Source organism: Mustela nivalis, assembly GCF_964662115.1.
Source record: "Mustela nivalis genome assembly, chromosome: 2".
Taxonomy (NCBI): Eukaryota; Metazoa; Chordata; class Mammalia; order Carnivora; family Mustelidae; genus Mustela; species Mustela nivalis.
In genome coordinates, this window is record NC_139021.1 from 84,244,123 (window position 1) to 84,532,480 (window position 288,358).

The 288,358-nt window shown below is 38.9% G+C and overlaps 1 protein-coding gene across 4 annotated transcripts; it reads left to right on the forward strand.

Annotated features, from left to right (window-relative positions):
• The first annotated feature begins 7,897 nt into the window (after positions 1 to 7,897).
• ATP6V1H (ATPase H+ transporting V1 subunit H) lies at positions 7,898 to 149,787 on the forward strand. Of its 4 annotated transcripts, XM_082719247.1 has the most exons (15): positions 7,906 to 8,152; positions 8,832 to 8,877; positions 9,474 to 9,629; positions 19,372 to 19,474; positions 20,475 to 20,564; positions 29,563 to 29,676; positions 30,501 to 30,605; positions 33,906 to 33,959; positions 48,516 to 48,613; positions 57,491 to 57,683; positions 71,747 to 71,925; positions 74,752 to 74,877; positions 87,143 to 87,244; positions 108,026 to 108,139; positions 149,425 to 149,787. In XM_082719247.1, exons 3-15 carry the CDS (start codon positions 9,517 to 9,519, stop codon positions 149,483 to 149,485), a joined length of 1,452 nt encoding a protein of 483 aa, XP_082575373.1. In that variant the 5' UTR covers positions 7,906 to 8,152; positions 8,832 to 8,877; positions 9,474 to 9,516; the 3' UTR covers positions 149,486 to 149,787. The 4 variants fall into 4 exon arrangements, 3 of the variants coding, with proteins under 3 accessions (XP_082575374.1, XP_082575375.1, XP_082575373.1); XM_082719248.1 differs by lacking the exon at positions 8,832 to 8,877 and having other exon boundaries at positions 7,898 to 8,152; XR_014308437.1 differs by lacking the exons at positions 8,832 to 8,877; positions 149,425 to 149,787 and adding an exon at positions 108,967 to 110,762 and having other exon boundaries at positions 7,910 to 8,152; positions 108,026 to 108,766.
• Positions 149,788 to 288,358: the final 138,571 nt, after the last annotated feature.

The following is a 288,358-nucleotide window of genomic DNA, read 5'->3' on the forward strand; positions in this document are numbered from 1 at the left end:
TTACCCTAAAGATACAAACGCAGTGATCTGAAGGGGCATGTGCACCCGAATGTTTATAGCAACAATGTCCACAATAGCCAAACTATGGAAAGAACCTAGATGTCCATCAACAGATGAATGAATAAAGAAGAAGTGGTATATATACACAATGGAATACTATGCAGCCATCAAAAGAAATGAAATCTTGCCATTTGAGACAACATGGATAGAACTAGAGCGTATCATGCTTAGCGAAATAAGTCAAGCAGAGAAAGGCAACTATCATATGATCTCCCTGATAAGAGGAAGTGGTGATCCAACATGGGGGCTTAAGTGGGTAGGAGAAGAATCAATGAAACAAGATGGGATTGGGAGGGAGACAAACCATAAGTGACTCTTAATCTCACAAAACAAACTGAGGGTTGCTGGGGGGAGGAGGGTTGGGAGAAGGGGGTGGGATTATGGACATTGGGGAGGGTATGTGCTTTGGTGAGTGCTGTGAAGTGTGTAAACCTGGCGATTCACAGACCTGTACCCCTGGGGATAAAAATATATGTTTATAAAAAATAAAAAATTAAAATATGAGGGTATAAAAAAACGTGATGCAAAGCCCATTTAATGGCAAAAAGTTATTTTATTATAATCAAAATACTTTAAATTGAATTACTTGATTTTTATCAAGTTTAATTTTTGGTTAATTAATTGAAATTTGAAAATTACCCATGATGAGGGTTCTCTTTTTATTTCCTCACTCTGACCAAAATATATGCAGTATGTGTTGTATTTTGAATAATTCCTAAGTCTACAAATGACATTCAACTCCTTTTTAAAATGGCATTAAGCATTCATTTTTTGTGCTATCTTGAGGTATGATATTTAAAAAGTCGTTTGAAGATAAAGACATGCATTTGGCCCTGAGCCCTGGGCCCCTTTTCACCATTGGAGCTAACAGTATAATGAGGAGATGTGTGTTAGGGTAGGTGAATGCAAACCCTGTTTTTCTGGATGCCTCAGGAAAAACAAATTATGCATGAATAAAATGAAAAATTTCTTGATTTCTCCACTTGTTTTACTTTTAAACCTTGCCTGTGAATGTGTGTGTGTTTGGTTATGTTCAGTTATAGTACATCATTAGTTTTTGATGTGGTGTTCAATGATTCATTAGTTGTATATAACACCCAGTACTCATCACAACATGTGCCCTCCTTAATACAGATCACCCTGCTACCCCATCCCCTCAACCCCCTCCCCTCTGAAACCCTCAGTTTGTTTCCCCAGGTCCATAGTCTCTCATGGTTTGTCTCCCTCTCTGATTTCTCCCTCTTCAGATTCCCCTCTTTTCCCCTGTGGTCCTCCGTGCTATTGCTTATGTTCCACATATGAAACCACATGATAATTGTCTTTTTCTGCTTGACTTACTTCACTTAGCTTAGTCCCTCCTGTTCCATCCATTTGGAAAAGTAAGTTTAATTCATGGTAGTGAGAAGTTATCTTCATAAAATTTTAGGGAGCTAATAGTCCAGATAGCTCCTTGAAGTTAAAAGATTGGTTTTTGGAATTTAATCACAGACAAGTTAAATGAGTTGTTCGTTGATCATGTTAACTTCAGATTTTAAAAAGCTCTATAAAACCTGGGGCACCTGGGTTAAGCATCTGCCTTCGGCTCAGGCCAGGGTCCTGGGATCAAGCCCTGTGTCCCGTTCTCTGCTCAGTGGGGAGGCTGCTTCTCCCCTCCTCCTCCTCCTGCACTCTCTCTCTTAAGTGAATAAAATCTTAAAAAAAAGTTCTATAAAACTGTAATCATCCTTCAGTCTGCCCTGAAACGTCTGTCACCAATGCCAGAAGTCACTAGTAATGGAATATTTTGGTCCCTTGTCTGTCCTCCTTCATGTGGCCTGCCTATAGCATCTGACACAGTAAGCCAGTCCCTCTGCTTTGCAACTTTCTGTCCCCTTAATGTTGTCAGTCTTCCATAGACTTTTTCCCTCCTACCTATCTGAACATTTCTTTTCATTATTTTTTTTCCTCTTCCTAATCCCCCCATAAATATTATGTCCTCAGGATTCTGTCTTTAGCCTCCTTTGCTTCCTACACTTGGCTGACTGCATCCATTCTCAAGACTGGAATTTTGTCTTCCATACTGATGATATCCACATCACATCTCCAGTCCAGACTCCATCCTGAACTTTATTTCTAAAGATCTGTTTAACCGATTCCTTGACATTTCTACCTGGCTTTCTATATGAACTTCAAACTCAACATGTCATATTACTGGCACCAACAGGTCTATTGTATCTAGACTTCCAGGACTGCCTTCAGAAAATAGAGATCAGTTTTGTTCAAATATATTTTGCTTGTAGGCATTAAGAGGGAATAGTTTATGTCCTGCTTTTAAACTGACTTACAAAGAGAAACTTTATATGGATAGTATATATGAAACTGTGGGTGTAGTATAGAATACATTCCAATTTTATCTTAGTTCATTTTTGTTCACATAACAGCCCATATTCAATAACTAAGGTTATTAACAAAAGTGATAAGGGAGGATTTTGATTGTTTTTTTTTTTCAGATGTGTAGTTCAAATCCTTGTTTTTCTCAGAAATTCTTGCCATCTCATGACTTACAATATTACATTGCTTAAATTCCAGAATTCTACATCCAATCTTTGTCCTTTAGGAACCACGATGACATGAATTGCAAGAGCATTTCTTCCAATGTCAGAGGCACTGAGATCTTTATTTTTTAAATTTTATTTTATTTTATTTCTTTTCAGTGCTCCAGCATTCTTTATTTATGCACCACACCTAGTGCTCCATGCAATAAGTGGAGATCTATATTTTATATCTCAATAGTGGAAACTAGTTCCCTTTTAAGTGAGGAATAAAGATAATGATGACATCAGGAAACTCAGGATATTGGAGAACCAAAGGAGGACCATATTTTTTATTGGTATTAACTATTTAAAATTTCTATCTATCTATTTATCTATCTATCTATTTAAATTCCAGTATAGTTAATATACAGCGCTATATTAGTTTCAGGTGTACAATGTAGTGATTCAACACTTCCATACATGACCCAGTGCTCATCATAACAAGTGCACCCCTTAATCCTCATCCCCTATTTCATCCATCCTTCTGCCAACCATCACCTGTTCCCTCTTGCAACCACCAGTTTATTCTCTAGAGTTAAGACTCTGCTTCTTGGTTATTCTCTCTCTCTCTCTCTCTCATGCTTCTTTTCTTCTTCTTCTTCTTCTTTTTTTTGCCTTTGCTCATTTGTTTTGTTTCTTAAATTCCACATAAGAGGGAAATTATATGGTATTTATCTTTCTGCGACTTATTTTGCTTAGCATTATACTTTCTGGCTCCATACATGTTGTTTGTAAATGGCAAATTTCATTTTTTATAGCTAACTAATGTGTGTGTGTGTGTGTGTGTGTGTGTGTGTATGAGAGAGAGAGAGATCTCACATCTTTTTAATCCATTCATCTATGGATGGACACTGGTTCCTTCAATATCTTGGCCATTGTAAATAATACTGCTATAAACATTTGGGTGCATGTATCCCTTTGAATTAATGTTTTTGTATTTTGGGGTACTCAGTGGTGCAATTGGTGGATTGTAGGGTAGTTCTATTTTTAAGGGAGGTCTATACTGTTTCTACAGTGTCTGCACCAGTTTGCATTTCCACCAACAATGTAAGAGTGCTCCCCTTTCTCCACATCTAACAACTGTTATCCCTTGTGTTGTTGATTTTAGCAGTTCTGCCAGTCGTGAAGTATTGCCTCATTGTAGTTTTGATTTTCATTTCCCTGATAATGAGTGATGTTGAGCATCTTTTTATGTGTTTCTCTGGATGTCTTCTTTGGAGAAATATCTGTTCCTGTTTTCTACCCAATTTTTAATTGGATTATTTGTTTTTTGGGTCTTGAGTTTGAATGGTTCTTTATAGATTTTGGATACTAACCCCTCATTGGGTATGTCATTTGCGAATATTTTCTCCCATGCCATAGGTTGCCTTTTAGTTTTGTTGATTATTTCCTTTGCTGTGCAGGTTTTTATTTTCAGGCTGTCCCAATAGTTTATTTTTGATTTTATTTCCCTTGCCTCTGGAGACATATCTAGAAAAATGCTGTTCCAACTAATGTCAAAGACATTACTGCCTGTGCTCTCTTCTAGTCCTATGGATGCCCTGGCTTCCTGCTTTGAGAGAGTTTTCAGGCTCTGACTTAGGGGTGGGAGCCCAAGTATGGAATGGTCGTCTCCCTGAGATGAGGTGATGGAGCAGGGGGTTTGGAGAGGCCATGGCAGGTAGAGTTCCTAGGGCTGAGTACTGGTGAGGAAGAGCTACATTGAGCGAAACTTTGGGGATCTTCACAGGGTCCCTCTTGAATATTCAGCTGTGTACTGATCATTGTACTTGTGTAAGGAGACAAGTTGAGGCTGGGGAAAGAAATACCCAGAGGATAGAAGAAACAATCCTGGTAGCTTATAAAAGGCTGGGATTAGCACCTGTTCTCAAAGTGGGAACACTTACAACTCACAAGGTATTGGGTATTTCAGAACTCAGAGGGTTTTGCTTCAGTATTGGGGAAAATTAATCCTAGATAACACATTGCTTTAGTTCTGCCTAACAAAGCTTAAAAGCAAGACCCAAAATATTAAACTGTGGGTAATAGAAGCATGTTCTGGAACAAAACCCAAGAATATTTATAGGAATAAAAAATATCCCTGCACCCAAGAAGGTAAAGTTCACCAGTTCTGGCATTTAATAATAATAAAAAATAACTAACACCTTGTGAATTGTAAATGTGTGCACTCTCTCTCTCTCTCTCCCTCCATCATGGGAGGACACAGTAAGAAGGTGGCTATCTAGAAGCCAGGAAGGAACCTCATCTGTAACTAAAATAGCCAGAACATTGATCTTGGACTTCCAACCTCTAGAATTGGGAGAAATAAAGTGCTGTTGTTTAAGCCACTCAATCTGTGGCATTTTGTTATGGTAGTCTGACCTGACAAATAGAGTTTTCTATTTTTTTGCTATTATAATGAAATATTGCACTGAAAATCCTTGTACAGTTATCTTCACACATTTATGCTGAAGGTTTACTAACAGAGATTCCTGCAAGTTTGATTGCTTGGTTATGGTGTGTGCCCATGTAACATTTGAGTAGATACTTATGCTATTCTTTCTGGCAATGCCTCTTAGTGTTCAGATGCACCACAATGATGTCATTCTGTCATGGTAAGGCCATGTATTCTCACCACAGCTTAGAATATACGCTCATGTTTGGAATTACAGATTGATCAGGTAGAGGTAGTCATCATCCTGCTTTCTCCATAGGGGTGCTGCTGACATTTTTGGCTAGAAAATGTCTTGTGTGTGGTATTGAGCTGGTATCCTTCCCCAACACTTACTATCTCTAGTCACTGTAAGCCAAATGCCAGCAACACTTGATCACATGTCATTGCTGTAAGTCCCAAAGTCCCACGCCTCAGGGGGTTACTTTCCCATTACCAGAAACTCTGAAACATATAGCAAGTTTAAAATTTTATAGTTAGTGGGGCACCTGGGTGGCTCAGTGGGTTAAAGCCTATGCCTTTGGCTCAGGTCATGATCCCAACATTCACACTGTGATGTTGCTGGCTTTTAGGATAGAGGAAGGGGGACATGAGCCAAGGAATGAAGGCATCTTCTAGAAACTGGAGAAGGCAGGGAAATGGATTGAGACCCATGTCAGGCTTCTGATCTCAAGAACTATAAGGGTCCTGGGATCGAGCCCTGCATTGGGCTTTCTGCTCAGCAGGGAGCCTGCTTCCATTCCTCTCTCTCTGCCTGCCTCTCTGCCTACTTGTGATCTCTGTCTATCAAATAAATTAAAAAAATTATAGCTAAAAGAAACAGTTTTGTGACCTATAGCTTTGTTAACAAAAAATAAAAAGAATTTATTTTTTTTACCAAGCTATTATCGTGGTTAGCATCTGCAATTTTTTTTTTATTCTAATTCCACAGTTTTCTTAGTTAAGCAAGTCCTACATTAATTTGGGCTAGAATTTCACATATAAATGTACTCAATCCATAGCATCAAATTTATTAAAAGAAAATTTCAAATAAAAGGAACAACACGAGGAATATCCATGTACATTATTTAGATTTAAAAAGGTTAACGTTTGGGGTACCTGGGTGGCTCAGTTGGTTAAGCATTTGCCTTTGGTTCAGGTCATGATCCCAGGGTCCTGGGATTAAGCGCCACATCGGGTTCCCTGATCAGCTGAGAGCCTGCTTCTCCCTCTGTCTGCCACTTCCCCTGTTTGTGCTTTGACAAATAAATAAATAAATAAAATCTAAAAAAAAAAGGGTAAACATTTTGCAGTATTAGGTCAAGTTTTAAAAAATTTTTACTTTATAAAGATAATGTAGATATCATGTAGGGCCCTTCTGTATGTTTACTCAACCAGTTACACTAGTGTGGATCCTTCACTCTATTTTTGTGATAGGCAGAATAATGTTTCCCCAAAGATGTCTATGTTCTAACCTCTGGAACCTGTGAATATGTTAACTTACATGGCAGACTGGAAACAGGGTTACGTATGTGGTTAAGGTTAAGGACCTAGAGATGGAGAGAGTTGCTTGCATTATGCTGGTGGACCCAATCTAATCACATGAAGCCATAAAATCAGAGAAGTCTTCTCAGCTGTGTGGAGAGAAGGCTGCGGGGGTGGGGGGGGAGGGGGGAGGCAGAGGAGTAATAGAAGAAGAAAAAGAGAAAGGGAAAGGGCGCACATTCACGCTGTGATGTTGCTGGCTTTTAGGATAGAGGAAGGGGGACATGAGCCAAGGAATGAAGGCATCTTTTAGAAACTGGAGAAGGCAGGGAAATGGATTGAGACCCATGTCAGGCTTCTGATCTCAAGAACTATAAAAGGATCAATTTGTGTTAAGCTCATGAATTTGTAGTAATTTGTTAAAACAGCAATAGGAAAAAAAATTATACACTATGTGTTTACTCATAAGTGTTTAAAACTTGACTGAAATGTAACATTTTTAGTAGAAATGTGTTGGGTTTTACTTATAAATCCCTCTCAGTGCTATTTAGCAAAAACAGGCTATTACATATACCTGACTGTCCACTAGTTGTAGTATTGAGAAATATCACTCATGATTATCTTAAGACAAGGACAGATAGCTGAGGCCTGGACTGGGGCAACTTGGGCTTAAGGCAGGGTTATCAAATTTGCATTTTCAATAAACAGAAAAACTTATTTATTTGACAGACACAGATCACAGGTAGGCAGAGAGGCAGGCGGTGGGGGCGGGGCGGGAAGCAGGCTCCCCGCTGAGCAGAGAGTCAGATGAGGGAGGGGCTCCATCCCAGGACCCTAGGATCATGACCTGAGGTGAAGGCAGAGGCTTTAACCCACTGAGCCACCCAGACACCCAAAACGAAAACTTTTTAAAAAATGTAATTGCAAATACCACACGAAGCATAATTTGCTAAACCGAGGGCAAGATAACTTTTGTGATCAACGTTGCAGGATCAATTTCATACTTAACATCAGAGTAGAACGCCTGTGACATCGAGCTGTTAAGTCTATATGGAAGTCAATCTATTTAAACACGTTAAATCAAACACTTCAAAAGAATGACGGTTAAGATACAAATTTTGGCCTGACTCGGCCTTGGAGTGGGGACGCCGGCTGCCCCCAAGCGGGGCTCTGGGTTTTGGGGTGGTGGTCCCCACGTTCCCATCCTGTTCCCCTCCCTCCTGACGGGCCAGCCTGGGCTTAAGTTCTGGGTCCCTCCGGAGTCCCTGTCGCCAGTCGCCTAAACACTAGCTCCCCTCCGGGTGCAAGACCCTTCTAAGAGCTATGAGGCTGCGCGAGCTGTTTTGAATCTTCCCAGCTTCCGGCTTCCGGGATGTCACGTGCCTCTGGTCATGTGACCGACCCTCCTGTCATTCTAAGGCGGCCGCTCCAGCTTCCTTCTGCCTGCGCCTCCCCCAACGTCTCCTGGGTGCGGGAATCTCTGCACTTCCCGGGGTCTGTGGCTCCCTCCGCCTCTCCGGCCTCTTTACCGGGCAGGATACGCCGACTCGACGCTGTTTCAGGCGCCCCAGCCGGGCTGTGGCCCCGACGGCCTGAACCGCTGCGTCGTCCCCGCCGCCTTTGGGTGAGTTGTGGGGTCCCCAGGGTTTGCGAAGTAAGGCCGCACTCGCGTTTTGTCGCCTGCCTCAGCCCAGGTGAGGCGACCCCTGCGTCCTCGCCAGCTTCCCTCGCGCGCGCTGGTTTCTGGCTGCGCAGGTCCCTTCTGCTCTCCTCTCGCCGGGGTCTCCAGATTTCTTTCCTTTCAGGCCTCCAGTAGGTTTACGGAACTGGAGCTCCTCCACGGCAGAGGAGCAGGGGGGTGGGGGAGGAAAGGTTAAGAAGTGTACTTTCCCCAGGTTTGGGGCAGGCCCTGGCCTGCTGAAAATTGAGTTGTTCAGGGATTTAGAGGACGGTAATGAGGCACTTTCACCTACCCCGGGAGAGGCTGCCGGGCCTGGGTCCGCTTGGGTGTACCAGGGTTCCAGCCTGACCCGGACAGAGCCAGTTTTATCTCCGCCATACCTGTGTGTATTGCTTTCGCTTGTTTAGGCAGCAAATCCCCAGATGTAGAGATTAAGTTCCAAACTGACTAAGGTCATTGGGATTGTAGAATAGAATTTTGGGTATGGTTTTAGTTTCTTTGTGGTCATGGCGTGAACTTAACATTTTGTGAACCAGAACCTACATATTTTGTATTGAGATAAAATCAGGCGTAAGCGTTTACTAGTGAATTTAGAAGAATTACATGAAAGCTCATTTTGCAGGTTCTTGTCATCACACCAGACTCCCATTGTCGGTTGTACCTAAACTGAAAGTGGTATTCGTTCCAAAACTTTCTCCCAAAATTGGTTATGAAAATACTGTGAACTTTGTTGAAAAAAGAAAGCTCTGTCTTTGAAGAAATGACATGGCCACTTTGGGGTTTTTAATTTGAATGAGTCATTTTAGAAGGTACTTGTAGGTTTTTCGTATACGTCACTTAAAAATGATGTTTAGTAAATGTAAATGAAATAATTGGTTTTATCTCTGCAAGTTATTTTTCCTGTCAGAAGGAGGTATAATCCCAGTTGTACACATTTAAACTGTATGCCTGTTTTATTAAAGGATGATTTCTGATGTCAGTGTCTTTAAGAGTTACTTCGAAAAATTTACTGCAAGACTAGACTCAATGATTAAAAACTTTTCTTGGAAATGAAGAAATCTTTAGGCAACACTCTTATGGGGTGTGGTGTAATTGGGCAAGATCTGAAATATAATAATAATATTTAATATTTAGGATATTCAATATTTGAGTTGAATGGTTGTCTGGGGAGAGTAGGATAATGATGATATTAATTATAACAGCAATGATCGTAGTGGTTGTTAAAAATGATAACATCTGGTATTCTGGTTTCATCTTGCATCAGAATTGAAGATCTGTTGAAAAACATCTAAGACCATAAAATCTAAATGACCAAAATGGATATCCGAGGTGCCGTAGATGCTGCTGTTCCAACAAACATTATTGCTGCCAAGGCTGCAGAGGTTCGCGCAAATAAAGTGAACTGGCAGTCCTATCTTCAGTAAGTACTGATTTGCTGTGAATCATGGATAATCATGTGCTTTCACATAAAACTTGTTCATGATCATGCTTCTATGAGAGGAATACTGGGAAAAATGCTAATAAATGTGGAAGAAAACACTTCCTCATTAGAATTCTTACTTGACATGAGAAGTGCTGGAAACAGCCTGAGGCTCTAGCAGGGGAACAGAGCCACTCAGAGCAGTTTTGATATTTTCTGTACTTTTTGAATGAGTGGGAAGTGTGGGCAGCGTGTTCATGGGATCTGTAGCCAAGGAAGGGGATAATGGGCAAAGCCTTCCAGACTGGCTTGTTGTGCCTTGGTGATCAATGTGGGGATGGAGGTGTTGCAGAATGGCTTATAGAACTAGTAAAAACAGTGTCGATTCTGAATTTCAAGACCTGGATTTAGGAATTCTGGTTCTTCTGTCTACTAGACTGATAATTTTCAGTAAATCTGTTAACTTCTCTGAGGTTCACTGAAGTAAATGTGAAATGGGGATAGATAGAGTTGTTGCTCAAATAGTGTACTTAAAGTATTAACACACTTGAATACAAACAGTATGTTGAATATACTGTTAATTAATTTTGGTTCTTTCCTTTTCTTTCGTGTATGCATTAAGATTTAGCATGCTGGTGTTCTATATTTATCTGTAAAGTAAGAGTTTATTCTTAACCGTAGTTTATCATGCTGACTTTAGTTCATATCTGTTTATTTTGGTATACTTATAAGTGATTTATTAAGGAAATTCAGTTAAGATTTGCATATACATTTTGAAAAAGAAATTGAGGAATCTTTAGTTTTTTTTTTTAAGATTTTATTTATTCACTTGACAGAGATCACAAGTAGGCAGAGAGAGAGAGAGAGGAGGAAGCAGGCTCCCCACCGAGCAGAGAGCCTGATGTGGGGCTAGATCCCAGGACCCTGGGATCATGACCTGAGCCGAAGGCAGAGGCTTTAACCCACTGAGCCACCCAGGTGCCCCAAGGAATCTTTAGTTTTATATTTAACAGTTTTCTTTGCTGTAAGAGGGACATGCAGTGTATAAAAATGATGCATTTATTTCTGTTAATTTAGTCACTTATCAAACATTTATTCCTGCCTTCAAGTGTGAGATATTTTTCTAGGCTTTGAGGCTTCAAAAGATAAATTTATAATCTGGTAGGTAGTCAAATATATAAACAGATCATTTAAATTTGGTATGTTAACTGAGATAGTAGAAAGGTGCACAGGGAACAATATAGGTGGACAGAAAAATGACAGTTAATTCTACCTCTGGGAGGTTTTCCTGTCGGGAGGTTTTCAAAGGTAGAGAATTAAAAGCTGCATTTTAGGTGGGGAATAAAACATGTTTTGGAGGCAGGCAGTGCAGAGGGCTGAGGCTGGAGGCAGCAAGGAGCCAGTTGTGAAGGCGCCTCCAGGAACAGAGTTTTAAAATTGCTGTTGTAGGTATTGGGAACAACCAATGTTTGTAAGTGGGGGTTAGATGTCAGATTGCTTTTTGGTTGGATTGTTCTATTGTCAAAGTAGAGGGTAGATTTGTGGAAACAAACCTAGAGCTAGGGGTGAGACTTTAGCAGTATTCAGATTATTGGAATGGATAGAACTGGATAGATTTGAGAAAGTCTTAGTGATTGATTTAATGTATGAGGGTGAAAAAAAATCTAAGATGAGTCTGGATTCCTGCTTTAAGGGACTGGATTGTTACGGGGCCTTGGACTCAAGGGCAAGAGGAGGAGGGACTTTGTGATGTTTTCTCTCTTTATCTCTATCTGTGTAGTTGTTTAAAGCCCCTGTGAAATTAGGATTTTGAGTTCTGTTTCCTAATTTTAGTCCAAAGTGTGTTTAGACTAGAGGACAAGGAGTTTCATGTTTATAAAGCTGGACTCTGTTTATAACCTAAATAGAGTGATATTGTTACTGACCATAAGGCACTGGCTGACTGCAGAAGTTCCCTAGCATGGGCATGGAACATTTTTAATTCCATGTAGATTTTTTTTTCTTTTTAAAAGATTTTATTTATTTATTTGACAGAGATCATAAGTAGGCAGAGAAGCAGGCAGAGAGAGAGAGGGAAGCAGGCTCCCTGCAGAGCAGAGAGCCCGATACGGGGCTTGATCCCAGGACTCTGAGATCATGACCTGAGCCGGAGGCAGAGGCTTTAACCCACTGAGCCACCAAGCCCGCCCCCCCCCCCCCCGCCATGTAGATTTTTAATTGCTTTCTCTTCTGTTCCTTTTTTTCCAAGGCCTCTGTACTAGTAAGTTGTAGTCTCATTCCTACTTCTCTCCTTTACTTTGTTGTCCATCTCATTCATTTCTTTATAAAGCTTCTCTACTCTGTATATCTGTATACAAATGTTCATCAAATGTTACTGTGTGCCTGCTGTTGAGCCAACTGTTTAGGGGACATTGGTGGATGTTAAATGTACAAGAGCTTACAAGTCATTGGGGCTTATAAGTCATTGGGGCCATCCATGACACATGAGTTCTTAGGGAATCTTGTATCACATCTTATTCTGATAAAAATAAAACCCTTGGAAAAGTCCTCTAATGTCAAAAGGCCAATATGCTCTAGCCCATATGGATTAACACGTTATTATGAAAATACAGTGTTTTAAAATGTATGTTTGTTTGATTAAACTTTTTCTTAGTAATTGAACTATACTGTACTTAAATGAATGGACATGGCTATCTATTAGTCAAGATAGAATCTAGTAAAACTCCATCCTGAGGATCCAAGAATCATAAAATATTGTAAAATATCATTCTTCCACTCAAGTATAAGGTCTGATGAGGAAACAGAACTTTAAATAAAAAAGATTCAGTAATAAGAAGTGGGAAGCATTAAAATGGAAATATATGTGAAGTTTTCTCAAAAAGCAAAAGCAGGGAACGAATAATTATTTGGGAGCTTTAGGAATGACTTCACAGAATACATGAAGATACTCGTGGGAGTTGTCCAAGCAGAGGAGCGGTGGGCGGTGGTGAAGGAAACTGCTGGCTGGGGGCTGAATTGGGGAAGAACATGCAGCACTAGGGGAGCCTCAGGTAGTTGGGTGGGGCTTTCTCCCGGCTGCTGCAGGCCAGTTTGTGGCACCTTCCTTCACTGGCTTTGGAGGCTCAAACCCATCGGGCATTTTGACACTTCTCTTCCATAACTAACCATATCCAGACAAACTCTTTTAGCTCTGTGTCAGAACCCATCCCAGATCTTACCACTTTTTCTCTAGCTCCACTTTCACTGCCATGTGTAAGCTGTCATTATCTCTCACATGCTCTCTTCTTTTTTTTTTTAAATTTTTTCAATTTATTTATTTTCAGAAAAACAGTATTCATTATTTTTTCACCACACCCAGTGCTCCATGCAATCCGTGCCGTCTATAATACCCACCACCTGGTACCCCAACCTCCCACACCCCCGCCACTTCAAACCCCTCAGATTGTTTTTCAAAGTCCATAGTCTCTCATGATTCACCTCCTCTTCCAATTTACCACAACTCCCTTCTCCTCTCTAACACCCCTTGTCCTCCATGATATTTGTTATGCTCCACAAAGAAGTGAAACCATATGATAATTGACTTTCTCTGCTTGACTTATTTCACTCAGCATAATCTCTTCCAGTCCCATCCATGTTGCTACAAAAGTTGGGTATTCATCCTTTCTGATGGAGGCATAATACTCCATAGTGTATATGGACCACGTCTTCCTTATCCATTCGTCTGTTGAAGGGCATCTTGGTTCTTTCCATAGTTTGGCGACCGTGGCCATTGCTGCTATAAACATTGGGGTACAGATGGCCCTTCTTTTCATGACATCTGTATCTTTGGGGTAAATACCCAGGAGTGCAATTGCAGGGTCATAGGGAAGTTCTATTTTTAATTTCTTGAGGAATCTCCACACTGTTCTCCAAAGAGGCTGCACCAACTTGCATTCCCACCAACAGTGTAAGAGGGTTCCCCTTTCTCCACATCCTCTCCAACACATGTTGTTTCCTGTTTTGTTAATTTTGGCCATTCTAACTGGTGTAAGGTGATATCTCAATGTGGTTTTAATTTGAATCTCTCTGAGGGCTAATGATGATGAACATTTTTTCATGTGTCTGATAGCCATTTGTATGTCTTGATTGGAGAAGTGTCTGTTCATATCTTCTGCCGATTTTTTGATATGTTTGCCTGTTTCGTGTGTGTTGAGTTTCAGGAGTTCATTATAGATCCTGGATATCAACCTTTTGTCTGTACTGTCATTTTCACATGCTCTCTTCTTAACAAACCCTTGCCTGCTGTGTCAGGTTTCATTGTCCCCCATAGGAGCAAGTCTGCTTTTTTTAAATTAAAAAATTGATTTAATTGACTATAATGTTATGTTAATTTCAGGTGTACAACATAGTGATTGGATATTTTTATACATTATGAAGTAATCATTTTGGTGGGTCTAGCTGCCACCTGTCACCACACAAAGTTAGTACAATATGATTGACCATATTCCCTGTGCTGTACTTTTCATCCCCATGATTTATTTATTTTGTAACTGTAGGTTTGTACCTCTTAATCGCCCTCATCTGTTTTACTCTTCCCCTCACACCCCTCTCCTTTACTCATCACTGCTTGTTCTCTGTATCTGTGAATGTGTTTCTGTTTTGTTTTGTTTTGTTTTTTTGACTTCACACATAAGTGAAATGTGCAGGATTTTTCTCTGTGTCTGACTTACTTCCTGACTTAATGCTAGGACACTAAATGCTTTGAAAACAAAACTGAAGCTTGGTAAAGAGCTAGAAAGTGCTAACAGAGGAAAGAATATATTCTCGGTGGATTACAGTGAAGGCCTTTCTTCTTTTTTTAAAATTTAGATTTATTTATTTATTTTAGAGACAGAGAGTGCACGGGGAGGGGGAGAGGCAGAGGCAGAGAGAGGAAAAGCAGACTACCCACTGAGCAGGGAGTCTGACACAAGGCTTGATCTCAGGACCCGGTGGTCATGACCTGAGCCAAAACCAAGAGTCACCTACCAAGACTTACTTCTCTTACTATTACCCTCTAGGTCCATCCATGTTGTCCCAAATGGCGAGATCTCATCCTTTTTTATGGCTGCATGATATTCCTTTGTGTATATACCACATTTTCCTTATCCTTATGTCTGTTGGTGGACACTTAGGTTGTTTCTGTATCTTGACTGTTGTAAATAATGCAGCAGTAAACACTGGGGTGCACATATCTTTGAATTAGTGTTTGTTTTCCAGGGATAAATATCTAGAACTGGAATTGAAGAGCAGTTCTTTACAATGCAGTGACAGTCATTTTGAAAATATAAATCAGATTATGCCACCCTGGTCACAGATATCCAGCAACTCTGCTTTTCTTGCTCTTTGAAGCTACTGCTGCCCCACTGTGCTTGGACTTAGACGTCTGTCTGGAAGTTCCTCCCTAGATCACTCAGCTCTTTGACTCCATGCAGTTTTATGCACAGGTGTGTTCAGAAAGGCCTTCACTGTGGGGCGCCTGGGTGGCTCAGTTGGTTAAGCCTCTGACTCTTGGTTTTGGCTCAGGTCATGACCTCAGGGTCTTGAGATCAAGCCTTGTGTCAGACTCCCTGCTCAGTGGGTAGTCTGCTTTTCCTCTCTCTGCCTCTGCCTCTCCCCCTGCCCGTGCGCTCTCTGTCTCTAAAATAAATAAATAAATCTTAATTTAAAAAAAAGAAGAAAGGCCTTCACTGCAATCCACCGAGAATATATTCTTTCCTCTGTTAGCACTTTCTAGCTCTTTACCAAGCTTCAGTTTTGTTTTCATAGCATTTAGTGTCCTGGCATTATGTTATGCATGTGTGTATTTAAAAGATTATTTTTGAGGGCGCCTGGTGGCTCAGTGGGTTAAGCCGCTGCCTTCGGCTCAGGTCATGATCTCGGGGTCCTGGGATCGAGTCCCACATCGGGCTCTCTGCTCAGCAGGGAGCCTGCTTCCTTCTATCTCCCTCTCTGCCTGCCTCTCCATCTGCTTGTGATCTCTCTCTGTCAGGTAAATAAATAAAATCTTAAAAAAAAATTATTTTTGTATTTGTCTGTTTTTGTTTTCCTCCCTGCGATGCAAGCTCAAAGAGGGATGTTTAATTCACTGCTGTGTTACCTGTTCTTAAAGGTGCCTGAAACACAGGCTGATAGTTGATCTTGGGTGATGAGATCATTAATGGGTAGAGTAGATGTTGGGCAGTGGTGGAGACAGTGTTTGGGAAAGGAGTAATGTATTTGGTAAGTCATGGACTGTTTCATGTTGCTTTCATGTCAACAGTAGGATCTGTTTTTCTGGCCTTATTTATTTATTTATTTATTTATTTATTTTTGGCCTTATTTTAAAGAAGAGCAGATAGCTGTGCAGATAGGTTAAGTAACATGTACCTGCTGATACAGGTTTTAATTAGTCAGTTGATTCAAAAAATTTTTCCTGAATGCCTTTACCTAGGTGCTAGGTAGAATTGCCATTCAAATTCACAGTCTGACTGATACGAAAGGAGAAATACTGTTAGATGTGTGCTTGAGAAAGCTGGCTGGTGGTAGGAGAGAGGGATGTGGGGTGGATCAAAAGCAAGGAAACCCTTTGGTGGATTGTTACCTTAGGCCTGAGCCACTCCAGAGACAGGGAAGTCAGGAGGAGACTGATGGTAGGTGGAAGGATGGCTAGGACTGGTGTCTGAGTGGTCTCAGGTCGTTAGAAAAGAGACCAGAGTCCCTAACTTGCTAGGTTATGGGACTGTCCAAGGAAGATTGAGAGACAAAAGAATTTAAGCAAGAAAAGAAGAAGGTTACTTGAAACAAAGGCAGGAAAGACAGATTTCAGAACTGGCTTATGAAATAAAAACCACAGTTATTTAAATGGAAAAGAAAGCCATAGAATTGATAAGGTTACCAAGTGTAACTTTCATTGTACTCTTTAGTCATGGTAGAAAAACCACAACTTTTTCACATGATTATCCTATCTGCAAAGGTTATGATATGCTTTTATACATCAGCATAGCAAAATTTGGGGCTGAAATTGGTTTAGCTAGGAAGTTCAGGTTTATGAAAAAGACTGTGTTTATTTTGGGGCCATCGCTGGACGGGATGACCTTGCTGGTCTATCCCAGGTTACAGAGTGCATTTATTCCTGCCTGGTATGTGAAGTGCTTAGCCATGGAGAAAACAGGGCAAAGTGCCTCCCCCTCCCCCTTTCTTTGCACTTTCATTATCCCATTAACCAGGCTGCCATGGAGTGTGTGTAGGGATATATGTTAGTGATGTCATTTCTGCCTCGGAGGGTTTGGAGTGCCTGTGTGCTTCTTCTATTGAAGGAGAGGTCCCCGTGTATGAGAGGGGACTGCAGGAGGGCAGCCTGGGCCTCAGACTGTGAGCTACCTACACAGAGCTAGTGGAGAGCACTCAGGGAGGTTTTAAGGAGTGCAAATGGAGAGAGCCTTCCATAGAACCTGAGGCACAGGATAGGAGATAAGGAGTCTGTGAAGAACACTGATGAGTCTTCTGAGGAGGACAAGAAGAATCCGGAAGCTCAGGAAGAGAGTGTCAGGAAATGGTCACGTTTTCACCTGCCTTAGGAATCTAGAAAAATAAGGACTTGAAATTCCCGTTTGGGTTGGTAAGGAAAGGTTTGTTGATAAAATCCAATGCATGAGAATAGTTTACCAAAAAAAGCCATGTTAAAAAAAAAGGAGCATATGTGAAAACAAGGTTACAAGCTTCAAACTGTGTAACTGATACAAGAATGACAGCAGTAGATTACAAAATCCAGAAGCAAGTTAACAGGATATAAAATAGTTTAGTATATAGTAGTAGTATATAGAAAACCCAGAAGGGGTAAAATAAAACACTGACATGTTGAATACTTGAAAGTCAAGATCTTTGGAGGAAGGTAGGGTTGTGGGAAGGAGTATCAGGAAGTTTGAAAGTTTGGTTCCCTTGTATTGTGGGAGGGCATAGGTCTGAGGATCTCACCTTCCCAGACTCTCCTGTGTGGTCAGAGACCTGTTCTCTTCAGGACTTTGCCTGAATCTGGGCTGGGCTCTTTCCCTTCCACGTCCGGTGCTCTCCACCCCTTCCCTGGGCCCTCTAGGGAGCACTGCCCACATAGATTGCCCACGCACCAACCTCCATGTCAAGGCCTGCCACCAGGAATCCAATCAAAGACAGATCTGAAAAAGGACTACATGTAACTATGCATGTGGGGGAAACCTGCTTCAAATTCATTGTTTTCACTGTTGGGCTTTTGTGGTACATTAGTCTCTCGATATACTTGGGGGCATGGGGTGGGGAAGGGCAGTTTTTAAAACTACTGAGTAAAACAATATATTGATGCTATTTATTGACGGAGCATATTATAAACATTTTTAATTTAAAGAAAAATTTTTAAAAAAGATTTTACTTATTTGACAGAGATCACAAGTAGGCAGAGAGGCAGGCAGAGAGAAAGGGGGAAGTAGGCTCCCTGCCGAGCAGAGAGCCCAGTATGGGGCTCGATCCCAGGACCCCGAGATCATGACCCGAGTGGAAGGCAGAGGCTTTAACCCACAGAGCCACCCAGGCACCAAGGCATTTTAAATTTTTAAACTTGTATTTACTTCATGCTTATATTCATCAGGTGCTTTTTCTTAATATTTTTTTCACAACTGTTCAGTGAAATAGGGCAGGTAGTATTATAATTGCCATTTTACTGGTGTGGCAAACATTGCTCAGAGGGGTAGTGACATACCAAAATTTCACAGTTGCAGTTGGAACTCTTCCTCATAATGATAAAAATTCTCTACTTTCCCCACTATACTGAGAGTCTGAAAAGATTGGTGTATGTCTTGAAGTATCCAGTGTCATAGAGACTAGCAAGGCTGTTTTGCTGACAGGTCTTTTTATAAGGAAGCATCAGACAGGGTTTGAGTTGTTGACGAGTCAACTGTGAGGTCATGCTGGGTTGGAAGGGAAGGTGATGATGGTTCAGTTGTGATGATGCTGAATTTGTGAAAATGGTAAGAGGTGGGAGACTGAGATGGTTTGGCAGAGATAAAAGGCTAGACTCTCTTGGTTTGAATCTCATTGAAGGAAAGAATTTGGGAGAGAAAAATAAGATTCCAAGGATTGAGCTTGGGAAGAAGCCTTGGGGAGCAAAGAACCACTGAAGAAGGGACCCCTGAAAGAAGTAAGAGGAAAACAGGATAGTGTGGGATGATTGGTGGGAGGACAAGTGGTCAGGATGGAAAGGTTATTTTTTCAGAGAGGAGGAAGATCACATTTTTCTGAGTCTGGAGGGAATGTGAGAATATACTGGAGGTAATGATTGTAGAAGTTCGTATAAAGTGGCTTTGGTCTTGATGGAGTAGAAAACCAAGTGAATTGTTTGGCTGTGAGGGGGATAGGGGATAGGGTGAGACTTTGGACAGTCTAAGAGGTGTCAGTTATTTAGTGCTTCTGTGGGCTAAGCACTATGCTAACCACTTTAATGAATCATCTAATATCATCTTCAAATCAGCCCCTAAAGGCAATGTGGATATTATTCCCACCTTGCAGATAAATTAACTCAGGTCCAGAGAGGTTGGATGATCAGTAAGTGGTGGAGCCAGGCTTTCACTCAGGTCTATCTGCTGCCAGGACCTGTGTGCCCACCCTAGTGGTTAGCTCCCAGGGAGATAGGAGAAAGATGGGAAATTCCTGTATCCCTTGCTCACGGTGGTGATTCACTTTTATTGAGAAAACCCAACTTACTCTTATTTTCTAGGGGGCAGATGATTTCTGCTGAAGATTGTGAATTCATTCAAAGGTTTGAAATGAAAAGAAGTCCTGAAGAGAAGCAAGAGATGCTCCAAACTGAAGGCAGTCAGGTGAGGGATATAAACATTATGTCATCAACACCTCCTTGTGTCATTAAAAATACTAGAAAAGAGTTTTAATGACTTTATGACATTCCATTGTAGGTATACATCATAATTTAGCTAAAAATCCTTTTTTATTGGAAGACATTTTTGTCTTCCAATAAAAAGACATTTTCCAATAAAAAGACATTTTGTCTTTGTCTTTACTGGAAGACAAGATTTCCAGTTCTCTGCTCATTTTGGAAAAATGTTATATTGGGTATGTTTATTCCTCTATCCTTTTCTGCATTTCTAAAAATCTTTCTGGAATAGATTCCTAGAAGGGAAATTAAGTTTCAAAGTATATGTTGCTTTTAAAGTTGCTTAACTTTTTTTTAAGAACATTTTTTAAGAAATTTAAGAAAATTTCTAGAATATGACCATCAGATTTTCTAATGTGGGGTCTTGATGGCCTGAAAGAGCCTGTATGCAACTCAGTCTGATTCTCGCAACAATCCTGGGAAATCTGTGAGGAAACATACTGTTAGCTCCAGTTTTTGTTGAATTCCAGAGATTATCACATAGTTGAAATGTTGTAGGATGGAGACAGTTCATGGCCTTCTGATTCTAATCCTAATCCCTTGTTGCTGTAGTGTTCTACTTCCCAGCAAATGAAAAAACAAAACCAAAAACAACTCCAAATCAAAATCACTGATAATTTTTGGTTGTCTATGTAACTTAATCTTTATGTTACCACAGTCAGTCAAGAGTTATAGTTACTAGGTCTGTTAAAAGTAGTAAACACTTTGAAATTTATCATTAAAAATGGTCAAAATTGAACGCAAGTCATAGTATGTTTCTATCATACTTCATCACAGTATTTGTAAAAAGTATCCGTTTTTTGTAATTGAGATCTGTTGGTAATAGCATTTGTATTAGAATTTATGCAAGAGAAATAATATTTTGCTGAAATTCCATTAAAGTGTTTTTTGTAGTTGAAAATAAGTTAACATTACTTTTTCTTTTTCAGTGTGCTAAAACCTTTATAAATTTGATGACCCATATCTCCAAAGAACAGACAGTTCAGTACATATTAACTATGGTAGATGATATGCTGCAGGTAGGTATATTCTTTACTTAATACATTTGCTGACTTCATTGTTTTGTATTCCATGCAGTAACAGTATTTTTTATGGTTTCACTTATACCATGGGTTCTCTTTTAGAGTTGTAATTGCTAATAGTGTTAAAGATGGGAATGCCCCCACACGGGCTACTTTTGTTTTTTAGGATATCTGGTAATCAATCTGTATTTTTTCCCCGTAATACCTTAGGAGTTCTATGTCGAATATCAACAATTTTGGGTGAATCACTTGAGGCTTTCTGGGTGTTCTTTATACTTACGGGCAATGTGGCTTTTTCCCTTTCAGTCATTCAACAGATTTCAATGCCCCTGCTATGTTTCAAGTCAGTGCCAAGCACTGGGGCTTCAGTGCTGAATGCAGGCAAGGTGCTTGCCCTCAAAGTCTTGTCTCTTTGGAGAACATTTTGCTTATCATCAGACTTTTCCAGTTGCATAAAGTTTCTATTTACTCTTTTACTGTCTCTCAACACAGAGGGGCCTCCCTTATTCACAGTTTTGTATTTTACAACAGAGTGTAATTTAGGTTTAAAATCTTGGTGTACCGAGTGGTTCTCTTTGAGACAGGGCACCTGGCTGCTAAATCTAGTACCTGACTGCATGTCTCAGGACTTGAAGAACAGTATCAGTGTGGTTTCTTATGTGGAGCATTGTTCTGTCAGTTTACAAGGAAAAACATTTATTGATGGCCTTCTATGTTCCAGTTGTTGTACTGATTGTAATTGAAGGTACAGAAGTTAATTAAGAAGTACAGTGCTGTCTACTTAGGCACCCTCATGTCATTTATAGTAATGTAGTGATTTTATAATATGAGTAAGGGTCAGTATCCAGCCTGGACTGATACAGGCCTGTCTGAGAATGATCATGGTCTCTCTTAGTATTTTTTCCTTTAGTAAAGTTAAGAAAAATGGGGAATGTTATGGTCTGCCTTGGTTATCCTGATTACTATATAGGATTGTACCTAGAATGAGCAGGCTTGAATTGGCATGCAGACTTTGGTTTTATTTATGTGTGTATACATACATACAACACATACATGTATGCATACACAAATATCTTCATTTTTTAAAAAGATTTTATGTATTTGAGAGACAGAGATAGCAAGAGAGAGCAGGAGTGGGGAGTATGGGGAGAAGCAGGCTCCTTCCGCTGAGCAAGGAGCCTGATGAGGGACTTGATCCTAGGACCCTGGGATCATGACCTGAGCCAAAGAAGATGCTTAACTGACTGAGCCACTCAGGTGCCCCACAAATAACTTCACTTTTTATACATTTATCTGTAAATTAGAAACCATGAGTCCATACTACGTCAGTTTCATTTCAGCTCAACATTAGTTCATTCTAATCTCCCTTTTCTGTATTTGTAACTATTCTATGACAGTGAAATTGTGAATTCCTCTTATCCTTTGTATATTTACTTGTCTGTTTCACCCAGCACAAGGAAAGGAGTTTCAAAATGGCTGACCCATACAGCTGTGAAGAGTGAACCTTTATCTAGAGTTCAGTATTTGTTTGCGGTACTTTTCTTTAAGCTGAGAGTATGTAGCCAGTGAATTGTGTTCAGGTTTCTTTCAGAGTAGTTATATCATTTTTCTTGAAATACAGGTAGGGTCATTTGTGTTTTTTGGTATTCTACTTATTTTCTTCTCATTCTTACAGATTTTGTTTTATTATTTTTGATTATGTAAAACACTAACATGCTTCCAGAAGTCAAAACTGTACAGAAAAGATAATGCTCAGACAAATGTCACCAAACCCTCACTCCCATCCCTTGCATTCCTACCTAACTCTTGTTAGGTAACTGGTATCATTGATTTCTGGTTTATGCTTCCTGTTTTTTTCCCCCCTGCATAAATAGGCAGATACATACTTCCTTCTCTTTCTTATAAAAAGCATGTACCAAATACCATCTCTTATATTTTACTCATCTCACTAAACAGAATATGCCAGAAATCATTCCATATCCATCCTGAGATACTCTTTTTTGATAAACAAAATACTTTTTTTTTTTAAAGACTTTATTTTTAAGTATTCTCTACGCCCAATGTGGGGTTCAAACTTACAACCCTAAGATCAAGAATTGCACACCCTCTGATTGAGACAGCCAATCTCCTTACAACAAAGTATTGGATGTACTGTAGTTTACTTAATCAGTCTCTCATGTGATGACATTGAGGTTCGCTCATATACATATTTATTTGAGTTGGAAAAAGGTTTATTTTTTGAAATGTTCATTGGGTTGGGCCTGATCATGCATCTTCACCAGTAGCTGGTAGATCTCCACCTTTGGTGCTTTCGGTGTAAATTACTTGAGCTCTATTTTGAAACCAGTTGATAAATCCTTTATGAGGAGCTCCTGAAGGACTTTCCTGGCTAGGGTACCATGAATTTCAGTCTTGGGCAACAACTGGGGTTAACCTTTATCGTTGGGAACATCTTTACAGAATTTGTCATATGTGGCTTTGTCAAGCAAGACAAGCTTATTGAGCATGTGCTGAACCTTTGGACTGCTTCTTTTTGGCTTTGCCTTCAGATTTGCTCACTAGGTCTTTGTCTTTCTTGGCTGACTTTCTGGCATCTTTCTTCTTATTGCCCTTGGGTGGCATCATGAGGTGTGGGGAGCAGCCTCGCTAAGATGTTGGACCAAAATGTGGTTCCAATATTTTGTAATGAGAAATAAAGCCAATATAACCTTGGGTAAATCTATTTTCATATGGGTTGGGAGTGTACTTCGTGGTAGATGCCTCGAAATAGGATTGCTGGGCAAAAGAGTACTACATACATAGTTTTGGTAAGCTATTGCCATAAAATTCCATTTTGCAGTCCCACTGACATACAAGAATGCCTGTGTCTCTGCAACCTTGCCAACAGAGGGCATTGTCAGACTTTCACATTTTTGCCAATCAAGATGGATCTAAGTTGAACATGTTCAAATACAGTTTTTTTTCTTTTCCTGTTGACCTGTTTTTTATGAGGGATTCAGATTTAGGTAGCTGACATTATCCTTAGCTATTGATTAAATACATTTTAACAGTTGATTTTATTGGTAACATTTTAGTTACATTGAGAAATTTGCACAAACTTTGATTTCTTTTGCTGTTTTAAAAAAATACTGTAATTTCAAATGGTTTCCTGTTTGTGATTCAGTTATTTTATTCTTCACACTTCTGGATAGAATAGTTTTGGACAGAATTGCTTGTTTTTTTTTTCTTACCTGTTCAGTTTTAGGTACATAATTTTGAAGATTAAGATTTTTTTTTTTTGGTGCTCAGGTATCAACAGCAATTAGTATTATTATATTGTTATCAGTGAGTTTCTTTATGTTTGTTACTAATTTATTTCTGTATTTAGCTGTTCACAAGTAGGGGATAAATATTTACTATTGTTAGACCTTCTTGATGGATAGAACCTTTTATTATGATATAGTGCTCTTCTTTATCTCTTGGTACAGTCTTTGATTTACAAATCTAGTTTGTCTGCTAAAAGTATGACTAGCCCAGCTTTCTCTTGATATTCATTAGCATGATAGATTGTTGTTCACCCTTTCACTTTCACCTGGAGGTGTCTTTGGGTCTAAAATGAGATCTCTTGTAAGCAGTATTTTGATAGGCCTTGTTTTTTTTTTTTTTTTAAATCCATTCTGATACCCTGTATCTTTTGATTGGAGCATTGAGTCATTTTACATTCAGAGCAGTTATTGGTAGATATAAAATTAGTGCCACCTGTAAAGTTGCTATTCCTGTGGATTTTGTCTGTTCCTTTCTAGTCTTTGTTGCTTTTGGTCTCTCTTGTCCACTCAAAGGGCTCCTTTTAATATTTCCAGAGCTGCTTTAGTGTTCACGAACTTCTTTAGTTTTTACTTATCTTGGAAACTCTGTATTTCTCCTATTGTGAATGACAGCCTTGCTAGGTAAAGTATTCTTGGCTGCATACTTTTCCCATTCAGCACATTGAATATATCATGCCACTGCTTTCTGGCCTGCCAGATTTCCATGGATAGGTCTCTGCTAACCTTATGTGTTCAACTTTGTCGGTTATAAGGACCTTCTGTCCCTAACTGATTTCCAGAATTCTCTCTTTATCTTTGTATTTTGCAAGTTTTACTGTGCTGTATCTTGGTATTGACCTGTTTTTGTTGGTTTTGAGGGGAGTTCTCTGTGCCTCTTTCAACTTGAATATTTCCTTCCCCAGATTAGGGAAATTCTCAGCTGTGTTCGTTCAAATAAACCTTCTATCCCTTTTTCTTGTTCTTCTGGGACTCCTGTGATACAGATATAGATATTACTGTGCTTTGAGGAATCTCTGAGTTCCTGAGGTCTATATTTCTGATCTAATAGTTTTCTTTCCCTCTTCTTTTCATCTTCATTATTTTCCTTAATTTTATCTTCTGTATTATCTATTTGATCCTCTGCTTCTTCCATCCTCATTGTGATTACATCCAGTTGGTTCTGTATCTCAGTGATAGCCTTTATTTCTGCCTGACTGGTTTTTAGGTCTTTATCTCTGCAGCAAGGGTTTTTCTGGTGTCTTCTATGCTTCTTTCAAACCCTGCTAGTATCCTTATGACTGTTGTTCTAAATTCTTGTTCGGATATATTGATAATATCTGTTTTGAGTAATTCCCTGGCTGTGATTTCTTCTTGATCTTTCTTTTGGGGAGAATTCCTCCATCTTGTCATTATGTCTAGGTTTCTTTCTTTTGCATATTATGAAAGCTTGTTATGCCTCCTGCTCATGAGAGTAATACTGTATTAGAAAGGGGTAATACACTGTCTAGGGCCTGGAGCTTAAGGGGGTGATTCTGGTATATGGGTGATTTTGGTGTATGCTGTGTGGACTCTGATGTTGTCTTTTGGTAGCTCTATACCACAGGTCGGTACTCTGTACAGAGTTCTTCCTGCTTGGACCTTTAACTAAGTGTTCTTTGATTTGTTTAAGTCTGGTTTAAAAAAAAGGATTCTGATTCAAGAACAGAGAAAAGGAAAAGGAACAAAAAAGCAAACAGACAAATAGAAACCATAAGCCTGATTCTAAGGAATAAGAAAGAAGGAAAAAAGAAAAGAAAAAGAAAAAAAAACCTGATCCAAAAAATGAGAAAAGGAAAGAAACAAACCAACAAATGAACAAAAAACCCTAAACCTGATATCAAAGAAAAAAGAAAAAAAGAAAATGAATAAAAAATTAAATAAAAAATAAAAAGTAAAGTAAGTAAAAAAAAAAAAAAATAAATAAATAAAAAAATAAAAAGAAAGCCTTGTTCTCGTACCACCAGAACTGAAGCTGATTCTTTGGAGCACTCTGTGATTGGTAGGCTTGTCACACATGGGGGCCTGTGTTAGTCTTCTGAGGGAGAAGCCTGCTGGGCTGGCTCACAGTCACATTTGCCATTGTAAGGATGCCCTTGCTGGGTGCAGGGGTGTGGGGTTTGGTGTAGGGGACTCCAGCCTCCACTGGAGGCACTGTGTTTCTCTCTGAAGTCCTTTGGTGCTGGTGGGCTGGGTGTGTATGAGTGTATATGTTTGGAAAAATGGTGCTACTCTACCCTCTTGTCCCCCAGAAGGGGAACTCACAACCACTGTTGTTTACGAAGTCCTCACAGTATAGTGAACAGTCTTTCCTTGTGTGTCCCTGGCTTTTGTCAGACCCCTGCCCTCAACCTCTCTGTGCTTGGGCATGCCTGGCATCATGGTTCTGTGTTTTAGCTCTGGCCAGGGACTGGGATTCAAAACTCCAAATCTTAAAGGGCCAGGCAAGACTCAGACCCTCTCCCTTACCCCATAGTAGAGAGCCTCCTGGTACACCTTGTTCCATTCTGTCCCAGAAAAGCAGTCTCAGGGCTTAGGCAGGGTGGCTGGAGTCTGTTGTGCCCCAGGAAAAGCTGAAGACCAGGTTTTCTGTCCTCTGTGTACACATCTCTCTGCCTGATGAGTGTTGCTTGGTGGGCCTTTCCTCTTTAAAGTCAATAGATAGCCTCTTCCAAGTGTACTCAGGACGGGGAGTGTTCTCTCTTAGTGCAATCCAGGAGTTCCCCACACTGCAGCATCTTTTGCGAACCCTACATGCTGCTTGCTCCCCTGCTCTCACTCTCCCTGACTTCCCTACACCAAAAGGGCTGCCTCCCTTTCAGGGCACCATGGCTTTTCTCTCTCCTACTTCATGTCTTTGAACTTTGCATCAGCCATGTTCTGTCTGAAGAGTTCTACAACTGAAGAGGGTGTAGGAGCTACCTCCCACCAAATTATTTGTAACTATTTATAAGTTATTCAACACAATTTGAAATGACAGAACCTTAAAACCCCAGTCTCAAGGGTTGGGAGCCTTAAATCCATTACCAAGGGAATCAGCAAAGAGGGTATTGATCGGGAAGAGAGAAAATTGGTAGGGTTGGTCTTTAAATATCCCCCAATTTAGTGTTTGTGTTTCCTTCAGTTATAGTTTCCATTTCTAAAATACTCTAAATCACAGAGTCCTGGGGGCACCTGGGTGGCTTTGTTGATGAAGTGTCTGCCTTGGGCTCAGGTCCTGATCCCAGGGTCCTGGTTTGGAGCCCCGCATCAGGTTCTCTGCTCAGCTAAGGAGCCTGTTTCTCCCTCTCCCTCCACCCCCTGCCTCATGCTCTCTCTTTTACTCTCTCAAATAAATAAATAAAATCTTAAAAAAAAGTTAAGTTGTGCAGATTTTCTTAATCCTCTGATCAAAATGATTTGGTTGATTTAGCTGTGTTGGAGCCATGAGGCTGGCTTAGAGTGCCTTGCTGCTCTGCCATCTTAACTCCTCCTCTGTAAGATATGTTTTTAAGCAGGAATTGAAACCACAAAACCACTTTCTTGACTACAAAGTCAAGAAAAATGAATTTTTTTTAAAGATTTTATTTACTGGTCATCTGGATGGCTCAGTGGGTTAAGCTTCTGCTTTCAGCTAAGGTCATGATCTCAGGGTCCTGGGATCGAGTCCTGTTCAGCAGGGAGCCTGCTTTCCCCTCCCCACCCCGCCTGCCTCTCTGCCTACTTGTGATCTCTCTGTGTCAAATAAATTAATAAAATCTTTAAAAGAAAGATTTTATTTACTTACTTGAGAGAGCGAGCAAGAGAGAGCAGGGGACGGGGTAGAGGGGGAGGGAGAGAGAGAATCTCAAGCAGAATCCCTGCTGAGTGGGGAGCACCATGTGGGGTTCGATCTCACAACTCTGAAATCGACCTGAGCTGAAATCAAGAGTCAGAGAGTTTTCTTAAAAAAGTTTTTATTTGGGTGCCTGGGTGGCTCAGTGGATTAAGCTGCTGCCTTTGGCTCAGGTCATGATCTCAGGGTTCTGGGATCTAGTCCCGCATCGGGCTCTCTGCTCAGCGGGGAGCCTGCTTCCCTCTCTCTCTCTCTGCCTGCCTCTCTGTCTACTGTGATCTCTCTCTGTCAAATGAATAAATAAAATCTTAAAAAAAAAAAGTTTTTATTTATTTATTTGACAGAGACAGAGCGAGGGAGAGAACACAAATAGGGGGAGTAGGAGAAGCAGGCTTCCCGCTAAGCGGGGAGCTCAATGTGGGGCTTGATCTCCGGACTCTGAGATGATGACCTGAGCTGAAGGCAGACGCTTAATGACTGAGCCACTCAGGCACCCCAAGAGTCAGAGACTTAATTGACTGAATCACCCAGACACCTCAAGGGAGATGAATTTTAAACTTATTTAAAATGCAAAAATATTTTCTGTTCTTTCTGTATGTAGTTTACTTTGTTCAGTTATGTGCAATGATATTACAGTTTTAACTTGGGAAATAACACACCAATGGAGTAAATGATGACCTATCCAAATTTTGAGTCCTTGATAAAATCATCGTAACTTGCAATTGTTATTTTGAATAATAAATGATTCATTACTTAGAGATGTTAGTCTCTTCCTCAAATAGGTACCTGTTAGCAGACCAAGATTAAAAACAATATATTTAAAAAGAATTAAGTGTTGATCTGAAAAATTATTGTTTATGTGGGGTTTTTTTTTGTGCTTTTACCAAAGCTGCTACTTAGAACTATATTCATTTAGTGAATCAGAAAGTATATTTGAGCCAGTGAAAGGCAGGTAAAATTTAGGTGAGAGGTAGAGTATGCTTGTTTTGGGCTAAGAATTAATTGTTTTTCAAATCCTCTGTCTTTCTGCTAGTGTTATATGCTGTTTTTTTGATATCTTTATCTGCCCTGATTTTTCTATCATAATATTTAGGAGTAACCTGATTTTATTTGTGTGGAAAAAACATTGGGAAGGGTAGGTAGAGGTGCAGGCTCAGATTAAATGTAATTTAGATGCTACATCCTGCAGGGTTGAGATCTGCTAGCTTGGCTCACTTGACTTAAAGCTAATCACAATAATTGAAGGTGGTTTTATTTTATTTTATATATATATGTTTTTAATTTTTTAAATTTATTTTCAGCATAACAGTATTCATTGTTTTTGCACCACACCCAGTGCTCCATGCACTCCATGCCCTCTCCAATACCCACCACCTGGTTCCCCCAACCACCCACCCCCGTCCCTTCAAAACCCTCAGATTGTTTTTCAGAGTCCATAGTCTCTCATGGTTTATTTTATATTTTTAAAGTTTTATTTGTTTATTAGAGAAGGAGAGAGAGCATGCACCTGCGCATGTGCTTGTGCTGGTGGGGAGGGGTGGAGGGAGAGGGAGAGAGAGAATCTGAAGCAGACTCCTCACTGAGTATGGAGCCCAAAGTAGGGCTCGATCTCACAACCCTGAGATTATGACCTGAGCCAAAATCAAGAGTCAGGTGCTTAACTGACTGAGCCACCTAGGCCCTTCCCAAAGGTGATTTTATTTTTAAAGTACGTATGCCTGCCCCCCTCATCACCCTGGACCCATAATAACAACTGGAGGAAGAAAATCACACTGACTGATGGGACACAGGATGAAAGGTTGAGAAGCAGTCCACAGTAGTATAATGCATTCCGATTAATGATATTTCTTTTCTTTTTTAGGAAAATCACCAGCGGGTTAGTATTTTCTTTGACTATGCTAAACGCAGCAAGAACACTGCCTGGTCCTACTTTCTGCCAATGTTGAATCGGCAGGATCTCTTCACTGTTCATATGGTAAATTTTGAATTGATCAGATTTCTGATTTGGGGAAGAAACATGTGGGCTGTTCATGACTTGGTAATGTCCCAGTTCCCAGAGGAGTAAAGGCTGTAATGTTAATTTTTCAAAGCAGTGTTTCCTTATTGATGGTTAGTAGTGTGGGGATATTGGGAAGACAGAGGAGATGGAGTTGCTTTGATACAATTAAAGTTTTGTAGAGTATTTGTAGAGTTCATTAGCATAAAGGTCTTTGCTAGATTGCATGCAAAAAGAGCTTTAGATTGTGATAGGATTAACCTATGTTTTGCTATAGAAGTAAAATTTTGTTTAGAAGTAGCCACTGTGCTTAATTTTTATTTTAATTTAGTAATTACTTGTTCTTTTAATATCTTAAATAGACTTCTGTTTTAAACTTACCCTGAAAGACTATCTTTGGAAGGCTTAATTAACACTGAACAGTCTTTTATGGAGTATAGAGAAGGTATGAGAGAAGAGTTGAGAGAGTAAATCTTTGTACAAGCTTTTTCTATTCCCAGCGTGGAGTGGGCTGCAGTAGCGGAGCTCCTGAGGCTGTTCATTTCAGTAGATGTCTTTAAAGTTTTTAAATCAAGAACCGCTGTTAGTAAAACATTTTTGAGCATGTGAAAGGAACTATTTAAAAATATATTTTGACTGTATTGCAAAATATATTTTTAAAAATGAAATACAAACTTATTTGGAAGGAGTTGAATATTGAAAAAAAATCACAGCAAAGTGGTTGTGAGTCCTGCTTTTAAAGGTATATGATGTGATTTTAGAATCAACCAATGTAGTATTCAAATACATTTCTTATTTTTCAGGCAGCAAGAATTATTGCAAAGTTAGCAGCTTGGGGGAAGGAACTAATGGAAGGCAGTGACTTAAATTACTATTTCAATTGGATAAAAACTCAGCTGAGTTCACAGGTAAAAGACACTTTTTTTTTTTTTTTAGTATCTTTGAAGGGAATGTGACACCCATATTCAGCTATTCGGGAAATTACAAAAAAAGTTATATTAAAATTATGCCGTTTTGAACTTGATAAGTAAGTCAAACTACTCTGAGGTATGGTAGTATGCTTCACTTTTTCTTTCATTGACTAGCTTCAACTAATACCTTTCTGTCTTCTGCCACTTGGGATTTTCCTTTCATGCTTTTCAGTGGGCAAGGAGTCTCTTCCTCCCAGGTGGCTGCCAAGCTCACATAGGTGGAAGAACTGAGAGGAGTTGCACATTCCAGACAGCATACTCATGTAAGGCTTGTAAGAAGGAAAAAGGAAACAGTATAGCAGGATACAGAGTGTTGGCAAGCTTCAAACTGAGAGACTTCAGGTGCAGCTCCCATGTCTGCCTTGGAGACTCTGAACTTTCAGGATTTGTGCAGGAAATCTTGGGTTTGGGGAGAGCTCTTCATAAGTTTCTAGTGAGATCGTTAATGTCCTTCTGGTCACAAAACCAGGCCAAGCTGTCTGACTTGTTACACCAGTAAACAAACTATCTCTGGGCGCTGTCAGGGGAGTTTTACAGACAGCACATTACACAGATCATTGATCAATCAATCCAGTTATTCTGGTCTTTCTCAAGAGTCCATACCAGGCTTCCAGGTGCCCCCAGGTAAGCCTGGAGCTGCTGGGTACAGCTGCGAGGTAACCATTGCACAGTGGTACCTTCCCAGGATTTACTGTCACTTAGAACATTTGGTCCCAAGGTTAAACATGAAGCCTGCTTAGTGGTCATCTTGGTTGCTTTCAGACCTCTCTAGCTCTACTTCTCCATGAAGAAAATAACTTGGTGGTTAAATGATGGGGAAAATGACAGGTTTTCTGTTTTTGTCTGCATGGTTCCCTGGGACAGGCAAAAGGTAGGACACTTATGGTGGCTCAGTGGTTCTTTCTTTTAGGCTTCCAGTGACTAATAGTAGTGGTAAGGGGGAACTGGGAGTGATCTCAGAAAGGGAATGAAATGAAGGTGGGTGGGGAAGGAGTATTCTGGGGGAGAAAGCATAAAAGAGAATGGGATTTTGGTGTGGGAATGTCTTATGTGAGGAATGGGACCAGGAAAATAATATAGGTACTTAGTGCATTGTAATAGTGTTCGATTACAAATAAATGTCTGTTTGAAATAAATTTTTGTAATTCAGATTTCAGGTGACATTATAATAGATTTTAATTTGAGACATAGGAGAGACACCATGACATTTACTTGGTTTACTTTTTGTTTTATTGTTGCTTGCCTTTTTGGGGAAATCTAATTGTCTTTTATATTAGAATAGGGATATTTTGGAGTGTATTGAACATTATTATTTTTTATGTCAATAGCATAAATCTTAACAGTCTGTATGGCTTAGGTTTTTTTTTTTTTTTAAGATTTATTTATTTTAGAGAAAGAGAACTTGAGAGCAGGGGGAGGGGCAGAAGGAGAAGGAGAGGAGAAGCAGACTCTGTTGAGAAGCAAACTCTGTTGAGCGTGGAGCCTGTTGCAGAACTCGATCCTACAATCCGAGTTGAAACCAAGAGCTGGATGCTTAACTGACTTGAGACATCTAGGCACCATGGCTTAGTTTTCGAAGGTATTTTTACAAGAGCCACAAATTTGTGGATTTTACTGAATTTGTGAAGTATTTAAAAAACATACTTAGAACATGAAAAATAGGTGTGTGAAGATGAGCTTTTAAATTTCTAGGTGTGTATCATATAGGGTCAGAATGCTTAACCTTCCCCCCACCCCTTTTTTTCTTTTTTGAAAATAGTTCTTCATTTGAACAACTTCAGTCTGTTTTTGCGTTAGCTTTATGGTAATGGTAATGAGGCTGTGTTGTAACTGGATTCATAAAATGAAAATTGGTAGGAAAGAATGTATACTGTAGCTTGCCACTAACATTTTGGGTTGTTTCATCTTAGATTTTCCCTCACAAGAATAACATTTATATTGTGCCTTGCAGATGATTTATTACTTTTGGAATGATTAACTATGTTATAACTGTGTCCAAGAATTGGGGGAAATATCTTTATCATCACTAGTGGAAGCAAAATATTTCATTGTCTAGAACAGTCTTTATTAGAACAGAGCTTCTTGGTATTAGATAAATACTTTAAAAGACCTTTTCTTTATCTTTCTGGTGCATTCTTCTTATCATCAAGTCTTTGGCTTTAAGTAGTTCTGGTTCAGTGTTTCTGCTTTCCAAGTCCTGCTACAAAGTGACTCTTCAGGGTGCTTAGGCCCCTTCTGGCTTTGCCTCTCAGAGTCTGGTCACTGCTTCTGCTAGGATTTGAATTGCCCTGTCTCTTTTGCTTTGGGCAGACACTTATTCCATAGCTTTCTATCAGGATCAAATTACAGACTTCTTGTTTAAGGAATGAAACCTAGGATTATTTGGCATTCTGTTTGCTGTTTTGCTTAAGTGTCACGTGATGGCACTAGATCTCTTTTTCTCTATTGTTAGTGTTTTCTCCCTCATAAAAAGAACCACAATTTCATAATTTTAATAGAAATAAACTTTCAAATGTCCAAATTAGTTGCAAGTTTCGATATTTTGTTGACTTTATAGTGACATTTAAGAGCTTTTTCTTTTTTGGTAGTTTAAGCATTCTCTATGGGTTGCAGGTGGCCTCATGCCTGGCAATTAGTAGATACTAAATAAGATCAGTTTGAATAAAACTAAATAAAAATTTCCTTTCAGAAATTCATTACTACTTTTCTCTTGTACATTCAGCCTTTGGCTTTCTACCTTAACTTTTCTTCATTCATTTTTATATATCATTTAGACATTATATAACATGTGAAGTTCTGATTGTCATTATAACTTGCTAGGATTGCTGTTGATAATCTAAGTTCTGTGTAGAATCTTCCCATTACTAGACATCTATTTTAAAAGCTTTGCCACAAAATATATTGTAGATGGTTCAGTTTAAGATGGTCCTCTTCCTTGAAAAACAATTCAGTAAGTAAATTCTGAGACTTGGAAATTTGTACCAGCTTCACTTACGAAATTTAGTGGAGCTTAGTATTCAGTTTATTATTGTTCCATTTTTAATTAAGTTGTCTGGAAGACTGTAATATTTAGAATATATTTTATGTCATCCCCATGCTTTTTATTAGTTGATGATACTCCATTAAGTAGGATTAGGAAAAAAAATTATAAAATTTGCTTAGCTCCCTTTCATAAGCTGATAAATTAGGATAGAATTAAAAACAAAACTAAGTAATAAGTTATTTATTTCGTAATAGAAACTGCGTGGTAGCGGTGTCGCTGTTGAAACAGGAACAGTCTCTTCAAGTGATGTAAGTATATTCCTTCTTAATTCACTGGCCTCCTAAAACCATGAATATAAGTTATTTTGAGTCATTTAAAATTTTAAAGATGTTTACTAGTTCCCCAAATGTAAAACCATATTAACCTTCAGTTAGGTTAATAGCATTGTAAAAACTCTATATTTATGTATATATAAATATTTATGGTCTGTTGGTAGACAGGAGACTTGCTCTTCCCTGTTGCTCTTCTTTTCAGGTCCCCTTATCTTAGACCTGAGAATCAAGGCAAGAGTCTGAATTCAGATGTACAGCTGGAGTGAGAAATCATAAAGTTACTTACTCTCTTCATGCTTTCATTGTTTGATAACCTGTCCAACATCTGCTTAACAGATATGTGAACAGTGTGTCAAGGAGTTGGAAACATTTCAGTTTCCTGATGGGATAAAGCTCATTACTTGCACAGTGTTGTTCAAGGCTTTATGTGGGGTATATGTTGGGCAGAACCCCTACCTGCCCTTTTTTTTTTGGCCTAACTCTCCCCACATTTTTGTAGAGCCCAAAGGGTAAAGGTTAAAATTAATCACGTCTCCCCAAGTTTCCTTCTTGGTTGGACTTATCTTCCCCATTTGGGAGCAGTTTATCTTTGTTATATTTTGAATACTTCAAGAACTGGCAATAAGTTTGGACAAGTAAGGGTTGGCATGATTAGAGCTAATTGAGAATAAGAGAGGGAAAAAAGAAAGAAATGTAGGTGAGGTGCATCTATCTTCATTAGTGGGAAATATCTCTCAGAAACTGGAAGGCATCTTCAGAGGGTGGTGTCTCCCACCCGCCTGTGGTAGACCTAAATAAAGCTGTGTAGGAGCCATTTCATATCCATATTAATTAACAGTACTTCTGTAATCAGCATGGAATATATCTGTTTGTGTGCTCTGACACGGGAGGTGACAGCAGAACCCATTTTCAAAGCCAAAAGCAGGGCTTCTCTTGGGGCAGGTATTGAAGGACTTGACAAATAGTGTGTTAGGCCAGAAAATGGCTGTTAACCTTCTGAAGAGGAATCAGAACAAGGTGTAGAACTACATGAACAATCTTGGGGTCAGAGTGGGGTAAGGAGGTGATAGGTTGGAAGTCTAGATATTCAGTCATAAGCACATGTTTAAATTGAGAATCTTTTATTTCATGACTTGAGTTTTTACGGGTTTGAAATTCTGAAGAATAATTTAATTCATGTTTTGGAGTTATTGATAAATTTTTAAAAAGGTATTTAAAGAATTATGTATTTTATAAATTTGAGTGATTAACGTGTTTGTAAATTATTAAAGCTTACATAATGAGTAATGTTCTTTTCTGAAAAACATGAACATGATGTTCTTTTCTGTCCAGTGTATTTGAAAAATAAAACTAATTAATTGAATTGGCATACATTAGTCAAAGTGGTTTACCTGGTAGACTCCTACACATACATCCCAAGCAGAATTAGCATCAGAGGTAATAGTAGGTAAGGAAAAGATGACCTTCGAGTTTTGACCTTCTTCCCTTTCATACCCTTCAAACTTTAAACATACTTGCTGTCTCGTCCTGAAGGTTCTTACTTTTTCCGATGGCTATCTACTTGGAAAGCAGACTTTGATAAGTTGAGCGTAACATGGTAGCTTCTGCTCTGATATGATTTAATAGGGGAATCTGAATTGGTAACTAATATTGAGCTCTTATTATGTGCTCAGCACAGTTTTATTCATTTACATTTACATCTCCTTGAAATATTCATACTTCCTCTCTTGACTTAGGTCTTACTGTAAGCCACATTGTATAGATGTGAGCAGTGAGGCTGCGCAGAATGGCAATACCAGTTTTTGTGAAGTCATTCAATTAATGAGTGGCAAAAACCCCAAAGGAAAGAATTGTTTGCCAAGAGAATTCCTTTTGAGGCAATAGAAGTTGCAGTTGGGCCTTTAGGCATAATCCAAGTTGCATAGCCTTCTCAGACATGTAAAAATATTGGTATTATATTTTAAAAATCCCTTTCAGTTTTCTAAGAGCATAGAAAAGCAGTTTGGGGGATGCCTGGGTGGCTCAGTGGGTTAAGCCTCTGCCTTTGGCTCAGGGTCCTGGGATCAAGCCCCACATAGGGCTCTCTGCTCAGCAGGGAGCCTGCTTCCTCCTCTCTCTCTGCCTGCCTCTCTGCCTACTTGTGATCTCTCTCTGTCAAATAAATAAATAAATCTTAAAAAAAAAAAAAAGAAAAGGAAAGAAAAGAAAAGAAAAGCAGTTTGGGAAGTTGCATTACACGATATTGCCACTTGATGTCAGTGTAAAACAGACACAAGTTTTATCCTGCAAAATGTGAAATAAGAATCATTCAATAGTCTTACCTTTAAAATGATCACGGAAGCATCATTGTAAGTTATGAGTGGATCATTAAAAACGTTTTTATTTAAGTGATGTTATATAAGTAGACTTTCATTAGCAGGCATTATGTTGTTTTTGCCTGGAGATGAAAATAATAAATGATACCAAATCTTAACACACTTGCCTTAAGCTGCTCAGTTCTTTCCTGTCTAATGTGAGTATTATAAGTCCTCTGAGAAAGCTGCACAGCTGTGAACATTGATTAGTGCTGATCCCCTGATAAGAAGATGAATACGGTGATCTCTCAGGCTTTGCAGCATTTAGAAAGAATCTGGGAATTTGTTTCTTTTCTTTTTCTTCTGTCCAGCTTCACTTAAACTCGTGTAGGAAGAACCAAGGTGATTCCCCATTTGACTGTGTCCTGATCTCTGGCTATTTTGTTGTGGATACAGTTTGGCATTAGTTACTACTAGATAAACATCGTTTCATTGATAGTAAGTAAAGTTGATGAAGTTGCCAGGTTCTCATTATTTCTTCTTGCATTTTAATGTTCTGGAGCAGTTCTGTCCGTCAGGATTTTCCATGATGTTGGAACTTTCCATTATGGTAGCCACGGTGTGACTATTGAGGACTTGGAAAGGTGGCAAGCGAGGAAATAAATTTTCAATTTTGTTTAGTTTTTTTAAATCAAAATATATGTCACGTACCATAAAATCCATTCATTTGCAGTTCAGTAGGTTTTAGTATAGTTACAGAGTTGTGCAGCTCTTATCACAATCTAATTTTATAACATTTTTAACACCTCAGAAAGACAACCCTGTACACATTAATAGTTATTCCTTATTCCTGCTCCCCACTCCCAACTGGCAACCACTGGTCCCCTGTCTCTCTTTCTCTTTCTGTCTCTTCTGGCCATTTCATAAAAGTAAAGCACATGGAGTGTGGTGGTTGTCTATGACTGGCTTTTCTTTTTTTAAAATTTTTAATTAACATGTAATGTATTATTTGCCCCAGGGGTACAGGTCTGTGGATCACCAGGTTTACACACTTCACAGTACTCACATACGCTCCCCAGTGTCCATAACCCAGCCACCTTCTCCCTACCCCCTTCCCCCAGCAACCCTCATTTTGTTTTGTGAGATTAAGAGTCTCTTACGGTTTGTCTCCCTCTTGATCCCATCTTGTTTCACTTTTTTTTTCCTACCCCCTAAGCCCCCCATGTTGCTTCTCAAATTCTTCATATCAGGGAGGTCTTATGATAATTGTCTTTTTCTGATTAACTTACTTCACTCAGTATAATTCCCTCTAGTTCCATCCACTTGGTTGCAAAAGGCCAGATTTCATTTCTTCTGATGGCTGCATAGTGTTCCATTGTGTATATATACCACATCTTCTTGATCCATTCATCTGTTGATGGACATCTAGGTTCTTTCCATAGTTTGGCTGTTGTGGACATTGCTGCTATAAACATTGGGGTGCACATGCCCCTTCGGATCACTAGTTTGTATCTTTAGGGTAAATACCCAGTAGTGTGATTGCTGGGTCATAGCGTACCTCTATTTTCAACTTTTTGAGGAACCTCCGTGCTGTTTTCCAGAGTGGTTGCACCAGCTTGCATTTCCACCAACAGTGTAGGAGGGTTCTCTGTTCTCCGCATTCTTGCCAGCAGCATCTGTCATTTCCTGACTTTGACTGTCTTCTTTCACTTAGCATAATGTCTTTAGGATTCATGCATGTTTTAGCACATAATCGCATTTTAGAATGAGAGAAATGATAGATTTGGGTTTTGGCCAAATTTCTTAAATTGTTTTCTGTGGCAGTTCTAATATCCTCGTTAATATGAAGATGGTTTTACTGTTTTGACTTTGTTTTTAATTTAATGCTGCACCGATGCAGCACTTTTCAGTCTTCCAGAAGAGTTAGAGTACTTTAATGATTTAGTTCTTTACTACTTCGTTGTTAACTACATTGAAAGTGATGCCCAAGTAGCAGAAATAAGTGGGCTGTGTCAGGAATTCATACAGCTCAGGCCTGTTATTTAACTGTGATCTGCTCTGGCTGGTGAACTATGAATTCTGTGAGGACTCAAAGTAATTCACAATCATTTAGGCGTCTGTGTAAGTTTCAGGAGCATTGTTATTTACCTAAAGCAGTTCCTGGAGGATTTTCATTTTTAATGGCCTTTTATCTTCTTGCCACAAAATTAATGCATTTTAAATATTGGGGATCATTAAAATAAATGCACAGAATGAACATTAAGGAAGGAAGACAAGAATCTGTGAGTTTTGTTTTTCTAATCAGATTTTTTGGGAGGACTGTCTGGAGGTATATTCTGGCAATACAAAAGAAATTTAAGTGATAAGGTATTTCAGTATAAGATTTTCTTTTACAAATCATTGCCAAAGCACAGCACTGATAATAACAATAAATAATCTAATATGGTGCATTAGATGTGTTCTTTGAAGTTGTATACAAAGCAATAATTTATAAAGTAAGTAATATTTTCTTAAGTTCATAATTTTTCTGTATAGTAAAGAATCTTGTTACATGACTGAGCCAATTAGGTTGAAAGCATCGCTTGAAGGAGATTTAGATATTTGTAAATTAATAATGAAATTACTTTTTTTTTTGGTAAAACAAGCGTAAGACTAAATTATCTTAATTTAGACATTAACTTAATCTTAGTATTTTATGAGTATTGACTAGATCTCTTTGAGTGAGCCAACTTCAAGAGAATTCTTGAATTCATATATGTATTTTAGTTCCTGCATATGAGGTAATAATAATGTACCTTGTGATTTTTTGTGCTTTGTAGAACTGATTAGAATTCAGATTTGAGGAGATTTTCTCCCTTTAATTTGTTGGGGCTAGTATTTCTCTTTATTGATGATAGAACAGTTTGAAGATTTTAAGTGATTTGCCAAAGATAATCTGGCAAAACTCCTGATAGGCAAAGCCTCTTCTCTTTTCCCTTCCTTCCTTTGTCTTTTTGCTTTTTCTTTTCTTTTTTTTTTTTTAAATTTTTTAAATTTAGTTTTTTTATTATGTTCAGTTAGCCACTGTGTTGTGTTTTTATAATTATGTCTTAACTCACCCAGAGTAAAATGCTCAGATTTTAACTGTTCAGCTAAATGAATTTACATGCCCTGTGTCCTCCTTCTCAATACCTCCCTTTGACTAAACTCTCACCAAGGTTATTGTTTTCATGGTATCTATTACCAGTGATTAGTTTTGCCTAATCTTGAGCTCCATTGTAGTGGGATCATATACAGTATGCTCTTATATATCTGATTTCTCTTGCCAGTATTGTACTAGTGAGATTCATTCATGTTGCATTTAACAGAAATTCATTCTTTTTATTGCCATAGTAGTAATAATCCATTAAACGAATATTCTCTATTCTGTTATTAGTGGATATTTTGGGTTACTTCTAGTATTTGGCTATTATGAATAATCCTGCTATGAACATTCTTGTACCTGTTTTTGGATAGCTGTGATCACTGTAATCACTTGTGTCTGGAGCACTTAATTCTAGAGTGGAATTGCTGGGTTGTGAGGTATATGTAAATTTAGTAGATACTACAAATCAGTGTTCTCAATCAATTTACATGTCCCTCAACAAACTATGGAGAATTTCAGTTGTTCCAGTCCCAACTGACACTTACATTGTTTTGTGTTATTTTTTTCTGTCTTGTGTTATTTTTTAAAGTGAATCTGTAATAGAATTAAGAATGACACACAAATATGCTCACACTCACTTTTTAGTTCTACAAGAAAAGATTTGTACAATATTCATGAAACATTAAATACTTTTGGGGCTGTTAAAATCAGCAGTCCTCCATTTCACATAAACCTGGCTTCTGGAATCTATTTTAGTCACATATGTGTTTGAAAAGTTCAGCTTGGTGCTTCACCAATTCCACTGTACTGTGCATTTTTACTCTGTGGGACAGGTGCTTTTTATGTAAAGCTGAACTTTTCAAGCAGACATGTTATTTCAAGTGCCCACGATTCCAAAATTTAAATGAATATTTGCTCTTTCTTATTTAGTTTGTACTTAAATCCTAGCATTATGAAGGTGAATATTGAAAATAATGTCTATAAATGTTTTTATAACATTAGTTTTATTTTGGTACAATATCACTGTTTTTTATGTTTATCTTTTGTTGCCTGCCTGCTTTCTGAGTCCTTAAATTACTTTGTAATTCTGCAGAATATGGATCTCTGAGATCATATTTGCCACAAAGGGGAATTTTACCAGTTGCTGTTTTTCCTGTGATGTGATTATTCCACCATAAAGTAGGAGAGTTTGCATTTCAGCAACACTGGAAGATTTCTCTTAAATGTGTTGAGAAATAAAAGTAGTTTTTCTGTACCAGTGAGTTTTGCTGCAGTGAGAGGTCATCTTGTGGCCAGTTCTCAGCCTAGGATGTCTGGTACAGCACAGAGAACTCTGGCTAAACCATGAAGAGAGTGGATTCCTAGGACTAGTCCAAGATTAACTCACTCTTTTAATTTCAGCAAATTACATCTCCTTTTTAAGGCTCATCTGAAAAATTGGGTATCATAATATTTCCCTTTTATTTTTAATAATTTTTCATTAATTTTTAATTTTAATTCCCTTTTATTTATAATTTAATTTCTCTTTTAATTGTTTAAAAATCCTTTGAAAAATGTTAATAAATTATTTTTATAAAACATTTTAAATTTCTTTTTTGAAAGAAAAAAGAAATTTTTTGATTAGTTGTGAAGGTTAGAAGATATATTTTGATTCTTGAAAAAAACAAAAAGTTTACCTTAAGGAAGAACTCTGGTTGGATGACATTTAAACAAATACAATTTAGGAAACAATGCAATGAGTACCTAAAATATCTTTTTTGTGTGTATGTATTTTGTTGCTATTATTTAGTCAGTCCAAATTGCCCATAGGGGTGATACTTTTGTTAATGGAGAAGTGAATTACTTTAGCAGTTTATTTATTTATTTATTTATAAAAAAGATTTTATTTACTTCATATAGAGAGAGAGTGCATGAGCACAGGGGCGTGGGGGTAGTGGGGAGGAGTAGAGAGAGAGGGAGAAGCAGACTCCCTGCTGAGCAAAGAGCTTGATGCAGAGCTCTACCCTAGAATCCCAGGATCCTAGGATAATGACTTGAGCCAAAGGCAGATGCTTAATAGATTGAGCCACCCAGGCATCCCTACTTTTGTAATTTAAATGAAAATTATCATCTGGCTTAAGTGAGCTCTTTTACCATAAATATTTTCTAGTAAAATAGGGTGATATAAGGTACAGCCAGAATTGACTAGCAATTTATATTAGTTTTCTTTTTAAAAAAATTTTTTTTTAAAGATGGTGAACTTTTTTTTTTTTTTTTTAAGATTTTATTTATTTCTTTGACAGACAGAGATCTCAAGTAGGCAGAGAGGCAGGCAGAGTGCGGGAGGGGTGGTGGGAAGCAGGCTCCCTGTGAATGGGTATTGTTTTATCAAATGCTATTTCTTTACAAATTGATAAGATTATGGCATTTTTTGTCTTTAGCTTGTTAATATGTAGATTGCTTTATTGGCCATGGTGTATAACTCTTATAAATAATGTAAAAAAAACCTATGAAATTTATCATAATCCCCTTTTTTTTAGTGTACAGTTAAATAAGTAGTGTAAAATATATTCACATTACTATGAAGTAGATCTATAGGCCTTTTTTCCTTCTTGGAAATCTGAAATTCTATGTCCATTATATAACTTCCTTTTTTTCTCTCTCCCCAGCCCCTGGTCACCACTATTCTACTTCCTGTTTCTATAAATTTAACTACTTTAGCTACCTCATATAACTGGAATAATCATATAGTATTTGTCTCTTTATGACTGGCTTATTTTTTTATTTCTTATTTTTTAATTTTTAAAAATTTATTTGACACAGAGAGAGAGATCACAAGTAGGCAGAGAGGCAGGCAGAGAGATTAGTGAAAGTAGGTTCCCTGCTGAGCAGAGAGCCCGAGGCAGGAGGCAGGGCTCATGACCTGAGCCAAAGGCAGAGACTTAACCCCTGAGCCACTTAGGCGCCCCTTATATTAGTTTTCGAATTGAGATAAATTTAAAGAAAGTACTAGACAGTTACATAAAATCCATACTACCAAAAAGATTTAGTTTCAGCTCCAAAAATAAATGATAATGGTGCTGTGTTGTATATATATCTGCAGTATTGATTGTTACTAGGATAAAAATGTTAATTATGGGACCATATCTTTTAAAGTCCCACTCATTTGGAATTTGTGTAAGATATAGTGAAATTTGGTTGTATTTCTTTTGTTTGCTCATTCAGTCAAGAAATACATATTGAGTACCTACCAGGAATAGTGCATGATGCCAAAAGCATAGCACTGAATGGGATGCGCAGGACTTCATCTTAGGACAGCATTAGACAGTAATTAATTACACACTGTGATTATTTTAGTACCCTTCCGGCAGTGCTTGTAAGAGAGAAGCACAGGTCCTTTACAGTTAGGGGTTTCATCTGGGCGAGTTTGCTCAGCCTTACTGAGGAAGCAGAGGGATGAGGCCTGTGCCTCCACTGTAGGGAAGTGTTTGGAGAGCATGGGCAGAGAAAGGAGAGGGAGTGGTGCTGTAGAGGTGCAGGCGTGGGGAGAGTGAGGAAGGAAGGCAGGCAGGCCCAGGGTATTCAGGACCTTAAAGATCACATAGGGTTTTAGGACTTTTCCTTGGCAGGGGGAAGCCATTGAAGAATATTAAGAATATTAAGGAGTCACATGGCATAGAGCAGCCACGGGAAGGAGGGCAGCATTTATAAGTGCATGGCCCTGGTTCTGCCATCTTGCAGCATTAGTGCTCTTCCCTTCGAATTGCTGCATGGCTTACTTTTTTACTTTCCTGGGACTCTGTCACTTGTCTCTTTAGCAGTGAGTCCCTCCCTGAGGATCCTATTTAAAAGAGCACCCATCTCCTTCTCTGCATTTCCTGTTCCCTTTCTTAATGGTATTTTTGTCATATTGCACTCTAGTTCAATGTCAAACTCCAGTACGCTCTGTAATTCAGCACTTTTCCGCTTTCTCCATTAGACTGTAAGATTCCTGATGGAAGGGATTGAGGTCTGTTTGCATGGTTGTGTGTTCAGTGCAAGTAGTGTCTTACACATAGCAGTCACTCAGTAAATATTTGTTGAATCAATACTGAATACAGACTAGTAGAACCTTTCTGGGAACTAGTTGAGGACGTAGAATGATGGAGACCTTATGTTCCTTATTAGTTTCTGACATTCCAGGCAGTTTGGGGTTGTAGCTGTCAAACAGTTTACTAGAACTGTAAGGGCAAATGGGCTTCTTCATCTTCGGTTGGATTCCAACTACAAATATATTTGAAAAAAGAGTGGAGTTCCTTCTGCATACCAGATAATGTAAGCAATAGAGTAAATGTTGTTGAATGAAGGAATTCTTCAAAGTTGAGAGAGCACAATGGATTTAAAAATCCTTATATAGATGATTAAAAATATGGCAGATCTCTAAATATAAGAGTTCTTAAATGGAAAAAGAAAATTGCAAATGAAAGTTAGGGTATAATCTTACTTGTATTTTTTGAAAAAAGATGTACATATAATGCATAGAATCTGCATTTTACACAGTGGTACTGAGGGGTGATGAGTGGGAGGTTTTATTTTATGTCATTCTATATTGATTGGCTATTTTTTAAAAAAGATTCTATTTTATTTTTATTTACTTATTTATTTAGAAAAGATTTATTTATTCTATAGAGAAAGTGGGAGGAGGGTGAGAGAATCTCAAGCAGACTCCCTGCTTAGCACTGAGCCTGATGCAGGGCTTGATTTCACAACCCTGAGATCATGATCTGAGCTGAAACCAAGGGTCATATGCTTACCCAACTGCACCACCTGCATGCATGCCCATTGATTTTATCGTAAATGTGTACAAAGAATTTCATGTAGAATTAAGATCAGTAAAATTCATGTACACAAATATTAAAGAGGTTTCATACTTCTTGTCAAGTCATACTTCTAGTTCATAACTATACTTAGGACCCAGAAGCTGAGCATAGGCGATGTCCTTTGGCGTTCTGAGCATAGGAGTCAGGGAGACTCAGAGACTCATAGGAGTCAAGGGGAGACAGCTGGAAAAGGTGAGGATCCAGTACAGCTTCAGGGAAGGCACAGAGATTTTTTTCTTCCTTATTTGCTTCTTTGTTGTGACATTTCTGTTTGGAAGGAGCAGGATTTGATTATCTCAAATACTACTTCATCAGTTTGGCAGTTTTATATACTGTCCTGTAAGATAGACTGTTTCTCTGCCATTTACTTCTTGTTCAGCTTGTCTTTGAAATCTTGTGAGATTTCAGGATTTTCTATTAGCAATTATAGCTATTTTAAGAATGTTTTAAAGTCCTAATAGAATAGGAGGTTCTAGCAAAAAGAAAAATATATGCAGCAGGAAAAGATCAGGATTGTGTTTACATTGAACAATGTGGAGGGTAGTAATACATTTTTATATTATTCTCATGGAAATGAGCTTAAGGGGAACGATAATACAGAATTTGGGGGCTTCTATATTTTGTCCCCCCCCTTTTTTTTTTTTTAAAAGAAACCGTATCTTACTAGGCAGAAAACAAAAATCACTTGACTTGGACAAAATATATCTTAAAACTTTTTAAGTTTTACTTTTTTTCTCCTGAAACCAAATGGCATGATTAAAAAAAAAAAATGAATGGAATGAATATTTAATTTTTCAATTAGCAGACAAACATTTTTTTTTTTTAAGATTTTATTTATTTATTTGACAGAGAGAGATGACAAGCAGGCAGAGAGGCAGGCAGAGAGAGAGGAGGAAGCAGGCTCCCTGCTGAGCAGAGAGCCCGATGCGGGACTCGATCCCAGGACCCTGAGATCATGACCTGAGCCGAAGGCAGCGGCTTAACCCACTGAGCCACCCAGGCGCCCCAGCAGACAAACATTTTTAAAGTGCTGGATTTTTGTTGTTGTTGTTGTTGTTCTTGTTTTTCTTTTGCCAGGGACTATGCTTAAATGCTCTCTGGTTGAATGAAGATGATTGAGACACATGCACACACTCACGCAAAGGGATTTACAAATAGAGGTTTATATGTGGCACATGGAAGTGATTAATTCCATCTGGAGAAATCAGAAAACAGTAGTAGTTGCAGCAGCAAACATTTGTTGAATATTGTATGATAGGTACCATTGAAAACTCTTTCATACATTAACTAATGAAATTATACCAACATTCCATGGGATTTGTCCTGTTATTCCCATTTTATAGATAGAAAGCTCATTCAAGGTTATGTAGTTTGCAAGTGGCTGAGTGTGGCAGGCTGATTCTGGAGCCTTTGTTTCTAAAGATTATATACTATATACTCTATTATACTACTATACTATTACCATACTATGTACTACTGCCTTTCTTTCATGGTGGGGGAGTTATCAATTGGTCTAAGTAAGACTTGGAGCAGGTAAGTCCATTCAGAAAGTGAAGAGAATGGGGCAGAGTTGTTCAGTTAGTAGTTGGAGATAGAAGTCTGGTTCTCAGGTGAAAGTAACTTTTGGAACTGACATTTTAAGTTCAGTGGTGATCCTAGAATTTGCCATACTAATGGCTTGATAAGATACAAAAGAGGTAAAATTTTGGTGATAACTCCTTCAAGAAACTTCATGTATTGGGAAGAAGAAAGATGCAGAGATCGGTACAAGGTTTAGGGACAGCTTTAAGGTGGGCAAGGTTTGAATATATTTGGAGGCTGAGTAGAGGAAAGCTATCAAACAGAGACTGAGGATGTAGAGAGGGGTCTGATGGACAGAGCATCATGTAGGAGGAATGGGATTAAGACTGTTCTGGGGCTGAGGGTCATGGACAGGAATAAGTTTGCTGGTCTCCTAGGTGAGAGAGAGGCAAGAATGGCTATAAGCATGGTTCGGTTTAGGGGTGAGTTGTTGGCTACTGGCAAATCTAACTAATGGTATGCATATTTTCTCATACTGCTGAGAGGGAGGGAACGGTGTAGGACAGGAGGATAGTGGTGAGTATGGTGCCTGGGGAATGGCAGAGAGAATAGACCAGAAGTGCTTGAAGGCTTTGCAGGATTGTATAATTTTCTCTAGCAGTACTGAATTACCTTAGTCTGGGAGTAGAGATGGTGACTTGTTGGCTTGACTGAAGACTGATTTTTTTAGAAAAAAAAAATTGTTGAGTAATTTTATACATGACAGTAGTAAGACACATGTGAGTAAAAGATAATGAAGTGATATGATTTACTTTGTTTAATTGAGGGCAATACTTCTATCATTTGCCAGTGTTGCTCTCACTGTACACTTTGAAAGTGATTTCTGGGATGGTATTTGGACCACTTCATTATGTATAATAGATGCAAATACAGTTTTAGAACCAGGATCTTTTTTTTTTTAAATTTTATTTATTTATCTGACAGACGGAGATCACAAGTAGGCAGAGAAGCAGGCAGAGAGAGAGAGGAGGAAGCAGGCTCCCCGATGAGCAGAGAGCCCGATGCAGGGTTTGATCCCAGGACCCTGGGATCATGACCTGAGCCGAAGGCAGAGGCTTTAACCCACTGAGCCACCCAGGCATCCCTAGAACCAGATCTTTAACATGCACATTTATAATGTGAATCCGGAAGCTCTGTGACAGTGAATAATCCATATTTGAAATGTATCGTGTATTTCAATGTAACGTAGTAAAATGGACAGAGAAGAGAAAAGCTTCCAGTGAACGAAGATATTTCTGTGTTGAGAGGAAATTGATGATAAATGGAAGAGGGGAGAGTGTCATAGGTTGCATTTTTATTCATTATATGTAGAAACCTTGCAGGGCTATCTCTCTAAACAAGAAAAAATGGAATTCCACTTTCACAAAGGATTACTACCTGCTGATTTAATTGGAAAAATAACATTCTTTTTTCCATAATGGAAGATTGTTTTAGAGCCGAAAATTCACTTTTTTTTGGGTCATTTCTGCTAATGTTTTGAGTTTTTAGACAAGTTATATTACTGGATACATAATGCTCTTGGGCATCTATGTTTACTAGTTTCTCTAAGACAACCTTTTCTTGATAACTTTTGATAATTCCACCAAATGTACTTATATCACTGTGTTTTTATAATTGCGTGCCTAGAATTTCCTTGAATTGTTACGTTTTAATGAACTTTGAGTTAAAACACAGAACTTAGTAGCATCGTATACATTAGGTGTTGTGAATTTTTATAACATTCTTGATTATCTGCTTCCCTACTTACTTATTCTTTCTCTCCTCTCTTCTCTTCTTTTCTTTCTTTTCCTTCCTTCCTTTTCATTTTATTTTTTAGATTAAATTAAATTTTATTTTCATGTTCTTTAAGGCTAGAGTCTGAAAATCCCACTTGTCTCTGTTCTTACAGATGTTAGGCTCATGGTAAACATTTAGAGAGGAGCCCAGGCCAGGTGTTGCTATTAGGTTTGCTAAAATGGAGGTGTCCTCATTATTCCTGGGAATATTATTCCTGTTTATTTCAGGTTCCAGATTTAGCCACAGTTTCCCTAGAATGGTACTATTGAACTAATAGTTGTTGAAAAGTATAGAGCAAAGATCTTTTTCAAATATTTAATTAGATTTCCTATATGCTGTAATACATGTATTTCTAAATTCCTATTTATTGAATTTCTACAAAATGTCTGGCTGATGCCAAATGAATTACTTTACTTAATCCTACCAGTACCCCTTTGGGATATTTGGGGGGCATCACCCCCAAATACACAAAGAAATTGAGTATTGGAAAGGATCAGTGACTCACCTCAGACCATTTAAATACAGACTCATCTCAAAGCATACAGTTTTATCTTTTTAATTTTATTGTCATTCTTTGATATTTCTGCAGTTATGGAGAGCAGTATTATCTCTGTAGTGCCTCTCTTCCTGACTAAGTGAAACATTGCAAGATGATAACATTTGTCAAGCCATTATCAAGGATATAGTTACTTTGTTCCTTGATTTCCCTGTGTGTTAAGTAGTCTTGAGAAAGTCAACTGCATTTCTAAGAGGTGGAGAGGAGAACAAAAATGGAGGTTGATTTTGAAAAAGTAGCAGGAACTTTCGGAATGTCTTACGATAAGAAATTCGGTAAAAAATCCAGACTTTTTGTATATGCATGATCTCATGTCTTTAAATGTTTTCCAATTTTAAAAACCTTGTGCTTCTTCTTGCATAGAGTTCTCAGTATGTGCAGTGTGTTGCTGGGTGTCTGCAGTTGATGCTTCGGGTCAATGAGTACCGCTTTGCCTGGGTAGAAGCAGATGGGGTAAACTGGTGAGTGCCCTTTTACTTTTAATGTAGAATAACATTTGGATGCATCTCTCCTTGACATTTTCAAGGAAGTTAATACATTTAATCATCTAAAATATATTTATTTTTCATGTCTGTTTAACAGTAGATTATGTTAACCTTCATGGAAGTCAGTAACTACTAAATGGGATGTTTCCCCTTAACCTCACTTGGCCTGTGCTATTTAAGAGGTTAAGAACTCTTAACGCTTGGTAGAACAAATTCTAGGTATTCAGAATAGAACAATAATTATAAAAGTATCTTGTAGGGGCGCCTGGGTGGCTCAGTGGGTTAAAGCCTCTGCCTTTGGCTCAGGTCATGATCTCAGGGTCCTGGGATCAAGCCCCTCATCGGGCTCTCTGCTCAGCAGGGAGCCTGCTTCCCTTCCCCTCTCTCTGCCTGCCTCTCTGCCTACTTGTGATCTCTGTCTGTCAAATGAATAAATAAAATCTTAAAAAAAAAAAAAGTATCTTGTGGTAAATGTAGGCAGAAATCAGTAAGATCTTATCCACAAGAATAAATATAATCCGGGATGCCTGGGTGGCTCAGTTGGTTTAGCAGCTGCCTTCAGCTCAGGTCATGATCCCAGCGTCCTGGGATTGAGTCCCATATCGGGCTCCTTGCTCCGCAGGGAGCCTGCTTCTCCCTCTGACTCTGCCTTCCACTCTGTCTGCCTGTGCTCGCTCTCACTCTCTCTCTCTCACAAATAAATAAATAAAATCTTTAAAAAAAAAAAAAGAATAAATATAATCCATTCTTCATAATGTAATTAGACCATTCTCTATGGAGTCCTAATTTGCAGGTTCAGAAACTTTGAGGAGCTACCCTCTGAGGTCAGCAAATGTACTTATAGAACAAACAACTCCCCCCTTCCCCAAACAAACAAAATTCATTTTACCAAAAAGCCAACTTATTTATTCATAATGAGAGATCTTTCTACTCTTAAACCAAATAGCCTTTTTGGTTATGAAGATGTTGTTTATCTGTTGGAAAACCTATACAGGAAATTAGTTTGTCAACAGAAGGTTGCTTGGTGAGCCAAAAGAGTTGATTGAAGACCCCTGATTCTGTGTCATCAGACTCTACTAGGCGGATTCCTCCATCTCCAGTGTAGGGATACACCTGCCAGAGGGATTTCCTCAGCCAGTATTTGCATGCAACTTCCTCAGCTGGGTTACTTCTGCAAATGGCTTTTCTTATGACTTTCATAGAATTGTAATGAAATACTCAATTACTTTTGACTCAGTAAATTAGTAATGTTTTATTTCTAATGCAAAATTTCAATCTGTTTATACTTACTTAACCTTTAGTATGTCAGGAAAAATAGTCATGACAGTTTGCTACATGGATCTTTAGGAAAACATATATTTGGCCATTTTATGTATAGTTAACAGAATTATGAAAAAAGAAATAGTGAAAACAACCACTAGAAATTCCTATAAGAATTTTTAATGGTAAGGGCACCTGGGTGGCTTAATTGATATATTTCGGCTCAGGTCATTATCTCAGGGTTATGAGATTGAGTCCTGTGTCAGGCTCTGTGTTCAGCCGGGAGTCTGCTTGAGATTCTCTCCATCTCTGTCTCCCCCATCTTCCACTCCCCCAACTCGCATGTACACTTTCTCTCCAAAATAAAAATTTTTTCATGGTAAATATTTCTGTAGTAAGTGAATTTTGGTGCACAAACATCCTGAAGGATGAAGGAAAACCATCATATGTCCTTTTAGCAAAATGGAATGGTCCAGGTTCTTTTTGCAAAATATTGTGTTGAAGGCTTTCATGTTGAACAGCTAAATAAGTGAGAATACTGTATTTCCTTTTTTTTTTTTTGTCCTTAGAGATATATTTTCACTTAGTGATTCTTGAATTTGGCAAAATGCATTTATGATAGAGTCATCTGAAGACTCATAGTTTGAGATTTCACTTATATGACCCATTTTATCATCATTTTTTAGAACAGAATGCTGTCTCTCTCTTTGCTTTCAACTTCTGATTCTTCTAATAATTATGAAGTGCCTTCCTCAGGTAATTGCCATTATGGATGGAAAATAAAAAGTTCTGAATTCTTTGAATTTCTTTGTTCACACAGTGTCAGAAGACTCAGCATAAGGACTCATGGGACTCAGCATGTAATCATTCTCATGGCTGGGATTTATTTCAGAGACACAGTAGATCTGCAGGAATCCATGTTAGGCTTCCTTATGTTGTATCCCTCCTGTGGGGGTCACACAATGTACTTTTCCACCAGCAGTGAGAATATAGCAACATTTGTGTGATTTTTTTTTTTCTGCTCAGGCATCTCCCTGGAGATCCAGCACCCATGGTTTTTATTGGAAGTTTGTCAGGTAGGCACCCTTTGCCTCACATACAGGAGAATTCCAGACTCCAGAAGGATAGCAGGTGTTCAGTATAAACATAAGCATATTGTTTGAGCATACAGTATAGATATAATGAGCCACCTTTATCATTTAGGGAAAGTTTTGTATCAGTATAGGGGACTGTTTACTGCTCAGATACTCAGAAGCCAGCCAAAGGCTCACTTTGTAGGCAGACTTCTAAGAATAGTGGTTTCAGGACTGACTTTATGTTAATTTTTTTATTGCACAGAAATCTAAAGGTAGACTACAGAGTTGATGTTTCCAGCCTTTTTACCTTTTTTAATAATGATGCACTGCTCGCTTCAGCAGCACATATTCTAAAAATGGAACAATACAGAGAAAAATAGCATGACCCTTATGCAAGGATGACATGCAAATTTGTAAAAATGATGCATATTTTGGGCAGTACAATAAGAAAGGGTAATTATATGTTTCATTATTATATCATCTTCCTAGATGATTCCACCATTCTCCAGTTTTCTTATAATTTTAGTCTTTAATTTTTTTAGCATAGTTGGGAATAATGAATGTATACTGATGAAATAATATCTTGGATAATGAAGTAGCATAATTCTTCAAATTATGGATAATATAAAATCACTGAAATCCCATAGTATATCTTAGGTTTATGAATGGATCCAATAGACCTGTATAGTAATTGCAAAATAAATTGAATTTCATTCTGTTACACAAAAGATACACTTCATTTTGTTCTTTGGAAGACCTGTAAAGAGAATAAAAGTCATGAACCAGCAATTTCTACAAATAGTTGGAATTGGTAAAAAAATAAACTCAAATACTAAAATTTGGTCCAGTGGGCCCTAATGGTATACTAAAGTTAACCAAATGCAGCTCTTCTAGTTACTGGCACTTAGTATTTTGGAGGACAGGAAGCAGTATTAACTGTTCAGTTTAGCAACAAGAGCAGGGACAAATGTAGTTTAGAATACTCCATGTTCAACCTATACATTTCAATATACTAATGACTGCTAATTAGATTAACAGTGATAAAAAATTAGAGACCTTTAGGTTGAGAGCAGGCATAAATAAAGGTACGGTAACTTACTGTTAGTGTCACAATCAAAAAGCTCATTTAATATTTTCATTTTTGAAGAAACAAAACGTGTCCTTTCTATTTGTCCATTTCTTTTGTTTAGGATTGAAAGTTTCCTTTGTTTCTTTCATTTTGGTATTCCTCAAATCACAAGCAGGAATCATGTGAGGAGGAAAAAACTCAAGTATAGGCTTTTTGAAGAAAATGGAACTGCTATTTTAATACCCAACTTTTGTAGCAACATGGACGGGACTGGAAGAGATTATGCTGAGTGAAATAAGTCAAGCAGAGAGAGTCAATTATCATATGGTTTAACTTATTTGTGGAGCATAACAAATAGCATGGAGGACATGGGGAGTTAGAGAGGAGAAGGGAGTTGAGGGGAAATTGGAAGGAGAGGTGAATCATGAGAGACTATGGACTCTGAAAAACAATCAGGGGTTTGAATTGGCGGAGGGGGGTGGGAGGTTGGGGTACCAGGTGGTGGGTATTATAGAGGGCACAGATTGCATGGAGCACTGGGTGTGGTGAAAAAATAAGGAATACTGTTATGCCGAAATTAAATAAAAAATAAATTAAAAAAATGTGCCTACAAATTGACCTAGAAATTCAGTGAGTTGATCCCAAGGAAATAATTAGAGGTGTGCACCAAGATCTAGTAATAAAGACTAGCCAAGTTGTTTAAAACAAAACAAAACAAAACAAAACACTCTAGAACATTTTTAGGTAACTTTTTTTTTTTTTTTTTTTTTTGTTAAAAAGTCTGTTATGTGGGGTCACCCAGGTGGCTCAGTCGGATGAGCATCTGACTCTTCATTTCAGCTCAGGTTGTGATCTCAGGGTCCTGGGATGGAGCAGGGAGTCTGCTTAAGATCCTCTCTTTGCTCCTTCCCCCACTTGTGCTTGCTCTCCCTCTCTCTCTCTCTCGCTAAATAAATAAAGTCTTAGGAAAAAAGCCTTTTATGTGAATGATAAAATACTATTTCTGAATGCTTATATACCTGTATAACACCAAAAATGTACTTTGCATGGTCTTGCATATTGACCTTTCTAGAAAGTCTAAAAGTTAGCATTGATTCATTAAATACTGGCGCAAAGGAGGCTTTTTTGGGATAATTGCCTCCACAGATTCAATTGGGATTGAAGTATTTGGAAGTATAAAGTAAGTATATAATGTAAGTAGTATGTAAATGAAAGGTAAGACTTATTTTAAGCATCAAAATAATAGGGGCGCCTGGGTGGCTCAGTGGGTTAAAGCCTCTGCCTTCCGCTCGGGTCATGATCTCAGGGTCCTGGGATCGAGCCCCACATCAGGTTCTCTGCTCAGCGGGGAGCCTGCTTCCTCCTCTCTCTCTGCCTGCCTCTCTGCCTACTTGTGATCTCTGTCTGTCACATAAATAAATAAATAAAGTCTTAAAAAAAAAGGCATCAAAATAATAAAAATACCATCATTAATAATATTGGGTGATACTGTGTGATGAGGTGCGAGGTACTCATAGGTTTGAAGAGCAGCAGTTAGCTAGAAGTGTATCAGTAAACCAGTAAATCAGGTATTTTGTCTCCCTATGCTCTTCATTGGTTTGATTTTCTTTTTAAACCTCCATTAAAAACAAAATAGAACACTAATTATTTTGGCGCATGGACCTTAGCCTTCTAATTTTGGATTTGACTATTTGTATTTTTTGAGCTCTCTGATTAATGTTGTACTGTGTATTATAGGAAATACAAAGAAACATATGGTCCCTTTCCTTTAAAAAAATTATAATCTAGTTAGAAAGTGTTATATAGCTAACAAAGGTAGCATTCAGGATTCTGTAGCATCATTTGGTAGCTTTTTCAGTGATTAACACTAAACTCATCAGTTTAAGAAGGATAGTGGAGACCTAAATGGGACTAGATACCGACTCATTCATCAGGTCTCAGCTCAAGGGTCACTTCCTTTAAGAATCCTTCCCTCCCACTCTGCTAGTTCGTAAATTTCTTGAGAACATGGGCAGTGTCTGTTTTTGCTCACCATTATGTCCCCTGTGCCTTGCACTGTCCCTGCCATACAGATCTTCAACAAATATTTGTTAAATTACTAAATTAGGTTTATCTTGGGCCTGTGTGTCCTTTGTATCCCCTTAAAGCATATTCATGATCCACTATCTTCAGAGTTAGGGTTCCTGCCCCTAGGGGAACCCTTCCTTTTTCTGTTAACTAACAAAACAAGAACAGAACAAGGAACTTTTATTTTGCTTCATTAGAGTTTTTCTTGTCGTTAATATTTGGGTATAGAAGACTTCCTTATTTTTTCAGTAGAGTCATATATATTGTAGACAGATTTTGAACTCTGAAGTTTCTCTGCAGTATTCATCATTGTTGACCGCAGCTTCCTTTGGAATCTTTCTGTTTTGGTTTCAGTGATAGTGTATTGATCCAGAGCTCCGTATAACCCCTCTGGACATTTACATGATTTGTTAACAGAGATAATTTAATATAAAGAACAGGTAACTAGGTATAAATTTGTTAACTAAGTTTCTGAAAACAAAAGTACTCTCAAGTGTCAAGAGAGGTAGCAAGTAGAGATGCTCCTCCTGTAGTTGGGGAGCAAAGGTAAGAGATTGGAATTATTAAAGTTTACCTGCTTCAAGACATGTGTATTCAACTGAGATTTAATCCAGGGCTTGTGTTCCTGAAGTCAGAGGAAGGGCCTCGACTGGTGCTGCTCCCTCTGAGTGTGTGCAGTGAGGCTGTTCAGCCAGCGCTATTGCAAACTGAATTCAGCTGCTGCCACGGGAAAGCAGTTGCTGCTGTGGAAGTGCAGGACTGTTGATGGAGTGATACCCACAGGAGTGCGAAGCTGACAGACAAAGCCTCTTCTTCCTCTATCTTGGCAGTCAGCTTCTAGCTGCTTCTGTTGGCAGAGCCAGCTGGCAGAGCAGAACTGTGGCTTGAAGTCTCAGCCACAGTGTCACAAAGCGAAGTGTAGGAAGCTTACCTTAATAAGTGGAACAGTCAGAGAGCAAAAGGAAATTAGGTACTAGGGTATTAATAGTATAAAATGAGTTGATTTTACAGTTTTTGAAACACTGACATCAATATTAAATAAAAGCAAGTCTTAAATAACAACCCCAAATAGAAAAGAGGTAAGGGAAAAATTAAGCCTGAGAAAATTAAGGGCGATTCAGTAGATTTATAACTGTATACAAATCACAAAAATGGAGAAATGGCACAAATACAAGCCTTCCGAATAGTTAGTAGTTGTAGATTGTAAGATTAGATTTAAAAATCTATTTTTATTAATAGACTTTATTATTTTTATTTATTTTTAAAAATTCATTTATTTTATTAACATATAATATATTGTTTGTTTAAGGGTACAGGTCTGTGATTCATCAGTCTTCTGCAATATCCAGTGGTCCCCATAGCATATACCCTCCCCAGTGTCCCTCACCTAGTTATTCCATTCCCCCCGACTAGCCTGCCCTCCAGCAACCTTAAGTTTGTTTCCTAAGATTAAGAGTCTCTAGGGTTGACTGTGGACTCTGAGGAACTTTCCCTCTGGAGGGAAAGGGGGTGAGAGGTTGGGTGAGCCTGGTGGTGGGTATTGTGGAGGGCATGTATTTCACGGAGTACTAGGTGTGGTGCATAAACAATGAATTCTGGAACACTGAAATAAAATAAAAAAAAAAATCTCGGGGTGCCTGGGTGGCTCAGTGGGTTAAAGCCTCTGCCTTCAGCTCAGGTCATGATCCCAGGGTCCTGGGATTAAGCCCCGCATCGGGCCCTCTGCTCAGAAGGGAGCCTGCTTCTTCCTCTCTCTCTGCCTGCTTCTCTGCCTACTTGTGATCTCTGTCAAATTAATAAATAAAATCTTAAAAAAAGATCTCTAGGCTTTGTCTCCCTCTCTGTTTTCATCTTGTTTCATTTTTTCTTTTCTTCCCCTTGATCCACCCTCTTTATTAAGTTCCACATATCAGTGAGAGCAATATAATAATTGTCTTTCTCCGACTCACTTATTTCACTTAGCATAATACCCTCTAGTTCCATCCATGTTGTTGCAAATGGCAAGATTTCATTTTTTTGATGGCCGTGTAATATTCCATGGTATATATCTATCACATCTTCTTTATCTGTTCATTGTTGATGGACGTCTGGGCTCTTTGTATAGTTTGGCAATTGTAGACATTGCTGCTATAAAAATTAGGGTACAGGTGCCCCTTCGGATCACTACATTTGTGTCTTTGGGTAAATACCCAGTAATGCAATTGCTGGGTTGTAGGGTAGCTCTATTAATAAACTTTTAATTTATTTTTTACTTTTTATTTATTTTTTAAATTTTTAAATTTAATTTTTTTTTTTAATTTGAGAGAGAGAATGAGAGAGAAAGAGAGCATGAGAAGGGGGAGGGTCAGAGGGAGAAGCAGACTCCCTGCTGAGCAGGGAGCCTGAGGAAGAACTTGATCCTGCAACTGCAGGATCATGACCTGAGCTGAAGGCAGTTGCTTAACCAACTGAGCCACCCAGGTGCTCTTACTAGACTTTTTAAAGAGAAGTTTTATGTTTAGAAATTGGAAGTCAGCATTTCCATGTATACTTACCCTCCCATAGTTCTCCTGTATTAACGTTTTACATTAGTATGGTACATTTCTTTCACTTGATGAGCCAGTATTGATACATTCTTATTAACTAAGGCCCATATTTACATTAGGATTCACTCTTTGTGTTGTGTTTTGAGTTCCCCATAACCCCTTTGGTCATTTTTTAGTGGCTTATCTTTTTTGTTTGAATGTAGGCATTCCCCAGGGAAATTTCCTTAGTCTTCTTCCTTGATGTAACCATTTCCATATGGCTTTCCCAGTTTCCTTATCAGTAAAATGGGAGGCTCATCTAGAAGCTTCTGAGGTTTTAACCCCCAGAGTTAAAGATTGGCTGTGTCCAGTTCAGATTCACGACAGGTTTTTCCCCAATCATCCCCTTTTCTCTGTGTGAGGTTCCTAAGTATTTTTAAGTCTACAAATGATCCTCTTGGTTTACCAGACTCAAAATCTTGATATACCTTCTGACTTCATCAAGGTGTACATCCATTTGTGTTAACAAATCCTTTTGTATTTTTTTTTAAATACAAAAAAAATGTATTTTTTTTTAATGTCTTACCATTTCTTCCACTGTATTGCAAGTTTATGTTTCCTTTCTCATTGCTTCCCTAAAGCAGCTGCTGCTGAACACTGAAATCCTGTGATTTTTGGAGAGAGATTTAAGTGAGACTGTGCTGGAAATGGGCCTCTATAAGTAGGGACCTACCTTGCTTATATCTGGCAGAAAAGAAACGGAGGGCATAATTCAGAGAGACTTGTTCTGTTAGTGCAGAAAGAGAATAAGCAATTATTTTTTCTTTTTTATTGCACTGTTATAGTAAATGTCTTCTTAATGTGTTTTCCTTTTCAGCATCATGGGTGTTTTGAGTAACAAGTGTGGCTTTCAACTCCAGTATCAAATGATTTTTTCAATATGGCTCCTGGCATTCAGTCCTCAAATGTGTGAACACCTGCGGCGCTATAATATCATTCCTGTCCTGTCTGATATTCTTCAAGAATCTGTGAAAGAGAAAGTGACAAGAATCATTCTTGCAGCATTCCGTGTAAGTGTTTTATTTTATTTTTTTTTTTTAGTTGTGTGTGTGCGTGTGTGCCATTTTTCCTGTGAAGAACATTTGAGGGCTTTTAGCAGGTGGGAAAAAATTGCTTGTTCTCCACGTAGTCATGAAACTATGGGGCCTTGGTGAACACAGAGTAAAATCTCACTAATTCATTGTGACACTGGGGTCTGGGATTGGGGAATAGACATTTAAGTGGGTAAAATGTGTAGGAGATGTAATTGTATGATGAGGAAATTCTTTTTCATTGCAGTGTGTTCCAAGACGCTGTTATGGAAACTTTTCTCTTAAGGGGCCCTTGTTTTAATATAGAGTTGTATTTTAGATTCTGGATCTTCTGATGAGCTGATGAGTATATTTCTGAAGCAACTCCAAAGATCTGTAATCATTTTGTTTAGTAAAGTTTTCCTGTTAGGATATTAGAATTTGGGTGATATCTAAGTCAGCTTCCTTTCTTGAACAGTTGAGGGAATTGAGGACAAGAGGGGGACTAGAGTTAGAACCGGAATTCTAGATCTTCTGGCTGCCAGGAAGCTATAACACAGAAATAAAGTATTGTTAATCGGTTTTCCATACCCAGTGTATTTGCTGTAGCAGTTGTGTGTTGATTATTTTGTTGGTCACCTTAAGATTTAATTGGGTTTCTGAGGGATGACTTGGCTGACCTAGTATCTTTTAAGTATGTTACCCAAGAGTAATGATAGTGGGCAGTTCAGAGAGTGCTTACTCTGTGCAATGCATCGTTTTAAGGCTTTCCATTTGTTAACTCATTTAATGCTTACCACCGCCCTATAACATGATGATTATTGTTGTTATTGTTAGTATATTGGTATCATTAGTATTAGTATTGGTCTTCCCATTTTAAAAATGGTGATACTGAGAGAAGGCACATTGCTGATAGACATGCAAATCCAAGTTAATGGCTTCACAGTCTGCTTTTAACTATTAATTGCTCTTTATGCTTTCTTTAAATAAACAACAGCAAATCAAAACTAGAAAGTAGTACAGATGTGTTGCAGAAATTTAAATAGCATAGACGTCACATTTGCCGAACATAGTGACTAACATCTTACAGATTTTTCTAAGCACATATAACTAGGTGTGTAATTTTATTTTGTATTTAAAAATGAAATGACATCATATTATAAATACTGTTCCATAACTTTATTCTTAACAATATATAATGAATATGTGTTCATTTTCATATATGTGGGTCTTTAGTAATTTTTTAAATGTTTGCATTCTTCTACATGTCTACCCACTTTGATGAATATTTCTGTTGAGATATAGTTTTATAGACGGAATTGCTGAATTAAGTAATAAACTTTTACAGTTTTGTTAGGGTAACATCAAATCACCTTTCATTAATGTGCAAATTTACGTTTCCATCAGCTACATATTGAGAGTGCATGCTTTTCCTTTCTTTCACTTGCATTTCTTCTAATTGTTGCAAAAGATGAGCTGAAAAGTGAAATCATTATTTTAAATTTGTATTCTGTTAATAATGAATGAAGCTGAGCATTGTTTAGTATCTTTATCAGCTATTTCTGTTCTTCCTATAAATTGCTTACTCATAGCATTTGTCACCTTTAAAATTTTAAAATTTGACGTGTAGGAACTCTTTTCTAGATGTTTATAGTTAATAGCAATAATAACTAATGTTTATTGAGAGCTTATTCAGTGTCAGGTACTGTTCTAATTGCTTTAAATGTGTTACTCATTTAATCTCCCAAGAATTCCATGTAATGGGCATTAGTTAGGCCTTAAGAGGTTAAGTAATTTGCCAAAATAGCTAGGAAGTGGCAGAGCAGGAATTAAGTCTCAGGCAGTATAACTCATGCTCTCAACCATCATGCTAACCTGTCTTTGATGCTAAGAATAATAACTGTTGTAATTTATTAATGATTTTCATGCATTGCCTTATTTAATCTTCCTGATCATCCAATACATTCTGTGATTATTTTAATGTTATAGATCAGGAAACCAAGATTTGCAGATTGATTCCTCAGTTAGTAAGCAGTAGGATTGGAATTTGGAGTTTCAGTGAGTGCTGTCTGGCTCCAAAGCCACCATCTTAACAACTCTGTCATCTCCTTTGTTTCTTTTCTTAGTGCATTTTCTCAGGAATCTTAAGAGTGGCATTAAAAGGGAGGGAAACCATGAAAAGGAGAACTGTCAGTTCTGCTGAGAGAGGAATTCAGATTGCTTACTTGAAAATACATTTTTTTCGGGGCACCTGGGTGGCTCAGTGGGTTGGGCCTCTGCCTTCAGCTTAGGTCATGATCTCAGGGTCCTGGGATTGAGTCCAACATTGGGCTCTCTGCTTAGCAGGGAACCTGTTTCCTCTCTCTCTATCTCTGCCTGCCTCTCTGCCTGCCTCTCTGCCTACTTGTGATCTCTCTCTGTCAAGTAAATAAATAAAATCTTAAAAAAAAAAAAGAAAATACATTCTTTTTCATGTAGAAATTGTTCTGTAGTTTACTCTTAAGAAATAGGTAAATGTGGTACCTTCTATGCCTCACCGTACTGGCTCTGCCTTTAGATTTTCTAGCAAACTATGTGAATTGTCAAGGTAAATTTCACTTAAGTCCAGATAAGGTAATAATCAGTTTTAAATCAGAGTAGGTGTATTAATAAGACTTCACCCTGTGAAGTATTTTAGTAGCTAAGTTGAATATACTTCTTTTTTCTACTTGAGTGTTTCATTGTTTCATTATTCATTGTCTTATTTATTTAATAAAGATGAAGAATTCTAGAATTAGGATCTTCCAATGGTCTCCTTTCATTGCTAGAGCTCAATTTAATTCACAAAAACCAAGTTTTGAGTACCTTTTCTATTTCAGTCATTATGTAATTAATAGGGACCACAAATGCCTGAGCTATAGCTTGACACTGGAAGGCTTGTAGTTTAGTGAAGACAGAATATGTGAATAAATAATGTCATTTTAATGGAGCATTAAGTAATGTACAAGAAGAAAAGTAATATAAAAGAGGTGGGGGGGGCACCTGGGTGGCTCAGTCAGTTAAGTGTGTGCCTTCAGCTCATGTCATGATCCTATGGTCCTGGGATTGAGCCCCACATCGGGCTCCCTGCTTGGCAGGAAGCCTGCTTCTCCATCTCCCATTCCCCCTGCTTGTGTTCCCTCTCTCCCTGTGTTTCTCTCTGTCAAATAAATAAAATATTAAAAAAAAAAAAAAAGGTAGAGGGTGAGAATTGTGGGTTTAAGGAGAAGCTTTGGAGAAGAGAAGGCTCCCAGAGATTTTGGAAGAATGTTTTAATACAAAGGTGGACAGAGGTTAATAAATGTTAACAAAGAGGCTGACTTTGGAATTGTCAGTAATTTGTTCTTGTAGATTGATTATTGATCGTCCCCTGTCCCCACCTTTATGTGAATATTAAGGGAATAAATGGAGCACATAAGTCTGGCCATTGAAGATACTGTCCTGATTCATGACCATTTGCTTCCTGAAGGAACAGACGCGCTCTGTAAAATGGAGCATTTGCTTTGCTGATCTGTATTATTCTTCTGGGCATTGAACTGGTGGGGCCAATGTAAATCCTTCAGCCATCGTGTCACTTCATCACCCTAAGGTGTATTCATGCTCTGGAGCATTACCCACCAAAGCACAGTGCGTCTGAACAAGGCTCTGTCAGATCTGCTCGTGCTACTTTATTGTATATTGTGCCTACTCTGATGGACATGAGGCAGAGCTGATTGCATTTTTAAATTCTATTCTTTATGGCTGAATACAGATTATATCTTTTCAACTCCATGTATTTATTTTTTGAAGGCTTAAAGCTTGTCTTTGTTTTGAGTTTCTCCCTTGTTTCTCTTCCTTTCTGTCCTGTGGTAGCTATAGGAGTCTTTAATTTATTAAAACTTCTTATTCCAAATTAAGCACCTGTAATTAAGAAAATGGAAAAAATTGATTTTTTCCTATACATGAAAATAATATTCTCTATGTTTAAAAAAAGATACTGTAGAAAAATTATAAGCATTAAACATAGTCTCACTCCCAGAAATGGAAGCCTATTGAAATATATATATATATATATATTTTTTTTTTTTTTTCAAGATTTTATTTATTTATTTGACAGAGAGAGATCACAAGTAGTCAGAGAGACAGGCAGAGAAAGGGGGGTGGTGGGGAAGCAGGCTTCCTGCTGAGCAGAGAGCCTGATGCATGACTTGATTCCAGAACTCTGGGATCATGACCTGAGTCAAAGGCAGAGACTTAACCCACTGAGCCACCCAGGCACCTAAGCCTATTGATATTTTAATACCTGTAATTTATGATCTTTGTTCCCTTTCTACATGGTGGATCAACTTTGGATGAATTGTAGTGGGCACTGAAAACAATGGTTAAGAGGGGGTCTGAATTATCATCTCTTTACAGATCATGCTTGGGCAGATCACGCTGGGTGTCAATTTCTACGAAAAGTGTGTGTACTCAGATTGGTGGTAGTGGGTATGCCCAGCATGCACAGTGTGTTCTTGTTCATGTTCATTGGGCTCTTGGGCTGGCTTCTGTGCCTTTGGCAAATTGGCTTAGCCTTTCTATGCTTCAGGTTTGTTCATGTGTCTGGTGAGAGTAATATCATCTGTCTTAAGTCTATCATTGGACTTTATGCTCATATGATAATGCCCTTTGAAAAAATAAATGTGGGCTAAATGAGTACTTGGCACATAGTAGGCCCTCAATAAGTATTACAAGTATCTGTGACTGTATGAGTATAAGGAGTGGGGTAGTGGTATTGAATTTATTGGTATTTTTATTGTTTTTTTTCTTTATTGACTGAGTTAAATTCCTTTTTAAATTTTTGGCTGCTTTGCTTTGTTTAAAAATATGATAATAAAATTCAGTGACAGAATATCTACTTGCAAATATTTCTGCACTGAGAATGAACCTACCCGTGAGTCTCCTACTCCAGTTTTCATGAGTATGTTAAGGTTACTGATATGTTAGAATTTTATTAAAATAATCTACTTAACAAAACTTACTGTGGAAAGCAAGAGTAGAAGGAGAGAGTCCCTATTTTGTGTTAGTGCACAGACTTTTTTCTAAATTGGAAACTCTTCCTAAGTTGTCATGAAAACTCTTTTTGAAAATGAGATATATTTAGTAATTGCTAAATTGCATAGAAAGTTAGTTACCCTCAGCTCAATGTCTGCAATTAGATTATCCTAGAAAGATGATTTGGATCATTATTATTTACTTTTTTCTTTGTATGACTTTCTTTTCTGGGAAATAAAGCAACAGTTGTCTAAGTAATTAACTTGCAAATGAATAGTATTTTCAGTTTATATATACTTATCCTTTTTTGTATGTTAGTTATATATTTTAAGTTAAAATGTTTGTTCTAAGTGTTGATATTGTAAACATTTATCGAAAGTTATTTCTTCTTATAATTTGATAATAAGGTAACTTGTTTTTTAAAGGTAAGATGTGGAAGAGAGAAGGTCTAAAAGTCAGGCTCTTAATTTAGCTCTTCTGTTTGAAAGAGTAGATCTCTACACTTTTAACTTTTTCCCCTCAGTTTTCATAAATTACGCTTTGTTTAAAAAAAATTTTTTTTAATTTATTTGAGAGAGAGCACAAGAGGAAGGAGAGGCAGAGGGAGAAGCAGACACCCCACTGAGCAGGGAAGCCGGAGGTGGGGCTTGAGTCCAGGACCCTCACTGAGATCATGATGTGAGCTGAAGGCAGATGCTTAACCGACTGAGCCGCTTAGGTGCCCCAATAAACTTGTATTTTCTAATAAGTATTATTTAGGTAATATAGTAACTTCTGTGAGTTTATAGTAAGAAATCAGTTACTAGTAATTTATAGTAATGGATTAAGATTTAATCTAAAGCTCAGGATAAGCTGCCTTAAATATAATATATATGGTCATTTTTTTTTTTTTTATAAAGATTTTATTTATTTATTTGACAGACAGAGATTACAACTAGGCAAGAGAGGCAGGCAGAGACAGGAGGAAGCAGGTTCTCCACGGAGCAGAGAGCCCAATAGGGGGCGCGATCCCAGGACCCTGGGATCATGACCTGAGCTGAAAGCAGAGGCTTTAATCCACTGAGCCACCCAGGCGCCCTTATATGGTCATTTTTTTATCTGAGCCTACAAACCCTGCTTAATATTTTTCTCCTAGAAACCCTGCTTAATATTTTTCTCCTGCCTAGTTCCTCTTCCATCTTTTTCATTTTAGATCATTATTATGTAAAATAAAGGGGCCATTGGAAGCAGGTATTTCTAATATTGCCGCATCATAGATGAGAGGTGTTAGTTGATATTAATTGAATCCCACCTTTGAGATTCTCCCTGTCTTCTTATCCTTTTCCTTTTCCCATCCACTCTTTCTTCCTCTTTCATGGATTGTCTTATTCATCTATCAGATGTTTACTAAAGACCAATTGTGGTAACGGACTGAGCAAATAGAAGAATGAAAAAGATAAGATACTTTTTCTCAGGATTTTGTATTGTGTTTAAATGCTTGTCCTTAGGGGTGCCTGGTCGGCCCAGTTGGTCAAGTGGCTGCCTTCAGCTCAGGTCAAGATCCCCGGGGTTTGGGGATTGAGCATCGGGCTTTCCTGGTCAGCAAGGACTCTGCTTCTCCCTCTGTCCCTCCTTCTGCTCATGTATGCACACACTCTCTCTCTCATCTAAATAAATCTCTAAAAAAAATTCTTGTCTTTATGCAGTGACTTCATGAAGTCATTATGAAGAAGGTTTACAACATAAAAAGCTCAAAAAGTCCCAAAGAACTATGTAGCTGGACTGAGGTTCTTAGGGGTTTTTCTTTTCTTTTCTATTTTTTTTTTTTGACCTGTCTAGATTGCTTATCTACTTTTAATGGAAATTTGAGAAGTACAATAGTGTAGCTCTTTTCTGATTTTCCTTTCAGTATGGTGTATTAGAAAGAGTATAGTCTCTAAAGTGGGTAAGATGTCGGTGTGAATTCAATGCTGTGTTGTTGGGAGAATGACCTGAACTTAGAATGAATTTCTCTGTCTGTGAAAGGTGGTTAGTAATACTTAACTCATTTTGAGATTAGGTAAGGATTCAGAGAGACAGCAGGAGCCTGGCAATAGTAAATATACAGTTTTTGCCTTTTCTCTCCAGAAAGTCGGAGAATAATAGCAGTTTGCCTATTAAATCCCCTACCTCTGTAAATTGCGTTCTTGCTTGGTGTTGAACATAGGTAAAGATTCAATGCTGACTTGTTTGATTTAGAAAAGGCAGCATGAATATTTAACTAACATTTAACAAGATTTAAAAACCTTATTTAAACTTTATTTACAGTTTGAATTTTGTACCCACAGCACATGGAACTAATTATTAGGCTAATTCCTGGGCTTCTGTTATCTCATTTGGATTTCAGATTATGTAAAATAGACTCAATCTCTTGGTAAGAATATTGGTTTTTTAGACTCTGCTGTGCTAAATTTGGGATCGCACAGTCATTAAGGGAATATTCTAAGGGCCAAAAATGAGAAGAATATCTTTAGACGTCCGTAACTTTAATGTACACAACAGAGTTAAAATTGAGTCATTAGTAGTGGCATAGTAAAGCCATTTGACTTAGACCTTCAGTAGGTGAAAATAAGCTGTGTCTTTTTTTTTTTCTTCTTTATCATTCTCACATTCCTGTATCTGTTAAAGAAGATTCACTGATGAGGTTGTTTAAGGATGGTCTAGTCATGTATTTTTTCCCACATCTTGAAACTCAGGAAGGAAATTTTTGTGCTGAAGACTTTAGGAAGCTTGCTGAGTTGCTGTGAGCTGGAAAAATGGCTAATTATTTTTTTTTCCATTTGGTTTGGTGAATTTTATTTTTGAAAATGTCAGTCTCACTTATTCATAGCAGGTGCTGGACTCCAGGTCTCTGCAAATGTTATTCTGTTGGTTAAATTGATTTGTCAATCTTTAGTTCCTAAAATAAATTAGTATGTTTTGAGTCTGTGGCTGAAAGAGACATCGAAGATCATATTTGTTGTTTAGAGTTTTACATTGGTTGTATTATTTCTCTTTCTGGCTCTACTTAGTCAAGAGCCTATGTAATATATCAGATAATAAGATAAATTATATTTTTACATCTCAGTGCTTTTCAGCAGAAAGGCTTAGTTCAAAAGAAATACCACCAAATTGGACTTGGATTTTTATTGGCTATAGTAGTCATGATACTTAATTTACCCCACACACATGAACACGCAGACACAGACCTGTACTTACCTACATCTTTCTGTGCAGGCTGTTTATAGTTGTCGCCCTTTCAGGTAGGTCCACCCTAGTTCAAGTGTGTGGGTGCTGTTTTGCCTACTGCTTTGGCATGGAAGTATTGCTATCAAAAAATTTTACTCCCGGGGCGCCTGGGTGGCTCAGTGGATTAAAGCCTCTGCCTTCGGCTCAGGTCATGATCTCAGGGTCCTGGGATTGAGCCCCGCATCGGGCTCTCTGCTCAGCAGGGAGCCTGCTTCCTCCTCTCTCTCTGCCTGCGTCTTCACCTACTTGTGATCTCTGTCTGCCAAATAAACAAATAAAATATTAAAAAAAATTTTTACTCCCAAGTCTGTACCTCATTCCTTATTTCAGGTATTTATCTATCTTGCGCATTAGGTACCAAGTTTGAATGAGGTATAGTAATACTGAGACAATTTTTAATCTCAGGGTAAGTGTTTATACATTGATACTTCAAGTGTGGTGTCATGTCAGTGCAGTGCTGTGGACTGTTAGTAGTCTGCAGTGGGTACATATAGAAAGTAAGAGTAAGCTGTTAGAAGCTTACAGTAACTTGATGGAATAGTTGCATATCTGTCAAATTTAATAATATAAAATTTGAGCTTATATTTTGTGTGTATTTTAAAATGCATATTTCTAAAAGTCATTTTTATTGTATTTTATAAAAGTATTTGTTCATGACTAATTGGAAGTTAAAAAACAAACACAACTGGTTTTCACCACAGACGGTTTGAGAAGTCCTTCTTTAACAGTTACAGGAATGTGAGAATGATAAAGAAAAAAAAAGACATAGCATATATAATATGATATAATATAATATAATATATATATATATATATATATATATATATATATATATATAATATAAGCCCTGTTTTGTATAATTTCACAAGGCTAGCAGTCCTGGTGAAGGAAAGAGCTGAATTGTCAAATGATTCCTCTGTTCTCTTACGGAAGATTTCTGCACCTTTACTTGGACAAAAAGATAAAAATGATATATTTATACTTTTGAGTTTGTTAAGGTAAAAATGACATTGAATTTTAGGGCCTTTAAAGAGTACATTGCTGCTGGATTATCTAGGTTTGTTTTTGGCAAGTTCAGTTTCTTAAGTGCTCTTCATAATTCATTCAATCCTTTTCATTTTTTATAATGAGAGCAAAAGATGAAATTAAAATGTAAAGGGGAAATGATAAGGCTCATTGACTGATTTGACATAGGGTTAAAGAAAAGGGGAGCATCAAGTATGACTAAGTTCTAGAGTACTATTATTTTGGAGAATTGAGAGAAGAGGTGGTTTTAGAAGAATATAATAGTGGTGTTCTACCTTAGTTATTATATTAACTGTGTTGAGGTTAGAGTTGAAATCACTAGTTATGATAATACCTCAAATATGAAATTTAATTCTCTAGTCAGCAGATAGATAGTAAAAATAACAAAGGATCATATGAGTAAGAGTTTTGGTATGTTTCTAAAGTTAGAAGAAAGTAGTAAGAAGAATAACTTGAAAAAGTAACAGAAAATTCAGCAAAATAATGGTAAAGTCTTAACAAAAGCAAAGGGAGAAGGGAAGAGTTTCATAAAGGGAGAAGATATCAGAATTTAGGGCTCCCCACAGAATAAGGTCTATAATTGAATTTCATTATGGCCAGGGAACATATTCTAAAAAGTTTCTATTCTTGGAAATTTGAGACTTGTTTTATGGCTCATCTTATGATCTTTCATGGTGAATGTACCAAGTGAAGAGGGGAAAAATCGTTTTTTATATTTATTCAGAACTGTATCTGTGGTTCTGTAGATTCATCTTTCTGTTGTACAGTGTCATGTTCTGCCACCTGCAGAATTTCCCTTAGTTCTGGGCTCGTCAGTCTGTAGTAGTTCATGGGCCAAATCTGGCCCACCACCGGTTTTTATAAGTAAAGCTTTGTTGGAACACTGCTGTGCTTATTTATTTATTTATTTATTGTATTTTGTATGCCTGCTTTTGCACTGTAATTGCAGAATTGAATAGCTGTGATAGAGACCTCAACACCTAAAATATTGACTATTTGGCCCTCCTTAGATAGGCCACCTGTGCTTCAGCATGTCTTCTACCACAGGTCTGCTAGTGACCAGTTATCTTAATTTCAGTATCTAAAAATTGTTTATTTACCTTTATTCTTTAAAAATTGAGATACAGGGGCACCTGGGTGGCTCAGTGGGTTAAAGCCTCTGCCTTTGGCTCAGGTCACGATCCCAGGGTCCTGGGATTGAGCCCCTCGTCAGGCTCTCTGCTCAGCTGGGAGCCTGCTTCCCTTCCTCTCTCTCTGTCTGCCTCTCTGCCTACTCGTGATCTCTGTCTGTCAAATGAATAAATGAAATCTTTAAAAAAAATAAAAAATAAAAATTGAGATATAATTGACATACAACATTTTATTATCAAAGAATAATTTGATATTTGTATATATTGTAAGATGATGACCACAGTAAGTCTGATTAATAATTAACAACATCTATTACCACACATAGTTACAAATTTTTTTTTCTTGTGATGAGAACTTTTAGGATCTACTTTCTTAGCACCTTTTGGGAATACATATAGTATTATTAATTACAGTCGTCATGCTGTATATTATATCCCCAGACTTACTTATTTTATTTTATTTTTCAAAAGATTTTATTTACTTATTTGATAGAGAGCATGCATGTGCACAAGCAGGGGGAGTGGCAGGCAGAGGGAGAGGGAGAAGCAGGCTCTTTGCCAGAGAGCCTTGTGTGGGTTGTGAGCCAAAGGCAGATACCCAACTAACTGAGCTGGGCAGGCACCCAGGACTTTCTTATTTTGTGACTGGAAATTTGTACCTTTTAATTCCCTTCACCTAGTTTACTTCCCTTCTCCCCCTACCGCCCCTACCCCCCAATCTGGCAATCACCACTCTGTTTTCTGTATCTATGAGTTTGGGTTTTTTTTTAACTAAAGTTTTTTTTTTTTTTTTTAACCTTCCACATATAAATGAGATCATATAGCATTTGTCTTTCTCTGACATTTCACTTAGCATAATGACCTGAAAGTCTATCCATGATATCACAAATGGCAATATTTCCTTTTTTTTTTTAATGGCTGGGTAATATTCCATTTGTGTATATGTATATACACTCATATACCCCATTTTCTTTATCCACTCATCCTTCCATGGACAGTTAGATTATTCCCAAATCTTGGCTATTGTGAATAATGGTGAAATAAACATGGGAATGCAGATAATCTCTGCAGATAATAATACAGATATCCTCTGTTTTCACTCTTTTTGGATAAATATCTAGGAGTAGAATGGCTGGAGTATATGGTAGTTCTGTTTTTTAATTTTTTGAGGCACCTGCATATTGTATTCCACAGAGGCTGTACCAGTTTGTATTCTCATCAATAGTGCGCAAGTGTGCACTTTTCTCCATAACCTTGGCAACACCTGTTGTCTTTTGTTTTTTTGATGATAGCCATCCCAACATATATGATATGGTATTTCTTCCTTTTTTTTTTAAGATTTTATTTATATACTTGACAGAGAGAGACACAGTGAGAGAGGGAACAGAAGCAGGGGTTGTGGGAGAGGGAGAAGCAGGTTTCCTGCTGAGCAGGGAGCCTGGTGCAGGGTTCTATCCCAGGACCTTGGGATCAGGACCTGAGTGGAAAACAGACACTTAATGACTGAGCCATCCAGGCCACCCTGTGAAGTGATATTTCATTGTGGTTTTGATTTGTATTTCTCAGATGACTGGTGATATTCTTATGTACCTGTTGGTCCTTTGTATGCCTTCTTCAAAGAAAATGTCTGTTCAGATACTCTGCCCATTTTAAAATTTTGTTGTTATTGAGTTGTAGGAGTTTTCTGACCTCTTGTCAGATACATATTTTGCAAATATTTTCTCCCATCCTATAGGATACCTTTTCATTTGTTTATTGTTTTTATTTTTTTCCCTGTGCAGAATCTCTTAAATGTAGTGGATCTAGGAGACTGTGCAGACCTTTTTAGTTTTATGTTACCTACTTGTTGATTTTTGCTTTTGTTGTTGCTTTAGTGTCATATATAAAAGATTGTTGCCAAGACCAGGGTCAGGGAGCTTTCCCCTATGTATTCTTTTAGGAATTTGATAGCTTCAAATCTTATGGTTAAGTCTTTAAATCCATTTTGAGTTAATTTTTGTGAGTAGTGTGAGATAGGGCTCCATGTTAATTTTTCTGCATGTTGTTACCCAGTTTTCCTAATACTGTTGCAAAGACTATGCTTTCCACATTGAGTATTCTTGGCTCCCATGTCAAATATTAGCTGACTTTATACATGGGGTTTTTTATTTGGGCTCTCTATTCTGTTCATCTAGTCTGTGTGTCTATTTTATGCTACTGCTATACTGTTTTGATCAATATAGCTTTGTAGTTTAGTTAAATCAGGAAGTATCATGCTTCCAGCTTCGTTGTCTTTCTCAAGACTGCTTTGGCTATTCAGGGTTTTTTGTGATTCCACACAAACTTTGGGATTGTTTTTTCTACTTCTATGAAAAATGTCATTGGAATTTTGGTTAGGATTGACTTCATTAATTTCCATATGCTAAGTTAAATTTCCTTCTGTGTTTATTTACTATAATTATTAGGAATATAATTTGCCTACAAAAATTTCATATTTTGGTATTATGAAAAAGTTTCATATTTTGGTATTATGAAAAAAATTTAATATTTTGTATTGTTGACTTGAAATTGTTATTATAGGATTTTTTTGGTGGGGTTCAGGGGAGGCATTTGTCAAGTCTTCTTTATCATCTTGGTGAAAGTAGCTTTCTTCAGAGCTTGTTTTTGTCCCTAAGCCTGAGCATGGTCTTCGCTTAGAAATACTGGTCAATTTAATTAACAGTTTATTTGTATAAATATAGTTATACAATGTAGAAGTAAGAGTGCTGACCCCCTGTGGTGTTAAAAAAATCCATGTATAACTTTAGACTTCCCCAGAATTTAATAATGAATAGCATACTATTGACTGGAAGCCTTACTGATCAAATAAATGGCCAAGTATACATATTTTGTATATTATATGTATTATATTACTGTATTCTTACAATAAAGTAAACTAGAAAGAAGAAAGTGTTAAGAAAATCATGAGGAAGAGAAAATACATTTCCAATACTATACTGGAATTATTTTGAAAACATCCTCATGTAAGTGGGCCTGCACAGGACAAACCCATGTTGTTTTTGGGTCAAGTGTATTCAGGATTCTTTTGCTCTTTTTGTAAGTACTTAATAAATAGGAAAATCACAGAAGAAAACTGGGGGATTTTCCAGGATGTCACAAAACTCTTCTCATAATTGTTCAAGCAAGAGAGTTTTTTGTTTTTGTTTTTGTTTTAAATTACTGCCCTTTTTCCCTTTGACATTGATTGGAAGGGAAAAAAGGAGACTGACTGAGAACCTCTAATAGAGATACCTGAAGAAACTCTTAGTATCCTGAGTACTCTAGGTGGCTAATGAACAAATGGAGAGTTCACTGGGAACTTTCAGAAGCTCAGGAACGGGCTGTGAGCAAGGCTTTGATGGATTTAATTGTAAACATATTCAGTGTTTTGAGACTTGTCTGGGTCAGTAATTTAAAACTTTTAGTTAAGCCAGGAAGTAAGCAAGGAATCAGTGTACAGCAAAGAAATAAGGATCTGTGATACAGTCATTGCATAAAGGTGATAGTTAACTTAAGAATAGAGGAGGAGAGAAGGTACAAGAGAAAGTTCAGAGACCTAAGACTATCACATGTAAGAAATTACACAGTTTTTCATGTCTTTGTCTAACTTAGAACTTTTTGGAAAAATCGACTGAAAGAGAAACTCGCCAAGAATATGCTCTGGCTATGATTCAGTGCAAAGTTCTGAAACAGTTGGAGAACTTGGAACAGCAGAAGTATGATGATGAAGATATCAGTGAAGATATAAAATTTCTTTTGGAAAAACTTGGTGAGAGTGTCCAAGATCTTAGGTATGTAATTTTTAAAAATTCTTACAGGCAGGATATATACGGCCTTGTTGGACTTTCCTAGTATTTTAAGAAAGTCTAAATTTGTTACTAACCATAAACTCGAAAGAGTTCACTAAAACTCTTGTGTTTTCTGTTAAGGATTGGGGGATATGAGGGACAAAAACTCATGACAGACTGGCTCATCACTATGGTAGCAGTTAATTATAACTATGTATTATCTCTTCTCTTTTGGGGAAATTCCCACCATTCTCTTATCTGAAATCTGACTGGTTGTACTCCCATAAGATGTTCATGTCACCCTAGAACCCATAAAGAATCTCCCCCGGTTTAGGATCTTTTTAAGCAGTACTGGTTGTTAATTTGTGGAGGAGGTTTGGCCATAAGTGAAATGAGTATTTTTTTTTCCTGCTTTTCTAAGTCCTATTGGTATCATTTATTTTTTATTTTTTAGAGAGCGAGAGGGCACGCAGTGTGTTCGTGGCGGCGGGGGCGGGGGGCAGGTGTGGGCGTGGTTGGGTAGGAGGGGGAAATGGAAAGGGAGAGAAAGAACGGCTCCTTTCCCAACATGAGCCCAGTATGATTCTTGATCTCAAGACCCTGAGATCATGACTTGAGTGGAAATCAAGAGTTGGACGCCTAAACAACTGAGCCACCTAGGTGCCTCTATTTGTTTTTTATATTAAAAATTATGCAAATGGGGACGCCTGGGTGGCTCAGTTGGTTACGCAGCTGCCTTCGGCTCAGGTCATGATCCCAGTGTCCTGGGGTCGAGTCCCACATCGGGCTCCTTGCTCAGCGGGGAGCCTGCTTCTCCCTCTGCCTCTGCCTGCCATTCTGTCTGCCTGTGCTCACTCTCTCTGACAAATAAATAAATAAAATCTTAAAAAAATTATGCAAATGATGTACAATGCAATAAGAAAAAAAAAGAATCCTTGTGTAGTTCAGAAGGGACTTCATGTCTCCTCCACATAGTTGTCCCCAGCCTCATTTCCTGTGTTTACTTCCAAAAAATCCTAGCTCTGCCCCTCCAGCATGATAAACACACATACAAATGGGCTTCTGTATATTCTTCTGGACTTTGTTCTTTTTATTTCATAATGTATTGGTGGTCTTTCCCCTAAACCTATGTATTCTTTGTTTTTAAACTATTGATACATCTTTAGAAGAGAATTACTATCTAGAAGTAGATCTTTCTTTGTAGGTGGTTTGGGTTTGGGAGCCAGGCTGAGCCAAGTTTGAATGGTTGGCTACTTTCTTCCTGTGTAGTCTTCACAAGCTTCTTGACTTTTTAAAGTGTCAGTTTTCCTTTTGGTAAAATAGCAATTAAAAATTCTAACCTTGTACGATTTGTTGTGAGTTTTCAGGTGTCTAGCAAGTGTCTAGCCTTCAGTCTAGTATGTATTCCAGAAATGTAAATTTACCAGATAATTCAATGCAGTTTGTAATCCCAAGGCCCAAATGCTTTTATGGAGAGGGGCGTATCACTCACATCAGTGATTTGTAATGGAGTTTTGTGGAGAGAAGCGAATGAATTTTTGTCTCTCTATACTTTTAAATATGAATAAATTGATTGTAATAAAGTAGCCCACCAGCAGTAAACTTGCAATTTTTATAAATTATGTTTGTAAGTTCATTTAAAAATTTATTATCAGTTCTCCTGTAATAATGATTTAAGATCTCTTTTAAAAAAATATTAGTGATACTTAGCTTTCTAAGTTATTTAATCTGTGTTAGCCAATTATTAATACTTACTGATTTTTCATGTTGAATTTGGTAATTTGAAATATACTGGTATTTACATTAATGCCAGTAGGGTGATGGGACAGGTAAAAGAGCTTTGCCTCTGTTTTCCTGTTATAGGTTTAGGATATTAATATTAAGTGATACTAACTTACTTCTTACACAGACTGGCTTTATTATTACTTTATTCAACAAGACACTCTGTTCAACTTGACCAGTAAAATCCTGGTTATTACGAATTACCAATCAGTATTGAAATGGCTAATTCTTTTTTAAGTTTTCACTTGAAGGGATATTCAAGGTTGTCCTGTCACTAACATTAAACATTTTTTATATTATAAAATTTTGAATAGTTAAGTTACTTGATACATAGTGAATGATTTTTGAATTAAGTTGCATTGCAGTTTGCTATATGCACAGGGTTTTTTGTTTTTAATTAATCTGTAATGTGTTAATTTAGTGAATTACCTCTGCAGTGTAGGTAATCAAATTTTTAATATTATATTCAGATGTGTATTTTTATTTGTATAGTGTGGTGTATGGTTTATGACATTTGTGGTATTAGAAAATGATATTTTATTTTATATTTAGGTAACATACTTTTATATAAATTTATATTAATGTATCTAGTAGGCTGGCAGATGCAGTATTTTAAGTGGCATGGTGGAAACTGCTAGATTATCAGATACTTTGCTGGTATGCATTTATTTATTAGGATGAAGATTTGAAAGCAGGTGTTCCTTTTAATATCTCATGATGAGCATTCGAATTGACAGGAGTATTGGACATTAGGACCTTGCATAAATTTCACATGATTTATTAAAGATTATTCAAGCTGTTGAAACTGTTTAGTGGTAGTTTGTTAATGTACAAAGGTTTGTCAGTCCTTGCAGTTAAATCATCAGTGAAGATTTTTTTTAGTATAGTTGACATGTAAAAAACCTGGTGATTCACAGACCTGTACCCCTGGGGATAAAAATATATGTTTATAAAAAATAAAAAATTAAAAAAAATGTTTTATTTTGCTTAAGTTTCGAGTAACTCTTAGATTCTCCTAAACTTTGAATTCTTTAAAAAATTTTTTAGCTCATTTGATGAATACAGTTCAGAACTTAAATCTGGAAGATTGGAGTGGAGTCCTGTGCACAAATCTGAAAAATTTTGGAGAGAAAATGCTGTGAGGTTAAATGAGAAGAATTATGAGCTCTTAAAGTAAGTCATTAAATTCCAGTTTACACTGTTAATACCTGTTGTACCACATCCTTGCCAACATGTTTTTGTTAGTCTTTAAAAATGTTTAGCCATTTCATGATTTTAATTTGTATTTTCTTGTTTCCTTATGTGGTTGGATACATTGTCATATTCTTATTGGTCATTTGGATATATGTTTTTCCAGAATCGACTGTTCAAGCATCTAAAAAAATTTTTTAGTGGCACCTGGGTGGCTCAGTCAGCTAAGCATCTGCCTTCAGCTCAGGTCATGAACGCTGCTCAGCGGGGAGCCTGATTGTTCCTCTCCCCTGTTCATTCTTTCTCTCATAGCCACTTTCTCTCTCCCTTTTTAAAAGATTTTATTTATTTATTTGAAAGAGAGAGAGAGAGAGAGAGAGAGAGACAGTGTTCCTGTGAGCAGGGTGGGGATGCTCAGAGAGGAGGGAGAGAGGGGAGAAAGAATCTTAAGCCTACTCCACTCTGAGCTTGGAGCCTGATGCAGGGCTCCATCTCAAGACCCTGGGATGGAGATCCTCAAGACCCTGAGCCAAAACCAAGAGTAAGACACATAATAACTGAGCCAAAAAGGCCCCCCTAGGGCCTTTCAAGATAGGCATACTCTCCTCTGGAATTGAAATAAAAACTTGAAGAAAAAAAAGAAAAAAATTCTTTTATTGTCATTTTAATAAGATATCTAGAAGGAGAAGATGAAATATATACGAGTGTCCAGTGGGCAGTTTTATGTAGACCTTACACGGACCTATCCTTGTTGTTTATACTTATTTTCCCTGTATTACCAAAAGGGATACATTATGCTTATTTCAACATTTGGCAAACCGGAGTGAGTGATTGATAGATGTTGGCGACAGATGGAGAATAGATGGTGGGAGAAGTGGATTATCTTTTCAGCATGGTTGTGCTCCTTTGAGTTTTTAAAAGTAGCAAAATGAGCTTGAATAATGCCTTTTAAATCTAGTTTTTGGAGAACTTGAATATAATGGAGGGGAGCTGGTTTATAAATTATTACTAAAGCATTACATGTATTTTTATTATGATACACTTAAAGAGCCTTTTGCATGTTCTGTTTTCTGTCATTAGGTTTTAAATTTTGTGGTTCCTTCATATTACTCTTTACCTTCTTACGAGCCTCTGTGGTTTTACTAAATAACCAGAAACAATGACATGTCAAACTTTAGTTTTAGAGAAATTTGAAGTCATTGTTTGTTTTTAGTTTCCATTCTTTTTTTCTTTTAAAGATTTTAAAAATTTACTTATTTTAAAGAAAGAGAGCATGAGCGTGTATATTTGTGTGAGTTGGGAGGGGGTGAGGGGGCAGAGGAGGGACAAGCAGACTCCTGATATGGGGCTTAACATGACCCTGAGGTCATGACCTGAGCTGAAATCAGGAGTCAGACACTTAACTGACTGAGCTACCCAGCATCCCCTCAGCTTCTGTTCTTAAAAGTTGTCTGTATGGAGATGATTGGCAAGGAGGGGCATGCTAGTGCCGTTCTTCAAACTAGCTGATAAAATAGATACAGAAGAAATCTTCATTCTGTTATTTAAAAAAAAAAAAAAACCAACCCAGTGAATACTAGCCTTCTTTTTATCTGTGGCTTTGACCTTTTTACCTGAGGCTTTGACCTCTTTATCAGGTAATTTCAAACTTAGCAAGTATACAGTGTAAGTTCATTTTTCCTCCATCAATTTTAGTTTGATAGTATACAGAAAGTACTTTGTAATTTTCCATGTTAAAATTTTGAAATAAGTATGTATTTTGAATAAGGAAATATTCTGAAATATAAGAAACCATGCAGATGGTAATTATCATATGGTTTCACTTACTTATGGAGCATAGCATGGAGGGCATTAGGAGAAGGAAAGGAAAAGTGAAGTGGGGTAAATCGGAGGGGAAGCACGAGAGACTGTGGACTCTGAGAAACAAATGGAGGGTTTTGGAGGGGTTGAGGGTGGGGGATGGGTGAGCCTGGTGGTGGGTATTAAGGAGGGCATGTATTGCATGGAGCACTGGGTGTGGTGCATAAACAATGATTCTTGGAACACTGAAAAAAATAAAATTAAGATGTTAAAAATAAAAGCAGAATCTGAGGGAACAAACAAGCTTTTAAAACAGAGGAAAAACATTGTGAAAGTGAACAAGAACAAATTTGTGGAGTGATCAGTCAGAATAATAATATAAATTCTGTTTTGGATTTGAATAAGCCTCCTTTCCAAGATTACATTTTGATCAAATGTCAGAGTCAGAATTCACATTTCTTCGAACTCCAAAGCTGTGTTGCTGCCTTGATCCCATTGGAGTGTCTGACAGAATCTCAGCTGTGGTTGATGTGGTAATTGAGATTTGGCTCTTGATTAATGACTCTATCGTTGACTTAACAGCTGTATTGGGGGGGGAAGACAAGATGGCGGGGAAGTAGGAGGAGGTACCGTTTCAACCTGTACCCTAAAGTGAGCTGATTACCTACCAAAGAACTCTGATCACTCATGAAATCAGCCTGAGTTTAAAATTATATACTTCTGGATCTCTACAGGGGCAGGTAAAGTGGAGTGGGAACATTGTACTGATATCCGAAGAAAAACAAAAGGGGAGGGAGCCACCAGAAGCGACCCATTGGAAAGTAATACCCCAATACGAGAGTGCCCTGTACATGGAGACCAGCATTAACTTGGAATCTGGTTGGAAGCACTCAAAGAGCAAAGGATCGTGGGGGGAAAATTGTGGGAATTGGGATGGTTAGGGACCGGGGTTTACGTCCCCAGACCTAGGACAGCCACCCCTGGCGCTGAGCCATAGAGAGTGCAGCAAAGAAACCAGGTCTTGGTTCCTGAGAGCATCTGGGTGGCGGCTTGCGTGATGGGCAGGGAGCCTCACCAGCCGGCAGAACCACAGCCTTTTGCACTTTCCACGCACGCCGTGCTACCAGAGTCTGAGTTGTGCCCCACAACCCCTTCCCCAGAGAGGTGTGTGCAGGTGACAGCTGGCAGAACCACAACCTTTTGCATTCTCCGCGCATGCTGTGCTACCAGAGTCTGAGTCGCGCCCCACACCCCTCCCTGAGAGAGGTGCCTGCAGGGGCCAGCCAGTGCTCTCTTAGACCAGGGAGTCTAAGCACTCCCAGCCTGGGCCAGCGGGAAAATCTTAGTGCACTGTCGCTGCTTAGAATTTCTCTGGTGATCTGGAGCTGCCCAGACAGCTGAAGCTATGGTGGTTTTAGGTACAAGCAGGAGTTTCTATGACCCCGTAGACCGTGACTGGGAACATGCCTGGGAACGTGCTCTGCCAGCGGCAGAGGGGGAATTTACGTGCTCTGGAGCACCCAGAGGGGAACAGACTGAGGCTTCTCTCTGAGAGGGAGGTCTGGATGCAGTTTCTTTCCTCTATACCTCCAAAAACCATCAAAAGCTGCCAAGGGGAGAGAAAACAAATGAACAAAGAAACAAACAAAATCTCCAGAGAACAAAAGCCTGAAAAACCGGTTTCCTCAGAGCCCACCCCCTTGATGGGGGCAGGAGGCTTAACTCCAGGGACATTGCCTGAAAAACCCTGGTCTCTCCCCCAGAAAACCAACCAAAAAAAAAGACACGAGGACAACCACCACTACTTCATAGATACAACTTTTATTTTTAATTCACTCCCACAATTTATATATTTTATATATGTATATATATAACTTTTTAACCTATTTACCGTCACAGTGAGATGTCCAGTACATCAAATTCCATAATAACCTTTTAACCTGAACTTTTTTTTTTTTTTATTTGACAGAGAGGGAGAGATCACAAGTAGGCAGAGAGGCAGGCAGAGAGAGAGGGGGAAGCAGGCTCCCCGCCGAGCAGAGAGCTCGATGAGGGGCTCGATCCCAGGACCCTGAGATCATGACCTGAGCTCAAGGCAGAGGCTTAACCCACTGAGCCACCCAGGTGCCCCTAACCTGAACTTTTTGATACAGACACCTGTGTTTTTCTTTTGCTTTTTTACTTTTTATTTTTTTTTTAAATTTTACTTTATTTTAGTTTATTCTTTTTTTTTTTTAATATTCATATAGAGATAATCTTCAAGGTAATTCCCTTTCCCCAATCAATGCTACCCCTATAGGTAAACCAGTTTTTAATCCCTATTTATCTTAGGAAAGTTGAGTCCATTAACAAAGATATCAAGATACATCCTAGCAAATAGGACCCAACAGCACATTCAAAAGATTATCTACCATGACCAGATGGGATTCATCCCTGGGTTGCAAGGATGGTTCAACATTCGCAAATCAATCAATGTGATAGAACAAATCAATAAGAGACGAGAGAAGAACCACATGGTCCTCTCAATTGATGTAGAAAAAGCATTTGACAAAATCCAGCATCTGTTTCTGATTAAAACGCTTCAAAGTATAGGGATAGAGGGAACATTCCTGAACTTCATAAAACCTACCTTTGAATGACCCACAGCTAATATCATCCTCAATGGGAAAAAGCTCACAGCCTTCCCATTGAGATCAGGAACATGACAAAGATGCCCACTCTTACTCTTGTTCAACATAGTATTAGAAGTCCTAGCAACAGCAAAGAGACAATGAAGAGAAATAAAAGGTATCCAAATTGGCAATGAAGAAGTCAAACTCTCTTTGCAGATGACATGATTCTTTATATGGAAAACCCAAAAGACTCCCCCCTCAAACTACTAGAACTCATTAGCAGTTCAGTAACGTGGCAGGATACAAAGTCAATGTACAGAAATCAGTGGCTTTCTTATACACTAACAATGAAAATACAGAAAGGGAAATTAGAGAATTGATTCCGTTTACTATAGCACCAAGAACTATAAGATACCTGGGAATAAACCTAACCAAAGAGGTAAAGGATCTGTACTATAGAGGAAAGGACACTCATGAAAGAAATTGAAGAAGACAAAAAAAGATGGAAGACCATTCCATGCTCTTTGATTGGAGAATCAACATTGTTAAAATGTTTCTACTGCCTAGAGCAATCTATGCTTTTAATGCCATTCCGATCAAAATTCTGCCGGTATTTTTCAAAGAGCTAGAGCAAATAATCCTAAAATTTGTATGGAATCAGAAGAGACCCTGAATCGCTAAGGAAATGTTGAAAAAGAAAAACAAAACTGGCAGCATCATATTGCCTGATACCAAGCTTTACTACAAAGCTGTGATCACCAGGTACTGTGATCACCATGGTACTGGCATAAAAGCAGACACATAGACTGGTGGAACAGAGTAGAGAGCCCAGATACGGACCCTCGACTCTATGGTCAAATAATCTTCAACAAAGCAGGAAAAAATATAGAGTGGAAAAAAAGAGAGGCTCTTCAATAAATGGTGCTAGGAAAATTGGACAGCTATGTAGAAGAATGAAACTCGACCATTCTCTTACACCATACACGAAGATAAACTTGAAATGGATAAAAGACCTCAACGTGAGACAGGAATCCATCAGAATCCTAGAGGAGAACATAGGCAGTAACCTCTTCGATATCAGCCACAGCAACTTCTTTGAAGACGTTTCCAAAGGCAAAGGAAACAAAAGCGAAAATGAACTTTTGGGACTTCATCAAGATCAAAAGCTTCTGCACAGCCAAGGAAACAGTCAACAAAACAAAGAGGCAGCCTACGGAATGGGAGAAGATATTTTCAAATGACAGTACAGACAAAAGGTTGATATCCAGGATCTATAAAGAACTCCTCAAACTAAACACACACAAGACAGATAGTCATGTCAAAAAATGGGCAGAAAATGTGAACAGACACTTTTCCAATGAAAAAATACAAAAGGCTATCAGACATATGAAAAAATGCTCATCATCACTAGCCATCAGGGAGATTCAAATTGGAACCACATTGAGATACCACCTTACACCAGTTAGATTGGCCAAAATTAACAAGACAGGAAACAACGTGTGTTGGAGAGGATGTGGAGAAAGGGGAACCCTCTTGCACTGTTGGTGGGAATGTAAGTTGGTGCAGCCAATTTGGGAACAGTGTGGAGATTCCTTAAGAAATTTAGAATAGAGGTTCCCTATGACCCTGCAATTGCACTACTGGGTCTTTACCCCAAAGATACAGATGTAGTGAAAAGAAGGGCCATCTGTACCTCAATGTTCATATCAGCAATGGCCATGGTCACCAAACTGTGGAAAGAACCAAGATGCTCTTCAGTGGACGAATGGATAAGGAAGATGTGGTCCATATACAATATGGAGTATTATGCCTCCATCAGAAAGGACGAATACCCAACTTTTGTAGCAACATGGACAGGACTAGAAGAGATTATGCTGAGTGAAATAAGTCAAGCAGAGAGAGTCAGTTATCATATGGTTTCACTTATTTGTGGAGTATAACAAATAACATGGAGGACATGGGGAGATGGAGAGGAGAAGGGAGTTGACGGAAATTGGAGGGAAAGATGAACCATGAGAAACTATGGACTCTGAAAAACAATCTGAGGGTTTTGAAGGGGCGAGGGGTAGGAGGTTGGGGGAGCCTGGTGGTGGATATTATAGAGGGCACATACTGCATACTGGGTGTGGTGCATAAACAATGAATTCTGTTACACTGAAAAGAAATTAAGTAAAAAAAGAAGATACGGAAGAAGATATGGAAGATATGGAAGAAATTAAGTAAATTAAGTAAAAAAAGAAGATATATATAATGGAATATTACGCACCCACTAGAAAGGATGAATACCCAACTTTTATATCAACATGGACAGGACTGGAAGAGATTATTCTGAGTGAAATAAGTCAATTATCATAAAGTTTCACTTACTTGTGGAGAGAGTCAGTTATCATATGGTTTCACTTAACTTGTGTAGCATAAGGAATAACACGGAGGACATGGGGAGATGGAGAGGAGGAGTGAGTTGGGGGAAGTCAGAGGGGAAGACAGACCATGAGAGACTGTGGACTCTGAGCAACAAACTCAGGGTTTTGGAGAGGAGGGGTTATGGGGTTGGGTGAGCCAGGTGGTGGGTATTAAGGAGGACACGTATTGCATGGAGCACTGGGTGTAGTGCATAAACAATGAATTATGGAACACTGAAAAATAAAATAAAAAAAACTAATGATGTACCATGTGGAGACTAACATAACATAATAAAAAAATTTTAAGAATGTAAAAAAAAAAAACATATTCAGAGAAGAGTTGGAGGGAGCTCTTTCTTTGCTTACCACAGAATCTCTTTTTTTGGACCTATTCTTTTGAAAAATTTCATTGATGACTTGAATATAGAAATGGAAAGCATGCTCAGTTTACAGATAATAATACAAAAATATTTTCATTGTTGATGAATGTATTCAGTGGCCTAAATGGTCCTAAAGGATAGCCATTTAAATCATTTCCATATTTTCTAGATTTGATTTTAGTTACTTCACCATATTTTTGAGTCTAAGACTATATTTTTCAAATGTTAATAGAGATCTTGTTAAAATGCATATTCTAGCTCTGGAGATCCAGGATTTGTTCTGTAATTCAGCATTTCTAAGCTGATACCAATGCTGTGAGTTTGCAGGCCATATTTTGTGTATCAAAGGTCTCTGCTATATGAAGAATAGTTCAGGTTGTATAAGGCAGGCATTGGCAAACTTTTTCTGTAAAGGCCCAGAAAGTAAACAGTGGAGTCTCTGTGAGCCATTTGTTCTCTGTCACAACTACTGAGCATCAGTACTGAAGTGCTAAGGCAATTGTGGACAGTATGTAAACTAATGCGTGTGATTGTGTTCTGATGAAACTTTATGTACAAAAACAGGAAGCTGCTAATTTTGGATTTCAGCTATAATTTGCTAGTTTCTGGTTTAAGGTACTCAGAACAAATACTCTGTTACGCTTTTAGGGAATCTTATGTTGATATGTTCTTATTTCCTAAAATGATACCTTAATAAAAATTCAAAATAATAAAAACAACATCAAAGTACTTCGGAGGGTATGTGTTTTGGTGAGTGCTGTGAAGTGTGTAAACCTGGTGATTCACAGACCTGTACCCCTGGGGATAAAAATATATGTTTGTAAAAAATAAAAAATTATATTAAAAAAAAAATCCCTTAATAAAAAAAAAAAAAAAAGTACTTCGACCTTTTGAAATTATTAAAATGTTTCAGTTGAATTAAATGTAATTTTAGAATCCTTTGCAAGTTGGCCTTTTAAAAAGAGCAAGTTTGAAATTAAAGTAAATGTATGGTATCGGTTGAGTCCTGATTTGTGACCCAGTAAAGTAAATGTATGGGAGATTGACTGTATGTCTTGCTTTTTCTTTGTGGGTTTACATGTGCTTGAGTTGAGTGAACTGCCATCATGGTGCAGTTGTGTTTAGTGTGGACTAGAGTCAACAGTTAGTGATTCAAATCTGTTTCAACATTTCTTGTGTCTGTAGGCAGACTGTGGAACTTCTCTGGGTCTCATTTTCTCATTTATGGGTTCTTGTTGTGAGGTATATGTTTACATCGAAGTTGAAACGTGTATGCATATAATAAATCTTCATTTTATCTCTTCTGTTATTTGGAAATGCAGATATCTCAGTTAGTCTGGAAGATAAAAGGCATGTAAGTACTTCCTAAGAAATAATTCCCTGATTGACAGGTTTTTTTTAGTGTTTCCTGTTGTTTATAGAGTTAGATATGTGACATGCTGAGATGATGATAGAAAAAGGTAGGCAAAGAAGTGTTGAGTTGTACTCTTAGGAGACATTACCAAATAAATGAGCTGCAGAAACTGAAGTACACAAGCTTCATAGACTTTTACAGGTTTTTGAACTATTAAAGTAGATTCTTATTACTTAAGTATTTTAAGTGTTTAAGTTCTTGTTTTAATGCAAATGATACGAGCAAATATCATTGTGATATAAGATGTTTCCTAATACAGATCTTAAGAAATAAGGTTTGTATTTTATAATCGAAGAAGTATAGTGCAATTGCTAGATCATAGGGTAGCTCCATTTTTAACTTCTTGAAGAACTGCCATACTGTTTTCCAGAGTGGCTGTACCAGCTTGCATTCCTACCAACAGTGTAAGAGGGTTCCCCTTTCTCCATGTCCTCAATTGTTGTTTCCTGACTTGACAATTTTAGCCATTCTGACTGAGTGAGGCGGTATATCATTATGGTTTTGATTTGATTTCCCTGATGCCAAGTGATACCCATCCATGGATGAATGGATAAAGAAGATGTGGTATATATATACAATGTAATATTACTCAACTGTCAGAAAGGATGAGTACTTACCATTTACATCAGTGTGGAGGGAACTGGAGGGTATTATGCAAAACAAGTCAGTGAGAGAAAACCAATTATCATATGGTTTCACTCATATGTGGAATATAAGAAACAGCCCAGAGGATCATAGGGAGGGAGGGAAAACTGAATGGGAAGTCATCAGAGAGGGAGAAAAACCATGAGAGACTCTTAACTATAGGAAACAAACTGAGGGTTGCTAGAGGGAAGGAAGGTTGGGGAGGATGGGGTACTTGCATGATGGGCATTAAGGAGGGCATGTGATTTGATGAGCACTGGGTGTTATGTACAACTGATGAATTATTGAACACTACATCTGAAACTAATGATGTACTATCTGTTGGATAATTGAATTTAAATTAAAAAAATTAGAAATTCTAAGGGATAGTAAATTCTTGAGCATCTTAGTAAAATTAAGTAACTTTAAAAAAAATATGTGTGCTGAATTTTTGAATTCTAAGTTATATAGAACAGCCTGGGCCACGTCATTTAAGTATTCTTGTAGGCATACAGAAATAAAATAAAAAGATTTCTTCACTGCTGTTCTCTCTCATAGTCTTCCCCAGTGGTAACCAGAGTCAGGTGATATACTCTCCAGTGTTCTCTCATTCATAGACATATCTGTATGTGCATCTTTATATAGAGTTATTTATACATGTTCCATCTAAATATGTTAGTCTTTGACTTATGTTTTTCACTAATTATGGCTTGGGGTCTGTTAAAATGACTTAGTTTTATTATTTTTAAAAATTGAAATCTATTTTCTTTTTAATTGGGCCACTTTATTCCACTGAGCCTCTGGTGTTACCACTCTGTAAAATAGGAAGAATCAATAATCCTAAGTTGTAGAGATTTTGATAAAATGGTTAATGTGAAACTGCTTTGTACATAACATACTTGGTTTATAGAGGACAAAGCGGGTGCCACCAGCACGGAAGAAGAAATGGAGGGAAAAACCTAACTCTTGTATGTGGACTCTACCCCCTAACCTTTTCTCTTAGTCATTTTTTATTTTATTTTTATTTATTTATTATTTATTTATTTGATAGACAGAGATCACAAGTAGGCAGAGAGGCAGGCTAAGGAGAGAGGCCAATGCGGGTCTCAATCCCAAGACCCTGGGATCATGACCTGAGCCGAGGGCAGAGGCTTTAACCCACTGAGCCACCCAGGCGCCCCTCTTAGTCATTTTTAAGCTAGTGTACATAGTTATCTTTGTAGAAATGTGAAGGTATTTCTGTAGGTTAGTTTCCTAGAAGTAGAATTGCTGGATCAAAGGGTCTGTGCATTTTAAATTCCATTAGAAGCTGTCACATTGTTTCCCCAGTTGGCGGCATCACCATTTTATACTTAAATTGTGTATTCATTTTTTCCAGCAAGTATGTATTGAGCATCTGTTGTATGGTCAGTACTTTTCTAGGTGTTGCAAACACAATGGCAAATAAAATTAATTTCTTTTGTCATTAGGCTTACATTGTATTTTGTAGAGAACGAGACTAAACAGGTAGTCAGGAAACTAAATAATACCATGGCTAGTGCTGATGAGTCCTGTGAAGAAAAATAAATCAAGAAATGGGGATAGAAAATGATGAGGGGGAGGGTATTATCTTGGGATCAGAGACTCTTAAGCAAGAGGTGATATTTGAGCTGAGAACTGAAAAGATACTTTCTCAGTATTGTACTGATTCAGTTAGCTAGTTCTGTAAGGTTTTCATATATCTGTGTCTAAGGGAGTGACTGTTGCTGGCATATTAGAAAACAGTTTTTTTTTAATATGTTGGTCTTCTGCCTGGCAGTTAAAGTAATTACTGATTCTGATTGATTATCCCAGTATGTTCTGTTTGTGGAATGAGTTGAGCTTTCTTTCCATTTCTGTGCCCTTGAGTAGTTTCAATAACACAGGAATGATCTGTTCCTTGAGTGATCTCCCTCACTCTCATGCTGAAGACTCTCTCCCACTGGATTGGATTCTGGGTAGTGCATTTCCCTCTTTCTCTTCACTCCTGAGGAAACATGCACCCAGAAACATCTCCTGGGTGAGATGAGCCCTTTTCCTGAAGGTCCTCGAGGAAGCAGAAATCTGTGGTCAAGGCTCCAGCTCCCAGCAGAAGGGAGCCTTCTCTGTGTCTGGTTGGCTCTTGTTCTTAGAAACACTGTCAGGGTCCTGCAGTGGTTTCACTCTGTGCAGTTGCTGTGGAGAAAGGACAGCAGGGGAACCAGGATTATGAATTTGGGTGCCCATCTTCTCAGAAACATTCACTTGCTGTTTTGCATTGTTTTACTTGTGAAGTTCAGGTTCAAGTTCTTCCTGAGACTTGGAGTGAGAAAGAAGGCGGGAGAGGGGGCACAGGGAATGTCTATGCTGAGGGCTCATGTTCCATCATGATCACAACTTAAAGCAACTTCTTTTTTTTTTTAAAGGTAGAGGCTTTTTTTTTTTAAATATTTTATTTATTCATTTGACAGAAATCACAAGTAGATGGAGAGGCAGGCAGAGAGAGAGGGAAGCAGGCTCCCTGCTGAGCAGAGAGCCCCATGCGGGACTCAATCCCAGGACCCCGAGATCATGACCTGAGCCGAAGGCAGCGGCTTAACCCACTGAGCCACCCAGGCGCCCTTAAAGCAACTTCTTAATACTAACAAAAGGCTTACAAATGATTAATCTTCAAAATATAATTGGCAAAGATTCACTGGTAACTATATATTAAAATAATACTAACTCACATTCTAGTTGTCTTTTTTGAGAGAACAGGAAAGTTATATTGGGGATTTTTTGATATGTTGGGGATTGTGTGTGGTATGCATTATGAATTTGAAAGTAACCTGATATAATAATGTGTAAAGATTTGAAAACTGCTAACTCATACGTAATATATTATGTGTAATAGTAAAAGCTGTAGAAAATCCTTTTGTAAATGTCTATTTTCAGGAGATACCTGAAAATACACTGTGCTCTGTTGTGCCCTCTAGAACAACTAGAAATCAGTCTCTCTTTGGATTAAATTTATTTCAGAATTTTGACAAAACTTCTGGAGGTCTCGGATGATCCACAAGTCTTAGCTGTTGCTGCTCATGATGTTGGAGAATATGTGCGGCATTATCCACGAGGCAAACGGTAAGGGAAAAGTAGTTTAGCAGAGAAACTGATGGAGTAAGTGAAATCAAGATGCTTAATTAATATGGGGAATTATGATAAACCTAATTAAAATAACACTGTTGTGTGGTGGCTAGCAGAGATCACATTAGAAATTTCACATTCATGATTTTCTTTGGTTTTTATGATTTTAATTTAGTAGCCATTTTGTTAGTACTCATTATTTTTCGACTACTACTAGTAGTTACAGAGACGATGAGACATTATTATTATCATTTTAAAATTTTTTTCACTTTTTAAATTAATTTTTTAAAAATTTCTTTTCAGCCTAACAGAATTCATTGTTTATGCACCACACCAGTGCTCCATGCAATACGAGTCTTCCATAATACCCAACACCTGGCTCCCCCAATCTCCCATCCCCCACCCCTTTAAAACCCTCAGATTGTTTTTCAGAGTTCATAGTCTCCCCTTCCAATTTCCATCAACTCCCTTCTCCTCTCCGTCTCCCTATGTCCTCCATGTTATAGGTGAAACCATATGATAATTGACTCTCTCTGCTTGACTTATTTCACTCAGCATAATCTCTTCCAGTACCATCCAGGTTGCTACAAAAGTTGGGTATTCATCCTTTCTGATGGAGGCATAATACTCCGTAGTGTATATGGACCACATTTTCCTTATCCATTCGTCCGTTGAAGGGCACAGTTTTGGTAATTTCCACAGTTTGGCGACCATGGCCATTGCTGCTATAAACATTGGGGTGCAGGTGGCCCTTCTTTTCACTACATCTGTATCTTTGGGGTAAAGACCCAGTAGTGCAATTGCAGGGTCATAGGGAAGCTCTATTTTAAATTTCTTAAGGAATCTCCACACTGTTCTCCAAATTGGCTGCACCAACTTGCATTCCCACCAACAGTGCAAGAGGGTTCCCCTTTCTCCACATCCTCTCCAACACACGTTGTTTCCTGTCTTGCTGGTTACAGAGACGATGAGACATTATTGTTATTATTATTATTATTTTAATTTTTTTTTTTTAAGACTTCATTTATCCACTTGACAGACAGAGATCACAAGCAGGCAGAGAGGCAGGCAGAGAGAGAGTGAGAGGGAAGCAGGCTCCCTGCCGAGCAAAGAGCCCGATGTGGGACTCGATCCCAGGACCCCGAGATCATGACCTGAGCCGAAGGCAGAGGCTCAACCCACTGAGCCACCCAGGCACCCCTATTATTATTTTAATTTTTAAAAAAGATTTTATTTATTTGAGAGAGAGAAATCAAGCACAAGCTGAGTGGGGAGGGAAAGAGGGAGAGGGAGAAGCAGGCTCCCTGCTGGAGCCCTCTGAGCAGGGAGCCTGATACCAATCCCAGGACCTGGAGACCACAACCACAACCTGAGCCAAAGGCAGAGCCCAACCGACTGAGCCACTCAAGCACCCCTGTTGTTACTATTTTTTAAAGATTTACTTACTTACTGGGGCACCTGGGTGGCTCAGTGGGTTAAGCCTCTGCCTTCAGCTCAGGTCATGATCTCAGGGTCCTGTGATTTGAGCCCCGCATCAGGCTCTCTGCTCAGTAGGGAGCCTGGTTCTCTCCCCCTCCATCTGCCTGCCTCTCTGCCTACTTGTGATCTCTGTCTGTGTAATAAATAAATAAAATCTTAAAAAAAAAAAAGATTTACTTCCTTCTCAGAGAGAGAGAGAGTGCATACATGTGCATGATGGGGAGGGGCAGAGAGAGAGTGAGAGAGAGGATCTTAGATTCTCTTCTTAGATTCACAATATTGAAGAAAATATAATACCTGTAAAGAAAAGTTATAGTAGATGTATAGTGATAAAATTATGTATTTCAGAGTATTGAGAAGAGAGGAATTCCATGTGGGATGAGATAGATAAGACTTTATAGATGTGGTGATGGTAGCCACATAATTTAAAATCATTTAGATACCTCAACAATGAAAAGTTGGGCTTTTTCTGGGAAAAATAAGAAATCAGGGTACCAATATTATATCAAGGGAAAAAACATTTAAGGTAGAAAAGGGGTGTTTTCTGTTATTTTGAAAAGCAGAAATGCATAGTGCCTTGGTGTGAATTGTTGCTGTTTCACTTGCTAGTTTGTTTCCTAATGAGTAAAATTGGGACGATAGTCATATTCCTTTCCCATGGACGATAGTCGTATTCCTTTCTCATGAGGCTGATGTAAGGACTAAATGAGTTAACCCAATACAGTGATCCGAGTTGTGCCAGGAGATACACAGCAAGTACTCAGTAAGTATTAGCTACTTTTACTATTACTAATATGGATATTTTATATTCATCAAAACTTTCTATAAGGAAGAAATGATAGTATTAATCTTATTTATTATAAAACAGTGTCAAGTAAGCCCAGAACACCTTAGAATGTGAGGAAGAATTGGCAGAGCCACAGAAGTAATTGCATACTTTAACGTTCCACAATTACTTCATAACTTCCTCTTCTCCTTATAGTGTATAAATATTTAAGCATTATAAAACATTATATCAGTGACTGGATCCAGATGCAGAGAAATTATCTTTTCGCTCCAAGTGTCTCTGACCTATATTATTTTTGATCTTCACCTTGTTTTTTTCTAGATCTGATTTGGCTGCTCGGGCTGCTTTGTATTGGACCTTGGTAAAGTCCATTTCCAAAATTATGACAGTTTCATCTGGAGCAGAATTTGCCAGGGCTGTGGGATATCACATGGATCATGGGCTGAGTTGTCAGGATTGACATTGCTATATGGAGAAGTAGGCTTGAGGTTAGTAAGGGATAGCCTCCCTTTGCTCTCAGAAATGAGAAGAGGTTGTTCATGTCCATTTTGAGTGAAGAGTTTCTCTTGCACTTTTTCTGGATGGGAATAATGAGCATGAACATCTCTGAACTCCATATGTTGGAGTGCAAAATGCCTCTTTTATGGAGGATAAATGAGAGAACATTAGGCAAATGTCATATGGGAAACTACTCAGGATATTGATACCTATTTTAGGAAAAATAGAAAATTCTTGAGTGTAGCTACTGAATCACTCAGTGTTTGAACTGCGGGATGTTTTCATTCTGACCCAGCAAGCCTTTGTTACTGTTTTTTTTTTTTAATGTTATATTAGTCACCGTACAGTATAATCATTAGTTTTTGATGAAGTGTTCCATGATTCATTGTTTGTGTATAACACCCAGTGCTTGATGCAATACATGCCCTCCTTCATACCTATCACCAGGCTATCCTAGCTCCCCACCTCCTCCCCTCCCAAACCCTTAGTCTGTTTCTTGGAGATCGTAGTCTCTAATGGTTTGTCTCCCCCTCTGGTTTTCCCTGCTTCATTTTTCCCTTCTTCCTCCTAATGTCTTCCATGCTATTCCTTATGTTTCACAAGTAAGTGAAACCATATGATAATAGATTTTCTCTGCTTGACTTATTTCACTCATTATAATCTCCTCCAGTCCCATCCATGTTGATGCAAAGGTTTGGGTATTCATCCTTTTTGATGGCTGAGTAATACTCTGTTGTATAGATGGACCACATCTTCTTTATCTATTCATCTGTTGAAGGGCATCTCAGCTCTTTCCACAGTTTGGCTGTTGTGGACATTGCTGCTATGAACACTGTGGTGCATGTTGCCCATCTTATCACTGCATCTGTATCTTTGGGGTAAATACCTAGTAGTGCAATTGCTGGTTCATAGGGAAGCTCTATTTTTAACTTCTTGAGGAACCTCCACACTGTTTTCCAAAATGGCTGCACCAACTTGCATTCCCACCAACAGTGTAAGTAGGTTCCCCTCTCTCCACATCTTCTCCCAACATTTGTTGTTTCTTGCCTTGTTGATTTTTGCCCTTCTAACTGGTGTAAGTTGGTATCTCAGTGTGATTTTGATTTGAATTTCCTTGATGGCTAGTGATGATGAGCACTTTTTCACGTGTCTGCTAGCTATTTCTGTGTCTTCTTTGGAGAAGTGTCTATTCATGTCTTCTGCCCATGTTTTGATTTGATTATTTGTTTTTTTGGGTGTTGAGTTTGAGAAGTTCTTTGTAGATCTTGGGTATCAGCCGTTTATCTGTAGTGTCATTTGCAAATATCTTCTCCCATTCCGTGGGTTGCTTCTTTGTTTTGCTGACTGTTTCCCTTTCGCTTTTGTTTCCCTTGCCTTTGGAGACATGTCTTGAAAGAAATTGCTGTGGCCAGTGTTGAAGAGGTTATTGCTTATGTTGTCATCTAAGATTTTGATGGATTTCTGTCTCTCACTGAGGTCTTTCATCTATTTAGAGTTTATTTTTGTATTTGGTGTAAGAGAGTGGTTCAGTTTCATTCTTCTGTATAGAGCTATTACTGGTCTTACATAGAACTTTATTCCGGATGCATGTCAGAAGCAAATGGCACAGATACAGCAGATTTGTAAGTCTGTGTGTACAAGATTTCTGTTGCATTTTTTAGTTTTGTCCTTGTATTCTTCAGCTCCAAGATTTCTGTTTGGTTCTGTTTATTTCTCTTTCTTTATTGTCATTCTGTTCATGTGTTGTTTTTCTAATTTTGCTTAGTTGTCTGTGTTCTCTTTCATGTCATTAAGTTTCTGTAAGATGATTATTTTGATCCTTTATTAGGCAGATTTTAGATACATATTTTTATAGGATCGGTTACTGGAGCTTTGTTAATTTTCATTCGGTAGTGTTATATTTACCTGATTCTTTGTGGTCTGTGTAGCCTCACATCGATGTCTGTGCGTTTAAAGGAGTAAATACCTCATCTAGTCTTTTAAGACCATTTTCAGCAGATAACTCTTCTCTGTTGCCTGGGCTAATGGGTGGCATTACCTCTGAAAGTACATTCATGCTGAGTTGGAGTGGGTTATGCACAGATATGAGTCTGCAGGGGTGTCCGTGGTTGGCAGGTTTGTTACTGGGGTCTTAGGTAGGTGTGTTTCCTGTCTGGTCTTCAGATGGCTGGGATTGCCTCAAATACCTTGTTTAGTAGGGTAGTGGCGGGACAAGGATCCATTTCGGTCTCCACAGTTGTGTCCTTAGCTATCCCCTTACCGGGTGTGTGGATGGGTCCTGCAGGTCCCAGGGAGCACTGCTACCTGGTCACTGATGGATCCCTGGGTGGGCAGGATAGGCCCTGGGCCATGGCTGAGAGGGACTGGAACCAAGCTCCAGGGCTGATTCAGGTGTCCCAACCACAACTGAAGTCTGCATATCTGGTTTTAGAGGCACAGATGGGTATTTGTGCCACAGGTCCCTGGGTGGGTGGAACTACTCCCTGACTTTGGCTTAAGGAACTGAAGCTGAGTATAGGATTGTTTCAAGATATCCTGAGGCACAGATGTTAGTGTCCCACACCAGGTCCCTATGTTGGAGGACTGCCTGTAACTGCAGGTTGGAGGGAATTGAACCAAATATAGGACCTTTCCAGGATCTTGGGGTGCAGATGGGAGTGTCTCCCACTGGTTTTCTGGGTCAGCAGTACTGCTCATGGACTGGCTGGGAAGGGATGGACCTGAATATAGGGCCCTTTCTACCTTCTCTGGGGTATTTTCAGAGCATCTCTTGCTAGGTCCCTGAAGCTGGCTGGCCTGCTGGCAGGCCATCTGTGATGGAGCTAGAGTCATGTATAGGACCCCTCAGAATCTATAAGGCTGCAGCCAGAAGTTTCCTGCTGGGTCTCTGTGCCAGCAAGTGTGTTTGGGGACTGGCCAGAATGAGCTAGAGACCAGTTATAGGACCCTTTCAGAATCTGTTTGACAAAGTTTAAAAGGCTTTACTTCTTGGGTAAGGGAGGGACTCCCAGAACTCAGCAGAGAGATGCTGGAGCCTGTTCAAAGGCTCTTTCAGGGTCCACACAACTGGGACTGAGGTCTCTGTGCCTATTAGCTGATGGATGGGTAGGTGTGACTCTTCCAGGGCCCCTTATTTTGGTAGAATCAGAGCCAATAGGGATGGTAGAATTCTCAGGGTTCTAGAGCTGTTTCTGGGTTTGTAGCCAGGGTAACAGTCAGTGAATCAGCTGCCTGGGTGTGATCCTGCCCTCTCAAAATGTCTTTCTTCAGTTGGAGAGAGCACCAGGGTTTCATAGTCCCTATCTGTATCCCACAGTTCCCAGGAGGGCAGTTTTCCATGGATGGATAGCAAATTACTGCTTTTGAGGAGGAGAGATACATGTGAAGGATGTCTTATTCAGCCATCTAGCAGACATCACTCCCATCGCCCATCTCTGCAAGTTTTATAGCAGTGCTCTTGCCCTTCTTGTGAACTGAGGTCTGGATACATTTAATCAAATGGCTGTAAAATAAGTGAAGTTATAGTTGCTGATTTTGTAGCAGTGAAGGGTAACAGCTTTAGCACATGCAGAGAAAAATAGAGACACAGGAGAGGGAGAATATTACTGATCTTTGTTTTTCAGGGAATTGTTCCTATAGCTTTTCTCATGAAGAAAGACACAAGAGATCTCTCCACTGTTGGACACTTTATATTTAATTGACTGCTGGCTCTGTCATCTACCTCCAGAGAGTGCTGCCACAATTTGATGGCCATTCCCTTTAACCTGTTGAGAAGTCTGTTGGAAACAGAAGGGATAATAATAGCTTTTGCACCTTCCATGCAAAATACCTGTCAGTAGCTCTTTTTGTCTGCCCAACCCTCCGTCCTGGAGCCTCTCTTAACCATTCCACAGGGCAGAGAAATATTGCCTATCTGGTACCATAGACAAATAGGTCATTCTTTCCTAAAACTGGGACTAGACTCAGGTATTTGACTTCAACTGAGATCCCTAAGGTTCACCCATCCATCTGGAAGTGACACTGAGGGCACTGTCAGCTTGTCTGCCCTCCCCCTGTCCCACCACCACCACTGATGATCTCACTTTCTTTCCAGGGGCTGTGAGTGTCCTTGGTATGTCCTTGGTCTTCTGTAAAAAGGCCAGGCATGAACTTGCTTTCCTCCCCAAACCATAGTAACTTACACATTAGGAGTGGTAACTTACACATTATAAGTAGCCTCTGTCTATTTAAGGAAACACTACCAGTAGATCATACAGTCCTCAGGTGAACATGGAGAGCTCTATAAAAGGAACTACCTTTGATGATTCGGTGGTGTTTCCCAAAAATAAGTGATTAGTGATACTACCTTAACCCTGGAAGACATTCAAGTTAGCCTCAATTGGCTGGCCATTCAGTTTGCTGGCCATTCAGTTCACTGGCCAGCATTTGTTATGGCCAAATTGACAGTGCCAGTTTTATGATTCTAGAATGAGAAAACAAATTTTAGATTTTAGAATAACAAAACTGGCACTGGCCAGTTGACAGAATTGCCCTAGACTTCCTTCTTGCCCCAAGGAAGAATCTGCACATTCTTTATAAAGTATCCATCTATACTTGGATTAATGCCAAGTGTAAAGGTCACTACAGAAACTTAAGGGGAAAGCCCATGAATTTTAAGTAGACCCTGGTGGTTTATGGCGTTTTTCCAGCTAATTAGATCCAGGACCTTGGAGGGACTTGGATAAGATCACTGTGCTTTATCCTGATGCTATGGATTTGATTCCAGCCTGCATCAGCCAGATTAATCACAGTGACCACTGTAGTGATGTATATTCATAGGTAAACTTGCCAGAAAGCAAGATAAAGTATAAATGAAGATTTTATATGTGGGGAGATATTTCTCTCAGCTTTCTGTCCTTCTTGCACGTTGAATGCTCTTTTCAAATGGTTGTCTTCCTGGGAGCAAAGGGCAGGATGCTTACTGTCCATTAGGAGAGATTTGGGTTCTCTAAGTTCAGGGTTCCTCTTCTTTACACTGTTTATGCAGGGATCATTGAATTCTCTTCATGTTTTCCTGTGAAATTGTGGTTTGGGGAACCAGCACAAAATTCTAATATTCTTGCTACTGCAGTTGCCTTGAGTAACAAACTAGCATTTATCTTTGACCCAGGAGTCTCAGTGTCTTCTACAGGTCTCCATGAAACTATGGCAGCTCTACTTGCTAGCTTGCAAGTGGGATGAAAGCTAAGACCTTTAGTTCTTGACACTTTGATGATAAGAACTAACATTAATACCACTTTAAAAATAAAAAAAATAATTAATACTGTTATGCCAAAAATAAATAAAAAATAAATAAAAAAATAGCCTATTTTATTATGAAAAATTGAGAATCTTCAGATAAGACAAAGATGAACTTTGCTTTTATATAAATATAGCTAATAACCCAGGTCCCTAGCCCATCTAAGATGTGTTTTTTTTTTTTAAGATTTTATTTATTTATTTGACAGAGATCACAAGTCAGCAGAGAGACACTCTAGAGAGAGAGGAGGAAGCAGGCTCCCCGCTGAGCAGAGAGCCCGACGTGGGGCTAGATCCCAGGACCCTGGGATCATGACCTGAGCCGAAGGCAGTGGCTTTAACCCACTGAGCCACCCAGGCTCACCTAAGATGTGTTTAACATGAAAAACAGAGAGGATAGGTGAATCCTTCATAATGATATAATCGCTTATTTATAATACTTTTGGAAAGGGAAAAAGCAAATATAGATAAAATCTTCTCATTCTAAAATCATAAAACTGGTGAAAAGCTTATTTAAGAACTTACTTTCTTACAGTACTGACTTGTTACCAATGTCTTGAACCCTAGGGCTTCAATTGTGTCTTATGGATACACAGTTTACACCATATCTACTGCTAATCAGAAACCTGTTATGCCTTCACATCATCCAGTTCTACCACATCCCTACTTTTCTTCCCTTCCAGTCGTCTCCCCCAGTTAAGGATTATCTTGGACACCATACTTAACTTCTTCAGACTACATATCGCTGGTATCATATATGCACCAATCCTCAGTGCTAAAACACTTTCTCAAACAGTTACTCACTCATTCATGCCTGCCTGCCTGCCTGCAGCGCTGGCGCTGCTACTATTTTTCTTTGTCCTTCCAGTGGCTTACATGGATCCATGGACTAGTATGTTCATTCTTTTTTGAAGTCACTCACCAGTATTATCTCAGAGTAACTTAATTTCTCTACAGTTTTCTGTTCCTCCTTCTTTGAAATATATTTTCAAATTATTTTCTCCTCATCACATAGCCCCTTGAAGACTCTCATTCTCTCTGTGAAGTCATTCCCACATCTTCCTACATAGGAGTATTTCTCAAACTTAATAAATAGACTGTTGGTGGTTTTGCAGACCCACAGTTTGAAATAAACAGTAATAAAATTAATCAACACTCAAAAAATGTAATTATAGTTTGAAGTACTGATAACTCTTTAATGTCAGTTATAGGAATTATTTTGTTCATGATCTTTTACCAAGGTATCAAGAACAGAATGCTTGAGTCATGCATAAGTCAAGGTCTCTTTTCACTTTCTCTTTTTTATTGCTACTAAATTTAAAAAAATGTTAACTCATTACAGTAAGTTGGCAGGAATGCCTACAACAGTTTTACGCCTCTTGCAGATAGTTCTGGATATTCAGATCATATGTGTACTCAGAAGGACTTCTCCCTGAAACCTGCTTTAACAGTTCATCAGATATTAAGTTGACTGGCCCATTCCGTGTAAAAGCAGGGAAATTGAATGTTGCTACTTGTGAGGCAGAGGCGAAAAAATTCCCAATCTACTTTGTGGTTGCAGTTGGCCATATAAAAGTATCTCTTTAAATTCAGTTGTAGCTTGTGGATGTGGTTTTTAACTACAGTCCTCATTTTTTTCCCTTCATGAATAAAATAAAAACATTTAGATTTGGAAAAATTCAAACTTTCAATGATATATCCATTTTAATTACAAATCAGTCACCTTAACAAATTGTGTTGGTATCTTAAATTTGAGGTTGATACTTTTTTTTTAAAGATTTTATTTATTTGTCAGAGAGAGAGAGAGAGTGGGGGACAGAGAGAACTCAAGCAGGGGGAGTGGCAGGCAGACAGAGAAGTAGGCTTCCCACTGAGCAAGGAACCAGATGTGGAACTTGATCCAAAGGTCCTGGGATCATGACCTGAGCCAAAGGCAGCTGCTTAACTGACTGAGCCACCCAGGTGTCCCAATATTCTTTTTTTTTTTTTTTTTAAGATTATTTATGTATTAGAGAGAAAGAGAGGGAGGGAGAGAAGGCAAGTGGGGTAAGAGCAAAGAGACAGTAACAAGCAATACTGCGCTGAGCACAGAGCCTGATGTGGAGCTTGATCTCAGGACTCTGAGATCTTGATCTGAGCTGAAATCAAGAGTCGGATGCTTAACCGACTAAGCCATCCTGGCACTCTGATGTTGATATTTTTTAACCTATTCAGATGATGACTACTACATTGCTAAGTTGCTTAGAATAATGGAAAGGATTTTTACTGGTATTTATCACTGTAAGTGCTGTCTTATGTATCACATACTGAGGAAACCAATAATTATCCTTTCCTACAACTTGAGGAAAAACAGTACGAGCAAAGAAAGTAAGTTCCCCACCCCCAGAAAAAAGAATGGCATATTTCTGTTTAGAAAGGCAGTCTTATGCTCCCCCATGTTTTTCTTTACTCAGTTCTTATAACTTGATAAAATTCACACTTGCATTTCTTTTAACACTGACAAGATTAGTAGGCAGGCAAGGTCCAGTTGAGTTAATCTCTTTGTCCATGTAGCACTAATTCTCCTTGGCAAACGTAACTAGTCCTCTGTCAGTACTAAGTCCAACAACTTCTTGTCCACATTATGCCCTCCAGAGAAATCAGGAGTATCTCCTCCATACACGCACAGTACATATGCTAATAGCTAATGGGCACCACAGTCATCTGTACTGAATTACCTGTTGGTTAAGTGCATATACTAAACTTGCCTGCTTAGGTTCAGATCTCAGCCCTGCTACCTGGTAACTGTACGACCTTGCCATATATCCTCTCTGTGCCAGTTTCCTCCTCTGAATATGGGAACTAAATAAGTTCATATGTAATGTGCTTTAAACGCCACTTAACACATAGTAAGTACCAGTTCAATGAGTAATTTTGTCCATTTGCTAAGTATCTGCTATCCTGCACCATAGCAATTGCAGATGACCCTTGAACAACATTGGTTTGAACTGTGTAGGTCCACTTGTATGTGGATTTTTTATAATACAGTACTGTAAATGTATTTTGTCTTACGATTTTCTTAGTAACAGTTCCTTTTCTTTAGCTTACTTTATTGTAAGAATGTAGTATATGGTATATCATACAAAATATACTATATGAAGAGTGCTAATTGACTCTTCATGTTACTGGTAAGACTTCTGTCCAATAGTAGGCTATTAGTACTTAACTTATGGGGGAGTTAAAAATTATATGTGGATTTTGACTGTGTGAGAGGTTGGTGTCCCTAACCACCTCTACCCTAATGTTGTTTAAAGCTCAGCTGTACTCCACTGTATGTTTTTGATACCATGTGATTTTAAACATTACTTAATAAGGAAATTTGGCTTTCTCTAAGAATATAGTGTTCTTGTGGTGGACTTTTTTCTTTTTACAAGTTTCTTGGGAATGATTTGTACTCATCACAAAGCAGGCATTCCCTCCTTTTGAATTTTGTCCCTTTCTCCATCTCAAACAATAAAATCAATCAGTTGACAAAGTTTCATATCAAAAGTGTTTTGGAGACTACGGGTGAATATATTGCTGGTCCAGTGATGAAGATTTAGGTAGTAATACTGCCGTATTTCCTATCTGTCATTCTCTTTCATCACACTGAGATTTGTCTTGGCGTGCAGATCTACATATGATATTCAAAATGGAGTCCTATTTACTGTTGTTTTACCTATTTGTTGTTATTTTCATGACTCCTTTTGTAGTTTAAAGAAACCCTTTCGATTCAGTAACTTGTTTTTGTAAATTCAGGTGGAGAACATAACTTCCCCCCAACAGCAAATTTAATAAGTGCCCTCAATAAATGCAAATAAGATGAAAGTAAACTATCTGAATGAATTTATTCTGTCAACTGTACTTGCCAGTTCAATTCTTATGAAGGACCCACAGCCTTTAAGACTGTGATACAATTTCCAGGAAACAAACACCATTCATTAATCTTATTTTTCAAATGTGTGTGTATGATGGCATGTGAATAAAACTGTTCCATTGCTTTGTCCTTGAAAAGCACAAGACCACCTGTGGCCCTGCTGAACACCCAGAAATCACACTTTGATGACTAGCGCCTGAGAGTTGTCCCGAAGAGAGCATCCCCCCTTTGCATGCATAATTCCCAGGCAGCAGAACATTGCAACAGCAACCCAGAGCCCCATCAGACCCTCCTAGGGCTTGGGCAAGTGCACTTCCCTCCCTCTCTCTGCCTCGAATACTGTAGTGCATGTTTTTTTTTTTTTTTTCTTTTAAGTAGTACAACATCTAAACAGTTTTCCTATATTCAAGGAATTCCCACCTTCCAAAGCATGTGCTCCCTTTCGTTGTAGAAGATAAAAATGCCAGCAGCATGCTTTCCTAAACTCAGTTGCTTCCAGCCACATGCTTATGGCCTCAGTCAGCAAATCAGATCTCGCTGCCCCAGATGTCTGGCAGGAATGAGGAGTGGAGGGAAGTGGGTACTGCAGGCATTGCTTTAAGGCAGTAGCCGTGGCTGAGACCGTAGCACTTGTGTCTTGGGACGAGCAGAGGAAACTTAAGGTTCTGTGCCTCGCCCCAGTAGCACACTTGCTGGACTGCTAATTTGGTCGCTTGCTTGTGAATCAGTCCGGACAGCCTTCACGCTTGGCTCCCCAGCTTTTCAAGCTGTACTTGCCTTTCAGGGATTCTTTAACTGTCTTAATTAGGTAGGCAAGTTTCTATCTCTTCAAGTAAAAATACGACTGATAAAAAAATTCTTCTCTTTTTAATCTGGAAAACCAGTATATTGCCATTAAAACAAAACACAGTATCTGTCCAATTTTTTGTGCTTTCGGTGTTCAGTATATATATCCATAGCCCTTTTCAGCTTATACATAATGATCACCTCATTATATCCCCTCTCCCCACTGAAACTGGTCTCTGACCTCTCAAAAAGAGGAACTATATCTGATGAGGCATATCGTTGACCATAGTAGGGCAGAGTAAATGTTGAGAGAAAGAGCTATCAAAAGAATTCCTGCTTATTCTCTTAAAATGCACACTTTTGTATGAGGTAAATAGCTCTGTTTCCCTTTGTACAAAGCCTAGCATAGTATGTACAAATAAAAATTAATAACTTGTTCATTTATCTTTTCTAAGTTAGAGTTATCATGAAAAGTAACAAGTTACTATAGAAAACTTGAAAAATGCAGAAAAGAATAATGAAAAAACAAGACTCTAGTTTTGAGGTAAAAGTAATAGTTTATTTATTTTCAGGTTTTTTTCTCTATACATATATTTTTTTCCTTCCAGAGTATTGATCATGTAATATCTCCTATTTTATCTCCTGTTTTTATTCATTTTTCATGGTAATTTCCCATCTACAAATTTTAAAACATATATATTAATGCTGCCTATAGATAAATGTATTCCAGTGTGCTCAAGTTTTACTAGTGACCATTTGGTATGTTTCCAATTTTTCATTATTATAAAAACAGAGTAACTCTTTGCAGATATTTCTGATTATTTTCTGGTCCCTTAAATACATTCATTGAAAGAACGTATATAAGTACTTCTGAAATTTTATTTTATTTTACTTTTTTTTTTTAAAGATTTTTTTTTTCTTTTTTGTATTTGACAGAGAGAGTCACAGCAAGAGAGGGAAGACAAGCAAGGGGAGTGGGAGAGGGAGAAGCAGGCTTCCTCTGGCAAGGAGCAGGGAGCCCGATTTGGGGCTCTGTCTCAGGACCCTGTGATCATGACCTGAGTCAAAGGCAGACGCTTAATGGCTGAGCCACCCAGGCGCCCTGAGATTTTAAAAACATTATTAGAGAGGACTTCAAGCTCCAAGCAGTATTGTGTGAGAATAGCATCTCTACCACCTTCTCTGCAGCAATGAGTGTTACCATTTCTCTTTAAACTCTCATGGGGGAAACCAGTACCTGGTGCTTTTTTTTTTTTTAATTTTTTATTTTTTATAAACATATATTTTTAGTCCCCAGGGGTACAGGTCTGTGAATCACCAGGTTTACACACTTCACAGCACTCACCAAAGCACATACCCTCCCCAATGTCCATAATCCCACCCCCTTCTCCCAAACCCCCTCCCCCCAGCAACCCTCAGTTTGTTTTGTGAGATTAAGAGTCACTTATGGTTTGTCTCCCTCCCATTCCCATCTTGTTTCATTTATTCTTCTCCTACTCACTTACTTTTAATTTGTACTTTAATTTAATTTATGTGACTTAGTGGGAATTTAGCTGCTACATTTGAGATAGAGATTTTCAAAGTTTGCTGTTTACCTCATTTTTTTTCATAAAATTTTTATCATGTTAATGTCAGTTACCATATGGTCAAATTCATTAATTCACTAGGCATTAAGGCTTTATTTGACATCAGTTGTATTCTGGGCACCATTCTCAGTACTGTCTCATGAAGCTTACATTGCAGTGAAAAATCTTTGTGTTTTCTTCCACTTTTAAGCTTCGAAGGAATGTTCCCATTTAGAAACCTGGTAAATATTTACCTAAATTATTTTTATTTTTAAAAATGTTAATGACCTTCTTTAAGGGGAACAAAATGGAATAATACAAAATAGTGAACAAAATAGTGATTTCTGTGTTATTAAACTTACAAACTCTAGAGGGTGCATTATTTTCTTAGATATGCAAGTATCTACTTGTGTTTAAGTACATGCAACTTAACCATTTTTGGCATCAAGTTGTGGAATCATAATATGTTATAGTGTGATGTAACTTCATTAACCATGAGTAGTATACTGAACAGTAGAATCCTTATCAAGATATTTTATGTAACTCTATTATATATTGTAGAACTACATTAAGAGGGGAAAAGACCTTTAGAACAAACAAAAATAGTGCTGTGCTTTTTAGGATATTTAAAGTTTATTCTAAAATTACATTTCTCTGTTCACCAGCTGCACATTTCTTAAAAGTTCTTGCCAGGGGGCACGTGGGTGACTAAGTTGGTTAGGCATCTGCTTTTGGCTTAGGTTATGATCCTGGGGTCCTGGGATCAGCCCCACATCAGGCTCCCTGCTCAGTGGAGAGTCTTCTTCTCCCTCTGATCCTCCCCTCCTTTACTCATGCACTTGTGTGTGTTCTCTCTCTCTCTATCCAACCCCTCTCTCAGTCACTTAAAAAAAAAAAAATTCTTGCCAATACTGAGTTTGTTAAATACTGCAAGTCTTTAAAGCCTAATGTGCTAGTGACTGGACTTGCTTCGGTTACAGTTAGCAAGTTTTCCGTTATTAGATAATACCTTATGAAAAAGGTACTTGGATCTAAGTCCTAAATTAAATCATTCAACTGTCCTGCCTTTTTATGGTGTCTTGTGTTAATGATGTCTTGTATTAATATACTAACTGGGAAGATTCTTTTCTTACTATTTTTTCAAGCATCAATGATTTTGGACATCTGTATAATCTGAAAGTAATTGGTGTTTCAATTAAATTTAGAAGACAGGAAATGTCTTTTCATTTTATAGCACTGAATTTCCATGGAGTAGAGATTGTCCATCCCTCTGTGAGATCTGTTGGAATCTCTGGAGTTTGGAAATGAAGGCTTAATGAATAAATATAATAATGTAAATTATTAAAAGCAAAATTCTTTAAAATTTACTTGCGGCTGGTAATATAAGAAGATAATATAAAGGGCAAGGGTTCAAAATGTCAAAAACACCAGTGTATAGAGGGGTAGGCAGCACATTTGCTGTGAGGATTACATGACATAAAAAAATATGCTTAGCTTTGTGCCCAGCGTGTATAAAATGCTGTTGTTGTTGTTATAAATGGTATGTGATCTCTGATTTTTTAAACCCATCATATTGTATACATATGATGGTGGCTTTTTGAGATTATGTTTATTCATGTATAGTTAATCCTTGTTTTTTATGGGTTCTGTATTTGTGACTTTCCCTGTTTGTTAAAATTTATGTATAATTATATATAATTATATTATGCTGAGTGAAATAAGTCAAGCAGAGAGAGTCAATTATCACATGGTTTCACTTACTTGCGGAACATAAGGAATAACACGGAGGACTTTGGGAGATGGAGAGGAGAAGTGAGTTGGGGGAAACTGGAAGGGGAGACAAACCATGAGAGACTGTGGACTCTGAGAAACAAACTGAGGGTTTTGGAGGGGAGGGGGGTGAGGGGTTCCGTGAATCTGGCAGTGGGTATTATGGAGGGCTTGTATTGCATGGAGCACTGGGTGTGGTGCATAAACAATGAATTTTGGAACACTGGAAAAAAATAAAATTTATGGATAATCCTTAAATTAATATTCATGCTTTCAAGATAATTTTAGACACATGCAGGGCAGAGGAAAGTTTGAGTTGCTGGGCACACAACTGAAGTCCAAGAAGGCAATGCTCAGCCTTCTTGTCTTAGTTCTTACACTATAAACTGGTGACCTTTTTGAGATTTGTTTAGTGCCATGTTTTTTTGCATTTTTGTGCTTTTTCTTGGTGATTTCACTGTGTAAAATGGCCTCCATGCTGAAGTGCTGTCTGGTGTCCTGAGCACATGAAGGGATGTACCTTAGGGAGGAAGTGCATGTGTTAGATAAGGCTTATTCTAGTATGATTTATGGTGCTGTTGGCTAGGAGTTCATTGTTGATGAATCAACAATAGATGTTAAGTTGTCTTTAAACAAAAACCTGTAAAACAAGGCTATGTATTGAAATGTTGTTGGGAATGTCATGACCAGAGGCTTGCAGGACCATAATCCTGTGTTTCCCCTAAGAGTCTCAGTATTCACTAAATCAGCATTCATGGTGACTTTATAGAACACAACCTCCATAAATAATGAGAATCGGCTGTATTTTCCATGTGTTGGAGGATCCAGATGGGGCCCAATAAATAATTACCTTCCTACTTGTCTGAATTCCAGACTATTGAGAAACTTGACAAAGGAGATAACAGATAGAGGCCAAAATAGAATCTTCCCTGAGAAAGTCAATAATAGACAGATGGCCTTCCTGTTACTGAACCCGTTAGCTCCAGGTGGCACTGAACCAGTGTGGAAGAGAAAAGAAAGTGGATTTGTGTGTCATGGATTCCTGCTTGCGAAATCACCATGCGCGGAAGTATCCCCTGGAAGTAGTAGGCACAGGCAGGGGAAGACAGAGGCATTACCTTTACTAGGGGGAGTAAGAAGCCAGCTGTGCCAGGCCCCACCCCCAAAGTAGCTCATACATACTAATACCAGATTGGTTGGTTGAATAAGAGGTTGTGGTGAAATAACAATGTCTTCACATTTGTTCCCCCCAAACCCCTTTAATAATCTTTTCATGCCTTTGGATGAAAACCTAGGTGGGTTATGACTTTTACCCTCACAGCCCTATGATCATTTTAAATCACAAAAATGATTTGGTTGAAGACATTTGGTAGCCCTTCATGCTACTTATTCAAAAATAGTACTTCTCTGTTTTATCTGTGATGCCCGCAGCAGGTGCAGGCCCACAGTCCTTTCTCTTCCTCTTTTTTTTTTTTTTTTTTAAAGGTTTATTGATTTAGTTGACAGAGAGTGAGATCACAAGTAGGCAGGGAGAGAGGGGGAAGCAGGCTCCCCACTGAGCAGGGAGCCCGACATGGGGCATGATCCTAGGACCCCGAGTCCACGACCCAAGCTGAAGGCAGAGGCCCAGCCCACCAAGCCACCCAGGTGCCTCCTGGCTCTGTTACCGTGAGCTTACCTACTGCTGCTTCAGTCTTCCTGAGGCTGTGAATGGGGAAGGAGGAGGCAACAGGGAGAAGCAGGGATTTTTTTATTTGGTATTATTGATGGCTGCTTAATGTTTTTCCACCTGAAAAATGTCTGAAGCTGAGAATTTTTCTTTGGAGCACATTTTTGGGTATATTGGAGGTACCTCTTCTGGGCCATTCACCACAGCTCTCCTAGGCTGGGTGTTGTGTTTATCTGGCTCGTGGTGCCACTCAAACTTCTTTGTATCCCCAGGCTCTGGGAATGTTAGCTGATCCTGATGCGGAGGCTCCCTCTACTTTGCTGCTGTGGATTACCATGACCTCTCAGGCTTGGGCCACTGCAGGGAATATGTGCTTGTCTCTGTGTGTGGTTTCCTTGGCATGGAGTTAGAAGCCATCACCACCTTTTTCTTTTCTGCTGGGGAGGGACCTACCATGTGGTTCATCACGTTCCACAGAGCACATACAAATCATCCGTCTCCTTCCTGGATCCTTTAATATTTGACATAGAATTCCCCAAGGGGATTAAAAATTATTAGAATTCTTTATGAATTCTGTATGTGATGTTCTCTCACAGATTCACTTTAGTGTCTGATATCTACTGATTTGGCATCTCAGTGATACTGAGGCAGAAGGAATTCCATATTATTATCAACCATGTGTACATGTATACCTATGGGTTTTAGCAGTTCCACAAAATTAACGTGATTACAAAAATGTTAGGTAAACTGATATCTAGTTAAATCATCCCCTTAGGGAGATCATTATTTTCTAGTGTGGCAAGGGATAATTCTAAGCACATGCGAGAAAAAGGCATATTGGACCTTATGACTTTTTGTCCTGAATGTTACTCCTAATTTGTATGTTTTTCTTTTAAATTTCTGTTTTCCATTAGTAATCCCAATTGCCATCCTAGGCTACTTAAAACTCTTGGAAGAGTTAATAATGGAAAGTGCAAAGATGAACAACTGGCAGGTAGTAAGTGGTACGTAAATGTTCGCTGTTGGGATTCTGGTAATAGTATGCTAGAGCAATTGAGGGAGGGTTATCATTAGGCAGTTTTACTACAATAAAAGGCTATTTTTTTGAAGGCTTATTTGTCCTTTAATGATGTCATTTTTATAAAAATAAACTGGATGATAATAGATATTGTTATTAATGTAGTACATATTAAGAAGATACAATAATCTAGTTAATAGATATTTGATGAGGACTTTCTGTCTTGAGCCCTGGGAACATAGGGTAAGCAACACCATGCATAGTTCGTCCTTCATGGATCTTCTTGTATAATGAGGAAGACAAATTTAATATTTTATAAAGTCATTCAGGTGTAAAATTGCAACTCAGGTGAGTACAAGCAAAGATACATAGCGCCATGAAAGGGCATATTTGAGGGATTAATATGGGCAGAGAGAAGACTTCTCTGAGGAAGTGGTAGTTGAGGCAAGATCTTAAAGGTGCATAGAAGTTATCTTTATATACTGGGATGTTACATGAAGTGGGAAAGCTTCTGGGAGAGAAAATGGCATGTGCCAAGAGCCTGTGGTTGAAGGACCTGAAAGAAGTCCTGGGAATCAGTGCAGAGAGCAAAGGTGTGTGACTGTGACTCCAAGTCAGACTGTGAAGGACCCAGTCAGGCATTGTTTTAAGCAGGGAAAGTGATAATTCAGATTTTGGGGAAGATTGCTTAGAGGAGAATGGATTTAAGGGAAGCAGCCCCTGTGTCCTTATCACCACCATCACCGTCACCATCACCAGTGTCATTATCATTATAACAACAGACATGGGCGTACCATATTGCAGGGACCAGGGCTTTATGGCCTTTGGTCTTCATAGCAATGCCATGAAAGAGGTGTCTTTGTTCCCCTCACTTGACAGGAAGGAGTTTTTACTAGGTTAAATGACTTAATGTAATCTATCCAATAATGAGCAGAGCTGGTGTTAGATAAGTAAGCAACTTTTTAAAGCATAGTACTTGGTGCATAACAAGCACTCAACTGATGTTTGGGTATACTTATACTGTATTTTCCCCCTCAATTCAATGTATTTTTTTTTAAAGGTGCTTTAATAATAAAGTATAAAAAGCTTTACAGACAAAAGCCTCTCTCTCACACTCTTGACTGCCATCCACCCGTCCTTGAGACTGTCTGCAACCACCAAAGCCCTGCCTGCATTATTGCTGATTGTGTGGTAGTGATGGTGGTGCCCACTAGAGGGTGTGGGCCGAAGACTCCACACTGTTGGGCTGGGTTAAAAGCCTCCACAGCTCTAGCCACAGCTGCACCCTTGCAACAAACAGAGAACCTCTTTTCATGAAGCAAATCACCATTTTCGCTTCATATTTGCATCTATGATAACTGGATTTTTCAGGGTATTACAGGACACAGTGATAAAAAGCAGTGTCACTTGTCAATCACCTTGGTGCTCTTGACAGTAGGAATTTTCTCCTCTGTTTCACTGGCCAGGAGGTCATGTGGCATCTTTCTTCATTACAAGAAAGGGAAGATATCTTATAAATCAAGTCTTTTTTAGGAAATTAACATGACTTCTGCTGGGTGTTTTTTAACCCTGTGTTCCCTGCTTTTGTCTTCTGAGCCTCGCTCACAGCATGGCAACTGGTGGATTTAATGCTGATCTGATACTGTTACAGACATTAGGTGGTGTTCAGTATACTGCTTTTAAGCAGGCCAGAAATACTGGTAATCAGTTTTAATACTCAACAGTTTAGAAAACTGTACTCTAGAATACTACAATAGTTTGTGAGGTATCCAGGTAGAGGATACTTGCCTGGATTAGGAAATGAGAATAACAGCTGGATTCCCCAGTAAGAATTCAAAAGAGAAAATACTTGAATATGTTAAATCTGTGGGTTAGGGAAAATGATACTGAAAAAGACGTGTTGGTTTACTCACCTATATGGGAACTTCTCTATTTAAAATCCCTTGGCGCTCTGGTATATGGGCTCTCTACCGACTAACAATATGAGTTAGCAAGGAATTGCAGTATCTTCACAAAGTGGCTTCTATTCCACAGGGTCATTGAACAGCTTGGTGGGAAGCAGCTGGTCATGAACCACATGCACCACGAGGACCAGCAGGTTCGCTACAATGCTCTTCTGGCTGTGCAGAAACTCATGGTGCACAACTGGTATGTGCTGGCTTTTTCTTTCCTCTCCCATACTGATCTGTAAGCTCTCACTTGTCCCTTTGAAAGGTTCTCTGATAAATGCACTGATGAGGGGTAGTTTTTTAAATCAGCAGTTTTGATGAAATATCTAGAAATATATTTTAGTAATCAAGAGCAATGATAACATTTTGGGAAGACTAACTGCATTGATATTCTCAAAAAATGTGTATTCACAGTACTAATATCAAAAACAATTCTAGGATTAACTAAAAAGGATATTTGTGGCTTAAGGGAATCCAGCTTTTTTGGAGTTGAATGGAATCCAGCTGGATTACTAATCAGAGGCTTTACAATTTTGCACAGTGTAACTATTCAGCATATGGTTAACCTAAATGGTTTTTACTGGTTCATGTGAAAACTCTAAAAGCTGATTGATCAACTAAGATTCAGCTCTCTCACATCTCATTCATTTTAGCCTTTTGCTTTTGAAGTAATGGAAGTCAGTTTTTCCTCTCATTTGTTTTTATTTTTCAAATAAAAGTTATGGACCTTTTGTACCTACCTAAAACAAGATAAATTGAAGAGTGATTGTTTAGATACAGTGGTGAGCCTTTTGTGTCCATGATGGAACAAACCAGAATTCCCTTTGCTCTGGCTATTTTTTTTTAAAAAAAGATTTTATTTATTTATTTGATAGAGAGAGATCACAAGTAGGCAGAGAGGCAGGCAGAGAGAGAGGAGGAAGCAGGCTCCCTGCTGAGCAGAGAGCCCGATGTGGGACTCGATCCCAGGACCCTGAGAGCATGACCTGAGCCGAAGGCAGCAGCTTAACCCACTGAGCCACCCAGGCGCCCAACTCTGGCTATTTTTCACTGTGAGTTGGGTGTCGAGTGCTTCCAATGCTCTACTGAAGAGGTCATGTACCTCTCCATGCTTCACCATTTGGAAGGGTGCTTTAGGGCTGGGCTGTTTTGTTAAGGCACAGTGAACAAATACACATTCCTTGTAACTGGCAGTTACACTGCCAGTACCTCCAAGGAAAGAATTAATGGTGCTTTGGAAGACATGCATTTCAAAGATGCAGGCAGTACAGTATAGGGGACTATCCAGGAGCGCTGCTGTGGCATCATACATGAAATATTAAGATGTTGCCACTTAAGCACTTTTTTTCATAAATACATTTTGCATTTTTTCAATAACCACCTTTGAGGACTTTGTACCCTGTATGAAATGCTGGGCTATAGATATGATGGAAATAGGTGCAGCTTTACGTAGGACGAATAGAGAAGGCCTCTCCGAGTAGGCCAAAACAACTAAGCTGGCACTGTAATGATAAGGAACTAGCCATACAATCCAGGTATTAGGGGTAACATTTCAGGTAAAGGGGATGAGAAGGAAAGGGCCATGAAGCTTGGCTTCTTTAAAAGCAATGTCTGGGGACATATTTGGTTGTCCAGAGACAATGGGGGGTGCTGGTCTACTGGTATAAGTGGGTAGAGGCCAGGGGTGCTGCTAAATATCCTAAAATGCGTGGACAGCCCCCCACCACAAAGAAGTGTCCTGCCCAATCTGTCAACAGTGCCACGCGTAAGAGACTTTAATTTGAGGGTGGTATGAGGGCCAGCATGGAACTAGATGGGAAAGAAGATGCTCTCAGGGAACCGATCATGTAGGGTCTTGTGGGCTACCATTTGGCTCTTCCTTTTACAAGATGAGTTGAAAGCCATTGAAAAATTTTAAAATGGAAGAATGAGAATATTTGATACATGTTTTAAGAAGATCTCTTAGGCTACTCTCTGGTGAGTGGATTATACCTGGGTAAGTGTGAAAGCAAAGGACTATTTTAGTAGATTCTCATTGTGGTTGAGAGTAGAGATGGCTAGTGGCTTTGACTAGAACACCGAAAGTTGAGGTAACAAGTAGGTGAACTTGGATAGATTTCAGAGCTAGTGCTATCTGCACCTGATGGACTGAAGGTGTTTTTACTTGTTTTCATATACTCAGTGCAAGAAGAAAGGAATCAAGGCAGAGGGCACTAGAAATGGTTTTTATCTCTTTAGCAGGAGGAAAAAATTTTTCAAGGCTATCAGTAAAAACAGAATACTCCACTGGATTTCTCTTCTTGTTTCACTTTACCATGGGCCACATTTTCAACAAAAATGAATTCATTAGTAATTTTATATCTCTTGGTTTCTTTGCGCCTCTTTCTTGAATTTAGTTTAAAGAATGTTTGCATTTAGTAGAATTTAAGGCTTTTGCAACCAGCAAAGTTATATTTGCCTTCTGTAAAACACAATTTTACTTTCTCTTTTTGTTGAATTTAAGGTTGCTGAAGTATAAATCCTGCTTTGTCAATAAGAAAAATTCATTTTAATAGTTCTTTCTCATGAAGGATTTATTGTTGGGTTTATCTCTTTTTTGATATATACTTCCGATGTTGAAGAAAAGATGGGTATGAGATAAAATGTTAGTTAACCTTTTTTCTTTACTAGTGGAGAAAATTTTTTGGTTGAAAATTTTCATTGTTTAAATGATCATGCATTGAAGATGACATGTGCAATTGGAATATTTTCCTTGAATTTAGGAACTTGATTTAGTTTCTTGGTACATTTTTCAATATATGATTACAAAAGAAAAAAATAAATGTCTTTATAGCCAGAAACTGGTTCTTTGCTCTCTATCACTGACTAGCTGATGAGAGAATATCCTTTTTCCTCCTAATTATGTGCTAAGCTCTTTTAACTTTGTTTTAATTATGACAAATCTCCTTTGATGGAGAAGCTTAATGTCAGTATTTTTCTACATTTTCGTTTTGAAAAAAATTTTCATATAAAGAAAAATTTTTTTGTGACATGTATTTTGTTGTGACATATACATTTCCATGTCTCTTTGTGCCAGAGTATGAAAATTGCTCAAGTAATAGCGGTTTATTTAAATGTCAGATTAACATGAGATCAAATAGAATGCAGTTTGGAAAGTAAATCTTCTGCAAAGTATATTCCCAGTTGTAAAAAGGATTTTGAGCTTATGCCTTTATGCAGGTATCTAATTTGTCTTCATTAAATCATGCTGGTGGAGACTGCCTTTCTACTTGCCTAAAGTAAATGATTTTTTTTCCCCCTGAAAATATGGCACTTGTGTCTTAAAGATGTTTATTGATTGAGTCTTACAAAATTCTCTTGGAATTGTTTTATTTTCACACAGATACAAACATGAAAACAGAATTGATTTTGTTTCCTTCTGGCATTTTGTTTGTTTTAATTAAAATGAGTTTTTATAAATGATTTATGTTAGTACAGTGTAGTGAAAGAAATTAGTTGAGCATAATTAAAATATAATCATAGATCAAAGTAGAATGGAAATCTGCCTCAATGGCAATAGCAGCTTTTCATGACATTTTTGCATGTTTATTTGTACTCATTGTTTGCTCCTAGGCCACACTTTGAGATTTCCCACACATTCTGGATTTTCTTTCACGTTTCTACCCTACATGATTTTTAGATTTTTTTGATGTTGCATTCCTTCTAAAGCTTGTATTTTATGAGACTAAATCATAATTTTGGATATGGTAAAATAATACTTATATTTTACTGCATGGAATTTTTTTGTTTTAAATGTGTTTAAAATTACATTTTAAGTATAAATTGGATACTTATGAAATTATAGAACTGAGCTGTCTATGGGTTTTTATTTTGATTCTTCATTTTAAGGAGTTAAATAATAAGTTTTTTATAATATAGAGATGGATTTGAGTTTATGTAACAGGGACTATATAAGTTGTGTATCATGGGAAAATTCTTAATTCTTTTTCATGATTTTATGGTTGATTTCAAAAGTATCATGAATTGCAGGTCTTAGCGTTGCTGTTGTTTCTCCCCTTCTCCTATGTTTACATGGAATGATGGAACACAAAAATGCTCATTGATGTGGTTGGGGAGTGGATGGGGGCTGGAGTTGCCAGGGAGGGAGGGGACGGTAGGCACACACGCATGTCTCCTCAGTTCAGGAGGTATCGAGCAGGTCAATCCCACTTAACAACCCTCCTTCTAAATGCTCTTCCCATATCCACTGTGTATTTGTTCTGTGCCTCTTATTCTTTGAACAGCTCCAGATTTTTATATTAATAAATTTGCCAAAATATATAAACAGTAACAACATACTCTAGAGAACTTTTATATATACCCTCAGTTTATACTTTATAATTCAATATCATAAAATGTCATCATTTTTCTCCTACAGAATGATTTTAAATGTAATCAGCCTCTAATTCAGAAGCAACAGTATGTGCATATGGACAGCTCAGGACTTCAGGAAAGAAACACTGAATTTTGTAGGTAGTGGGTCTTGTGTAGAATTGTCTGTTTGTTTCTAGATTATTTTTCAGTGTTTTTTTTTTTTAAGCTGAATAATAAGTTATAAGAGTGTTGTTCCCTCCAGTTATTTTATGTGTAGGTATATAATGTAACAGAGACCTCCCCAAGCCAAGTGTATGAGTGATACTACTTTGTTCTCTAATGTCTATGTCTGCTTAGTATATTATTCTGTAAGTACATAGCCATAAATACAGTGATTAAAATAGATACTTATGAACTGAACTGAAGGAAAAAAAATCTACATTAAGCCTTTTATCATTAATAATCATGTTACTAAAACATTCCATGTGATTTTTAATAAGCATAAAACATTTCCAGATTTAACATTTTCCAGGATTAATTTAAAAAATTGTGGCCACCCTTTGGGTGCTGGAATTTTTCACATTATTCATACAACATTTTTAGTGGAAGAATCTTTGAATATGTTTTTAGTATCATGTTTGTGTATTTTTCCAAAACAAATATAATTCAATTAGAAAATATATCAAAACCAATTCCAAGTGAAGAAGAATTCTATATAGCCTGTTTTTCACCATGAAGTTGGTGGCTAAAATTGCTTCTACCTTGCTAGTTAGAGATGTTTTGAGGCTGTACTAATTTGTCTGGACACTATGTACCACTTAATTACAATTGCTTTGGAGATGGCAGCGTAACATAAATCCTAAATTGTTGCAAAGTACCAGCCTAAGTAAACATTTGGAAGAGGTAGACAATGAGCATTTAGACAATAAAGAGTATAAAACCACTGATAGACAATGGAGTCGCTGTACTTTATAATTAAGTGTAAAATCAAATGCAGATTTCACATTTAAGGGCATGTGACTAGTGTATCTGTGGATCAAATTCATGTTGTTATTTTGTTCCATTAGGCTTGGCTTTTTAGACAGACAGACACCTGATTGGGGTTTTGAAGGATCAGTAAAGTGTGGAGAAAAGAAAAGTCTTGTCTAGTAAGGGGAGGCAGAGAAAAATGAACTAACATGCTTGGCTTTTAAATGCTTTTTCTCCTTTCTCTTTCAGCGGGTTGGGCAGTTAGTTTTTGGTCACATGAATGTTTCATGGGCTTTGTGTGTGTGTTAAATAATCAAAGCTCCATAGAATAGAGTATGCTAAAAATTAGATAAAGACTTAGCAAACTTTATATTTATTCATCTTAGAGATTTGATTAAATTTTTGAATTATTTTCTTAGTTTCCATTTAAGTAGATCATCCAGATGTTCTCTTGATGGGGAACAAAATCTTATGGGTAACAAATGAATTGGTAAGTTTTCATCACCACTGAAATTTTGAGGTATACATTTAAAAAATGGTGATAAGTCTGTCGTCTAAACAAAGATAGCTTTTGATGTAAATTTCCTTTAATTAAATTTGTATTAGATTTACTTTTTAAAAGAATTATACAGTCATGCATTAGGTACCTACTATATATCTAACCCTCACCGTGAATGTTCATCACCAGTCCTCACTTTTTTTTTTAATATTTTTAAGATTATATTTATTTATTTATTTATTTATTTATTTATTTATTTATTTATTTTGATGGAGACAGCAACAGAGGGAATACAAGCAGAGGGAGAGGGAGAAGGAGAAGCAGGCTTCCACCGAGCAAGGAGCCCAATGTGGGGCTCAATCCCAGGACCCTGCGATCATAACCTGAGTGAAGTCAAATGCTTAATGATTGAGCCACCCAGGTGCCCCCTCACTTGTTATTTTTAAAAATGAATTCAGTAAAAAGAGTTAATAGGTGCAAAAATAATGAATACTGTTATGCTGAAAATAAATAAATAAAAAAAAAAGAGTTAATAGGAGCCAGTGGTGTTCCTAAAAGACCGGGTTCCTTAGACATACACTTCAGAGTTCTAGAACATTTCCCTGTAATTCTCTGTACCTACAGAAGCTTTTTGCCTCACTTTCCTTAAGGGCAGGTATTTGGAGATGCCTGAACAAAAATAGTGTCTTGAATGACAGTTTCCTCTGCCTTGCTAAACAGCCCAGAAATATCTTATGAGAAAATATTTTAGCATTTGGTTAAACACTGTGCTGTTCATTTGTAGCAGTTACTTTCCCAGTTGAGGGAGTGTTTACTGTTATCTCTGTAGTTACTACTACAGAGTAATAATAATAATAATATATTATATAGTAATAATAATAAATACAGAGTATTATTACTCTCTAGTTATTACTACTAAATCAGAGATTTAGACATGGACAGGAATACTTATTAGATGATTTAGACATGGTCAGGAATACTTATTAGATGATTGAATATGTGCTAAAATAGATAGGAAGTAGAAAATAAGGGCATAGCACACATGACATAGCACCCCTTCAGTGCAGTGTCATGAGGGCTGGGCAGAAGTATGAGTAGGTGCCATCAGAGCTTGGGAATTGTGGCTCATTCTTCCTGGGCCTTCAAAAGGGAAATTTTCCTGAGGAGATGATGCCCGGGCTTATTCTTAAGGATCAAGAAGGAGTTAGCTGGTGAAGATGAGTCTAGCTAGGGAGGACTTCTACGCAGAGGCACTCTGTCAGCACGCTGCACATGGGGAGCCCCAGCTGTGTCACCAGAAAGGAAATTGGGAGCCTGGGAGTGGCTGAGCTTCTGCTAAAAGGTCAGCTTTGAGGTCATATGCCTTAGTATTGCAGGAAGATTTAATGCAACCACAGTAATCTGAATACAATTTTATTTCTTCAGATTCCTTAGACATACACGGTATCAGAGTTCTAGAACATTTCCCTGGAATTCTCTGTACCTACAGAAGGGATTATGTCAGGGATTTATCTTTCTCCTGGAATGTGAACTGTACATGTTGGCGAGGCAAATCCAGAGCTGGTATAATCACTGAGTGAGTGAACGAGGTCATAAAAGAACCAAGATTGTTCAGCTTCCTGCTCCCCTATCCCTCGGATGTAGTTTTCATCCCTCAGTTGCAAAGGAGAAGGGAGATATGAAAAAAAAAACTTCTATTTTTTAAAAAACATTTTAATTGGAAAGAATTTAAACTACTGAAAAGTTAAGGAACAATGCAGTGAACTAGTGCTGTTTTCTTTAGATTGACCACTTGTTGACTTTTTGCTGCATTTGTATGTTCTCATTTTGTCTCTGTCTCCCTGTCTCTCTCTCTGAAGAATTTGAGACTAAGTGACAGACATTATGATCCTTTAGCCCTAAATGCTTCAGCACGTATGTCCTAGGACCTGGATTTTTTAATATCACTGTAGCACAATGATGTGCTTCTGTAATCCATAATTGATATTCATATTTCCTTGTCTATTGTTTGCACTGTTGTCTGTAGCAAATATGTTTTGTTCCAGTCTAGGATAATACATTGCATTTAATTATCCTGTCTCTTTAGTGTTTTTTGTTGTTTGTCTTTTTTAACATTGGTATTTTTAATGACTACAAGGCCAGATGTTTTGTAGAATGTCCCTCAATTTCAGTTTGCTCTTTCTTCTCGATTAGCTTTAGGGTATGCATTTTTCTCAGAACACCACAGAGGTGATGTCATGTTCTTCTTCGTGTTTTCATCAGGAAGCATTTGAGTCAATTTACCCTATTATTGGTAGTGTTAACTTCCACCTGCTTAAAGTGGCATAAGGTTTCTCTACTGTAATGAGCTTCTCTCCCTCTTATAATTAGTAAGTAATCTTTGGGGAAGTACTTGGAGACTGTAAATACTGGTTGTGTTTCCCAGCAAACTTTCAGTCCTTTTTTTTTTTTTTTTTAGCATCCAATGGTGCTTCTCACAAGAGTCAGTTATTATTGTTGTAATTGCAAAATGCGTTTTGGGATTTTATTTTTTATAGGTGTAATGTAATGCCTCTGGAGCCAGCAGTCTGTCTGTGTTTATCAGTGTGTAGGACACTGAATCTGGAGAAACGATAATGCAACAATCCATGAAGGATCTTGCGTGGGTTGTGCTGGGACACTGGAGAAGCAGAAGAGGATATAGTCAGGCACTTGACATTCCAGAAGTTAGCACTCCTGAACCAGGAAGAATTTTGTGTTAGTGCTTCTTTCCTAGCACCTGAGTACTGTTTGATGTGTCCCTCAGTTAGCAATGTTGAGAGAAATGTGACTTGATAGCAGCTTCCTATCTTAGATATTATTTTCTGAAAATGACATTATATCTTTGATCTCTTCAGGAGTGTTTTTATAATAGGCATTGCAAAACTGTTCAAAAAATATTCCCTAACCATACCTTTCATCAGATGTTAGTAGTAGAGGTTTTATTTGGCACACCGAGTGATGTGTTGTTTTAATGTATTCAAACATTAACACAGTGTTAAGGAAGTTTAATCATAAGGTATTTAGATGACAGCAGACATCTGTTTTCTTCGGACATATTAGACATATAAATTAATGAGATGTCTTGTTTGGTAAGGTGGTTATATGTTGATGGTTAGTGTGTTAGTAATGTTAGTAAAACATTATTATTTTATTTTATTTGTTTATTTGACAGACAGAGATCACAAGTAGGCAGAGAGGCAGGCAGAGAGAGAGGAAAGGAAGCAGGCTTCCTGATGAGCAGAGAGCCAAATGCAGGGCTCAATCCCAGGACCCTGGGATCATGACCCAATCCGAAGGCAGAGACTTAACCCACTGAGCCACCTAGGCACCCCAAAACATTATTTTGAGAGTACTTTTTCATTTGTCTAATTTTGTTTTGCCTACATAAGAGAATTGTGTGTATATGTATGTGTGTATAGATGTATCATATATACCTATTTTCTAAGATATTTTCTGTATATTCTGCATGTTCAGAATCAAGTATACCCAATTTATTATGTTTTGACAACCTACAGCAATTTTGCTATTTTTAAAAGTTATTTTAAGTAAGAATATGTGTGCTAACTTGTTAACTTACATTTCTGCTAAAATTGAAGGGTGGTAAAAATTTATTCTTAGATGACAACAAAAAAATATTTGCAGTGTTTTTGTGGATTGCCTGTAGAGGCTGCATATTTAAATAGGAGCTGCACAAGAAGTAATATAAATGATAAAATTACAGAAACAAATTAGCCACTAGAAGTTTCTAGAGCAAAATAAGAATGTGATTGGTTGTAGTACACTAGTGAGAGTACCTTTGTAAACTATGATCTGAACTTCTGTGTATGTGTGTTTTACTTCACTAGGAGTGGTTTATTTACAAGAAACAAAAATCTACTCAAGTTAGTATAAATATAAGAAACTCTATTAGAAGGATGTCGACTTAGCTCACAGAATCCAGTAGTAGGTGAAGTCACACAGTTTCACTGAAACTGGGAACCAGAAAGCTGGTGGGAAGCAAGGCAGCAAGTTTTTCTAGCTCCTTTTCCTTCTGACCACGTGAATCCTCACATCTGTAGCCCAACTGCTTAGTTATTTTCTGTAGGCTGGCTTTTCTGCCCAGGGTCCTCTCCAAGTTTCTCCACGGTTGCAGGCTAACCCCTCAGTGTCTTCATGATTGTCTACTTGAGCTTCCCGTAGTGAGCTGACTATATGTATGCCCTTCTAGATTCCGTGCTTCCTGCTGGGCCTGTTCCTTGGTCTCTTCTGTACCTGATGAAGGAGGAACAGGATTCATGAATGGCAGTGAAGTGTTGATATTTTAGACCCCAAAATTTGATGTCCCTGTATTATATCCAAGGAGAAATTCAAAAGATAGAAATACAGGTTTGGAGTTCCAGAGCAAGATGTGAGCTAGAGTTTATAGAGCTAAAGCAGTCATTACAGGATTGAAGTCATGGCAGTAGATGAGATTACCCCCCAAATATATGTAAGAGTGGGACTCTTCTCTAGGAGGTGTTTGGATTAACTCCCTGAAATTGTATGCAAAAGCCTGTGTATAAATACTTTCTGTGGGCAGGGTATGTGCTCTTCCTCAAATTTGCAAAGGGGTCTGGGGCCAGAAGAGGTTAAGAACCACTGTTAGAAACTGAGACAAAAGTATTAAGGTGTCAACAGAATAACAATAGATTTTACACAAGGAGGGTGGGGGTGGGAGAAAGACTGATTCTAATGAGAAATGGAGTTAGGAGAAAACCAGGAACATACGCTGTTAGGGAAGAAGAAGAGTATATTTCAAGCAAGACTGGATCAGTGGTAGGTAGTGTAAATTACCACCAAGGGGACCAGGGCAAGGAGGCATGAACGTGCGTCTTGGATGTGACAGCAAGAAAACCATTGGTGCCCTGGGTCAGGGCACTTGGTGGCCATGAGCAGGCAGATTGCCCCAGAGATGGTAAAGAATTAAAGCAAGTCACAGTGGTCATTCCCTCTAGGAGACAGAGGAGGAAGGACAGCATTTCGTGGGGGGCCTGAGGTAGACAGTGGATGTTTGCTGTCATCACTTGTTTCTATATTAGGAAATGTTTAAATGCAATTGGTGGTGGTGGTGGGGGGGGGGACAGTTAGAGTGGGAGAAACTGATAAAGGGAAGGCCCTGAAAGAGGCTGGATGGGATTGTTACTTGGAAAGGTAATTTGGTGGAGATTGTCTACTATTAACTGTATAGACAAACCTCCCTGCCAGTACCTCTTCTCTTGGTGAGATTAAAACTCTTGTCTGAACCAATTTAGCAAATAAATATTTATCGAAATGAATTGGTAAATTGGGGAGGGTAAGTGTCCAGTTGGTGCCAAGCACATGTTTTCCTCCTAGCTAAAGATTTCACTTCGTATGTTTCAGACTTGATATTTGAAGGTGGCACTAGTCCCGTCCATGTTGCTACAAAAGTTGGGTATTCATCCTTTCTGATGGAGGCATAATACTCCATAGTGTATATGGACCACATTTTTTTTTTTTTAACTTTTTATTTTTTATAAACATATATTTTTATCCCCAGGGGTACAGGTCTGTGAATCACCAGGTTTACACACTTCACAGCACTCACCAAAGCACATACCCTCCCCAATGTCCATAATCCCACCCCCTTCTCCCAAACCCCCTCCCCCCAGCAACCCTCAGTTTGTTTTGTGAGATTAAGAGTCACTTATGGTTTGTCTCCCTCCCAATCCCATCTTGTTTCATTTATTCTTCTCCTACCCACTTAAGCCTCCATGTTGCATCACCACTTCCTCATATCAGGGAGATCATATGATAGTTGTCTTTCTCTGCTTGACTTATTTCGCTAAGCATGATATGCTCTAGTTCCATCCATGGTGTCGCAAATGGCAAGATTTCATTTCTTTTGATGGCTGCATAGTATTCCATTGTGTATATATACCACATCTTCTTGATCCATTCATCTGTGGATGGACATCTAGGTTCTTTCCATAGTTTGGCTATTGTGGACATTGCTGCTATAAACATTCGGGTGCATGTGCCCCTTTGGATCACTACATTTGTATCTTTAGGGTAAATACCCAATAGTGCAATTGCTGGGTCATAGGGCAGTTCTATTTTCAACATTCTGAGGAACCTCCATGCTGTTTTCCAGAGTGGCTGCACCAGCTTGCATTCCCACCAACAGTGTAGGAGGGTTCCCCTTTCTCCACATCCTCGCCAGCATCTGTCATTTCCTGACTTGTTGATTTTAGCCATTCTGACTGGTGTGAGGTGATATCTCATTGTGGTTTTGATTTGTATTTCCCTGATGCCGAGTGATATGGAGCACTTTTTCATGTGTCTGTTGGCCATCTGGATGTCTTCTTTGCAGAAATGTCTGTTCATGTCCTCTGCCCATTTCTTGATTGGATTATTTGTTCTTTGGGTGTTGAGTTTGCTAAGTTCTTTATAGATTCTGGACACTAGTCCTTTATCTGATATGTCGTTTGCAAATATCTTCTCCCATTCTGTCAGTTGTCTTTTGATTTTGTTAACTGTTTCCTTTGCTGTGCAAAAGCTTTTGATCTTGATGAAATCCCAATAGTTCATTTTTTCCCTTGCCTCCCTTGCCTTTTGCGTTGTTCCTAGGAAGATGTTGCTACGGCAGAGGTCGAAGAGGTTGCTGCCTGTGTTCTCCTCAAGGATTTTGATGGATTCCTTTCGCACATTGAGGTCCTTCATCCATTTTGAGTCTATTTTTGTGTGTGGTGTAAGGAAATGGTCCAATTTCATTTTTCTGCATGTGGCTGTCCAATTTTCCCAGCACCATTTATTGAAGAGGCTGTCTTTTTTCCATTGGACATTCTTTCCTGCTTTGTCGAAGATGAGTTGACCATAGATTTGAGGGTCTATTTCTGGGCTCTCTATTCTGTTCCATTGATCTATGTGTCTGTTTTTGTGCCAGTACCATGCTGTCTTGATGATGACAGCTTTGTAATAGAGCTTGAAGTCCGGAATTGTGATGCCACCAACGTTGGCTTTCTTTTTCAATATCCCTTTGGCTATTCGAGGTCTTTTCTGGTTCCATATAAATTTTAGCATTATTTGTTCCATTTCTTTGAAAAAGATGGATGGTACTTTGATAGGAATTGCATTAAATGTGTAGATTGCTTTAGGTAGCATAGACATTTTCACAATATTTATTCTTCCAATCCAGGAGCATGGAACATTTTTCCATTTCTTTGTGTCTTCCTCAATTTCTTTCATGAGTACTTTATAGTTTTCTGAGTATAGATTCTGTGTCTCTTTGGTTAGGTTTATTCCTAGGTACCTTATGGTTTTGGATGCAATTGTAAATGGGATTGACTCCTTAATATCTCTTTCTTCTGTCTTGCTGTTGGTGTAGAGAAATGCAACTGATTTCTGTGCATTGATTTTATATGCTGACACTTTCCTGAATTCCTGTATAAGTTCTAGCAGTTTTGGAGTGAAGAACATACTATGAGCAACTCTACGGCAATAAATTTGACAATCTGGAAGAAATGGATGCATTCCTAGAAACATATAAACTACCACAACTGAACCAGGAAGAAATAGAAAGCCTGAACAGACCCATAACCAGTAAGGAGATTGAAACAGTCATTAAAAATCTCCAAACAAACAAAAGCCCAGGGCCAGATGGCTTCCCGGGTGAATTCTACCAAACATTTAAAGAAGAACTAATTTCTATTCTCCTGAAACTGTTCCAAAAAATAGAAATGGAAGGAAAACTTCCAAACTCATTTTATGAGGCCAGCATCACCTTGATCCCAAAACCAGACAAGGATCCCACCAAAAAAGAGAGCTATAGACCGATATCCTTGATGAACACAGATGCGAAAATACTCAACAAAATACTAGCCAATAGGATTCAACAGTACATTAAAAAGATTATTCACCACGACCAAGTGGGATTTATTCCAGGGCTGCAAGGTTGGTTCAACATCCGCAAATCAGTCAATGTGATACAACACATCAATAAAAGAAAGAACAAGAACCATATGATACTTTCAATAGATGCTGAAAAAGCATTTGACAAAGTACAGCATCCCTTCCTGATCAAAACTATTCAAAGTGTAGGGATAGAGGGCACATACCTCAATATCATCAAAGCCATCTATGAAAAACCCACCGCAAATATCATTCTCAATGGAGAAAAACTGAAAGCTTTTCCACTAAGGTCAGGAACACGGCAGGGATGTCCATTATCACCACTGCTATTCAACATAGTACTAGAGGTCCTAGCCTCAGCAATCAGACAACAAAAGGAAATTAAAGGCATCCAAATCGGCAAAGAAGAAGTCAAATTATCACTCTTCGCAGATGATATGATACTATATGTGGAAAACCCAAAAGACTCCACTCCAAAACTGCTAGGACCACATTTTTTTTATCCATTCGTCCGTTGAAGGGCATCTTGGTTCTTTCCATAGTTTGGCGACTGTGGCCATTGCTGCTATAAACATTGGGGTACAGATGGCCCTTCTTTTCACTACATCTGTATCTTTGGGGTAAATACCCAGTAGTGCAATGGCAGGGTCATAGGGAAGTTCTATTTTTAATTTCTTGAGGAATCTCCACACTGTTCTCTAAAGAGGCTGCACCAACTTGCATTCCCACCAACAGTGTAAGAGGGTTCCTCTTTCTCCATATCCCCTCCAACACATGTTGTTTCCTGTCTTGTTAATTTTGGCCATTCTAACTGGTGTAAGGTGATACCTCAATGTGGTTTTAATTTGAATCTCCCTGAGGGCTGGTGATGATGAACATTTTTTCATGTGTCTGATAGCCATTTGTATGTCTTGATTGGAGAAGTGTCTGTTCATATCTTCTGCCCATTTTTTGTTATGATTGCCTGTTTTGTGTGTGTTGAGTTTCAGGAGTTCATTATAGATCCTGGATATCAGCCTTTTGTCTGTACTGTCATTTGCAAATATCTTCTCCCATTCCATGGGTTGCCTCTTTGTTTTTTTGACTGTTTCCTTTGCTGTGCAGAAGCTTTTGATTTTGATGAAGTCCCAAAAGTTTATTTTTGCTTTTGTTTCCTTTGCCTTTGGAGACATATCTTGAAAGAAGTTACTCTGGCTGATATCGAAGAGGTTACTGCCTATGTTCTCCTCTAGGATTCTGATGGATTCCTGTCTCACGTTGAGGTCTTTTATCCATTTTGAGTTTATCTTTGTGTACAGTGTAAGAGAATGGTCGAGTTTCATTCTACATATAGCTGTCCAGTTTTCCCAGCACCATTTATTGAAGAGACTTTTTTCCACTGTATATTTTTTCCTGTTTTGTCAAAGATTAATTGACCATAGAGTTGAGGGTCCATATCTGGGCTCTCTGCTCTGTTCTACTGGTCTATGTGTCTGTTTTTATGCCAGTAACATGCTGTCTTGGTGATCACAGCTTTGTAGTAAAGCTTGAAATCAGGTAACGTGATGCCCCCAGTTTTATTTTTGTTTTTTAACATTCCCTTAGCGATTCGGGGTCTCTTCTGATTCCATACAAATTTTTGGATTATTTGCTCCAGATCTTTGAAGAATACCGGTGGAATTTCGATCGGAATGGCATTAAAAGTATAGATTGTTCTAGGCAGTAGAGACATTTTCACAATGTTTATTCTTCTGATCCAAGAGCATGGAATGGTCTTCCATCTTTTTGTGTCTCCTTCAATTTCTTTCATGAGTGTTCTGTAGTTCCTCAAGTACAGATCCTTTACCTCTTTGGTTTCTTATGGTTCTTGGTGCTATAGTAAATGGAATCGATTCTCTAATTTCCCTATCTGTATTTTCATTGTTAGTGTATAAGAAAGCCACTGATTTCTGCACATTGACTTTGTATCCTGCCACGTTGCTGAATTGCTGTATGAGTTCTAGTAGTTTGAGGGTGGAGTCTTTTGGGTTTTCCATATAAAGAATCATGTCATCTGTGAAGAGAGAGTTTGACTTCTTCATTGCCAATTTGGATACCTTTTATTTCTCTTTGTTGTCTGATTGCTGTTGCTAGGACTTCTAATACTATGTTGAACAAGAGTGGTGAAAGTGGGCATCCTTGTCTTGTTCCTGATCTCAACAGGAAGGCTGAAAGCTTTTTCCCATTGAGGATGATATTTGCTGTGGGTCTTTCATAGATAGATTTTATGAAGTTCAGGAATGTTCCCTCTATCCCTATACTGAAGAGATTATGCTGAGTGAAATAAGTCAAGCAGAGAGAATCGGTTATCATATGGTTTCACTTATTTGTGGAGCATAACAAATAGCATGGAGGACATGGGGAGTTAGAGAGGGAAGGGAGTTGGGGTAAATTGGAAGGGGTGGTGAGTCTTGAGAGACTATGGACTCTGAAAAACAATCTGAGGGGTTTGAAGTGGCGGGGGGGTGGGAGGTTGGGCTACCAGGTGGTGGGTATTATAGAGGGCATGGATTGCATGGAACACTGGGTGTGGTGAAAAAATAATGAATACCGTTATGCTGAAAGTAAATAAATTAATATTAAAAAAAATGAAGTTGGCGCTAGGAAGTGGCTAGGAAGCAACAATTCTTGAAGTGTTCAGAATATTTCCCATTCTTACCAGTTATTTGGGTATGCTATATAGATAATAGATGAAGGTGGAGTGGAACAGTCCTATTCCCAACTGTGAGAGAGAAGAGAATTAATATTCTTAAGGCAGTAGCCAGGGATGTACATAATCTTCACACATTTCTACAAGATGGACATTTCTGTTCGCAGTTCTACAGATGTGAAGGCCAGTGCATAACGATGGTTAAGTGATTTTCCAGGTTCTCCGCTTTATGGATTTAGATTTGAACCTGCATCTGTATAATTCAAATTCCAAGTTGTCATTCTGTTGTGTAAAGCATACTTGGGGGCCTAATGAGTGTACACTTTCCCATTATACCTACACAGTAAGACACTTCTTAAGACACTTGGCAGGACTTTGCTTTGGTGTTCAGGTGACATTGCTGTACCACTAGCCCACCTTCTGTCTCCTCTCTCCCTGTTCATTGTCAGTGTCTATTTTGTTGTCAGTGTCAGTGACAATCAACATCGTCAGTATTGATCATTCCCCCCACCCTCGTCCCATTGCCCCCAAGTCCTTGCTATGTTTGTCTCGACTGCAGAAACCAGGTCTGTTTGCTAACTGACTTAATTACAGGAATCTCTTCATTCCTTTTGTTCCTTCCACACTCTGTCTTCTGTGCAGAAAGGCTAGCAGTGTATAGATCTTGCCCAGCAATCAGACACTCCTTTCCTACACGCAGGAACTCATGGATCGGCCCCAGTTGCCATTTCAGGACCTGTTTTTTCTTCCCCCAAGTAACTATATGTGTTTTATTATATATCAGCATACATTTTCCTCCCTCCCTCCCATTTTTCCTTCCTTCCTATCTTCCTTCCTTAGGGAGCATGCAAAGAAGCAGGAGGAGAGGGGCAGAGGGAGAGTAAAAGAATCTCAAGAGCAAAGCCCAATACGGGGCTTGATCTCATGAACCTGAGATCATGGTCTGAGCTGAAATCAAGAGTCAGATGTCCAAACAACTGAGCTGCCCAGGTGCCCCTCTTAGCATACATTTTTGGAACACCTTTTTTTTTTTTTTTTTTTTATCATTTATGGTCTCTTTGAAGTAATGTTTCTCATGCTTCTCTTACCATTTTTTTTTTTTTTAATGCTTTAGGATTCCAAGAATACAGAAGTTATTTGTTGGTGATAGCAGAACACGTTAGTTGTTTGGGCCTTTGTTCCTGAATAATATTCTGAGGTTCCTCTAGGTATCATGATAGAATAGTATCTATTTACTGTTTGGTAGCCATGATTTACTTTAACAAGGTTAAAGTTGTTGATTTTTTAACCCTGTAGAAATAAAAAAATTTAAGTACCTTAGATTTAAACTATTAAATATATACTTTAAAAAATTAGGACTGTAAGAATAGACATCTTATATTGTGACAAAAGAGACCAATTACTTTCCTGAAATCAATTTTTAAGTTGAAGCTTTAGAACAAAGCTCCCAATTGGGAGAAAATTGTTAGGAGAAGTTATTTTACCTTAATATCATGTTAAATTAGGGTGAGTGCAATAAATAATAGGCATTAAGTTGATTATTAAATATAAAAGCCAACTTAGGGGTGCTTGGGTGGCTCAGTCAGTTAAGTGTCCTGCTCTTGATTTCAGCTCAGGTCATGATCTTAGGGGTCATTAGATCGAGCCCTGAGTTAGGCTCTGCACTTAGCAGGGAGTCTGCTTGAGATTCTCTCTCCTTCTCTTCCCCTTTCCCTGCCCTCTCTTTTTCTCTCTCAAATAAATAAATCTTTAAAGTCAACAAATAAATAAAAACAACTAGGTTTGTCTGTAGAATGGAATATTTACTGCCAAAAGTATTTGTGGCAGAGCACTAGAAAATAGGTAGCTATTAGAGTAGCTGCTGGTTTTTTTTTTTTTTTTTTTTTTTTTTTTTTTAACTTGAGTGATTTTTGGCACAGTTTTGAATATAATTTGTGGCCTGAAATGTTTAAAACAAAGAATTTTGATTTCCCCTTCATTTTGCTAATGAATAATTTACTTTGTGTTTTCTCCTCTAAATGATTTCTTATCAGTGATAAATGCTCTTCAGACCAAGATGCTCGTGATATCATGTTTTTAGAAACATCATTAATATTCAACTTGAAACCTCGAACTTTTCCCAAAGGATAATATAAAAGCAAGTCATCACATTCTGGCATTTTTTTTTTGTAGCTATTTTTGTTGATTTCTGCTTTTCTGTCTTTTTGCTTAACTAGTCTTGAATAATGTGCTAGTTTCTCAGTTGGGATAGATGATCATATGGTCATAATTTGCTATTTTCTGTGGTGCTTAAGGCTTTCTAACTTGTTTGTTGTTAAATCTTTTTTTGTTAGTTCTGGCTTGACATCTCAGTCAGCCTTTGTGCTCATCTCTGCATGGGTGAGAATTAGGACAGGCAACACATAAGTGATGAGCTCTCAGGTGGAAATGGTGTCAGAGACCACTATGTATTGAAGCAGAACACTGAGGAAAATGTCAGAATTTCATTATTGAAAAAATCTGAGTTCTGCCATCTCTCTGGATTTATTTAAGTTTGTCAGGGAACTGTTATTTTAGCATATTTTATATGCCAGGTTAATTGACCTAGTCACATACACTTGTGTTAAAGCCAGTGTGTTTCTAGTATAGATACTCATATTTTTATTCAAGAAGAAAAATAATGGGAAGGATAAGTTAATGATAAGCTAATGATATAACAGAGACCCAAAATAACAGTAGTTGAAACATGATAGATGTTTGTTCTAAACTCTCTCTCACGAAAGGGTAGAGCTAGGTAGTCCAGAACTGATAGTACAGAGGTATTGCTCTGCATACTGCCATTCCTAGGGTGTGGCCCTCATTCTTATCACTGTGAATGGGCCAGGAAACTGGGAGCCTCCTAGAATTTGCACCCCCAAAACTTCTCCTTATTGGTCAGTACTTAGTTATGTGGCTAAGGTACTGGAAAATGAAGGCTTTGCTAAAGTCACATGTCCTACTAAAAAAGTTCATTGGTTCTATTTTTGAGGAAGAAGGAGAGAAAAAGACTGCTGGAGAACAAGAAGTTTAAATCCAAAAAGTTAAATATGCTTATATAATCTTATGTGTTAAAATGATAAGTATGTGCTTTGATATTGATTATTAGGTTTTGGGACCCATATGACCTACCTCCATTGTCACAGCTAATAGAGGAAGTTGGGATTATGTTTGGGGTTGATGTTCTTTTAAAATCCCTTCTTCCTTTAAGGGTTTTAGAAAAATTATTTGCAATCCCTTGAAAGTTAATGTTTGGGAATCCTTATGGTAATAGGCATTGCCAGAACTTAAGACTTGATGTTTGAAATGTTTATGAAATTAAAACCACTAAAGTAGTTATACTACCACTACTGATTTATTAATGAAAAAATTAGCTTATTGTAGTTTTTATTTAAATGAATTCATTTTACTTTAATTTGAAAGCTAGTGTTTGAAAGAGAAGGTTGATGATGATAATTGGCAACTCCATTAATCTTGTACTTAAAAAATTTACACTGGACTTCTGAATTTGAAGAAAGCTAACTTTACGGGTATTTTTCAAGGGAAAGTTAGACTGTTCATTGAACAGTAATGTAATGCCACTCCTGTGTGTAAAGTGTGACAGGCACATGCTTCATTGTAGCAATGTGAGGAAAGGCTGTGTGGCCATGTGGAGAGTGGCCCTAGTTCAGGCCTGGGAAGGTCTTAGGCAGAAGGGATATAGGAGCTGTTGGTAGATGAAGGGGTGGTAGCTAATGAAGGGGAGGCGGGAGAGCAGGATGTGTGTGGTGGATTCTAGGGAGAGACTTATGTGTGCACTTACATTGAGATCCTGACCCATTTGGGGAATTTCCACTGGTTCCAGACAGCTGGAGTCTGGTTATGAAGCCGAAAATATAGTTGGAGACAGTAGTGGCCAGATGATGGTTATCTTTGCTGTGCTAGGTTTGGACTCTTTTTTGAAGACTATGGAAAATGACAGAGGTTAGCAAAAATAATCACACTGTCATTTTAGAAAGACCATTTTAGAGACAGCAGGGGCTGGTGGAATTGAAAGGGTAAGGCTGGAGGGAAAAACATCAGTAAAGATACTACAGATTCATGTCAGGCAGTGGGTTATAAAGATGTCCATTTAGTAAGGTAGGTCAGGGGTTGGAGAGAATAGAATCTAGAAAACCTAGAGGTAAGTTGGGTATGGGGGAAAAAGAGGGAGGAGACCCGTGACACTAAAGGTTTATAGTTGATATCCTTAGTTATGAAACAGACAAACAAATCACAACCCTCTTATTTCTGTGCATGTTGTTTTCCAAATTTGCATAATCTACTTTATTCTCTAAATAATTCTGAGATTCATTTCAGGTGATTATAAATTCATATTGGAGGAACAACTGGCCCACATGTTTTGGTTTATTTTTGTTTTTGCATATATTGCAGGGAAATGCTTCCCTAAAGAATAATTCTGTAGGCTTATAAGATCTTTTAAGCTTAATTATAAAGCTAATTTAATACATTTTCTGCTACATACCATTAAAACATTGAACTTGCCTTTCAAAATATTCTTTACTGTGGATTTAGTTGAGTCTTCTTGTATTTTAAGCAGATTCTAAAAGTCTTAAATTTTGAGGTTTCTGCTAGTAACGAACTGGCTTAGATTATGAAGTATTTGGTAGGTTTAACTGCTGGCATATTTGTCTCATCTCGTGTTTCAGAACATTTTCTTGTTATGAGAAAAAGGCATTCTTTTTCAGGTTCTAACTTCCCTGTAGGATTTTGTCAGCTATTTTCATTCAACAGTTATTGACCTCTTAGAATATGCCAGGTACTATCTAATACTCAAAGAAGATAAATGGACACTTTCTCTACTGTCATGTACTTAAAAGTGTGCTTCTGTACACTTCAGTACTTAAAAGTACTGTCATGTACTTCTCAGAAGGCATGCAAGGAAGAAGAGAGTGGCGTGTAATATTTGAAGTGTTGAGAGAAAAAGCCTACCACCTTAGAATTCTGTGTTCTGCTAAGTTATCCGGAGTAAAGGAGAAATGAAGATTTTTTCAGGCAAAAATTGTGGGTATTTGTTGCTAGTAGATCTTCCTTGCAAGGACTATGGAAAGAAGTTCTTTAGAGAGAAGGAAAATATTAGAGGTCAGAAATTCAGATCTACAAAGAAAAAGGAAGTACATCAAAGAAGGAATAGCTGAAGGTAAAATAAAAATGTTTCTTCTTAATTGATGCAACAGCAGTTTGTTCAAAAATACTAATAGCAAGACTGTATTTGATTATGATGATTGTGTGTATATATGCTTATGTATCCTTATACATAATTGAAATAGATGACAGCAATGTTTTCACACTACCCGTGAAGTGTTATTTAAAAGTGGACACGGATTAATTGTAAATGTGTGTTGCAAACTCTAGGGCAGCCATTAAAAAAGTTAAAAAAAAATATATATATGATATATATATGATAATGATAAGAAAGGAAGGGAAGTGGAATCATACAGAATGCTCAATTAAAACCATAAAAGGCCAAAAAAAAAAAAAAGTGGAAGACAAAACTAGGAGCAAAAAACAAGAGCAAGACATAGAAAACAGTAATGAATATGGTAGATATTAATCCAGCTATCTCAGTGATCAGTTTGAATGTCAGTGGTCTAACTGTACCAAAGAGATTGTCAGAGGGGATCAAAAATTATGACCCAACTTTATATTGTCTATAAGAAATCCACTTCAAATATAAAGACAAATATAGATTAAAAGTAAATAGATGGAGAAAAATATACCATGCTAACAGTAATCAAAAGAAAGCAGGAGTCAGGTATCGATTTCAGACAAAACAGACTTCAAATTAAGGAAAGTTTATCAGGGATAAAGAAGGGCTTTACAAATGATAAAGGGGTGGGTTCTCCAAGAAGATAATGTAGTTGTTAACATGTATACACCTAACAACAGCATCAGACTATGCAAGACAAAAACTGATAGAGCTATAAGGAAAAACAGGTGGATTTTACACTTATAGTTGGAGACTTCAACATCCTTCTCAGAAATGGATGGATCCAGCAGGCAGAAAATCACTAAGGACATAGTTAAACTCAACAACACTGTCAGCTGGATGTGATGGACATCTATAGATTACTTCACCCACCAACAACAGAATATACATTTCTCTCAAGCTAAGGGAACAATCAGTACGATTCTGGGACATAAAGCCCCCCTTACCAAATTTAAAAGACTAGAAGTCATTCATTGTCTGTGTTCAGACTACAGTGGAGTTAAACTAGAAATCTGTAAAAGAAAGATAACTGGAAAATTACCAAACATGTGGGGACTAAACAACATACTTCTAAAATAATGTATGGGTCAAAGAAGAAATCACAAGAGAAATTTAAAAATATTTTTAACTTAATGAAAATGAAAATATAACTGACCAAATTTATGGGATACACTAAAAGCAGTGCTTAGAGAAAAATATATATAAAATTGAGTACATATATTAGAAAAGAAGAAAACTCAATAATCTTGTTTCCAACTTAGGAAATGAGAAAAAGAAAAGAAAATTAAATCTAGAATAAGTAGAAGAAAAGAAATAATATGAATAAATCAAAGAAATTGAAAACAGCAAATAGAAAAAAACAATAAAACCAAATACTAGTTCTCTGAAGAAAGCAATAATATTAATAAGCCTCCAGCCAGGCTATCTAAGGAAAAAAAGAGAAGGCACAAATTAATATCAGAGGCAAAAGAGGAGACAGCACAACAGGTCTCATGGCAATTAAAAGGATAATAAATGAATACTGTGAATAGTCTGGTGCACACAAATTTGATAACCTAGATGAAATTTCAAATTCCTTGAAAAACACAGTCTGCCAAAACTCACAGAAGAAGCGGCAGATGATCTGAATAGGCCTTTACTAAAGAAATTGAATCCACAATTAATAATCTTCCAAAACAAGAAAGCACCAGGCCCATATGGGATTACTGTTGAACCTCTACCAAACATTTAAGGAAGAAATTAGACCAGTTTTCCACAGTCTCTTTCAGAGGATATAAGTAGAGCAAATACTTCATAACTCATTCTGTGAGGCCAGCATTACCTAAATACTGAAACCAAAGACAAAGACATTACAAGAAAACTAAAGACCAGTATTTTTCACGAACATAGATGCAAAAAATCCTCAACAAAAATTGAATCTAAAAGTTTGTGTAAAAAGAATTACATGCCACAACGAAGTAAGATTTATCCCAGATATGTGAGGTTGGTTCAACATTAAAAAAATTAGTTAATGAGCCCAGATATGGACTCTCAACTCAGTGGTCAACTAATCTTCGACAAAGCAGGAAAAAATATCCAGTGTAAAAATGGCAATCCCTTCAATAAATGGTACTGGGAAAATTGGACAGCTCTACACAGAAAAATGAAACTGGTCTATTCTCTTACACCGTACACAAAGATAAACTCTAAATGGATGAAAGACTTCAGTGTGAGACAGGAATCCATCAAAATCCTAGGGGACAACATAGGCAGTAACCTCTTCGACATCGGCCACAGCATCTTCTTTCAAGACATGTCTCCAAAGGCAAGGGAAACAAAAGTGAAAATGAACTTTTGGGACTTCAAGATAAAATCTTCTGCACAGCAAAGGAAACCGTCAACAAAACAAAGAGGGAACCCATGGGATGGGAGAAGATATTTGCAAATGACAATATGGATAAAGGGCTGATATCCAAGATCTATAAAGAACTTCTCAAACTCAACACCCAAAAAATAAGTAATGAGTCAAAACATGGGCAGAAGACACGATCAGACTCTTTTCCAAAGAAGACATACAAATGGCTAACAGACACATGAAAAAATGTTCATCATCATTAGCCATCAGGGAGATTCAAATCAAAACCACATCTTACACAGTTAGAATAGCAAAATTTGATAAGGCAAGAAACAAGAAATGTTGGAGAAGTTGTGGAAGGAGGGGAACCCTCTACACTGTTGGTGGGAATACTGCCACTTTGGAAAACAGTGTGGAGGTTGCCACTTCCAGTTGGCGAACGGGAGAAGAATTAGGCACAAATAAGTCAGCTGCAAGAGATTGGGAGCAGGGGACAACAGTCAAAAAGACTGCTGCCCTGAGCAACTCCACAGTCTCACTTTTATTAGATAGATACGTTAGCCAACAGAAGAACCAATGAAGGTCAAACATTAGTCACATGACTTGTGGACAAACAAGAAGGAGAGTAAAGTTTACAGTTAACCAAGCACATTTAAAGGACTCATCTAACTAACAATGGGCACTTCTGGGAAGAGAAAGGAGAGACAACGGAAAAGGGAAGTAGGCGGTATTTCCTTCCGCCCTGAGCAGGCTGGGCATCCCCAGCTGCTCAGCTTCATGGCCATATATCGTCTTTTCCCCCAAAGACCTGTTGCCAGCATGTGTTTTTCTTAAGGCCATATCTAAATGTGCTTGGTAACTAGTAAAATCCTCCAGGGGTTATAGTTGAAGTAATACATTGTTCTGAGGGGCAGTTGCAGGAGGTTCCTCAAAAAAATGAGAAATAGAGCTACCCTATCACCCAGCAATTGCATTACTGAGTATTTACCCCAAGGATACAGATAGAGTGTAAAGGGCCATATGTACCCCAGTGTTCATAGCAGCAGTGTTCTCAGTAGCCAAATTGTGGAAAGAGCCAAGATGCCCTTCAACAGATGAATGGATAAAGAAGATGTTGTCCATATATACAATGGAATATTACTCAATCATTAGAAAGAATGAATACCCAACTTCTGCATCAACATGGATAGGACTGGAGGAGACTATGCTAAGTGAAATAAGTCAAACAGAGAAAGTCAGTTACCATATGATTTTAGTTATTTATGGAATATAAGGAAGAACATGGAAGACATTAGAAGAAGGGAAAAATGAAGGGGAAGAAATTGGAGTGGGAGATGAACCTTCTAAAATGGAGGGATTTAGAAGTGGGGGAAGGGTTGGGTGAGCCTCCCTAATAAGAAGGGCACGGATTGCTTGGAGCACTGGGTGTTATACACAAACAATGAATCATGGAACACTACATCAAAAACCAATGATGTATGGTGACTAACATAACACAATAAAACAAAAAATCAATTACTATAATCCATCACATCAAACTAAAGAAGAAAAATCACATTATCTTATCAATAGATGCAGAAAAAGCATTCACAAAATCCACCACGCATTCATGATAAAAACTCTCAGTAGACTAGGAATAGAGACATTTTCTCAACTTAATAAAGAATATCTATTTAAAAATCCTGTAGGGGTGCCTGAGTGACTCAGATGGTTAAGCCTCTGCCTTTGGCTCAGATCATAGTCTCTAGGTCCCAGAATAGAGCCCTACATCAGGTTCCCAGCTCAGCAGGGAATCTGCTTCACCCTCTGCCTCTCTCCCTGCTCCTGCTCTTTCTCTCTCTCTCTCAAAGGAATAAATAAAATCTTAAAAAAATACCCTATAGTTGAGGGGCCTGGGTGGCTCAGTGGCTTAAGCCTCTGCTTTCGGCTCGGGTCATGATCTTGGGGTCCTGGGATCGAGTCCCGCATTGGGCTCTCTGCTCGGCAAGGAGCCTGCTTCCTCCTCTCTGTCTCTCTGCCTGCCCCTCTGCCTACTTATTATCTCTCTCTGCCAAATAAGAAAATAAAAAATCTTAAAAAAAATACCCTATAGGTAACATCTTACTTAATATTGAGAAACTGGAAGCTTTACCACAACAATCAAGTACAAAGAAAGATATCCCCTCTCATGTGTGGCTCCGTTTTTGACATCAGACTTGAAATTCTTGCTTAATGCAATAAGGCAAGAAAAGGAAAGGAAAGGTATACAGATTGGGAAGGGAGACATAAAACTTTGTTTGCAGATGACATTTGTCTATGTAGGAAATCCTAAAGATTTGACAGAAAAACTTTCCGGAAACTAATATTGGGAAGAAAGGTATACAGATTGGGAAGGGAGACATAAAACTTCGTTTGCAGATGGCAGTATTGTCTATGTAGGAAATCTTAAAGATTTGACAGAAAAACTTTCCTGTAACTAATAGATGATTACAATAAGATTGCAGGGTACAAGGTTAATATACAGAAGTAAATCACTTTCCTATATACATGCCATGAAAAAGTGGAATTTGAAATTAAAAAGCCATTTCCTCCCCCAAACGAAGTATATATATCTAACAAAAAATATATATAAGCTATATCATGAAGAAAACTAAACTCTATGAATGAAATCAAAGAACTAAGTAAATGGAGAGAGACCCTGTGTTCATGAATAGGAAGATTCAGTATTAAGGTGTTAGTTCTTCTCAGCTTGATCCATAGAGTCAGTACAACTTCAGTTAAGATCCCAGAAAGTTATTTTGTGAATTTCAGCCGACTGATACCAAAATTTATATGCAGAACAAAACACCCAAATAGCCAACACAGTATTAAAGGGGAAGGATAAAGTTAAGAGGATTGACATTACCTGACTTCAAGACTTCATATAAACCTACAGTACACAAGACAGTGTGGTACTGATGAAAGAACAGACAAATAGGGCAGTGGAGTAGAATAGAGAACCTAGAAATAGACCCCTACCAATATAGGTAACTGGCCTTTGACAAAGAAGCAAAGCAATACAGTACAGCAAAGATAGTCTCAGTACTGGAGCAACTGGATGTCCACATGCAAAAATGAATCTGGCATAGACCTTACACCCTTCACAAAAACTAACTCCATTAATTAAAATGGATCATAAACCTAACTGCAGGATGTGCAACTGTAAAACTCCTTGAACATGATATGGGAGAAAGCCTAGATGACTTTGGGTATAGTGATGCATTTTTAGATACAATGGTAAAGGCATGCATGATTTGTGAAGGAAATAATTGAAAAGTTGGTTTCATGGAAATTAAAAACATCGATGAAAAATAATGTCAAGAGAATTAGAAGACAGGCTACATACTGGGAGAAAATATTTATTTGCAAAAGACACGTTTGATAAAGGACTATTATCTGCAGTATACAAAGAGCCCTTAAAACTCAACAATAAGAAAACAGCCTCAGTAAGAAATGAGCCCAAGACCTTAACAGACACCTCACCAAAGAAGATACACTGTTGATAAATAAATATATGAAAGGATGCACGTCATATGTCATCAGGGAAATGCAAATTAAAACAAAAATGAGATACCACTATATACCTGTTAGATTAGCCAAAATCTGGAACACTGACAAAAAGCAAATACTGGCCAGGGTATGCAGTAACAGGAAGTCTCAGTTACTGCTGGTAGGAATGCAAAATAGTACAGCCACTTTGGAAGACTATTTGGTGGTTTCTTATCAAACTAAATATATTCTTATGATCCAGCAATTATGCACCTTGGCATTTACCCAAATGGGGTTGAAAACTTACATCCACACAAAAAATTGCACAGGTACATTTATAGGCACTTTATTCATAATTGCCAAAATTTGGATGCTACCCAGCTGTCCTTTAGTAGGTGAGTGCATAAACAAACTTGGGTCCATCAGGGTAATGGAATATTACTTAGCATGAAAGAGAAATGAGCTGTCAAGCCATGAAAAGGTGTGAGGGAACCTGAAACACATACTAAGTGGAAGGAGCCAAAGTGAAAAGTCTACATGCTGTATAAATCAACCATGTGACATCTAAAAAGGCAAAACTGCAGACTATAGAAAGATGAGTTGTGTGGGGAAGGAGGAAGGGATGAATAGCTGGAATAGAGAGGGTTTTGAGGGCACTAAAAATACTGTTTGGTATGATGATGATATATGTCATTATACAATCACCCAAGGGCATAATATGGACAGCATCAAGAATGAACCCTGTGGTTAACTATGCACTTTGGATGGTTATAGTGTGTTAATGCAGGTTCATCCTTGGTAAAAAAATGTACCAGTGTGGTATGGGATGTGATAATAGGGGAGGCTGTGCATGCGCTGGGGCTGGGTGTATATGGGAAATCTCTGTCCCATCCTTTCAGTTTTGTTGCAAACCTAAAACTGCTCTATTAAAACCAGTCTTAAAATCGTTAAAAGGAAAAGAAGTGTCTGCTGCCAACTCTGATACTTTGAGTGGCTCAGTGCATTGCATATCGTCTCCATATGTTGGAAAAATGATAAAGTATGAAAGACACTGCTGATGTAATGATAAAGCTGGTGGTAATAGGTAAAGAGGGACTAGTCTTGAAAATAAGCTGGAGCTAAAGAAACTCTGGATATTTAGATTTTATAGATTTTATGGCTGGATGTTTTAGATTAAGTAGCTAGTTTAAAATGATTGTTGGAATTCCTGTGTGAAAAATAACTTTGTTATTGCAAACTTTGCCTAAATTGCTTTTGTAATAGACTCTAATGCAATTGATTTTAAAATATACATCTTTGTTTCTTAGGACCAGAATTCACATAAACAGATCCTACTTTTAGAATCACTGACCTCTTTAGAGATACTGCCAATCTATTAATCTTTGAATTTAGATGCTGTTAGGAAATAAAATGGCTGGTGGTTAGGAAAATATATTTGAGAAATAAATTTGAGGACTCACATTGTGATGTTCTTAAGCTCTTTACTCTCACATCTACACAATAATACGGCCTCAGTCAGTGTGAGGTAGAATAGTGTACCATGAGGTGGTACTATATAGTGATTAAGACTTTGAGTTTTTAAATCAGACATGGATACAAATACTCTCTGGCCATTAACTAGTTACCCTAACATTACAGCGTGTCATTTTCATTGCTCAATTCCTGTTCCTTATTCCTGTTACTTATTTATAAAAATGGGGCTCAAACATAGCTTTTATGAATATTATGGTGGAGAGTAAAAAAGAAAATGTAGATCGAGCTGTTAGTGCAGTGCTAAGTAAATAGCAGGCACTAGGAAATGGTACACATCATGGTGGTCACTATGCCTAGGTTGAAATATTTAAAGTATTGTGGAAACAGTTTGACTCTATGTCCTTACATTTGGAATTTAACTGTGTCTCTAACTATGTAAATCAGATGCTGATGGGAGAGAGCACTGTGATTTTTTACATAGTTCGGTAGTTACATAAGAAAACTGATTTCTAAAAACAAAATTTGCTTTGTGTATGATACGGAAAATCATGCTAGAAGCCTGAGGAATAACTCAACTTATAACTATAGTGAACTAGCATTAAAAAACGCAGGCCTGTATAAAATATTTAAATATTGTTTACTCTTCACCTAATAGAAATCTGTGTTATAATCCAGTATAAAGTTAATATTTAAAAAAAATTTGTTTTTATACATCCAGAGAAAGATATTTCATTTTTGATTTATATTATACCCATTTGTTTTCTGACGAGATACGTAAAGGTTAAGAGGAATACAATTATGGCTCAGTTGTAGTTTTATTTTTCTATTTTTTTGTTTTAGTATCTTTTTTATTATGTTAGTCACCATACAGTACATCATTAGTTTTTGATGTAGTGTCCCATGATTCATTATTTGCATGTAACACCCAGTGCTGCATGCAATCTGTGTTCTACTTAATACCGATCACTGGGCTAACATGTTCCCCTAACCTCATCCTCTCTAAAAGCTTCAGTTTTCCCCCTGGAGTCCGTAGTCTCTCATGGTTCGCCTCCCCCTCTGATTTTCCCCCTTCATTTATCCCTTCTTTCTCCTAATGTCCTCCATGCTATTCCTTATGTTCCATAAATAAATGAAACCATATGATAGATTACTTTCTCTGCTTGACTTGTTTCACTTAGCATAATCCCCTCCAGTCCCATCCATGCTGATGCAAAAGTTGGGCAGTCATCCTTTTTGATGGCTGAGTAATATTCCATTGTATTCCAGAGAAGACCACATCTTCTTTATCCATTTATATGTTGAAGGGCATCTTGGCTCTTTCCACAGTTCAGCTATTGTGAACATAACTTTTTGAACACAGATGACTATTGAAGGGCATCTTGGCTCTTTCCACAGTTTGAGTATTGTGGACATAGTGCATATGGCCCTTTGTTTCACTACATCTGTATCCTTGGGGTAAATACCCAGTAATACAATTACTTGGTCATAGGGTAGCTCTATTTTTAATTTTTTGAGGAACCTCCACACTGTTTTCCAAAGTGGCTGCACCAACTTGCATTCCCACCAACAGTGTGAGGGTTCCCTTTTCTCTACAACTTATCCAACATTTGTTGTTTCTTGCCTTGTCAAGTCTTGCCATTCTAACTGGTGTAAGGTGGTCTCTCAATGTGGTTTTTATTTGAATTTCCCTAATAGCTAATGATGATGAACATTTTTTTATGCATCTGTCAGCCATTTGTATGTTTTCTTTGGAGAAGTGGCTATTCATGCCTTCTGCCCATGTTTTGACTTATTACTTATTTTTTGGGTGTTGAGTTTGAGAAATTCTTTATAGATCTTGGATATCAGCCCTTTATCCATATTGTCATTTGCAAATATCTTCTCCCATTCCATGGGTTCCTTCTTTGTTTTGTTGACTGTTTCTTTTGCTGTGCAGAAGAATTTATCTTGATGAAGTTCCAAAAGTTCATTTTCACTTTTGTTTCCCTTGCCTTTGGAGACATGTCTTGAAAGAAGTTGCTGTGGCCGATGTCGAAGAGGTACTGCCTATGTCATCCCCTAGGGTTTTGATGGATTCCTGTCTCACATTGAAGTTTTTCAATCATTTAGAATTTATCTTTGTATATGGTGTAAGAGAATGGTCCAGTTTTATTCTGTATTGAGCTGTCCCAATTTTCCCAGCACCATTTATTGAGGAGACGGTTATTTTTCCATTGGGCATTTTTTCCTGCTTTGTCAAAGATTAGTTGGCCATAGAGTTGAGGGTCCATATCTGGGCTCTATATTCTGTTCCATTGGTCTGTGTATCAGTTTTTGTGCCAGTACCATGCTGTCCTACTGATCACAGCTTTATAATATAGCTTGAAATCAGGCAACATGATGCCCACAGCTTTGTTTTTCATTTTCAACATTTCCTTGGTGATTTGGGGTCTTTTCTGGTTCCATACAAATTTTAGGATTGTTTGTTCCAGCACTTTGAAAAATGCCGCTGGTATTTTTCCTTTAAACATTTTATTTATTTTACAGAGGGGCGGGGAGAATATGCACAAGCAGAGAGAGTGGCAGGCAGAGGGAGAGGGAGAGAGAGAAGCAGGTTCCCCACAGAGCAGAGGAAGCCTGATGGGGGACTCGATCCCAGGACTGAAGGAGCTGAAGGCAGTTGCTTAACCAACTGAGCTACCCAGGCGCCCTGCCATTGGTATTTTGATTGGGATGGTATTTTGATTGGTGTTGAAAATATAGATTGCTCTGGGCAGCGTAGACATTTTAACAGTGTTTACTCTTCTAATCCATGAGCACGAGATATTTTTCCACCTTTTTGTGTCTTCTTCGATTTCTTTCATGAGTGTTCGGTAGTTCCTAGAGTATGGATCCTTTACCTCTTTGGTGAGGTTTATTCCCAGTTATCTTATGGTTTTTGGTGCTATTATAAATGGAATCAAGTCTCTAGTTTTTCTTTCTACAGTTTCATTGTTAGTGTATAAGAAAGCAGCTGATTTTTGTATCCTGCTACATTACTGAATTGTTGTATGAGTTCTAGTAATTTGGGGGTGTGGAGTCATTTGGGTTTTCCATCTGTGAAAAGAGAGAGTTTGACTTCTTCTTTGCCAATTTGAATAAGTTTTATTTCTTTTTGTTGTCTGATTGCTATTGCTAGGACTTCTAGTACTATGTTGAACAATAGGCGAGAATAGGCATCCTTCTTGTGTTCCTGATCTTAAGGTTCTCAGCTTTCCCCATTGAGAATGATATTCGCTATGGGTTTTTCATAGATGGATTTTATGTAATTGAGGAATATTCCCTCTATCCTTATACGATGAAGAGTTTTAATCAGGAAAGGATGTTGTATTTTGTGAAAGGCTTTTCGGCATGGAGAGGACCATGTGGTTCTTCTCTCTTCTCTTGTTAATTTTTTCTATCCCATTGATTGATTTGTAAATGTTGAACTACCACTGCATCCCACGGATAAATCCCACCTGGTCATGGTGGATAATCTTTTTAATGTACTTTTGGGTCCTCCTATTAGTTAGTATCTTGTTGAGAATCTTGGCATCCATATTCATTAGGGATATTGGTCTGAAATTCTCCTTTTTGATGGGGTCTCTGCCTGGTTTGGGGATCAGGGTAATACTGGCCTCATAGAAAGAGTCTAGAAGTTTTCCTTCTGTTTCTGTTTTTTGAAACAGCTTCAGGAGAATAGGTATTATTTCTTCTTTGAATGTTTGGTAGAATTCCCCAGGGAATCCATCAGGTTCTGGGCTCTTGTTTTTTAGGAGGTTTTTGATTACTGCTTCAATCTTGTTCTAGTTACTGGTCTATTCAGGTTGTCAGTTTCTTCCTGATTCAGTTTTGGAAGTTTATAGATTTCCAGGAATGCATCCATTTCTTCTAGGTTGCTTAACTTATTGGCATATAGCTGTTGCTTCTAATTTCTGATGATGATTTCTATTTCCTTGGTGTTAGTCGTGCTCTACCCTGCTTCATTCATAATTTTATTAATCTTGGTCTGTTCTCTTTTCTTTTGGGTAAATTTGGCCAGTGGTTTTTTGATCTTATTAATTCATTCAAAGAACCAGCTTCTAGTTTCATAGATGGTTCTTTTAGATTTCTGGTTTTTAATTCATTGATCTCTGGTCTAATCTTAATTATTTCCCTTCTTGTGCATAGATTAGGCTTAATTTGTTGTTGGTTCTCCAGTTCTTTAAGGTGTAAAGATAGTTTGTGTATTCAGGATTTTTCTATTTTTTTGAGTGACACTTGGATGGCTATCTATTTCCCCCTTAGGACTGCCTTTGCTGTATCCCATAGGTTTCAGACCGATGTGTTTTTGTCCTCTTTGGTTTCCATGAATTGTGTAAATTCTTCTTTGGTTTCCTAGTTGATCCAGACATTCTTGAGCAGGATGGTCTTTAGCTTCCAAGTGGTTGAATTTCTTCCGAACTTTATCTTGTGATTGAATTACGGTTTTGAAGCATTTTGGTCTGAGAATATGCAGAGAATGATCTCCATCTTTTGGTATCAGTTGAGACCTGATTTGTGACCCAGTGTGGTCTATTCTAGAGAAAGTTCCGTGTACGCTTGAAAAGAATGAGTGTTCTGTTGTTTTAGGGTGGAATGTTCTGTGTATATCTGTGTGGTCCATCTGGTCCCGTGTGTCATTCAAAGCTGTTGTTTCTTTGTTGATTTTCTGCTTAGATTATCTGTCTCTTGCTGAGAGTAGAGTGTTAAGATCCCCTATAGTTAATGAATTCTTACCAATATGTTTCTTTATTTTGGTAAACAGTTGGCTTATGTAGTTGGCTGCTCCCATGTTGGGGACACAGATATTTACAATTATTAGATCTTCTTGTTGGATAGATCCTTTAAGAATGATATAGTGTCCTTCTGTGTATCTAACTACAGTCTTCAACTTAAAATCTAATTTGTCTGTTAGGAGAATTGCTACCCCAACTTTCTTTTGTGGTCCCTTGGCATGAAAGATAGTTCTCCATCCCTTCACTTTCAGTCTGGATCTATCTTTAAGTTCAAAATGAGTCTCTTGTAGATAGCATATCGGTGGGTCCTGTCTTTTTAACCGATCTGCAGCCCTGTACCACTTTATGGGAGCATTTAGGCCATTCATGTTGACAATGATTATTGAGAGATACTATTTTATTGTTACCATGTTTCCTGTGAGGTCCTTGTTTCTGTAGACTGTCCTTGTATATTTCTGTTCTGTATTACTCTTGGGGTTTTTCTCCTTTTATAGAACCTCCCTTGGTATTTCTTGTAGTGTTGGCTTAGTGTTTACCTGTTCTTCAAGTTTCTGCCAGTCCTGGAAGCTCTCTCCATCCATTCTGAGTGACAGCCTTGCCATATAAAGAAGTCTTGGTTGCATGTTCTTCTTATTTAGTAACCTGAATATGTGTTGCCAGCCAGCCTCTTCTGGCTTGCCAGGTTTCCGTGGACAGGTCTGATGTTATTCTGATGTTCCTCCCTCTGTATCTAAGGAATCTCTGCCCCCTAACTACCCTTAAGATGGTTTCCTTGGTTCTAAGATTTCTAAGTTTTACTATTACGTGCCAGGGTATTGGTCTGTTCTCCTTGATCTTGGGAGGCATCCTCTCTGCCTCTAGGACACGGATACTTGTTTCAGTCCCCAGATTAGGGACATTCTCAGCTATGATTTGGTCAAATATATCTAATGATCACCCCCCTTTCTATCCTTTCAGGGATCCCAGGAATTCTGACATTGGAAGGTTTCATGGCACCATTTATTTCTCTAATTCTGTTTCCATGAATTTTAAGCTGTTTGTTCCAGGCCTCCTCCTGTTCCTTCTTTTCTGTCAGTTTGTCTTCTAGATCACTAATTTGTTCTTCTGCCTTGTTTACCCAGGCTGTTAAGAGTCTCGAGGTTAGAGTGGATCTCATGGATAGCATTTTTAAGTTCTGCCAGATCAGCTTTCATTTCTGCCCTTAGAAAATCTATGTTGCCATTAATAGTTTTCTCCATCTTAGCTATTGTCTTCAGAACGCTGAAGTTTGCTTCCGACATCTTTCTTATATCCACAGTTAGTTCTGTGGCAGAGGTCGCAGTCTGAGTTTTTCCTACATTAGGGGTTTCTCCTCTTAGTTATTCTGTTGAGGTGGTTGAGGGAATGTATAGATTCCAGATTATTGACCACAACAGAAGCAAGATGCACCTGTTTTATAGGGACTTTAGGGTTGTTGGCCTCTTGTACTTCCACCCTGTCTTCTGGGGGAGGGGTCTGCAGCACTGTTACTCAGGCAACTCTGTTTGGGCAGAGTTGCCCTGACTTCTCTGTGGGGGGGCAATGGGGTCAGTGAAAACAGTTTTCCTGGGACTTCTGTTCTCTGGCAGCTTTCCCTAGTGGCTTTCCACATCTCTTTTGAGAGTCAGAGCAGAAGTGACTGTATCTAAACCTCTTCAGAACAGAGAGATCATAGTCTGTTCTTCAGTGAGCTCTCCAGGCCATACCCTCTCCATTTGTCTATGCTGCTAAAAATGGCAGGATACTGGGTTGTGCGCCCCACAGTAGCATTACCAGCCTTGCTTCCAGGTCCAGGCACATCTCTGCCCTTTGTGCTTCTAAAACCACCAGCCGCCCCTCAGTTCATAATCTCCAGGTTTCAGACTAGAAGGCTGGGGAGCTGACCTAAAGTCCTTTCCCTGCTGCGACCAGTCTGCCAGTCTGTGCCTGGTCCCCAGCACAGGAGGCTTTTGTGCTCCAGCGGTTCAGGGATCCTGGAGGCTCCCTGCTCCTTCTGTTTATCTTCTGATATCTGCCTGCAGAATCTTGGCTCCCTATTTCATATCTCCAGACCAGCCTTGGAGATACTCTTGTTTGTAGGGATCCAGATATATCTTCTTACATCACAGGCTGATTTCATAGGTGTTTGGAATGGTCTGGTAGATATTCAGCTCAACTCGGCACTGGTTGAGATAGGATTCCCCTCCTCCTCCGCCATCTTTGGGCCTCTCCTTTTCACAGTTCACAGTTGGGGCTGGATAGTTATTTCTGTTGAGTGATGTTCTGTAGCAGCCACACAGCAGAAGGATTATCGTTCACAGGGAACTCCTCTACCTCAGTTGTAGTTTTAATAATTATTGTAATAAACTCACAGAAGGATGTGGGATATAGAATTGTATGTCCTTCATAATTTTAGTTATGAAAGCTTACATATCAAATGGAGACTAAAGAAAATAATATAAAAATGATAGTAACCATGGAATTTCTACTGAACTTTTTGGCAACCAAGGGAAAAAGAAAAATAAGGGAGATTGTAGTTTTCACAGATTAATATGTTTGTCAGGAGAAAATTCTCTCTTTTCCAGGCGCTAAATTGTATGGGTGAAGTCACTGTGAGTTTAAATTATATATAGGTGAAGCATATTGGATGATATCATAGTTCCTTCAACTACGGTTTTTTTTTTTCAACTATAATTTTAAAGAAAGAATAAAAATGTTCAACTACTTACACCACCCTAAGTATAGTGAAGATTGTAATATGGTGAAGGCCTTTCTCGTCTAAGAGTTAAAAATATACCAGGTAAACACTTCTTGATCTGTTAGCTACTAACAGCTTGGAACCTAGGTAGCTAATCTTCAGACTACCTCTTTCAAGCCCTGTGTAAGCTTTCTCAGGAATTGGAAAGTGATTTTTCGGTATTATGGTCAGTGCCAAAGTATAGATTTTTCATGGCCATTGACAAGAGAATAAAATAGTTTTTTTTTTTTAAATTTAAAGATTTTATTTATTTATTTGAGAGAGAGAGAGAGAGCGAGCGCATGTGAGCAAGCGTGAGCAGGGGTAGATACAGAGGGAGAGGGAAAGAGAGCCTGAAGCAGGCACCCTTCTGAGCATGGAGCGCCACACTGGCGCGGTCTCAGAACTCTGAGATCATGACCTGAGCCAAAATTAAGAGTTGGACACTTAACTGACTGAGCTACACAAGCGCCCTCTTTTTTGGGGGGGTGGGTGGGTAAAGATTTGTTTATTTTAAAGAGAGCATGTGTGCGTGCATGGGCACCCGTGGGAGGAGGGGCAGAGAGAGAGAGAGTCTCAAGCAGAGTCCCTGCTGGGCATTGAACCTTGAGCACTCAGGGCTCAAACCCACAACCCTGAGATTATGACCTGAGTCAAAATGAAGAGTCAGATGCTTAACCGACTGAGCCACCGAGGTGCCCCTTAAAAAGATATTTCTTAATCAGTGCTTTCCCAACATGCAGCATGGTTTCTTTTGTGAGAAATTTTGTACGTGGATTTTTAAAAAGGGGAGTAGGTCTTCAGACCCTTTCTTTTTTCAGTTTCAAAGATTTAGAATCCCAAATGATATAAATTATGGATGAAGTTAAAGAGGAGAAAATATACTTCTCAAATTTTGCTTCTTAGTAGAAATAAGCATTTAATGTCAAACTCCTGTGGATTGCTGGTACAAATTGGGTACTATCTGAACAAATTATAAGTTGAATTTTATTTTTGTATTGATTTTCAGGTACAGAGAGAAAGACCAACTCAATACATAGATAATTCACTTAAAATAACTCTTCTTGAGTCCTTTGTTATGGATCCATTATAATCCCTGGAAGTAAAATCCATAGTTATTTTACCTTTTGCCTGACAGTAATGTTACCTTAACCTGAAGACATTATTCATACCTTCTTATTATTCTCTAATGTGTAAAATTAGGAATAGTGGCTGCTTTTCACACCTTTGGGGACTCTTTCTGGGGGCCTGGAAGCTTCACAGTATTAGAGAATAGGATCTGAGCCCTGTCCAGGCCATTTGCTCAGTTTGTCCTTGAGCTTGTTATTGGACGTTTTCTGAGGCTCCATTTGATTTGCTATAAATGGAGATAACACTCACCTCACATGGATGCTTTAAACACAGGAGGATAACGCGTGGGCATACCTACAAACAGGTGTCCAGGATTGCTGTAATAATGTGTGGAATGTGGCAACTGTCCTGTGTTCTCTGCCCCAGGCACATCGTGCCAAGACTTCCCTATGGCTGGGGGGTCATGGGGAGGTCACAGGCAGGCTTAGATGATTTGGGGGAATATTTTAATGGACTGCATGTTGCCAATTGACATGAGGGAAACAGACTATAACATTTTATAAGCTAAGTTCAAAGGAGTAGATGTTTGCCAAAGCTTTGGATAGGCCAAATCCTTTTTCTACAGTTAATATCTTTTTCAGTTGGGCCTCAGGTCAGCTCTCTCTGGTATTTTAACAACTCAATAAGCCATTACAAACAGTAATTTCAGAAAAGCCTGAGGAGATTTGATTCTTCTCTCCATGGGTCCCATTTGGTTTCTTCTCCTATTAGACTTTCAGCATTTTGTGACCTACAAGTTAGGCTCACAAAGTTTCCTCTGGGATTCTTGATGTACACATTCACAGTTGAACCCCTTATGTGTGTTCTTTCTTGTCCTTTGAATCTTTAAGTTGTATAAACTATTGAACAGACATAAAGGAAGGCTTGTGTTTTCTGCATCCCAGGCACTAAAGTAGTGAAAAAGAAGTAGATGTCTCAGGGCCACTTTGTATGTAGGAAAAAAAAAAAATGAGAGGATAGTAGAGCATGTCATCCATAATAAAGACCTCTGGCCAAGAAAAACAAAGAAGCAGAAAACCAGTGAGCAAAAAGCCATGGTTTGGCACGTTTTATATTCTCTGCCAGAACGGCTCATCTTTGTTTTGTTCTGTTATTCCTCTTTGACCCTTATTTCAATAATGTCTTTTTTTTTTTTTGAAGAAATCAGTTAGCTCTTTCACCTCCCAAGTATTCACTCTCATCCCTGAGTGTCAGTTAAACCTGGTATGGGAAGCAAACCACCCTTCATGTCTCTCTAAGGCGTGGAGCAGATGGGAGCCTTTGTGTGTGATCAGAGCCAGCCAGACCCTTTTCCATCTCTTGGCAGTTCAGAGCACTGAGCTCTGGAAGGCGTTGTTCTATTCTCTTGTGATTTGTCTTGGAAACTTCTATTTAGAACATGGTCCTTCGCACTGGACCTTATTGAAAGTAGCACAGCTTATTATAATTGAAGGGTGGCATGGTATCTTTAGGAACACTTTTTAAATGTTTTCTAAGAAGGGAGGAAAACTAATTTTCCTTCTACACTCTTGATTTCTTAGCTGAGACCCTGTAGTAAATGACAGATGAATGTGAAAAAAGCTATTGATTAACATGTTATACCTCATGTACACATGGGAGATACCCAGGAAAAAATGGGTAACTTAAAGTTGTAGCTTTAGAATTTAAGATTAAATTCCATCTTAATAGGGAACAAAGAGTGGGTATGTAGGCCTCTTATAAGGAGTATGTGGTTTTTGGGAATGATGGCTGGGCCCGTAGCAGAGTAGGTGGGAGATACGAGACTGTGACATGGTCTGTCAAGTCTCTCTCGATGTAATGTGGACTTTAAGACTGTTCTCTTGTGATAAGAGTCAGTCCTCCCTGTTTGATGAAACTCCCAGGGAGGGGACTTAGGACAACTGAGTTCCTTTTGGAGGACCTGTCTTTAGGTAGATAAGGGGAGTTCAGAGAAAGCCTCTCCCTGCACTTGGCTATTTTCAAGTATCTACAGTTCACAATAGTACACCAAAGTGGCATATTTTAGGGTTGCATATTCTGCTCATCCTTTACACTAAAGAGTCTAACATTTAAATTGGAATATTTGAGGGCCCTCTTGCAATGAAGCATGTCTAATTTCAGGCTTGATTTTTTAAATACATAGGAAAAAACAAATATATGTATATATTATATATGCATATATAATATATGTATAAGATCTGGAAATTTTGTGGTAAATGTTGTTATACCCTCCCTCTCATCTTCCCTCCCGACCCAAGAACAGCAATATAGCCCAGCACATCAAACTTATGCAGTCACACATACTCCATAGTTGCAGGCCTCTCCAGAGTGGTGACATTTATAGTGACAATAAACTTTCTTTTTTCCTAATAAACTTTATAGGTGGTTTCCCTTTTTGCCCTTGTGTGAGTTAGACAGAACTACTTCCTTACTGTTGGTTGAAAGTAAGATCCACACCCATTGTCTAGATTATGCTTGTGTAGCTTGTAAGTGACACAAAAATATATTATATGCTTTAATATGACACCCAAAATTAATAAGTCAGTATAAGGGTTAAAAAAACCCCACATAAATCATGTTCATGCTATAGGAGGTTTCAGTCAGTACCTAAGTATTTTCAGTCCTAGTTTATCTTTGTGAGCTGGGGGGGGTCGCTAAACCTTCACTGGCCAAGTCCACAGAATTCCGTCTGGTTCCTATCTCAAACTTGTCTTCCTTTTCTCAGTCTTGCTTCATATCTTTGATAGCTTTGGACTAAGGCCATGATAGTGGAGGTAGAGCAGCATAGTAAAATCCTTGGACTACCTCAATCCCCTTTCTCTGGACCTCTGTGGAGAAAGGTAGGGTCACATTACTGGTCCATGCTGGCGGCCCACAGGTCATTTCCTGGAGGTGCTTAGACAAGGAGAGGTTAAATGTCAGCTAATGAGGAGAGAAGATGACAGTGCGCCTGCGTGTGCCTGCTACTCGTCCCCAGCAGGTGCCCTCATCCCACAGCCTCTGGAACTGTTATGTCCATGGGAAGGCATGCACCCAGAATGTAAATCCAGGTCTCTATCCAAAACTTATGCTCTTTCCTTTTCATAGTGGGGACTTCTTAAAATGTTATTCACAAAATCTCTTCTTTTGTTCAGGAACAGAAGTTTGGGCAAGGCATTCACAGGAAAATAGGAAAGAGATTATTTTTTTCCCCCTGGAATTAACAGTGAAATCTGTGTGTAATTTAGAGCTAAGTATACACGTTCTCTGGGCCGACGTTCATTTCCTAAAGGAGAATGTGACCTAAGTAGTTTGGAAACCTCTGCTCTAAGCCTCAGTTGCCTTACCTGTACAATGAGAATATACTTCTCTGCACTTGGGATTGTTTGTGGATTCAGTATGACCACCTTTGTGAAGGTTTTAGACTATGTTGGTGCAGAGAAAGTGCACAGTAACAAGTTTCGTTAAGTGTTGTCAATCTTGATGGTATTTTTTAGTGATTTATTTTCATTCCGAGGTCTAGGTACTTAATATTCATTCACTAGTATCAGGAAATGTGTTTTTCATGTATCAGTCCACTGACTTGGAATCCTACTTCAGTTGATTTTGAACTTCGTCGATTGCAAAAGTATGACTGCAGTAAACAAAACTTGACCCAGACAGGGAGGTAGACACTGCCTTGTAGTTGCATGCAGAATCACCTGTTTGTGTGTGTAATGACTTATGCATGGTAAAGAGAGTGTTTCAAATTCATTCAGTATAGGTACCTTTCAAATCTGGAAAAGTTTAGTTTTCTGGAGATATTTCACTAATTTTTAGATGTTAAAGTAAGTATAGATAACATGGTGTACTGTGCTTTGATTTTGAAACTTCGTTTAAATTTTGTTTAAGCTTTGTTAAACAACTTTGTTATTTTATTCCTACTGTTTTAGGGAATATCTTGGTAAACAGCTCCAATCTGAGCAGCCCCAGACTGCTGCTGCCCGAAGCTGAACATGCCCTCTAACCTCAGAATCTCCAGCCTTCCGGTTTCGCCTGGGATGGAGTACCTGAGTATGAATCTCACTAGTTAGTGTCAAGAACAAGTAATTTTTCCTTTTACTTGCAATTTTCTTCTGTTGTGTCGCTTTTCCCAGTGCTGATTTTCATTAAATGTGTTTGCCCTGTAAGTTGTATAAAAGTAGGTGCTTTCTGTTGCTAAGGAAAAGATTACTGTTACATGTACCGCTTGTAATTTCTGTATTTATTGTTCTCTGGAAATGAGTATCATTATTAAAGGATTCTTGCTTCAAAAAGGTTTTGCTATTTACTTATTCCTTACTCGAACTATAACAAAAATCATCTATTTTCCTAACCAAATTGGGAGAATTGTTGTAAGGTAATGAATGGTAAGTAAATATTCTGAAATTCTGCATATCTGTGTCCATCTACCCATCCATCTGACCATGTACACATACACATTACAGCAATCCTCTGCTAATATTTAAAGAACTTAAAAATTTTTTTTAGAACTTTAAAATTTTATTTTATTTTTTTTTATTTTATTTTTAAAAAATTTTTTTATTATTTATTTATTTTTTTAAAATTTTTTATTTTTTATAAACATATATTTTTATCCCCAGGGGTAAAATTTTAAATACATTTTTAAGATAATGCTATGGTCCAAAAGATTTGCCTGTGGAGCTCAGAGAAGAATTTTAGCTTTAGAGTTATTTTTAAAAGATTTTATTTTTTTTGACAGAGAGAGAGATCACAAGTAGGCAGAGAGGCAGGCAGAGGAAGAGGGGGAAGCAGGCTACCCGCTGAGCAGAGAGCCCAATGTGGGGCTCGATCCCAGGACCTTGAGATCATGACCTGAGCTGAAGGCAGAGGCTTAACCCACTGAGGCACCAAGGCACCCCTAGAGTTATTTTTATTTTATTGATTTCCTGTACTTTCCTTTCTTGGATTTTCATACCTCAAGTCTGTCTTTTTTTTCTTTTTTTAAAAGATTTTATTTATTTATTTATTTATTTATTTATTTATTTATTTGACAGAGAGTGATCACAAGCAGGCAGGCAGAGAGAGAGAGAGGAGGAAGCAGGCTTCCTGCTGGGCAGAGAGCCCGATTGGGGGCTAGATCCCAGAACCCTGGGATCACGACCTGAGCTGAAGGCAGAGGCTTTAACCCACTGAGCCACCCAGGCGCTCCTCAAGTCTGTTTTCTTTTAATATTTTTTGGTTTCAGTATTGCCAGTAGATAGTTATTTCTGTCCTCTTCCCTCTTTACTCTGGAACTACAGGCCTTGAGCAGGGCATGCCTAGCATACATGTTCCCTCTCCCTACCCCCAAATCTGAGCCTTTCATCTTTAATCGATTAATTTATTTATTTTGTTTTTATTCTTTTTAAAATTATTATTATGTTCATTATTAGCCAACATATAGTACATCTTTAGTTTTTGATGTAGTGTTCAACGATTGAATATTGCTTTCTTTGCAGCATAGAGATCCATTGGGAAAAGTTAGTTAAGATAACAGATGTTTTTCTTGGTTAGTGATTTCATGTACCAGAATGGTTTTTCTTTTCTTCTTCTTTTTTTTAATGAGAAGAACTTTATTTTTATTTATTTATTTATTTATTTTTAAATTAATTATTTTCAGCATAACAGTATTCATTGTTTTTGCACCACACCCAGTGCTCCATGCAATCCATGCCCTCCATAATACCCACCACCTGGTACCCCGACCTCCCACCCCCCCCCCTCAAAACCCTCAGATTGTTTTTCAGAGTCCATAGTCTCTCATGGTTCACCTCCCCTTCCAATTTCCATCAACTCCCTTCTCTTCTCCATCTCCCCTTGTCTTCCATGCTATTTGTTATGCTCCACAAATAAGTGAAACCATATGATAATTGACTCTCTCTGTTTGACTTATTTCACTCAGCATAATCTCTTCCAGTTCCGTCCATTGCTACAAAAGCTGGGTATTCATCATTTCTGATGGAGGCATAATACTCCATAGTGTATATGGGACCACGTCTTCCTTATCCATTTGTCCGTTGAAGGGCATCTTGGTTCTTTCCACAGTTTGGTTACCATGGCATGGTCCTTTAGCATGGTAAATGGTTTTGCACCCCCTCACTTTATTTTTTTTCCCTTTTTTAAAAAATTTCTTCTCAGCGTAACAGTATTCATTGTTTTTGCACCACACCCAGTGCTCCATGCAATCTGTGCCCTCTCCAATACCCACCACCTGGCTCCCCCAACCTCCTACCCGCCGCCCCTTCAAACCCCTCAGATTGTTTTTCAGAGTCCATAGTCTCTCATGGTTCACTTCCCCTTCCGATTTCCCCCAACTCCCTTCTCCTCTCTAACTCCTCTTGTCCTCCATGCTATTTGTTATGCTCTACAAATAAGTGAAACCATATGATAACCGATTCTCTCTGCTTGACTTATTTCACTCAGCATAATCTCTTCCAGTATAGGGATAGAGGGAACATTCCTGAACTCATAAAATCTATCTATGAAAGACCCACAGCAAATATTTATTTTTTTATTATGTTAGTCACCATACAGTATGTCATTAGATTTTTTTTTTGATCTTGTTTATTTATTTGAAAGAGAGAGAATAAGAGAGTGAGCATCAGAGGGGGAAGGTCAGAGGGAGAAGCAGACTCCCCGCCAAGCAGGGAACCCAATGTGGGACTCAATCCTGGGACTCCAGGATCATGACCCAAGCCAAAGGCAGTCGCCTAACCAACTGAGCCACCCAGGTGTCCACATCATTAGTTTTTGATGTAGTGTTCCTTGATTCATTGTTTATGCATCACACCCAGTGCTCCATGCAATACATGCTCTTCCTGATACCCACCACCAGTCTTAACCCATTCCCCCATCCCTCCCCTGCCCTCTAAAAACCTCTTTTTTTCTCAGAGTCCACAGCCTCTCATGGTTCATCGCACCCTCTGATTTTACCCCCCTTCACTTTTCCCTTCCTTCTCCTAATGTCCTCCTTGTTATTCATTATATTCCACAAATAAGTGAAACCATGTGATAATTGACTTTCTCTGCTTGACTTCTATTCACTCAGCATAATCTTTTCCAGTCCCATCCATGTTGATGCAAAAGTTGGATATTCATTCTTTCTGATGGCTGAGTAATATTCCATTGTATATATGGACACATCTTTTCCCCAAAGATACAGTGTTGTGAAAAGAAGGGCCATCTGTACCCCAGCGTTCATCACAGCAATGTCCACAACAGCCAAACTGTGGAAAGAGCCAAGACACGCTTCAACAGATAAATGGATAAAGATGTTGAAAGGGTTTTCTTTGAGAGTTGACTTCATATTTGCCAAGAAAAAAGGTAGTCTGATTGAACCAATACTTCCTCCTTCCTTCCCTCCCTCCCTCCTACCCTCCCGTTAACATTTTATTCATTTGAGTGAGAGAGGGACAGAGGGAGAGGAAGAAGAAACAGACTCTCTGCTGAGCAGGGAGCCCATGGCGGAGCTCGATCCCAGGATCCTGGGATCATGACCTGAGTCAAAGGCAGATACTTAACCAATTGAGCCACCCAGGCGCCCCAAACCAATTTATTTGACTGAAAGTTTTCTGAATTGCTTTGACCTAGATATTTTTACTTCCAAACATGGAAAAACAAGAGATAAAAGTTTTCTATGTAGTAATTACAGATTCTGCATCAGCAGAGGATCAGTTTTCATGTTAACATAATGGTCTGTAACATTATTAGGTTTTGAAAGACATTCAGTTTTCAGAAGTTCTGGTAATGAGACAATGCAGTTTTCTGAATTTCATAAGAGCACATTATTCTGATTTTAGTTTCATTTTGCATAAATTCTAAAGTAGATTCAATGACAGTTATTCTGATGGAAATTGTTAATGCTTTAATTCCCAAGAAATGGTTTTGGACATGGGAAGCAATACTCCCATGTCCTCATATTTTAATTATTATCCCATGTATTAAAATGATCTGTAGGCACCTTTTCTCCTTCAAATCTTTACATTCAACTTATAGAACTTATTTCTTAGAATTACAAAAACATTTTTTATCTTTGCTTAAGGCTTTTAACATTCATTGACTAAATCTGCCTAAAATTTTAATACCACTTGTATGTTCAACAAAACTGCAAACACCTGGGGCGCCTGGGTGGCTCAGTGGGTTAGGCCTCTGCCTTTGGCTCAGGTCATGATCTCAGGGTCCTGGGATCGAGCCCCACATCGGGCTGTCTGCTCAGCGGGGAACCTGCTTCCTCCCCTCTCTCTGCCTGCATCTCTGCCTACTTGTGATCTCTGCCTGTCAAATAAATAAATAAAATCTTTAAAAAAAAAAAAACTGCAAACACCTGACAAGGTAGACTTATAAATTTGACAAACAGATAGTAGTTAATGCTTATAAATCTAATCAGGCATACATTTAGTAGAACAAATTTTGTTAAGCATTTTTAAACATCTTTAAAAATAGCCTAAACAAAGAGCACGATGATTATAGAATTTGTTAATCCATCTAAATAAACAGTTTACACAATATCATCAAATACAGAATTGAATAATTTCAACAGTTTCTCTGTACTTATTTTTATGTAGTTTTAAAAATCCTTTTGTGTTTCATTGGCTATCAGTCTGTTTTCAACTTGTGAAAAATAATTTTGCTAAAAATAAAATATATTAGAAAAAAGTTGGTATAGAATTCAGGTGCTATTGGTTTTCTTGTTGAGGGCACAGTAGGTTCTACAAAGTTTGAGAGAAAACTTAAAAAATTTCTAAACTATCATACATCCATCATTTATAGTAAAATTAACCTGAGTAGGTATGCACAGTAATTAAAAAAAAAAAAAAAGACCTGATTTTCAGATCTTAAGAGGTACATAGACATTCACATTAAAGGGAGAATGAAATAATATCTTGCTCTTCTGGAAAATTCCTCTTGTGGGGATCTTGTTGACCCTTATATTTTAAAATTTGGGAAAAGCTTTCCCATTGACTGGTGAAGCCTTGTCGTCCTACACATTGCACCAGGCCAGTCACACGTATCAGATTGATAATATATGTCCAATTAGAAAAAAACTCCTTGCCTTCTTGTTTAGCCACAGCAGAATAATTGAGGTTAATTTTCCTGTAATTAAAATTTAAATAATTTTGTAACCTCTAGCTGTCAAATCTTGAAAAGCTCAGAGCCAAGTTTTAATGCTTTTGATTTATTTCACCTAAAAGATTCTCTGTTCTTATCTTTGCCTTTGAAAATAGAGAATATTTGAGACTGAATTTTGAAACCACTCAATGTTCGTAGGTGTCAAAGTTATTTTCCAAATCTGAACCTTCTGATGAAATCACTTTTTAGTTTCAAAGTTCTCTTTTGTTTTGCTGTACAAAATGTTCTGTTCTGGTTAAGAGATGTGGCTCCTTTAACTTTCTGAACAAGGTCCCAGTGGAAAAGTCAGAAAGATGAATGAGCTACAAATAATGTTACTTCATTTATGCAAAGCTGACATGGAATTTACATTCTCTTTCAGATTTTAGAAGAGAATGTTGACTACTTTTCCAAAAATGGAATAAAAGTGGACTAGCCACTTTTATGACTGAGGAATACTGGTTCTAGATACTTGACCTTCCAGTAACCATCTATGTCATTGTCTTTTTTCCCTCCCAAAGAAAGAAAGTATCAGGGAATTTGGTCGAAAGAACCAATGCACAAAGATTACTGAGCAACAGGTAGAAAGAAAATATGAAGGGGATGGAAATTGAATTACGCTCTTGTAAGGTTCTTACATTACGTGTGAGGTGGTGTAACATGAATACAGACCATGATGAAATAAGAATGCATATATAATTCCCTAGAACAACCATTGAGTCAATAAGTTGAGAGGTATAGCTAAGGAGCCATTAGTGAAGATAAAATGGAATACTCCAAATACTTGATTAACCCAAAAGATGGCAGGAGAGGAGGAATAAGGAAGGGACACAGAATGTAAACAGCAAGAAAACGGATTTAACCCAACAATAACTACATTCACAGAAGGGGTCTTCCGCCCCTCTATACCTCCAGAATTTTAACTCTTTAGCGTTACTGCGTCCAGGAAGCCCCACTGCTTCCAGTTCCCAAGATTTGAGAAGAGGGAGTGTCCTGGAGTGCTGTGTGGCTGGCTGCCATCACCTCCTCTCATCTACCCCTTTTCAGGCTGTTTGGTGGAGTAGAAAAGCAGACACTGAAGTTAGTTACCATTTGTACAGCTTCCCAAATTTTCATGATAGCATTGGCTATGATTTCTTTTGTTGTCTCTGTCTTTGTAGGTTTATTCCTTTTGATTTATTTTTTTATTCTTTTTTAATCCTTTGTAGCCTTTTGCTACAGAAACCTGTTTTGTGACAGAAACCTGTTTGCCCAGGTTGGGGAAGAAGCAGAGATAAATGTGTGTGTTTGTTTATCTATTTTTTAAGATTTTATTAATTTATTTGACAGAGAGGGGAAGAGCACAGGCTGGGGGAGTGGCAGGCAGAGGGAAAAGGAGAAGCAGTTTCACCGCTGAGCAGGGAGCTGATGCTGGGCTTGATCCTAGGACTCCCGGATCATGACCTGAGTGGAAGATACTTACCCCTGACTGAGCCACCCAGGCACCCAAATGTGTGTGGTTAGAACGTTCACTATATTTAACCTAAAGTCCCTAAAGTGGTATTTTTAATCAAAGTTGACATGTAAAGTTCATTTGAGAATAGACTGAGATTAAATTTGGGAGTGAGAGGGGCAGATTTGCCAGAGTGTATAGCCTCAGAGCTGGAAGGATTTTAGAGTCTGTTCCAACAACACTTACCATCTGAAGTGAGAATTCAAATTTGTGTTAGTGTAAAGGATTGAAAACAGATTGTAATCATTACATGGGATTATTTTAGCTGGCATCATAGACAGATGGATATCCTGCCTCTTCGTGATTAATACCAGCAACAGGCAACCTGCTTTATTGCAAACAACTCTAGTTAGAGTATTTTCTCCCTCTGAGCCATTATCAGTTTGTAGTAATTCTCAACATTTGAGCCAAGTATTTAGAATAATAGAACAAGTTTGATCTTTCAGGTTCAACTTTATTTTAAAAATAGAGCTTCCCTATGACCCTGCCATTGCACTACTGGGTATTTACCCCAAAGATACAGATGTAGTGAATAAAAGCACTCATTCTAAAATAATAACTCCTTGTCATGTAAAATGTTTCTATTTGAATGCTAAACATTCTGGATCACATTTTGATGTACAAAGTTGAAGAAAACAGGTGTCACGTGGCCCTCCTCCCAGCAGCCTAGACATCAGGAACTGTCTGGAGAAACCATTGCAGAAGTGAAGTTTTGAGTTGGTTGGTTGGTTATCCCAAAACCACATTAAAGGAAGGCATTTGCAAGTGTTAGAGGTAGCCTTCTATAGAGAGCAGCTGGGCTGTGCCCTTGGTCACCACAAAAAGGAGTGGTATTGACAGGTGCTTTGTGCAGGGGTGTTGCCTTGATGGCGCTCAGGCACCCTGTACATCAGCACAGCTGACTGAACCCACAAGCAGCAAATAGGGAGATGGTGGTGGGAGCTGGGGCAGCCCAGTCCAGGTGTGGGGCCCAGCAGGACCATCACAGCTGACTCAGACCTCTCTTTTGAGCCAATGGCGTGTAAGATGGATAGAAGTAACAAGCAGTGAGATGATACAGACAGAAGAGTTAGAGAGGAAGATAGAGGGGGTGAAGAGTGGACAGGTGAGTTGGGTGACAGCTAGGTGGGAGCTGCAGGGAGGCAGAGAGGTGGCCCTTTCTTCACCTGGCTGAAAACCAGTGGCCCTGGGGACCTGGGGCACTGCTGGCACAGGATCCTTCCTGTGTGCTGGTGGAGCTTCTGCCTCCCTTGCTTCTCAGAGTGTATTTACCTGTTCTCATTGGCTGGTTAACCTGAGCATTCCTTCTGAAGGAGGTTGAAGCACACACTGGAGGTTGCCCTAGGAGTGTCTTGTGTGTGGCCTCAATCCACATTAGGTGGACAAGAGGCTGGTGTAGTCAGGTTTGCATGATGGGATGAACTTGCCTGGGCAAACAGGTTTCTATCACTTGCAAAGTGTCACTTGCAGAGTCAGGATGATTTTGAAGGAAAGGGAGCTTTTTAGGGGCATGGTAGAAAGTTCAGAACTCTTCCTTGCCATCAAGGGAGGTTTATTCCCATGTCCATCCATCTTTCTCTCTGCATATCTGTCTACCCATCCATCACTTGAATCATCTTACTGAGGTTTGTTTCCACTGAGAGCTAAGTGCTTCCAAGACATGGCAGTGATTATGAAGACGGACTTGTTGACCTCCATTCTCCAGAGCAGATGCTGCAACTCCTGAATACAGAGCTCTGTGGTAGTGAGTGTTCAGTCTACTTGCCTCATCAAATATGCTGTTGCAATGGCTTCCGGGTTCATCCTCCAGGAACAGTCTCCCACCTGACCCAGCAAAGGACCCCTGGCCTCCGAGTGGGCACTCCACATTCCTGTTCCCTCCCAGAGGTAGCCTGGCTCCAATGGGATCCTCTCCCAGGGACCATGGAATTGGAATGCATGCAGACATAGCCAATTAGTCTTGGCATCATAACAAGCTCAGGTGCTGACTTATTTTGACATAATACTATTCATTATTTTTATGTAATTTCACACATACAGAAAAGTAGCAAGAATAGTACAAAGAGCTCTCTTATGTCTCAGCTCCAGTTCATGCTGGCTTGATTATTAATGTTTTAAAATACACTATAATACCTGGTACTGGCAGGTGAGTGATGCTTTCCTCTACTCACTTTGTAGGTTTTTCCTTTTTCCCTAGATTTCTCTAGATTTTCTCTAAGTTTTTCTAGATGAGATTTAAATCACTTGTTTAGATTCAAAAGAGACCATTGAGATTTTTATGTAATTTATTTTAATCTACATATTAATTTGGAAAGGCTCTAATAGCACTAACTTGTCCCATCCAAAAAAATTAAACTCTCTCTCCATTTAGTCAGGGTGTCTCAAGTGATAATAGCTTCAACATACAGAGCCTACAAATTCTGCTAAATTATTTCCACCTATTTTTTAAATTTAATTTTTGTGAAAAGGGTTTTTTCTCCATAAATTTTTAAATAAACATATAATGTGTTTTTATCCTCAGGGGTACAGGTCTGTGAATCGCCAGGTTTACACATTTTACAGCACTCATCATAGCACATACCCTCCCCAATGTCCATATTCCCACCACACTCTCCCGTCCCCACTCCCCCCAGCAACCCTCAGTCTGTTTTTTGAGATTGAGTCTTCTATGGTTGGTCTCCCTCCCGATCCCATCTTCTTTCATTTTTTCTTTTCCTACCCCCCTAACCCCCCATGTTACATCTCCACTTCCTCATATCAGGGAGATGATATGATAGTTGTCTTTTTCTGACTGACTCACTTCGCTAAGCATAATACCCTCTACTTCCACCCACGTCATCGCAAATGGCAAGATTTCATTTCTTTTGATGGCTGCATAGTATTCCATTGTATATCTATACCACATCTTCTTTATCCATTCATCTGTTGATGGACATCTAGGATCTTTCCATAGTTTGGCTATTGTGGACATTGTTGCCATAAACATTTGGGTGCACGTGCCCCTTCGGAGCACCACGTTTGTATCTTTAGGATATATACCCAGCAGTGCAATTGCTGGGTCTTAGGGTAGCTCTATTTTCAGTTTTTTGAGGAAGCTCCACACTGTTTTCCAGAGTAGCTGCACCAGCTTGCATTCCCACCAACAGTGTAGGAGGGTTCCCCTTTCTTCTCATCCTTGCCAGCATCTGTCATTTCCTGACTTGTTAATTTTAGCCTTTCTGACTGGTGTGAGGTGGTATCTCATTGTGGTTTTGATTTGTAGTTCCCTGATGCCGAGAGATTTGGAGCATGTTTTCATGTTTCTGTAGGCCATCTGAATGTCTTCTTTGCAGAAATGTCTGTTCACGCCCTCTGCCCATTTCTTGATTGGATTATTTGTTCCTTGGGTGTTGAGTTTGCTGAGCTCTTTATAGATTTTGGATACTAGCCCTTTATCTGATATGTCGTTTGCAAATATCTTCTCTCATTCTGTCAGTTGTCTTCTGGTTTTGTTCACTGTTTCCTTTGCTGTGCAAAAGCTTTTGATCTTGATGAAGTCCCAATAGTTCATTTTTGCCCTTGCTTCTCTGTCTTTGGCGATGTTCCTAGGAAGAAGTTGCTGTGGCTGAGGTCAAAGAGGTTGCTGCCTGTGTTTGCCTCAAAGATTTTGATGGATTTCTTTCTCACATTGAGGTCCTTCGTCCATTTTGATTCTATTTTCGTGCGTGGTGTAAGGAAGTGGTCCAATTTCATTTTTCTGCATGTGGCCGTCCAATTTTCCCAGCACCATTTGTTGAAAAGACTGTCTTTTTTCCACTGGACATTCTTTCCTTCTTTGTTGAAAATTAGTTGACCATAGAGCTAACGGTCTATTTCTGAGCTCTCTATTCTGTTCCATTGATCTATGTGTCTGTTTTTGTGCCAGTACCATACTGTATTGATGATGACAGCTTTGTAATAGAGCTTGAAGTCTGGAATTGTGATGCCACCAACTTGGCTTTCTTTTTCAATATTCCTTTGGCTATTTGAGGTCTTTTCTGGTTCCATATACACTTTAAGATTATTCTATTTCTTTGAAAAAAAAATGGATGGGATTTTGGTAGGGATTGCATTAAATGTGTAGATTGCTTTAGGTAGAATAGACATTTTCACAATATCTTCTGATCCAGGAGTATTGGAACATTTTTCCATTTTTGTCTTCCTCAAATTCTTTCATGAGTACTTTATAGTTTTCTGAGTATAGATTCTTCACCTCTTTGGTTAGGTTTGTTCCTAAGTATTTTATGGTTTTGGGTGCAATTGTAAATGGGATGGATTCCTTAATTTCTCTTTCTTTTGTCTTGTTGTTGGTGTAAAGAAATGTGACTGATTTCTGTGCATTGATTTTATATCCTGACAATTTACTGAATTCCTGTACAAGTTCTAGCAGTTTTGGAGTGGAGTTTTTTGGGTTTTCCACATATAGTATCATATCATCTGGAAGAGTGATAATTTGACTTCTTCTTTGCCAATTTGGATGCCTTTAATTTCCTTTTGTTGTCTGATTGCTGAGGCTAAGACTTCTAGTACTATGTTGAATAGCAGTGATGATAATGGACATCCCTGCCGTGTTCCTGACCTTAGTGAAAAAGCTCTCAATTTTTCTCCATTGAGAATGATATTTACAGTGGGTTTTTCATAGATGGTGTTGATAATATTGAGGTATGTGCCCTCTCTCCCTACACTTTGAAGAATTTTAATCAGGAAAAGATGCTGTACTTTGTCAAATGCTTTTTCAGCATCTGTTGATATGGTTCTTGTTCTTTCTTTTATTAATGTATTGTATCACATTGATTGATTTGTGGATGTTGAACCAACCTTGCAGCCCTGGAATAAAGCCCACTTGGTCGTGGTGAATAATCCTTTTAATGTACTGTTGGATCATATTGGCTAGTATTTTGGTGAGAATTTTCGCATCTGTGTTCATCAAGGATATTGGTCTGTAATTCTTTTTTTGTATCCTTGTCTGGTTTTGGGATCAAGGTGATGCTGGCCTCATAAAATGAGTTAGGAAGTTTTCCTTCCATTTCTATTTTTTGAAACAGTTTCAGGAGAATAGGAATTAATTCTTTAAATGTTTGGTAGAATTCCCCTGGGAAGTCGTCTGGCCCTGGGCTTTTGTTTGTCTGGAGATTTTTGATGACTGTTTCAATCTCCTTACTGGTTGTGGGTCTGTTCAGGTGTTCTATTTCTTCCTGGTTCAGTTGTGGTGGTTTATATATTTCTAGAAATGTATCCATTTCTTCCAGATTGTCAAATTTCTTGGCGTAGAGTTGCTCATAGTATGTTCTTATAATAGTTTGTATTTCTTTGGTGTTGGTTGTGATCTCTCCTCTTTCATTCATGATTGTATTTATTTGGGTCCTTTCTCTTTTCTTTTTGATAAGTCTGGCCAGGGGGCGCCTGGGTGGCTCAGTGGTTTGGGCTGCTGCCTTTGGCTCGGGTCATGATCTCGGGGTCCTGGGATCGAGCCCCGCATCGGGCTCCCTGCTCCGCAGGAAGCCTGCTTCCCTCTCTCTCTCTGCCTGCCTCTCTGCCTACTTGTGATCTCCGTCTTTCAAATAAAAAAAAAAAAAAACTGCTTGATAAGTCTGGCCAGGGGTTTATCAATCTTATTAATTCTTTCAAAGAACCAGCTCCTAGTTTCGTTGATTTGTTCTATTATATTTTTAGTTTCTATTTCATTGATTTCTTCTCTGATCTTTATGATTTCTCTTCTCCTGCTTCGTTTAGGCTTTCTTTGTTGTTCTTTCTCCAGCTCCTTTAGGTGTAGGGTTACTTGAGACCTTTCTTGTTTCTTAAGAAAAGCTTGTACCGCTATGTATTTTCCTCTCAGGACTGCCTTTGTTGTGTCCCACAGATTTTGAACCATTGTGTTTTCATTATCATTTGTTTCCATGATTTTTTTTTTCAATTCTTCTTTAATTTCCTGGTTGACCCATTCATTCTTTAGAAGGATGCTGTTTAGTCTCCATGTATTTGGGTTCTTTCCAAATTTCCTCTTGTGATTGAGTTGTAGCTTCAGAGCATTGTGGTCTGAAAATATGCAGGGAATGATCCCAATCTTTTGATACTGGTTGAGACCTGATTTATGACCCAGGATGTGGTCTATTCTGGAGAATGTTCCATGTGCACTAGAGAAGAATGTGTATTCTTTTGCCTTGGGATGGAATGTTCTAAATATATCTTTGTTGTCCATCTGGTCCAGTGTATCATTCAAAGCTTTTATTTCCCTGTTTATCTTTTGCTTGGATGATCTGTCCATTTCAGTGAGGGGAGTGTTAAAGTCCCCTACTATTATAGTATTATTGTGGATGTGTTTCTTTGATTTTGTTATTAACTGGTTTATATAGTTGGCTGCTCCCATGTTGGAGGCATAGATATTTAAAATGGTTAGGTCTTCTTGTTGGACAGACCCTTTGAGTATGATATAGTGTCCTTCCTCATCTTTTATTATAGTCTTTGGCTTAAAATCTAATTGATCTGATATAAGGATTTCCACCCCAACTTTCTTTTGATGTCCATTAGCATGGTACATTGTTTTCCACCCCCTCACTTTAAATCAGGGGGTGTCTTCAGGTCTAAAATGAGTTTTTTGTAGGCAGCATATTGATGGGTTTTGTTTCTTTATCCAATCTGATACTCTGTGTCTTTTGATTGGGGCATTTAGCCCATTAACATTCAGGGTAACTATTGAGAGATATGAATTTAGTGCCATTGTCTTGTCTGTAAGGTGACTGTTACTGTATATTGTCTCTGTTCCTTTCTGATCTACTACTTTTAGTCTCTCTCTTTGCTTAGAGGACCCCTTTCAATATTTCCTGTAGAGCTGGTTTGGTGTTTGCAAATTCTTTCAGTTTTTGTTTGTCCTGGAAGCTTTTTATCTCTCTTTCTATTTTCAGTGATAGCCTAGCTGGATATAGTATTCTTGGCTGCATGTTTTTCTCATTTAGTACTCTAAATTATCATGCCAGTTCTTTCTGGCCTGCCAGGTCTCTGTGGATAAGTCTGTTGCCAATCTAATGTTTTTACCCTTGTATGTTACAGACTTCTTTTTCCTGGGCTGCTTTCAGGATTTTCTCTTTGTGGGTAAGACTTGTAAATTTTACTATCAGGTGATGGGGTGTGGAGCTATTTTTATTAATGTTGAGGGTCGTTCTTTGCATCTCCTGGATTTTTATGTTTGTTCCCTTTGCTATATTAGGGAAATTCTCTACAATAATTCTGTCCAATATACCTTCTGCTCACCTTTCTCTTTCTTCTTCTGGAATCCCAATTATTCCTATGTTGTGTCATCTTATGGTGTCATTTATCTCTCGAATTCTGTCCTTGTGGTCCAGTATTTGTTTGTCTCTCTTTTGCTCAGCTTCTTTATTCTCTGTCATTTGGTCTTTTATATCACTAATTCTTTCTTCTGCCTCATTTATCCTTGCAGTAAGTGCTTCCATTTTTGATTGTACCTCATTAATAGCTTTTTTGATTTCAATTTGGTTAGATGTTAGTTCTTTTATTTCTCCAGAAAGGGCTTTTATATCTCCAGAGTGGGTTTCTCTAATGTCTTCCATGCCTTTTTCGAGCCCAGCTAGAACCTTGAGAATCATCATTCTGAACCCCGGATCTGTCATATTACCAATGCCCATATTGATGAGGTCCCTAGCCCTTGGTACTGTCTCTTGTTCTTCTTTTTGTGGTGAGTTTTTCCGCCTTGTCATTTTGTCCAGATAAGAATATATAAAGGAGCAAATAAAATGTTAAAAGGGAGGCAAAGATCCCAGGGCAATGTGCTTTAACCAAATCAGAAGAGACCCCAAATTGTGGGAGAGAGAAAGGGGATAAACAAGAAAAAAAAAAAAAAAAAAAAGAAAAGAAAAGAAAAAACAAATAAGGAAAAAATATTAAAAAAGAAATTTTGTATATACAAAAAATATAGTTAGATACAATGGAGGATAAAATATGACTCTAATAATGAAGGTTCAAAAAATTATTATTATTATTTTTTGGTAAGGTATTGTTAGGATAAACTAGTTAAAAAAATTTCAAAGACGAGGGCGCCTGGGTGGCTCAGTGGGTTAAGCTGCTGCCTTCGGCTCAGGTCATGATCTCAGGGTCCTGGGATAGAGTCCCGCATCGGGCTCTCTGCTCAGCAGGGAGCCTGCTTCTTCCTCTCTCTCTCTGCCTGCCTCTCTGCCTACTTGTAATCTCTGTCAAATAAATAAATAAATCTTTTAAAAAAAATTTAAAAGACGAAAGGGAAAAAGTTAAAAAAATAATTTAGCAGAAGAAAAAAGAAAAAAATATTAACTGCAAGACTAAAGAATCATGAGGAGAAAGCCATGAATTCCTTGCTTTGCTTTCTCCTCCTCTGGAGTTCCACTGTTCTCCTTGGTAAGTGAAGTTGGTCTTGGCTGGGTTTCTTGTTGATCTTCTGTGGGAGGGGCCTGTTGTAGTGATTCTCAAGTGTCTTTGCCCCAGGCGGAATTGCCCCGCCCCTATCAGGAGCTGGGCTAAGTAATCTGCTCGGGTTTGCTTTTGGGAGCTTTTGTTCCCTGAACACTTTCTGTAGAGTTCCAGAGGACAGGAATGATAATGGCGGCCTCCCGATCTCCAGCCCAGAGGAGCCGAGAGCTCGGGGTCCCACTCCTCCGTGCACTCTCAGAGAATAGCACCCAATTGCTCCTGTCTCCCTGGCCTCTGGTCACGTTTGGAGAAAAGCTCTCAGTCGCTGAAGCTTGGAGAAAAGCACCCAGTCGCTTGTATTTGGAGAAAAACGCTTGGTCGCTTCCTTCTCCATGGCCTCTGGCTGCGCTCTGAGCTCACCCAGCCTGTGACCAGTTCAAGGTAACCCTGAGCTGAGAGCTCACTCCTCGGCTTTGTCACTGTAGCCATCTTCCCCGCCCTAATACCTGCGAGCTCTGCGACACTCAGACAGCCCTGGTCCTTCTGTGATCCTGCGGGACCTGGGGTTATGCTGACCCCGCTTGGGCTTCACCCTGGTTTAGCCTCTGGAGCGATGTCTCTCAGTGGAGCAGACTTTTAAAAGTCCTGATTTTGTGCTCCGTTGCCGGGAGCTGACCCCTCCCCCCAAGGTCTTTCTTCCCGTCACTTCAGACTCACTTCTCTGCAGGTCCTATCTTTCAGAAAGTGATCGATTTTCTGTTTCTAGAATTGTTGATCTTTTCTTTGATTTCCCATTGGATTTGTAGGTCTTTGCAATGTTTAGATAAGCTATCTAGCTGATCTCCTGCTACCTGATGTCATCTCAGCCTGCTACTTCTCTGCCATCTTGACTCCTCCCCCCTCCCATTATCTTTTCTAACCACTATTGCTAGCATATAGGGACATTATTTATGAATGTATATCATTATCCTGTATTTAGTTGCTTCACCATGTTGTTATGAACTTTAACAATCTTTCAGCCCTATAGTTTTTCTGTGTATAATCACATGTAATGACAATTTTATCCTTTCCAGTAGCTGTGCAGGCCCTTTCTATTCCACATATGTAAAGGGAAGATCAAGGTTAAAAATAAGCTCTGATCCATCTCTTAATTAATCAAACTTCTTTTGGCTTTGGTTTTGTTTCCTGTAAAATAGAAAAATGGTAGTATCTGCTTGATGGAGTCACAAGGGTTAAAGGAGAGAATGTGTGAGCCTGTATATACTAAGCACTTAAAATGCTCCTTTTTAGTTATTGTGTTGGTTGAACTCACAGGACAGTACTACTTAATAGGGTATTCTTGGCGGGTCTTAATTTTTAAGGTAATACCTCCAGTATTTCTATTTTATGTGACATTCATTTGTTGGCCTGGGAGGATTGACATGTTCAGAAGAGACACATGTTGGGATGCCTGGGTGGCTCAGTCAATTAAGCAGCTGCCTTCAGCTCAGGTCATGATCCCGGGGTCCAGGGATCCAGTGCTGCATCAGTCTCCTTGCTCTGCGGGGAGCCTGCTTCTCCCTCTGCCTGCTACTCTCTCTGCTTGTCTTCTCTCTCAGTCTCTTTCCTGAAAATCAATCAATCAATCAATCAATCAATCAATCATAAGAGACACATGTTGCTGGTCTGCTCCAAGATTTCCCCTGTCAGTGGTAGATGTTGAATTTTGTTCATACCTTCGTGTCAGCTCTTGGACTCATCCCATGAAAGTTTGTATTTGACCTATGGATGTGATCTTCTAAGGTCACCCCCAAATTAATCTATGGGTTTCTCAAAGCTAAAATGTCTTTATAGTTTAGGATTGGTCATGGCAAATTATTCTTTAATATACAAGTAAATGACGTTCATATTTTCAAATCCTTCAGCTATTATTTAGTTTATTAGCAATTCCTCTTGGCTTTCGTCACCTAAGAATTTTATAACTATAATGTTATGTCCTCATGCTAGTGTTTGATAAAAGTGATGCTCAGACCATGATCAGGTTGAGATCCTGGAAATGGATTGAAAGAACCCCAAATTCCATTAGAAACCTCAGCTCTATGGTTGATTACTCCATGTTGCCCACTCTAGCAACTGAAAGGTCATAGTGAATAGACTGGGAACTGCATGACTTTGCCCTGTGAAAGTGTTCAGTGTTGAGTGATGAGGCTTAATCATACAGAAATCTTACACAGATGTGTCCTTTGGCTTCTGGCTGCAAGTAAAAGAAGACTTGTCTTATGTAGCTTTAAATCAGTGTCCATGTCCCATGTGAGAAGCATAGGGAGATCCCGTTCCCTGGCTCTCTCAGTTCTGTCCCTTGCTATGTATCTGCTCACCCTTAGGCTGGGCTCCCCAGGCCTCATACAAGACTTGCTCTCCACACGTTAGAAGTCTCTAGCAGACATCCTCACACTTCTCATGGTCAAAAGCAGTGCAGAGCCAAGGGCTGGGCAGGAGGGTCAACTAGGATGACCTTGCTTGCTTTATAACCACCATCTTCTCCTGAAAAGGAGGGAGGAGCCTGAACACAATGGGGCTTCCACTGGCAGAGGAGAGTAGGGTGAATGGATGTGGAGTGAGCTAGCCCCCATGTCCACTGTACCATGAATGGTAAAGCAGGACTTCTGATTGTGATCCCCACAGAATCCTCAGAGGATAGGGAGGAAACAGGACCCTTGTTGGGGTTATGCTCATAGGCTTGGAATTTTAATTTTTACCACTACTGGTATAAGGAACAATCCACCAGCCTGGTGACTGGTGCTTTCTGACAGCTACTTTCCATCATGAGTTTCTCTCAGGAAGAGTTACAGGGAACCAGTGATTGAATAAGCCAAGTGCCCTGAGAAGTTTGAGCCTCAAATGGAAGTGGATCTGGCCATAGAGAAAGCTTATTCTGAAAGTGAGTGTAGATTGCAACCAGCCTGGCCTGGAGATACCAAGTACCCTCCTCACCAGTGTCAGAACCTGATGCCACAGCCCTAGAAGTGGATGCCATGGGCCTCCTCTTCTCAGCCAAATGAATCATCCCACAGTAGGCAGCTCCAGAGGAAAGTCCGTGAGTCTGGTCTTTGAGGGGTGGCTGTGCATTCCTGAGCCTAGAGACTTCGCATTGTAAACACTAGTTTAAACTTTTGGTCTTTGACATACTGCATATCCACTGAGGGAAACCTATTCCCTGGCTTTTGGGGAAGAACTCAGAAGTATATTTCAAGCTATGGGAATTTAATCCTTGGACATGAAGGTGTTTCACCAGAGTTGGCTCTTAGTATCTGTAGCTGCAAAGAGAGCACATAATGTCCTTGGAAGGTATGACTTTGATGGGTTTCCTCTAAATGGATCCCTCCTCCTTACTGCCCTGGCTATTGTTCTCAGATGTTTGCCTTGTGCCATGGTGAGCAGACATCCACAGGGCCACAGCGTGATGCCCAGGTACCAGATAGGTGTGCGAGCTTGGTCTCCTTCCACAGGGGCTACAGGCTTTCTAATAATAAGACTATATGAATAAAAAAAAAGTCCTTCAAAAATCACTCCCTTAGAATATAAATGCTAGAGCCACATTTATGTATAAAAATCCAATTTTACAAAATGGCATTTTAATAAAAATTGTTCTGAGAGGAAGGTGTCTGAGTGACTCTACATATTCAAATTATCCAGTTACCGTGAAGTTTTTATTAGATGCATTTAAATTTAGAATGAAATTTGTAAGAAATAAGTCTCCTAAACTCCCGCTTATCTTATTTTTTCCTACTAAGTTGCTGCTAAATATAAATGACTACAAAGAAATGAATATGTATGATATGCTAGGCATGACGCTGAGGCTGGACAGAAAAAACCACCCAAGGAGGCTGGGAACTCTTTCCAATACTGATGAACCTAAAATTGGTTTGTTTAGCCTCCCAAAGTACCAGGCACGTTCAAACATTTTCCCTAAAGATGAGATGAAGGAGGAAGGCCATAAAAGATGACTTTCATGAGTATCAGTTGGCACCTATATAGGCTCCCTTGCCAAAAGTACCCTGCTTAGAGTTCAGGAGGGATGTTGAAACTGGCTTCCAGGGGAGAGCTGGGTGGTGCCAAGCCTACAAGTTGTGGGTGAGCCTAGGGTTGCCCTGAGATGTGCCAATGGCCTGGGAAGAGAATGGGCATGGGCTCATCTACAGAGGATGACCACTGGGCCATTTTCCCCATCCTGTAATTTGACTTTTGAAGCTGAGTCATCCATAGTCAGCAGTGGCTTTCTGAAAGTGGGCTCCAGTTTCAGAAACTCCCCTACCACCTCACTGTGCTGAAAACCACATGGCATAAAAAGAAATTCAGAAAGCAAATGGGCACCCAGACAAAACACTAGAGAACAAAGTGGTGGTTGCCAGAGGGAGATAGGGTAGAGGGGGATGGGTGAAATCAGTGAAGGGGAGTAAGACGGACACACTCCCATTATAAAGTAAATAAGTCATGGGGTTGAAAAGTACAGCATGAGGAATGTAGTCATTAATATTGTAATAACTTTGTTGACAGATTGGTGACTACACTTATTGTGGTGAGCACTGAGTAATGAATAGAATCTTCAAACTGCTGTGTTGTACATCTGAAACAAATATATCATTGTATGTCAGCTATACTTCAATAAAAAAAATAATGAAAAGAGAGAAAAAAATTGAGAACACAACCATTTCTTGTAAGAAAACTATAACCACATCCTCTCCATCTCCTCATTCCTACTCCCCCCCACCTTACCCTCAGGAGGCAGGGAAGAGAAAAAGGCAATAAATTACCCTAGTGTACCCTAGGTCACAGACCAGACTCAACTTTTCAGAGTTGAAGGGCACCCATTCAGCTGGAGATGTTAAGCTGACTTCAGAAATGAAATCATGTTTTCCCCCTCTCCCCCGCCATGTGTATGATGACATTATTGCTCTCTTCCATTAAATACTACATACACTAGTCTCAATGTTGATTTTGCTTTGTGTTGATATTTGGGTGGACTGTGGGGGCCGTTGAACTTCATGTTCCTTGCTGAGCCTTCTGTGTCCTCTAACACCACACACACACACACACACACACACACACACACACACACACACACGTCTGGTACATGTTGAATCATCTCTCTGGAACACTTCTGAGCCCCCCAGTGCCTGTCTGTCCTTGAATTTTGCAGGTTTGAAGGATTTTCATGCCAAAATGTGAACTTCAGAGATTTTTGTTTGTGTAAGTCACATTAGTGCCCTCCTGGGTCAGGGCTCCTCCTTGCCACACATTGCAGGTCTGAGGACAGTGAAGAAAGAGGACATTTGTCCAAGCTGCCCACAGCTCAGGATATTCCTCCAGGGCATCATTTTGGCATTATTTGGACTCTCCATTTTGGATAGTCATTTTGGAGATATTTGGGAAAAGAAACAAAATAGAACAAAAGGGAAAAAGAAATGAAATTTCAAACAAAGATTTGGTGGAATGACTTTCCAAAAAGGTCTACATCGAAGAGAAGCTGGGAGGGAGTCATCCCTTCTCCCATATTCTGGGAGATTTGACAGATTTAATGCAGGACAAGAATTACTATTACCATTACAAGAATGGGTTTCATAGATGACAGAAATGCCTCTTGGTGTATTTGCTAGCATGTGCTCTACAGATAGTACCAGTTCAAATATTCATGAACTGGCAAATCCAATTTGCCATATGTAAAGTATGTGTATATGTATATAATCTAAAATTTGTCCCTATCCCCCCCCCCGCCATTTTTTAAAGGTTTACTCATTTATTTTAAGAGGGAGAGTGTGCTTACAGTGTGAGGGGCAGAGTGGGGAGAATTCCAATCAGATTCCCTGCTGAGTGCAGAGCCAAGGTGATGGAGGTGGGGGTCTCGGTCTCATGACCCCGAGATCACAACCTGAGCAGAAACCAAGAATCAGATGTTCACCTGACTGAGCCACCCAGGTGTCCCAACCTCCCTTTCTTTAAAACATACATCTTACCAGTTAACGTTTGTGTCACAGTGTTTTAGGAACTTGAGCTAAGAGGTTGGCAGGGGATTGATGTTGTGGTTGTTTGCATCTGTATGCACTTGCGTATGTGTCCTGACTATACCCAAACTCCTCCATGTAGGACTGTGTTCACAAGATGGAATTGGGAGGGAAATAAATCATCAGAGACTCAATCTCAGGAAACAAACTGAGAGGTGCAAAGGTGTGAGGGGAAGGATAAGGTGGTTGGGTGAGTGCTGTGAATTGTGTAAGACTGATGATCCACAGACCTGTACCCCTGAAACAAATAATACACTTATGTTAATTAAAAAAAATACAAAAGCACCAGTAAAAATAAGAAAAAAAAGAGTATGGAGCAAATTTTCAGGGGATTTAGAGTTTCAGTGACATTTAAAGAAACAGTGATAGACAACTTGTAGACGTGTTTCCAATGTAAGGGAGAGCAAACCTGTATCTCTGTAGGAGCTTTGTATATGCTGGAACCCACCCAAGAAGACCCGTCAGGGCAGAATTGTTGGGATATTCCACAGGATCATGGTAGTGGAGTGTGTGGCTCTTGACTAGGGCTGCAGGTGCTGCTGGAATCTCATGCTATACATGAGATTGTGTAGGATCAGCTGGAGGAGGGTTGGGAGTCAGGAAAAAATTAGTGGTGCAAGGATGGGTGGGAGGGGAGTGTGAACACAGGGAAATGGAACATATTTCAAATGCAGCCCTGTAGCAGGGACTGTGGTCAATAGTAACAGTTTTTTAGATAGCACCTTTTTGTTAGAGATACAGTAAGGAGGCACCTGAGGAGTCTAGGTGTGATATACACAGATGGACAGGTGAAGAAACACTGAAGTAGTCCAGGTGTGACATGCAGACGGCTGGACCAGAGTCCAGGGTACTGCCAAAAAGCTTATGCCCAACTCCTATTTCAAAGCTGTTAGGTGTTCTGGAAGCACTGACACTGAGAGTGTGCATGCACCTCAGATCCATATTTTTCCAGAAGAAAAGCCATGGATTAAAGAAAATAAATTTATTGGCCAGGGCTTTAAAAAAACCTGGGTCATTCTCTTATGAGACATTTAGAGACCTCCCCCTGTATGTCTGACTCAACTTTCTGAATGCTACCATTCTTGGTAGTTACTAGAAGTCAACTGTGAACACTGAGAAAGTCCCTTACCTCCACACTTTCTTTGATCCATCCATTTTTCTGGATCTCACATTCTTGACTTTTTTGTATCTAGGGGCTGCCTACCATGCTGGGTCTCAACTCTAATGGACACTTGGGCATCCTCCTCAACAAAGGGGATCAATGACTCTTACCTGTTAGGATGTTGTGAACATTTATATTATGAGAAATTACCCACAAAGAAAAATAAGCAATCTCTCTCTGAAAATGATTGAACTCTGTGAAAGTATGTAAATTTCTATTTCTGAAATTCTAGCAAATAGTCTGGAAAAATAGTCTACAATGTCAGAAATCAATTATTAGAGTTTAGGAATATCAGTCAGTGCTACCTAAATTTTAGACTGACCAATCCAGGGCATTTAACATGAAAATCTCACTTTCTTCTTCTTTTAGAGGTGGAACACTATTTTTTTTGATGATTAATATTTTATTAAACACTGATCACCTTACAACAAAAACATGTTTAAATACTTATAATTGCTGGGCAATAACGTCTTATCTTCAAATAAATAAAGAACCCATGTATCCTTGAACCCATTTTTTCACCAATAACCACCAAATTTCTTAGCTTTCTTTCATAAAAATTACTCTCTGAAAGACTTACTTACACTAGTGGTGTATAAAGAATAAATCTTGGAACACTGAAAAAATAAAATTAAATTAAAAAAAGGAAATTATACACAACCTTAAAAAAAAATAAGTGGGAGGTAGAGGAGGACACTATTCTATGATTCCGTGCACAGGGAAAACTGACTCTCCTAAGAGAGTTCAGGGAAATGGGCTGAGAGGAAGTGAGGCATTTCACTTCCCAGGCTGAGAATGTACTAAGCCCATAGTGGATTCTCTGGTCTCACTTCCCTTATTTTGGCAACAAGAAGGCCACATTATAGCTCTTAGAAATGAGAGATATAAACGGGGGTCTGGAAGAGGACACAAGGGGACAGGAAGACACAGGACACAAGGTGGCCTTTAGGATGATTGCCATGTTTATGAAAACAGTCTATCCCATAGGACCACTGAGAAGATCCCTCAACTTGTTCCGTTTCCTAAGCCAAGTTAGATAAAGCTCCAAAATATGTGCATGCTGGAAGAAGGGAATATTTTTATTTCCCATTTGGATATTCCCTGAACTGTCGCACTAACTTATTTTCCCCTTTGCTATTGGACCCAAAAAAAGGGTTTGATGAGAGATGGGAGTGATAATTTGGCTTAATAGGAAGAGGAGTGAGGATCTTCCTCAGAGTAAGGGAGCTGGAGTCATGGAAGCAGGTGAGATGAGATTGCAGGTTTGCTGGTGATCACCTCAGTGCTGGGAAAGAAGGTAGATCCAAAAGTAGAGCATTTTTTGCGAGTTGCAACCAGGCAGAGACAGCTGAAGGGCACATCATCTCTTACAAGGGACCACTTTATACATAGAGTAGCTGCCAAGGATTCAGCTGTCAGTGGGTCTTGTTGGGGACCCATACTCACCAATTCTACAGAAAATGAACTAATTTCAGACAATTATAATCAATAAAAACACAGCAAGTGTCTCTTCCTCCATCCTTATAATGGATTAACTGGTATAACTAACACAGCACAGTCAACATGAGCAGAATCAGGTAAGGAAATTTCATTTTTCAACCTCTTCCTCCTCTTTTCAACTACAGAGGGGCAAGCAGTTGAAAGGGGTGATGTACCAGAAACTCTGCTTGCCTGCCCCTCCAGCAACAGGAGCTGTGCATGCAGCAGGGCAGTGCTGGGAAGAACAGAGGGTTATTTTAATGGACTATGAGATTGACATGTTGGTCAGATTGTTTTAATAGTTAAAAGTGACTAGAAACAGAATCATATTGAAATCCTAATAAGGGAAATAGTTGGAGAGAAAGGGGGAACTTGATGGAACAAATTAATGTAAGAACAATTTCTGGAAAAATATCAGCTACCTATGTATTTCAATCGGATTCTCCAAACAAATTACTTGTTTTATCGATCTATTATCCGTCTATCTATTATCCATCTATCTATCATCTGTCTATCTAACTATCATCTATCTATTTGTTCAATATTCTCCGCAGTAGAGTAAGCATCCTGAGATTAAAGGACATTCTGTTTTGTTCACTAAAGTATATCTAAGTCTCAGCCAGTAGTGGTACTAGGTGAAACCCGATACATATTTGCTACATAAATGCTATGAAATTCTCCTCTGGATCTTTCCTATCCCTATTATTGATTACTACAAATTATGAAAATGGGTAAACAGTTTTGCTAACTTCACTGGAAACAACAAAAATAGAAACTAAAATGCACTGTGATAGGTGCTTTATGAGAACTGACCCAACTATATCCCACAAGAATGCTGAGGCAGGTGTGAGTCTTACCTTACAGATGAAAGAAGTAGAGCTAATTGAGGTAAGGATCTAGCAAGTCCTAAGGGCAAGGTCAGGATTTAAACTCAAGTCCCTAGGCTCTTAATCCCCTCTTTATATCTGGAGTATTCATCAATCACTTTCTCATTCTTACCATTTAATTTTAGTTTAGTCTAGTTTATTCCTTTTTATTTTTATTTTCTAATATTCATAAAGAGTTAAACTTCAAAGTAATCCCCTTTCCCCAATCAATACTACCCCTATAGGTAAACCAATTTTTAATGCCCCTTTATCTTAGGAAAGTTGAGTCATTTAACAAAGATATCAAGATACATCCAGGAAGAATCAAAACAACCTTCCTCGCCCACACTGAGAATTTATAACCACTTTCCCATCTTTTTCTTCCACCATTGTTTCTGGGTTTTTGTGTTTGTCCTGATAGTATATAAATCTAACACGTGGGGTTCTTTTTGATGAGGTTCTTCCTTTATTTGCATATATATATATTTTTTTTCTCTTGTCATATACTTTTATCTTTGTGTTTGTACTCCATAAATCTTACCTTGGGGCACTTTTGGGCTGAACCTTCTCTTTCATCTTCCCTTTCTTTCCTGTCTCTCTCTCTCTCTTTTTTTCTTTTTCTCTTCTTTTGTCTCTAGTTTGGGTGGGGAATCCTGATTGCTTAGAAGTGTTCCAGGGTGCACCTTGACTGCACCACGGTCGATACATCCAGCTACATCTGTTCAGTCATCTCTCACCAAAATGACTAGGAGGAGAAATGTCCAACAGAAGAAAAATACAGAGGATGGACCTTCTGCAACAGAGCTAACGGCTATCAACATAGACAATATGTTGGAAAGAGAATTCAGGCTAACAATTATCCAGGCAAAAGCTAGGTTGGAGAAAGCCATGGATGACCTAACAGAATTGATTAGGGCCGAGCGGAAAGCGATGAGAGATGATGTTCACAATGTTAGGGCGGAGTTAAAAGCTACCAGGGAGGAGGTTCACAATGCTCTCAATGAATTCCAATCTAATCTAAATTCTCTCAAAGCTAGGGTAACTGAGACAGAAGATAGAATTCGTGATCTGGAGGACAAACATATAGAGAGAAAGGATCAGGAGGAAGCCTGGAACAAACAGCTTAGAAACCACAAAAACAGAATCAGGGAAATAAATGATGCCATGAAATGTTCCAACGTCAGAATTATTGGAATCCCTGTAGGGGAGAAGAAAAAAAGAAGTCTAGAAGATATAGTGCAACAAGTTCTTCATGAAAATTTTCCCAATCTTGTGAATGGAACCAGCGTTCATGTACTAGAGGCTGAACGGTCTCCACCCAAGATTCTACATTTCAAAAAAACATCAAGGCACCTGAGAGTCAAATTGAGGAATCATAATTGTAGGTATAATCTCTTGAAAGCCGCTAGGACAAAGAGGCTGCTTACCTACAGAAGAAAGCCCATCAGAATAATGTCAGACCTGTCCACAGAGACCTGGCAAGCCAGAAAGGGCTGGCAAGATATATTCAGGGCATTAAATGAGAAGATCATGCAGCCAAGAATACTTTATCCAGCAAGACTGACATTCAAAATGGATGGAGAGATAGAGTTTCCAAGACTGGCAAGGCTTAAAAAACTATGCCACCACCAAGCAGACACTGCAGGAAATATTAAGGGGGGTTATATAAAAGAGGAAAAATACTAAGAATAGCATTGAACAGAAATAAAGAGACAATCTACAGAAAGAAAAGACATCAAAGGTAACACGATGTCAATAAAAACGTATCTATCAATAATCACTCTCAATGTGAATGGCCTAAATGCACCCATAAAATGGCACAGGGTTGCAGATTGGATAAAACGACAGGACCCATCCATATATTGTCTACAAGAGACCCATTTTTAACCTAAAGATACACCCAGACTGAAAGTGAAGGGATGGCTGCAAATCCATCCATGCCAATCCATTCCAATGGGCCTCAAAAGAAGGCTGGGGTAGCGATTCTCATATCATATAAATTAGATTTTAAACTAAAGACTGTAGTTAGAGATACAGAAGGACACTACATCATTCTTAAAGGGACTATCCAGCAAGGTGATCTAACAATTGTAAATATCTATGCCCCCAATATGGGAGCAGCCAATTACATAAGAAAACTGTTAATCAAGATAAAGAGTCATATTGATATGAATACACTAATCATAGGAGATCTTAACACGCCTCTCTCAGAAATAGACAGATCATAGAAGCAGAAAATCAATAAAGAAACAAGAGCATTGGGGCGCCTGGTTGGCTCAGTGGGTTAAACCGCTGCCTTCAGCTCAGGTCATGATCTCAGGGTCCTGGGATTGAGTCCCACATCGGGCTCTCTGCTCTGCGGGAAGCCTGCTTCCTCCTCTCTCTCTCTGTCTGCCTCTCTGCCTCCCTGTGATCTCTCTCTGTCAAAGAAATAAATAAAATCTTAAAAAAAAAAAAAAAGAAACAAGAGCATTGAATGACACATTGGACCAGATGGACCTCATAGATATATACAGAACATTCCACCCTAAAACAATAGAATACTCATTCTTCTCATGTGCACATGGAACCTTTTCCAGAATAGACCACATACTGGGTCACAAATCAGGCCTCAACCGATACCAAAAGACTGAGATTATTCCCTGCACATTCTCAGATCACAGTGCTTTGAAACTGCAGCTCAAACACAAGGAAAAGTTCCGAAGGAACTTAAACACCTGGAAGCTAAAGGCCACCTTGCTTAAGAATGCTTGGATCAACCAGGATCAAAGAAGAACTGAAACTATTCACGGAAACCAATGAGAATGAAGACACTTTGGTCCAAAACCTATGGGATACAGCAAGGGCGGTCCTAAGGCGGAAATACATAGCCATCCAAGCCTCTCTCAAAAAATTTGAAAAATCCAGAACACAGCAGCTGTCTCTACACCTTAAAGAACTGGAGAATCAACAACAAATCAAACCAACTCCGCACATAAGAAGGGAAATCATCAAGATTAGAGCTGAGATCCATGAGGTAGAAAGCAGAGATACAGTAGAACATATCAATGAAGCTAGAAGCTGGTTTTTTGAAAAAAATCAATAAGATCAATAAATGACTGGCCACCCTAATCCAAAAGAAAAGAGAGAAAGCCCAAATTCATAAAATTATGAATGAAAAGGGAGAGATTACAATGAACACCAAGGAAGTAGAAACAATCATCAAAAGTTATTATCAACAGTTATATGCCAATAAGCTTAGCAACCTAGATGAAATGGATGCATTCCTGGAAAACTATAAACTCCCAAAATTGAACCAGGAAGAAATCGACAACCTGAATAGACCAATATCTTATAACGAGATTGAAAGTGGTGATCAAAAACCTCCCAAAATACAAGAGCCCAGGACCTGACGGATTCCCTGGGGAATTCTACCAAACTTTCAAGAAGAAATAACACCTATTCTCCTGAAGCTGTTTCAAAAAATTGAAGCAGAAGGAAAACTTCCAGACTCATTCTATGAAGCCAGCATTATCCTGATCCCCAAACCAGGCAAAGATCCTACCAAAAAGAATTTCAGACCAATATTACTGATGAATATGGATGCTAAGATTCTCAACAAGATCCTAGCAAACAGGATCCAACAGCACATTAAAAGGATTATTCACCATGACCAGTTGGGATTTATCCCTGGGCTACAAGGATGGTTCAACATTCACAAATCAATCAATGTGATAGAACAAATCAATAAGAGAAGAGAGAAGAACCACATGGTCCTCTCAATTGATGCAGAAAAAGCATTTGACAAAATCCAGCATCTGTTCCTGATTAAAACGCTTCAAAGTATAGGGATAGAGGGAACATTCCTGAACTTCATCAAATGTGTCTATGAAAGACCAACAGCAAATATCATCCTCAATGGGAAAAAGCTTCCAGCCTTCCCGTTGAGATCAAGAACAAGACAAGGATACCCACTTTCACCACTCTTGTTCAACATAGTATTAGAAGTCCTAGCAACAGCAATCAGACAACAAAGAGAAATAAAAGGTATCCAAATTGGCAACGAAGAAGTCAAACTCTCTCTATTCGCAGATGACATGATTCTTTATATGGAAACCCAAAAGACTCCACCCCCAAACTACTGGAACTCATACAGCAATTCAGCAACGTGGCAGGATACAAAGTCAATGTGCAGAAATCAGTGGCTTTCTTTTACACTAACAATGAAAATACAGAAAGGGAAATTAGAGAATCAATTCCATTTACTATAGCACCAAGAACCATAAGATACCTGGGAATAAACCTAAACAAAGAGGTAAAGGATCTGTACTTGAGGAACTACAGAACACTCATGAAAGAAATTGGAAAAGAAACAAAAAGGTGGAAGATCATTACATGTTCTTGGATTGGAAGAATAAACATTGTTAAAATGTCCCTTCTGCCTAGAGCAATCTATACTTTTAATGCCATTCCGATCAAAATTCCACCAGTATTCTTCAAAGAGCTGGAGCAAATAATCCAAAAATTTTTATGGAGTCAGAGGAAACCCTGAATTGCTAAGAAAATGTTGAAAAACAAAAATAAAACTGGGGGCATCATGTTACCTGATTTCAAGCTTTACTACAAAGCTGTGATCACCAAGACAGCATGGTACTGGCATAAAAACAGACACATAGACCAGTGGAATAGAGTAGAGAGCCCAGATATGGACCCTCAACTCTGTGGTCAAATAATCTTCGACAAAATAGGAAATAATATACAGTGGAAAAAAGACAGTCTCTTCAATAAATGGTTCTGGGAAAACTGGACAGCTATATGTAAAGAATGAAACTCGACCATTCTCTTACACCGTACACAAAGATAAACTCAAAATGGATAAAAGACCTCAATGTGAGACAGGAATCCATCAGAATCCTAGAGGAGAACATAGGCAGTAATCTCTTCGATATCAGCCACAGCAACTTCTTTCAAGATATGTCTCCAAAGGCAAAGGAAACAAAAGCAAAGATGAACTTTTGGGACTTCATCAAAATCAAAAGCTTCTGCACAGCCAAGGAAACAGTAAAAAAAACAAAGAGGCAACCCACGGAATGGGAGAAGATATTTTCAAATGACAGTACAGACAAAAGGTTGATATCCAGGATCTATAATGAACTCCTGAAACTCAACACACACAAAGCAGGCAATCATATCAAAAAATGGGCAGAAGATATGAACAGGCACTTCTCCAATCAAGACATACAAATGGCTATCAGACACATGAAAAAATGTTCATCATCACCAGCCCTCAGGGAGATTCGGATTAAAACTACATTGAGATATCACCTTACACCAGTTAGAATGGCCAAAATTAGCAAGACAGGAAACAACATGTGTTGGAGGGGATGTGGAGAAAGGGGTACCCTCTTCCACTGTTGGTGGGAATGCAAGTTGGTGCATCCTCTTTGGAGAACAGTGTGGAGATTCCCCAAGAAATTAAAAATAGAGCTTCCCTATGACCCTGCCATTGCACTCCTGGGTATTTACCCCAAAGATACAGATGTCGTAAAAAGAAGGGCCATCTGTACCCTAATGTTTATAGCAGCAATGGCCACGGTCGCCAAACTGTGGAAAGAAGCAAGATGCCCTTCAATGGACGAATGGATAAGGAAAATGTGGTCCATATACACTATGGAGTATTATGCCTCCATGAGAAAGGACAAATACCCAACTTTTGTAACAACATAGATGGGACTGGAAGAGAATATGCTGAGTGAAATAAGTCAAGCAGAGAGAGTCAATTATCATATGGTTTCACTTATTTGTGAAGCATAACAAATAGCATAGAGGACATGGGGAGTTAGAGAGGAGAAGGGAGTTGGGGGAAATTGGAAGGGGAGGTGAATCATGAGAGACTATGGACTCTGAAAAACAATCTGAAGGTTTTGAAGGCACGGGGGGTGAGAGTCGGGGTACCAGGTGGTGGATGTTATAGAGGGCACGGATTGCATGGAGCACTGGGTGTGGTGCAAAAATAATGAATACTGTTATGCTGAAAATAAAAAATAAAAAAAAAAAGAACTGGAGAATCAACAACAAATCAAACCAACTCCACACATAAGAAGGGAAATAATTAAGATTAGAGCAGAGATCAATGAGGTAGAAACCAGAGATACAGTAGAATGTATCAATGAAACTAGAAGCTGGTTTTTTGAAAGAATCAATAAGATCAATAAACCATTGGCCACACTAATGCAAAAGAAAAGAAAGAAAGCCCAAATTCATAAAATTACCATTTGTATTTTGATGAGATTCATTACACTTTCTCTGTAAAAATTAAGATTTTAGACTATTGGATTATTTTAGATGAATTAAAAATCAAATATACTCCCTTTCCTCTTAAAAAGAGAGTAGGAGTTCTACTTCTGCCTCTGAAATCTTGACTGCTATGGGAATTGAATTTTATATTAATTACCTATTGCTGTGCAACAATATTACCATAAACTCAGCAGGCTGAAATAACACCTTTATTACATCTCAGTTTCTGTGGGTGGGTCAGGTGTCTGGGCAGGGCTTAGCTGGGCGGTCTGCTTTAGAGTTTTATAAAGTTGCAATTGCCTGTTGGCCAGACCAGTTGTCTCATCTGAAGTCTGACCAGGGAACTATCCACTTTTAAACTCACATGATTTCTTGAAAAGTCCAGTTTCTTGCATGCTGCTGACGCGAGTGCTTCAATTTCTTGTTGGCTTTTGGCCAAAGGCCATCCCCCGCTCCTTGACATGAGGTCCTCTCCAACTGGTAGATCACAGTATAGCAACTTATTTTGGCAAAGCCATCAAGGTTTCTTAGGGACATGAGTATTACAATCTTATGTAACATATACATGTAACTGCATAAAGCCTGCCATCTTTGCTACATTCTGCTGGTTAGAAGGAAGTCACAGGAGCAATTTACACTCAAGGGCATGAACACCTTGGGAGTCATGGGAGGATGTGGGAGTCATAGAGGCCATCTGAGAGTCCTGCTGCCACACTCTCCCACCATAGACAACTAGAAAATAGACAAAATATAGGGACCAGCTCTTTCAGACATTGGACAACAGCTAGTGCAAGAGTATGATCCCCTGGGACAAAGAAACAAGGTACACCCTGTGGTCGTCTTGGCTAACTGCCTAGAGTAGTTGCCAGAACAGTGCATAGATGAATCATTCTATTCAGTTGAAGAGAAAGATAAACATTTATAGGGACCAAAGCTGCTAGGGTTTGTGGACAAAGTACCAAAGAAGAGGGACTTACACAGAGCAAATTCTGAGGATCTAAAAAGGAATCCCTTCAAGTCTTAGGCTGAATACTGGCTTGTGTGGGCACAGTGTACCTGCCAAAGGGTTGAAAAGCAATTATCCAAATAATTACCAGAGCTTTCACAGGGCTGGGAAGAGTCTGTGTTTCCTCTTGCAGGAGGGAGAGAGCTCATAATACATAGAAAATCAGACAGAGTCCTAAGCAGTATCACAACTTTGTTGACTGAACTAAGCTAGTTGACTAAACTTGGCTCTATACTAAAGGTTGCTCCAGATTGCCCTAACAAGTCTTAAATCAAGCTTTAAAATTTCCTAGGTAACCTGGGTCCCTAGTTCCTTTGAGAGAATGCAGTGAAATTCAGTAAATGGCAACATTAAAGTCACAACATCTGGCATCCAATTAAAAAAACTCATAAAACATGCAAAGACAAAAAAAAATGACCCACAACCAGGGAAAAATCCATTTAATGAAAAGAAACCAGAAATGATAAAATGAGAGTATTAGCAGATGAAGATCTTAAAGCAGCTATTATAATATGCTCTAATGCTCAGAATGTAGATGAAAACATGGATATGATGAGGAGAGAAATCAAAGATATTAAGAAAGACCCAGATGGAACTTCTAGAGATTAAAAAATAATAATATTGGAAATGGAATACACACTTGATTGGATTAACAGCACACTAGATACTTTAGAAAGAATAATAGGAAAAATAATAGGAATCCTGAGTACACAGCAATAGAAACTATGCAAAATGAAGCATACAGAGAGAAAAAACTGAAAAAAGCCTCAGGAATTTGTGGGATAATATCAAGTGCACTAGCATATGGGCAATTAAAATATGAGGAGAAGAACTACCAAATAAGCAGCAATAGCTACACATTTTCCACACTTGATGAAAACCATAAAACTATGAACCCAAGAAACTCAGTGAACCTTGACAGGAAAAAAAAAAGCCACAAATAGCCTCTCACTGCTGAAAGAAATTGAATTTATAGATGAAAACATTCCAATAGAGAATAGGAAACTCTCCATCCGACAAGCTTTAGTGGTAAAATATACCAAAATTTAAGGGCAAAAAATATTAAGGTATACCTGTTACTTCCAACTCATTTTCAGAGGCCAGAATTACCATGACACCACAACCAGAAAAAGTATTACAAAGAGAAAAGAAAAGGAAAGACAACTCTCACCCAATGTCCTTCACATACATGGATGTAAACCTGTTAACAAAATTTTAGCAAACTGAATCCAACAACATATAAGAAGGATAACATAACACATCAAAGTGTGGTTTATTGCAGAAATTCTAAGTGGATTTAACATTCAAAAATCAATCAATGGATTCACAGAATTTAAAGACTAAAAGAGAATGAATGGAAAACATATTTTTATTATATGCAAAAAACATCATTCAATATATGCAAAGAAAGAACTTGACAAAACCCAGTGCCTACTCACATAAAAATCCCTGGCAAATTAGGCATAGATGAAAACTTCCTCAATTTGGTAAGGGATACTTATTAAAAACTTTCCATTGACACTATATTAAATGAAGCCAAATGGAATGCTTTTCCCATAAGAGTAGGAAGAAAACACTGATTTCTGTTCTATTCAACATTGTAACAGAGTCCCAGTCCACACACTATGGCAAGAAAAAAGTAAGTATATAGGTGGGAAAACACAATGTAAAATTTTAGTTATTCACAGATGACATCACCATCACCATGTAGAAAACTGGAAGAAACGTACAAAAACCCCTAGAATTAATCAATGAGACTAATATCTCAGTATACAAGGTCAATATAAAAATACATTTCTCTATGCTAGTAATCAACAATTGAAAAATGAAATTTAAAATAGTGTAAAAATACTTTAAAAGCTCAACAAAATATGTGTAAGACTGTACACAAAACCAAAAAACGCTATGAAAAAAAGTGAAAGAAGACAAAATTAATGAAGAAATATACCATGATCATGGATAGAGAGATTCAGATACTAATTCTCCCCAATTGATCCATAAATTCAATATCATCACAGTAGAAATGCCATTAAGCTTTTTTGTAGAAATTGACAAGCTGATATTTATTTATTTAATTACCTATCTATCTGGGGTGGTTGAGGAGGGGCAGAGGGAGAGAGAGAAAATCTTAAGCAGGCTCCATGCTCCATGTCGAGTTTGATTCCATGACCCTGAGATCATGACTGGAGCTGAAATGAAAAGTTGAACACTTAAATGACTGAGCTACCCTAGTGCCCCGACAAGCTGACTTTAAAATGAACACTGGGTGTTACATAAGTAATGAATTACATAAGCAAGGAATCATTGAACATTACATAAAAAACTAATGATTTATTATATGTTGGATAATTCAACTTAAATTAAAAATGTACATGTAAAGGACCTAGAAGAACAGAAACAATTTTGAGAGAATGAACCAAGTTGGAGGACTTAACAGTACTTGGTTTATTTATTTATTTTTTATTAAAAGTTTTTTTAAAAAAGGGTTTTATTTATTTATTGGACACACACACACAGAGAGAGAGGGAGAGAGATGGTGAGAGAGGGAACACAAGCAGAGGAAATGGGAGACGGAGAAGCAGGCTTCCTGCTGAGCAGGGATCCTGAGATGGGGCTTGACCACAGGATCTTGGGATCATGACCTGAGCCAAAGGCTGACTTAACCAACTGAGCCACACATGTGCCCCACCAGTACTTGGTTTAAAGGCAATAACCAAATCAGTGTTGTACTCATGGGAAAATCACTGGACAAACTGGGAAGACAGCATACAGTCCAGAAATAGAGCTTGGCTGAATACAACTGTGAGAATTAACGAAGGGCAATGTCACTAAAATGGAGTTGAGAGGGCAGAGGGGGGAGTCATATCACCTAATGTCCATGCTAGGACCTATTGCCAGTTATAGACTCCAACAGAATAAGCAACAGGAAGGAATCACCATTTATAGCTCCCAACAGGAAAAGGTGTACACTGCTTTTCCTACCCCAGCAACTCAGCCAATGAGAAACCGTTATCACCCTGAACTCTTGCTTTTCTCTAAGGGGTTTTCTTTCAAAATAACCCTTCCCAACTTCCTCCTTATTCTCCATAAAATATTCCTCTCCTTTGTTTGTTGGACTTGTCTATGGTTTTGCTGTGGCTTCCACAACCTGAATTGCAATTCTCTGCTATTCCTGAAAAACTTGTTTGCTGGTAAAATAGTGGATTGTTTTATTGTGAAGGTTAACAAAACTAAACAAATGATGCCTACTTTGGGAGATTAAAATAGAATCAAGACACAACGAAAATATCAGGTGTGGCAGAGTGTGGTTTGTGTGGATCATGATATGAGTTTGTGTTCAAAGGTCCTTGCTTTACTTGGGAGGAAGGGAAAGATAATGCTTAATTTTAAGTTTTATAAGTTAAGTATTCTTGGTGAAATATATATTGTAACCCTCTCTTTTTAAAGATTCTATTTATTTATTTGAAAGAGAGAGAGAGAGAGAACCACAAACCAAGGGCAGTGACAGGCAGAGGGAGAGGGAGAAGCAGGTTCCCAATGGTCAGGGATCCTAATGTGGGGCTCGATCCCAGGACCCTGGGATCATGACCCAAGCTGAAGGAAGATGCTGAACTGACTGAGCCACTCAGGTGCTCCAAGGATAACTCTTAGAATAAAATCAAACCATAATGCAGAGATGAGAGGTATGTAAGTTGAAACCCAACCTCTGTCACACATACATGTTGTGTCTTAGCATCTGCATGTGTATTGGAGCTTATTTCATAGACTGGTGGGGGGGGGGCGTTTAGATCAGAACCTGCCTCATGCTCAGTGTCCAGTAAATGTTGACCCTCTGGCCAGTTTCCCAGTGTTATCTGTGGCTTTCTTTGCACAGGTCCAAGGCTGCTTTCTGAGTCACCAGGGTCCTTCCAGGATTCTTTGGTAGATGAAAGCAGAGTGCTAATTCTCCAGCTTTGCCAAATATTTACTGCCCAGTGTTTGTGTCTGTCTCTGTGTGTGTGTGTGCATGCACATTCCTGTCACTCCAGGCACAGCTGTTGCATCTGGCAGACAGCAAATTGCATTCATTCTCCATAGAGCACACAGGAGAACCATTGATAGATTCCAATCCCAACACCTAACAGTGTCTTCTACATATAGTAGTGGCTTGATAAATACTGTTGGTTATGCTTATCTGTCAATCAGTCCTCTCTAAGGGTTTTAGAGGATTTGAAAATAAGAAAAAAAAAATGAAGTGCATGAAGCAGTTGGATTTCTATTTAAATCAGTTTTAAAAAGGAATCTGACTTTAAAAAGGAATCTTCTTTAAATAGAGGCAGTGAAAGGTGCCTTGAGTTGCTTAGTAACCTCGCACCATTCTATTTATACAGCACATACCCAGGCGTCTGTGGTTCCGTGCTGTTCCTTTAGGATGCAGAGAAGTCCCAGGGAGTCTGAGTTACAAAGTAAAGGGTCTGACTAAGGCAAAAGGCTGTTAAAAATCAGCATATAATTAAACCTTTTTCTTTAATATTTGTTTGGAAAATGTTGCAGAAACAAAAATAATGTGAAGAACTTTATAGAAAGATGCACCTTTAGCTAATATTTTATCCCATTTGCTTTTTAATTATTTCCTTGTGCCTTTTCTTTCTCTGTCTCTCTTCACAAATGGATACACACACAAACATACACATTTGTTTTTCTGAACCATTTGATGGTAAGTTACATACATGTCTCCTTGCCCATAAGTATTAAAATGTGTATTTCCTAAAAGAGACTTTTTCCTTATAAAACCACAGTACACTTATCAATTAAGTAAGTGTACATTTACTTTTCTGTGATTTACTGTCCATATCCCAATATTTTTGGTTGACTTAATGTCCTATATTGCAACTTTTCCCCTTCAGTACCAAATCTAGATTAGGGCCAGGAATTGCTTTTAGTTGGCATGTCAATTTTGTTTAATTAAAAAGAAACAAACAAACTATGGAGAGAAACAAATGACTATTTTTTTAAATTTAAAAATTAAATCCACGATTAATCAAGATTTAGGGCATAGAATTCTGTCTAAAGTTTGCTATCTTGACATAAAAAGGGATTAGAATATAAGAAAATAAGTTTATATTATTCCCTCTGGTGAATTATTCCCTCTGGTGACTGGAAAAGTCATTCCTAAAGGGCTTGAAGGTCTTTAAAATAGGATCTTAGACACTATTCTCCAAAACTCAGATTTAATAGATTTGGGCTCAGGCTTGGGAGGCTGGGTTTCTGTTTTTTGTTTTGTTGTTGTCATTTAGACTTGGTGGGTGATTACAACCTTCCAGCAGTTTCTGGAAAACAAAGTGAGTTATGCATTGCCACAGACAGCAAGCCTGACTCTCGCTGTGGAACATAAAGACTACTATTGAAAGCCAATCACTAGCTCTGAAAAAATTTGATTCCATTCTTTAAAGTCCCTTAGAGGGAGGAGATGAGTCAAGATGGTGGAGGAGTAGCAGGCTGAGTTGACATCAGGTCGCAGGTGTTTAGCTAGATAGTTACCAAACCATTTTGAACACTGAGGAACCTAACAGGGGATCAAAGGAGAGCAGTAATTCTAGAAAAAGAAAATTGACCACTTTCTGAAAGGTAGGATGTGCAGAGAAGTGAATCCGAAGCTTCAGGAAGATAGACCGTGGGGGGGGGGGCGGCGGCTCCCTGCAAGCAGTGGAGCAATGGAGCACAAAATCAGAACATTTAGAAGTCTGCTTCACTGAGGGACATTACTCCAGAGGCTAATCAGGGGTGCTGCCCTCACAGGGACAGCATGGTCCCATGGGGTCACAGAAGGATCAGGGGTGTCTGAGTGTAGCAGAGCTTGCCAGTATTAGAGTGGGGAAGCCAGCTACAGAGACAGAGCTGAGGAGTGAGCTCTCAACTCAGGGTTACCTTAAACTGTGATCTGTGGCACAGTCAGTCCACTGCTCTTTGAGAAGGAACTCCACAAGTGGCAGATCTGGGGAGACTTATCTTCCTTCTCTGGAAACAGGAATCTGCTAGGTTTGGAGGCTCCAAATGGGGCTGTGTGCCAGAGACAGAAACACTCATTCACAGGCCAAGTGTGCTTGGAGCACGGCTGGAGACCAGGGAGATGGGAGTGATTGAGCACTTTTCTCCAAGGGTGGACTGAGCAGTGAGGCCCTGAACTCTCAGCTCCTCCAGGCTGGAGATTGGGAGGCTGCCATTTTCATTCTTGTCCTCCAGAGCTCTATGGAAAGTGTTCAAGGAACAAAAACTCCTGAGAGAGAACCTGAGTAGATTACTCAGCCTAGCCCCTGGCAAGGATGGTGCAATTCCACCTCAGACAAAGACACTTGAGAATCACTACAACAGGCCCCTCCCCGAGAAGATCAGCAAGAACATCCAGCCAAGACAAAGCTCACTGAGTGAACTGTGGAATTCCAGAAGAGAGGAAAGCAAAGCAAGGAACTCATAGCTTTCTCCCCATGATTCTTTAGTCTTACAAAATTTATTAAATTTTTAAAATTTTATTTTTTTCTTATTCTATTTTTTAACTTTTACTCTTTCCTCTTTTAACATTTTTTAAAACTAGTTTATCTTAACAATACCTTTCTTAAAAAATATTTTTGAGCCTTCATTATTATAGTCATATTTTATCCTTCATTGTGTCTAACTTTATTTTTTGTATACATATAGGGTTTTTCTTCTAAAAAATTTTGGGATACAACTTCTTCTAATGGATCAAAATATACCCTAAATCTAGCACAGGGCTTTGTTCTAGTCTCCACCTGAGCAAATTCTTTTCACTTTCTTTTTCTTTCTTTTCCCAACCAACTTATCTTATCAACTCCTTTTTTAGATTTTTTAAAAAAATTTCATCTTTACAGTCATATTCTATCCTTTCTTCATGTTTACCCTTATTGTGTGTGTGTGTATCTTTAAAATTTTGAGAGGTAGTTTCTTCTAAGGACCAAAATACACCCAAAATCAAGTGGGTGGCTCTGTTGTATTCACCAGTCTAATATATACATTTTTGTTTTTCTTCTTTTTTTATCCCCTTTCTTCTCCCCACAATTTGGGGTCTCTTCTGATTTGGTTAATGCACATTTTTCTGGGGTCTTTTCCACCCTTTTAGTATTTTATTCTCTCATTCATATATTTTTATCTGGATAAAATGACAAGGTGGTAAACCACACACACACAAAACAAAGAAACAAAGAAACAAACAAACAAACAAAAAAACAAGAGGCAGTACTGAAGGTTAGGGACCTAATCAATATGGACGTTGGTAATATGTTAGATCTAGAGTTCAGAATGATGATACTCAAGGTGCTAGCTGGACTCAAAAAATGCATGTAAGGTATTAGAGAAACCCTGTCTGGAGAAATAAAACCTCTTTCTGGAGAAATGAAAGAACTGGGGGGGAGGAGTCAAGATGGCGGAGAAGTAGCAAGCTGAGACTGCTTCAGCTAGCCGGAGATCAGCTAAATAGCTTATCTAAAGATTGCAAACTCCTGAAAATCCATCGGCAGATCGAAGAGAAGAAGAACAGCAATTCTGGAAACAGAAAAACAACCACTTTCTGAAAGGTAGGACCGGCGGAGAAGTGAATCCAAAGCGATGGGAAGATAGACCCCGGGGGGAGGGGCCGGTTCCCGGCAAGCAGCGGAGCAACCGCGCACAAAATCAGGACTTTTAAAAGTCTGTTCCGCTGAGGGACATCACTCCAGAGGCTAAACCGGGGCGAAGCCCACGCGGGGTCAGCGTGGCCTCAGGTCCCACAGGGTCACAGAAGGATCGGGGGTGTCTGAGTGTCGCAGAGCTTGCGGGTATTGGAACGGGAAAGCCGGCAGCAGAGACAGAGCCGACAGTAAGCTCACAGCTCGGTGTTACCTTGAACCGTTTGCAGGCTCGGTGAGCTCGGAGCGCGGCCGGAGGTCAGGCAGACGGGAGTGACTGGGCGCTGTTCTCTGAGGGCGCACTGAGGAGTGGGGCCCTGGGCTCTCGGCTCCTCCGGGCCGGAGACTAGGGGGCCGCCATTTGTATTCCCGTCCTCCGAAACTCTACGGAAAGCGCTCAGGGAACAAAAGCTCCTGAAAGCAAACCCGAGCGGATTACTCACCCCGGCCCCAGGTAAGGGCGGTGTAATTCCGCCTGGGGCAAAGACACTTGAGAATCACTACAACAGGCCCCTCCCCCAGAAGATCAACAAGAAATCCAGCCTACACCAAGTTCACCTACCAAGGAGTGCGGTTTCAATACCAAGGAGAGCAGCAGAATTCCAGAGGAGGAGAAAGCCAAGCACGGAACTCATGGCTTTTTTCCTGTGATTTTTTTAGTCTTGCAGTTAATTTAATTTTTTCTTTTTCATTTTTTTTTTTTTTCTTCTCGCCTTCGGGTAAAATTTTTTTTTTTTTAACTGTTACCTTTTTCTTTTTTAACGATTTTTTTACTAGTTTATCTAATATATATATATTTTTTCTTTTTTACATTTTTCTCAAGTGTTTTCTTTTTTTTAAAAATTTTTTTCTTTTCTTTTTTTTTTCTTTTCTTTGTTCTTTTTTTTTTTCCTTTCTTCCTTTTTGAACCTCTTTTTATCCCCTTTCTCCCCACTCACGATTTTTGGATCTCTTCTAATTTGGTTAAAGCATATTTTCCTGGGGTTGTTGCCACCCTTTTAGTATTTTACTTGCCCCTTCATTTACTCTTATCTGGCCAAAATGACAAGACGTAAAAATTCAACACAAAAAAAAAGAACAAGAGGCAGTACCGAAGGCTAGGGACCTAATAAATACAGACATCGGTAATATGTCAGATCTAGAGTTCAGAATGACAATTCTCAAGGTTCTAGCCGGGCTCGAAAAAGGCATGGAAGATATTAGAGAAACTCTCTCAAGAGATATAAAAGCCCTTTCTGGAGAAATAAAAGAACTAAAATCTAACCAAGTTGAAATCAAAAAAGCTATTAATGAGGTGCAATCAAAAATGGAGGCTCTAACTGCTAGGATAAATGAGGCAGAAGAAAGAATTAGTGATATAGAAGACCAAATGACAGAGAATAAAGAAGCTGAGCAAAAGAGGGACAAACAGCTACTGGACCACGAGGGGAGAATTCGAGAGATAAGTGACACCATAAGACGAAACAACATTAGAATAATTGGGATTCCAGAAGGAGAAGAAAGAGAGAGGGGAGCAGAAGGTATACTGGAGAGAATTATTGGGGAGAATTTCCCCAATATGGCAAAGGGAACGAACATCAAAATTCAGGAGGTTCAGAGAACGCCCCTCAAAATCAATAAGAATAGGCCCACACCCCGTCACCTAATAGTAAAATTTACAAGTCTCAGTGACAAAGAGAAAATCCTGAAAGCAGCCCGGGAAAAGAAGTCTGTAACATACAATGGTAAAAATATTAGATTGGCAGCTGACTTATCCACAGAGACCTGGCAGGCCAGAAAGAGCTGGCATGATATTTTTAGAGCACTAAACGAGAAAAACATGCAGCCCAGAATACTATATCCAGCTAGGCTATCATTGAAAATAGAAGGAGAGATTAAAAGCTTCCAGGACAAACAACAACTGAAAGAATTTGCAAATACCAAACCAGCTCTACAGGAAATATTGAAAGGGGTCCTCTAAGCAAAGAGAGAGCCTACAAGTGGTAGATCAGAAAGGAACAGAGACCATATACAGTAACAGTCCCCTTACAGGCAATACAATGGCACTAAATTCATATCTCTCAATAGTTACCCTGAATGTGAATGGGCTAAATGCCCCTGTCAAAAGACACAGGGTATCAGAATGGATAAAAAAACAAAACCCATCTATATGTTGCCTCCAAGAAACTCATTTTAAGCCCGAAGACACCTCCAGATTTAAAGTGAGGGGGTGGAAAAGAATTTACCATGCTAATGGACATCAGAAGAAAGCAGGAGTGGCAATCCTTATATCAGATCAATTAGATTTTAAGCCAAAGACTATAATAAGAGATGAGGAAGGACACTATATCATACTCAAAGGGTCTGTCCAACAAGAAGATTTAACAATTTTAAATATCTATGCCCCCAACGTGGGAGCAGCCAACTATATAAACCAATTAATAACAAAATCAAAGAAACACATCAACAACAATACAATAATAGTAGGGGACTTTAACACTCCCCTCACTGAAATGGACAGGTCATCCAAGCAAAAGATCAGCAAGGAAATAAAGGCCTTAAACTACACACTGGACCAGATGGACATCACAGATATATTCAGAACATTTCATCCCAAAGCAACAGAATACACATTCTTCTCTAGTGCACATGGAACATTCTCCAGAATAGATCACATCCTCGGTCCTAAATCAGGACTCAACCGGTATCAAAAGATTGGGATCATTCCCTGCATATTTTCAGACCACAATGCTCTAAAGCTAGAACTCAACCACAAAAGGAAGTTTGGAAAGAACCCAAATACATGGAGACTAAACAGTATCCTTCTAAAGAATGAATGGGTCAACCGGGAAATTAAAGAAGAATTGAAAAAAATCATGGAAACAAATGATAATGAAAATACAACGGTTCAAAATCTGTGGGACACAGCAAAGGCAGTCCTGAGAGGAAAATATATAGCGGTACAAGCCTTTCTCAAGAAACAAGAAAGGTCTCAGGTACACAAGCTAACCCTACACCTAAAGGAGCTGGAGAAAGAACAAGAAAGAAACCCTAAGCCCAGCAGGAGAAGAGAAATCATAAAGATCAGAGCAGAAATCAATGAAATAGAAACCAAAAAAACAATAGAAAAAATCAACGAAAGTAGGAGCTGGTTCTTTGAAAGAATTAATAAAATTGATAAACCCCTGGCCCGACTTATCAAAAAGAAAAGAGAAAGGACCCAAATAAATAAAATCATGAATGAAAGAGGAGAGATCACAACTAACACCAAAGAAATACAAACTATTATAAGAACATACTATGAGCAACTCTACGCCAACAAATTTGACAATCTGGAAGAAATCGATGCATTCCTAGAAACATATAAACTACCACAACTGAACCAGGAAGAAATAGAAAGCCTGAACAGACCCATAACCAGTAAGGAGATTGAAACAGTCATTAAAAATCTCCAAACAAACAAAAGCCCAGGGCCAGACGGCTTCCCGGGGGAATTCTACCAAACATTTAAAGAAGAACTAATTCCTATTCTCCTGAAACTGTTCCAAAAAATAGAAATGGAAGGAAAACTTCCAAACTCATTTTATGAGGCCAGCATCACCTTGATCCCAAAACCAGACAAGGATCCCACCAAAAAAGAGAGCTATAGACTGATATCCTTGATGAACACAGATGCGAAAATACTCAACAAAATACTAGCCAATAGGATTCAACAGTACATTAAAAAGATTATTCACCACGACCAAGTGGGATTTATTCCAGGGCTGCAAGGTTGGTTCAACATCCGCAAATCAGTCAATGTGATACAACACATCAATAAAAGAAAGAACAAGAACCATATGATACTTTCAATAGATGCTGAAAAAGCATTTGACAAAGTACAGCATCCCTTCCTGATCAAAACTCTTCAAAGTGTAGCGATAGAGGGCACATACCTCAATATCATCAAAGCCATCTATGAAAAACCCACCGCAAATATCATTCTCAATGGAGAAAAACTGAAAGCTTTTCCACTAAGATCAGGAACACGGCAGGGATGTCCATTATCACCACTGCTATTCAACATAGTACTAGAGGTCCTAGCCTCAGCAATCAGACAACAAAAGGAAATTAAAGGCATCCAAATCGGCAAAGAAGAAGTCAAATTATCACTCTTCGCAGATGATATGATACTATATGTGGAAAACCCAAAAGACTCCACTCCAAAACTGCTAGAACTTATACAGGAATTCAGGAAAGTGTCAGCATATAAAATCAATGCACAGAAATCAGTTGCATTTCTCTACACCAACAGCAAGACAGAAGAAAGAGATATTAAGGAGTCAATCCCATTTACAATTGCATCCAAAACCATAAGGTACCTAGGAATAAACCTAACCAAAGAGACACAGAATCTATACTCAGAAAACTATAAAGTACTCATGAAAGAAATTGAGGAAGACACAAAGAAATGGAAAAATGTTCCATGCTCCTGGATTGGAAGAATAAATATTGTGAAAATGTCTATGCTACCTAAAGCAATCTACACATTTAATGCAATTCCTATCAAAGTACCATCCATCTTTTTCAAAGAAATGGAACAAATAATGCTAAAATTTATATGGAACCAGAAAAGACCTCGAATAGCCAAAGGGATATTGAAAAAGAAAGCCAACGTTGGTGGCATCACAATTCCGGACTTCAAGCTCTATTACAAAGCTGTCATCATCAAGACAGCATGGTACTGGCACAAAAACAGACACATAGATCAATGGAACAGAATAGAGAGCCCAGAAATAGACCCTCAAATCTATGGTCAACTCATCTTCGACAAAGCAGGAAAGAATGTCCAATGGAAAAAAGACAGCCTCTTCAATAAATGGTGCTGGGAAAATTGGACAGCCACATGCAGAAAAATGAAATTGGACCATTTCCTTACACCACACACAAAAATAGACTCAAAATGGATGAAGGACCTCAATGTGCGAAAGGAATCCATCAAAATCCTTGAGGAGAACACAGGCAGCAACCTCTTCGACCTCTGCCGTAGCAACATCTTCCTAGGAACAACGCAAAAGGCAAGGGAGGCAAGGGAAAAAATGAACTATTGGGATTTCATCAAGATCAAAAGCTTTTGCACAGCAAAGGAAACAGTTAACAAAATCAAAAGACAACTGACAGAATGGGAGAAGATATTTGCAAACGACATATCAGATAAAGGACTAGTGTCCAGAATCTATAAAGAACTTAGCAAACTCAACTCCCAAAGAACAAATAATCCAATTAAGAAATGGGCAGAGGACATGAACAGACATTTCTGCAAAGAAGACATCCAGATGGCGAACAGACACATGAAAAAGTGCTCCATATCACTCGGTATCAGGGAAATACAAATCAAAACCACAATGAGATATCACCTCACACCAGTCAGAATGGCTAAAATCAACAAGTCAGGAAATGACAGATGCTGGCGAGGATGTGGAGAAAGGGGAACCCTCCTACATTGTTGGTGGGAATGCAAGCTGGTGCAGCCACTCTGGAAAACAGCATGGAGGTTCCTCAGAATGTTGAAAATAGAACTGCCCTATGACCCAGCAATTGCACTATTGGGTATTTACCCTAAAGATACAAACGTAGTGATCCAAAGGGGCACATGCACCCGAATGTTTATAGCAGCAATGTCCACAATAGCCAAACTATGGAAAGAACCTAGATGTCCATCCACAGATGAATGGATCACGAAGATGTGGTATATATACACAATGGAATACTATGCAGCCATCAAAAGAAATGAAATCTTGCCATTTGCGACAACATGGATGGAACTAGAGCGAATCATGCTTAGCGAAATAAGTCAAGCAGAGAAAGACAACTATCATATGATCTCCCTGATATGAGGAAGTGGTGATGCAACATGGAGGCTTAAGTGGGTAGGAGAAGAATAAAAGAAACAAGATGGGATTGGGAGGGAGACAAACCATAAGTGACTCTTAATCTCACAAAACAAACAGGGTTGCTGGGGGGAGGGGGTTTGGGAGAAGAGGGTGGGATTATGGACATTGGGGAGGGTATGTGCTTTGGTGAGTGCTGTGAAGTGTGTAAACCTGGTGATTCACAGACCTGTACCCCTGGGGATAAAAATATATGTTTATAAAAAATAAAAAATAAAAAAAAAAAGAAATGAAAGAACTGTAATCTAACCAAGCTGAAATAAAAAAAGCTATTATTGAGGTGCAATAAAAAAAAAATGGAGGCTCTTACTGCTAGAATAAATGAGGCAGAGAGAAAAAAAAGAGAGAATTAGTGATATAGAAGACCAAATGATGGAGAATAAGGAAGCTGAGCAAAGGAGAGACAAACGACTACTGAACCATGAGGGGAGAATTTGAGAGATAAGTGACACCATAAGATGAAACAATATTAGAATATTGGAAACAACATCAAAATCCAGTAGGCACAGAGAACCCCTTCAAAATCATTAAGAATATGTCCACACCCCATCATCTAATAGTAACACTTACAAGTCTTAGTGACAAAGAGAAAATCCTGAAAGAAGCCTGGGACAAAAGTCTGTAACATACAATGGTAAAAATATTAGATTGGCAGCGCACTTATCCACAGAGATCTGGCAGGCCAGAAAGGACTGGCATGATATATTCAGAGCACCAAATGAGAAAAACATACATCCAAGAATACTATACTCAGCTAGGCTATCAATGAAAATAGAAGGAGAGATAAAAAGCTTCCAGGAGGGGCACCTGGGTGGCTAAGTGGGTTTTGCCTCTGCCTTCAGCTCGGGTCATGGTCTCAGAATCTTTGGATTGAGCCCTGCATTTGGCTCAGCTCAGCGGGGAGCCAGCTTCCACCCCCCCTGCCACCACTTGCCTCTCTGCCTACTTCTGATCTCTGTTTGTCAAATAAATAAATAAATAAATAATCTTAAAAAAAAAACAAACCAGACAAACATCCAGGACAGACAAAAACTAAAAGAATTTGTAAACACCAAACCAGCTCTACAGGAAATATTGAAAGGGGTCCTCTAGCAAAGAGAGAGCCTAAAAGTAGTAGACCAGAAAGGAACAGAGACAATATACAGTAGCAGCCACCTTAAAGACAATGCAATGGCACTAAATTCATATCTCTCAATAGTTACCCTGAATGTTAATGGGCTAAGTGCCCCAATCAAAAGACAGGGTATCAGAATGGATTAAAAAACAAAACCCATCAATATGCTATCTACATGAAACTCATTTTAAACCCAAAGACACCTCCATTTAAAATGAAGGGGGGGGGTGGTGGTGGAAAACAATGTACCATGCTAATGGACATCAAAAGAAAGCTGAGGTGGCAATCCTTATATCAGATCAATTTGATTTTAAGCCAAAGACTATAATAAGAACACAATATCATATTCAAAGGGTCTGTCCAAAAAGAAGATCTAACAATTTTGAACTATATAAACCAATTAATAAGAAAAGAGTCTGTCCAACAAGAAGATCTAACAATTTTGAACTATATAAACCAGTTAATAACAAAATAAAAAAAAAACATCAACAATAATACAATAACAGTGGGGGACTTTAACACCCCCCTCACTGAAATGGACAGATCATCCAAGCAAAAGATCAATAAGGAAATAAAGGCCTTAAATGACACACCGGACCAGAAGGACAACACAGATATATTCAGAACATTCCATCCCAGAGCATCAGAATAAACATTCTTTTCTAGTGCACATGGAACATTCTCCAGAATAGATCACATCCTGGGTCACGAATCAGGTCTCAGCTGGTACCAAAGGATTGGGATCATTCCCTGCATATTTTCGGACCACAATGCTCTTAAGCTAGAACTCAGTCACAAGAGGAAATTTGGAGATAACCCAAATACATGGAGTCTAAAGAGCAACCTACTAAAGAATGAATAGGTCAACCAGGAAATTGAAGAAGAATTGAAAAAATTCATGGAAACAAATGAAAATGAAAACACAACTGCTCAAAAATCTTTGGGAAACAGCAAAGGCAGTCCTGAGAGGAAAATATATGGTGATACAAGCCTTTCTTAAGAAGCAAGAAAGGACTCAAATACATAACCTAACCCTACACCCAAAGAAGCTGGAGAAAGAACAGCTAAACCCAGCAGGAGAAGAGAAATAATAAAGATCAGAGCAGAAATCAACGAAATAGAAACAAAGGAATAGTAGAACTGATCGACAAAACTAGGAGCTGGTTCTTTGATTGATTGATTGATTGATAAACGCCTGGCCAGACTTAACAAGAAGAAAAGAGAAAGACCCAAATTAGTAAAATCATGAATGAAAGGGGAGAGATCACAACTAACACTAAAGAAATTAAAACAATTATAAGAACATATTATGAGCAACTATAAGCCAGCAAATTTGACAATCTGGAAGAAATGGATGCATTCCTAGAGATGTATAAATGACCTAAACTGAACTAGGAAGAAATAGAAAACCTGAACAGACCCATTACTAGTAAGGATATTGAAGCAGTCATCAAAATCTCCCAACTAACAAGATCCCTGGGCCAGATGGCTTCCCAGGGGAATTCTACCAAACATTTAAAGAATTAATTCCTATTCTCCTGAAACTGTTCCAAAAAATAGAAGCGGAAGGAAAACTTCCAAACTCATTTTATGAGGCCAACATTACCTTGATCCCAGTACCAGCAATGACCTCATCAAAAAAGAGAATTACAGACCAATATCCTTGATGAACACAGATGCAAAAATTCTCACCAAAGTACTAGGGAATAGGATCCAACAGTACATTAAAGGATTATTCACCACAACCAAGTGAGATTTACTCCTGGGCTGCAAGGTTGGTTCAACATCCACAAATTGATTAGTGTGATATAATACATCAATAAAAGAAAGAATAAGAACCATATGATACTCTCAATAGATGCTGAAAATCATTTGACAAAGTACAGCATCCGTTCTTGATCAAAATTCTTCAAAGTGTAGGGATAGAGGGTATACCTCAATATCATCAAAGCCATCTATGAAAAACCCACAGCAAATATCATTATCAATGGAGAAAAACTGAGAGCTTTTCCGCTAAGGTTAGGAACTAAGGCAGGGATGTCTACTATCACCACTGCTATTCAACATAGTACTTACTAGAAGTCCTAGCCTCAGCAATCAGACAACAAAAATAAATTATATACGTCCAAATAGGCAAAGAAGTCAAATTATCACTGTTTGCATATGATATGATACTTGATGTGGAAAACCAAAAAGACTCCTCTCCAAAACTTGTAGAACTCATACAGGAATTCAGTAGTGTCAGGATATAAAATCAATGCACAGAAATCAGTCGCATTTCTATACACCAACAGCAAGACAGAAGAAATAGAAATTAAGGGGTCAATCTTATTTACAATTGCACCCAAAGCCATAAGATACCTGGGAATAAACCTAACCAAAGAGGCCAAGGATCTGTACTCAGAAAACTATAAAGTACTCATCAAAATAATTGAGTAAGACACAAAAAAATGGAAAAATGTTCCATGCTCATGGATTGCAAGAACAAATATTGTGAAAATGTCTATGTTACCTAAAGCAATCTCTGTGTTCAATGCAATCCCTATCAAAATGCCATCCATTTTCTTTTTCAAAGAAATGAAACAAATAATCCTAAAATTTATTTGGAACCAGAAAACACCCTGAATAGCCAGAGGAATGTTGCAAAAGAAAGCCAAAGTTGGTGGCATCACAATTCCGGACTACAAGTTCTATTACAAAGTTGTCATCAAGACACTAAGGTACTGGCAGAAAAACAGACACATAGATCAATGGAACAGAATAGAGAGCCCACAAATAGACCCTCAATTCTATGGCCAATTAATCTTTGACAAAGGAGGAACATATGTCCAATGGAAAAAAGACAGTCCCTTCAACAAATGGTGGAGGGAAAATTGGACAGCCACATGCAGAAAAATGAAGCTGGACCATTTCCTTACACCACACACAAAAATAGACTCAAAATGGATGAAGAACCTCAATGTGAGAAAGAAATCCATCAAAATCCTTGAGGCAAACACAGGCAGCAACCTCTTTGACCTCAGCCACAGCAACTTCTTCCTAGGAACATCGCCAAGGCAAGGGAAGCAAGGGCAAAAATGAACTATTGGGACTTCATCAAGATCAAAAGCTTTTGCACATCAAAGGAAATAGTTAACAAAACCAAAAGACAGAATGGGAGAAGGTATTTGCAAATGACATATAAGATAAAGGGCTAGTATCCAAAATCTATAAAGAACTTATCAAACTCAACACCCAAGGAACAAATAATCCAATCAAGAAATGGGCAGAGGACGTGACCAGACATTTCTGCAAAGAAGACATCCAGATGGCCAACAGACACATGAAAAAGTGCTCAACATCATTCAGCATCAGGGAACTACAAATCAAAACCACAATGAGATACCACCTTACACCAGTCAGAATGGCTAAAATTAACAAGTCAGAAAATGATAGATACTGGTGAGGATGCAGAGAAAGGGGTACCCTCCTACACTGTTGGTGGGAATGCAAGCTGGTGCAGCCACTCTGGAAAAACAGTATGCCGCTTCCTCAAAAAGTTGAAAATAGAGCTACCCTATGACTGAACAATTGCACTACTGGGTATTTACCCTAAAGATACAAATGTAGTGATCTGAAGGGGCACGTGCACCTGAATATTTATAGCAGCACTGTCTGCAATAGCCAAACTATGGAAAGAACCTAGATGTCTATCAACAGATGAATGGATAAAGAAGATGTGGTATATATATGCAATGGAATACAATGAAGCCATCAAAAGAAATGAAATTTTGTCTTTTGCAATGATGTGGATGGAACTAGAGGGTATTATGCTGAGTGAAATAAGTCAATCAGAGAAAGATAATTATCATATGATCTCCCTGACATGAAGAATTTGAGAGGCAACATTGGGGGTTTGGGGTGTAAGGAAGGGAAAAATGAAACAAGATGGGATTGGGAGGTAGACAAACCATAAGAGATTCTTAATCTCAAAAACAAACTGAGGGTTGCTGGGGGGATAGAGGATAGAGAGAGTGTGATTGGGTTATGGACATTGTGGAGGATATGTGCTATGGTGAGTGCTGTGAAGTGTGCAAACCTGTTAATTCACAGGTCTGTACCCCTGGGGCTAAAAATACATTATATGTTATTCAAAAAAATAATAAAAAAAATAAAGGCCCCTAGAGGGAGTCATTGGGGCCAGCTCTGCACCAACACAGATGTAGTGTCCCTAGGTTGCAGCATCACCTTAGAGCAAGCAATGCTCTCAACGCTAGCTGCTCATGGTTATTCTGAGCTTCAGAGGAGATGAAAGCAGCAAAATTTCTGGATTGAACAGATACCTGGATTTTGAACACAGGACACTTAAAAGAAAATACTGTGTGTACAGCATCTTGGATGGTGGCACACGGCCTCAGAGTTTGTCAGCTCCTTGATATCATTCATGTCCACATCTTAGCACTTAATGAAACTGCGTATGAAAGTCAGTGCTCAGAAATGGAATATATTGAATTAGGGAAAAATTAGAATAAAATAGACTAAATTCATGATTATCTGATTCTAAAGTGTATTTGGTAATGTTAAGGCCTTAGAGCAGCCAAAATAATTTTGAAAAGGAAGACAAATGTGGAGACAGACTGTCCCTGAACTAAAGACTTATTGTAGAATAACCATGTAGGGGTGGTCTGGGTATACGAATAAACATCAAAATCAATGGGATTAGATATCGCTATTCTTAGAGTTAGTACAGAAATAGACCTCATATACCTCATATACAGAACAATTGCTTACCGAAGTGCAAAGACGATCCAGTGGAGAAAGTATTTCAACAAATGTTACTGAAGCAATCAAATATCCATATGCAAAAAAATTGAACTTCCAACTCAGGGTTGCTGGGGGGAGGGGGGTTGCGAGAAGGGGGGTGGGGTTATGGACATTGGGGAGGGTATGTGCTTTGGTGAGTGCTGTGAAGTGTGTAAACCTGGCGATTCACAGACCTGTACCCCTGGGGATAAAAATACATGTTTATAAAATATAAAAAATTAAAAAAAAAAAAAGATTTCTGAATTCAAAAAAAAAAAATTGAACTTCCATCTATGCCTTGTATCATATAAAAAGATGGACCCAAACTAGATCATATACCTAAATAATAAAACCTGGGCAGCATAGACATTTTAAAAATGTTTATTCTTCCAATCCATGAGCATAGAATGTTTTTACATCTTTCTGTGTTTTCTTTAATTTCTATCACGAGTGTTTTGTAGGTCCTAGAGTATAGATCCTTCACCTCTTTGGATAGGTTTATTCCAAGGTATCTTATGGTTTTTGGTGCTACTGTAAATGGAATAGATTCTCTAATTTCTCTTTCTATAGTTACATTGTTAGTGTGTAAGAAAGCAACTGATTTCTGTGCACTGATTTTGTATCCTGCCACATTAATGAATTGCTGTATGAGTTCTAGTAATTTGTTAAAATGTCCATACTGCCCAGAGCAATTTATACTTTCAATGCCATCCTGATCAAAATACCAATGGCATTTTTCAAAGTTCTGGAACAAAAAACCCTAAAATTTGTGTGGAACTAGAAAAGACCCTGAATGGGCAAGGAAATTTTGAAAAAGAAAACAAAGCTGGGGACATCACATTGCCTGATTTCAAGGTATATTACAAACCTGTGATCACGAAGACAGCATGGTACTGGCACAAAAACAGACACATAGATCAGTGGAACAGAATAGAGAGCCCAGATATGGACTCTCAACTCTATGGTCAACTAATTTTTGACAAAGCAGGAAAATTAAAAAAAAAGACTGTATCTTCTGTAAATGGTGCTGGGAAAATTGGATGGCTCTATACAGAAGAATGAAACTGGACTCTTCTCTTACATAATACACAAAAATAAACTCTAAATGGATGAAAGACCTCATTGTATGACAGGAAATCATCAAAATCCTAGAGGAGAATGTAGGCAGTAACCTCTTTGACATTGGCTACAGCAACTTCTTTCAATATATATCTCCAAAAGCAAAGGAAACAAAAGTGAAAATGAACTGTTGGGACTTTATCAAGATCAAAAGCTTCTGCACCGCAAAGGAAATAGTCAACAAAACAAGGAGGCAACCCGCAGAATGGGAGAAGATATTTGCAAATGACACTACAGACAAAGGGCTGATATTTAAGATCTATAAAGAACTCCTCAAACTCAACACCCAAAAAACAGATCAAGTCAAAAAATGGGTGGAAGACATGAGCAGACACTTCTCGAAAGAAGACATATGAATGGCTAGCAGACACATGAAAAGATGTTCATCATCATTAGCCATCAGGGAAATTCAAATCAAAACCACATTGATTGTCTGTTTTGTGTGTGTTGAGTTTGAGGAGTTCATTATAGATTCTGGATATCAACCTTTTGTTTGTACTGTCATTTGAAAATATCTTCTCCCATTCCGTGGGTTGCCTCTTTGTTTTCTTGACTGTTTCCTTGGCTGTGCAGAAGATTTTGATTTTGATGAAGTCCCAAAAGTTCATCTTTGCTTTTGTTTCCTTTGCCTTTGGAGACATATCTTGAAAGAAGTTGCTGTGGCTGATATCGAAGAGATTACTGCCTATGTTCTCCTCTAGGATTCTGATGGATTCCTGTCTCACATTGAGGTCTTTTATCTATTTTGAGTTTATCTTTGTGTACAGTGTAAGAGAATGGTCGAGTTTCATTCTTCTACATATAGCTGTCCAGTTTTCCCAGCACCATTTATTGAAGAGACTGTCTTTTTTCCACTGTATATTATTTCCTGTTTTGTCGAAGATTATTTGACCATAGAGTTGAGGGTCCATATCTGGGCTCTCTACTCTGTTCCACTGGTCTATGTGTGTTTTTATGCCAGTACCATGCTGCAATTGCACTACTGGGTATTTACCCCAAAGATACAGATGGAGTGAAAAGAAGGGCCATCTGTACCCCAATGTTTATAGCAAATGACAGTACAGACAAAAGGTTTATATCCAAGATCTATAAAGAATTCCTCAAACTCAACACACACAAAACAGATAATCATATCAAAAAATGGGCAGAAGATATGGAGAGACACTTCTCCAATAAAGACATACAAATGGCTATCAGACACATGAAAAAATGTTCATCATCACTAGCCATCAGGGAGATTCAAATTAAAACTACATTGAGGAGGTGAATAATGAGAGACTATGGACTCTGAAAAACAATCTGAGGGGTTTGAAGTGGCGGGGCAGTGGGAGGTCGGGGTACCAGGTGGTGGGTATTATAGAGGGCACGGATTGCATGGAGCACTGGGTGTGGTGAAAAAAATAATGATACTGTTATGCTGAAAATAAATAAATGAAAAAAAACCACATTGAAATACTACCTTACACCAGTTAGAATGGCAAAACTTGACAACGCAAGAAACAACAAATGTTGGAGAAATTGTGGAGAGAGGGGAACCCTCTTACACTGTTGGTGGGAATGAAGATTGGTAGGGCCACTTTGGAAAACAGTGTGGGGGTTCCTCACAAAATTAAAAATAGAGCTACTAGATGGCCCAGCAATTGCACTACTGGGTTTTACCCCAAAGATACAAATGTAGTGAAAAGAAGGGCCATAAGTACCCAAATGTTCACAGCAGCAGTGTCCACAGCAGCCAAGCTGTGGAAAGAGCTGAAATGCACTTCAGCAGATGAATGGATGAAGAAGATGTGCCCCATTTATACAATGGAATTTTACTCATCCATCAGAAATGGGGAATACCCAACTTTGGGTATTCCCAAATACCCAAACATGGATGAGACTGCAGGAGATTATACTAAGTGAAATAAGTCAAGCAGAGAAAGTCAGTTATCATATGGTTTCACTTATCTGAGGAACACAAGGAATAGCATGGGGGATATTAGGAGAAGGAAGGGAAAAATGAAGGGAGAGAAGTCAGAGTGGGAGAGGAACCATGAAAGACTATGGCCTATGGAAAACAAACTGAGAGTTTTAGAAGAAAGGGGGTGGAAAGATATGTAAGCCTGGTGATGGGTATTAAGGAAGGCATGTATTGCATGGAGCACTGGGTGTGGTGCATAAACAATGAATCTTGGGACACTGAAAAAATAAAATAAAATAAAATAAAAAAAACTAATGATGTACCGTATGGTGATTAACATAACATACTGAAAAAAAAATAATAAAACCTAAAACCAACACATTTCTAAAGGAATGTTTAAAATCTGATTTGCTTTTTTCTGACAGTCCATGTTACTTCTCACAGTATTTCAGAGGGAGTTAGACTCAGTGCTTATGTCCCTGAATTTGTTCCTCTCTTTCCCCCTGGGACCTTAGAAGGTGGTAAATAAGAGAAAAAGGAGGACCCCTGACATCCAGAATCTTGGCACAGGAAGGAGAAATGGCTGAGAAGTACAGTGATGTATATGGCCTCTGGGTGTGCTCTTGGCCCCCAATAGTGTCACAAGCAGTATTTTTTTCATCCTTTAATGCAGAACATTGCAAAAGAAATTCCTTAATGTCATCATTAAATATTGAGGTCAACTAATCATTCTAAAATTCTGTGCTAATTTAACATAACCTAATTTTCTAAAAATTACATTTACAAAGTTTTTATTAAATGGTGTTTTATTTTTAGCACAATGAATTAAAGTAAGTAGCATCTCAATGGCCAATGACATTTCATGCCTATAGAATCCCACCTTGACATTATTTGTTGACCTTACAATCGCAGTTAATATTGTTTGTTGACAGATTTTTTTACTTTCACTATTATACATAAATATCTATTTATTTTGTTACATTTTTCAGAGAAACAGTGGACAAAGGCTCTTCCAAGAGGGTATGCATTAGGCTAATGTACTTCTTTCCTTGTGGGTGGTCTCACCCAGGAGCCCTAGTCAGACAGTATCTATTAAGTTGTGGCATGGAGACCAATCTCAGGGGGGTGAATCTAGGCTTGTTAAACTCAAGCCTAGATATCTTTACTGAGCAACTTCCCTATGTGTGTCCCACTCTAGACAATGGGTACACTGTCTTTAAGTAGCTTACAGTTCAATGAGATGAGAACTAGCATTAGGTGAAGCCTACCCATTTTGCTAAGTGGTAGAGGATAGTGAAGCAGGACCACACTTCCACATTCCTCCTGTTTCTTGATGTGTCCTTGTGTGTGTAAAGAAAGCTCTGGCAGTATAACCCATCTGGCCCAAACCCTCACTCACTTTGTCCAGAAGAGGGAGTGATTTAGCTAATGGTGAATTTTGGAGGAGAAACTTGGCCTGTGGATCCCAGATCCTTCCTCTCCATTTAAGCTACCTGTTGGAAAGTCTGCCTCTGTTAGTGTCCATCACTGCCATGAATGGTGGGCGAGTCTGCTAAGATTTGGGGTTTGGTATTGTGAAACTTGCTCGCTGTACCCTCCAACAGCAGCTGTTAGTGATAAAGATACTAATTGGCCTTATTTTCAGGGATTTTATTTTGGGATCAGGTAGGGAAAAAGAGGTATCATTCATCAGAGTCCTCATAGATAATCCACAGTAAGAACAGAAAGAAAAGGGAGCACTGAGATGAGGCCCCTAACCTAGACTGGGGGCCCAGGGAAGATATTTCAAGGAAAGGTGCCCCAGGAACGGAATGCTGAAGGATGAGTTCATCAGCCAGCTAGAGAGGAGAGTGTGTGAAGACTGTCTGAGAGAACATTATTAGGTAGAGGTCTGGAGTCAAGAAGCAGTCCTATTTGTGTGAGGAACAAACAATGCAAGATTTCTAGAGAATGAAGTGGAAGAGGGAGGTATGTGAGATGAGATCAGAGAGGCAAACACATGGAATGGGGTTTGTTTTCCAAGGCAACCATTGCTACCTTTTGAGACTCATTGTCCCCAAGTCCCAATGGTTTCACTCACCAGATAGATATTGACAGTTGACAGTAAGATATGTGAAACAGGCTTGGAGACTTTCACAAACATTCCCACTGTGAGTCAATAGGACACAAGGCTGTCAACTACTGTGCCTATTGAGTTACAGTCATGCTTCAGAGAAAGGTGAGGTAGCCAGCCTCTTGGATACTGGCACAGCGACATAGAGAGCATTGTGGTCAGGCTTGTGAGAAAAAATGGAAAAGCAGAGAACATCTAGTGATGTGTGAACAGCACCTAAAAGTAGGTCATAGGAAAAGATATCAGAGAAACTGGGGTAAGTTGGACCCACCCTGTGTTGTCAAGTGATAGATTTTTGGCTGTTTATAAACAAAGGATTTTTCTATTAGAGTTAGATAGAATAAAATATTGCTGAGATGTAGAAATTCTAAAATTATCTATAAAGCAGTGAGTCCTACATTGTGGAAGGCACCATGCTAAGTACTTTAAATGCTCCATTCATCTCATCTAAAGCTTAGAATAGCTCTATTGTGAGGATATGGTTATTACTTTCCTTTCAGAGATGAGGAAATGGGACTGAGAGCAGTTAGGTTACTTATCCAAACCGATGGGATTTGAACTCATCTTTAACAATTGCTTGGTTGAGACCAGGGATAGCCCCATCTCAAAGGTGTTCTAAAGTCAAAAGAATTCTTAGATTTTACAAGATGAACAACTTAAAAATACTACCATGTAGTGGAACCCTATTTAAAATGAATGGGATCCCAGTATTTATTACAGGCAGAAGTGGATTTGCTCTGTATTGAAGTGGAAATATATCAGTACCCCTTCTTTCCTGGACTACTCAAGCTGACTGAACCTTCTGCACCTTCAGAATTTCTTGGGACTCAGTGAAGCAGAGCTTGAAAGGCTTTGGGATGAGATGATTTTGAATGATCCTATGGTCAGGATATGAGAAGTGGTGCAGTGGAGCTCATGCACGAGAAAGCTGAAAGGCACCTGCTTTGGTCAGAATCCAATGGCCCATGCAGGGAAGGCTGCTGTTTTAAATTAAACTTCTAATTTTTAGGTAATTATGAATTCATATACACTTGTGATAAATAATATAGAGAGATGCTGTGTCCTTTTTGCTCAGTTCTCCTAAGAGTACAATATCAAAACCAGGAGTCCAACACTGATCAAGAAAATTTTCATCACAAGAGTCTCCTATGTTGCTTTGAATAGCCACACTCATTTCTTTTCACTCCCTCCTTAACTGCTGGCAGTCATGAATCTCTTCTCCATTCCTATTACTTTGCATTTCAGGAATGTTGTATAAATGGAATAATATAGTACGTAATCTGTTGAGCTTGCCTTTTTCCACTTAGCACAATTCTCCATACATCAAGTCGGTCAATCCCCAAACACCAAGCCAATTCTGGATTTTATAGTTATTTCCTTGTTTCTTCTTATCCCAAGCAAGTTTGACTCTGTGGCTCCAACCAATTCAACTTTTCTATTTTCTTTTTCTTGTTCTATGATCTGTTTTTTTCTAAAATATTTATTTATTTATTTTTAGAGAGAGAAAGAGAGAGAACGAGCACAGGAGCATGCAAGTTGGGAGAGGGGCAGAAGGAGAGGGAGAGAGAATCTCAAGCAGACTCTGTGCTGAGGGCACAGCTTGTCATGGGGCTTGACCTCATGACACCTGAGATCATGACCTGAGCCCAAACCAAGAGGTGGATGTTTTACTGACTGAGCCACCCAGGTGTCCCCCTTATTCTTTAATCTTTATCCTATAAAAAGTCAATGGGGCCTTCTGCCCCATTTTGCAGTTATTCAAAAGGAGTTTGCTCACTTCATAAAGTATCGTAGGGTTTTTTTTTTGTATAACTTAACTTGTCTTTGATAATTTTTTAAAGAATCACTTGATACAAAATAGTTTTTAATTTTAGTGAAGTTCAATTAATCCATTTTGTCATTTTTTGCTTACACTTTTGCTATTGTATCTAAAAAACCATTGTCAAATCCATGATTTTATCTCTTACATGTCCATTTTGAGTTAATTTTTCTATATTATGTGACATAAAGTCCCACTTTATTATTTGGTGTGTAGATATCCTGTTATCTCAGTACTATTTGTGGAAGAGACTATTCTTTCTGCACTGAATACTTTTTGCACTCCTGTTGACAATTAATTGATCATATATGTATAGTTTTATTTTTAGACTCTCAATTCTATTCCATGGATCTATGTTTATTCAAATGTCAGTTCCATATTGTTGTGATTATTATTGTTTTATACTAAGTTTTGAAAATGGGAAGTGTTAGAACTCCAACGTTCTTTTCTCATGATTCTTTTGGTTATTTGGGTCCTTTATAATCTTTTCTGTGTGTGTGTGTGTGTGTGTGTGTGTGTGTGACAGAGAGAGAGAGAGAGCTTTTTAAAATTCATATATTTTTCTTTCTGGTTTTTCTGCTCATTGGTTTTTATTTATTTATTTATTTATTAATTTTTTATAAACATATATTTTTTTTACCCAGGGGTACAGGTCTGTGAATCACCAGGTTTACACACTTCACAGCACTCACCAAAGTACATACCCTCCCCAATGTCCATAATCCCACCCCTTTCTCCCAACCCCCTGCCCCCCAGCAACCCTCAGTTTGTTTTGTGAGATTAAGAGTCACTTATGGTTTGTCTCCCTCCCAATCCCATCTTGTTTCATTGATTCTTCTTCTACTCACTTAAGCCCCCATGTTGCATCACCACTTCCTCATATCAGGGAGATCATATGATAGTTGTCTTTTTCTGCTTGACTTATTTCGCTAAGCATGAGTTCTCTGTACATTTTGCATTATTTAGAATTCCCAGGGATTAAATAAGAGTGGTAAGAGGGGACATCCTTGCCTTGTTTTTATTTTTTTATCTGTGCTATGGTGAGTGCTGTGAATTTTGTAAGACTGATGAATCACAGACCTGTATCCCTGAAACAAATAATACATTATAGATTCCTTATAATCTTGTATGAATTTTAGGATCAGCTTTTCCATTTACACAAAAAAGGTCATTGGGATTTTAATGGGGTTTGCATTAGATTTGTAGGTCTTCTTAGGGGGATAATGCCATTTTAACAATATCTGTTCTTCTAGTTCATGAAAATGGGCTGTCTTTCCATTTAGTTAGATTTTCTTTAATTTCCTCAGTGTGTTGTAGTTTTCAGGGTGTAAGTCTTGCATGGTTTTGTTTAAATTTATTCCTAGCTATTTTCTTCTTCATCTTCTTTTTAAATTAACATATAATGTATTATTTGAAAGAGCCCTTTCATGTGTTGTTCTTTTAGTCTGTAACTTTGCTGAATTCATTTATTGGCTGTAATAATTTTTTTGTGTGAATTCTAAAGGATTTTTAAAGATTTTATTTATTTATTTGACAGAGATCACAAGTAGGCAGAGAGGCAGGCAGAGAGAGAGGAGGAAGCAGGCTCCCCACTGAGCAGAGAGCCCGATTCGCGGCTTGATCCCAGGACCCTGGGATTGTGATCTGAGCTGAAAGCAGAGGCCTTAACCCACTGAGCCACCCAGGTGCCCCAAGGATTTTTTATATATAGGGTCATGTCAGCTGTGAAGAGATGGTTTCATTTCTTTCTTCCCAGTCTAAATACCTTATATTCCTTTTTCTTGTCTCATTGCTCTGGCTAGAACTTCTACTAAAATTTTGACTAGAAGTGGTGAAAGGAAACATTCTTCTCTTCTCCTTGACCTTAGGAGGGAAGCTTTCAGTCTTTACCATTGAGTGTGATATTAGCTATGGGTTTGTCTTAAATGATCTTATCATGATAAAGATATTATTTTCTATTCTTAGTTTTCTGAGTGCTTTTATTAGGAAAGGCTAATCAAATGTCTTTTCTGTAGCAATTGAGAAGATCATGTGTTTTCTTCTCTTTCATTCCATTAATGTGATATATTACATTTATTGATTTTCAAGTGTTGAACCACCCATGTATTCTGGGGGATAAATCTCACTTAGTCATGTTCCTTTTAATATAATGATCCTTTTAATATAGTGTACGCATGATCCTTTTAATATAGTGTTGGATTTAGTTTGCTAATGTTTTACTATGGATAATTGCATCCATATTCATAAAGGGCATTGGTCTTTAGTTTTCTTTTCTTGTGGTATCTTTGCCTTTGATATAAAGGTAGTACTGGCCTCATAGAGTAGATTCCTTCCTATTCTTTTTTTTTTTTTTGAAGAGTTTGAGGACTAGTGAGAATCTTTAAAGGTTTTGCAGAATTTATAAGTGAAGCCCTCTGGTCCTATTAAGAAGTTTTTGAATGAATCAACCTCTTTACTTGTTATAGGTTTGTTGAGAGATTTTATTTATTCTTTTTAAAAATTTTTTCTAAAAATTTATTTTCAGCATAACAGTATTCATTATTTTTGCACCACACCCAGTGCTCCATGCAATCTGTGCCCTCTCTAATACCACCACCTGGTTCCCCCAACCTCTCAACCCCTGCCCCTTCAAACCCCTCAGATTGTTTTTCAGAGTCCATAGTCTCTCATAGTTCACCTCCCCTTCCAATTTCCCCCAACTCCCTTCTCCTCTCCATCTCCCCTTGTCCTCCATGCTATTTGCTATGCTTCACAAATAAGTGAAACCATATGATAATTGACTCTGCTTGACTTACTTCACTCAGCATAATCTCTTCTAGTCCCGTCCATGTTGCTACAAAAGTTGGGTATTCGTCCTTTCTGATGGAGGCATAATACTCCATAGTGTATATGGACCATATCTTCCTTATCCATTCTTTCGTTGAAGGGCATCTTGGTTCTTTCCACAGTTTGACGACAGTGGCCATTGCTGCTATAAACATTGGGGTGCAGATAGCCCTTTTTTTCACTACATCTGTATCTTTGGGGTAAATACCCAGTAGTGCAATGGCAGGGTCATAGGGAAGCTCTATTTTTAATTTCTTGAGGAATCCCCACACTGTTCTCCAAAGAGGCTGCACCAACTTGCATTCTCACCAACAGTGTAGGAGGGTTCCGCTTTCTCCACATCCCCTCCAACACATGTTGTTTCCTGTATTGCTCATTTTGGTCATTCTAACTGGTGTAAGGTGATATCTCAATGTGGTTTTAATTTGAATCTCCTTGATGACTAGTGATGATGAACATTTTTTCATGTGTTTGATAGCCATTTGTATGTCTTCATTGGAGAAGTGTCTGTTCATATCTTCTGCCCAATATGATTGTCTGTTTTGTGTGTGTTGAGTTTGAGGAGTTCTTTATAGATCCTGGTTATCAACCTTTTGTCTGTACTGTCATTTGCAAATATCTTCTCCCATTCCGTGTGTTGCCTCTTTGTTTTTTTGACTGTTTCCTTTGCTGTGCAGAAGCTTTTGATTTTCATTAATCTGTAAATATTTTCTAATTTCCTTTTTGATTTCTTCTTTGACCCATTGATTATTTAGGGTATGTTGTTACATTTCTACATATATGTGAATTTTCCAGTTCTCCTATGGTTATTGATTTTTAGGTTTATTCCATTATCATTGGAGAACATACTTTGCATGACTGTAGTGTTTAAAAACTTATTGAGACTTGTTTTGTAGATTAACATGATATATCCTGCAGAACATTCCATGTGCACTGGAAAAGAATGTTTATTCTACTGTTGTTGGGTGGACTTCCTTATAACTGTCTGTTATATCTCTTTGGTTTATTATGTTTTTCAAGTACTCAGTATCCTTATTTGACCTTTTATTTAGATGTTCTCTGCATATATTGACAGTGATGTATCAAAGTCTTCAACTATTATTTTAGAACTGTCTATTTTTTCCCATCAATTCTATCAATACCTGCTTAATGTATTTTGGGGCTATACTATTTGATGTATATATTTATAATTATCAATATATAATGCATTTTTTCCACATTTTTTATTAAAAGTCTATTTTGTCTAATAAAAGTACTGCTCCCCCAGCTCTCTTTTGTTTCTGTTTGCCTGGTAAGAAATAGTACCAGGGCACCTGGGTGGCTTAGTCAGTTAAGTGTCTAATTCAGCTCAGGTCATAATCTTGGGGTCCTGGGATGGAACCCTACATTGGGCTATGTGCTCAGCAAGGGGTCTTCTTCTCCCTCTCTCGCTACCCCTCTCCATTCTCTTAAAAAAAAAAATAAAATCTTGGAGCACCTGGGTGGCTCAGTTGTTAAGCATATGCCTTCAGCTCAGCTCATGATCCCAGGGTCCTGGGATGGAGCCCTGCCTCAGGCTCCCTGCTCAGCAGGAAGCCTGCTTCTTCCTCTCCTACTCTCCCTGTTTGTACTTCATCACTGGCTCTCTCTCTCTCTGTCAAATAAATAAATAAAAATCTTAAGTAAATGAATGGATAAATAAATAAACAAATAAAATCCTTAAAAATAGTACTGTTTGCGTGTAAAAATTTTCTCTATCTTTTGACTTTCAACCTGTTTGCTTCTTTGGATTTAAGGTGAATCTGTTGTAGATGGCATATATTTGAATCATGGTTTTCTTCCATTCTGCCAATCTCTTTCTTCTAACTGCAGAGTCTAAATCGTTTATACTTAAAGGAATTGTTGATAAGGAAAGACTTATTTATGATATTTTGTGGTTTATTTTCTGTATATCTTATATATATATAATATATATTTATATATATGTCTGTATATATGTATATCTTTATATATATATCTGTATATCTTTTAGCTCCTCAAATTCTTTATATAGCCTTTTGGGTTTGATTGTTTTTTTTGTAGTGTATCATTTTGACACCTTCCTCATTTCCTTTGTTTTTCAGTGGTTACTCTGGGGATTACAATTAATATCTTAAATTTATATCAATGTAGTTTGCATTGATACCAATTAATCTTCAATAGTAAAAACAAAACAAAACAAAACTACTCCTCTACAGCTTCATCCACCTCCCCTTTATGTTGTTCTCATAAATTCTATCTTTGTACATTGTATGCTAATTAACATACAATTTACAATTCTTATTTTATGAATTTTAAAAATCATATTGGAAACAAAAAGAGAAACAAAGACCCCCACATTTTGAAAATAATGTATAACTGGTCCTAAAATAAAGTTTTCAGATGTAGTCTTGGCTGACCTTAGGGTTGTTCTCTGCATAGAACTTGTCTGAATGCATCTACAGAGAGAATAAATGAACAGACTTCAGGATGCCTTAGAGGGATGTCTTACTCAGCAATGCCCAGGGTAGAGTAGCTTCACTACCTGACCAGACACTAGACCAACTTTTTAGTCTGCTGGCAGGGATACTGCACACCCCAGTTTTAGGGAAGGGTTGCTGCTAGGTTTTCCTTACTCCCAGTCCCATGCCAGGAGGAAGAGAAATTCTGGTGTAAGTCATGGAAAAACTATTCAGTCAAAGAAGAAAGTGTGCTGGTCCGGTATCATGGGTGTCCTAGACACTTAGCTTTCTAAATTGGTGAATTGACATTTTGCTTACATACAAGTATCCAAAAGTCTAATTGGATTTCAGTGTTTTGCTAAAATTGTGGTCTAAAAAGTTGAGGAATGGATCTCAGAACATTGGTACCCAAGAGAGGTGTACTTATGAGACGCCCATCTGCCTTAATAAGCATTGCTTGAAGCTGAGATATGTGTGATAAATTTTTACATTATATCCCAAATCCCTATTTGCCAAGCATATTAAAGTTAATTTGACATTCCAAGTGAAAACTGACCCAAGCATTGAGCTCTAAAAGACATGTCATGCATATCCAAGCCTCAGAGGTATATTTAATAAGCATATGATTAATGTCTGGAGCAGATTTAGTAAATTTAAGTTTTTTTGAGGTGAAAACATAACACTGAGATGGAAATAAATGAGACAATTAAGAACAGAGTTTCCATTATCACCACATAATCTGACTATAAATCAGTGGAATAGAATATTTTAAAAAATGTTAATAAGATTATTGTACATTAGTTTAATTCAAATCAACTAACAGTTATTAAAAACTACTGTGTGCAGGGCTGGTCTAAGCAGTTATTGTGCATAGGGGTGTGTGTGTTTGTGTGTGTGGTGGGCAAATAAGAGAGTGTGTGAGAAATGCCACTTTCTTTCTTCAGAGAGTTTATGATATAGGAAGAGAGATGAGTCATGCTTTAATCTAAGGCAAATGTCATGAATACTATAAGAAATTTTTTTTAATGTTTCATGTGGTTTCCAGGAATGATGTATTACTTTGGTTTGGAGAAACTGGGAAAAGCATTACAGAGAAAATGATGATATTTGAGGTCTGTAGCTTTTCCATGAGATTTTTTCTAAGCTCTCAGCTCATTGTTACTTGGCTTCCTACTGCACTCCTCTCAACATAACTGCCATCAGTTACTTTACCAATGACACTCTTGTTGCTAAATAGAACAGGTTCTTGTCCATCCTTATCTAAACAGAATGCGTAGCACTTCTCATTCTTATTTACCTTGCTTTGTTTGAAGAAGATCCATTTTCAGCTTTAACTCTGATCTCAGAAGGATGAGACCTTACCCACCCACTTGGAAGCCAGAGCTAGCTAGCATCGTCACCCTGCACAACCACTCTTGGAATCATCTAGAAAAGATGTAACTACTAAAAAAATGGTGCCTTGAAAAAAATACATCCTTAGAAATGGGCATTCCAGAGAAGAGCACACTGTCTGGGCAGGATACCATGGAACCCACAGAAGAGAATCCAGACCAGGCTAGCACAGCAACAGATGAAAGATATCAGCAGTTTGCAGTAAGGAGGAAGCAAGCTAACCACTTTCATCTGTACACAGCTCCCTTCACATGGACTACACCTTGGAGGTCATGACCATTCTTCCTCACTGCCCCTTTCAACTATGTCATGAAACACAGAAACAATCTGAGATGTTGTTGGTGGTGAAGCTCTTCTCATCAAAGTTCCATAAACTCATGTAAGGATTTTTGACATTCATGTCTCACATATATTTCCCTGAAGAGTGAAGATGACATAAGAAACAATACTTTGGTCACTATTGGGCTGCTCTGAATTCAGATATATTGTAGAGTGAGGCAGAAAAATCAGTTGATTTGGAAATTAGTCAGTTGTAGTGTAGACTGACACTCAGTTATCAGTGCTGTGTATGGCATAAAGGTTGAAGAGAGGAAAAGTAACAGATACTTTGTATGGAATTCATTCACTCGTTCATTAATAGTTATTAAATATCTGCTTAATGTCAGACTTTGATAGTCCATTAGATCACAATCTGAGAAGTGAATGTCGTTGTTAGGTTTTGGTCTTGTTCATGGTGTGGAGAGAAGCATGGTATGAGGCACATCTAGAATTAGGAGATAGGCTATGTTTTGTGTGCTCTGGGGAGGGTATAAATTGTCCTGCAAATACCATATGTATGTATGTATATATATATATGTATATATATATATATTTTTTTACTATGTTATGTTAGTCACCATATATAGTACATCATTAGTTTTTGATGTAGTGTTCCATGATTCATTGTTTGTGTATAACACCCAGTGCTCCACGTGATCCATGCCCTTTTTAATACCCATCACTGCACTCAACCTTTCTCCCTAACTCCTCTCCCTTCTGAAACCCTCAGTTTGTTTCCTGGAGTCCATAGTTTCTCATGCATTTTTTTGTAAATATTTCATTTATTTATTTGACAGAGAGAATGAGGCAACAGCAGAGGGAAAGGGAGAAGCAGACTTCCCACTGAGCAGGGAGCCTGATGCGGGGCTCAATCCCAGGATCCCAGAATCATGATCTGAGCTGAAGGCAGATGTTTAACCATCTGATACACCAAGGTGCCCCTCTCATGCATTTTGAGTGAAAGTCTCTTGGTACATCAGTAAAAGTACCGTGGGCAAATCATTTGACATTCCTGGGACTCACCTTTCTCTTGTGCAATAAGAATCTTTGATTTAGATTTAGGTTGCTAAAAGTTTAGTTCTGTAAAGATGGACAGGTAGCAGGGTGAATGTCTGCACCAATTAGGTCCCTTGAAGGCACAAATTCTGCGCTTTGAGAGTACCTGACTCAGTTCTGTTTTAAGACCTTCTACTGATGACAGAAAGTTGAGTTTGGGTCAAATCAATTAATTGATGCTTTTCTGAGTCAGTTCAGGTTTCCTCTTCTCTTTCTCCTGGAGTTGCTGTTGCTTGGATGCCTTTACCTATCTGTGCTGCCATCTGCTGAAATGAGCCTGCAACCCTCCTGTCTCTGCCCAGTACCTCACACCATCACTCTTTGCCCTCTTTGTCCAGATAAGGAAGCCACCTTGGCAGCCGCCCTTATTAAGTCCTTGTCGTGGAGCCTCATTTTGTGCTCATTTTTTTCTTCACCACTTGACAAACAACACACTTCAAAAATTATTTGCTGAATAAATGAACTTTCCCACTAGGGTCGGAGAGGGCTTGTGTGAAGGTTGGGTGCTTTCCTGTCACTCTGGGGTTGTAGCTGAGAGGATAGGGGTCCCTCTGGCCTCAGCTGTTCCATTCCCTTCTGATTCTTCTTTCCCACTTTGCAAAGCCTTTACATCTGTCTCTTGATCTACACTGCCTACATCTGTTGTTTATGTACACATTATTGAAGGCAATTCCTCCCATTTAGTAAAGATGGAGAATGTGTGGCTCTAAGTCAGGGGTTCTCAGTGTTTTTTGGTTATGTAGACCCCTTTAAGAATTTCATGAATTTCAGGATCTTTTCTGCAGAAAGTGCAAAGGAATCGCATGCTCACAATCTTACCCACTGTCTCTGGGCTTGATAATGCATCAGGCAGAAATTTCATTACCCAAATGTCCTGAACACAAAAGACCCTTTAAAATAGGATGTACTAAAAATGGCAGTACATCAGACTCAGAGAGCATTAGAACAGAAAGTAATAGGATAGACTTCTAGATGCCTTCATTTCGATGATAAAGAAACTGAAGCCCAAAGCAAGAGATGTCTGCCCCAGGGAAAGGATGCTGTGTTCCAGCTCCTGTCACGAGTCCTGCATGCTAATGGTACAGTTTGGGCTGCACAGCAGCTCCAGCTAGGGATGGTACAGTCTCCTGCCAGATGGATGGGGCTTGCCTGCTTGGAATTAGTTCACTTGGACTGGTTACTTGCTTAACTTATTGGTTACTCTCTCTAATCAGAGAAATAAGACCAGAACTAACTAATGAACCAAGGAACTATTTCCTTTTCTCCCACTCTCCTTCCTCCCTCTGTCTCTCTTTTCTCTTTTCTTTTTTACTTTCCTGCTTCCTTCCTCCCTTCCTCCTTCTCCTCCACTCCTTCCTTCCTTCCTTCCTTCCTTCCTTCCTTCCTTCCTTCCTTCCTCCCTCCCTTCCTTCCTTCCTTCCTTCCTTCCTCCATTTTCTTTCTTTCTCTACTCTTCCTCTCTCTTTTTTTCTCGCTTGCTTTTTTTTGTTTTCTTGGTATCTTTCTCTCCTTCTGTTTCTTTTTCTTTCTCCCTTTCTTTGCTTCTCTGCTTCTGTCTCTCGCTTTCTTGCTTTTCTTTTCTCTTTCTTTCCTTTCTTCAGTTCTCCATAAGAGGAGTGTAATTCTTGTTTGGGTCATGTCTCGCCATTGTACGTCAGACTTTCTGGGAGTAGTAACTGAGACAGATTTGGGGATGAAAGATATTTATTATGGAGCTACAGCTATGAAGGGAAGAGATGGAGCCACCAGAGCTGTGGAGGAAGCTGCGTGGTGATGTAGGCTCCTCACAGCCTGCCTGCCTACCAGAACAGCAGGAGGAAGCAGAGCCCCAAATGCCTGGGCCCTTATACCTCTGCATCACCCTGTGAGTCCTGTGGAGGACTGTGACACTGGCTGTCTGTGGCTGATCCAGGACTTGACAGAGAGAATTGGATGCTGTCTGCTTACCTCACTTCCTGAAGCTGGGCTGCATGCTGTCTCTGGAGAAAAACCAGACAGTTCATCTGGGTCTGTTGCAGACCACCCTGGGATAGTCAGATCCATGTTCCCGTGTGTGTGTGTAGGGAGCAGAATTCCCATGGGTCTCTCTTGCTGAGGGGAAACAAAGGTACATAAGACAGAAAGATGAAAGCCCCTGCTGCTGTGGTTGGCCTTGGAACACAATTGATAGTGGTCAGCTTCTTCCTCCATTACCTGTCTTAGATGATCCCTATACTCAAGGGCCACTCCTGTTGGCCTCAGCTGCATGTCTGGTTATATGACCCAGGTGCTCCTCTCCATGGAACCTGGGTTTCCTTGTCAGGTTGGGGATGCTTTTCCTGGCCATTTGTATTCACAGGTAGGCAAGAGACATCGGAACATCTCTGTGGCAAAAGCCTGGGTCCCTCCAGGCCCCAGGATCAGCCACTGCCCCCAGTGAACAAGCATATATTTGCAGAGGTTGGCAAAGTTCCCTATATCTGCCACTGAGAATAATGTGAGGTGTGGTGGGGTGCTTAAAGGTTTTGGTGTCAGCATATCTGGAACATCTGAGGACAAGTCAAGCTCCACAGACCAGTCAGGATCAGAAATTTCTCCTGTCCAGTTCTGTTGGGAAAATGATAACAGGAATGGGGTGGGGTGCTCCTGGGAAGGTCCTGGCTTCTCCTGTGGTCAGGGTCACTGTGGAACTGGGCCTGGTCTCCATGGGTTGGCGATGTCATGTGCTAACTCCAGTGTGTGGTTGCTGTTTCGGGTGGAGGGACTCCAGCACCTCCAAAACTGCTGCAGTGCTGGAGAGGCGTCCTTCAGCAGCCTCAGGACACGGAGTAATTTATTCCAAAGAAGAGTAGATGGTTGATGTCACCTCAGGAAAGGAGCTAGAGTAGGTGTGAAGGAAGCTAGCTAGACTTCACATGTTTGAGTGCAGCTGGAGTTGGGCCCCTAAAACAGGATGACCAGGGCAGACTGGCCAGTCTGTCTGCTGCTGGCATGAGAGTAACTGATGATGTGGGAGAGATGATGCCGTTCAGGATTCAGAGTGATTATAAAAAATTGTTACAAGACACAAGATAAGACCATGCCTCATTCTTCTCAGAGATGGACCAGTGGTAGAGGCCCAGGGGAGAAATGCAGAGAGGTTAGGAGAGTAGGGGACTGGCTGCCCGCTGTGGTGGGGGGGTGATTAGTGATCCCGTCTTAGAAGACAATTGAGCAATATGTTTTCAGATCTTTAAAAATACTTATACCCTTTGCTTGTAACTGCATTTATAGGAGTCTATTTTAAGGAAATTTTAAATTGATGCTTACAGAGATTCATCGTCGCTGTTCATGGAATAACTATCCTAATAGACTGAGAAAAATCCAAAAAATTAGTAGGAAAATTAATACATCATTCAAGAGACATCTATATGCTGGGATACTACACAGAAATTTGTTGAAGAATTCCTAATGATATAAAGCAATTTTGATGATATCTTAGGTAAAAAAAGAATATATTTTTATTCTTGTACATTGTACAATTGTACATTTATTCTTGTACATTGTAATTCCAATTATGTGTCTATATGTGTCTTCATTTATATGTGCATATATGTATGTATTTATAGGAAAAAACAGGTCCAGATTTTGCATTGTATTTGAAATTTGGAACTGCTATTATCACAATTTACTTTTACTTATACAACCAATGTTAGGGAGAACAAAGTCTTATAGATTATTTATCATAACTCAAAGAAAATCTATACGTTCTATTCTGTTATTTGGGATAATCAAAATTGAATTGGCTACCACATGTTTGATAAGTAACTGTAAGTATTGATGACACCTGTATGATAAATACAATTTCTCAGAAGTAGAACCAGTGTTATTGTCTCAGGACCAAATTTTTTATAACAAGTAACCATTTTGACTAGACTATAAGCTCAGAAGAGTATTTATTGTAAGTAAGTCACTCCATTTTGTGGTGAAAAATACACAGTAAATGCGACTTCAAAGCACCACGGGTCTTGGCACATGTGGCGTGTTCGAAGGATCTGGATGCTCCTGTTCTCCTTCTCTTGAAAACAGGCTGATATGCCAGGTCAATGCACCCTCATGGTTATAGACATCCACCTTAATTACTTTTAGAACTTGTGGCCTTTGGTTTGTTAAAAGATAAAAAGAGGCATCCTAAACATATTAATAATTTATTGGAGCAAGAAGTCCATTGCTATCAGGCACCAAGCCAGAAGTGGTCAGGAGGGCCCTACCGGCAGTTGCTGGGGAAAGAGTTTTATAGAGAAGGAGCAAAGCAAAGAAAGGAAGTTATTGGCTGGCTACAGCAGAAAGCCTAGCTGGCTGTTGCCTAGGTCCCTAGGTTTTGATTTTGTAACCTGGAGGCATTTATAGGCTTAGATTGTTGTGGTTTGCTTCCCACAGGCCGCTAAGGCACCTGTTCTAACAATCTCATTGTTTAACCAATTTCACAGGTTTTAATGATGATTTTAATGAAGGCTGAGGAAGTGTATCACACAATCTCCTCTTTTTATGCTTCTACATTACTTCCAATTTTACTTACAAAGTCTTTTTTGGGTCAGTGGCTTCTCTTGATCTCCATTATCACTCCATCGCCCTGCTACATTTGCGTGGGTCTGTGTGGGCAGTCACTCCTGGCTTAGGCTTTCCTAGGTTACTGCTCCACAAGCATCCAGTCCCAAAGCTGGCCTGACAGGAGACTGGCCTTCTATCCCAACCCACTCCCAGTGCTTCCTTCTAGGTGTCTCCCGCTGCTCTCCTGTTGACAACTACTCATTATCCTGATCTCGGTATTAGGTTCCTCAGAGCCAACTGATTTTCTCAAAGGTGCCTTCCTGATCCCCAGTTTAATTAGTGCATTCCCCTCTACTTTCACAGTAATCTCAGTGACTTGATGGTAATTTATAATTATGTTTTTGTTTGGGGACCTTTTGCTTGGTTCTCCCCAAGGCAGAGAGCTCACAGGATGTCCAACTCTCTGCCCTGCACCGGCCCCACCCACAGCACTTGGTATAAACACTAGATGCTCAATTTGTGTGTGAACGATGTATACAAGAAGTAGAATAATGAACCATAAAAAGGCCTATCAAGGAAGAGATGATCATGTTGTGTAGCAGTATTTATCTCTGACAGGTTGGGTTATGGATGATTTTTAATTTCCTATTTAAACATTGATGTTCTATTAAACTTTTCTGTAATGAGAATTAATTACTTTTGTATTCAGAGCAAATCCTTAAAAAAAGGAAAACCACATCTCTGAGGCATTAGTAGAGGGGGGAGAGGGTTCCTTGCAGGAGCTCAGGGAGATCTTGGTAGGGGTGGTCCCTGAAGAGGGGGCTTCAGGGTGTCCATAAGGTGTGGAAGGGGCAGGCTGTGCTGGGCTGCTGCTGTTGCCCCAAAGGCTCCCGGGCTTGAGCAGAATAGGTGGTGCTGGCCTACACAATGGCAGGCAGAGAGGTTGAGCCATGGAAAAGGAAGGGATACTTTGAGATTAAATTCAGCCTCCTCCTTTTTTTTTTTTTTAAAGATTTTATTTATTTATTTGAGAGAAAGAGAGCACACACATGTGCAGGCATGCGTGCAGGCAGGGGTACAGAGAGGGAGAGAATCTCAAGGGGACCCCGTACCCAGCATGGAGCCTGATAGCGTCTCCACCTCACAACCCTGAGATCATGACCTGGGCTGAAATCAGGAGTCTGCTGCTGAACTGACTGAGCCCCCACAGGTACCTGTTGGCCTCTTTTTTTAAGCAGACAAGAGGTAGGGAATGAGTTGCTTTCTTCCTTCTACAGGTGGGTGGTCCAGATGGTGTGAGCTGGGTTAGGAGCACGACTCTTATAAAGGATGGAAATTTACATTGTGGTTCTAGGGCAAAACACTTCCTCCAGCTGAGATTTCCATATATAAGATGATGGTGTGGACAATGCCTATCTGATGGCATTGCTATGGAGACAAATAATGAATTTGAGTTAAGAGCTTGTAACAGGCTCTGACCTGGTTTATGCTCAATTGCTTACTCCAGTAACCAGCAATAGGTTTGTGGGGTTGGCACCTTACAAGAGAGAGGCTCCTACACTGTTGGTAGTAATGCAAGCTGGTCCAGCCACTCTGGAAAACAGCATGGAGGTTCCTCGAAAAGTTGAAAACAGAGCTACCTTACGACCCAGCAATTACACTACTGGCTATTTACCCTAAAGATACAAATGTAGTGATCCAAACGGGCATGTGCACCAGAATGTTTATAGCAGCAATGTCCACAATAGCCAAACTATGGAAAGAACCTAGATGTCCATCAACAGATGAATGGATAAAGAAGAGGTGGTATATATACACAATGGAATACTATGCAGCCATCAAAAGAAATGAAATCATGCCATTTGCGATGACATGGATGGAACTAGAGGGTAGAAAACAACTATCATATGATCTCTCTGATATGAGGAAGTGGAGATGCAATGTGGGGGGTTTGGGGGGTAGGAAAAGAATGAATGAAATAAGATGGGATCGGGAGGGAGACAAACTATAAGAGACTCAATGTCACAAAACATACTGAGGGTGGCCGGGAGGAGGGGGGTCAGGAGAGAGTGGTGGAGTTATGGACATTGGGGAGGGTATGTGCTATTGTGAGTGCTGTAAAGTGTGTAAACCTGGTGATTCACAGACCTGGGGCTAATAATACATTACATGCTTATAAAAATACATTATATGCTTATAAAAAATAAAAAAAATTATCTGTCAAAAAAAAAAAAAAAAAAGAGAGAGGCTTTCGATATTGCATGGTGTTCTGCCACTATCACACATAATTCGGTTTAGAATCACATTTGGGAGCCATTATCCTGAAGCCATCACTAGTCCCTAATTTTCTGTTCTATACTTTCTCATGATCTAAATTTTCAAGCTGAGGGGTTGTTTTCCAGTTACCTGCCAATATCCGCTTTTTCAACACCACTCAGCAATTATGTTGCTTTGCTTGCTAATTTCACGAATAAGACAGATGTATTCTTTAAACAATTTCCATGAAGGAAAATGGGTTTCTGGAGTTGAATATCATGGTCTTGTTTGGGTCACTGATTTGTGGGTGGACATCGTGAAATGTCATTTCCAGCTGCAGGTTTGTTTCTTTCTAGAAACTTGACCCACAGCAAGGTCTTTGCTCTTGCTTTCAGGATGGAGACAACGTGAAAATGACACTTTGTACTCTCTTCTGCTTGCTTTTATGTGCACATCTAGACAAATTGAAAACAGAGTGGAAGGCAACACTTTCTTACACTTTCAGAGGTGCACTGAAGAATGACATCATCTGAATTGTCAAGTCAATCTTCACAATAGAGGAAGAAAAGCTAGCAGAAACACAGAAGGAAAAGTGGGGCAAACAGACAGAAGAGTGTGGGAGGCTGGGTCATGCTGCCTTCTTCCAATTTTGAGCTGAAAGAACCACAGGCAGACATAACTGGAGGGAAGACAACAAGTTCTTGACCGAAGCCAAGGAGTTCTGGCTTGAGATTCTTGGAAATGCTCTAATAGCTCCTGTTCGTCAGTTTCACACATAAGCGAACAACTCATAGACCAGTTATTTATGCTGGCAAATAATACAGATAAACTAAGATGAGTCAGTAAGTACACCTTACCTTCTAGTAATAATTTCTAGCATAAACATAAAATAAGCCCATCATGCCCGGACTTGGCACCTGGAGTGTCTTCAGTAGCATCAGAGCTCTGTTCCCTTAAATGTGCTTTGGGGACCCCAGGCCAGCAGTGGGGAGGGGCGGAGGTGTTCTGCAGGTGCCACTGTCATTAACAGGTTAGGAAAAGTTGGGAAAGACGGGACACCAGGGACAGATCACATAAGCCAGGCAATGCAGTCTAAATGGATCTTCAAAGAACCAGGGAAACATGTATAGAAAATTCAGCTTTTGAAATCCAGAGACTGGGAATCAGGAAGGAGATACAGGGTACCTAGGATCAGGCATTGCCTGTGGAGTTTGTTATGGACTCCCAGCAGGGGTGGGTGAGTGCGATGACTGTGCTCAAAAGGCCAGGGTGGAGGTCCAGCATCCTTCCTTGGTCACAGCAGCTGATATGCTCATGATTAGGGTCTTTGTGTTCAGTAATGAGTGAAGCTTGTCAGATATGCTCCACTTGCCTTGTGCAGGGAGTTCCTCACTGTTAACCACCTGGGGAGACAATCAGAAGCATTTGTGGGCAAAACCAGGCATCCTAACATTTAGGAACTCGTGCCCTGCAGGTGGCTGGCATCTGACTTTGCACCAGGGAAGTGCTTGCCTGCCCACCTCCCACCCCCACTCTCACCATGCTTATCGCACTTTCTTTCTGTCCTTTGCCAAAGTGGTGCGGTAAGAGCCTGGACTGTAGAGCTGGTTAGCCTGGACATAAGTCCTGGCTCTGCTGCTCCCTAGCTCTGTGACCTAGGGCAAACTACTTAACGTCTCTGTGCTGTAGTTTCTCTGATAATAAGAGTACCAACTGCACAGTGCTGTTTTTAGGAATACATGCAATAATATTTATATGATCTTCAGATAGAGCTTGAAAAAGTGTTAAATCTCATCCCTAGTGCTTGAAAACCCTGCCGGTTTTTGGATTCCTTGAAGTGTGACCAAATGTACAACATCAATAACAGCTGAGGTTTCCAGCATGCACAACATTTGAGAACGTCCCCAGCTGAAAATCTGAGGAGTTTAACCTGGAGATAAAGTTTTGTTCCTTTTTTCCATATAGAATTTCCATCAGCCATTTTATTCTGTCTCCTGCTTTCAAGCCTGTCTGCCTCTAGCCCATCTGAGATCAGTAATTTGTCTCCATGATCTCAGGGAATGATCCTTCCTGTGATAATTTATTCTAATCACACTGGTTTGTTTGGATTCTCTGTTGCTAAGCAACACTTACTGAGATTTCTTGTCCTTTTTTTGCTCTTCTGACTATCCAGCTCAATACAAGGAGCCCCTTTGCAACCAGTCATGACACAGTTCATAAAGGCAAGTGATAACAGGGCATGAAAGGGTGGCGAGATGGGTAAAGTGGGCCTAGCCCTATACTCCTGGAAGCCCTGAGCTTCTGAGGGTCCAGGTGAGAGCCAGCCGAGTGAGGATCCAGAAGGCAGGTTGTTTCCATCCACAGGAGACTTGGCAGAAGCTCTGATCCATTGGCCCAGCCCAGGACACGCTGTACTGTCACCTTGGCAATGCTGAGAACTGCCTTAGCCTCTCATCCCATTTCTGCACATCTACTGTCCTGTCCCTGGCCTTAGAGTGAGTAGGAGGGAGGGGGAGGGTGGCATCTTGTTGGTGTGGCCCCTGGCCTAGAAGTCTCCGGAATTTGATGAGTTTATAGAAAAGCTTTTCAGCCCAGGAACTAACTGCTGTGGCCTGAACTCAAACAAATGCTACAGGCAATGAGTGTCTTTGGTTCCGTCCACACTCTGAGCTACCGGCGGGCAGGGAGTGGTGGGTGAGGGTCTGCTCACTCCACAGGACTCCAGCCTGCAGGATTGCTGAGCGGGGCTCACCCTGGACAACACCTCCTTCCAGAACACTGATGGGAGTGCTTTCTCTGTGCAAAGAGGCTGCTTTGAGGTTGTAATTGTTCTACTATTTATTTTCTCTAAACCACGGGGGAGGCCAATATCAGGAGCCACCAAAGGGTGCTTACTCCAAATGTTCCCTTTGCCTACATGGGGTCTGATCTCTCTCTGTTTTTGAGCCATAATGGTTTGTTTATCAAAATTGGGTATCAATAAATATATATTTACATATTTTTAAAAACATAAATAATATAATATTAATAAGAAGAACACCTGGACACTTCCCCACTCTACACATTAGCTTAAGGAAAAGCTGATTACCAGGTCCTTCAAGGAGCCCTGGGCTTCTCTGCAACCACTTCTCCCTAGTCTTTGAGGCAACTGCCACTTTGAATTTTGTGTTTAGCAGTTCTTGCTTTTCTTTATGGTTTACTCCAGAAGTTTCCCTAGTCAGTATATTCAATTTTGCCTGCTTTTAAATTTTATATAAATGGAATCACATTGAAAATATTCATCTGCAACATATTTTTCAGATATCAGTATTATTTTCCAAAGATTGATTCACAGTGATGATTTTAGCTGAGTTCCTTCTTTCTTAACCTCTACTACATAATAATCCACTGGACCCACTGGACAAGTATACAGAAATATACTTACCTTTTCTCTGGTTGATGGCTATTGGGGTTGGCTCCATTTTCTTGCTTCTACACCCAAGGCAGCCATGGACACATTTCTGCAACTCCTGTGCACAAGGTGACAATTTCTCCAGGGTGGTAGCTCTTTAATGTTTTGTTCTAGGACCATTGTATGCTCTTAAAAGGACTTCTGTTTATGTATACTGCATTTGTTGGTATTTACCATACCAAAAATGAAAAGTCATTTAAAATAACTATCATATATCTGTTACATGATAACATGAATAATACTTCAATGAAAAAAATTTTTTACCACTTTGTGAGGGAGACCAGCAGCTCCACACCTGAGGGAAGCCCTTCCAGCTGGCCCTCGTTCTGTGGAAGCTGGACAGGAAGGAATTTGGCATCTATCCTCACCAGTCGGGAGATTAAAGAGAGGAAGAGCAACAATTCTGGAAACAGAAAATCAACCACTTTCTAGAGGTAAGACATGTGGAAAAGTGAATCTGAGGCAACATAGCGAGAGAGACACTTTAAGGGGAAGGAACCGTCTCCCGGCAAGTGGTGGAGCAGTAGTGGAGCACAAAATCAGAAATTTAGAAGTCAGTTCCACTGAGGAATGTAGCTCCAGAGGCTAAGCAGGACAGTGGGGTGTGGAGCCTTGATGGGGAGAGTGTGGTCTCAGGACCTGCAGTGTCACAGAAAGATTGGGAGTGCCTGAATGTGGCAGAGCTAGGTTTCAGAGTGGGAAATCTGGCTGCAGAGATGGAACCAAGGAGTGGGCTTTTAGCTCAGGATTACCTTAAATCAAGATCCAAAGCACAGTAGGACCACTCTTTTTTGAGCAGGGACCCCAGAAGTGGCAGATTTAGGGAGACTCCATCCTTCCTCCTCTGGGAGGAGTGGTGTAGGAGCACACTGCAGGAATCTACTGGGTTTGGAGACTCCAGATGGGGCCATGCACCAGAGTTAGAAATGCTAGGTCACAGGGTGGGTGAACATGAAGACCCGCTGGAGACCATGGAAATGGGAGTGATTGACTGCTTTTCTCAGAGGGTGCACTTAGGGGGCCTGAGCTCTTGATTCTATGGGGCCAGAGACTGGGAGGCCACCATTTTCATTCCAGTCCTCCAAACCTGTATGTTCAGGGAACAAAAGCTCCTGAGATCAAAACCAAGCATATTACTTAGCCTGGCCCCTGGCAAGGGTGGTGCAACTCTGCCTCTGGCAAAGAGATTTGGGAATCATGGCAACAGGCCCCTTCCCCAGAAGATTAGCAAGAGCATCCAGCCAAGACAAAATACGCTGAACAATGAGAACTGCAGAACTCCAGAGCTAGGGGAAAGCAACACAGAATTCATAGCTTTTTCCCCTTGATTCTTTAGTCTTTAAATTTTTTAAATTTTATTTTTTTCTTATTCTATTTTTGAAAATTTTCCTCTTTCTTATTTTAATGTTTTACAGTATTTTATTTTATAAATATCATTTTAAAAATCTTTTCAAATTTTCATTGTTATAGTCATACTCTTATTCTTATTTGTATACATATAGGTTTTCTTTCTTTAAAGTTTTGGGATATAGTTTCTTCTAATAGATCAAAATATACCTAAATCTAGCACAAGGCTTTGCTCTAGTATCCAGCCTGATCACATTCTTTCCTCTTTTTTTCCCCTCTTTTTTCAACCAACTTCTTATCTTGTCAATTGCTTGTTTAGAATCTTTTTAAATTTTCATCTTTACAGTCGTATTCCATCCCTTCATCATGTTTACTCTTATGTGTGTGTGTGTGTGTGTGTGTGTGTGTGTGTGTATGAAGTTTTTCTTTCTTTAAAATTTTGGAAGATAGTTTCTTCTAACAGACCAAGATACACCCATTTACAATTGCACCCAAACCCACAAGATACCTAGGAATAAAGCTAACTAAAGAGGCAATGAATCTGTACTCAGAAAACCATAAAGTACTCATGAAAGAAATGGAGGAAGACACAAAGAAATGAAAAAATGTTCCATGCTCAGGGATTGCAAGAACAAATATTGTGAAAATGTCTACACCACCTGGAGCAATCTACACATTTAATGAATCCTTATCAAAATACCATCAATTTTTTTCAAGGAAATGAAACGAAAAATCCTAAAATTTATATGGAACCAGAAAAGACCCCAAATAGCCAGAGGAATGTTGAAAAAGAAAACCAAAGTTGGCGGCATCACAATTCCAGACTTCAAGCTCTATTACAAAACTGTCATTATCAAGACAGCAAGGTACTGGCACAGAAGCAGATACATAGATCAATGGAACAGAATAGAAAGCCCAGAAATGGAACCTCAATTCTATGGTCAACTAATCTTTGACAAAACAGGAAAAAATGTCCAAAGGGAAAAGGACATTCTATTCAACATACAGTGCTGGGAAAACTGGACAGCCACATGTAGAAGAATAAAATTGGACCATTTCCTTATACCACACACACACATGGACTGAAAATGGAAGAAAAACCTCAATGTGAGCCAGGAATCCATCAAAATCCTTGAGGAGAACAAGGCAGCAACCTCTTTGACTTCAGCCTTAGCAACTTCTTCCTAGAAACATTGCCAAAGGCGAGGGCAAAAATGAATTCCTGGGACTACATCAAGATCAAAAGCTTTTGCACATCAAAGGAAACAGACAAAACCAAAAGACAACCAACAGAATGGGAAACTATATTCGCAAATGATATATCAGATAAAGGGATAGTATCCAAAATATATAAAGAAAGTATCGAACTCAACACCCAAAGAACAAATAATCCAATCAAGAAATGGACAGAAGACATGAATATACATTTCTGCAAAGAAGACATCCAGATGGCCAACAGACACATGAAAAAGTGATCCACATCAATCAGCATCAGGGAAATACAAATCAAAACCACAATGAGATATCACCTCACACCAGTCAGAATGGCTGAAAGAGGATCCCTCCTACACTGTTGGTGGGAATGCAAGCTGGTGCAGCCACTCTGGAAAACAGCATGGAGGTTCCTCAAAAAGTTGAAAATGGAGCTACCTTATGACCCAGCAATTGCACTACTGGGTATTTACCCTAAAGATACAAATGTAGTGATCTGAAAGGGCATGTGCACCCAAATGTTTATAGCAATGTCCACATTAGCCATACTATGGAAAGAACCTAGATGTCATCCATCAACAGATGAATGGATAAAGAAGATGTGATATATATACACAATACTATACTATGCAGCCATCAAAAAAACCACCAAAATCTTGCCATTTGTAATGATGTGGATGGAACTATAGGGTATTATGCTAAGCAAAATAAATCAATCAGAGAAAGACTGTTGTCATATGATTTCTCTGATATGAGGAATTTGAGAGGCAGGGCGGGGGTCATGGGGAGCAGGGGGGAAATAAAACAAGATGGAATTGGGAAGAATATTAATCATAAGAAACTCCTAATCTCAGGAAACAAACTGAGGGTTGCTGGGGGGTGTGGGGAGGGATAGGGTGGTTGGGTGATGAGCTGTGAATTGTGTAAGACTGATGATTCACAGAGCTATGCTCCTGAAGCGAGTAATATAGTCATGTTAATTAAAAAAAAGGAAACTTCTGTTTTATACATGGAATTTTCTTAAAGTGAGTACAGGTATCCACAATCAGGATACATTATGGACTGAGATAAACCCAAGGTTAATAATTATGGTGTTCACCATTCTGAATTGTAAAATATTTGTCATCTATGCCTTGATTATGAATGATAGTTCTATTTTCTTCAAAAAATTGACTGAACAAGGTTCAGAGTAGGTCTTTAGTATGAAAATGTAAATGCATGTCATTTAAATACAGTCACAGAATTCATGTAAAAAATAATTTTTTAAAAAGATTTAATTTATTTATTTGAGAGAGAGACAGCATGCGTGTGCATACACACATGGTGGAAGGAGGGACAGAGGAACAATAAGACCTCCCACTGAGCCAATGTGGGGCTCAATCCCAGGACCCTGAGATCAAGACCTGAGCCGAAATCAGATGTCTAACCAACTGAGCCACCCAGGCACCCTGAAAATAACTATTTTTCAAAACAAAAAAATAGTGAGAGAAGTGACATTGTTTTACATTTTTATGGCTCTCTTGCATATTGTCTGAATAGAAGTAAGCTGGATTCTCCTATTTTCTTCTGTATTTGGTCAGTTGTAATTTGTTGTTTTGGTTGAAGTATATGTAGAAATCCAGCTTCCCATGAAAGAGGGAAAAACATCTTTAAAAACTTTTCTTGAGATATTTGAGATAATTGTGGATATATTTTGATAGGACACCAAAACTAGATAAGATATCTTTAAAAAAAATTTTTTTTTATTTCTTTTCAGCGTAACAGTATTCATTGTTTTTGCACCACACCCAGTGCTCCATGCAATCCGTGCCCTCTCTAATACCCACCACCTGGTTCCCCCAACCTCCCACCTCCCACCCCTTCAAAACCCTCAGATTGTTTTTCAGAGTCCATAGTTTCTCATAGTTCGCCTCCCCTTCCAATTTCCCTCAACTCCCTTCTCCTCTCCATCTCCCCAAAAAACCCTTTTATATCTTATTACATCAAAGTACATTGTGTTTTGAGTCAATCTTATACCCAAACATTGTTTTCACAAATCGGTCATTTGGAAAATATTAGTTCACTGAGGTGTGCAAATCTTCCGAATGTTGACACATTTTCTTAACAATACCAAAGAAATTATATTAATTTATATCGTGCCTAATCTCACTAGAAGTCTTTAAATATTGGGGAGCTATAGTGCTCATGGTGGCAGAAACAAAATTTCCACATTTCTAATTTTTGTTTGAAAGGGCCAATTTGATTATTTGTAACAAATATTGTCAGTTACTTTTATTTTTAAGTGACAGGCACACTGGGTGATTTTTGAAAAGTTGCCAACGTGCTTTCAAGTGCAATAAGTGCTTCATGAGAAAACAGCTAGTTCAATTTTGAAAGGAATTTTCCTTAATGAAATCATTGCATGCAACCTAAGTGCTTTATGCTTCCCAGTTAGTCACACAGGCTATTAAAAAGACATGCACCGAAGGGCTCAGATTTAGTAAAATGAACAACTTTTACCCCTTCACCAGTGAGGCAAAATGCTTAGGTACACCTGGCTTTCTATTTGTTAGCTGCAAGCACTTGGCCATGATGAACATGACTACTAGTGTGGATTGTGCCATTGCCTTGATTTGAGCTAAGCATCTGCCGTTACCCCACCATCGCTGCAGTGCAAAAGTCAATGCAGTGAGAAAGGCAAATTTGTCTTAAAGTACTATGAAATAAGTTTAACTTGGAGGACTAATTGAACGTGTCTTTAGTGACCCCAGTGTCTGCCAAAGCACACAGTGAGAACCATGACTCAAGGGAACACACTTGGAATTGGTGGACTGTACAGCATGTTTATGTTCAAAACTATACCCAGTCAAAACTATACCCAAATTGTTTTCCAGAATGGATGTGGCAACGTACACAACATCCACCAGCAATGTGTGATCCTGGTTTGCTTAAGTCCTCTCTAAACTTGATACAGTCATATTTCTCCTCTTAAATTTGGGCTGTTCTAGTGAGTATACTGAGGATCAATTTACCCTTTAGTGATAAAATTTTAAAACTTTATTGAAATATACTAAAGAAGACTTCAAGTAATAGAGATAACATGTTAGTTGCCCACTTGTGTTCTTGTATAGGAATACACTTATTAAAGTGCCAGAAGCTCATACAAATTCCATTATTTAATCTTTCCAACAATTTTGTGAAGTTCTTACTACCTTTGCTTTCATTTCATACCCACAAACTGAAGCTTAGTAAAGAAACTTGCTGAAGATCTCTCGGGGTAAAATAAGAAATATATATGATGTCTCTGTCCCTGGTTCCTGCTAATATTTAGTCGTAGACCTCAGTTCCTAAAATCTCTTTAATCTCCTGAGTGATGGAAGTGATAGGAGCATCTTCCACAGAGTTCCTAAATCTGTTGGAATTTCTTGAATGATAGAAACATCCTTTGTTCTAATGAGGCAATTCTTGGTGGGCTCCTGTTGGGGGCTGGCCACTTAAAGAACAAGCCATGATTAGAAGCTTTGAACATTCAGCCTCAGCCCCCATCCTGAGGTAGGAGAGATGAGCTAGAGAAATAGTTAATAACCATTTATACATGCATGCTGGATCCTCTCTAAAAATCCCTATAGCACAGGGTTCAGAGAACTTCTGGGTTGGTGGACACATCCATATGCTGGGAGGGTGATGCACCTCAATTCCATTAGAACAGAAGCTCTTGTGCTCAAAACCCTAGTGGACTGAGTCCTCCCTCTCTCTTCATCTGGTTGTTCATTTGGGTCCTTTATTGTATCCTTTATTATATATTGCCCCAGGGAATGTAAGTAAGGCTTTCTCAGAGTTCTGTGAATTATTCTAGCCAATTATTAAAACTGAAAAGGGGGAATTGGGAACCTCTGCTTTGCAGCCAGTTTGTACTGATGTGTGGTTATCCTGGACACTCATCCCCTGTGATTGGTATCTGAAGTTGGGGTCAGTCTTATGAGGCTGAGCCCTTAGCCCATGGGATTTGACGCTAACTCTACATAGACAGTGTCAGAATTGAATTGCATTGTAGGACTCCTGGTTGATGTCAGAGAATGGGTTGGTGTGGGGAAAAGCACTCATATATTTGGTGTCAGAATTGTTGAGTGAATACAAAAGCAGTTTTTCCTGTTACAAAACTTGCTGGGAAAGTGAGTTCATATGTGTACCATCCTCATGCACTCAATCGCTATGCCATATAGATGCTGGTAGGTGGGGGTTTCAGAAAAAGAGAGAAGGGGAGTAGAAGGTACAAAATTTGTTTTGTACAGGGGTGTTTGGGTGGCTTAGTTGGTTAAGCATTTGCCTTTGGCTCAGGTCATTGATCCCAAGGTCCTGGAATCAAGTGCATTGGGCTCTCTCCCTGCTCAGTGGGGAGTCTGCTTCTCCCTCTGTTGCTCCTCCTGCTTGTGCTCTCTCTCTTTCTCTCTGTCAAATACACAAATAACATCTTTAAATTTTTTTTTTTACATAAGGCTGTAATCAATTTTGAAGTGAATGTTGGCTAGAATTTATTTGTATATAGGCTTCCAGATTCTTATGAATCTTTCTTGCTCATTTAATGCTCACAGTATTTTGTAGGTGCACTTCATGGAAAAGTGGTGTTGCACACCAACTTCTTGTATTGGCTGAAGGAGCGTTGTTTGTAGTATATGGAAAGTCACTCAAATGCCCTTCCAGACAAGCTGGTCCAGAGGTCACAGAATAGAAGGGCTCATAAACAAAATTAAAATGTCTCCATCACATGGTTTATTCAATCAATTTAAATCACAGTGAGAAGCAAGGGAAAAGAGAAGTGCAAGTTAACACACTTAGGATAGGACACACTCTTGGAATACTGGGCATTCAGTGCTTATCTGCTGGGGCCAGGATAGGTTGTCAATGGGCCACCAAGTGAGACCTCATGAGTATTAAGTACTCATATGTATCTAGTATATCCTGCTAGCTGGGGGTTTTGGTAGTTCCTCTTGTATATTTACTATATTATGACTATTTAGTACCTAAGTGCCTCACAAATATTAGATATATCTTGGAAATTTCATCTATCTAGGTTTAAAACTCAAGGTCTATTTACTAACTACTTGTTTCATGTGTAACACACATTGTGCTTTCTGTTTATGTTCAATGAACTTGTTGCTGATCAGCTTCTTCATTTAAACCATCTTTTTAAAAAAATTTATTTATTTTCAGAAAAACAGTATTCATTATTTTTTCACCACACCCAGTGCTCCATGCAATCCGTGCCCTCTATAATACCCACCACCTTTACCCCAACCTCCCACACCCCCACCACTTCAAACCCCTCAGATTGTTTTTCAGAGTCCATAGTCTCTCATGGTTCACTTCCCCTTCCAATTTACCCCAACTCCCTTCTCCTCTCTAAAACCCCTTGTCCTCCATGAAATTTGTTATGCTCCACAAATAAGTGAAACCGTATGATAATTGACTCTCTCTGCTTGACTTATTTCACTCAGCATAATCTCTTCCAGTCCCGTCCATGTTGCTACAAAAGTTGGGTATTCATCCTTTCTGATGGAGGCATAATACTCCATAGTGTATATGGACCACATCTTCCTTATCCATTCATCCGTTGAAGGGCATCTTGGTTCTTTCCATAGTTTGGTGACCATCTTAAATGTTGTGCCTGTTTGACCAACTATAAATTTCTTCATCTGATGGAATTGAATATTCTCAAAGCAAATGTACATTACAGTTTGCAAAATGACAATTTCAGGAATCATTATTTCTGTTCATTTTAAACAAAAGCAACACACCTGTGTAATTAATGTAGTTAACAGTTGCATCTAAGAATTGAGCCCAAGTGGAGTTTATGTTATTTTATGGATTGCTTTAGTCATCTGGGCTACACTGTTTAAAAGGATAGTCAGTGGCCACATATGCCTACTGAGTACTGCAGCTATGGCTGGACCAAACTGAGATGTGCTGTTAAGTGTAAAATATGCACTAAATTCAAAGACTTACTTTAGAAGAAAAGCATAAAATAGCTTATTAATAATTTGTATATTAATTACACACTGAAATGATATTTTTATTATATTGAATTAATTAAACTATATAATTAAAAATAATTTCAGCTATTTTATTTTTTGTACTTTAATGTGGGTTCTAGAATATTTAAAATTAATTTAATTTAAAATTTAAAATCTAAAAAACATTACCATTTAATTACCTATTAGATTTTGAAATACACTCATTAAAATGGATTAAAAACTTTTGCTGTTTATTTATTTATTTTTTTAAAAAGATTTTATTTAATTATTTGAGAGGGAAGGTGATCCAGAGAGAAGAAGCAGGGGGAGGAGCAAAAGCAGGGGGCCTCAGTCTCTGGGCTGGATCCCCAGACTCCAGGATCATGACTGGAGCCTAAGGCAGATGCTTAACTGACTGAACCACCCGGGCTCCCCCCAAAACTTTTATTGTTTATTTTCCCAGTCTTTTCTGGGTTACTGAGATGTCCAAATGAAGTTGTTTGCTCAAGGATGGCCATTCTCATGTAAAAAATCAGTTACAGAGATCTGGTTCAAATGACGGTATAGGAAAATCCTGAAGTCACCTCCTTCCATGGACAGACTGAATCTACAGTTACACATAAAAAAATTTCCTCTGAAAAAATATCCTAAAGCTAGCTGAGTGATTCCAACACATCTGTCACATGAAAAAAAAATCCATATTCACATTTATCATGAGGACCATTAATAATTAATTAATAATGTATAGAATTGTGGAATCACTATGTTGTACACCTGAAACTAATGGAATTAGTTAGTGTACAATATTGAAGTAGGTAGGGGAGGCTAACTGACAATCTTACCATAAACTGTACCCCCCAGCACAGTGACCCACATTTGGGAGAAAACTCAAAACCTGAGCTTCTCCCCAAGGAGAATAGGATTTGAACACCTCAGGGGGCATGCTAATTTCTAAGACCTATAGCTGAGAGACAAGCTCCTAGAACATCAGGTTTAAAAACATACAGGGCCAGTGTCCACAAGACTCACAGGATCATAGGGAGCTGAGAAATGACTTCCAAAGGGCTCATCTGTTCCAGGGTGCAGCACAGAAACAGCTGAGGGATAGGTGCCCAGACTTTATTTCAGGAGGCTCATTTGCTTATCTTAAAGTTAAGTTCTCATCATAGGAAAAAGAATTTTTTAAGTACATACAGTGACAGATGTTACTATACTTATTGTGGTGATTATTTTGCAGTATATACAAATACCAAATCATTATGTTGTACACCAGAAACTAATATAATATTATATGCCAGTTATACCTCAATAAAATAAAAAACACAATGTTTGAGAAAAAAAAACAGCTAATAATTTTCAGATTATAAGCTAATGAGGGTCTCTTTAAGGTAAAGGCTCTGTGTTCTCAATTATTTCACATTCATCTAAATTTTTTTGCCTTCTCTTTAACTTCGCCAATGTGCCCTTGCTCGATATAGAGAAAACGAATATAGATATAGAGAAACTAGAGGAAACATTTCCTCTAGTGAAGTTTGTTTGTAAGAATGATTTACCTAATTCTCCTTTTAGTGTACCTTCTTCACGCTCTGTGGCTTCAACCCCAGCTAAGAAGATGGTCAGTTATACTTTATGCACCAGTATGTTAGGCATACAGTGCGGTTAATTTAGGCTTCCTTTGATTTGTGTGCAAATGTCTTTTTTTCCCCCTTGCCTGGGACCTATCTTGAGGAAGGCAAAAAGAGAATTTAAAACTTGCCAAGTGGTGAGTAAATTTGGGAACCATAAAAGAACGGAAGAGGCTGCTCATAAGATTCTTGCTGATATAATCTGATATCAGGATTTCATTTTTGTCTGCCTCTCAGAAGGCATGACAAACATTGCCAGCTGAATCTATGAATTTCTTCCCAGCTTGGAAAGGAAGGCACACTCTGGATGAGATAGGCATTTAAAATGTGACCTTCTTTGCCCCCCCTTTTAAAAAATTTCTTTTCAGTGTAACAGTATTCATTGTTTTTTGCCCCACACCAAGGGCTCCATGCAATATGTGCCCTCCCTAATCCCCACCACCTTGTTCCCTCAACCTCCCACTTCCCACCCCTTCAAGACCCTCAGGTTGTTTTGCAGAGTTCATAGTCTCTCATGGTTCACCTCCCCTTCCAGTTTCCCTCAACTCCCTTCTCTACATCTCCCCATGTCCCCCATGTTATTTGTTATGCTCCACAAATAAGTGAAACCATATGATAATTGACTCTCTCTGCTTGACTTATTTCACTCAGCATAATCTCTTCCAGTCCCGTCATTGTTGCTACAAAAGTTGGGTATTCATCCTTTCTGATAGAGGCATAATATTCCATATGTATATGGACCACATATTCCTTATCCATTCATCCGTTGAAGGGTTCTTTCCACAGTTTGGTGACCGTGGCCATTGCTGCTATAAACATTGGGGTACAGATAGCCCTTCTTTTCTTTGGGGTAAATACCCAGTACTGCAATTGAAGGGTCATAGGGAAGCTCTATTTTTAATTTCTTGGGGAATCTCTGTTCTCCAAAGTGGCTGCACCAACTTGCATTACCACCAACAGTGTAGGAGGGTTCCCCTTTCTCCACATCCTCTCCACCACATGTTGTTTCCTGTCTTGCTAATTTTATCCATTCTAACTAGTATAAAGTGGTATCTCAATGTGGTTTTCATTTGAATCTCCCTGATGGCTAGTGATGATGAACATTTTTCATGAATAAAAAGAGAGAAAGATCACAACTAACACCAAGGAAGTAGAAACTATCATCAGAAGTTATTATCAACAGTTATATGCCAATAAGCTAAAAAACCTAGATGAAATGGATACATTCCTAGAAAACTATGAACTACCAAAATTGAACCAGGAAGAAATTGACAACCTGAATAGACCAATATCCTAGTAACAAGACTGAGGCAGTGATCAAAACCTTCCCAAAAAACAAGAGCCCAAGACCTGAACGATTCCCTGGGGAATTCTATCAAACTTTCAAAAAAGAAATAACACCTGTTCTCCTGAAGCTGTTTCAAAAAATTGATGCAGAAGAAAAACTTCCAGATTCTTTCAATGAAGCCAACATCATCCTGATCCCCAAACCAGGCAAAGACCCTACCAAAAAGGAGAATTTCAGACCAATATCACTGATGAATATGGATGTTAAGATTCTCAACAAGATCCTAGCAAACAGGATCCAACAGTACATTAAAAAGATTATCCACCATGACCAGGTGGGATTCATCCCTGGGTTACAAGGATGGTTCAACATTTGCAAATCAATCAATGTGATAGAACAAATCAATAAGAGAAGAGAGAAGAACCACATAGTCCTCTCAATTGATGCAGTAAAAAGCATTTGACAAAATCCAGCATCCGTTCCTGATTAAAACGCTTCAAAGTATAGGCATACAGGGAAAATTCCTGAACTTCATAAAATCTATCTATGAAAGACCCACAGCAAATATCATTCTCAATGGGAAAAAGCTGACAGCCTTCCCATTGAGATCAGGAACACAACAAGGATGCCCACTCTCACCACTCTTTTTCAACCTGATGAAGTATTAGAAGTCCTAGGAACAGCAATCAGACAACAAAGAGAAATAAAAGGTATCCAAATAGGCAATGAAGAAATGGCTTTGTTTCTAATTGTTTCTCTCTCTCTCTCTCTCTCTGTGTGTGTGTATGTGCTTTCATACTGTCACCCCCCCACTATAAAAGGACATCAGATGACCTGTCTGTTTTTTAAATCATCCTTCAAACAGCAAAACCCTGTGGCTCGAGTGTTTCTAGTTTGGGATGAAATAAGAAAAAGTCAATTTCTTATTTGCACATAGTATTTTGACACATTAATAAAACAATCCAGAATGACTAATCATAATATTTTCGAGTCACAAATTATCTATCCCATAGCAGTAGTCATTAATGCCAAATGAAAATGAGAGCTAAACAGTGATGTTAGCCATAATGCTATTGTAGAGTTCCTCAGGGATATACATTATACTTTAATAAAACAATAACTTAGGAGAATTTTGTTATTGCAGTGAATTTTGGCATGGTATTATTGCTTTAGAGGAAACTCAATTCTGAAAATGTTATTTCCCAGTCACACATCTGAAAATATGTTGAAACTTGTTACTTTTAATCTCAAATTTGGTAATCAACTTTTAATTATTATCATTATTAGACTTTTCCCCCAAGCTTGTCCTTTATATGTACCTCTGTGTCTCCAGCCCTTGGGAGTCAACTTCCCTGTTAATTTCTTTTTTTTTCCCATAAAGATTTTATTTATTTATTTGAGAAAGAGAGAGCACAAGGTGGGGGAGTGATAGAGGGAGAGGAAGAAGCAGACTCCCCACTGAGCAAGAAGCCCGAAGAAGGGTTCCAGCTTGAGACTCTAGATCATGACCAGAGCAGAAGGCAGACACTTAACCGACTGAGTTACCTTGGCACCCCTTCCCTGTTAATTTCCTTTTTATTTATTTATTTATTTATTTATTATCTATCTATTTATTTATTTAAATTCTATCTTACTTTTTTCAGTGTTCCAAGATTTATTGTTTATGCACCACACCCAGTGCTCCATGCAATACATGCCCTGTTAATTTCTAAAGAAAATAATTTATTCCTCATCTTACGTGACTGCAGCAAGTTTAGTCCCATCCCAAACAGGGTTTCTGAACGTCTGAGTTGTGGTGTGGCTTTTTCCTTGGTTGTTACTTTTCCCCCTATAGATTCCGGTGACTTCTAGTTGTTTGCCTTCCATCTTTGGCCACTAATGGTGTCACTGTCTCTGTAAATCTCTCCATCCATTGTATCCCCATCCCAGGTGCTGAATTGGTCCCATCCCCTTAGTCCACAAGACAAAGCAAATGAGTACAGGGATAGTGTTGAGGCTAGGAGATGACACAGTGGGAGTATAACCCAGAGCAGGAGATTGTTCACACCTCTCTGTCCTCATAGTCATGGCCTGCACCCTCAGAATCTTTCTCTATTTGCCCCCTTTTCCCTTTGAATGCCTCCTCTGGGTAGCAGGGATGGGGTATATCTCCTAATCATACCTTTCCTCCTCATAGAAGACTTGGTTGCCAACTCCCAGATTATACATCTGTCAGTGGGAAACCCACATAGTCTTACCTCATATTCATCCCTATAAAGATGAATTTCACCACAACAGAGGTTAACTTTTTCCATATTTAAACATAATTAAATGAACATAGTTGAAAGCTTGTACATTTGTATTACTTCACCAAACTTTAGGATCTGCTTATACCTATATGAACAAAATTGATCATAGAAGTATTCCCTCTCAGGATAAAGATAAAGTTTCCCCAGAGAAAGATTTTAGCTACTAACCTGGATGCATAAATGACTGGAGTCTTTTTTAAAATTTTTAATTTTTAAATTAACATATAAGCGATTACTTGCTTCAGCAGTACAGGTCTGTGTATCATCAGTCTTACACAATTCACAGCACTCACTATAGCACATACCATCCCCAATGTCCATAACCCAGCCACCCTATCTAAATGACTAGAGTATTAAAAACAGCACAGTTTGTGTGGTTATCTATTTATCAAAGCTTAAATAGTTAATACAAATTAAATTCATATAATTGACATAAAATATTAATGATTAATTGTAATGATTTTGATTTGATTTGATTTTTTTAACTGAAGTGTAATTGACACATGCTGTTACATTACTTTCAGGTGTATAACAGTGATTCAACATCTCTATGTGTCATACTGTGCTCACCACAAGTGTAGCTACCATCTGTCACCATACAGCACTATTACAATACCATTGACTATATTCCCTGTTCTGTACCTTTCATCTTTATGACTTATTCATTCCATAGCTGAAAGCTTGTACCTCTCACTTTCTTTTACCCATTTTCCTATTCCCTCAACCCCCTTCCCTCTGACAGCCAACAGATTTTTGCTCTGTTTATGAGTCTGTTTCTGTTTTTCTCCTTTTCTTTGTTGGTTTTAGATTCCACATATAAGTAAATCATATGGTATTTGTCTTTCTCTGAGCACAGTGCCCTTCAGTCTATTCCTGTTGTCACAAATGGCAGGATCTCATTCTCTTTTATGGCTGAGTAATATTCCATTGTATATATGTTACATCACATCTTCTTTATCCATTCATTTTTTGAATAAACAAAAGGTTTTATTTGTCTCACATAATGTTCAGAGGTGGGAAGTCCAGAGCAGATGACATAACTCAACACTTGAGCCACACCAATGCCTACTTCTACATTCCTAGTGTATTGTCTTATGGTTGCTAGGTGTCTGAAAATCTCTTCCCAGAGCCACAGGAGGAGAAACCAAAACTGGAAAGGGAGGAGGGTGGAGGTGGCACCAGTGGAATTTTATTCTTGAGCCAGTTTCAATAGTTCTGATTATATTTCTATATCACAATATCATTGTTGTGTGACAAATCACTTTGAAATTAAGTGTCTGAAAACAACAACCACATGTAATTGCTCATGGGTTTAATGGGTCAGCTTTGAAATTCTGCTAATCTAAGTCACAGATGGTGGGTCTTGTTTGGGCACCAAATAAGTGGCTCAGGATGATGGCCAACCTTGGATGACTTGGGATGGACCCTCTTACATGTCTGGCATTGTCAGGCTGTCAGCTGGAAAGATGGGGGATGCATCCTATCATCTAGCAGGATAGCCTAGGTTTGTTCACATGATAGCTGGTACAGGCTTCTGAAAGAGTGGGTAGAAATATGCAAGGGCTCTTAAGACTCAGGCCCAGACCTGGTACAGTGTTACTACTTCTATTGACCTAAAGTCACGAGGTCAGCTCAGAGTTAATGTGGAGAAACAGGCGCCATCACTTTTTTTTCCATAATGTTTTGGATTTTTCTTTTATTGAGGCATAAGCAACATAAAATATATTAGTTTCAGGTATAAGATAGTAATGATTTAACAATTACAGCAAAAACACTAGATATGAATCAAAAAGCTAGCTACAGTTGACATTTTTAAAGAAATACTTGAAGATATGTGAAAGGAGGTAGTACAGTGTGATGTTCAGAGTATAGACCGGCTGGGTTGAAATCCTGGCTATATCAATGATTAGTTTCATAATTTTGGAAATATGACCTATTTCCCTGAGCTTCAGATTCTTCATCAGAAGTGATGATGATGCTGTTGTTGATGATGATAGTAACAAAACTGTCTCAGGTCTTGGGAGGCTTAAATGAGATTGTCCAAGGAGAGCCCATAGCACAGTGCCAGGTATGTAGCTCCTATCATAATGCATCTGAAGACTTGTTAACCCCACATTTCAGAACACCTAGTCCTTGACTTCTTCCAGGAATATATTCTAGTTGACAGTCATATGCTTCTTTATATCACCAGTGGACAACTTTCCAAGTTTTGGAGTTTTAATCTTTCATTTGATGAGCAGATTTTTCCTTGGCTTGAAGATTTTTTGAGCCACTTTTAATAATTCTATTTCCTTGTCTTTACAGGACACATAGTGAATTTGTTTAGGGGAGAAATGTAAGCTGTGGTCAGTGTCAACCCTATTTTATTTGTCTATCTAAAGCCTCCATTTTCTTGCTCTAAACTACGAATCATCTCACTACTAGAACCTCATCTTTTTCATCAACAACCTAAAACTTGACTTTCTTTTGGAGGCTATTTCTAAAGAAACCAAATCTCTCTTCACAAGAGTTGCACAGTCTGTGATTTAAAGAGCAACAGGCCAACACTGAGGTGTACTTATCAGTCAAGTCCATGTTCCTCACTAGCTGAGAAAATCCCACAGCCTCATAGCAGTTTAAATCCATGCTTCAAGAAAGATGACATTTCTGGTTTTGGATGCACAAGAAACTTTGTTGATAGTTAAAGCTGCAAATCTGGTTAAGTGAAAGACCATTAGGGTTTTCTTTCTTTCTTTTTTTTTTTTTTGGTGTATAAAATTTATATGAGAGTAAAAGTAGTATAATTTACATTTTCTCTGGTCACTTAGCATGTTCTCAGAATCTTTGTGGGAGAAATATACGTGTGTGTGTGTGTGTGTGTGTGTGTGTATACACATTTATATGTGCATAATGTACTTGACCCCACACATGGGGGGGTAGAGAGAGAGAGTTATTATTTTAATAAATTGGCTTGTATGATTGTGGGGGCTGGCAAGCTCAGAACCTAGAGGTTGTCTAGAGACTCGGGTACCAGCCAATGTTACAGTCTTGAGTCCAAAGGCTAGAAACTTAGATGGAATTTCTGTGTTGAGTCTGGAGATAGAATTTCTTTTTCCTTGGGGAACATCAATCTTTTCTCTTAAAACCTCCAGCTGATTAGATGAGACCTACTCACGTTATGGAAGATAATCTGCTTTACTCAACATCTACTGATTTAAATGTTAATCATGTTTTAAAAAGTACCTTTAGAACAACAACTAGATTGGTGTTTGATAGAACAACTGGGCACTGTAGCCTAGCCAAGTTGATATTTCAAATTAACCATCACAGTGATCTTCCTGCCTCTGTCAAAAGCACTTGGGTCAGACTTTTGCTTGGGATCTGGTGTTCCAAAGAAACAAGGGCCATTGGGATTTCTTCTTGGTGAAGGCAGTAGCAGGGCAATGCCACTGTCAAGGAAGACAGAGTAGGGAATTCCAGCAGAGCCTGGTGTTGGGGATAGCAACTGGGAAGGCAGTGGCAGTGGGGAGGTCTCTGCAGGCAGAGTCCATGGCATAAATTTTGGGCTGTTTGCTTGTCTCTGTAACTTTAGCCACTGGTTTGCCAACCTCTGAGAGATACCTTGAACAACTCAGTATCATTTACTAAATTCCTTCTGGCTTAGGCAAAGTTCATTTCTATAATTTCCAACTGATTCAGGAGGTCCTAAAAAAGTGAGCATGGAAATTATTCATGATGTATTAAACTTGTTTTCTTTGGGAATCTGGTGCATCGGAAAAGGGAGGCATTTCAGGGGTGGAGGAAGAACCTGTACATGGATACAGAAGAGTGGGCTGATGGAAGTGCAGCTGGGGGAGCCAGGCAGACAGGGTGAACGAGGCGATGGGGCAGACAGCCCAGGCCACTGGGAATGATTTATAAGTGAAATGTAAAGGCAGGAATCTAATCTTTGCTTAGCCTAGTACATAAGAATTTTATATCCTTTTATTCTTTTCTTTTAGGACAGATTACCTCCTACATTGAGAATCATTAGGGCCAATTTAATGTTAAAACCTGTTTAACTATTAGGGCCTGCTTAGCTAGAGTGACTCCATATTGCCTCGGTAGCCATATTATTGTTTACATCCAAGGACGTCATTCCAGGAATAAATGCCCCAGTAGTTCCTGGTATCAGTTCCAGGTATCGATTCCGGGAGTAAAAACCCTAACAATAGAAGCCACGTACTTGAGGACTGCTGTTATAATCTATAAAACCAGCCTGTGAGAGGGGGTGTGAGTCAAGGTGGTGGAGAAGTAGCAGGCTGAGATGACATCAGGTAGCAGGAGATCAGCTAGATAGCTTATCTAACCATTACAAACATCTACAAATCCAACAGAAAATTGAAGAGAAGAAGGGAAACAATTCTAGAAACAGAAAATCGATCATTTTTTGAAAGGTAGGACCTGCGGAGAAGTGATTCCAAAGTGACAGGAGATAGACCCCAGGGGGAGGGGCCAGCTCCCTGCAAGTGGCGGAGCAATGGAGCACAAAATCAGGACTTTTAAAAGTCTGCTCCATGGAGGGATATGCTCCAGAGGCTAAACCGGAGGGGAAGCCCACGTGGGGGCAGCGTAACCGCAGGTCCCGGGGGGTCACAGAGGATCTGGGGGTGTCTGAGTGTTGCAGAGCTCACAGGTATTAGATCGGGGAAGCCGGCAACAGTGACAAAGCCAAGGAGTGAGCTCTCAACTCGGGCTTCCCTTGAAACAGTCACAGGCTGGGTGAGCTCGGAGCACAGACAGAGGCAACCGAGACAGAAGCGACCAGGTGCTTTTCTCCAAGTGTGAGCGATTGAGCACTTTTCCCCAAGTGCAGCCAGAGACCAGGGAGACAGGGATGGTTGGGTGCTTTTCTCTGAGGGCACACTGAGGAGAGGGACCCTGAGCTCTCGGCTCCTCCGGGCCAGAGATTGGGAGGCTGCCATCTTCATTCCAGTCCTCTGGAGCTCTACAGAAAGTGCTCAGGGAACAAAAGCTCCTGAAAGCAAAACTGAGCAGATTACTTAGCCTGGCCCCTGGTAAGGGTGATGCAATTCTGCCAGGGCAAAGACACTTGAGAAGCACTACAACAGGTCCCTCCCCCAGAAGATCAACAAGAAACCCAGCCAAGACCAACTTCACTCACCAAGGAAAACAGCGGAATTCCAGAGGAGGAGAAAGCAAATCTTATCTGTACAAAATGACAAGGCAGAAAAACTCACCACAAAAAAAAAAAAAAAAAGAGCAAGAGGCAGTAATGAGGCTGGGGACCTGATCAATACAGACATTGCTAATATGACAGATCTAGAATTCAGAATGATGATTCTCAAGGTTCTAGCCAGGCTTGAAAAAGGCATAGAAGATATTAGAGAAATGCTCTCTGGAGAGATAAAACCTTTTCTGGAGAAATAAAAGAACTAAAATCTAACCAAGTTGAAATTAAAAAAGCTATTAATGAGGTGCAATAAAAAATGGAAGCTCTTACTGCTAGGATAAATGAGGCAGAAGAAAGAATAAGTGACGTAGAAGACCAAATGACAGAGAATAAAGAAGCTGAGCAAAAGAGAGACAAACCAATACTGGACCACAAGGAGAGAATTTGAGAGATAAGTGACACCATAAGATGACACAACATTAGAATAATTGGGATTCCAGAAGAAGAAGGAGAGAGGGGAGCAGAAGGTATATTGGAGAGTATTATTGTAGAGAATTTCCCTAATATGGCAAAGGGAACAAACATCAAAATTCAGGAGATGCTAAGAACGCCCCTCAAAATCAATAAAAATAGGTCAACACCTCATCACCTGATAGTAAATTTTGTTTAAAAGATTTTATTTATTTATTTGACAGACATAGATCACAAGTAGGCAGAGAGGCAGGCAGAGAGAGAGAGGTGAAAGCAGGCTCCCCACTGAGCAGAGAGCCCAATGTGGGGCTCAATCCCAGGACGCCAAAGGCAGAGGCCCTAACCCAGTGAGCCACCCAGGTGCCCCACCTGATAGTAAAATTTACAAGTCTTAGTCACAAAGAGAAAATCCTGAAAGCAGCCCAGGAAAAGAAGTTTGTAACATACAAGGGTAAAAACATTAGATTGGCAGTGGACCTATCCACAGAGACCTGGCAGGCCAGAAAAAACTGGCATGATATATTCAGAGCACTAAATGAGAAAAACATGCAGCCAAGAATACTATATCCAGCTAGGCTATCCCTGAAAATAGAAGGAGAGATAAAAAGCTTCCAGGACAAACAAAAACTGAAAGTATTTGCAAACACCAAACCAGCTCTACAGGAAATATTGAAAGGGGTCCTCTAAGTAAAGAGCGACCTTAAAAGTACTAGATCAGAAAGAAACAGAGACAATATACACCTTACAGGCAATACAATGGCATTGAATTCATATCTCTCAATAGTTACCCTGAATGTTAATGGGCTAAATGCCCCAATCAAAAGACACAGGTTATCAGAATGGATAAGAAAGCAAAACCCATCGATATGCTGCCTACAAGAAACTCATTTTAGACCCAAAGACACCTTCAGATTTAAAGTGAGGGGGTAGAAAACAATGTACCATGCTAATGGTACAAAAAGAAAGCTGGGGTGGCAATCCTTATATCAGATCAATTAGATTTTAAGCCAAAGACTATAATAAGAGATGAGGAAGGACACTATATCATACTCAAAGGGTCTGTCCGACAAGAAGACCTAACCATTTTAAATATCTATGCTCCTAACATGGGAGCAGCCAACTATATAAACCATTAATAACAAATAACTATATAAACCAATTAATAACAAAATCAAAGAAATACATCGACAATAATATAATAATAGTAGGGGACTTTAACACTCCCCTCACTGAAATGGACAGATAATCTAAGCAAAAGATCAACAAGGAAATAAAGGCCTTAAATGACACACTGGACCAGATGAACATCACAGATGTATTCAGAACATTCCATCCCAAAGCAACAGAATATCCATTCTTCTCTAGTGCACAAGGAACATTCTCCAGAATAGAACACATCCTGGGTCATAAATCAGGTCTCAACTGGTATCAAAAGATTGGGATCATTCCCTGCATATTTTCAGACCGCAATGCTCTGAAGCTAGAACTCTATCACAAGAGGAAATTTGGAAAGAACCCAAATACGTGGAGACTAAACAGCATCCTTCTAAAAAATGAGTGGATCAATCAGGAAACTAAAGAAGAATTGAAAATAAATTCATGGAAACAAATGATAATGAAAACACAACGGTTTAAAATCTGTGGGACACAGCAAAGGCAGTCCTGAGAGGAAAATATATAATGGTACAAGCCTTTCTCAAGAAACAAGAAAGGTCTCACAACCTAACCCTACACCTAAAGGAGCTGGAGAGAGAACAAGAAAGAAACCCTAAACCCAGCAGGAGAAGAGAAATCATAAAGATCAGAGCAGAAATCAATGAAATAGAAACAAACAAAAAACACAAAAAACAAACACAATAGAACAAATCAATGAAACTAGGAGCTGGTTCTTTGAAAGAATTAATAAAATTGATAAACCCCTGGCCAGACTTATCAAAAAGAAAAGAGAAAGGACCCAAATAAATAAAATCATGAATGAAAGGGGAGAGATCACAACCAACACCGAAGAAATACAAACAATTATAAGAACATACTATGAGCAACTATACGCCAACAAATTCGACAAACTAGAAGAAACGGATACATTTCTAGAAAAATATAAACTACCACAACTGAAGCAGGAAGAAATAGAAAAGCTGAACAGACCCATAACTAGTAAGGAGATTGAAACTGTCATCAAAAATCTCCAAACAAACAAAAGCCCAGGGCCAGACGGCTTCCCAGGGGAATTCTACCAAAAAATTAAAGAAGAATTAATTCCTATTCTCCTGAAACTGTCCCAAAAAATAGAAATGGAAGGAAAACTTCCAAACTTATTTTATGAGGCCAGCATCACCTTGATCCTAAAACCAGACAAGGATCCTATCCAAAAAGAGAATTACAGACCAATATCCTTGATGAACACAGATGCGAAAATTCTCACCAAAATACTGGCCAATAGGATCCAACAGCACATTAAAAGGATTATTCACCACAACCAAGTGGGATTTATTCCAGGGCTGCAAGGTTGGTTCAACATCCGCAAATCAATCAATGTGATACAATACATTAATAAAAGAAAGAACAAGAACTGTATGATACTCTCAACAGATGCTGAAAAAGCATTTGACAAAGTGCAGCATCCTTTCCTGATTAAAACTCTTCAAAGCATAGGGATAGAGGGCACATACCTCAATATTATCAAAGCCATCTATGAAAAACCCACTGTAAATATCATTCTCAATGGAGAAAAACTGAAAGCTTTTCCACTAAGGTCAGCAACACGGTGGCAAGGATGTCTGTCATCACCACTGCTGTTCAACATAGTACTGGAAGTCCTAGCGTCAGCAATCAGACAACAAAAAGAAATTAAAGGCATCCAAATCAGCAAAGAAGAAGTCAAATTATCACTCTTTGCAGATGATATGATTCTATATGTGGAAAACCCAAAAGACTCCACTCCAAAACTGTTAGAACTTGTACAGGAATCCAGTAAAGTGTCAGGATATAAAGTCAATGCACAGAAATCAGTCGCATTTCTTTACACTAACAACAAGACAGAAGAAAGAGAAATTAAGGAGTAAGTCCCATTTACAATTGCACCCAGAACCATAAGATACCTAGGAATAAACCTAACCAAAGAAGCAAAGAATCTATACTCAGAAAACTATAAAGTAGTCATAAAAAAATTGAGGAAGATATGAATAAATGGAAAAATGTTCCATGCTCATGGATTGGAAGAACAAATATTGTGAAAATGTCTATTCTACCTAAAGCAATCTACACATTTAATGCAATACCTATCAAATCCCATCCATTTTTTTCGAAGAAATGGAACAAACAATCCTAAAATGTATATGGAACCAGAAAAGACCTCGAATAGCCAAAGGAATATTGAAAAAGAAAGCCAAAGTTGGTGGCATCACAATTCCAGACTTCCAGCTCTATTACAAAGAGCTTGGGTAGGGTATGTGCTATTATGAGTGCTGTGAAATGTGTAAACCTGGCGATTCACAGACCTGTACCTCTGGGGATAAAAATACCTTATGTTTATTTAAAAAATAAATAAAAAAACAAAAAAACAAAAAAACCCCAAACAAACAGCCTGTGAAATTGGGATGAGGTCACTCTCTTCAGAGGTGGCCCTGGCTGGTCAGTCTGACTTCTAATGCTTGGCATAGAATAAAGCTTTGCATAACTTTCACTTTGTCTCAGTCTCATTCCTTTCATAACAGACTCTATCTTCTGGGTGCTCGTCCGGGATCAAATGATGATACCTGAACCAGAATCAGAATTTCTGGGAAAAGCCTCTGGAGGTAAGATCTCGAGAAGCCCTATGAGATCCTGTTCTGTCTATGTTTGTCGAGTTCCAGGGATATGGTCAACCGGGGTGAAACTACTCTTCAGGGCTGGAGTGGATGCGGGGATGCCCCATCCCTCCACTGGTAGATCACCAGGGGGTTCGAGTTCACCTAGGCAGTCAGGGGACCATAAAAAGTCCCCACTGGGGGTTCGAGTTCCCCCTAGGTGGTCAGGAGACTGAGAAAATTCCTACCAGTGACAGGTTGTATGTTTTTGAGTTAGGATTACATCTTGCACACCTTTAGACTTGATATCTGGTCAAGGAAGGGCCACTGGGTCTGTGGTTGTCTTTGTCTTGTCTTTTTGTTTTCTGTTGTGTTGTTTGCTGTGTTTGAAGAAACGGGGCAATTGGGGAGTACAGGACCTGTGATACCCCTAAGTCTTGTTCTCCAGCATTTCAAGGATTTTCAAGGTAAAACCACCCAGTCTGATGAGAAGGTTTACCCAGGAAAACTCTCTGAAATTGGGAATCCTTTCTCCACCCTATGGCAGCACTTTGTTCTTCTGTCTCCCCCTTCTGTTTCTGCACTGACTTGGGTGTGGCTTGCACAACTGGCCTCTAGACCATCCTCAGTGCTTCCTGCATGGGGCTCCTTCTCTCTTCACTGTCAAGGAGCAAGAAGAGCATCCTCTGGACCTAACACCAGTCCAGATATTCCCACTCATGTCTCAGTAAACATTCAAAGAGGAGTGGGCCCAGGTAGAATGTAAATCAGTATTTGAACTAAGTAAATGTGAAACTTCCATCAAATTTTACTTAAGATCAAATAAGCTTGTGTTATTTGTTAAAATCTGTTAGTGAAGAGATGACTGAACTGATGGCTAACTGTCATCTAGGTCTTAACCAAGTAGGTTAAGGTACTTAACCTGCTAAAGCACTGAGTACTTGATACAGGTTTATGCTTTTGACTTCTTACTGCAAAGAAACTAAGAATATTTAAATCTGTTGGTAAATATGTTTTGTGCTTAACTGATTCATAAATTTGCTGTCTACAGAATTCTGTTGTAACTGTGCACAATTAGTTAATACTTAGCCATCACTAGAGACTGAAGTGTTTCTAAGAATAAAAAAATTCTGCTAATTGTAACTAGGACTGATGGAAGTAAGGGAAACTACTATTATGAAAAAGTAGGAGATACATAAGAAAGATAAGGAATGGGAATACATTTTGTTAAAGATAAAAGGTAATTTTTTCCTAAATGAGATGGTTGTTTGGAAGAAAATGGCTTGGTACAAAACCTGGATGCAAAAGAAATTTGTAAAAGGTTTGTGAAGGGAAATCTTCAGAAAAGAAATTTTAGGTATGGTCAGGACGGATTAAGATTAAAGTGAATTTTAAAATGTAGCACATCAGAGTGGTAATTACACATGAAATGACTCCATGTATTCTACCAAAAGAATTGCACCATAATGTTTTCATTAAAAGTTTTAATATTGTCTATAAAACCAGAGGGAAGGCAGTTGACTGATGACTGATAGTAAGTTTAGAAAAACTGTACACACACAAAAAAAGAGGGCCTAAGAGAGTAAATAGTTTTGTCTTAAAGTAAAAATGTCTGGTTCCACCAGAACATGAAAGGAGTTAATAACAACTAAACTTGAGGGTATATAGTAAATCACAGAAGGCTTGGAGCAAGTGACTTTTATTTGCTTTGGTTTATGGCTATGAAAGGAAACAATGAAATATGTTGAAAATTTGACCATATTAGATCAGTTTCGATGGATTTATTCACAAGAAGGGAAAAAAGACTAATAAATCTTTTCCTGTAAAATGCTTCTGTTCAAATGAGTCATAGTATTTAAGGAAGGAAGCCTAAAGCCCTGTGTCATGGCAAATCTATATGGGTGAACCACTCAAGTAAATGTTGACTATTATGTAAACTAAAAGACACTGGTATTAAAAAATCTTCTTTCTCTCTGTTCAAAAAGACAAAGTTTTCTTAGATTAATTGATCTGCTGTTAAGACAAGAAAGTAAATGGTTTTCTTTTTGCCTTCCCAGAGAAACCAGTTTCTAGGTTTTGTTTTATCAGATCTTAAACATCTGTAAACGTATTTAGGCATGTGCTTTAAAAACTTAGATTTTAGCAATTGTCAACAAGATTTAAATTGTAAATGAGATCTCTTTGACTCATAAAGCTTTTCCTTGGTATGTTGAGTTACTCAGGAAGTACTGCTAAACCAATGATAAATCTTAGGTTACATTTGGGTAACTACTATAACTATTATAGAGATTATATGCATTTCCTAAAGTTTTAACCTTTTGATAAGGTCATCACTTGCTATTGTAATTATTGAAATGTTATGTGTCCCAGAAGTAACCTGATTTTCTTGCCAGTTAAATTGTAAACTCTCATCTCCTCAACTCTTTAACCATATCTATTCTGAGATTTTGTCACTTCTAATTGTTTTAATTCTCTTATAAAATGAGTTTTACCTTAAAGAAGATTCATATAAAGGACATTCAGGACAAATACAGGTATTTGATATGTTAAAAATCCTAGAACTTCAGGTAAGAATTTCCAGAACTAAGTAAAAGCTGCATTCAGACTAAACCAGAATTAGTAACATGGGACTAAATGAACTAAAAGATTATAATTTTGTATCTGTTATTTTAATCATTGCTGGTTCTCTAATGTTTACTCTTCCAGACTAAGGGAACTTTTTTCTTAAGATGTCTGTGACTTAAAGAAATGTAAAAATATTCATTTGTAAACAAACCAAAGCATTCAACTTTTCACTCTATCTAAACCCTCTGAAACTCAGAAAGGTCTCAGCAAGTATTCTTTCTTCCATGGCAATCAGTCATTTGCATAAGTTCAATAAGAATCTGTTCTCCTTATAACAGGACACCATTGGAAACACCTGTTATTTTTCCAAGGCTTTGACTGAAATGTCATATTTGAGAAAGACATGCATAAACTCAGATATGACCAGACAGCTTTAAGAAACTAAGGTAGACTTTATAAAACCTGGAGCCATAAAGCCCTTTTGAACTGTTGGCCTGATACCTTGCTTACAGAGTTCCCAGCAGCCTCACCAGGTGAGTAAAGAATGTCACTTCCTGGCAGGTGCAGGAACCTCAGGATACATTGGGGACCTTAGGAAGAGGAAATTGCCCAAATTGGTATTGCAGGCATGTCTGATGACAAGTATGTGGCTTGGCTTCTGGCCTGGAGAGGCTATTACAAGTTCAACCTAGAGATTCCTTATAAAGAGTTCCAGCAAAGCAGATTCTAAAAGATCTATATGATCACTCACTGTTTTTGCTGAGCTTATGTAAATAATTAGGCCAAGTTTGTTATAACTGGACTTGTTTTTCAAATAAATTAGTCCTGATTTGGCTATCTCTGGAAATGAGGGCTATTTTAGAGAGAAAAATTATGGTTCAGTAACACACCTTTATGGATATTAAGGTCTAGATTTTGTTGTCTTTAAATGTTTGTTTACCTAAACTAGACAACTTGAGGTAAACTTCAAAGAAGTTGCATAGCTTCTTTGTTAGCTATTCATAGTTGAATAGCTCATTTAGACAATCTTGCCTAATATTCTGTAGGGATAATAACAGAACCCATTGGACACAAATATATGTTAGCTTTTATGGATACCTTTTCAGGCTGGGTAGAGACTTTTTCTGCCAAACATGAGATGGCAGGAATGGTAGCCAAAAGCTGCTAGAAAAAATAATTCTTAAGTTTGGGTTGCCTTTTGCAATCAGTTCAAACAACAGCCCTGCATTTGTGAGGGCATTAGCCTCACAGGCATTAGCCAAGGCCATGGGCACTATTTAAAAACTACATTGTGCCTACCAGCCCCAGAACTCCAGATAAAAAAGAAAACAAAACTGAACCAGACTCTTAAAGAGACCTTGACAAAGTTAATTCTGGAGACTGGTGGTGGATAGGTGGATCTTCTTCCCTTCACCCTCCTTAGGGTGCGATGTACACCCTACTTAAACAAGGTTACCCCATGTGAAATAAAGTTCGAGAGACACCCTCCACTCTTCCCATGGCCACAAGAAGTTGCCCTAGTGGAAATGACTGATCAGTCTGTACTTCAGTCACTGCAGGTGCTACAGGCCGTCTTAAAAAGAGCTGACACAGGGATCCAAGCTGCCTACCCTGAGACGGAGATGGAGGTGGAACCACATCCTTACCAACCCGAAGACTTGGTTTGGATACACCACCACCAAGTGGGGAACTTGAAGTCTTGCTGGAAGGGACCGTTCACTGTAATCCTGACCACCCCCAGGGCAGTAAAAGTAGAAGGCATCAGGGCCTGGATTCACATGTGTCACATCAAATAAGCCAAAAGCAAGGACACCCCCAGAAACGGGAGCCACTGCCAGTGGACCCCACCAACTGTGAACTAAAACCAAGACCCAAAAGGGTTTCATAACTTGGTTACTTTTAACCCTGCTCCTGCACAGCAGCAGCTAGGGGACACTTCATCAGTCTAAAATAGCCCGGTGGAAAATCCAAAAGACAGCATATGGAACAACACTCAAGGTTAACCACACCTCAGATCAGCCTGTTTTCACCCTTGAGAACTGGCTGAAAAGTCAAGGAATTAACTAATCTCCAAAGAAAAGGGGGGAATGTTAGGGCCTATTTAATGTTAAAACCCATTTAACTATTAGGGCCTGCTTAGCCAGAGCGACTCCATATTGTCTATGTAACCATATTGTTGTTTACATCCATGGACTTAATTCCAGCAATAAATGCCCCAGTAGTTCCTGGTATTGGTTCTGGGTATTGATTACGGGAGTAAACCCCCTAACAATAGAAGCCATGTACTTGAGGTCTGCTGTTACACTCTATAAAACCAGCCTATGAGATCAGGATGGGGTCGTTTTCTTTGGAGGCGGCCCTGGCTGGTCAGTCTGACTTCTAACGCTTGGCATAGAATAAAGCTTTGCATAACTTTCACTTTGTCTCAGTCTCGTTCCTTTGCTAATGGACCCCATCTAGAGTAACTTTTGCACCCATTTCGATAGAAAGAGTGGAAAGGAAATTCCAGCATGTGGAAGTTGATGTGGTATTGGCTTCTGCACAACACAGATGCCATTTTTGGCAGGAAATCAAGTGGGAGAGAATTCTCTTAAAATAGGTTAACTGGTTATTTTCAATGCCATTCAGGCAAATAAGAATTCTTTCTCCCTACAGATATATTTTTTCATTTGATTACTTTAGTTACAATAGTCCTATAGCTACTTATCCTCATGTGTGTCTGATGTATTAGGAATTATCCATCTTTTGTGAGTTTATCACATCTTCAGATGTCACAAAGAGGACAGTGGGAAGCAAGAACAGCAGAATAATTGTAGTGCTTTCAATGGCTCAGTGTTTTGTATTTATTTGCATATAACTTTGTAAAAACATGTTACCTGTTTTTTTCTCCCATTTTCTGCAGTAGAATTTATTTTTCACCTGTTGAGTCATCAACCAGTGACAGTGAATCCTACATGGTAGCACATTAAATAATAATGCATTAAAATGAAAACTTGTTGACCCTGAGCTTGGCAGATGTTCTTCATTTCCCACACAGAACTGATATTGACTTAAGAAGAATTTAGCTTGTTTCTGTTGGACACACTAAGTCTCAAAAAACAAGAAACAATGATGGTCATATAAATCAAACATTTTTAAAGTAATAAAAGTAACAATTAAAAAGAGTATGTCAAGAAGGAATCTTTGCAAATGGTAATGGGGGCAATTTTAGTATATATGCTACTTAAGTGAGCACAACAAATGGTAATGGGGCAGGGGAAAGCATTCAAACCTGTTACTGTGTGAACAGGGGCAACATAACAGCCCTACCAGGCAGTGTTTTGGGTCTAGGTGAGGTGACAGAGTGTAACTGTGGTGGCCCCATCTCTTCAGGTGAAGGTAGGCAGGCAGCCATTGTACTATTGAGAAGTGGTAAAGAAAGGACCAGGAAGGAGTCAGTGGGTTGCATTCTAGCAGAAAGGTTGGGATATGGACAAAGCTGGACAAAGAAGGAGGCAAAGTTGGGCAGGAATTCATAGCCTGGGTTAAGTCAAAGGCTTGCAGTCTTGAAGTTGTAATGAATAATAAAGCAGATATAGTGGAAATAATGGAGGAGTAACACTATAGGTGAGGTCAACATGGTTAGAGGGAGGTATGAGTCAATTTAGAGCCTCAAAGGTGACACAGTTCTAAGTGGTGGCAATTGTTAGGCATTTTTATGGGCATGAAAAGGAAAGAGCAAAGGGCATGGAAATAGGATATTAAGGTACTGAGAAGCTAGCTTGTTGGGTGGTTGGCCTCACGCATACTCAAAACACCCAGGATGATGGATAGGGTTGGAGTGAAGAGAAGGTTCTGAGCCATGTGTCTCAGGCTGAGTTGAACCAGGAGGTGGTATAGATGGATGACAAGAATCTAAAAGGAATGAAGGCTTTCACATGAGGTTGGGGAGGTGTGACTGAGATAAGAGCAGGGTCAGTAAAGACTCCAGCATGTCCCTGCCCCCGAGGCTTATGGGACATTGGAGCATTAGCAGGAATGATTCAAGAAGCTCCTAGTGGGTGTAGAAGGAAGGAGAGGAGTTAAGATGACAGAGGAGTAGGGGGACCCTAATCTTGTCCCATCCCTTAAACACAGCTAGATGAATATGAATTCATTCAGAACACCCAAGAAATTGATCTGAGGACTGAGAGAACAAAACTCCACATCTACAGGTAGAAAAATGACCACTTTGTGGAAGGTAGGACCTGTGGAGAGTTGATTTGGGGAAGGGAAGAGCTGTAGATGCTGGCAGAGGGGAGGGAGGCTTGATCATGGAGAGGGGAGTGAACAAGTAGGAGGAAGAGAGAGAGAGAGATGGAGAGTGAGAGAGAAGGAGCAGGCTGGGGATTACAGAAGAAAAACTCTTTCCCCAAACCAGTGACTGGAAAGGAAGGGTTGACTACTGCAAGTTATTATAAGCATTGGAGAACAAAGTGTGGTTTTGGAGATCCATGCCATCACCAGGGTTATACCTGACATGCTTGGGTGCTCTGATGGGGAAGGAGGGCAGAGTCTCATAAGCGGGCAGCATGGTCCGAGGATCCCCTAGGTAACATGGGGGAGAAATAGTTCTCCTGCTTGGAGTGGTGGCATGGCCTCTCCAGGGACAGAAGAGCGGTAGTGTCAACATGCTCCTCTGTTACCTAGAATAGGGAAAAGACACTGGATGAGGGCAGCAAACCTTGGTGCTGGCTTTTTAAAAAAAAATTTAAATTCAATTAGCCAACATAGTAGTACAACATTAGTTTCAGATGTAGAGTTCAATAATTCATTTATTATAAGTTGCATATAACACCCAGTGCTCATTATATGACATGCCCTCCTTAATGGTGGCTCAGTGGTTTGGGCTGCTGCCTTCGGCTCGGGTCATGATCTCCGGGTCCTGGGATCGAGCCCTGCATCGGGCTCTCTGCTCCGCAGGAAGCCTGCTTCCCTCTCTCTCTCTCTCTGCCTGCCTCTCTGCCTGCTTGTGATCTCTGTCTGTCAAATAAATAAATAAAATCTTTAAAAAAAATAATAATAGCCTTAATGGCTATTACCTCACTCCCCCCCAAACCCCCCACAGCAACACTCCGTTTATTTCCTATAGTTAAGAGTATCTCATGGTTTTTCTCCCTTTCTGATTTCTTCCCATTCAGTTTTCCCTCCCTTCCCCTATGATCTTCTGTGCTGTTTCTTATATTCCTTGTATGAGTGAAACCATAGGATAATTGTCTTTTTCTCATTGACTTACTTCATTCAGCATAATATCATCCAATTCCAACCGTGTTGGTGCTGTTTGCTGCACTTTACCATAAACCCTGAACCACTGCTTGGTAATGCAACTGTTTTTCTGTGATAAACAGGCAAAATACAAAAGTCTGGGAGGATCCTCCCCCAGGGTACCAGCATGGGTCAGCACCATGCGGGTCCCTAAAATTTGGAGTTTTGAAACCCAGCCATGCACCTAAGATAAAACACAAGAGCACTGTACCACCTGGCAGGGAGACAGCTCTGAGACAAGGTGAACGCAAGGATCTCGTGGAAGCTAGGGGCAAAAGAGGGGTGATTCTTTGCTCTTCTGTGAGGGCTTCCTGAAAACTGGCAGACAGGAACTCCCTGCTGTGGGAGAATAGCAGGGTGACACCATTAGGCAAATGGCATCTGCCCACCCATCATCACTGGCTGACATCAGTGAGCAACAATGCAGTCCCCAACTGACCCAATGGAAACTGGAGCTGCTTATACCAAGGTGCATCTCCACTAATGTAAGCCCACCAGAGAATCAGCACAACAGGCCCCCTTCCTCGAAGACCAGCACAAACCCCTCAAATGCATCAAGTTACTGATCCTAGAGTGCTTCAAAGCTTCAACTTTATTTATTTTTTAAAAGATTTTATTTACTTGGCAGAGAGAGAAAGAGAAAGAACACAAGCAAGGGGATAAGCACAGGGAGAAGGTAAATCAGATTCCTTGCTGAGTAGGGAGTCTCATATGGGGCTTTATTCCAGGACCCTGAGATCATAAACTGAGCTGAAGGCAGACACTTAGCCAACTGAACCACCCAGGTACCCCAAAACTTCAGCTTTAGGGGAAGTAGGACTTAGTTGCTTCTTCTTCTTTTTTTGGATTTAGTTTCTTTTAAGAGGCAGACCAAAACACACCTAGTTAAAACTTAGCATTTGCCACACAGTGGACAAGGTCCAAACACCCCCTCCCAACATGGCAGGCAAAAGAAACTCTGCATAGGACTGAACCGAGGGTAGGAGCAACCAAAACATGACAGCAGAGTTCAAATATGACTCCCCACTTTTTAAAAATCTCTTTTTAATATAGACATTCTTTGCAGGAGCAGGAATATAACAAGCTTTCCTAACAATCACACACAAAAACAGTGATCTACTATTGACTCTGAAAAACAATCTGAGGGGTTTGAAGTGGCGGGGGGGGGTGGGAGGTTGGGGTACCAGGTGGTGGTTATTATAGAAGGCACGGATTGCATGGAGCACTGGGTGTGGTGAAAAAATAATGAATACTGTTTTTCTGAAAATAAATAAATTAATTAAAAAAACAGTGATCTAGAGGAAATGACAAGATGGGAGAATTCACCCCCCAAAAAAGTACAGGAGGAAGTAATGGCTAGGGATTCAATCAATACAGATATAAGTAAGATGTCTGCACAAGATTTTGAAACAAGTATAAGGACACTAGCTGAACTTGAATAAAAGCATAAAAGACACTAGAGAATCCCTTAATGCAGAGATAAAAGAACTAAAAATTAGGCTGAAATTAAAAATGCTGTAACTGAGATGCAAACCCAACTGTATGCCATGGCAACGAGGATGGATGAAACAAAGAATGGATTAGTGATATGAAAGATAAAATTGTGGAAAAATAATGAAGCTTAAAAGAAGAGGGAGAGAAAGGTATTATTAGATCACAAATATAGATGTAGGGAACTCATCGACTCCTTCAAGCATAATACCATTTGTATCATGGGAGTCCCAGAAGAAGAAGAAGAGAGAACAAGGGGCAGAAGGTTTATTTGAGCAAATCATAGTTGAAAACTTCCCTAAACTGGGGAAGAAAAAGATACTGAAATCAAAGAAGTACAGAGAACTCTGTTGAATTTACAACAAAAGCCAACCATTGCCATTGTCAAATTTATCATAGTCAAATTCACAAAACACAAAGACAAGGAAAGAATCCTGAAAGCAACAAGGGAAAAAAGTCTTTACCCTATCAGGGAAGAGAGATCAAGTTCACAGATCTGTCCATGGAAATTTAGCAGGCTAAATGGCAGGATACATTCAATGTGGTAAATGGAAAAAATATTTAGCCAAGAATACTTTATCCAGCAAGGCTGTCATTCAGAATAGAAGGAAAGATAAAGAGTTTCCAAGAACAACAACAACAACAACAACAACAACAACAACAAAAGGAGTTTGTTGCCATTAAACCAGCAGCCCTTCAAGAAATATTAAAAAGGGGATGCTTTGAATGGGGAAAAAGACCAAAAGCAACAAAGACTAGCAAGGAACAGAGAACATCACCAGAAATACCAACTTTATAGGTGATTTAATGGCATTAAATTCACAAATAACAATAATCACCCTGAATGTAAAGGACTAACTGCTGCAATCAAAAGACATAAGGTATCAGAATGGAAAAAAAAACAAGACTCCTCTAAATGCTGCCCACAAGAGACTCATTTTAGCCCTGAAGACACCTGCCAATTGAAAAAGAGGATGAAGAATAATTTGTCATGCTAAAGGACATCAAAAGAAACCTGGAGTAGCCATACTTCTATCAGACAAACTAGATTTTAAACTAAAGATTGTACCAAAAGATAAAGAAGACACTATATCACAATTAAGGGGTTTATCCATCAAGAAGATCTAACTGTTGTAAATATTTATGCCCCCAACTTGGGAGCAGTCAAATATATAAATCAATTAATAACAAGCATAAAGAAACTCATTGATAACAATACAATAATAGTAGAGGATTTTAACTACCCAGCCACAGCAATGGACATATTATTTAAGCAGGAAACCAAAAAGAATCAACAGCTTTCAATAACCCACTTGACCAGATGGACCTAACAAAGTATATACAGACTATTTCATCCTAAAGCATCAGAATATACAACACGCTCCAGGATAGATAATATACTGGGTCACAAATAAGCCTTCAAAATGTACAAGAGATTGAGATTATACCATGCATATTTTCAGACTACAACACTATGAAACTTGGAAGTCAACCATAATAAAAAATTTTGGAAAGTCCACAAATACATGGAGGTTAAAGAACATCCTACTAAAGAATGAATGGGTTAGCCAGAAAATTATAGAAGAATTAAAATAATACATGGAAACAAATGAAAATGAAAACATTACAGTCCAAAACCTTTGGGATGCAGCAAAGGCAGTCCTAAGAGGAAAGTGTATCTCAATACAGGCCTACCTCAAAAAGCAAGAAAAGTCTCAAATACACAACCTAAACTTACACATAAAGGAGCTAGCAAGGAATAGCAAATAAAGTCTAAATCCAGCAGAAGAAGGGAAATGACAAGGATTAGAGCAGAAATAAATGATATAGAACACCTCTCCTCCCCAAAGTCCCAACATTAGTAGAACAGATCACCAAAACTAGAGCTGGTTCTTTGAAAAAATTAATAATATTGATAAACCCCTACCCAGACTTATCAAAAAGAAAAGAGAAAGGCCCAAATAAATAAAATCATAAATGAAAGAGGAGAGATAACAACCAATACCACAGAAATACAAACAATTATAAAAGAATATTATGAAAAATTATATCCAACAATGTAGGTAATTGGGAAGAAATGGACAAATTCCCAGAAATTTACAAACTACAAAAACTGAAACAGGAAGAAATAGAAAATTTGAACAGACCCATAACTAGCAAAAAATAGAATCAATAATCAAAAATCTCCAAGCAGACAAAAGTCTAGGGCAAGATGGCTTCCCAGGGGAATTCATTTAAAGAAGAGCACTGGGTGTGGTGAAAAAATAATGAATACTGTTTTTCTGAAAATAAATAAATTGAAAAAATTAAAAAAAAAAGAGTTAATAGGTATTCTCAAGCTGTTCCAAAAAATAGAAATGGAAGGAAAATTTCCAAACTCCTTCTATGAGGCCCGCCTTGCCTTGATTCCAAAACCAGAGACCCCACTAAAAAGGAGAATTACAGGTCAATATCACTGGTGAACATGGATGCAGAAATTCTCAACAAGATACTAGAAAATTGAATACAACAGTATATTAAAAGAATTATTCACTATGGTCAAGTGGCATTTATTCCTGGGTTGCAGTGTTGGTTCAGTATTCACAGATCCATCAATGTATATATCACATTAATAAAAGAAAGGATAAGAACCATAGGATTCTCTCACTAGATGCAGAAAAACATTTGACAAAATACAGCATCTATTCTTGATAAAAACCCTCAGCAAAGTAGGTATAGATGGAACACACCTCAGCATTATAGATGCCATATATCAACGGCCTACAGCTAATATCTTTCTTAATGGGGAAAAGCTGAGAACTTTTCCTGTAAAGTCAGGAACAAGAGAGGGATGTCCACTATCACCACTACTATTTAACATAGTACTGGAAGCATTAGCCTCAGCAATCAAACACCAAAAAGAAATAAATGGCATCCAAATCACCAAGGTTGAGGTCAAAATTTTACTCTTTGTAGAAGACTTGATAATCTATTTAGAAAACCCAAATACCACCAAAAAATTGGTAGAACTAATACATGAGTTCAGTAAAATCATAGGATATAAAATCAATGTACAGAACTCTGCATTTCTATATACCAAAAATGAAGAAGTGGAAAGAGATATCAAGGAATGGATCCCATTTACAATTACACCAAAACCCATTAGAGACCTAGGAATAAGCCTATCGAAAGAGGTAAGATATCTGTACTCTATAGAACTATAGAGTATACTATATAGTTCTATAGAACTATAGAACACTTATGAAAGAAATTGAAGAGGACTCAAAGAAATGCGAAAACATCCAATGCGCATGGGTTGGAAGAACAAATATTTATTTTAAAATGTTTGTACTACCCAAAGCAGTCTCCATATTTAATGCAATCCTTATTTCATTAATACCACCAGCATTTTTTCACAGAGCTAGAACGCACAATTCCTAAAGTGTGTGTGGAACCAGAAAAAACCCTGAGTAGACAAAGGAAAGTTGAAAAAGAAAACCAAAGCTGGTGGCATCACAATTCCAGACTTCAAGCTATATTACAAAGCTGTGGTTATCAGGACTGTATGGTACCGGCACAAAAACAGACACATAGATCAGTAGAACAGAATAGAGAGCTCAGAAATGGATCCACAATTATATGGTCAATTAATATTTGACAGAGCAGGAAAGAATATTCAATGGATAAAAGATAGTCTTTTCACAAATGGTGATGGGAAAACTGGACAGTGACATGTAAAAGATATAAAAGATAAAACTGGGTCACTCTCTTATATCATACACAAAAATTAATTCAAAATGGATGAAAGGCCTAAATGTGAGATGGGAAACCATTGAAATCCTAGAGGAGAAAACAGGCAGCAACCTCTTTGACATTGGATGTAGCAGCTTCTGAATAGACATGTCACTGGAGGCCAGGAAAACAAAAGCAAACATAAACTACTGGGACTTCATGAAAATAAAAAGCTTCCACACAGAAAAGGAAACAATTAAACTAAAAGGCAGACTACAGAATGGAAGAAGACATTTGTCAATGGCATGTCTGATAAAGGGTTATTATCCAAGATCTATAAAACTCAACATCCCCCAAAACAAATAATCCAATAAAGAAATGGGGAAATAAGTCAAGCAGTGAAAGTCAATTATCATATGGTTTCACTTACTTGTGGAGCACAAGGAATAACATAGAGGACATTAGGAGAAGGAAAGGAAAGGTGAATTGGGGGGAAATGGGAGGGGGAGGTGAATTGGGGGAAATCGGAGGGGGAGACTGTGGACTCTGAGAAATAAACTGAGGGTTTTGGAGGGGAGGGGAATGAGGAGTTGGGTGAGCTGAGTGGTGGGTATTAAGGAGGGCATGTATTGCTTGGAACACTGGGTGTTGTGTATAAACAATGAATTTTGGAACACTGAAAAAATAAAATTAAAAATATATAAAAAGTAATTGTTTTTTTTTTTTTTTACCAAATTAAAGAATTAGAAAAATAAAAAAGGGTACCATTTCTCAAAGCATTGAAGAGTGTGAAGAATCTAAGAGTCAAATAGTAAATGTGTAAGACCTCTATACAAAAAACTATTCAACATGATTTAAATTGATTTAAATCCATGGAGAGATATACTGTAGTCATGGATTAGAAGACTCAATATTGATATATCAAGCCTGTATAATTATAATAAAAATCTAGCAGAACATTAAAAAAGTTCTGAGAGGCTTATTTGAAGATTTATATGGAAATGCAGATGACCAAGAGCAGCCAAGACACACTTGGCGAAACAGAGGAGGTGGGTTTACTGGTCCTACCAGGTATTAGGACATTATAAAGGTATGGTAAGTAATAAGAGAAATGGTCATGTAGAGGAGCCTTGGACTAAAAATTCATAATAGAGGGCCTTAAAAATTAGAGACCAAGGCACATGTTGACACTTGATATATGAGAGAGTTGGTACTACAAAGTAGTTGGGGGGAAAGAAGAGTCTTTTTAGTAAATGATTCTGGGACAATTGGACCTAATGGACCTCACAGAATGCACAAAAATCAGTTCTGGGTGGATTAAAGACCTAAGTGTAAAAAGCAAACAAAAACATTTAGAAGATAGTCTTTTTTTAATTTAAAATTTATTTATAAACATATAATGTATTATTAGCCTCAGGGGTACAGATCTGTGAATTGCCAGGTTTACACATTTCACAGCACTTAGCATAGTACATAACTTAGAAGACAGTCTTTTTTTTTTTTTTTAAAGATTTTATTTATTTATCAGAGAGAGAGGGGGAGAGAGCGAGCACAGGCAGACAGAATGGCAGGCAGAGGCAGAGGGAGAAGCAGGCTCCCCGCCGAGCAAGGAGCCCGATGCGGGACTCGATCCCAGGACGCTGGGATCATGACCTGAGCCGAAGGCAGCTGCTTAACCAACTGAGCCACCCAGGCGTCCCTAGAAGATAGTCTTAAGATGGAATCTTTATAGCCTGGGGTATAGGGAAGAGTTTTATAAAAAGGTACAAAATCCACTAGCCAAAAGGAAAAATATTGATAAAATTGGATACATTATACTTCAGTGCAAATTTCATCTAAAGACTCCATTAAAGAGAGTGAAGAGACAGTTACACCTAGTAGGAGTAGATGCTACTGACATATGTATCTGAAAAAGAGAAAGGTCAAGAATGTATAAGGAGCTCCAGCAAATGAATAGATGAAAATCCCAAAGGAGGATTGGGCAAAAAGTTTGAACTGGTATTTCACAAAAGAGGATATGTAAATAGCTAATGGACATGAAAAAATAATCAAACTCAATGGTAATCAGGAAAATGCAAATTCAAATGAGAGTCAATTACACACTCATTGGACAGATGGGTAAAATCAAATGACTGATAATACCAAGTGTTGATGAACTATGAAGCAGCAGGAACTCTCAGATGAACTTATTCAACCACCTTGGGAAATAGTTTGGCATTTTTAAAAAAAGATTTTATTTATTTGTCAGAGAGAGATAGAGCGAGAGAGAGAGAGAGTGAGCGAGCGTGTGCGTGCACAAGCAGAGAAGGAGGCTTCCTGCTGAGCAAAGAACCTGATGTGGGACTTGATCTCAGGACCCTGGGATCATGACCTGAGCCAAAGGCAGATGCTTAACTGACTGAGCCACCCAGACGTCCCTAGTTTGGCATTATTTACTGAAGTTGGACATATCCATCCAATGCTCATCAAATTCATTCATAAATACAGTCAGTGAAATCTTATACATTAAAGAGAATGAGCAAATGGATAAATCTCACAAACGTGATATTTCACAAAACTAGCAAGACACATGTGCACACAAAAGTCATATGGTAAGACTGATTCCATTTACATGACTTCCAAAACAAGGCAAAGTCAGAGTATGTTAGGAAGGGGTATATATACAGATGTGATAAAACTAGGAAGACAGCAAGAAAACTAACATCACAAAAGGGTAGGTGACCTCTAAGGTGGACAAAGTAGTGGTCTGGGAGGGATACAGTAGGGAGGGGTGACTTCTGGTGCTCTGGCACACAATCGCTTGGGTGATAATTACAGAGGGTTTGCTTTATAATTATTCTTTAAATTGTAATTCTGCTAGGTGCTCTTCTGCATGTATATTTAATGACAAAAAGAAAAAAAATAACAGGAAAATGTAGTCTTAATTTTTGGCTTATAGTTAACAGTCAATATTACTAATATTATCTTGTCCTGGTGTTTCCCTTTCTTGGCACATTTCATTTCAATATATTCTCCATTTAAAGTCTGATGATGAATGAAGGGAGAGTGGGAGAAGAGCATGCAGTAATCATGCCAGAATTAGAGAGTAATATTCTCCTCAGTTCTGAACTGATTGGGATGCTAGGTGAGTATGTGTCGAATTCGGAAATCGGCAGGCAGGGACTTGACCTTCTCACAGGACTTCCTGCCACAGGAAGTGGTGCTTCTCCCCAGCTGTCACGACTGACAAGAGGAGAGAATCGAGGGCCAAACAGCCTGGTATTGTGCACCAGGGCCTGAAGAGTTCCACAGTCTTATGGCAGAGATTAGGAAATCAACTTCCTTAAAGAAAGGGACTGTGAAGCAGACCAAGGGTAGTCAAGAAAATAAAAGTCCTCCCTACCCCTCAACTCACTATAAGGCAGGTCCTGGTAGGTCAAACTGAGTTTGTATATCAGTGGAGGGATTTTATTCTTCCTTTTTTGTAGGGCAACCTTGAAGCATATGTACTTCCCCCACTGGGCTCAAGCTATTAGCAGGGGCTGTCAGGATCCTCTGAGTCGATGAGGGCATGCAATCCCTCCTGCTGGTGGGAAGAAGCCACTGGTTCTATGGTGACTTAGTTCAGGCTGCTCTAACAAAATACTATAGACTGGATGGCTTAAATAGCACTTATTTTGTATAGTTCTGGAGGCTGGGAAGTCTGAGATCATGGTACCTGCATGATCAGGTTTTTGGGAAGATCATCTTGGTTCACAGACAGTTACCTTCTGGCTGTGTTCTCACTTGGGGGAGAGAGGGAGAGAGAATGTGAGCACCTGGGTGAGAGCAGCTCATGTTTCTTTCTCCTTATAAGGGCATTAATTTCATCATGAGATCTCTACCCTCATGACCTAATCACCTTCCAAAGGACCTTCAAATACTATCACATTGGAAATTAGGTTTCAACATATGAATTTGGGAGGAGCACAAACATTCAGCCCATAGAATATGGGAAGCTAAGCTTGACAGCAACACCCTCTGTTTGGAAGAATGGGGAGTCCTGGATCCCAGACGTATGATCCAGAGTGAGCACTCAGTGTTGCTTTTAGATGGTTCTACTCAGTGAACAGCAATGACTCTGGCTGGAATTTTTAAAAATGAAAAATTTATGAATGAATTTGTAGGCTCTTAGGTATAGGTAATTTCAACTTCAGTAAATAATGCCAGTATAATATCTAACATCTCTTTATTTTTTTCTCTTCAAAAATGTACTTTCATTTTTATTTTATAATATGTGCAGAAAATAGAGTATAAACATATATATAGTATCTATAAACAAACTCTATACAAATATTTAACATCATATAAGGTTTTATAATTCTCCCTGTTAGAACTTTTAAGATTCTACATTATAGCGAAAAGTTTTTTCAAAATGGCTTTCTTTGACTTTTATTGAAACAGCCAACTTTTTTTTTTTTAAAGATTTTATTTATTTATTTGATAGAAAGAAATTACAAGTACACTGAGAGGCAGGCAGAGAGAGAGAGAGAAGGAAGCAGGCTCCCTGCTGAGCAGAGAGCCCGATGCGGGACTCGATCCCAGGACCCTGAGACCATGACCTGAGCCGAAGGCAGCGGCTTAACCCACTGAGCCACCCAGGTGCCCCGAAACAGCCAACTTTTTACTGATGCTGGCATAACATGAGGTTTGAGACAGGTGAAGGAGCTGTCTTAGTACACATCATTTAGAAGACCTTTGAGCTGTATCTAATGATTTTTGGTGTGTACTTCTTTTTCTTTATATTATTGTGGTAAAACATATAACGTGAAATTTCCATTTAAACTATATTTAAACATGCAGTTCAAAGGGCATTAAGTATATTCACAGGGTTGTGGAACCATTACCAGCATCCATGTCCAGAACTTTTCCGTCTTTCCGAACTGAAATTCTAGACCCATTGAATCCTAACACTTTGTTCTAGCCCCTCCCCCATTCCCTGGCAATCACCATTCTACTTTCTGTCTCTGTAGATTTGACTGCTTTAGATATCTCATACATTTGGAATTATATAGTATGTGTCTCTTTGTGTCTGGTGTATTTCACTTAATATAATATCCTCAAGTTTCATCCATGTTGTAGCTTGTGTCAGAATTCTTTAAGGTGAATAATACTCTATCGTAACTATCTACCTATCTATCTTATATTTTGTTTACCCATTCATCTGTTGATGGACATTTGAGTTGTTTCCACCTTTTGGCAACTGTGAATATTGCTGCTATGAAAGTGGGTGTACAAACATCTGTTCAGGTCCCTGCTTCCAATTCTTTTGGGTAAATACTCAGAAATGGAGTTGTTGGGTGACATAGTAGCTGTGTGTTTAATATTTGTGAGGAACCTCCATACTATTCTCCACAGTGGCAGCTCCACGGCTGGTCCATGTTGGTGGACCCTCATGTCCACCAACAGTGCATGAAGGTTCCTTTCTCTCCCTATCTTCAGGGCATTTTCTATTTTCATTTAAAGAGTTTTTTTTTTTTTTTTGCTTTTTGAACTGTGAGGGTTTTGTTGCAAAATATTGAAAAGCCATGGGGGACAACACTCTAGATTATATACCTGCAATTCTTTCAGATTTACTGCTTGGACCAGAGTCTGGAACATAGAAAGTGTTTAATTCAGGTTAGCTGATGCTTGCATGAACTATCAAGAGGAACCTTCAGGAAGAGGGATCTCTGTGCACTGCTCAGAGGTGGAAACAGTTTATCTGTGGGCTACTGTGATTTTATCTTACTCTGTTCCCATGAAAAAAAGAGTTAGCCATATGGAAAATGCCCCAGACTCCTCTGGGAAAGCTAAAATTCCTCTTAGCCATTAATTCTGGAGTTCCAGATAAAGAAACAGAACCAACATCCATGCAAGCTTAGACCAAAATCAACCTTTGATCCCAGGGAAACTGTAGTCCAAAGTTGTCTGACTTTTAGTCTTACCTTCTTGTATCTAGCCCCTGATACAGATATCCTATTTACTGTGTAAAAAGGTTAAGCCATTTATTTCCTTAACAACCTCAGTGAAGTCAACACATATTTATTATTCAAAAAAATGAAACCAATGGGTATTTGATGTTTTTGCTAGGTATTTGGAATGAATAAAATTTGGGGGGAGGCATCCGGGTGGCTCAGTGGGTTAGGCCTCTGCCTTCAGCTCAAGTCATGATCTCCGGGTCCTGGGATCGAGCCCTGCATTGGGCTCTCTGCTCAGCAGGAAGCCTGCTTCCCCCCACCTCCACCTCTACCTGCCTCTCTGCCAACTTGGGATCTCTGTCTGTCAAATAAATAAATAAAATCTTTAAAAAAATTTGGGGAGACAGAAATAATTTGTAATGGAAAATAAAGTTAAAATACAATATATCACCAGGGATTATGTGTGAGAAGACACATAAAGGCTCACAGTATAATCTCCACCCATCCTTTCTAAGTAAGATCTTTTTTTTAAAGATTTATTTATTTAGTTGAGAAAGAGAGAGAGAGCTCATGAGTACCAGGGAGGGACAGAGGGAGGAGGGAGAAGCCGACTCCCTGCTGAGCACAGAGTCTGAGGAGGATCTCCATTTCACAACTCTGAAATCATTATCAGAGCCACCCAGGCACCCCTCAAGTTAGTTTTTAAGTTCTTTTAAAGATATACCTCCGTTTAAAAAATCTGAATACATTTGTCCTCTGGAATGAGATTGTAAATTATTGGGGAGTGGAAGTATGGGGGTGACACCCAATGTGCAGAAGGTACAAATTTACAGAACTCCAGGAGGGTACAAAGTGGCAAGCCAGCAGAAGATAAGCCAAACTAGTCACTTCTCAGTTGTTATGTTCCAGACTCTCATCCAAGCAGTAACTTATTAACTCTCACAGTAGTTCAATGAGATAGGTACAGTGAAGATTCTCATTTCATAGATGTGGAAGCTGAGGCACAGTGCTAAGTAACTTTCCTAATGTTTATAGCTAGTAAGTGACAAAGCTTAGAAGGCTGGCTTCCCAGGTATCCTCTGAGCCACAGCAGGGCCATGGAAGTTTTGTCATCTCTGGGGTGAGTGGCCTGAGGAGCATCTTGCTTTGACATTGGGAATCTCTCCTGACCATCTCAATAAGCTGAAGTTGTCATGTGCCCAGATTCATTTGTCCTGACTGTGTGGGCTCCCTTCATGCCTCAGCTGGTGTGGATGGGCCCTTGGCTGCAGATGAGTTCAGGGTCCCTGGGAGCCAGGATTAGCCTGACATTTGTCATACGCTGTGTACACATGGACACTTGCCAAGTTCCCAGAACACTGAGGGGTTTAGTTGCAGCAGACTCATCTTTTTTACATGAATGTTTCCAGAGGAGTAGGGTGGGGTTTTGGAGGTACAGAGTGGAGGTCCCCCTTCCAGTAAATGGAAGTGGACTCTGTGGTTCTTCCTGTGATGTTGGGATTCTCCCTCGAGAGCAAGGCAGTGATGTGTGCATGCCACTGGTGCCAGAGTCTCTTGGGCAATGAACACTTCTGAGTGTCCACCATAGTCTAGCAACTGTGCTGGGCACTGTCCCCTGCATTGTCCTTTCTACCCTATCTTCAAGTTCACTCTGGTGTGAGCACTGTACTGTGCTGGTGCCTCTTGCCCTCTCCTCAGGGCGAGGGTTTAGAGTCTGCCAATCCAGATACTTTCTTTGAATTCATACAAATCCATTTTATTAATTCTTGAGGGAGAGAGCAATTTCAGGTATTTCCAGTGAAATGACATTTCTGAAGAAAGGGCAAACTTGCTTATTTCTTTCAGCCTGGAGTGACTATTATGCTTGTCTTTCAAGTACCTGCCTAGAGAGACTTAACCTGCTCTAAGTTAGTAATAGTCATATTTTAAAATAGTAAAAAGGATTAAAATGACTTCAATTTGCTTGCTCTTGGGAGTGGAAAAAAACCCTGAAATCATTTATTGGAACTAAATAAGCCAATTAGGGTCCTTCCATTTGTTAGTGGGCGCTCAGCAGCACTTTCTAGTGCTTCATACCACATGCCACTTCATGAAGAGGGAGCTGAGGAAGACCAGCTCTGTGTTCAGGACAGAGTCCCTGCTTTGGACCAAGCAGGTGCTCAGTAAACATGTTTGAAAGGAATGAATCTTAACAAATGATCTAGTGACACCTGAGGGCATTTTACATGACAAAGATTTTCCTCTAATGGTGGTAAACCATTAAATTCTACTGGATAAAACTTATAGGCAGAACACTATGTACCTCAAAGCAGTAGTGTGGGCTGCCTTCCCTACTTCTGTTCCCTACAGTGATCCCATGCCCCATATGCTGAGTAGATTAAGTTAGTGGGTTCCAGAATTTTGCATGTAATTAGGCATTTCTGTAGCAAGAGGCTGCTTTTATTATTTTTTTTCAAGATTTTATTTATTTGTCAGAGAGAGAGCAGAAGCATGGAAAGCTGCAGGCAGAACAGGCAGAATAGGCAGAGGGAGAAGCAGGTTCCCTGATGAGCAAGGATCCCAATGTGGGACTCGATCCCAAGACTCTGGGATTATGATGGGAGCTGAAGGCAGATGCTAAACTGGCTGAGCTACCCAGGCATCCCAAGAGATTGCATTTTTTTTAAAGGCTTATTTATTTATTTGTGTGTGTGTGTGTGTGTGTGTGTGTGTGTGGACATGAGTGGGAGGGACAGAAGGGGAGAGAGAGAGAGAATCTCAAGCAGACTCCATGCTGAATGCTGAGCTAAATGAGGGACTTGATCTTATACCCCTGCAATCAAGCCCTGAGCTAAAACCAAGAGTCAGATGCTTAACCAACTGGGCCACCCAAGAGACTGCCTTTGAGGCAACTAAATGAATCCCATCAAATGAATTTTCTTTTGAGAGTTGATTTGGCAGCTAGGATATCAGAGGAAATTCTAGGTACTTATGAGTTCTTGATAAAGTAAGTGATAGCTCTCCAGCTTCTCGTGTTTCCCCCTGGTTTCTGCTCTCAGCATGCTTACCTGAGACCACAACACCCTACCAGATGGAGCAGTTCCTGCTCCTAGGGAGAATTTTCTGGAGCCAAGAGCTGGCACCTTATTGCAGCCTGTGAGAGACCCTGAGCCAGAGTACATAGGTATATTGTGACTGCATTCCTATTCACAGAAACTGGGAGTTTATAAATGCTCTTTCAAGCTGCTAAATTTGTGATGATTTGTTACATGGCCATGGTACACAGGTGCAGCATACAGATCTTAGGGGAGGTGTGGTTGTGGTGGTTCTAGAAGGAGAGCTAAAGTAAGCATATGGCAGAGAAGGAGTAACAAATTCAAATGCTATGGCCTATGAGGGCAGATGCTTTCAGAAAACAAGGTAAGTTCAATGTGGTTTTTGGTGAATGAAGGCAGTGGACACATCAGAAGATGAGGCTGGGAAGGAGTTTGGTGCTGGTTTATCAAAGGCCTTATGTAACATACTGAGAGGTTTGGCCCATATCCTGGGATCTTTGGGAAACTATCAAAGCATTTTAGGCTGGGAAAGGAAAGTATCAAGACTTTATTTAGGAGAAAACATGGCATTGATATTATCAGTGCAGGTGGGAGACCAGTCCAGTTGATGGCTTAAGAGTGATGCACTATGAGATTCTTCTCTCACCTGTTTCCCTATAAATTGGATCAACCCCTAATTCTGAGGTGATATTGATAAATGGGCACTCCATTAGTCTTCAAGTCATGGCACTTCCCACAGAACAGGATTCAGGGAAAGGAATCCAATGTCTTGAGTCAGTTTTGTAAGGATGCATTGCTGTTGCTTCCAAAGTGGAAAAAATTCAACATATTAACCAAGGAGCAGGTTAATTACCAGTGGCTGGTCTGGCATACTGGGTGTCTGGAAGAGCAATAGTGAGTAGAGATCATGCAATTGGGCCAATGAGCAGTCCCCCTCCTGTCACAACATCTGCTCCATTAATAGGCCACCTTCTAGGCAATGGGTGTTGGAGATGGAAACTAGCACCTCTGGGTGAGTTATCTGTTCACCTGTTGCTTTTTCCTCTGAGGCACATGCTGTCTGGTGGGCACTGATGTGAGAACATAAAGACCCACGTACTTGTGTTCTATAGTCATAAGGGCCCATCCTTATGGCTCTAATCCAAGATTGTGTGCCCAGAAGTGTTTCACAATGGATACAGATGAGCAGTGACTTCTTTATGCCTTCTGTTTTGTTTCTTTTGCTTTGGGAGTGTCTTGTTTTCTCCTCTCCTGGCCCCATCTTTGCATTTGGGGTGCCTTGTCTCTTGAATTCACAGGTCTTCCAATCAAGAGGAACTGCTCCTAAAGAGCCTTCTCTTCACCTGGACCCAATTTAGATGATGAGATCCCAGACCTGGAGAATGAGTCTGGATTAAAACTTTTAGAAACCTTGGGAGGGAGGTTACTGGCAATGTGGATCATCAGAGCCTATCATCTTCTACTTTGTACTTTTGGGAACCCTGAACCTCCATACAAAAATATCAACTACTCTGACCCATGGAATTGTGACAAATAGCATAGTTTGGGCTCCTTACTTTTGAGAGTTTTGGTATATAGCAATAGATAACTGAACCACGGGTTCATACAGTATATGATACATCATATGAGTTCATATATCATACAGTATATGATACATATAATATATAAAACATGTGTTAATTGACTTTTTATGTTATCATTAAGGTTTCCCATCAACAATAGGCTATTAGTAGTGAAGTTTTTGGGGAGTCAAAAATTATACATGTTTATAGCAACAATGGCCACGGTCACCAAACTATGGAAAGAACCAAGATGCCCTTCAATGGGGGCACCTGGGTGGCTCAGTGGGTTAAAGCCTCTGCCTTTGGCTAGGGTCATGATCTCGGGGTCCTGGAATCGAGCCCCGCATCGGGCTCTCTGCTTAGTGGGGAGCCTGCTTCCTCCTCTCTCTCTGCCTGCCTCTCTGCCTACTCGTGATCTGTCTGTCAAATAAATAAATAAAGTCTTAAGAAAAAAAAAAAGATGCCCTTCAATGGATAAAGAATGTGGTCCATATACACTATGGAGTATTCCATCAGAAAGGATGAATACCCAACTTTTGCAGCAACATGGACAGGACTGGAAGAGATTATGCTGAGTGAAATAAGTCAAGCAGAGAGAGTCAATTATCATATGGTTTCACTTATTTGAGCATAACAAATAGCATGGAGGACAAGGGGAGATGGAGAGGAGAAGGGAGTTGAGGGAAATTGGAAGGGGAGGTGAACCTTGAGAGACTATGGACTCTGAAAAACAGTCTGAGGGTGAAGGGGTGGAGGGTGGGAGGTTGGGGGAACCAGGTGGTGGGTATTAAGGAGGGCACGGATTGCATGGAGCACTGGGTGTGGTGCAAAAACAATGAATACTGTTACACTGAAAAAAATAAATTAATTAAGAAAAAAAAGTTATACATGAATTTTTGATTCCGTGGGTGGTTGGCACCTCTAATACTGGCATTGTTCAAGGGTCAACTGCATAAAAAATGAAAATCAATGCAAATAACTCATAATGAATAAAGTATAAAAATGTTAATTCATGATAGAATTAAAGTGAATGAAACTATTATTTAACTTGGTTAGTGAGTATTTTGATGCCCCCTAAAATTTTCAGCCAGCCTAATCCAAATCCCGGCCCTATCAACAGGTAACAAAAGCCAGTCAGTTCCATAATATACACATCTACTCCTGTACCTGTGCGAGGGTTCCTGTCTAGACCAGCACTTCCTCTTATCCTGGACCCCTTCCAGCCTGGTCAGGTGAGAGTCTCGGCCATTGTCAAACTCCATAATGTTAAGAGTTATTGCCGTTGACTACCAGTGATAGGGTCTTTGTCACCTACTGACTGGTGAGCACTCTGGTTCCTGAAGCCCATTCTGACCTTCTGCTTTCTTGGTCTGCTATAGTTATCAGCTCAGGAAGCCATCCTAGAAAGCAGGCATCTGAGACAAGGAAATTGAGCAGAGGCAGAAATACATTCAATAAAGTGTTTATTATTGAGCTGATTATTGCTGAAGGCACCTAGAATGGAACCCCCTGGGATTCTTTTGCCTGCAGGGCAAAAGAATTGGGAGTTTTTCAGGGGGTGTGTTGCTGTTGTTGCTGAGCATAAACATGTAAAAACATATAAAATATATAAAACATGTGTTAATTGACTTTTTATATCCTTCCAAGGCTTTGGAGGATCTCAGACAGAAAAGCAGAGGGACGCTCCAGCGCGGACTGGAAATGGGATATGATCTGTGCCATGGAAGTTGTGACTGAAATCCAAGGAAGGTTGAGAGGGTGTGACGTGAGCTCAGGAAGCACTTGTGCCTCCCATCTGTGCATGCATGCATGTTTTCATTCCATTCTCTATTTGTGAGGAGAATGAAGAAAAACAAACTGTATTTGATTCTCTGTGCTTGTATATCTTTCTGGCTGAGTAAAAATATTTTAAGATTTGCTATAAACTCTGTCAGTGATCACACATTATAGCAAATACTGGTATGAATACCCACAGCATTGCTCCCTCATTCTTTCCCAAGGGATGGTGGAGCGCGTTGATAAGAAGCAGGGGGCTTGGAGAAGGAATGCTTGGGTTTGAACTGTGGCTCTCACAACATTTAGCTTTTCCATCTCACGCAAACTAATTGAGCTCTCTGTGCCTCAGTGCACTCACCTTATAGAGTTGCGTGAGGATTAGATGAGTTATGACATATGATGCCTTTGCACTTGTGCTGGACACAGACTAAGCTTTCCATACCTGGTCTGTAGGCCATGTTTCCTCTCAAAATCCTTCCACATTTACTTGCTGGGGTCTTCTATTTCTTTCCCAAGCACCCCCAAGTGCCATTCCTAGTTGTAATGGTCCCTGTCTTCTGTTTTTAAGCTTTCCTGTTTTGGCCTCCTCATCCTTTTGGTCAATAAATTAATTGGTTACTGTGTTTACTGAGACTTTGTGGCCCAATGCTATGCTAGGTATGGTAGGAGACACACAAGACATATAACACTTGGTTACTCCCTTTCAAGAGAACTTGTTTCTTAGGATATGAGATTTCCAACAATAAATACTACATGAAACATAAAGAGTATTCTGAGTTCATATGTTTATAGGGGCTTCAGGAAAGAAGGTTTAACAGACACAGAAATGCTTTTGGAAAAGGTGAGACTTTCTTTAGAACTGGACAGGTGAGGATAATTTAGCTCAGCAAAGACAGAGCTGGAGAGTGGACCAGAGTAACATTGTTTGGTACATTTCCCCTGGTTGGGTTCTGGGCATGATGTCAGTGCTCCTCCTGAGGATGTGCAAGCTTGATGGATTGAGCTCTTCAGGGAAGTAACCAGGGATGATTGGGCTTTAAGAGATCTAAATTTTCTTCTAGCACTGCTTAAATTTCTCCAAAAATATTCCAGCTTGGCTGGTGAGACTTTGGGTTTTTGATTCCTGTATACTTTCTTGTGGCTATGTGGATTGATGCCCAATGGAATTATCTAAACTCATAATCTTGACTCCTGGATTTTTGGGATGGCATCTTTCTAGTTAAATTTTGATGGTTTACTTCTAATTCATTCACTCAGTCATGTCATTTTAATTTTGACTATAAAGCTACTTATTGGAAGTGAAAGTGTTCCAATCTTAACTTTTTCCACTGTACACTAAAAAAATGTAATTAACGACACTGAGTTAGGACACTGCCCAATGCATGGTGTCCCAGAGTCACAGACAGCACATTTCTTCTTCCACCACACTTCGGTGTTAAATGCTCAAGGACAGCTACAGAGATCCAGTCAAAGACCTCAATGAATTCACTGTGGAGAAGTAAAAAGGATAGAGGTAAAATGCAGCCTATTTCAGGAGAACAGGTCAAACAGTGGGTATCTAAAAAAAAAAATGAAAAGTCAAAAATGAAAACAAAAACCAAGGGCAGTCTTCCAGGCTCTGCGCTTGTCTGGCTTTCTGAGAATCTGGTTGACCTTGAGAAGCAGGGGTGTGATTACAGTGTCTGGGTTTTGCTCTGTTTTTCCCAGGGGCTACCATGTTGCTGCTGGAAGTTCTATCTGAGGTAAAGCTTTATTGAAATCAATTTCATTTGGCAATGTTTAGATGGTCAGGGAGGTTCTTCCAACACCTCTAATAAGGGTGAAAGGCATATTGGTAGTCTGTTCTAATGAATTCTGTGACTTTAGATGAGTCCCTCGTGACCTCAGTTTCCCTAGCCCTACAATGAAGGATTTGAATAGATGATCTTGAAATTCCCTCCTCACTTTAGAATGCTTGATTTTATGAAGCTCTTGCTCTGCGCTTTCTGCAGTAGAAACTGTACCAGGAAAGCATTATCAAGAACCCATGGACACTGAAGGAGCAAGTCTGTGTGACAGCTTGGGTTGAATGCCAGTTTAATAAACAAGGGGCATGGAGGAATCAGCCAGTAAAAGTCCTTTCCTGCGTGCAGTTCTTTCGCTGGGCTCTTTTGCCTTTCCTTCCCTAACATCTCTGTCTACAATCCTAAGCTTTAAAAATTTTCTCTAGGTCATGATTTGCTGACACTTCCCTCTTTTAAAGCAGGTGTAGTAGAGTTTTCCTGCAAGATCCTCAAAAGTAGAGCTTGGCTGGTTAAGACAGCTTTATGGATAGAAGAGATGATGATTGAGGACAGGGCTGACCCTGGGATCAGGAAGCTGAAAAATGACAAAAGATATCTGGATGCAACATGTGAAGTCATCACCCTTTTCTAGAGCTGAGAAATGTTTTTCTGAAACAGTAGGTCGTGTGGAGGCTGAGGTCATGAACCTAGGCAAATTTGCATTATGAGATGTGTTCTTGTGTGTGTTCTGACAACTGCTGTTCAAAAATGATAAATTACACATGCTATCTACTGCAGTGATTGAACTTGAGGGGGAGGAGGAGCACAGATTCCACCATCTGTCTTGGAGAAAAAAGCAATCAGCCATCTTCTGCCTTTGTTTTTCCCACAGAGATAATAAGCAATCTCTCACGATTTCTCTCTTACCTCCCGCTTCAGAGGGTTCGGGATTTTGTGTAATAGGAGTGAGTGAAGTGCTTGTGTCAACTCAGAAGCTAAGTGGTATTTGAGAGTGGACTAAAATTTAGCTTAATCCAATCTCAATAAAATCTCATTGACTGTCTTTTCTAATTGATTTTGCACAAACCTCTTCCAGGTCTGTCTATGGTGGTGGCGGGTGCAATTCCTTGTGGGGGTACATGAGACTTTCCTCCCCATCCCACTTTCTTGAAGGTCTTGATTATATTTCCTTCATGTCTGGGCAGGGTTGGCCAATTTGGAAGACAACAGAGATCTACTTGGTGGCCTGTAGTGAGTGACAACTGCCCATTTCACCCATGACTGGGGTGGAGCACTAGAGGAAACACCAGACATGTACACGATGCTGGGGCATCTTGGGACTTGCGTCATCTGCCTTGTCTTTTGTTCTGTCTTTTGCCCTCCAAAGGTGAAACTACACTGAAAGAAATCTGAAACTAATGGTTCCAGCAGAGTGAAATGGGTGTGAGAACAAATTCACTCCACACATATAACCTTTTACGGGGAAGAATTATGCTGACAGTTTGTCTTGATTTGGGAAACTGAGGTTAGAACTTTGTAATCCTCCCTTCAACCTCACAAAAGCTTTCAGAAATGCACCCAAACATAAGGTAACATTTAATGACTTGGAGACATGTTATCTCTCATGGATATCTCACTGGAATTTCTGTGAGAGCTATTCACTTGATTTATTTTTACGCCAGGAACCTAGAGCTTGGATATGTTAAACTGAATAAAGAAAACCATTTAAAATGGCATCCAGAGGCCTCAAGAGGGAGCGCTCAGTCTGTCTATTGCAGGCCCCAGCAGGAACAGATGTACCTTGCATTACCAGCAGGAGAAACCTACTTGATTACTTCAGAAGGAGGAAAGAAGAATTTCTCCCTGCCCAGAGACAGGCTCAGCCAACAAGAAGATACCACAATTCAGCCATTGAGGATTCTTCACCACCTGAAATACTCCCTTCCTCCAATGCACTTCCATTCAAAGTATCGCCTTTCAAATTCTTCTTTTTCTTCTTTATGATGTTCCTTTCCAGGGTGCCTGGGTGGCTCAGTTAAGAGTCTGACTCTTGGTTTCAGCTGAGGTCAAGATATCATGAGTTGTGAGTTTGAGCTCTGTGCTCAATGAGGAGCCTGCTTGAAGATTCTCTCTCTCTGCCCCTCATGAGCACTCTCTCTCTCTAAAATAAATACATAAATCTTAAAAAAAACCACTTTTTTCCTTTGATTTCCAGACTTGCCTAAGGCTTGCCATAGCTTGCGTGTTCCAAATTGCTATTCCTTTACTGTTCCCAAATAAATCCTTTTTTTTTTTTTTTTTTTTGTGAAACTACTGGTCATTTTACTTTTGAGGTTCACAGGTAAAGAAAACATAATCAGGACAAAGAAATGAAACAGGAAGCAGCAGAGTACCTTAACTTCTCCACAGTCTTTTAACATTCGTATATAAGAATGTCTTTGTTGAGAAGGATAATGTTCTTGACATCATGAGAACACAAACACACCATCTCCAGACTCAAAGTCTTAGGCTTTGGTGTTGAATCCTGTCCTGGGCACTTTGAACTCAGTGCTCCCTGCCAAACAGCAAACACTCTGAGGATGTTACAGGATCTGTCTTCCTCGCAGGATTGCTTTTCAGGCTGCGATGGTTTATGCTATCCAGGCAAGCATATTAGTATTGTTTTCCTAAATTGCAAAAATATTTTACTTTTGGGGGGAGACAAGATGGCAGGGAAGTAGGAGGAGGCGCCCTTTCAACCTGTACCCTAAAGTGAGCTGATTACCTTCCAAAGAACTCCAATCACCCATGAAATCAGCCTGAAATCAGAATTATACACCTCTGGATCTCTACAGGGGCAGAAGACGCCAGTGGGCAGGTAAAGCGGAGTGGGAATGTCGGGCTGATATGGGAGGATAAACAAAAGGGGGAGGGAGCCACCAGAGGCGACCCCTTGGAAAGTAATACCCCAATACGAGAGTGCCCTGAGCCTGGGGACCAGCATTAACTCGGGAGTCTGGCAGAAAGCACTCAAAAAGAGCAAAGTATCACGGGGGGGTGGTGGTGGTGGAAATTGTGGGAATCAGGGTGTTAGGGTCTGGGCTTAAGTACCCAGACCCAGGACAGCCACCCCTGGCGCAGAGCCAGAGAAAGTGCGGCAGAGAAACCAGGTCTCAGTCCCTGAACTACCAGCGCGCCTGAGAGTGCGTGGCGCCCGGCTCCCGTGAGGGGCTGGGAACCTTGCCAGCCAACAGAAGCACAGCCTTTTTGCAGTCCCCACGCGAGTGCCCTGCTGTGCCATCAGAGTCCTAGTCGTGCCACGTGCCCTCCCCTGAGAGAGGTGCACAAAAACGCCAGCCAGGTGCTCTCAGGCCGGAAAGACCAGGCATTACCAGCCCGGGCCAGCGGGAAAATCTCAGTGTGCGATCACTGCTTGGAACTTCTCTGGCAGTCTGGAGCTGCCCAGACAGCCGCGGCTGCCGTGGTTTTGGGTACAAGCAAAAAATCCCGAGTCCCCAGGGACTGTGACTGGGAACCTGCTCTGCCAGTGGTCAAGGGGGGATTTATTTGGACTCTGCAGCCAGACTGAGGCTTCTCTCTGAGAGGGAGGTCAGGGGGCAGTTTGCTTTCCTCTAAACCTACAAAAACCATCAAAAGTGGTCAAGGCGAGAGAGAAAAAAAAAAGTCAACAAATATAAAAACCTCCAGAGAACAAAAGCCTGAAAAGAATAGTTTCCTCAGAGCCCACCCCCTTGAGGGGGGTGGGAGGACTTAACTGAGAGAACATCATTGACTGAAAACCCATGTGGCAGGCCCCTCCGCCAGAAAACCAACCAGGAAAGGAAAAAAAAAAAAAAAAAAAAAGACGACAAGAGAACAACCACCACTACTTCATAGGACAATTTTTATTATTAATTCAATCCCACTATTCTGGCTCATTTTTAAAATATAGTTAATTTTTTATTATTATATAGATAATTTTTTAACCTATTTAATGTCACAGTGAGATGTCCAGTACATCAAATTCCATAATAACCTTCTAACCTGAACTTTTTGATACATACACCTGTGTTTTCCTTTTGCATTTCTATTTTTTAAATTTCTTTTTTTAAAATTTTAGTTTAGTGTAGTCTAGTTTATTCCCTTTTTTTAATTTTTATTTTCTAATATTCATATAGAGTCAAATTTCAAGGTAATCCCCTTTCCCCAATCAATGCCACCCCTATAGGTAAACCAATTCCGAATCCCCCCTTATCTTAGGAGAGTTGAGTCCTTTAACAAAGATATCAAGATACATCCAGGAAGAATCAAAACAAACTTCCTCACCCACACTGAAAATTTACAACCACTCTCCCATCTTTTTCTTGCACCAGTATTTCTGTGTTTTTGTGTTTGTCCTGATAGTATCTAAATCTTACACTCTGGGTTCTTTTTGACGAGGTTCTTCCTTTATTTGCATATATATATATATATGCAAATATATATATATTATATTTTTTCTCTTGTCATATACTTTTATCAGTCTTTTTGTTTGTCTGTGTCTGTTTGTATACTCATCAGTCTTACCTTGGGTCCCATTTGGGCTAAACCTTCTCTTTTATCTCATCTTTCTTTCCTGTCTCTCTCCCTCTCTCTCTTTTTTCTTTTCCTTTTCTTTTTCCTCTCATTTGGGTGGGGAACCATGATTGCTCAGAAGCATTCCAGGGTGCACCTTGACTGCACCACAGTTGATACACCCAGCTACACCCGTTCAGCCATCTCTCACCAAAATGACTAGGAGGAGGAATGCCCAACAGAAGAAAAAGACAGAGGATGGGCCTTCTGCAACAGAGCTAATGGCTATCAACATAAACAATATGTCAAAAAGAGAATTCAGGCTAACAATTATCCAAGCAATAGCTAGGTTGGAGAAAGCCATGGGTGACCAAACGGAATTGATTAGGGCTGAACTGAAAACGACCAGTGATCATGTTTTCAATATTAGGGAAGAGCTGAAAGCTACCAGGGATGAGCTTCACAATGCTCTCAATCAGTTCCAATCTAATAGAAATTCTCTCAAAGCCAGAGCAACTGAGACAGAAGATAGAATTAGTGATCTGGAGGACAAACAGATAGAGAGAAAGGACCAGGAGGAAGCCTGGAACAAACAGCTTAGAAGCCACGAAAACAGAATCAGGGAAATAAATGATGCCATGAAACGTTCCAACGTCAGAATTATTGGAATCCCTGAAGGGGAGGAGAAAGAAAGAAGTCTAGAAGATATAGTGGAACAAGTTCTTCATGAAAATTTTCCAAATCTCGTGAATGGAACCAGCGTTCATGTAGTAGAGGCCGAAAGGTTTCCCCCCAAGATTACAGATTCTCGAAAGTCCTTGAGACACCTAATAGTAAGAATGAAGAATTATAATTGTAGGCAGAACCTCTTGAAAGCAGCTAGAACAAAGAAGATCCTTACGTACAGAGGAAAGCCCATCAGAATAACATCAGACCTGTCCACAGAGACCTGGCAAGCCAGAAAGGGCTGTCAATATATATTCAGGGCACTGAATGAGAAGAACATGCAGCCAAGAATACTTTATCCAGCAAGACTGACATTCAAAATGGATGGAGATATAAAGAGTTTCTAGGACTGGCAAGGCTTAAAAGACTATGCAACCACCAAGCCGATACTGCAGGAAATATTAAGGGGGCTTCTTGAAAGGAGGAAAAAGCCCAAGAATAGCATTGAACAGAAATATAGAGACAATCTATAGAGAGAAAGACTTCAAAGGTATCATGATTTCAATAAAAACGTATCTATCAATAATCACCCTCAATGTGAATGGCCTAAATGCGCCCATAAAACAGCACAGATTTGTAGAGTGGATAAAACGACAGGACCCATCCATATGTTGTCTACAAGAGACCCATTTTGAACCTAAAGATACACCCAGACTGAAAGTGAAGGGATGGAGAAGCATCTTTCCTGTCAATGGGCCTCAAAAAATAAAAGGCTGGGGTAGGATTCTCATATCAGACAAATTAGATTTTAAACTAAAGACTGTAGTCAGAGATACAGAAGGACACTACATCATTCTTAAAGGAACTATCCACCAAGATGATCTAACAATTGTAAATATCTATGCCCCCAATATGGGAGCAGCCAATTACATAAGAAAACTGTTAATCAAGATAAAGAGTCATATTGATATGAATACACTAATCGTTGGAGATCTTAACACACCTCTCTCAGAAATAGACAGATCATTGAAGCAGAAAATCAATAAAGAAACAAGAGCGTTGAATGACACATTGGACCAGATGGACCTCATAGATAAATACAGAACATTCCACCCTAAAACAAAAGAATACTCATTCTTCTCATGTGCACATGGAACCTTCTCCAGAATAGACCACATACTGGGTCACAAATCAGGACTCAACCGATACCAAAAGACTGAGATGATTCCCTGCATATTCTCAGATGACAATGCCTTGAAACTGGAACTCAATCACAAGGAAAAGTTCCAAAGGAACTCAGACACCTGGAAGCTAAAGACCACCTTGCTTAAGAATGCTTGGATCAACCAGGAGATCAAGGAAGAACTGAAACAATTCATGGAAACCAATGACAATGAAGACACTTCGATCCAAAACCTATGGGATACAGCAAAGGCAATCCTAAAGGGGAAATACATAGCCATCCAAGCCTCCCTCAAAAAAACTGAAAAATCCAGAACACTGCAGCTGTCTCTACACCTTAAAGAACTGGAGAATCAACAACAAATCAAACCAACTCCATACATAAGAAGGGAAATCATCAAGATTAGAGCTGAGATTGATGAGGTAGAAACCAGAGATACAGTAGAACGTATCAATGAAACTAGAAGCTGGTTTTTTGAAAGAATCAATAGGATCAATAAACCACTGGTGACACTGAACCAAAAGAAAAAAGAGAGAAAGCTCAAATACATAAAATTATGAATGAAAAGGGAGAGATCACAACGAACACCAAGGAAGTAGAAGAATCATCAGAAGTTATTATCAACAGTTATATGCCAATAAGCTAAGCAACCTAGATGAAATGGATGCATTCTTGGAAAACTATAAACTCCCAAAATTGAATCAGGAAGAAATTGACAACCTGAATAGACCAATATCTAGTAATGAGATTGAAGCGGTGATCAAAAACCTCCCAAAAAACAAGAGCCCAGGACCTGACGGATTCCCTGGGGAATTCTACTAAACTTTCAAAGAAGAAATAACACCTATTCTCCTGAGGCTGTTTCAAAAAATTGAAGCAGAAGGAACACTTCCTGACTCTTTCTATGAAGCCAGCATTATCCTGATCCCCAAACCAGGTAAAGACCCTACCAAAAAGGAGAATTTCAGACCAATATCACTTATGAATATGGATGCTAAGATTCTCAACAAGATCCTAGCAAACAGGATCCAACAGCACATTAAAAAGATTATCCACCATGACAAGGTGAAATTCATCCCTGGGCTACAAGGATGGTTCAACATTCGCAAATCAATCAATGTGATAGAACAAATTAATAAGAGAAGAGAGAAGAACCACATGGTCCTCTCAATTGATGCAGAAAAAGAATTGGACAAAATCCAGCATCCGTTCCTCATTAAAATGCTTCAAAGTATAGGGATAGAGGGAACATTCCTGAACTTCATAAAATCTATCTATGAAAGACCCACAGCAAATATCATCCTCAATGGGAAAAAGCTTGCATCCTTCCCGTTGAGATCAGGAACACGACAAGGATGCCCACTTACCACTCTTGTTCAACATAGTATTAGAAGTCCTAGCAACAACAATCAAAGGGAAATAAAAGGTATCCAGATTGGTAATGAAGAAGTCAAACTCTCTCTCTTTGCAGATGACATGATTCTTTATATGGAAAACCCAAAAGACTCCACCCCCAAACTACTAGAACTCATACAATTCAGCAACGTGGCAGGATACAAAGTCAATGTACAGAAATCAGTGACTTTCTTATACACTAACAATGAAAATACAGAAAGGGAAATTAGAGAATCGATTCCATTTACTATAGCACCAAGAACCATAATATACCTGGGATAAACTGAACCAAAGCGGTAAAGGATCTGTACTTGAACTACAGAACACTCATGAAAGAAATTGAAGAAGACACAAAAGGATGGAAGACCATTCCTGCTCTTGGATTGGAAGAATAAACATTGTGAAAATGTCTCTACTGCCTAGAGCAATCTATACTTTTAATGCCATTCCGATCAAAATTCCACCGGGATTCTTCAAAGAGCTGGAGCAAATAATCCTAAGATTTGTATGGAATCAGAAGAGATGTGAATCGCTAAGGAAATGTTGAAAAACAAATATAAAACGGGGGCATCACGTTACCTGATTTCAAGCTTTACTACAAAGCTGTGATCACCAACGGGGGGGGGGGGGTTGGGAGGTTGGGGTACCAGGTGGTGGGTATTAGAGAGGCCACGGATTGCATGGGGCACTGGGTGTGGTGCAAAAATAATGAGTACTGTTATGCTAAAAATAAAAAATAAATTAAAAAATTTACTTTTGATATGTCTAATAAGAATTCTTCTTCTTTTTATTTATTTTTTTTTTTTGGCTAAAATTTGACACAGTATTTGCTAGTAGTTTTTGGGTTGCTGTTTAATAACAGTTTTTCCATGACTTATGCTCAGTTTTAGATACAGAAAAAACACTTCAGTGTAGTTTTCTCCAAAGTTGAGAGACTTTTTTTCCCCCCTTCTCTGTTTATTCATGTTGTCCTACTAACTCACTCAGAAATACTAAGGGATTTATGATGTAATTTGTGTTTTTGATATCATATTACATATGTTATACACATTGATTTAAAATAATTAATCTTAATAACATACAAAGGTAAATAGATTTAAAAAAACTTATCTGCTATTTTGGATCTTCCAAAATAACCTATATCCCACTATTTGGACAACTTAGAGTTGATATGAAGTCATTTCTTTATGCCTGAAAATTGATGTTTTATTTTTTTCTTCTATAAAATCAGGATAAAGAATGACATTATGTAAATTAGGGTCTTTGGGTCTTTCAGATAGTCTTAAAACAATCACAGTGATGATTCCTAATTATATATTTCTCATCAGAAATTTAAAAAATTATTTGGGGTTTTGGGATTTATGAAATGAAATTAAGAAAATGAAATTATATGATTGTCTATTTTGTGTGTGTTGAGTTTGAGGAGTTCTCTATAGATCCTGGATATCAACCTTTTGTCTGTACTGTCATTTGAAAATATCTTCTCCCATTCCGTGGGTTGCCTCTTTGTTTTCTTGACTGTTTCCTTTGCTGTGCAGAAGCTTTTGATTTTGATGCAGTCCCAAAAGTTCATTTTCACTTTAGTTTCCTTTGCCTTTGGAGACATATCTTGAAAGAAGTTGCTGCCGCTGATATCAAAGAGATTACTGCCTATGTTCTCCTCTAGGATTCTGATGGATTTCTGTCTCACATTGAGGTCTTTTATCCATTTTGAGTTTATCTTTGTGTACGGTGTAAGAGAATGGTCGAGTTTCATTCTTCTACATATAGCTGTCCAGTTTTCCTAGCACCATTTATTGAAGAGACTTTTTCCCACTATATATTTTTTCCTGTTTTGTCGAAGATTAATTGACCATAGAGTTGAGGGTCCATATCTGGGCTTTCTACTCTTCCACTGGTCTGTGTGTCTGTTTTTATGCCAGTACCATGCTGTGTTGGTGATCACAGCTTTGTAGTAAAGCTTGAAATCAGGTAACGTGATGCCCCCCATTTTATTTTTGTTTTTCAACATTTCCTTAGTGATTTGGGGTCTCTTCTGATTCCATATAAATCTTAGGATTATTTGCTCCAGCTCTTTGAAAAATACTGGTGGAATTTTGATCGGAATGGCATTAAAAGTATAGATTGCTCTAGGCAGTAGAGACATTTTCACAATGTTTATTCTTCTGATCCAAGAGCATAGAATGGTCTTCCATCTTTTTGTGTCTTCTTCAGTTTCTTTCATGAGTGTTCTGTAGTTCAAGTACAGATCCTTTACCTCTTTGGTTCGGTTTATCCCAGGTATATTATGGTTCTTGGTGCTATAGTAAATGGAATCAATTCTCTAATTTCCCTTTCTGTATTTTCATTGTTAGTGTATAAGAAAGTCACTGATTTCTGTACATTGACTTTGTATCCTGCCACGTTGCTGAATTGTTGTATGAGAAGACATGAACAGACAGTTCTCTAATGAAGACATACAAATGGCTATCAGACACATGAAAAAATTTTCATCATCACTAGCCATCAGGGAGATTCAAATAACAAATAGCATGGAGGACATGGGGAGTTAGAGAGGAGAAAACAGTTGCGGGAAATTGGAGGGGGAGTTGAATCATGAGAGACTATGGACTCTGAAAAACAATCTGAGTGGTTTGAAGTGGTGGGGGGTGGGAGGTTGGGGTACCAGGTGATGGGTATTATAGAAGGCACGATTGCATGGAGCACTGGGTGTGGTGAAAAGATAATGAATACTGTTGTGCTGAAAATAAATAAATTTAATGAAAAAACCCAACACATTGAGATTCCGTCTTACAGATAGAATGGCCAAAATTAGCAAGACAGGAAACAACCTGTGCTGGAGGGGATGTGGAGAAAGGGGAACCCTCTTCCACTGTTGGTGGGAATGCAAGTTGGTGCAGCCTCTTTGGAGAACAGTGTGGAGATTCCTCAAGAAATTAAAAATGTAGTGAAAAGAAGGGCCATCTGTACCCCAATGTTTATAGCAGCAATGGCCACGGTCGCCAAACTGTGGAAAGAACCAAGATGCCCTTCAACGGACGAATGGATAAGGAAGATGTGGTCCATATACACTATGGAGTATTATGCCTCCATCAGAAATGTTGAATACCCAACTTTTGTAGCAACATGGATGGGATTAGAAGAGATTATGCTGAGTGAAATAAGTCAAGCAGAGAGCCAATTATCATATGGTTTCACTTATTTGTGGAGCATAACAAATAGCATGGAGGACAAGGGGAGTTAGAGAGGAGAAGGAAGTTGAGGGAAATTGGAAGGGGAATTGAACCATGAGAGACTATGGACTTTGAAAAACAATCTGAGGGTTTTGAGGGGGCAGGGGGTGGAAGGTTGGGGGAACCAGGTGGTGGGTATTGGAGAGGGCACAGATTGCATGGAGCACTGGGTGTGGTGCAAAAACAATGAATACTGTTATGCTGAAAATAAATTTAAAAAAATTAAGAAACAAAAAAATAAAGAAAAAAAAAGAAAATGAAATTAACTTGGTGACTCTGGGCAAGTTTTTCATCTTAAAACCTGCAGGGAGAATTAAGTTAGTGAGATGGAAAATATAGTGGGAGGGATGACTAGTTCATGTCCTTTTTACACATGAGAGGACTGTGTGTCAACTTGGTTTATGTAAGTGCAGGAAGACAGACACACCAATTTCTCACCTGGGAAGTTGCATAATCAGTAGCTACCTATAGGTTCTTGTCTCCTATAAATGATTAGAAAATTATCAGGTCTGTTTTTTAGTACTTTATCCCCTAAACCTCCTTGAAATTTTTGCAAACTCCCTTCTGTAGTTCTTCCAGAATGATCTCCCCATTCACTTAGTAGGGGAAATTGCTTGATACATTCCATAACTCCCAATGACCTTTTTTAGGCTACAAGTATTAACTGGGGCTTAGATAAAGAAACCAGGTGGAACTACATCTCTTTCCAAATTCTAGAAGTTTTTATCTGGCTAAACGGAAAGAATGCCAACATGTAATTTCTAAGTTGGCTTTATCCCAAGAACATTTTTCCTGCCATAAGTACTTTAACCTTTCCACACCCATCTAGGAGGCTCAAAAACTACACATCTTCTCTGGGGCACATCTCTTGGAATCATTGTTCAGAGACTAGGCAAAGGGTGAAGGCTCATAAATTTAGATTAGCCTTTTAAAGCAGTTGCTGTCAGCCTCTCAGGCAGAGATTACTCACCATTTTCTGGAGATTTTAGTGCTTCCTTCTGCTGCCTGCTGTGCAATATTTACTTTCTGTCATGGTGGGAGAGATGG

Coding starts and splice junctions, on each gene's coding strand:
- ATP6V1H (XM_082719248.1), top strand. CDS start 9,517: ATGACCAAAATGGATATCCGAGGTGCCGTAGATGCTGCTGTTCCAACA. Junction 19,475..20,474: donor TCCAAACTGAAGGCAGTCAG/GTGAGGGATATA, acceptor TTTCTTTTTCAG/TGTGCTAAAACCTTTATAAA. Junction 29,677..30,500: donor ATCTCTTCACTGTTCATATG/GTAAATTTTGAA, acceptor CTTATTTTTCAG/GCAGCAAGAATTATTGCAAA.